This window comes from Gopherus evgoodei, chromosome 3, assembly GCF_007399415.2.
Source record: "Gopherus evgoodei ecotype Sinaloan lineage chromosome 3, rGopEvg1_v1.p, whole genome shotgun sequence".
NCBI lineage: Eukaryota > Metazoa > Chordata > Testudines > Testudinidae > Gopherus > Gopherus evgoodei.
Genome location: NC_044324.1, coordinates 159564718 through 159817053, shown reverse-complemented (window position 1 = coordinate 159817053; position 252336 = coordinate 159564718). Strand labels below are relative to the sequence as shown.

The following is a 252336-nucleotide window of genomic DNA, read 5'->3' as shown; positions in this document are numbered from 1 at the left end:
ATCCTGTGGTTCTGAATGATGAGTCCACAGCTGTAATGTCCATAGCTTGACAGCTCTAAATCACTTAAAGATTTGTTAATTATATATAAAAATTCCTTATCAACTATAACTTCCTGGGTTCCTTGCACATTTCCCCTCCCACTCACACTTGGGGAAAAAGGTGATCCAGGGATTGCTGCCTATAATTTTTATGTTTGGTTGGTCTCCTCCTTCTATATAAATAAACTATTTGCAGTTGTCCCTCTACCAAGCATTATTAAACTTAGTATTAGGTCTGGGATACGTTTTCTGAGAGGCACAGCACAGAATCTGTTCTATTATTTTTAGTTAATTCTGGTGAAAGAGGTCAGATTGCTAACCCTGGAAACAGCCTCTATTTAACCTCAGATCATCACAGACACCGGCAGCTCAAGTTTTCCGTATACATTGTCACCTACCATTGTACCTCATTCTGATTAGGGGCTTGTCTACATCAGAAAGTTGCAGTGCTGGTGAGGGAGTTACAGCTCTGCAACTTTGAAGGTGTACACATCTGCAGGGCATCACCAGCGCTGCAACTCCCTGTTTGCAGCGCTGGCCGTACTCCCGTTTTGTCTCGGGTGTAGAGGATCCAGCGCTGGTGATCCAGCGCTGGTAATCCAATGTAAACACTTACCAGCGCTTTTCTTGACCTCCGTGGAAGGAGGAAGCCTCTGGTAATCAAGCTGATCTCCTTTCCCGGTTTGCTCTCGCGTTCCCGGAGCCACCCAGCAAACCGCAGGGAAGGAGACCTGCTTGCTCGGGGTTCCGGGAACGAGAGAGCAAACCAGGAAAGGAGACCAGCTTCGCCGCGGTTTGCTCTCTCGTTCCCGGAACCCCGAGCAAGCAGGTCTCCTTCCCTGCGGTTTGCAGGGTGGCTCCGGGAACGCGAGAGCAAACCGCGGCGAAGCTGGTCTCCTTTCCCGGTTTGCTCTCTCGTTCCCCGAACCGCCGAGCAAGCGGTTCTCCTTACCTGCTTGCTCGGGGTTCCGGGAATGAGAGAGCAAACCGGGGAAGGAGACCAGCTTCGCCGCGGTTTGCTCTCGCGTTCCCGGAGCCACCCAGCAAACCGCAGGGAAGGAGACCTGCTTGCTCGGGGTTCCGGGAACGAGAGAGCAAACCGGGGAAGGAGACCAGCTTCGCCGCGGTTTGCTCTCTCGTTCCCGGAACCCCGAGCAAGCAGGTCTCCTTCCCTGCGGTTTGCAGGGTGGCTCCGGGAACGCGAGAGCAAACCGCGGCGAAGCTGGTCTCCTTCCCCGGTTTGCTCTCTCGTTCCCGGAACCCCCCTTGAAGCCGCCCAACAGCGCTGCAGTGTGGCCACATCTAACACCACTTGCAGCGCTGGTTGCTGTAAGTGTGGCCACTCTGCAGCGCTGGCCCTATACAGCTGTACTAATACAGCTGTAACAACCAGCGCTGCAAAATTTTAGATGTAGACATGGCCCAGGAGAGATTGCCTACAGGAGTAAGTGTTCAGTCTCCATAGTCCACTTAGTCTTTGGTTTCTCTGCTGAAACTGCCAGCTATGCCCATTGCTATGGTGATTTTTATGATTTGGACACCTGTCCACTAGGAAGTGGCCTGAGACCTCCAACTCAGTTCACCTGGGTCAGCCAGCCTCCCTAACGTGGTAATAACTTTCTATCACTATCATCCACAGCTGGATTCAAACCAGATGCCAAGAATTGAAAGGTTCTTTATCCCATTACTGATCCCCTAAGCCCCTAGTCTCCAGTCTCTGCCTGTCTTGACTGAAGATTATCGAAAAGGAAATCTATAGCTTAAGGAAATTCTTCCAGGTTCAGTAAAGCCTGGTGGGTAACTGTACTCTGCCTTGCTTTGTCCTGACCCCAATTACTAAACACTGATAAGGATCGGGAAGTAAGTGGCTGTATTATTTAACAAATGAAAGGTCAAAAGCGCTGCCATTCAGCAAGGTCAAAGGTTACCATCACTGTTATTAAACAATTTGAAAGCAACCTCTCCCATCAGTGGCTGTTCCAGGATAAAGCAGCATGCAGCTGAGGAGCCAGGCAGGCTGGGGGAAACAAAGCATGGACACCAGATATAGTTCAGTCCAACACTTGGTTGTGGGCTTCATTTCTAATACCTTCTACAAAGAGGGGAAGTCAAGTGTTCCAGGAACACACACGGACCTATTGTCAGTGCAGCTAGCACTCTTGTCCCCATCCCAAAGAGATTTCAGATCCTACTACAGGTTAATAGGATGGCTGTCCTGTTAGAGTTACCATTCATTGGGTGAGATATTAAACAGAGGTCCCTTCCACCCATCTCTGGTGGGACATTAAATATCCTATGGCAGTTTTCAAAAAAAGAGTTCAAGGAAAACTTCAGTGTCAGGGTCAAACATTTCCAATTTGATTAGGCCAGTTCTAATGCTGGAGACTGTGTGCGGACTATTTCTGGATGCAGAATAGCGATTGCAAGTTTTACACTACCAGTACCACTTGACTTCATAAAGTGCCTTGAGATACCTTGAATGTTAAAGGTGTTGTAGAAAAACAGTTTCTCTTCCATGGTGTTTACTTAGGGCATCACAATTCAAGAGGAAAGAACAGATGTTAATCCATTAACTACCTTATGGGAACCAGTAGGAGATATCATATTAATAATGGCTGGTCAATGGCTCCACCTGGAATAGATGTGACAGAGTCTCAGACCTTCTCTGCCCTTTGCTAAGGGGACAGATACACACTCCCCAGCGAAGGAAAATCCACTCAGATCAGGTGACCAACAAGACAGTCCTCCAGAGATCTAGAAGGGCCAGGAGGAAATACTGGCAAATCAGGAAACAGCAGGCCAGTTAAGAAAGGCAGAGCTGAGTGAGACTGGAGCAGACTAGATGTTCCTCAGGGAGAACATAAAACGCAGGCCCTGGCCCTTGTCCTAAGCACTGCAACTAAGTGCTTTATTTTGAAAAGGTTTCTTTCTTTTTGTTTACAATTAGAAGTACATACAGCCGAATCCTGAGCTGCTATTTTGTTAAATGACTGATAAGGGACTGATGTCAAGTATGACGTTGTGCTCTATACGATTTTAGAAAAATATGCTAATGAGAGTGAATATAATGTAACTGGAATATGCTTCATGCAGAAAGTCTCTTGTAAGCAGGGACGGCTCCAGGCCCCAGCACGCCAAGCGCATGCTTGGGGCGGCAAGCCGTGGGGGGGGCTCTGCCAGTGCCGCAATGGCGGCAGGCAGGCTGCCTCCGGCGGCTTGCCTGCGGAGGGTCCACTGGTCCCGCGGCTTCGGTGGACCTCCCGCAGGCATGCCTGCGGAGGGTCCGCTGGTCCCGCGGCTTCAGTGGACCTCCCACAGGCGGGCCTGCAGGAGGTCTGCCGAAGCTGCGGAACCAGCAGATCCTCCACATGCAAACCGCCGGAGGCAGCCTGCCTGCCATGCTTGGGGTGGCAAAATCCGTAGAGCCGCCCCTGCTTGTAAGGTATCATTACAAAGCTGATAATCTACTGAGTGTGGTCATCCTATTTGCATGAATGTATCATTCTTGTATCTGAAAATAGTAATATGAAATATAACTCTGAGGGCCTATTGTAATTATGCAAAGTGTGGACCATTAATGGTGGTTTGGAATCTTGATGGCTCCCATTAACCAGGACAATTGACTGTAGATGGCTCTGTTTTACTTGTAAGTCTTCCTGTATACATGTGTGCTGGCAAGTGGGTAATGAAGTCTTACAGTGACCTGTATGATGTCACCTGAACTGGAATCCATCTTTAACCTGGTGTTTTTCCATTTAGAAGGAAGGGTGGGAACCCAGAGAGGGACAAAGGATTCCTGCCTTATGCAAAAGATATATAAGTGGGTGGAACAGAACAAAGGTGGCTGCAATCATGAGAAATCCCCTAGCTACCACCTGAGCTGTACCAGGGGCAAGGATTGTGCCCAGACTAGGAAGGTGTCCAGTCTGTGACAGAAGCTTATTGAAACATCTTCGAGGGTGAGATTTTATCTGTATTCAGTTTTCTTACTGTATTCGGCATAGGCTTGCGTGTTTTATTTTATTTTGTTTGGTAATTCAGTTTGTTCTGTCTATTACTACTTGGAACCACATAAATCCTACTTTCTGTAATTAATAAAATCACTTTTTACTTATTAATTAACCCAGAGTATATATTAATACCTGGGGTGGGGGAGTAAACAACTGTGCATATCTATCTATCAGTGTTATAGAAGGTGAAAAATTTATGAGCTTACCCTGCATAAGCTTTATATAGGGTAAAATGGATTTATTTGGAGTTGGACCCTATTGGGAGGTGGACATCTGAGTGTTAGAGACAGGAACACTTCTTAAGCCGCTTTCAGTTAAGCCTGCAGTTGTTAGGGGATGTGGTTCAGACCTGGGTCTGGGTTTGCAGCAAGCTAGCAGGTCTGCCTCAAATCAGGCAGGGCACTGAAGTCCCAAGCTGCCAGGGCAAGAAAGCAGGGGCAGAGGTAGTCTCAACACATCAGTTGGCAATTCCCAAGGGTTTTCTGTGATCCAACCCATCACACCAAGCTTTTGGCACAGACTTACGGCACACGCAGGCGGGGCAAACTTTACAGACTCAGGCAGGTAGTGGTTGCAGTGTCATGTATGGCCTGCAAGGGGACACTGCAGAGCAGCTGGGGCTACCACAGTAACCCATGAAAGCCTGCTCTCAAGTGGACGCCATGGGATAAAATAAGCAAAGTTCAGCATGTCCATCAGTCCATCACTACTCTCAGATTATACTATTAACAGAGGTGGGATCAGTATCATTGGCATGCCCTGGGTTACTTCCTGGTGCTGTGAGACAAGACAGAAATTGGGCTTGGTGGAGAGAGATGCAAGCAGAGGTTACTCATCCCTACAGTGTAAGGCCAGACCTTTCTCATGGCTGTCTCAGGAATCCAGCACTGTCATGGGTTTAAAAAACATCCATGACTTTGAAGGATTTGTGTGCATAAGTGAGCATTGGAGAGGGTGGATGGGGCTGCGAATGTTAGTAAGCAGGAGAGGAGGGTGCATAGTTTAACAGGGGTGTTGGATGAATAAGGGGGTTCGTGACTGGATGGGCTAATGTGAGAGGAGTTTGTAGATGATAAAAATTGCACAAACTTCATCAAGAGCTTCAAAGCGAAACCCTGAGCTCCACTGAAGGTAAACAGGGAACTGGAGCTCAGTGGCAGCACTGTAGTGACAGAAAGGACCAGAGATGTCCCTTCTTCTCACAGCATAGGTGCTCTGCTCTGGCCTGGAGTTTGCACTAAACATGGGAAAACACATGTTACTTTGAGCGCATAGTATTGCCAGAGACAATGACTCTTTCCATGACCATTGCCATTTTCACTATTGCTGTTAAAATTTCAGGCACCTTCCATCCATTTAAGTTTCCTCATAGATGAGACCCAAGGCAGTTCAGTAATCTGTTTCTAGAGCTGAAAAGATCTGGTGGAAAGGAAGGGGTGAGAGATTCAAAGTGCTCCAGAGTCTGGGATTCATCCAGGGCCGGCTCCAGGCCACAGCACGCCAAGCGCGTGCTTGGGGTGGCATGCCACAGGGAGCGCTCTGCTGGTTGCTGGGAGGGCGGCAGGCGGCTTCGGTGGACCTCCCGCAGGCGTTTTTGCGGATGGGCCGCTGGTCCCGCAGCTCCGGTGGACCTCCCGCAGACACGCCTGCGGCAGCTCCACCAGAGCAGCGGGACCAGCTGACCGTCCGCGGAAATGCCTGCAGGAGGTCCACCGGAGCCGCGGGACTGGCAAGTGGCAGAGTGCCCCCTGCAGCGTGCCGCTGTGCTTGGGGCGGCGAAATTGCTAGAGCCGGCCCTGGATTCATCTCACATGTTTCACATCTGGAATCTCCCTAGTAGCATTTTCTGTAACAAGATAGGAAGAAACCAGGTCAGTAGGTCATGATGGGAACAGCTGTGCTGAGAGAGAGCAAATCTGTGGGATAACTGTGGGCAGCTTTCCCTGGAGAGACTCTTTGGCATGATCTTGAGTAAGAAATGTGCCCAGACCACGTGGTTATCCTGCCCTAGTCAGGGAGAAGACAGGCACTAGGCCCAAAAATCTGTCTTCATTATATCAGTCAGTTATATACAGTTTTCTGGCTTTTGGCTTCATTCCACATTTTTCAGCACTTCTGTAGTAGTGTTCTTCTTCCTGCCTCCTGCTGGAGCAGAGGAAAGGTGAAGAATTTATCAAAGTGCCAGTATTGTCAAAATCCTGCAGGGGCATCACATAAACAGGGTAGCTGCCATTCTCCTGCCAACAGATTCTGTGCAGACCCCTTCCTTCGTGCTCTCCATGCACCCAGAGCAATAAGATGTAGACTTCTGTGGGACACCGTACCCACCACACTGCCAATCAAGCTGCCCACAGTATGATAGAAAGTGTGTTGTTAAAGTGCTTCAGGAGGGGTAAATATCAAAAAGACTCTTTTATGGAATCACAGTCACAACTCCCGAGTTAGGGTGGTAGGAGGCTTCGATGTCTGTCTGTATTTATTTATCTATCTGACATATTTCTAAGGAGCCCATCGCCCTAGTATCTTGGCACCTTTAATAGCTATAATTTGAGAAAATACATGTTTTCTTAAATTAGGGAATAATGCTCTGCTTTTCCCTCATGTCATCCAATGCTACTGCCTTAAAGGATACTAGTATCAAAAGAGAAGCAGCCAGAGGGAATCCATCATTAAGAAATAGCTCAAACTAGGAAATGCATCTTCTATCATGCCCTAACAGTGGCAAGATGTGAGCTTTGATAGATTTCTGTGGGGAGCTAATTCCTGATTGAACAGCCTGCTGCCAGTAATGTCTGACCCCCACAAATTCAATGCTGGGAACTGAACAACAGCCAGGTCATCTGTGTGGGCTGCAACTGCTGCAATGGGATGCAGAAGTGGTCTTTAAGATTGCCAGAGTCTTGAACCATTTAGGCTTTAAAGATCGTGACCAAGACCATGAATTGCATCCAGAAATGAACTGACAGCCAATAGAAAGCATAGTACTGGTCTGACATGGTCTCGTCAGTGGTCCTAGAGAAAGCAGGCCAACACATTCTGTAGTTTCCAGTTGGCTCCAGGTAGAACACAGTGTAATAGTTTAGCACAGAAGTGACAAAAGTCTGGATGACCATTGCTAGACTCACAGCTAAAAGGAAAGCACACACTTGTTTGGCCAGCTGAAGTTGGCAAGGGCATTTCTGGCCTGCTATTGGAGAATCCAGACCAGAAATGAGTCCACAAAGATGCTGGGATCACAGGGCAAATTCCATTAACTCAAAGTGAAGTTACACTTCCTCAGAATGCTTCTTCTAGATAGGTTTGATTCTTATCTAGAACGAGCCTTATCCATCTAGTCATAGCCACATTACTACCTCAGCCAGATACAAGAAGAGCAGAAAAATGGCATTGTCTGGGTTCATTTTCCACTCTAAACCCTGTTTTGACACTCTTCATCTTTCTCTGGAAAATTCTTTCTAACCTGAAACTTCTGCTCAGTCACCAGATTATAAATGTTTACTAGGCCCTGGAACTAAGAGTCAAAGGGGGATCTGAGACATCAGTCTGCACTGCCCTTCTAGTTAAGTGTTTGTGTCTCTCTCTGTGGGAGCACTGACAGTCTGGCAATGTGTCTCACCTAATGTTGTGGTCATTCCCCCTTAGTAACCATTCCGGGTTTGTGCGGGTCCACTGTTGTCACCAGATGCCTCATAACAACATGTTCAAACAACCCAGCTGTCTCATGCTGTGTGGCTTCTTCTGTCTCTCTTCCTATGGTACAGTCAATTCAGGTTGTTTACAGGAAGAAAGGGATGGATATTCATTGCTTTCTGCACCACATCTGCTGATGAGCCCATTCCCCTCATTTCCCTCATACATATATACACACACACTGCACAGGCCTTCCTCCATGTAGCTTTAAATTTGCATTAAGCAAAGGGGTATCCTTGTTGTTGCAGTGGAAGGGGGGGAAATGCTTTCTCTGATTCTAGAGAAAGTTTTGCCCATCTGAAATCTCCAATGTCTCCTCTGCTCAGAGCTGGGCTGTGACTGAAGAAACCTGAGATGGCCTAGGAGAAAGAACAGCAGTTTGCCTAAACTGTTTGAAGAGTTAATACTCTTTCTGAATGCTGGCACCTGGGAATCCTTTAATGACTTAGATGTGCTTTGGGCAGACTGAATATCAACTTTCAGCAACAAAGGCCCTCAAAATATTATTTATTTATCTGACTTAAATACTTAAAGTATTCCATTGCTGTGCCCCACGTCCTGCCTTTCTACTGGATGTCATGAGACCAAATTCTGCTCTCAGTGACACTGGTTTTATACCTGTGTAATTTATGTCCATTGACTTTAATAAAGATAGATTCACATCTGCTTTTCTGAGAGCAGAATTTATCCCAGGCTGTGTCCTATGTAATGAAAGCCTAAACCATCACGCTCCCTGCTCAGGAGGGTATTGTATATGAAATATTTAAAGCATTTAATGGATTTATACCCCCAGCATAGCTATTGAAAATATAAGTAAGCATTTGCAGCTAGGAGGGGGATGTCATTTAGAGGAATGATGGACCACCCTGCTGTGTTTTATATCATGTGTTGGGAAATTGTGTTAATAAAGTGAGCTTTTATTGGCAGGACTCTGTTAAATTGCATTCTACTTTAGAGACTCCCCCTGATACCAGAGAGGGACATAGGCTGAGGTTTCATGGGTATAAGCGAAGACTCACTCTATCTTTTTAATATCCAGATCTAGACTTATAATCCTCTGAAGATTATTTCTTGCCTCTCTCCTTCCCTCCTCGACTTGTCTGTCCTTGTCTGAATCCCTCCCAAGTCCACGTTAACCCCATAAAGCACTGATCTGTAGGAACTCTCCATGCCCCCCTTTCCCGGTTTGATACATTTTCCTATTACACAGTCTCTAAAAGATTGAAAAAAGTTACAGCAAAAAAATAGGCAAGCAAATGCTGGCCCTTCAGAGATCTCCTCAGCCCTGGGGAACTTGGCTTACATCTGTCTCTCATTGTGTGAGATGTCTCTCACTGTGCGTTTGTACAGCACCTAGCACCATGGGGTCCCAATCTCAGTGGGAGCCTCTGGACACTGCTGGAATAAAGTAATAAATCATATATAATAATTAATGACTGAATACAGCTTTGCTTCTGGAGACTCCTCTGTGGTGCACCACACTTCTTCCCCTCTACCTGCTCCACCCTCAAAGTCACTTACATTTTGCAGCAACTCTACTATTATCCAAGAAGTCACTTCATATTTCAGCTGTGAAAGTTTTCTGGTGACAGTAATAGACTCCCCTCCTGCAAACCCCCAAATTCAGTTTGGCCTTGCAGTGGCACAACATGCTGCCACTAAACAACTAACTTGGCGCTATATGCTGCACTCTTATGGCTTTGCACAGCAACTCCAGGGCTGTTAAATTTGTCATATAATTTTTTGGGACATATGCCCCTCATGATAGACTGCAAGCAAATAGTGCAATAGATTTACCCTATGATGGGCTATGGCATCTGTGACATGTAACTCATGTTGCCAGCATATGAAGACCTGAAGCATGAGGACTAAGCCTGGAACAATGCTCCTGCACCAAGGTACTGCTCTCACCGTCACCACTGTCTTTCAGAGTCATGGGTTTGACATTACTTTGGTGTGGGCCTTTCTTCTGGCTGCAGGGGAGCCTGTCTCAGCACAGAACTCCAGTAAGGTCTAGAGCTGCTGCGCTGATTGATCTGGAGCTTCCATGTCTCCATGTTCGCAAAAACCAGCCAGTTTGATTTCAAAATGTGGAACCACTTAGTGTTTCCTTTTCATCTGACCCTGGCTTTACATCTGCTCCAGTTAACCCTGTATCACATCTTGCAGCATGAGACCATTTATCTTTGGAGTAATAGGATGCATATGAGGGAAACCCAATTCTATTGAAATCAGTGTCAATCTCCCCCTCCCCCCCGCCCATTGACTTCAGTGGAGCCAGAATTTCACCCATAGAGTGGGAACATTGGTCCTCAGGGTGATGGAACAAAATCAGCAAAATGGGCTGTAAGGCAGTTATGATAAGGCAGGTTCCTTGTGTCTCATGGAGAGACAGGAGAACAAGCCCACAGGTAGGTGGAAGAGCTCACGGATAGTGTGAGAAAGTTACAGTGGCCATGTGATATGAAGAAGAGTTAGCAGATGGATTCACATCAGGATGGCAAGGGCATAAAATGAGGCTGTGGTAACTACGAGTACCATCCTTGCAGAGAGACCTTGATACTTTTCATCATTATGGATCCACACAGACACAGGCTAGGGGCTGCCTGCCAGGTTACTTCCTGTGAGAACACAGCACTGTGCAGTGCACTGGTGATTACAATTGTATAACAATGCTATTGTCCATTGAGCTGATTGCTCAAGCCAGTGGCAACCTTTGCTGATGACTAGATACTTCTGTATGCCCTATAATTCCTGATTTGTAAACATTCCTAGATTTCCTACTCCACTGAGCAGCTGCCTCATCTATGTAAGAATGTCAAGCAGGTAATTCCTGCCAGACATTAGGAATCTGGTTTTGGAAGGGTTGGTTTACAAGAGATCTTAGCTTTTGGTATAATGCAGTATTAAAAAGCACTCTCTTGAGTGCTATAAACAAATAATAATGTAGTCATTACCCCTACGCCCCCCATTGCTTTTAGACTGAGTGATTCAATCCAGTAAGACCCTAAAGGAAGGAGGGGCAGTTACTATTTCACATTTGAAGAACAAGTTTGATTTTTTTTTTAATCCATCTTTTCTTGAAAGCTCATTATATGTTTGCAGGGTTTTAACCCTCTAGAATGCATCTGGGCTAGATAGAGAGCTCACTCGCTCTCTGGGGATGGTGAACAGCTGTATACTGTGTATGAGGGACAATTTATGTGGACTGAATGTTTCGTTGTTATGGAGGTTGGATCATAATTAAAGGGACTAGAGGAGGTGGTGGAGGCAGAAGTCCTGTGAACCGAGAGAGCAGGGAATTGATGAGTATGGAAGATTTCTGAGCTAACTCAGATTGGGAAAGCTTGGTAGACACTGCCCTCTTTGTACCACGGACAAGACTGCAGCTTCTGTACCTTCACCATTGCTAATCTTGCCTGACAGACGCTGAGGAGACGCCAGCAGTTCAGCATTGCCTCTTCAAGATAATCTTGGTGCATTTGGAAATTATATGCAAGTCAGGGGTCCTAACAGCCCCAAGACAAAGCACAGCAAACATTTATTCAGGGGTATTTGTGCTCATTCCGGGCAAACGTGAGCACGGAAGGAGCCCTTGTTTCCCCTGCAAACATCAGTGCAGGGTGCTCTGACCTTCCACAAGATCATTAGAATTACACCCACTTTAAGCTCTACTTCCTTTGAGGTAGGTAGCCAAGGGAATTGGGAGCCCCTCTTGTTATAGGAGCCCGTGGAAGGCCCTGAACATATAGATTTAGTGAGCCCCTCATTCAGTCACCCTCTCACTTCAGAAACATTTACGTGCACACATGAACTTCGTCACTGGAATCACTACTACAGGACTTCACATTCCTCCTCAAAGAACCACTCTTATAGCTGCATTGGAGCCCCCTCTGTCTTCCCTCTGAGTCATAAAGAAAGGGACAAGAAGGGCACAGTTGGCTTTCAGCGCATTTCTTGCAGTGTCACCTCAGTAACAGGAATCACCAAGGGAACACAGAGAACAGAGATGTTGGATGCTGACAGAATAGTTTTCATATGTTGGAGAAAAAGCTGAGATGAGTTCTGTGCTTGGAAATGAACATGGGTTGTGCCTGCCCTGGCTGAAGTGAAGCTTGATGAGACACCTGTTTTCATGGAGGAGTCTGGAGACAAGTATGGACTGACTGAGCACATTTAGCAAAGAGGAATCATGCAGCTGTTCTGCCTGGCTTATGCACATAGGTGCCTCAAAGGTCCAGAGACCCTCTTGGTTCCAGGAACTAGTCAAAGAGGCAGCCAGAAGGAGGAATGAAAATACAAACTAAATAATCAGGAAAAGAAACAAGCTGTGCTGAGTGGCAGCTAGTCTTCAACGGGTGAGCTGTGTAAATATCACAGGGGTCTTGTGAATGGGCCATGGGAATCTAGTCCCTGGAGAGGGGCTCAGTTGGGTCAGAACATTGTTCCTCACAGGAGTTATGTTTACTGTTGCGCAGCGCCGGGTGTCTGCTGTGAAAACATTCCACTGCTGATCTCCAATATACACTGACCTCTCAGCCAAGAGATGTTTCCTCCATGTGCCTGTGTGCATCTGTCTGTCTGCACACATCTGTCTGTGCCAGAGAAAAGAAAGTGTTCCAGACAGATCCTGCACTTGAAATACTCTGCTCAGACCCCAGACAGGCATGCGCTCCAGCCCCACTCTGATCATGGAAAGGCCCAGGACAAAATAATGAGATGCTCCATTTTGTCACTATTTCATCTGCTTGGTACTTGTATGGTGCTGTCTTTGTACCCACATGCTGTTACACTGGAAGTTCTTTGGGGGCAAAAGCCTGTTATTTGGCACAATTCTCCTATGGTGCAGCACCAAGTACACTGAAAATGCTGTACAGATAATATCATCATATCCCAGAATCCTCTGAGGAAGCAAGATATAAGGACCTGACAGTGTGAGTGGCCTCCAGAGGAGGCAGGGAGCTTGCCAGCCCCATGATGTCTCAGTTCCTAGTGATATCACTGCTCCTGAATGATGGTGTATGAACCAACCAGGAGGTCAGACTAGATGATCATAATGGTCCCTTCTGACCTTAAAGTCTATGAGTCTATGAATAACCAACCAAAGGTGTCACCAGTCAGCCCTTCTCGTTAATGATCCTCCTTTCTGTCCCTTCTGCCTTCTATCTATACCCTTTGTCTTCCTCTTTTTCTTTTTCCCTTGTCTCTCTCTGATCCCTCTCACCCTTCAGTTCTGTGGCAATGTGCCTGGTTATGCTTATTCTCTATAATCCTTCTCTGCTGGCAGATTTGCCATAACAGGAAGCCCACAGCCACTTTGGCACTGGCTCCTATACAGGATCCAATAACCGTAGCAGAAGAGTTGGTCTCAGCCTGGAACCAAAGACATTGGAGGTTTCTATATAGGGTCCTGGAGAGATGCCACAGTGCAGAGCGAATGGAGGGAGAGTAACAACTGAGACTTTTTAGCATTAATCAAGTTTCCTTGTAGAAACCAGGTTCAGGTCAGAAAGCTGATATTTTAACAAGTGGCTTCCAGTTCTGTTCCCTGTGTCTTGTAGCTGCAGTAGCACTGTGACATTTGAACACACACTGGCCACACCATTGTGCCCCACCACACCTGTAGTGGCTCCATATATGCCCTCCTGTCCCCATGCTATAGATCTACCATCATCCACAGTTTGCAAAGTATGGGCTATGGGGGAGGAAGGGTAGAGGACTTTCAGTCATCATTTTAAAAAATGCCACCCCAGAAATTAAGAATAAGTCACAGCAGTGTGCAAGGGTAGCAGAACTGGGGGATGGGGGAAGCTAGCGCCCATGCAATGGAAGCATCTTGGGAACTGATATACAGGCAAAGAAATATACGTCACAGACCACTGAGGTTGGCTGTGGCTGCTGAGGGCAGAGGTAAGAGTGGGACCCAAAGGGGCTGGAGCAGCCACCACAGCGCCCAGAGCAGGAGGTGATCAGGACAGGAGCAGCTACCCCTGGTGAGAGGCTCCACCAGCGGCGTATTATTGCCTAGGCTAAAAAGGCCTAGGCCTAGGGTGACAAATTTGCAGGGGCGGCAACTGACGCCACGATTCTACCAATCATAGTACATACTGAAGCCACCAATTATGGCGCGACGCCATTTAGTAAACATGCTCGCGAGAATCCTAAACATTAATAATATGACCGGAAGGAAGAAATTAAGCAGTTCTCAGTTTTGGATCCATGCGCGGTCCTGCGCTATAAGCGAAATCGCACTATACAGACATGCGTTCCACTGAGGGTCTGCTGTACTTGTAATTTATTTATAATAAAACTTGTAAACGTTCAATTATTTTAATGATATTTAGATTCATTTTTGTTCGAATTTGTAAAAAAAACTAAAACAAGTTCATATGAGGCCGGGGCGGCAAAATCATTAATCTGCCACTGGGCTCCACACCACACTCCCATTTCAAGCCAGCTTCCACTGTCTCTGGTGGTGTGTGTTTTCTATGAGTAGGGGTAGGACGTTGGGAAGGAGCAATGCCACTACTATTGCTGTTATACTGCCATAAGTGTGTCTGGTGCTTTAGAAGAGGTCACTGCCCCAGGGAACTGATAGTCTGAATTAGAATGATAACCTTCAACAGAGCACAGGGAGGAAAGGGGACCACATGCCCCAAGGGTAGAGAGCTGCTCTCAGGAGAGCTCTCTCTGCAAAGTGCTCACAAAACGCTCACAACAGTGTGTTTGTTTCACAGGTGGGGTGGGGGACAGGTAGTTTTGTCTTTATCTGGGGGGAAGGAGCTTGGCAATGGGCCAAACAGTAGGGTGGAAAGCAGTTTGGAAGAAGGAATTTTGAGGAAAATATTAAAGAAGGAAAGGGAGGCTGTCTTGTCACATAGGGGCCTCTGAGCCACCCCAGAGCAGGTAGCTCTGCTTCTTGCCCATTTATCTGAGATTACTTCAGTATCTGATCCATCCTCTTACCATTCTTCCTTGTTTTGTGGTAGTGCCTGGGGGCCCAACCAAGATCAGATTATTATTTATTATTTGTGTTTCCATAGTGCCTAGGAGTCCCAGTCATGGACCAGGACCCCATTGTGCTGGCCCCAAGGAGCTTATAATATAAGTAGGCAAGATAGACAGAAAGCAGTAGAGAGGAAGTATTATTGTCCCTGTTTTATAAATGGAGAACTGGGTCACCATGAGATCCAGTAACTTACCCACATCTCCTGAGTCCTGATCCAGTGCCTAAATCACAATTCCATCTGTTCCTTAGTGGGGAAGTCAGTGCAGTCTTTGCAGAGAAGTGGGGTTCCTTATCCAACAGGAAATGGTCTATAAAACCCTCCTACTCTTGGTCATAAGCCAAACTCTGTTTGCCAGGGTTATGAAAAATCTGGGAAGAAACATCCCCTACAAGCATGTTATTCCATAATTGTTCACATTAGAAATTCTAATGTGAACTGATATTGGTCACTGACAGAGACAGGATACTGAACAAAATGGACCATGGGGCTTATCCAGTCTGACTATTCATATGGTCCTATACGCTTCCAGTGGTAACCTTGCTGATCATGACTGGGACAAGGAACTTGGAAGACAGGCTTACTGGAGACTGAGAGTGAGATTCAAAGCTGTGCAGGGCATTTGTTAGGGCAATTGTACTACATACACTCTTCAAACAAGGCCTGCCCTTAGCTCTGTCAGTGGTTGGAAGTAGCTGTGTGATGGACTCGGCTGGGAGAGACAGAAACATAGCTTGTTTTTCCAGAGGCTGAAGTGGTTGCAGCCACTTGTTGTGCTGCAGGTGGGCAGTGGGCACCCAACTGGTGACTCATCTGAACCCATCAATTTGCTGTTGTCATCGCAGCTGCTGGAAACCCATTTCTCCATCCACTCTGTAAACAGAGGCTCATCACCACAAAGCAAGAAGCTTTCCTGGTCCCCCATCAGTGCAGGGAGCCAGAGAGCTTCTTGCTGAAAGCTGCCTTCTCTTTGCTTTCAGACTTGTCAATATTTACCGAGTGAGACTCCACCTTTGCCCAGCTGGAGCATGACGGCTTTGTCACTCTTGCATTCAATGCCTGGACAGTGCAGCATTAACATTAGGAGGTGATGAGTGACTGGGCTGACATGACAAATGAGAATAGATCTGCAAACAGAGAACAGCAAACACTTCATAGGGGGCTCAGGACACCTGCTGGGAAAGATGTTCCTTTTGCATGAATCAAGTGGCATATGAGGCTGTATTAAAACTCCAAGAACCTGCAATCCTGGAACTCCCTGATCAGGAAGGTATAGACCCAGGTGGAGGTAGACAGTGAAGGGGTAAGGTGGCACTGAGGGGAAAGGTGTGGTCCTGGCAGTGGCAGCTCCAGGTACCAGTGCAGCAAGCGCATGCCTAGGGCGGCAAGCCGCAGGGGGCACCTTGCCAGTCTCTACGAGGCTGGCAGTCAGGCAGCCTTCAGCAGCATGCCTGCGGGAGGTCCGCTGGTCCTGCAGATTCGGCGGCAATTCGGTGGCGGGTACACTGAAGCCGCAGGACCGGCGGATCTCCCGCAAGCAAGCCACCGAATCTGTAGGACCGGGGACCTCCCTCAGGCAAGCTGCCAAAGGCAGCCTGCCTGCCATGCTTGGGGTGGCAAAAAAGCTAGAGCTGCCCCTGGGTCCTGGGGCTGAGCTAACAGGGAGGCTGCAGTACAATCCTATGGTTGTGCTGTTATGGAAGATACTTTGGCGTGACTCCCAGGGATTTAACTGCTACTTGGATGCTACAGTGATGCTACAGTAAAGCTAGATGGACTGGATTAGACATATTTGGCCCAAGTTCTCTGACCCATGAGAACCCATTTATGTTCACAGATTCCAGTGGCTGGCTGAGTGAGTCAGGGAAGAGATGCTGGGAGAGGATATATGAGAAGAGAGTAAGTTGTTCAGTTTGGGTTGGTTTTTGTTGGTTCGCTTTTCACTTCCCACTGCCTCCAATCATTTCTATTTGTTTCAGTAAGAGGCTCTGGCTGCAGGGTGGGGTTTTCAAAAGTGACTGAGAGGCACAAGTCCCATTGAAAGCCACTTCAGCACTTTTGAAAAGCCCATCTGAAACATGTAAGTGAGAGGCAGCGTTTTCAGGAGGAATTAGAGTGAAGAGAATGTGGAGGACAGGTATATGAGGAGAGGGAGTTTGTCTATTGTACGTGTAAGGAGCAGCATGAAGTAGGCATGAATCTGAGGATGGGAGAAGGGTATAGAGGGAAAATGAAGAGGGGAGGCCTGAGTGAAGCAGAAGAGGGAGAGGGAATAGGCATAAAGCATGCAGAAGATGAGAGGAAGCCAGGACAGGGATTTGAGTAAGGGAATGACATGGCCTGGGCAATGAGTAAGGAGACTGATTTTGGCAACTGAACTCTGCATAGCATGCAATGAGGTGAGAGTTGGGGAGATCAGACAGGAGGAGGTTGCAGCAGGGTCAAGGAGAAACACAGGCAAGGCTTGAACAAGGGTTTATGCAGTCAGCATGCAGAGGGGAAGTCTGGTTTTAGAGAGGTGGTAAAGGAAAACGCTGCAAAAGATGTTGCACTTCAGCTGGCTGTTGGGCTATTTCACTTTGCAAAAACTAGGCCCTGGAACCCCATAAAAAAACTTACTTCAATTCACTGCAAATCCAAATGTCTAATACAGGAGGGTTGAGGCATTAAGAAGAGTAAAGTGTAAAGGCTGCTGGTCCACTTTCTCTAGAGTTCTTGTGTGCCTGGGCTTGTGGCGGGGGAAGGCTCTAACCTGTCCCTCATCTTCCTTTGGAGATAGTGCCAAGATCCCTTCCTTCTCTTGCCACTTCTCTGCGATGAAGAAATGTTCCATCACCTGATTGGGAAGGTTTCTTATGTGGAGGCAAGTGGCTGATTTAAATTCAAAGTGATCAGATTATTATAGACCAAAAATACCTGCCAACTAATAAAACTGCCACCAGTGACCAGCTAACCCAAACATCCAGACTGTCTGCAGGATGATCAGTGCTGGTGATCAGCAGGAACTAAGTCTGCTGATTGAAGGGCTGGAGACAGAGGCCTACACAGGCCACCAAAGAGTTTCCTGATGGCAACAGATTTCAGTCACAGTTGGCCTAGGCTGGATTGGAGCCAGTGACCTGGTGGTGCAAGCTCCTTTCCCATTATGGATCAGAAGGTTTCCAATCAGTGGGGTCTATGTCCTGGTTTGCAGAGTGTCAGCAGGAGACCAGGATTCTACAGTAAATATCTTGTGGTTGGGGATTATTTAAAGTGAATTTTGATAAAAAGTACTCCCCAAAAAACAAGCTACCCAAGGCTGGAAAGTACTTAACCAAGGGCCCTAATCAGCAATGGTCTCTGGAAGAACAGACTGTCTGAGAGGGTCCCACTCCAGCTGACCTGGCTGATAGAGCCCCAGGCGGACAGCAGCTGCAAAGGGCTGCCTCCCAGGAGCAGGATAGGCATGCTCAGCCAACATCTGTTGCCCTTTAATCTCTTGTTCCTCTGTGTTTTGATTTGGAGCTCTACACAATGAGTTACACACCCTGGCTCATCCACAGCCACTACCCTGAAGTGCAGCTCTCTGGGACTGTATTGGGACAGACGAGCTCTTACAGCACTCACAGCCATACCTGGGATGCTTTCAGAGGCTGCCCAGGGTACTTCTGCTGGTGGTACCTCTTCCTAGCCTACCAGAATCCAGCAGTGTTCCCAGGCCACTTCGCAAGAGCTCAGCTGCAAGAGACTGGAGAGTTGGTTCTATTTCACTTCTCTGACCTCACTGTTTCCAGTTGTTCTAATTACCAAAGACTCATGTCAGGACAATCTCCTGGGCTTCCTTTTATTCACACCCCCTTACACTGTCAATGTCTGCTACTCCCACAACTGCAAGGCCTCTGCCTTCAGGACGCTAGAGCTTTTAACCTCTTGTGTACATTGTTTAGTACACGCCATTACAATATTAGACCAGGGGACAGAATACTGAGTATACTGAATCCTAAAGATCTTCAACAAAGGCTGTGTGCTTGGTCAGCTTCTGTTCCTTCCCCTGTGGGAGCTCAGTGAGGCACTGGGAGAGGAGCCGAGGATGATGTCCTACTGAGAGGAGACAGCTGCTGTCATATAATAGCCCTTCCCCATTCAACCCCCCGCCAAGGTGGCTCACAAAGGAGCCTTCAGGGCTAGGGGTTGAAAAATGAAGATCTCCCAGTGATGCTGAGAGTGTCTATAGAACCTACAGGGGGTCTGGGAGAGGGAAGTGGTCTCCTCCCCAGACAATGTGAGAAACCTCAGCTAATGCTATAATTTCCTGCCTGGCACTTCATGCTGTCCATTCTGATCCTCTGGGATCAGGAAGCACAGAAGGATAAAATAGCCCTGGCCTCCACCTCCAATCCTTCCCCAGAGTGATGTGCCATGATCATTGCTAACCCCCAGCATCCTGGCAGTTCCCAGGGAGCTGAAATATGCAGGGTCATTGAACTCTGAGCTGATGCAGCGAAGCGCTGTCCTCATACACAGCGCCATGCTGCAGTCAGAAGCAGTAACACCTGGCAATACCATGGATGGGGAAACCATTGCAGAGGGAAAGGGAATGTCAGCAATACACAGTGGGATGGATTTCAGAGGCCAGTGAACCCAGAGCAGCTCCAAAGAATTGTGAAATTACCTCTCCACATCCAGCTGTAAACAAAGCTAGCAGGAGCCAGAGTCCCAAGTCCCAGAGCAGGGGAAGAGGAACAAAACATGGGGCCCCAGGCAGAGCAGGGGTGCTAATCTCTAGATGCACCATACCAACACCATCTCTTGCGGACCTAGCTCTCCACTTTGGTGAATGTACTCCCCTCCTCCCTAAGTCAAGAAGAGAAGGGATGGGACAATGGCAGCTTGCAGCATGACCGGGAAGGGGAGAGATCTCACAGAAAGCTAAGCTGCTGTCCTGAGAGGCAGAGATTTCCTTCTGGTACAATGGCAGTATTTCCTCAACCAGAACTGGATAGGGATCTTCAGTTAAGAACTAGTAGATACTTTGACAGCTTTCTCTGCCATGGCCTCTGGGGTAACCAGAGGACACTGCTTCATCAGGGCTCTTTGTTACCCAAGAGAAGCTGCTCCTTCAGAGCCTCCAAAACCCAGAGGATACTGGTGCTGCTGTTGAGCGAATGTGTATGAAGCTGTCCCTTTTCTCTCGCACTAGGGTGACCAGATGTACCAATTTTATAGGGATGGTCCTGATATTTGGGACTTTTTTTTATATGGGCTCCTATTACCCCCCACCCCCATCCCAATTTTTCACACTTGCTGTCTGGTCACTTATCTCACACTCTCAACAGCTTCATTTTTAAGTCTGGTAAAAACATGACTTAAAAACATGACTGGTAAAAACGTGAGTTCAAGTGAAAATCTTTAACTGCTTCTCCCAGGAAAACAGCCTGTGGGCAGGGATGTTGCACAGCCAAGGAGGAACCGCCAGGAAAAATAAACAGGCACCCAGCTGCAGCTTCCCCTTCTGCATCTGTCACCTCTCCAGTTTCAGAACAATCAATGCATCCCTCTTTCTGCTCCTGTGATCTCCACACAGGTCGGGTAAATGAGTGCATTATGGGACACCCCCTAGGCATAACTCTGCAGCAGTGGAATATGAGGGAGGAAGGTGTTCTGAACCCTACGCAAAGCTGTAAAGAACCTCTTCCTCAGCCAGGTTCCCTTCAGAGCCCCCCCTGCCCCGTATGCTTGTCTCTATACTGCCTACTGCTGAGGAGCCTGGAACTAATGGAAATGGAGAAGCTAGTAAAGAACAGCCAGAGTCATTCCAGGAGCATTAGAAAGGCAGAGGCTTATGGGAGGGGTTATGTCACACCTGCTTGTGTGTAACAGTTCCCTCTTTCTGGGCTGGTGGAGCTGCTGCTTTAGCTTGGATGGTAGAGGCCCATATTGTGAGCCTAAGGGCCCAGCCTGGGTCCCATCTGTGGTGCTGTAGAGGGCAGAAGGCCTTGAGGCTCAGACCAGTCACACAAACCAACCAGTAGCTGAAAGGAGAGAGGGGTTTGTTCACTTTACTTAGAGCCAGCAGTTCCCACAAATAAAGGGGCATCTGCTTGTTTGGGCAAGAACAAAACATGTCCAGGCTAGAATCAGTGACAGAGTCTAAAACAAAGCTATCTGAATTTTAATTATTAACCTACCACGAACCTGATGGTGCTGGGCTGCGGACCTTGGTGGTAGTGCTCTTGAGGTGTGGATTCTGCTGCATCCAAAGACTGGGATGGGTTAGTACCCTGGGGGTGGAGATCACACTGTCCTCAATGTGAAGAAATGTGGCAGAAAATTGAGTGAGGAGATGTAGCTAAACCCATCTGCAGATAAATGTTGTTTCCCTAGAGAACATGCTATCACTGGTACAGGACAGTCCTTTAACTGGAGCATTGAAAGAAGCAGCTTCTTGTTCCCTCAAATGGAGAATTAAGGGAGAGAAAAATAGATCCTTCTCCTCTGTTGCACTACTGCTGCCCCTCAGTGTAACTGAATCAGCGTAACTTGCCTCGTGGATTCCCAGCATCTGCCACAGGGTCTCAGTCTCTCACTATTCACTCTCACTGTACATATAGCAATTCACACACACACACACACACACACACACACACACACACACACACACACACACACACACACACACATATATAGATATATAGATATATAGATATATATAAAGTAAGAATCTGGAGCTGGTCGGGAATGGTGTTTTATTTCCTGTGAAAAATTTGTGAAGACTAAACTATTTCATTTTTGCTCAAAACAAACTAAACAAAAATATTGTGGAATTTTGTAGGTTTTCCTTGAAAAAACAAAACAATTTTCAGATTTTTCAAATTACCACCCATCCCACTCCCATCACAGCGGCCATCTGGGAGCTGCATCCCCCTCAGCCTATGAGAATGTTAAATATACAGCCCCTTGTCTGGATCCAAGGTTCTGCTCTAACGGGGGCACTTTAGAAATGGGAGGGGGCCATACTCATTCTTTTCCCAGGGCTCTGCAGTGGCCCCAGAATACCCTTTGTATTAGACTGTACAGTGTTTTAATAAAATGAATCCCGAATCCTGTGCTACTGGGAGGCAGCTCTGTGGCTGTAATAATTTTCCTGAGGGATTAGCTGAGCCTCTTTTGCTTCCAGCCGAGCATTTGTTAAGGGTCAGGCCACCATTTCACAGTTGCATGGGGGCTCTGAGAACTCTGCACCAAAAGGAGGATCTTCACATTGACACCTTCCAAGAGCCACTGTGGCTCCTGTTGGGTCAATTACACATCACTGAAGAGGGGTATCTGAACACAAGGGAAGAGAGAGCAATGGGCAGACAAACAGAGAGAGATCATGAGAAATGGCCATTTAAGAAGGAAGAAGAACTAGTGGCTGTGGGGGTAGCTCTCAGTTGACTCCAGTCCCTGCTTCGCACAGTAGGAGGCACTGAAGGGAATAGGGCAGGAGCGCTGGCTGTGGTGGGAGATGCCAGCTACTTCAGTCCATGCAGGAATCATCCCAGTTACAGACTTGGTAAAGAGACAACTAATGAGGGATGTGATAGAGGTCTATAAAATTGTAACTAGTGTAAAGAAAGTGAATAAGGAAGTGTTACTTATTCCTTCACCTAACACAAGAACCAGGGTCACCAAATGAAATGAACAGGCAGCAGATTTAAAACAACAATCTGTGGCACCCATTGCCGGGGGATGTTGTGAAGCCCAATACTATAATGGGGTTCAGAAAAGAACTAAATATGTTCATGGAGGATAGGTCCATCAATGGCTATTAGCCAAGATGGCTAGGAATGCAACCCCATGCTCTGGGAGTCCCTAGCCTCTGGCTGCCTCTGGACAATGGGATGGCTCTGTCAACTGAGTGCTTGTTCTGTTCTTATTAGACAAACAGGAATTAGGTACACCGCTACCTCGATATAACGCCACCCAATATAATACGAATTTGGATATAACGTGGTAAAGCAGTGCTCCGGGGGTGCAGGGCTGCGCACTCTGGTGGATCAAAGCAAGTTCTATATAACACGGTTTCCCCCTTAATGTGGTAAGATTTTTTGGCTCCCAAGGACAGCGTTATATCTAGGTAGAGGTGTACTATAGAAATATAGACTATGCTTACGCAAAAAGAAAGGAGTTGGATTCCCCTTCACAGCATCATATCTAACACTGCCATGGCCTAGGGCGGCTACTTCATCAAGCACCAATCACCCAAACAGGTTGGCAGCTGCCAACTGTGAAATGGGAGACAACTGCACAGAACTGGGCCTACCCACATTTCGCCACCTGCTTCAGGCACTTGGAGATGGTGCAGGCTTTGTTTTACCTCTCATGGAGACATGTTGAGTATATTTCTCCTTCCTTCCTTCCTTCCTTCCCTGCCCTGCTTTCACTGGCCCATGGTAACATTCAGGGTCTTTCCCAGCCTGACTGTCCATGGAAACACACACTGACCCAAAGGCCATGCTGAATCCAGCTGCCCCCCATGGCCATTGCCTATAAACTTGCACAAGGCTGAGTTGAACCAGATTCTCCTATGTGCTCTGAGGGAGGGAGGAAAATCACCTTGCCAGTATTGGGGGGGTTCCACTCTGGGGGAAGGAAAGATGCTAACTGGGTGAAAGTGTCGTGGCTTTAGCCCTGCAGCTTAGTTCAGCCTTCAGCCCTGATGAAGTGTGATCCTGCCAACTATGTGAGTTCCTAGGCTACTGAATCTACTCTTTGTCTTGAGGAATCTACTGTGAGGCTAAGGCTTAGCCAGAGCTAATATTCAGAGCTTCTGAGACACTGCCATGCTAGCCTGCCCCCGCACAGAACATCAGCCTCTGGGCCTCTCCATCCTATCTCATCCCCCCCAGCTCCCATCATGTAGGACTTCTACTTCTCTTCCATAGATAAAAGCTGCACATCCTCACAGCCTCTGGGGCTCAAGGTGAATGCCAGAGAAGGGGGGAAGATCATGAGGACAGGTGCTATTCAGAATTAGCCTAGAAGTTTAAGAGTTAAACATGACAGCAAAACTACACAGTGTAACACAGCAGGAGTTGGGGCCTCTAGATGTAAAAATGGAGTTTTAACGTGATGCTAGACACCAAGCTTAGGGGAAGAATGAAAAGCAACCAAAAACTTATTATGATCAATGGGTGTGTAGGTTCTGCTGCATTCAGAGGCTGGGAGTGTGAATTCTGGTGCTAGTCTCTTGAGCTTTGGATCCCACCATGTTTGGGAGGATGAATCCTGGTGCTAGTGCCCTGGACTGTGGACCCCGCTACACTGGGGCTATTGCTTATGTGCTCAGAGGCTGGAGGATCTAGCACTTGTATCACACAAATTAGGGTGGAAGAATCCTATTATGTCATGTAGGCCAATTCTGAAAGAAATTTTCTGTTGCTTTGTCCAATCTAGTTTGAAATGTCCCAGGTGATGGGACTTCCATCACATTGCTTGGGCAGGTGACTGACTTCTGCTTTTCTCTAAATTGTTCATTTCATCGTTCCCTCATCCTTCCCAACCACTCCCAGCACGTTGGTCTGTTTCATCCATATTGCATCCTGTCGGTCATGTAGATTGTGAGCTCTCTAGGACAGGGTTATATTTCACTGGTCTGTACCATGCTTCCCACACTGGAGCCTTGTTCTTTGACTGGGGTCCCTCCAGAAATAATATTAAAATTATCTCACTATTAGGAAAAACTCAACATGAAGATGAGGAACATTTTCCTGTCTTATTTCCTCTAATTACGCATAGTTATATACCTCCTTTTATTGTACTAAAGTATCTCCCTCCATGAGGGCTATTTACACATTACAGCTCTCTGGAGCCTCTTATTGTGTCACTCCTAGGCAAACTAGACAGATTTTGCTACTTTTAATGTTTTCCTCATCAGTTCCTCCAGCCCTATGATCATTTTTGTTGCTGTTCTTTGAACTTCTTCTTATTTGCCAATACTTTTCTGGTAGCACAGTGCCTGGAACTGAACACAGGCATATGGGCTATGTGTGTAGGACCAGGTAAGTGAAATTTCCGTCAGTTGATTAGCAAAAGGAGAATGTGATTTAGGTGAGAATTATAATACATTTGCAGCATATAGATGTATTACTGCACTCGAGCTGTGGAGAGGATGATGATTATTATTATTTATTATTTGTATTACCATAGTGCCTAGGCACTCCAGTCATGGACCAGGACCCCACTGTGGTATGTGCTGTACAAACATCCCAAAAAAGGCAGCTTCTGCCTCTGTGTATGGAACCCAGAATCACATTGGCCACTTCTTGCTGTCTACTCTGACCCCTAAGTCCTTGCATTGCAGCTTTGCACATGTCTTCTTCCTGTTGAACAGTTTGTGGATCCTGCTGTACTTAGAGGGTAGGAGTGTGAATCTTGTGTCTAGTGCCCTGGTGTGTGCTATCGTGTCTCCTTAAGAGACTGAGTTTGTGAATCCTGGGAGTAGGAACATAGGAATTACCAGAGTGGAACAGACCAATAATGACCCATCTATTCTGGGAGATCGTCTCCAAGAATGTCATAAATCTGCCAAAATACAGTTAACTGTGAAGTATTATATAATGGTAGGGACACATCTTCCTTACCATAGCCAGTGATCTATGTATGTCTTAAGCCATGAGAATAACTCCCGGAATTTTGTCCTAGTCACTTCAAATGCTGAGGAAGGTGTTTGGTTTTGGGGGGCTTTTTGGTTTTGTTTTCATATACATATCTAAATACTTTTTTTTTAATTCCAAACTGTTTGCCCTTGGTCACATTCTGCAGCAGTGAGTTCCACAGGTTAAGTATATGCCCCATAAAATGTATTTCCTTTAATCCCTTTGTGATGAGATGTATACCTCCATGCTGGTTCCGAATGCAATTGGTTGCACCTGAGCACCTGACAGGTAAGGCAGGGACAATTAAAGATGAAGCCCAAGTGGGGTGGAGCAGGGTGGAGCTATAAAGGCAGGAAATTGGAGCTGTTAGGGTTTGGGGTAGGAACTGTGTAGTGACTTGTTTAGCCCTAGGAGGGAGCGCATGGAAGGGAATGTACCATGAAGACACAGGATTTAAGCAAACTTCTGTCACTGATCCTGATACAAGGGTAGAAACCAGATCTCTGGGCAGAAGCCCTGGGAGGTGTGGCTCTTTACAAAGAGCCCAGCAAGTGGATGGGGGGAAAGGCCTGAGGAAAGGCTAATAGTAAGGAGTCCGGGAAGCAGTGGCTATGTGTCTGACTGAGCAGACCTTGGCTGCTCACCCTAGGGTCCCTAAACTGGAACCTAATGTAGAGGGAGGACATGAGTTCCTTTACTGACCAATGGGGAAAGTGGTTTGAAGCCCCCCTGACATGAGGAGATAAGAATGATTTTAAAGGCCTGAGAAAAGGATGTAAGGATCCCTGGCCCCGAAGTCAGAGGCTGGAAATCTGACACAAAGCCTTGAAATGATTTATTTGACTTTCTGTCACCCTGGAAAGGGTGGGACTAAAAAGTGACCTGGCTGAAGGGCTGAGTGATGAGATGAGGCAGACCCCCTAGAGCAACTGTTGGCAGGGTGCGCTAGACAGGAAGGAGCTGCTACAGCACGCCCAGCCACCTGCAGTGAGTCAACTGTTCTACACAGTTTTAAATGTTTCCTTGTTATTAACCAAGTGCCCTCTAGTTCCTGCATTATAGTTATCACAGATGGTGCAGGACCTGGCCCAATGGCAGAGGTGATGAGCAGCAGGGCTGGCTGCCCCACTGCATGCTCAGGTTTTGCCCCGTGTCCCCTCTGTCATGATGGGACCAAAACTGAGAGAGCAGGGTTCCAATCTGGTGCCTGGGGGTTGCAGTGCAGCTGAGGTTTGGCGCTGTGGGGCCTCCTGACCATGACAGGATCTGTGGGGCCAAACGTGAGTGAGGCTTTGACACCCCGCCGTACTCCACTCACTCAGTTTTGGCCCCATCCCACTCTGGTCATGATGGAAGGGCCACAGAGCCAAACCCAAACGGGCAGTGATCTGGCCAGCACTACTGCTCCTCACTGCAGCCATTAGGAGGGCCCAGTGCTGATAACTTGGTACCTCCCTGCCAATGATATGCACAGTGCTAACAGGCGCATAACTATGTGTACAACTGCTTTCAACATGCCTTAATTGGCATTGGTCCACACAGAATTTCATCTGCTACCATGTTCCCTGAACACCTAGCTCTGTGGTCAATCCTGCTCCCTTTGAAGCCAATGCTAAAATACTCATTGACTTCAGAAGGAGCAGGAGCAAAAGCCTTTATTAGGGCCTTTGGAAATTCTTCACAACCCTCCCTCATCTTGAGTAACTTAAATGTTTTGCCATAATCAAATCAGGCCTGCTCACTAATCACTTCCTCTTCTGGATCATTCATAGATCCATATCTTTGTCCCACTGAAGTCCTAGAGAACTGTACCACTGAATTCAAAGGGGCTGTATTTGGCTTACCTTGGCCATCATCAGTCTTGGTGGTGATTCATGGAGGTACCACACAATTAACCTTTTCCTATTGTTGGGAACTGATCATTTATTGCTACTCTTTCCCTCCTCTCTCTTCCCACAAGATGGCAGTTGCACTAGTGCAATATACCATGTTCTTATATCAGGTCCATCACTGTAGTATCTGAAGGCAAGACCAGGAATTTCCCTGAGTGAGGACTAAGTGGAAGGAGCTTGGGATCTGGCCCATGATAACTTGTTTTGTTTGTTGTTGTTTTATTAGCAGTTTAACCTCATAGACTGAGGATGCTGCAGGATCCATACCCTAAGGCACTAGCACTGCCTCTTGAGCTCAACAAGATCTACACCCCGAGGGCAATAGCACCAAGACTCTCACACCCAGACTCTGAGTGCGATATCCCAACCGTTACCACCCCTGGGTAGCAGTGACCTAAATAAGCAGTCTTGGATCTGAATGTTGTTTTTGTTTTTTTAATGTTGCTGAGCCTCTGAAACCAGCACAATGTAACAACAAATCATCTGGTTCCATGACGCTGTTGTATAACTTCTCCTCCCCCCTCCACAATCCCACTGTCTGCCATTCATGTAATGCTCTCAGTTTCATTGGGAACTGCCCTGAGGACCCTCTTAGCTTCCTAATTAGCAACAGAAGGGCCTAATCCTTGCTGGAGGTAGCAGTGGAACATTTGTGAGCTCTCCTGAGAAAGAAAGAGGCAGAGAAGGGGCTGTCTCCAGCTGGGAAAACACAAACTTTTATTCCCATACTTACTACAGTAGACCATAGGAAGGAAGTGTGTATGGGCAGCGATGTGGGGGGATGCTGTGCAGAAGAGTCTGGAGATGCGGAGAGAGGAAGATCCTTTGAGACGCCTCCAGGCTGTTAGCGACTACTTGAACTTAAGTTTTATGTACGATGTTTTGAGGCATCAGCCATTGTGGAGGCCTTGTGGACAGACTTCCCATGGGAGGAGGGAGGTGATGCCTCGAGCCGCTCTCAGATGTAATAATTTATTTGCTGTTAATAAGATTCAGGAATTAATGGCTCGGAAGTGCTTAGGAGTTCAGCATTTCTTACTGAGATATAATAATCAAGACTGAGTACAGAGGCTGCCATTCATGCTTGGGGCAGATTTCGGGGCAAAACAAATCTCCTCTAGTCCAGCTGAATCCTTTGAGGCCACTGTTTCTTTTGGGAAGGGAGCATCTTTTCCTGCCCATTGTTTGTGGGTATTGGGGTGTGGAACGAGCTCTTCCTTGGGCTCCAGGACCCAGCCAGAGGCCACAGACTCTCTGCTCAGCCACATGTTTGGTGCAAGAGGGATGAGAGTTCTTGGTTTGATTTAAGCAATAACAAATGAGCTGTGGGGCATTTTCTTGGGATTTGTGTCCCCTGGGAAGAAATGATTGCCCAAGACAGAGCCACCAAGTCCCCAGGAAATGCACTGTGCAGAGGCCCTTAGTGCTATTAGAAGGTGAACATGTGATATGTGGATTTTTCCTGTGTGAGGCCATTTCTGGGCAGTGGTGTATACAGGGCATATCTAGAAGATGAACTTCCTGTCAGACCCTCATCCATTCCCCTTATAATTATCTCTAGGACGGATTTGGTCCTTCAAAGCAACTGGGAGATGACCAGCAGATTTAGCCCTAGAGAATGAGGAAATGGTTCCCAGCCCTCTCTGGGGATCAGCTCTGGAAAGCCCACAGAGCTTTTGAAGTTAGTGGAGGCATATAGAAGCCCAGACAAGGAAGCTCCCAGGAATCTGCCAGCACATGCAGGACAGCACCCAATGTGGCACAAGTATATTCTAGCCAGAAAGCTATGAGGTGTCCACAGGAAGAGGTGATATCCTGGTCCCCAGAATGTCAATGAGTAAGGAGGGCTCTTGCAACAATGTAATACACTGAGATATTTTTTCCCTTAGTGAGATTCTCTGAGATGCTGTAGCTGACTTAGGTTCTCTGAAAGAGGGACAATTAACCAAGGCCGGTGTGACCAGGGCTGCACTTCCCCTACAATCATAAGAACAGCCATACTGTGTCAGACCAATGGTCCATCTAGTCCAGTATACCGTCTTCCAACAGTGGCCAATGCCAGGTGCCCCTGAGGGAATGAACAGAACAGGTAATCATCAAATGATCCATCCCCTGTCGCTCATTCCCAGCTTCTGGCAAACAGAGGCTAAGGACACCATCCCTGCCCATCCTGGCTAACAGCCATTGATAGACCAATCCTCCGTGAATTTATCTGGTTCTTTTTTGAACCCTGTTATGGTCTTGGCCTAAGGAGAAGAGCCAAGCATTACAGTCACCTCCACAAACTCAAGCCAGAGACTCACAGTGACTCTGAAGATCACAATGGTTATTTAGGTTTTACAAGTTACCGTCTACCCCAAGATACAACAGCACAAGACTGAGAGTCAGGACTCTTGGGCTCTAGTCTCAGCTCTGTAACTGACTCACTGGGTAACCAGGAATAAGTCTCCAGTTTCTCTCTCACTGTCTCAGTTTTCTTTCCTCTGTAAAACAGGGATAAGGCATAAGGATACTAACTTGTGAGGCTTAAGTCATTGACGTGTGTAAAGGCCTTCGAGATCCTTTGATGAAGGTGCTAGAACGAGGGAAAGCACTGTTATCACTGATGCCATGAACGCCTTATGTCCACCAGAGGGAACCCAATACACAGAAGATGTTTGCAGGTTTCAGAGTGGTAGCAGAGTTAGTCTGTATCAGCAAAAAGAACGCGGAGTGCTGCCTTTTGGCCCATAGCGTAGGAGTTAGTTTTATAGAGAGATTCAGTACTTAATTTGTGCCGGGGCTTGCCAGAGCTGAGCCCCAGCACCTCTGAGCTTGTCATTTCATAGCCCTGGCACCTCTGGGTTTGCTGCATCAGTTACTAATGTAAAAAAATTGCTTGAGCCCCGGCACCTCTTTCATTACAAACTGAGCACTGGAGAGATCCTTTCAAACTCAAGGTATGTCCAGGTGCCTTTTCAAGCGGCAGGTGCTCAGACTCTGATCTGTGGAGCCCTTGCTGCTAGTGTGTAGTGAGCTGGCAGGTTACACTGTGATGGCTTCTGCTTGTTTCCAGGTGCTAAGCTAGAGCTAAAACACACTCAAATGCTTACTATTATTTTGCCATGAGAGTGTTTGCTATAGTCATTATACGGGTGATATGTAATGATCAGTAGGAGCGAAGTGCAATGGCAAAAGGGAAAGGAGATGTCCAAGAAACTCCCTTTCTATTAAAATGTGGTTCATACCCTTAAAAGGTTTGTGATCCCCTATAATAGATGCTGGCTGTGCAGCGGCTGCAGGCTGCCAGCATCTCTCAAGCCTTGGAGTTATATCTGCTAGACTGAAGTGCATTAGGACAAATTTCTTTGCCACCTTTTTTTTTTCTGAACGATATAAAAGCAGCTGGGCCAGGGGAAGCTCAGTAAAATCATGGAGCAGTAGTCCTGCTCCTCACTGTGCTACATGCCGGATAGGCACCATTAACAGACATCTTAAAAAAGAAAGCATTGTTAGTGGAAGCCTACTTGCTATGGAGATAATGAATCCCACAGCTAAAGTAGTCAGAGCCGCTTGGGGAATGTCAGCAGGGTGAGTGGGGAATTTGTATTCTTGTTAATGAGCACTGGGTGAGTTAATTCCCTGTCCACCGCCCTACATATTCCATCCGATCAGATATGGCTTTAGTAACACTCGTGTTTTTTGATCTCCTTAGAGACCAGACTGAGAAGGGAGTAAGAGCTCCAGGGCTTCTCTTGAGTTCCTCTAGCATTTCTGGGTGGAATGTTATCCTAAGAATGTATGTATGTATGTACCTGTGTGTACGCCCTAGGTAGAATGGAGACTGAATTCTATTCTCTTTGCTCCAGGACAAGTATTGTGCCTGGGAATCCAACTTAAGGGCAACAAAATGAGACAAATTCCGCACCTCTCATTAAGGAAAAGCAGTGACATTAATGGGAAACTGCAAAGCCATGCTGTTAATAGCCACCCATCCTGTCCTTCCTTATGTCACTAATGACTCCTGAGAGGACTCAAATAATTGTAAAGATAGACATGACTTTTCCCTATTGATACTGCTTGTTTGCATTCTGCCTTTCACTCAGTTTGGACAATGAAACTGGAGAGATGTCAGTTTTGCTTTAAAATCTTGTCAATATCCTGTTCGTTCCTGGTTCTCAGGTGCTAGAACCTGCTGCAACCATGGCCAGGGAAGGTTTCCCATTTGTAAGCAGGGGAGGAAAATAATCCTTTATCTCTTTCCTTGGCATGTTCTCAGGATTAATCTGTTAATGTTTGCAAAGTGTATTTAAGATGACAAGTATGATACTGCTTAATTTAATTCTGTTCTGAATTGAGGCAGATTGTCTTGTTAAATGTTCATCATTCACACTCCAGGGTGCTTTCCCTCTTATGATAGGGGTATTCTCCAGTAATCTAAGCAACCACTACAACTGACAGTGTTTGAACCCACAACTGTACAGAACAGTAGCATTGTCATTTTTAGAAGGGCAGGTCAGCAGTAAAACTCTAGGGTAAAAGTGTGAGAGAGCTGCCAGCAGCTGAATTAATTTGCAGCATGTCTGGAGAAAAATCAACATATTATATGTGGTCAACCTCTGCTCATTTCAAATATATTGAGAAAAGGGGGAATCAAGCAGATAGTAAAGAGTTTTGTAGTTAAGACCAGATATCTCCCTGAGAAAATGCGTGGACTTAGGACTCACAGTAAAATGATATGAAAGTCTTGTTGAATTCAGCTATAGCTACTCCTGCCAGATGTTCTGCATTTTGGCCACTAGAGGTAGGAGTATAACAGAAAATTATTCTTGTTTACTGGATAGATACTGCAGCAGTCCAAGAGCAGACAATTTCCCAGGATTCCCTTGCACTCTCTTTCCCTTCAGGGCTTCCTGAGTTCCTCACAGACAAAACTTCAGTGCTTTAGACCCCCTATTTAAAATGCAGTTTTAGTCTCAACCATACCAGGATCATAATTTATTTATCTCCCCTTGCCTCCTTTTTATTAATGGCCCAAAACTGTCTCCCCTTATATCTTAGCTAAAGTCCATCTGATTCCCCTTAGCCCTTTGCCAGCAATAACTCATTCAATCCTTATCTTTCTCTTTGGAGCCTTATCTATCTATGTTGGTTCCTTTCCAGCATTCCTCATACAGAGGATTTTACCTTGAGATCTTTGAGCCACTTCCTCATCTAACTGCACAGGCCACTTCACTTGTATTTACTGCTAAGAAAGAAATAATAAAAGATTTCCCAGTATAAGATGTCCCTTAGGCTCTCCTTCATCTCAGAGAGATCACAGTCTGTTGCACTTTAATTAGCATTCTTACAGGATTTCCCAGCTGCCTTCCATGTGGTTGGGTTCTAATTCCTCGTTCTGTTGCTCCTCATTCACTTGATTTCTTAATACAATCGCTGCTTATGAATCCAAATGCCAGGCTCTGAAAGGCCCAGGGAACCCATTTTCCTCCCACTGCCAGAGGTGCAGGCTGCCCTGAAAATGCAGAGAGACTCTCAGAAAATGGGACTTTAGCACCAAGGATCTCCATGAATGTTGTTTTTCTAAAAAACGTGCTCTAGTTCAAACAAGAATTATTTCAGGGAAAGTCTTTGGCCTGTGTTACACAGGAGGTCAAACTAGCTGATCACAATGGTTTCTTCTGGCCTTGAAATCTATTAATTGTTCCATTTCACCTGAACACTGCATAGACATGGAAAATTCTTCCCCCATCAATGAAGTGTCAGCATCTCGGAGGTGAAATACAGCAGCCATTCTGCACAAATGGTATAACAAGGCAGTTTAGGACAGGAAGCAAAGGAGAATCCTTTATCCAAATGTGACTGCACAGGAATGTTAGGGAGGCAAAATATGATTCCATAGGCTACAATGCAGCTAGAACACCCTGATGCTTAGGACAGGGCCCCACTTTTTTGTCTCATCCAAAACTACAGATGAATTGGAGAGGTGACCAGGTGACTGGGCCATGTGCAATTCCACACTAAGGCAACAGGTGGCACTAGTACACTATATATAGGTAGTCTGCAACGTCACTGAGAAAGCAGAGAAGGTGGTAGCTGCGGTTGGGGCCCGCGCGTTTCTAAGTCCAGCACTAGAGCTGGGCTGAGCTGAACTGAACTGAACTGAACTGAACTGCAAGTCACAGGCACCTGTACAGACATGTGGTTGCAAATCCTTTGGAGTGTCCGGTGAGTGCAGCAGGTGCAGGAGAGCCCTTTGGGGGCAAGTGCTATGGGGGTTGTGCTGTTAGTCATCTAGAATCATGGCAGAGGGGTAAAGTCCAACAGGGGCGTTGGTCTAAGCTCCAGCACTAATCTAATGCTGGGAACGGAACACTACCTAGTGTAGCCATTCCATTCGGAAGGGTCACCTGAGAGTGGTTGACTATGCACCCCCTTGACTTAGAAAGCTTTGCTAGTGAACTCTGCTTTGGGGCAGTCAAGGGGCTGCTGATCTGAGCCACTTGATGTGGATTAGCAGGGTTAAAGCTGCTCAGCCCTGAATTGGTGCCATAACCTGCCATGATACTCTGTATTTCAGGCCTCCAGGCAGCTAAACCTCTGGGATTTAAGTGCACGGGGATTCGATTACCTGTTGCATAAACTGCTCAGTGCCCGGAAAGCACCATGAAGGGGACGGCTTAGGCTTTTTGTTCTCAGGAACCCTGCTCTCTCTTGGCAGGCAGAACTGACAGGAGCCTCCTGCTCAGCAACTTCACTGGGGCTGTTTCAGAGAATGTTGCCCCATTTCAGTCGCAGAGTCTCCAGTAATTAAGGTTACCCCCGTCTAGGTTTTCCAAGGATCGTCCCTTTTTTGAGATAGCTGTTCGGGGAAATTTGTCAGGGTGCTCAGGACACACTGCCAGCTGGCTGGTTTTATTGGCTCAGGATCAGCAGGATCTCCCATTTTTTTGCACCTCAGAGGTGGCAACCCTAGCCCAGCAAGTGCTGTTTCTGTTCCAAATCGTGTGAGTGGAGTGGGAGCTGTCTCCCCCTTTTTCATTGCCCTGGCTAGGCACAGGGCAGCCCCTCACACTCTGTGTCCCCACAAATGTCCTTTCCTGACCCTCCTAATTTCCTCCACAATCCCCTGTGCCAGGTCTAGACACAGTCACTATTCCCACAGCTGGCAGAAGAGCTGGAGCAAGGCTTGGAGAGACCACATAGCTGAGGGATGACTGAATGGCTTTAAATGATACCTCATATTTGCTAATGCCTGCCCTGATTACATGACACTTTCCTAGATAGTCTGAGTTTACAGCACCATATTGCAACATGATATAGGGCCACTGTCATGGTGAGTATGGGCCCTAGAAAGTGACAACCCTAGGGAAGGAATGGGGGCACCAGACAGAGATGGCCCTTGTCACGCTGTCTGGAGTGACCAACCTCAGGGCAGACTCACAAAACCAGGTAGAGGCCCCAAACTGGTTGTATGTTCTGTAATTAGATTTCACCCAACTGAGTAACCAATGTGAACTCCTAGATCACTATACCAGTCTTACTATGGAGTCCTTCTTGGGTGCTGGCTGGTGAGTCTTGCCCACATGCTCAGGGTTTAGCTGATTGCCATATTTGGGGTCGGGAAGGAATTTTCCTCCAGGGCGGATTGGCAAGGGCCCTGGAAATTTTTCGCCTTCCCCTGCAGCGTGGGGCATGGGTCGCTTGCTGGTGGATTCTCTGCTGCTTGAGGTCTTCAAACCAATTTTGAGGATTTCAATAACTCAGTCCTGGGTTAGGGGTTGTTATAAAAGTGGATGGGTAGGGTTCTGTGGCATGCCTTGTGCAGGAGGTCAGACTAGATGATCATATTGGTCCCTTCTGACCTATGAGTCTGTGAGTCATAGAGACTGCCCTTGGGTCTTCCAGGCTATCTTGCCACCCAGGCAAGCTGGACTTAGTGATTAATGGTCAGTTACATCAAAAATCACAAAATATTCAGGGTGTTCCCAGTGTCCAATGACCAGCCACTTATCACAGATCTATCTGTACCTTAGATCTCTCACCAAAGACAACACCTGTAGCAAATCCTATAATAAACTAACTAAAGTTTTATTTACTGGGGAAAAGAAATTAGAGTTATTTACAGGTTAAAGCAAGCAAGCATATATACATAGATGAGTTTCAGTCTGTGATTCAAAAGGTGACAGATATAATCTATCAGAATTGAATCTCTTTTTAGGGGTTAACCCAGGCTGACCCTGGGGATCTCTGCTTTTTGTTTCTCCAGCCCTGGTGAGAGTCCAAATAGCAAAGAGATGAAAAATCTTCATGTTAGCTAATTTTATTTCCCTCTTCCAGCATCTAAACCAATGGGACAAGGCCTCCTGCACATACTTGCCCATGGGTGGATGGGGTAGTAACAAAGCTTTTGTCCTACAATAGCTCACTTAATTTTCGATAGTCCTCCTGGATGGGCAGGGTGATCCACTCTACCTGTCTGAGTTCACAAGTTCAGAGCAGGCAGGTTTACAATTATAAAACAAACGTATATTTTATCTTGTAGCATGGAGTACATACATTGCAAGTGAGATTAATGCATGCAGCAACTTAAAAGCACGTAATAATCTAAATATTAAATGCCTTCTTAGAAGACTAATACATATTCTGAACAAAACTAACATACAGGTGAACTGATTTTGTTTCCAGCTATGAGTTTGTCAGTTCTTAGTAATGCCTACGACCTTGGCAAGAGCTGCCACTTGGTCTACCAGTGGCACAGTCCTGCAGATCTTTCCTTCTGTGGGGAAACCAAGGCCTCAGGCCCAGTGGTGACCTAGAGGATGCTCAAACCTGTGATGAAACCATGTGGGAGGCCCTGCAGAGTGGAGTTGGGGGAGACTGTCTCAATGCTCCTGAGCTGACTGCTCCTTTCAGAGATTGGCAGCAGTTGTCTGCTCTTGTCCAGAGTCCACTCTTGCTGTGCACTGGGAAAACTCCACTCCCTTCCCCCATCACACTCCCATGAATGGCAGAGACACAAATCCAACTCTTTATTGGATGAGCTGACTTGGCTACCTTGAGATATACATGTGTGCTCCCCTCCCCCACTGCAGTGCGAATGTATATCTGAACATTAGGCCTCCCAATGTTCCCCGTGGCCAATTCCCCAGTCTGTGCTGATATTTTTTCTGCTGTTAAGAATATGGGATTGCTGGTCACCACAAGGAGAGGGCCTGGGTAGCCTTGTGACCAGTGGCCAAGCAGGTGGTGATCCAGTCTCCTCAAACCATGTTTCATTAGTTGCAGGTATGGTACCTTGATGGCCTGTTGCAGAGCTGGTGGGGGAGCTCTGTGGAAGCCTAGAACCTTCTCTCCAGCTGGTGCTGTTCAGTTCAGCTCTTTTTTAAATTGTTGTTCTGTTTCTAACCTTCCAGGCTCTTAGGCCAACATCTTCAGAGCTGGCCACTCATTCTGGGTGTCCCCAACTTGGCAGGGACACCTAGAGCCTGATCTTCTGAGGTGATGGGAACTCATGGCCCCTGTAGACTTCATAGGAGTTGTGGGTGCTCATCCCCTCCCAAACTCACATGTATGTATATGGGTCTTGGTGCAGTCTCAGTGTCTTGAAGCTTTTGCTCCTGAATGTCAGCATCTTGTGTCTTCCTAGGTCCTTTAAATGTCCCTGGAGGAGTGTAATTCTGGCCCCGGCTGCTCTGGGAGCTGGAGGGCTTCTGGTTTGTTGGCTCCTGTCTAGACGGAAGATCAAGACTCTAGAAATGGGAGATGGATGGTGGGGCTCAGGCGAGAGACCCCCAAGAGAGAAAGAAGATGAGAGAATCCGATCCTTCCAAATTGAAACATCTGACAGGGAAATTCAGGTATCACTGACTGAGAAATAGGGAACTGGGAGAGGTATCGAGGGAGGGGCAGCTGGTGGAGAGTAGAAAGCAGAGAGGTAGAGTTATTCAGTCAGATCCATTTAACTGCTTCAAGGTGATGTCCTAGTGACCTTAGCGTTGTACTTGAATACTCCAGCACAGCTGTTTGACACTATGGGACAATATACTGGCTATCCATCCCTTCACACTTGAGTTCTACTCCAAATTAGATCACAAAATAACTGAGTTTTCTGGGCCCCAGTCTAAGGGAAGTTTATCAGACTCTCCACAGAGTCCAGGACAGTTTCTTCTGAGAGGTCTACGCCTGGAACAGCAGAGGCTGCTGGTGGAGACTGAGATGCACTGAATGGTAGAGCTTTCTGTATGGGTTTAGGAATAGCAAGGGGCTGCAGGTCAGGATTGAGGGCATCAGCTGAGCTGTGTGTGAGGAGCCCCGGGCTGGGAATAGCAGGGAGGCTGCAGGTCAGGCTGAGGGGCACTGGCAGAACTATTATGGGAAAGTGCAGACTCTAATTTACTCGTAGTGGGCAGGGCAGGTAACTAGGATTGAGCAATGGAGACTTTCATTTTTAGGTCATCAGTTCCATTCCAGTCCCCGTGAGTAGTGACTGAAAGCTGCTGTCCTTTGATTTGATTGAGGAGCTGCTCATGGTGAGTGGCCAGATCACAAAACCACCCTGCATCTGTTGTCTGGTGTCTCTGCTCAGGCTGCAAGAACTGAATAGGCCTTGGAGACTGACCCTCATATTTTCCCCTTTAGAGCACTGTCCCTCCAGGGGAAGGGTGAGGCACATTTGCTGGGGCAGTACAGAGTTCCATGCCAGATCCCTATTATGGATAAAAAGGCGCCTTCAGCTCCCAGGGCTCATAATCCAGCACCATGGTAAAAAGAGAGGGTGAAACCCAGGTGTTACACCGAGAAGGATGCTTTAGGCTCTCTGGGAGAATGCTAATAGACTAGAATCTGGCACTACCACGCAGCAGCCTCCTCTACCCACCTTTCCTCCCAGGAGGTCAAAGCCCTTTACAGTCATTAACAGCCTCCCAGCCCCTAATCTGCATTAGGTCAGTAGGATTACCTCTCTGTACAGATAGGGAAACTGAGACAGAGAAGGGAAATGATTTGACCAAGGTCACATAGCAAGTCAGAGGCAGAACCCAGGAGTTCCTGGTCCTAACCAATAACATACAAAACATACTTTCACCATGTACCTGATCCAGGAGGCCCTGTGTGGCATTTGGCTGCCTGGACAGTGCCCTTTGGGCCCCACATAATGATATAGAAAGCAGGGCTGCTTCTTTAAGACCCTGGGCAGGCAGAAGACTTTATCCTTGGCTCCCCTGTTAGAACATCTCCTCCAGTGGGTAATGGGCACTGAAAGCAGCCCCTGTGAGCCTGGCCTGGGATGGAGCAGTGTGGGAACTCTCCCTCTGCAGGAATTGCACCAGCGCCTGGACCAGGCCCGCTACACACCACCACTTGAGGGAGTTGCCTTCCAGTATGGTTTCAACTCCACCTACCTACAGAAAGTTATTGCCTATTGGAGGAACCAGTTTGACTGGCAGAAGCAGCTGGAAATTGTGAACCAATATCCACATTTCAAAACAACTATTGAAGGTGAGTCTCAGGTGCCCCGAATGGTCCCTTTGCCTCCTCCAGAGGTCCTGGTGCCTCTTCCTCCACAGAGCACCCACCTATTGCTCCCCTAGTGGCCCTGGTGCTCCTAACAAGTTCCCTCTATTTCCTTTGTCTAGCTGCCCCATTGCCATGTCCCCTCACTCATGAATCACCCCTCCATTTCTTTCCCGTCCCTAGCACTCCATCCTAGGAGCCCCCACAATTCTCTGAGATCCCCCACTTCACTTCCTCTCATCTGCCCTCCTGTGCAGGTTTCTCTGGAACCCAAGACTACGCAGCTAGTTCCATGCAGAGCTCAGCATTGCACTGAGATACAGTAAAGCAGGCTGAGATATCCAAGGCATCCATTGTCTGCTAGGGTCACCACCTCACAGGAATCAGCTTCAGGAGGACAAATTTAGGACTCCTTTCCCAACAGATGTAGTTGCTGGGGTCTGGGCCTCTCTCGCTGTGGCGTTATTCCTCATCTACAAAGGAGCAAACATAAACCCAAAGGAGTACAGGGCATCCCCCTCCCAGCTCCAGCTGAGCAGCTTCCTCTTTCTTCTGTGGGTCTCTGTGCGGCTCTGCCGTGAACACTGGCTAGGAATTTGCCTCCTTTAGGGTCTAAGCCAGGAGCTGAGAAGCAACTGAAGCATTAACTTGTTTCTCCTGGGTTTGTGGCAGGGATTGAAGTCCATTTTGTCCATGTGAAGCCCCCTGGCATCCCAAAGGGTCAGGCAGCCAGGCCTTTGTTGATGGTGCATGGCTGGCCTGGCTCTTTCTATGAGTTCTATAAGATCATCCCACTGCTCACTGACCCAGCTGGGCATGGCCTGAATGAGGATGTGGTGTTTGAGGTCATCTGCCCATCCATCCCAGGCTATGGCTTCTCCGAGGCACCTCACCAACAAGGTGAGTGACGGGCAGAAGGGAGTTAATTAGAATCCCAGTGCTTTCTGGAATAGCATCTGGGAGACATTCCTGAAACCATGGGTTAATTTCTGAATATTGAGAATTGAGTTCTCCACCTGCTCTTTTAATAAAGCAAATCTGGTGGTGGATTGATGGCCCTAGAGACTGGTATCCCCAGAACAGGTACAGCAGGGGCAAGGACAGGGCACACTTCTCTCAACCTGCCTCCCCTGACCTCTAGGGATCACACCTAAATATGAGAGGGCAATTCATACTCCAGAAACTGGTCAGTCCTTGGTGTCTCTGCTGGGCTGGAAGGGAGGGGGCATTTATGATGACGATGATTGTGTTGTTGATGTGTACAGTGGGAACTGGACTCAGACTTACATCTCAAGTCACACAGTCCACTAAATGCCCTGAAGATGAAAAGCTTTGTGCCCTAGTCCTGTGAGCCAGGTAATTATTGCCCTGGTAAAAGGCTCCATATCTCATTTTCTATACACACACCTCAAGACAGCCAGTCACCCCAACCTTAGGCTGAAATGGAACTGATGCCCCATAGACAATAGGCTCCATAATCCATTTGCCACTTCCCTGAGAGCCCCCGCCAGTCCCCCCAGCCTGGAACCAGAAAGGAACCAGAGTCCTAGAGGTGAAAGACTCTGTATCCTATTATGTGACCCCTCTGAGCCAGCAAGTCCTCTTCTGTGCCAGCTCTTTCTCATGTATGTAGCACAATAGGTGAACACCATGCTGTACAATAGGGTGATGTATACCTAACAGATCCCTTCCCCAAAGGAATAGGGGTGCAATAGAACATGGGACAATGTGAGGTCGGTGGTCATTAGAACCAGGACACTTCATGGATTGGGGTTGGGGGTTCCAGTGGTGGTTGGAGGAGATAAGGGAGGGTGCTGGGAACCTTAATTGGGAGACTGTTATAGGCCCATAAGGTGTCCTGAGAGAAGATGCAGGATGAGTGCAGAGACTAGGGAGTGGAAGAAGGGGAAATGAGGTGGGTGGGGCTGAAGACGACATAGCTTTAAACGGGAAAAGCAGGGATGTGAACTTGATGCTGGAGACTAAGTAGGAGCCAGTGAAGGGATTTGAGGATGGAGGGTGCAGGTATGGGTAGAAAGATTAATTTGGATGAACTGCTAGGTGGATAAGGCAGAAGTGAAGAGGAAAGGAGAGTCTGTGCCCTGTGTTGTATCTGGGAAAACACCCTGCACCTTACAGTGCTTCTTAATGATAATCCAAGAGACCTGGCTGTCTAGTGTCTGAGACCCAACCTCTCCATACTAGGGTGAAGGCAGCTTGTATCTGCTTCATTCTGTGCTCCTGGACTGGTGCTTTCAGTGCTTATCTTCCCCATGGGACACTGAAATGGTTGCAATGCACTCATTTCTTGGCCTTTTAACCCCAGTGTGCTAACTGCTTTGTGATAATGGGTCAGCTCCATCTGCCAGAGAAGAGTTCATCTTTTGCAGTGATATTGGGGAAGTCCATGGGGCTGAGATCACAAAGCTGTAGGGGTGGGTGTGGAGATTTGGAATGTAGAGGTAATTAGAAGCCTTCCAATCCCCAAGTCTCTCTTCACTGTGATCCAGAGGACTAGTACTAGGCAATACCCAACAGAACACTGACCTGTGTCCCCCTGGTATCAGTGATTCCTCACTGAGGGAGAACAGGTGTTTAATAATAGGTTTCTCCTTATGCACAGGTTTTGACACGCTGGCTGCTGCTCGGATATTTCACAAGCTGATGCAGAGACTGGGTTTCCAGGAGTTCTATGTACAGGGAGGAGATTGGGGCTCTCGGATCACTGTAAACATGGCCCAGATGCTGCCAAAGTGAGTGGCAAAGGGAGTTAGGAAAGGGACAGTTGTCTGTTCTGGTTCCTATGACACTCCCTGCCCTTCCCCTTGTACTCAGGACACATTGTTGCCAACTCTTGTTGTTTTATCCCCAGCCTTGTGATATTTGGAATCTTCTTCCCCAGCCCCTGAGGTCACGTAGCTACATAAGAATCTCCTCATTCATTAAAAAAAAAAAAAAAAAAAAAAAAAAAAAAAGAACATTTCTAGTCCTTGTACTTGTAGACAACTGAAAAGTATGAACCCTAAATGCTTAAAAATCAAAAGGAAAATGGAAAGAACTCATAATATACTGAATTTTTTTAAAAAAATCTCATGATTTGTAGGGCCTGGCTCTAGATTTTGGAATGTTTGGGTTTGGCAGTATTCAGAACAGTGATGACCAGAATGTGAATGCTGATCACACTCCTCTTTAACACAGAGTTGAGGTGCATGCAGACTACACATCCCAGCAAACAGGCAGGCAACTCAGTTGGAGCATTACATTCTGTGAGCTGTCACCTCTGCAAGGCGCACCCTTGCATTAAGGATTCAGATGCTTGCCATCTTCTCCAATGGATAGAGATGAACATCAGTCCTCGGACTTCTGCCAAGTTATCTGTACAGCTCTTGTGTGAACAGCCCTAGCCCAGAGAATCTTTTTACCAAAATATAGCTGATGAGCAGTCTCCAGGTGAACAGGAGTCAGGAGGATTCTGAAACTATTTCTCTTGACTTTTCTGCATCGTTGGTAGGCAGTAGCCTGGATTCTAGAGCAAGAAGCAAACTACGATTCCATAAGGGGGTCTAAGCTTTCCTTAGATAGAGTTGGAACATGGTTCCTGACCTAGCATAACACATAATTAGTAGAGAGATCCTAGGATGTAAACTGACCCCAAAACAAGCACCATAACTGGAGTCTGTGAAGCTGATGGAGAATTGGTCCCAGTCCCCTTTGCATTTGTAGAGTTGTTTCATCTTGAGTAAAACACTCTTCTTTCCTCTGATTTGTCCATACTTTTTCCTATGTATGTTGCTGTCACTTGGACTCTCTACATAGAGTTAGTGTCCTTTTAAAAAAAAGAAATAGCAGATATTCACATTTTTTTAAATGGCCATTAATGTTGAGGGTCCCAGTTTTTAGATACCTCAAGTTTGACACCCAAAATTACTGGCCATTTTTTGAAAATGTTTGCCACAGTGAGTGCCCAAGCTGAATGTAAGGCTACAGCTCTGGCTTCATAGCTGATCTACACAGCCATCCTGATACTACAAACCAGGCAACAATGCATAGCTGACTCCTGTTGAGTTTATCCTGAACACTATCCCCAAATCCAGACCATTCTTGGAGATGCCTTGCCGCTGCCTAGCTCTGCTTTTCCATTCTGGTTTTGTGCATTGGATTATCCCGTCTTACGTAAACCCCCACCTCTTTATTCATTACCGTTTTGTAGATCTCAGCCCATTTCTCAAACTTGTTCTGTTGTGTTCAACGTTATCTAAAGTATTTGGGATGGAATGGGTTACCTAGGGAGGTGGTGGAATCTCCTTCCTTAGAGGTTTTTAAGGTCAGGCTTGACAAAGCCCTGGCTGGGATGGTTTAGTTGAGGATTGGCCCTGCTTTGAACAGGGGGTTGGAATAGATGACCTCCTGAGGTCTCTTCCAACCCTGATATTCCACAATCACTCCCAGCTTTGAGTCAGCTGTGAATGTGAACTGTGCTCTCTCCATTTCATTCTCCAAGGCAGCCTTAAGGCTTAGAATAGGCCCACCCGGTGATCTCTCTTCCAAATCAGAAAGAAGTAATGAGGAGATTCAAATCTGGTTGAGAAACCTTTGAGAGGCTAAATGGTAGCATGAGATATACATTCCTTCCCTGCCTAAAATGCAGGTTTAGAACATCTGGGTGGAGGAGAAACATGAGATACTCTTAGAAGAGGAAGTTAAATGTTAGGCTATGTCTGCACTACAACTGTGCCACTATAAGGTCTCCCGCGTAGCTGCTCTTTGCTAGCAGGGGAGAGTTCTCTTGCTGGCAAAATAAAACCACACCCCTGACCAACAAAATTTCACTGACAAAAGTGCAATGTAGACATAGCCTTAGGCAGTGAGTTGTTGTAAAGCATGTGCTCCATGTTAGCTCCCTAGGTGAAAGGAGACCAAATCAAGGGGGAAGACCCTAAAGGAGTTAGTCATCATGGCCCAGATCCTTAAAAGTATTGAGGCTCACAACTCCCAGTAATTTCAATGGGAGTCTGGCACCTACATACTTTTGAGGATCTGGCCCCATGTAGGAGGAGGATTGTGAGGTGCAGCTAGCACCCAGGACAGGGAGTCTCTGGGAGCTTTAGAGTCATGTGTGGTTCACCATAGGCTTCTCAGCAAATGCACAATGAAGCCCTCCTTATCTAGGCTTCAAAATGAGGCTGTAAGAACAACCCAAGCCACAGTGATGGCTGTGCTATGTCAAGTCAAATGGAGTCTAAGACTGCTGTAGTTATTCTGTTCTCCCCAACACAAGTGTGCTGGTGCTTGTATCAGCTATGCTATCTCTAGTCTATTTGCTACATGTCTTCACGTAAGGGAATTGTGAATACATGTGCCTGAACAGCTATGTATGGTTAGGAGAAAGACATTCTTCCGGAAGTACCGATGGGCTTAGTGCAGTGTTGCTGTCCTAGCACAGCTCTGTATCTTAGAGGGAACCTGGAGGCAAGATCCCTTTTGTTCTCTGTTATTATTGTTAATCCATATTGCTGATTCTTATTCTATTCCTCAATACCATTGGTTCCAGGTCCGTGAAAGGGCTTCATCTGAATTTTGTCTTCATCATCTCGGGAGGTTTGGGGAGGCTGGTGTCTTTACTGCTGGGGGCTTATGTGCCATGGCTGGTGGGCCTCACCAGGGAAGACTCCCGCCGTTTATACCCATACTTGGAGAAGAACGTGTATGAACTTCTGCGAGAGACGGGTTATTTGCACATCCAGGCCACCAAGCCAGACACAGCAGGTAGAGTACAGTCTCCACATGGCTGTGGAGTTTGTATAATAGACGCATGTGGTCCAGGAGATACCTGTCACATCTGGACAAAGGCCTCGAATGTTTGAGGAGCAATGTGGACTGAGCAAAGAACTAGGAACCAGGAACTCCAGAGTTCTAGTCAAGTTCTAACAATGATTTATTACACATGGCTTTTGGCAAGTCACCGTATCTCCATCTGACTGTTTCCTTAACTGTAAAATACTTCCCTGCCCCACCAGGTGAACAGATAATATGCTATATAAATGCTGCATTTATTATATTTTGATTCACAGAGCATAGGTAAGAAAAGGATAGTGGGTGCACAGCATTCTCACCCTTCCACCTTCATAAACACTGACTAAGGGCTTTTAGAACCGGCTGACCTGTTCCATTCACCCCCATTGTTTGGGAATGCTGTTCCCATTTCCTGTCTCCTTTAAAGTGTAGTTCCTTTGGACACTTTCCCATCGTGACATTACTGCCACCACCATGACTGTCCTAGTTCTTGGTTTCTCTCTGCATTAAAAAACTAGGGTGCGGGGGTCTGAGGATGACAGTCTGGTCTCTGCCAGTACTAAACTGTCCCAAATGGAATAGCACAAAAGTGGGTAGTAACCAGAGTCTCTGCTTGATTGCTATGGGAGACTTTCTGGAAGTCCAGTTCATTCTTAGTGGAAGTAATACAGTGCCATGTGAACCTGAGAGCTGTTGTGTTGCTTTCCTGAATTAGGCAGTGGACTAAACGACTCCCCCATGGGACTTGCTGCATACATTCTGGAGAAGTTCTCTACCTGGACTGATAGATCATTCCGGGACATGGACGATGGAGGTCTGGAGAGGTATGGAACAATAGCATGCCAATGAATGGGTGTGAGGGAGAAATGTAACTAAAGGAAGGCTGCTCACAACAGTAGGGATGTGAGACAATCCACCACTGAGATTAAATTTTAAGTAGAGGGCAAGAGAATATATACAAGGCAATTTGCACAGTTTAGAATTGTAATGGAGTGATTGTAGCACTATTGCACCAACACTCAGTGCTGTACAGCTTAGCTTAGGGCCAAGTGATGAGTAGAGAACAGATAGGCTGCCCACTCTTCAGGGCATGTACCTGATAATATGCAGAGAGTAGCCCCTGTGACAGTGATGCTTCTCTGGTTTATCCCTCAATAGGAAATTCTCTATGGATGACCTTTTGACCAATGTGATGATTTATTGGGTAACTTCATCCATTGTGCCCTCAATGCGCTTCTACAAGGAGAATTTTTCCAAGAACCCCAACACTGCTCCCGATACCAGGTAAAGAAGGGGTGGGATGAGATGCAGGCTAGACACCACTGCAGGCATATAGAATAAACCATCTAGGTACTTACATGGCTCCATCATTGTAGCAGTTGAGCTCCTCCCACATATTTCAAAAACAAATCAATCCAGATTCTTGTATTGGTACTATCACTATAACAAACAGGGTGTGTTCTCTTTTTTTTTTCCCCCCAACCTATAGGAGAAATAGCTTGATTATTTTTGGAATGTAGAGGTGAGTGGTGACGTGTAGAATTTCTTGAAGGAACATGAAGTCACAGTGATGAGTTTTGTATGTGATGTGTTCAAAACAGAGCTCTTCTTAGCTCTGCTGGGAGTGAGTTTAGTCTGAGGCTAGCTCCTGTGAGAGTTCTGTCTCCTACAGTCATGAGCTGCTCCCTTTTGGTCAACAGTTTCACTGAATTAGTAAGGGAATTAGCATGTAATCACTTTACTACAACTAGGAGGCACAGCTATAAGTAAAAAGGGAACATATGGAAGGAGAATTTAGAAAGGATATTACAAAGGGAGTGGTCCTCTAGGAGAGGTGGTAGTGTGTTAATGTATTAAAGCAAAACATGGATGACTATCTGGAATTTGGTATGCTGAACAGGTATTAGCTTTGGGTTAGTAAAGAGCTGACTGCCACTGATAAAGCTAAACAGGAGCATTTTGCTGAGCATGATTCCTCCCTTCCCACCCCAAGACTGGCTACCATTAGTTTCAGGCTCTATAGGGAAACTGAGAAAATTGTCCTTTAGGAAGGAATTGATTCCTTTAGATTTGTATAGGGGGTCTATGTACAACAGCAACAGGGGCTTTAAAATGCAATCAGTTTACTGAGAGGAGATGGATCGATTACATGGGAGGGTGTGGGCTCCTGCCACACAAATTTAAGTGTAGTAAGTGTTAAACTGGTCTAGTCTAGAGCACGCAAAGCTGTTCTAGAAGCTGTCTCTGATTGTTTCTAGTCCAACCCTGCTATTTACCTCTTCAGTGGAAGCATTTCAGAGCCTGAATGGCACATACCATCTCTCCAGCCTAAGTAGTAAGCCAGAAAAAGGGAAAGCAGCAAAGAATCATGCATCTGAGGAAGGGGGTACTCACCCACGAAAGCTCATGCTCCAAAACGTCTGTTAGTCTATAAGGTGCCACAGGATTCTTTGCTGCTTTTACAGATCCAGACTAACACGGCTACCCTCTGATACAGAAAAAGGGAGGCACTCCCAGGAGGCCACAGTACCTATGGCCATGACTCAATTTGCTGTGCCACTGCGGGCCCTACCAGCAACTACAGCTAGCAGATTTGGAAAATATCAAAAGATATGTTAAATATTTCAAGCATCAGCATCCAAACAGTTATTAAACCTATGGTGCCTGGTACTGATGGTCTGACTATTGAAAAAAGGTATACTACATATGATGTGTGAAACTGTCCAAAGATTTTAACAAAATACAAATAAAAATTTTGGAATTACAGAAAATAAAGGAGCATCACATGGGTAAAGAGATTCTGTGGTAGCTATGTGTTAACTAGCTAAACCAATTCATTAAGGAATGCTGAACAAGGTAAATTGCCTGCTCTAATCAGTGACAAACAATTAGCTAAATGGTATTGTCCTCAGTATACAAGAAATGTCTAAGTTAGACTCAGGACTCACAGTTTGTCAGACCACTCTGTTTTATTAGCACAGCACTCTGCTAATAACACCCAGATAATGTGAGTGGCCATGCAAGACCCAAACAGTCTTATTTATACAGATAAAAGAGTGTGAATTAGACAAAGGGACAAAGAAAGCAAAACAGTAAAATTCACCTGGGGCACAGCATGCATATCCTACTTCCTTACTAACTCTTATCGATCTAAGGCTAATACTTCACCAATTGCCCTTAAACGGTGCAACTGTTCTATGTTAATGTCTATATTCCTGACACCTGGATTGCAGCATTCCAACAATTTTGCTTAAAAGTACAGACAGCATTTCTTTAATCCTTTTTATTTTCACAATATAATTCATTCTATTTTCACAGAAATGTAAGGTTCGATTTATACCACTGAATGATAAGACATTGAATAGTCAGCTCAATTTGGTTTATGATGTCAAGTTGCCTTAAAGATCTGACAGCATGCATATAGAAAGGCAAACTCACCCTACCAGGGTCACCAGGCCTGTCTGCTCACACTGGGCCAATCGGATTTATGATCTATAGGGGTTTGTTTGTTTTTTTTTAAACACATGAAGCAAGTTATTTTAATTTGCCACTAGTCCAATTGCAATTGACCACAAGGCAGACATATAATGGTTAGACAGTTACATTTCTACTACCCTTCAAATTTTCAGCTACAGAGACTCAAAACAGCTTTAACCTACTTGAGAGCTTAGCTTGGATTCAAACAAGATTCTCAGCCAATCATTCCATTTGTCTGTGTGGCTGGGTACAACATGGGGGACTGTTGGACAAAATTGTTAGCCAATAGTATGTATTTCTAAAAAGGATTTATAACTATGTTAAAGTGAAGCAAATACTGTGCAGCGATATGGACCAGAAGTAGCCACACTCAACTTGTTGATGTCCAACTGAATACTGCAGTGCGGTATATCACTGGAACCCTCAAGTTGAGCCCAAACACCTTGGCTGCTGGTGCTGTTGCACATTGCTCCCCCATCCATTCGTCATGATGCCACTACCCATTGGGAATTCCAGTGGACCATGGAAAACTAATGTCTCCCCATACACCAGGACTTAACAAACATTCCTCACCACTGCTCGCAGTCATGTAAGCCCTTTTGGACACATGCGTTTAACCTTTGCCAATGCAATTTCAACTCTGATGAAGCTTGGAAGGCTGAATGGAGTTCACAAGAAGTCACAAACACACACCTCATGAAAGATCTGATGCAGAAGATCCCTGGCTTCGATCTCCTGCGAAGTTCATGGGCAACCCTGAACCGGATCCGCACAAAGCAAGGCAGATGAGGATATTTGCTGCACAAATTGGAAAATTAAAGACTCTTCAGCGTGCAACTGTGGTCACCCAGAACAGACCATGGAATATACAATTCAGTGCCCAATTCACAGAGATGAAGCAGCTATCACAGCGACACTCTCTGCTACTCTTGGCTTAACCATCTGAATATAAAATGATAGTTGGTGCTCTAAATCTACATCAGCTGTACAAAGAAGTATTAGTGAGCCATTTTTTCCAGCATACTCTGCACTGAAATATAATAAACTGCAATGTATGAACTCTTCTACCTGGCAGAGGTAGAGATCGTCGAGAACAAGATAACTGTTCTGCTGAGGTTTGTGAGACTAACAGGCAAACTGGTTGAATTGTTGCAACAAACTGCGTACAAAATTCCAATAACCTTGAACAACCAGTGCAAACTGCATTGGAAAAGAAATATTAGGGTATTTCTGATACAAACAAATTTGGAGAGTTTTTTCTTTCACAGTAAAATACTAAGGTATACATGCTAATCAGTAGTGAGTATATACTTTTCCAGAACAGATTGCACAGTGGATTATTTCCTACATCGATGGAGTAGTAATGATTTAACCCATCTTTCTGTATTTGTGCTGATTAATCTTGAACTAATATTCTTTGGTGAATAGATCTGATTGAGCTTGATTATCTGACATTTTATTGATAAGAGAACCAATTGCTTTAAATAACATCTTCCTCCACAAAGAACACACACTGATTTACAAAAGCAGCAAAGAGTCCTGTGGCACCTTATAGACTAACAGACGTATTGGGTGAGTATTCACCCACAAAAACTCATGTTCCAATACGTCTGTTAGTCTATAAGGTGCCACAGGACACTCTGCTGCTTTTACAGATCCAGACTAACACGGCTACCCCTCTGATACTTGATACTGATTTACAAAGCTCCTAACGGGAAACTTTTTTGGTTTTGGTTTTTAGGATTGGAGTGTACGTACCCACTGGCATTGCTGCTTTCCCCCAGGAGTTGGCACATTGCCCACGCTCCTGGGCAAAGAAGTTGTTGAAGAACATAGTTGTCTACTCCTACATGCCACGTGGGGGGCATTTTGCTGCCTTCGAGGAACCAGAACTCCTGGCACAGGATATCAGGCAGTTGGTCAGAAAGGTGGAGCATCTGTGAGCCATGAGCAAGCGGGGGGCAGTATGGGCACACATTGCTAGACCACTAGCCTGAGGTAATTAATAACTGCATTTCCGATAACACTTTATAAAGCCAAATATCCATTTGCTTGGTAGCTGCAGCCATCAATCTCAAAAAAATGCCAGATGGTTAAAAATCAATTTCTAGAGCTTTTAATTTAAAAATAACCATTAAATTCCCACTGAAAGATAGGTGTATTTTGTCCTATTTCATTCTAGGAGCATTTTTGAGGGCAAACTCCTGCTGTATCCTGAGAATGGATGGTTGCTGTTTAATGTGTGACAACATTGCACTGCACTTTGGCTTTTTAAGGATAAAATGGCCCCCTATTTCTGAGCAAGGGCAACAGGTTCCACAGAAAAGCCCACTCAAGTTGCCTTCATCTCTAGAGTGACTTGACCTGGGTTCAGTAGCTGAAGTGGAAGTGACAGGTGTTAAGGTCTCACTCTTCTAGGCACGTGTGTCCAAGGCCCTTCTCCTGGATGGCTACAGAGCATCATATGGCAAACAGTGCCACAAAGATCAGAGAGCATAGCATGTTAGAATGCACCATTCAACTACAAGGTCTGGATAGCCCTGCGCAAGAAGGCAGCTTTCCAACTTCGTTTACAGTAGAGGCAAGTCTCATCTTACGTGGGGGTTCCGTTCCGCGGTTAGTGCATAAAGCAAAAACCAGGTATAGCAAAACGTTCATTGAGTTGAATGGTGGGCAGAATTGTCTGTACTACAGATGCAGTTTTTATATTGTTGTTTTTCTTTTTTTTCCCGTTTTTGCCGACTGTGCAAAGCTGAATTCATGCATGTTAAATGCACCTAAGATGTGACTTGCCTGTAATTGTGCCTCACTGTAGATCAGTGCATTTGTTGTATGCTACAGCACTGACCATTCAGTCTCTCTACAACTGTTAGGGCACTCACCCAGGATAGGGGAGACCTAGCTTCAATTCCTTCCTCTGCCTGATATGAACAACGGATTTGAACAGGGGCCTCTTACCTCTCAGGAGAGTGCTCTAGCCCTTGGACTACACAATCATTCCCACTCATTGGCCCAGTGTGTTTTAAATTATTTACATCCAGTGAACAGCTTCAACAAGAGCGACAGAGAGCCCTACACTAGAACATCCCCCTAGACCACTGGTTAGGGCACTCTTGTGGGAAGGGGGAAACCCAGTTCAAATCCTACTCCACATCAGGCAGAGGGTCCCAAAACTTTTCAGTGTCATACCCCCCTTCCCAGAGTTGGGGCCATGGCTGGGGGCAGGAGCAGAGCTGTGGCCAGGGGCCAAATGTAGAGTCACAGCAGGGCCAGGGGCTGCAGCTGGACTGGAGAGGGTCTTGGTGGCACTCCCTCCCTGCCCCATGGGGGTGGCTTGGGCCCTGCTGCACCCCCCAGTATTCCTCCATGTCCCCCTGGAGAGATGTACCTCACAGTTTGGGGACCTGTGTCAGATAGGATGTGGTAGACCTAACCACGGGGCTAAAGGGAGGCCACTTCTGCCTCCTCTCTAGCCCCCAGCCATTTTTTTTTTTTTTGGTAGAATCAGGCATGCTCCAAGAACACCTACTCAATCAGGGTCTATAGCCTCAGGCATGAGGCAGCAGTACACATACCCACTGCTTTGGAGACTCATGGACATTTAGATGCCTCCAGAGAGGTAACAGCTGAACGGAGATTGAGGATCTCAGTGCAGCAGTGCTGGAACAATGGCTCTCAGAACCCCCACTATACAAACTGTAAACCTTCTATAGGATGGAAATCACTTCAAGCTGTGTGTGTGGGGTTGGGGAGAGAAGCAGGACTCCCAGTTCCAGCACCTATGTCTCAGGGGTGCCTAAAATGGTGGATTTGGGCCTAAATGACCTTACTAGTAAGAATTCATTTAGTTTTCTTTACCTAGATTAAGAGGCATTTGTACAGCCCCAGGCCATACCCCACAATTGGGTAACAAGAGCCTAGCTGGTTGCACTGCAATAGGATCACCCAACCCAACAGGTCTGGATCTGATAGAGCTCCCTTTCATAGTGTACTAGATGAAGTCTGGTAGGTTTCCATTTCTCTCCCCTCCATTATTCCAGTCAGCGAGGAACCAGGAGAGTTTTGCTGCTGAACAAGATCATAAAATTGTAGAACTGGAAAGGGATCTTGAGAGGTCATCTAGTCCAGGCTCCTGCACTCAAGGCAGGACTAAGTATTATGTAGACCATCCCTGACACGTGTTTGTCTAACCTTCTCTTAAAAGTCTCTAATGATGGAGATTCCACAACTTCCCTGGGCAATTTATTCCAGTGTTTAACTACCCTGACAGGAAGTTATTCCTGATGTCGAACGTAAACTGCCCTTGCTGCAATTTAAGTCATTCTTTCTTGTCCGGTCCTCAGGTTAAGGAGAACATTTTTTCTCCCTTCTCCTTGTAACAACCTTTTTGTATTTGCAAAAGGTATGTTCCCTCAGTCTTCTCTTCTCTAGACTACCCAAACTTTTTGAATCTTCCCTTACAGGTCATGTTTTTTAGACTTTTAATCATTTTTGTTGCTCTTTTCTGGACTTTCTCCAATTTGACCATATTTTCCTGAAGAGTGGAGGCCTAAACTGTGTAGAAGAATTATTTCTCATAGCTTACTTGTAACACTCCTGCTAATACATCCCAACATACACTTGCAAAAAAAAATCCACAAAAATCCACAAAACCTATACTGTTAATTCATTTTTGTGATCCACTGACCCCCAGATCCCTTTCTGTAGTACTCCTGCCAAGGCAGTCATTTCCCCTTTTGTACATGTGCAACTGACTGTTCTTTCCTAAGTGGAATACTGTTCTTACTGAATTTCATCCTATTCACTTCAGCCCATTTCTCCAGCTCATTTTGAATTTTAATCCTATCCTCTAGAACACTTGCAACACCTCCTAGATTGGTATTATCTATGAATGTTTAAGTGTACTCTCTATGCCATTATCTAAATCATTGATGAAGACAGTGAACAGAACCAGACCCAGAACTGATCCCTGCAGCATGACTGTGAACCACTGGTAATTACTCTAAGAATGATTTTTCCAACCAGTTATGTACCCGTTAGTGTAACTCCATTGAGGTTGTATTTGCCTAGTTTGGGACACTCATGCAAGACTTATCAAAAGCATTGCTAAAGTCAAGATATACCACAGCTACTGCTTCCCTCCCACCCCCCATTCCCAAGGTTTGTTGCTTTCTTAAAGAGTTACTAGGTTGGTTGACACTATTTGTTCTTGACAAATCCACACTTATCTTGTAGGTGTCTGAAAACTGATTGTTTAATTATTTGCTCTGTTATCTTTTCGGTACTGAAGTTAAGCTGACTGGTCTGTAGTTCCCCATGTTGTCCTTATTCCTCTTTTTATAGATGGGTACTATGTGTCCTTCTCCAGTCCTCTGGAATCTCACCCATCTGCTGTGACTCCTCCTTATGCTCCTAGGTCACATGCAAGACATTACCCTTTCTAAGGTACTTTACTGCCCCTACCTCCATTTCTATCCTAAGGTAACAGCCTAAAATTGAGTGTAGTTACTGAGAAACTGGAAGTATCCCATCTCCTTTCAAAAGAAATTAGTGAGAGGACAGTGATAGGTATGCTAGTTCTGTAACAAAACTTAAAATGGGTAACAACTTATATATTTGACAAACTGATTGTATATAGGTGAAGAACAGCATAAAAAAGTGAAAAACTCTTGTACAAACCCCTAACCTTCTACTGAATTGGGGCACGGAGGAATAGGAAGGGCTATAAAGTGAAATCCACAAGCTTGAAGATCTTTCTAGTTTAAAATGGGCATCAGATGCTGTGCAGTTTGAGATTAGTGAAGAGCCTCAGCCATTCATAGAAATGAAACATGAATCATTTATATGGTTTCACTGATAGCTGAAAAATTTAAAACATTCAGAGCCTTCTCATGCTGGGTGCAAGTGGCATTGCTCAGACATCCATTCTTCCACAAGTATAGAAAAAAGCAGTGCTGGGCAGAAGACCTCTCTCGTGGTTAGAGGTCTCCCTCTTTAGAACATTCCTCACACATAAATTACATCCCTTAAGTGATTCTTCTTATAGCTATGCAACTCCCAAACCTCCCTCCATTTTTATGGAATTACTAGACTGTAAAGGAGATGAGATCCTGAGTGGCTTAATATGACCTGCTAGATAGCCCTTGTCAGCCCCAAATTAAGGCTAAGCACCCATTAATCAAGTTCCAATTCATCCATTAATATTGTACACTACTTTATCAGCAAGCAGAGGAGAACAGCTGTGTTAACACCATGATACTCCCAGAAAAGGCTGCTTCAAGTATTGGCTGAGTAAGTGGGCATGCTGCACAAACAAAATTACTCCCACCAACCCTCTACGGAATTCCTTCTTCCTGACTCAGTTCACCTAAGAGACCTACATCTGTGGGCAAAACTGCTCTAGTGCTTCCCCTTGTATGAGGATATTTAAAGCTCTGTTGTATGGACAGTGGAACACACCCCAGCTTCACGCATGTAGCAGATTCCCTGGATATAGGATTCAGAGAGATGTAGTTACAAATCTTAAAAAACAATGTTTTTGCATCAACTAAAGTAGCACCAACTGATTTTAAATGTCTCATTAAAATGCTATAGATCAATAGTCATTCATGGAAACCCTTAACTGTCACTGGTGCTTGGAACCATATGTAGTTGTCCCACACAGAGGTCACTCCCTGCTGAAAAGATGAATTTGTACTGCTGTTTCCACCACAGGACAAGTTGATAGTCAACTTCCTTCCACGTGTTGGCACTTTGTAGTTGAGCTTGGGTCGGAACCAGTCAATGCCACAGTCACGGTGGCCTTGGACCATGACAATGGTTCCCATGACAGGAACAGCCTGTAACTCACTGAAGACGTCTGCAAGGAAGAGTGAGTGGAAAAGCTTACGAACACAGGATGGTGTTTGCAGGCTCTCCTCAGCATTGCCTACAGAGATGCCCTCCAAGTTGATCTCATAGAGCTCCTTGGGGCTCATGGCATTTCCTCCAACTAGAATAAGGACCCGAGGGACCAATGTCAGGTTGAATATGGCTTCCAAGTGCCAGAACACTCCCTCCAGGTCCATTAGCAACTGCTGGCACTTCCTGCTGCTCCCTAGGTCTGGGGGATGTGGCAACTTCTTAATTGCATCTCCATCCTGCCAAGGAAAAAATTGGTACATTCTGAAATATTAGGCATGCTGTGGTCCATTTAATGATGTTTAAGCACCTTGAACAACCAGATCTGACACAGAAAGAACAGAATTGTTAAAGTTTAAGACTGAAAAGAGGAATCATCCTGGTGTCTTGTTAGCAACCAACTTGGAACAATTTCAATACTAGTGTTTCCTGGATTTAAGGTCAGTAGAAATAAAGAAATCAGGATAGATGTAACAGAACTAGAAACTTGTGACCTTTCAGAGCTTGACTGAAATGTGACAGTTAGCCATGACAACATTCACCCCATTCTGTAGGGGGGTGTCTGGATTTTCTTTGGAGCACAGTAGATCAGCCGTCTCTTAGGTCTCTAGTTAAGACAATTTGACCAATACTCCTGTGGGAATTCTGCACCAAAGTTAAAAGTTCTGCACACAGTGTTTTCAGATTCTACAAAATTCTGCATATTTTATTTGTCAAAACAAACAATCACATCAGTTTCAATTATTTTGTCTTTATTTCAAAATACCTGTCAGGAAGTATGTCTGTAACAATACAAACGAGAGATTCAGAAAATGTTTTGACAAATAGATTCCTTACTAGGCATATTAATACAGAACTGAGTAGTAAATGAATTACAATACAGAACTGTATTTTCTCCACCCCTCAGAAGCAGTGCAAAGGCTGGGGAGAGTAAATGCTGGGAAGGAGCTGGGGCGAGAAACTTGGAAGGTTGTTGGGTATGAAAAGTATGGAACAGGTTTTTTGGGTGGAGTGGGAAGGAGACTTAGCGATCTTCCCCCCCATGCAGACCGTGGCTGACCCCTACCCTCTCATATTCAGTTAGGCACATCTGCCCCTGTTGACATGTCCCTCCACTCCTACTCAGACACCCATTCCTCCCATCCTCCTGTAGCCCTGCACCCCCTGTCCCCACATACCTGGGCCCACACTCAGCTACTCCCATAGCAGTGCACTGCCTCCTCATGTGTCTGTGCCCCCACTAAGCCACCCCCATTCCTTCCTGTAGCTCTGCACCTCCACTCCCATTCAGCCCCTGTCCCAGTCTGTCCTCCCCTACTAGTCCTTATGAACCCTTGTCTGACCCCTCACAGCAGTCCCACACTGCCTGTCTCCTGACCTGGCCCTACAGGCACTGTGAAGGCTCTCTTCCCTAACTGGCTGGGAGCAACTGCTGTGTTCTATCACCACAACAGAACTGCAGCAACTTTTCAGCAGAAGCTTTTCTCTGTGCAAAAAAATAAAAATATGCATCACTTAATTATGCATGCACACAGTAGCATGGAATTCCCCCAGGAGTAGAACCACCAGAGAGGTGAAGTAGTTTTATCCTTACCCAATATATTCTCTTTAGGGTATTGTATCCCCAGGAATCACATTAAATATAATACTGTGTTTAAGACAAAACCTACAATGCATGAAACCTGAAATACAGAAGGATATCTTGACAGAAGCTACAAATCAAGACAGCTAATAGATTAGACACCCAATTCTTGGGAAAGGCTGACTTGCCTTCGGAGCCAGTGCCACCTCATTCAGTAAGAAAGATGAGCCTCCTAGTCTTTAGTCAAAGTTTTCTTGCACACCAAACACTCTCTGCATAGGTCTGAGAGAAAGATTGTCTACATCCTGTATTGCTAGCCTGATGAGTTGTTTTAAAATATATAATCTCTCTACCACATTCAAGTTTATCATTAAAAAATATTTCAAATACATGGGGCATAACATCTCTGCAGACCTCCCTTGGCCCCTGTTGCTGAGGAGTCTGGTCTATCCTAGTTATGCAAAGTTGCACACTCATATCTCAGCTTTTTGGTTCCAAGATACCACTCCAGCCAAGACTTTCTGCAACCGGTCGCTGCTCCTGAACCAACCAGAAAGTTTACTACTATGAGCTGTAGCTGCTCTCTCCTGAACCAGGGCAGAGCATCCTACCTCTGGGGCGGGGAGCAGCTGGAATTCCTACCTGGCCTTGCAGAACAGGCTGCTATTTGCAGGACATGCAGGGAACTGCTTCCAGCTCTCCTTGGCCCCAGGCAGTCACATAGTGCAGGGGATGGAAGCAGAGCTCGGTTTGCTGCGCAGGCAGCGGAATGAAGCAGATTTCCTAGAGGGGGAGGAGACGGCCAGCAGCCAGCTCGGGATAAGAGGGTCTCACGCTGCACAGGGCGGAACGAACCCGGCAGCCGAGGGCAGCGCAGACGGGTCGCCAGCCGCGTGGCTCTAGGGCGGCGCCAGGAGTGGCCCGAGCCGGCTCCCGCTAGCCGACGCTGGCCGGCCCGGGGAGGCCCAGACTCACCTGCGGCTGGCGGGGCAGCGCCCTCCTGCCGAAGTAGGCGAGCTGCTCGTAGGGCAGGGGCAGCTGGTGCCGCTGGTACAGCACGTGCTTGAGGAGCTCGCAGGCGAAGTGGCAGCAGCCCTGTTGGGTCACGGGGCCGGGGAACACCACTGAGACCGAGTGGCAGCCTGGGGCGCGGCCGGCCGGGCCCTGCGGGCAGTGAAACGCCGCCGCCGCCGCCGTGCTGCTGCCGCCGCCGCCCCGTCCCGCGGCGAGCTCCGGGGTCACCGTCGGGGCCTCCGCGGGCTCGGTCTGGAGCAGGTCAGCTGTGGGGAGAGGGGAGAAGTCACTCAGCGCCGGCCGGCTGGGGAGGGGAGCCCGCCACCCGCCTCACCTGCCCGCTCCTGGCGGCCCGGCCCCGCCATTTTCTGCCTCGCACTCGGCCGCCTCCGGCGTCCCGGCCCCGATTTGAACAGCCGCCGCCGCGGGGCATCATGGGAGTCTCACGCCCGCTCTGCTTCCGGTCCCTCGGGCCTGACCCCGCCGGAGCCATGTTTCTTTAGGGCACAGAGGTGCCCCGCCCCGCCCCATGCCCTTCCCAAGGGGGCGGGGCTAGAGGCCCCGGTGTGCGTGCTCAGGTCTCTCGGGGGGGGGGGCAGGGGCGGAAGCGACGGAGACAAGCCGTTCCCCCCTCCCCCCCCCGGCATAGTGGGGCTGGGCCTCAGGCAGCGATTGAGTGGGGAGATCTAGTGCCGGGGATGGGGCCTGGTTATGGCGCACTGGGCATAGCACCCAGACACCACGGGGCCGGGGCTCCTGGCCTGTCTGTCGCCCTGACAGCCCCCATAGTTACGCTCTGTCGCGCCTGTCTTATTGGGCCACGCTCAGCCTCCATCGCCGGTCTGCCTGCCCCTTCCCCAAGCCCTCCTGCCCTGTGCACGCGCAGCCTCCCGCTCTGCCCCCTAAAACCCTTGCGCCCTCTCCTCCGACAATGCGGTGTTGCCAGCCGCTGCAATTTTTCGCCAATTTTGAAAGGCCTCAATGACAAAAATACTGAATCACTTCTTTGGGTTACAGATTAATTTCTTGGGGCGAAATGGGCGCAATTTTATGCAGAGTCCCACAGCTCGACAATCCCTGGCTCTTTGCTGCTACCTGGTGGCCTTTTAGGGTGACCAGATGTACTGATTTGATAGGGACCGTCCCGTTTTTTAAATCTTTTTTCTTATATAGGCTCTTATTGCCCCCCACCCCCTGTCCCAATTTTTCACATTTGCTGTCTGGTCACCCTATGGCCTTTAGATGAGCAGCCCCTGAGGCACACAGGCAGCTGGACCAAATTGACCTCTTTGGTTAGGAGAGGCCACGTGGCACTTATGCCACTGGGAATAAAAAGAATTCTGCTGGATGGCTGCAGCAAAGCAGGGCTTCTTGTTGACATTGGGATGTATCCAACTAGGTAAGGAGGAAGCCAATGAGGAAACAAGGGCGGCAAATGAACTTGGAAACAGCCCACATGAGTGAGAGGTGGCCTCTGCACAATGCTGTCAATCTTTTTTGAAATAAGAAAAATTGGGGCTTTTTGAAGAAAACTCTTGTTTGGTGATATTTAGGCTACTTTTTGCATGTGATCAGTGAAAACTCAAGCTTTGAGGTGGGCATTCAGCTACAGAGTGGCATTCACCAGAGAACACCACTGCCTCTGCACAGTTCAGGTGTGTCATCTGTTGTGAATGACACTGCCACAAAAAATATGTGATATTTAACCAGCATGATGATAACATTCCAGCCATAACTAATATATTAACAGTAACATCATTACCATAATTAATTATAACAATGGGATTTATACAAAAGGCAATGAAAGGGAGATAAAAGGTTCTCAGCACGTTGAGGAGAAGTGACATTGCCACTGACTACTTAGCTTGTGGCTTATCCACATAATCAGCCTTGTATCAGAAGGGTAGCCGTGTTAGTCTGGATCTGTAAAAGCAGCAAAGAATCCTGTGGCACCTTATAGACTAACAGACGTTTTGGAGCATGAGCTTTCGTGGGTGAATACCCACTTCTTCAGATGCATGTCATCTGAAGAAGTGGGTATTCACCCACGAAAGCTCATGCTCCAAAACGTCTGTTAGTCTATAAGGTGCCACAGGATTCTTTGCTGCTTTTACATAATCAGCCTTGCATATCTAGTCTGACCATCTTTTTATGGGAGTCTGTAATCAGCCAAAAACACCCTGGGGAAAAGCAAGGGAAGGAATTAAATGTGTTCCATATAAACTTAGTCTTCCCTTGCACTTCTGAACACTACAGTATCTAGGCAGGTAGACTTATTCTGACACCTTTTAACTTGGCTACGACAACAAACTGAATTTGGCCACCATCATGCCACAAGGTAAAGGCTGAGTTGTAGGGTCCTTCTGATGACCTCTCACCAAGAACAGGAAAGGATGTCAGCTGCAATATATTTTTTTTAAGACCCATATCAGTGGAACAGGGTCTGTCAGTGGCCTCCTGGGTGTAGGCCAAGGACAATACTCTTTCCTCAGACTATTAATGATACCAAGTTGAGAGAAGTGGGGCTATATCTTCCATAACACATGATTTCTCCTTCTTTAATTTCCATGTCCAGCTGGTTTGCTATAGGCAACATTGTCTAGTGATTAGTGCAGGCGAGGGACTGAGACTCAGAGCTCCTGGATTCTACTCCTCACTCTACTACAAATTCACTGCATGACTGTGGCCAAGACACATACTATTTTATTATTTATATTACAGTAGAACCCAAAGAACCTAATCAGGATCAGCAAAAACAACAAGGAGTCCTTGTGGCATCTTAGAGACTAACAAATGTATTTGGGCATAAGCTTTTGTGGGCTAGAACCCACTTCATCAGATGCATGGAGTGGAAAATACAGGAGCAGGTATAAATACATGAAAAGATGGGAGTTGCCTTACAAAGTGTGAGGTTAGTCTAATGTTAGACTGAGGCAACTCTCATCTTTTCATGTAGTCATACCTGCTCCTGTATTTTCCATTCAATGCATCTGATGAAGTGGGATCTAGCCCACAAAAGCTTATGCCCAAAAAAATTTGTTAGTCGCTAAGGTGCCACAAGGACTTCTTGTTGTTTTTGCTGATACAGACTAACACAGCTACCACTCGGAAACCTGTAATCAGGAACAGGCTTCATTTTTTTAAGCACTATACAAACAGACCTGCTTTACATTAGGAAAATTAGGACTAACCACTAGATGGGAGTACTGCTCTGAAACTCTTATATGTTCTCAGCCTGCTGCAGTGGGTGATGCAATTTGTTACCCATAGATGGTCAGTCCTGGAGGAGGCTGTGCCAGGAAGCACTGAGAGGGTGTGGCTACAGCTAGTTGTGTTTGAAAACAAAACATAACTTATTCATCATTGGCTGCAATTTTAAAAATCAAAATGAGGAAGAAAAAGGAGTCCCAATTGTATATTTGAAATGCATGATGGGATCTGTAGTTCTGTGGCTTCTGCATGTTCTTGTGTGTGTAATATGCTTAGTGTGGAGATGTAATGTACTGTATTTAGATTAACCTAATACCATGTCTTTTTATAGCACCTTTCATCAAAGAATTTCAAAGTGCTTTACAAACATTAATTAATGAAACCTCACTAGAGGCAAAGTGATTTGGCAAAACTATACAGTGGGGCAGCTGGGAAGATGACCCAGAGTTTCTCAGTCAAAAATTCTTGCTTTAACTGCTAGACCATATTGTTAAAATGTGTCAGAGTATGCTTGATATATATTGTATAATTTTGTCTTTATAGATGTTTAGGCACCGTGTTTCTAATCTGCCAAGGATGCTTCCCCATTGGCTCAGCCCACCATCCCCTCTCCACCTCTGCCCTCAAGGCCCCACCCCACCTCTTCCCGCTCCACTTGTTCCTTGCCCAGTTCTGCCCATTCCCCTCCCCCCCAGTGCACTGCACCCTGGCTCCTTCTGACACCACAGAACAGCTGATCTGTGGTAGGCACTGCTAGGGAGAGAAAGAGAATCTGGTAGTGGGATTGCCAGAGTGCTCAGTACCCACCATTTTTTTTTCCGACTTGGTACTTAGTAACAGTGTTTTTATTTATCATCTGTCATTAAGCTTCTATTATGTGCATTTGGAAAAAAATAGCTTCTTGATATATAGTTTATTGGTTTGCTAATGTATTATATGGTTGAGGCTCCCATAGCTCTCTCCTATGTTATATAAGGCCACTGTAGCCAGAGGATAATAGGGGTCTTATAGACTCATAGACTCAGAGACTCTAGGACTGGAAGGGACCTCGAGAGGTCATCGAGTCCAGTCCCCTGCACTCATGGCAGGACCAAATACTGTCTAGACCATCCCCGATAGACATTTATCTAACCTACTCTTAAATATCTCCAGCGATGGAGATTCCACAACTTCCCTAGGCAATCTATTCCAGTGTTTGACTACCCTGACAGTTAGGAACTTTTTCCTAATGTCCAGCCTAAATCTCCCTTGCTGCAGTTTAAGCCCATTGCTTCTTGTTCTATCATTGGAGGCTAAGGTGAACAAGTTTTCTCCCTCCTCCTGATGACACCCTTTTAGATACCTGAAAACTACTATCATGTCCCCTCTCAGTCTTCTCTTTTCCAAACTAAACAAACCCAATTCCTTCAGCCTTCCTTCATAGGTCATGTTCTCAAGACCTTTAATCATTCTTGTTGCTCTTCTCTGGACCCTCTCCAATTTCTCCACATCTTTCTTGAAATGCGGTGCCCAGAACTGGACACAATACTCCAGTTGAGGCCTAACCAGCGCAGAGTAAAGCGGAAGAATGACTTCTCGTGTCTTGTTTACAACACACCTGTTAATGCATCCCAGAATCATGTTTGCTTTTTTTGCAACAGTATCACACTGTTCACTCATATTAAGCTTGTGGTCCACTATGACCCCTAGATCTCTTTCTGCCATACTCCTTCCTAGACAGTCTCTTCCCATTCTGTATGTGTGAAACTGATTGTTCCTTCCGAAGTGGAGCACTTTGCATTTATCTTTACTGAACTTCATCCTGTTTACCTCAGACCATTTCTCCAATTTGTCCAGATCGTTTTGAATTTTGACCCTGTCCTCCAGAGCAGTTGCAATCCCTCCCAGTTTGGTATCATCCGCAAATTTAATAAGCGTACTTTCTATGCCAACATCTAAATCGTTGATGAAGATATTGAACAGAACCGGTCCCAAAAACAGACCCCTGCGGAACCCCACTTGTTATACCTTTCCAGCAGGATTGGGAGTCATTAACATGTACATACACAGCACCAATACACACAAGCACTGTACACAAGATGTAAATCTGTAGATTTCAGAAATCGGATCTTATTAAGTTGGTGCCCAAACTTTGCCCAACCATGAAGCTGCATCAGTAGCTTGCTGGGACTTGCTTGACATAGAATGATGTCAATCACTGCTATAATACAGAGGAGCAGCCCATGGAGGCAATAAGCCTCAGCACCAAATGTTCCATCTCATTCCCTTGGAAGTGTGTTAAGTTGTCTGGGAAGCGTGCAGAGCACAGGTGATGCCATTCTGCCTCCCTTGGTGCCCCAAATCCTCTCGTGAGGACGAGGCTCGTTCGTGAAAAAGCAAACACAAGTTATGAGCCTGGTCTCAAACAATCACAAAATGGTAAGACAGCGGGGAACCAACAAGCCTGCAGCCACCCAGTGAACTGGAAAACCACAACTCCCAGGAGCCTCTGCTCAGCAGAGCCATAAAGAAATGACGTTTTGGTCTTAGTGCATGCTGGGAGCTGTAGTCCTTTCAAAGGAGATTTCGCAGAAGGCCCGTTTAGCTCAGTGGACCCTGGGAGCTGTAGTGTGTGCTGGGATTGCTGCGCCCGTGGGCCTTTGCGAGGAGGTCCGGTAGGGAGAGAGGCGTGACTGGCGCGATGCATGCTGGGAAGTGCAGTTATCCGGGCTGCGATCGCTGTGCGGCGCGGTGCGTGCTGGGGGTTGTAGTCATGGGCAGCTGCCCGGACTCGGTTTCCCGTGGCGCCCCGCGGCTGTTTCTGACGTCAGAGGCTGGAGGGAGCTGGAAGGGCTGGAGCCGGGAGCGGGGCCGGGGGGCGGCGGCGGCTGCTGCCGGGGCAGGGAGGCTGGGGCGCGCCGGGCCGGGATGGACTCCCGGGTGTCAGAGCTGTTCGGGGGCTGCTGCCGGCCCGGGGGGGGCGGGGGGGCGCTGCGCGGCCGCGGGGGGCCGGGGGCCGGCGGGGGCTCCAAGGGGAAGAAGAAAAGCGGGAGGAATCGGGGCGGCAAGGCCAACAACCCGCCCTACCTGCCGCCGGAGGTGAGCGCGGGCCGGGGGCGGCACCGGGGCTGTTGGGCGATGGAGGAGGGGGGGCGGGGGCAGCACCGGGGCTGTTGGGCGCTGATGGGCCCGGCGGGGGAGCGCTGGGCTTTGAGTAGCTTTAGTCTCGTTGATTCGCATTTGCTCTCTGGTGATGGGCAGTGCTGAGAGCTTTCATTATTATGACAGGAGATTCCGGTGCTTGGGGCGGTTAGTGGGGCTAGACTAGAGTGCCCTTGAACCTGTGCATTGGTGTGGGTTGTGTTAGCAGGGGCCGTAGGGCTGGAGTGCTGCCATCTCTGTATATGGAGTTGTGGGGTTTTGATCTATGTGTGCAGTTGTCTTGTGTCCTATATCCTGGACTCACAGAAAGACCTTATCTCAATTCCAGTGCCGCTGGACTGATAAAGTTTTGGAGGTGGGGATGGAGTCTCTGCTGTCATATCAGCCTCTGGCTAGTAGGTGTCTGAAATGTTTGAGACTTCAGCCTTCTCAAACCCCGTTGGCAGAGAATTCCAGTGCCTGCCTCTGCTGATGCTATAGCTTGCCAAGCAGCTAGAGAGCGAAACTGATATCGTTCTTGTTTACTTCGGAGTTTTCAGTAGAAGTAGGGAAAACTGAATAAGGCTCTAGTAATTTTTCATTTTCTTGAAGCTCTTGAGTTCTGACCAAGTCACTGGAGCTGGCTGCCTGCCTCAGTTATACTCAGTTCACACTTGGTAGGGCCTTTGCAACTATAAAGGCTAGGAAAACTTTAATTGACAAGTAGATTCTGGGGAAGTTGATGGCTTCGCTCCCTGTCAGGCTATGCTTCCAAAAGTCACAGGCGAGTGAAATTTTCAGGCCTCAGTGATATAAGGCGGTGACAAGATACTATATGTGCTGGATGCAGGAGAGCTGAGGCTTGGGAACGTTATGGAGGAGGGCTTTTCATTAGGTAAGAGAAAATGATGGTCAGCTGGGGATCCTAGCAGAGGCATTCCTGCCCCTCTTTGTGTGTGACCCTAGTCTCTTGCTGTCTCTTCCCTAGCCACCACCCTTGTAGGTGTGGAAAAGCATAATAGGTTTTCATGATTATTAACTAGGTTGGAAGCAGTTCCTGAGGGTGGATCCTGTTAGGTCAACTGAGGAGATTGTGTTGGTGTGTATCTGCTGTTAAGGCACTAGAATATTAGGCTATGTCTACACTATGCAGCTTTTAGCGACAGGGCGGTGTCGCTAGAAGTCGCACAGTGTAGTCGCTGTCTTTCGGCTCTCCTGCCTACAAAAACCTTCCACCCCCAACGAGTGGTGTTAGCTTTGTCCACCGGATAGTGCTCCAGCTGACAAAGTGCTGTTCACACCGGTGCTTGTCATCAGCAAAACTTTTGTCTTTCCAAGGGGAGTTAGCACCTCCTGAAAAACAAAATTTTTTTGTCCTTCTGTTGCCAGCGTAGACATAGCCTTAGTGTAGCTTGGTTGGTTATTGAGGCTACATTAAATCCTTTTCCCAACCCTGGCCACATCCTGAGCGTGTTGTTTAGCACATTTTGCCTTTTCTGCCTTTCACACTGATTGATTAATACAAGCAGTTTGGCCTCTTGGGGCGGGAGACACCTGGACAATCCCTTCTTAGAGCTCTGATGTGGCAGCACTCCTCCCTTGTGCCACCAGTCCCATGGAAGTACTTAAACTCCATTGGTTTAATGAGCTGGCATTGGTGGGATACAGTCTGGTTGCCTGGCATGCCATTTGGGTGCACCTTGCACACAGGCCAAAATGTTCCCTTCCATTGCTGAGATCTGATCTGCCATGTTCTATGGAAACACGTTCTTAGCAGGCCCAGTGACACCCCAACCCCTCTTGGGCTGCTAATTTGAGTTAGCAAATATTTGCTGAGTTTGGGAGGGTCCAGACCAAACCCTGGATAAAGTGAGAGGTGGTTCCTAAGCAGGTGGTGCCACATCTGATGGAGTTTGCCTGCTGCATTGTGAAAACAAGTCTGGTAAGTGGCCATCTTAGTTGCTGGAGCTCAGACAATTCCCACTGGCATGGGGCTGATGGACACCACTGCCTGAGGAGCATGAGGATTGCCATGGGCCACTGATGGTCTGGCACTATGTTTCATCACAGGATATTTACACCATCCTCAAAAACATCAGGGTGCCAAGTTCTAAGTGAGAGGTGGGAGACAGGTATTTTCGTCCAAGGGTAGGATGCCTTGCTTTGGAGGATGAGGAACAGAGATGCTAGAACAGGCTAATTAATCCCTACTGAGTCCAAAATAGTCCATCCTCAGGGACAGGATTGTTCCCTGTAGTGACCTGGCTGTTGTGCCTTTCAGCTGCAGAAGTGACAGTCCTCTAAGGCTTCAGTATCACTTCCTTCCTGTCCCCAGACACCCTGCCTGCACCACTGTCCAGCAAGTCTAGACTCATTACTGTCCTTGTACCTCTTGCACTAGACTAGAGCCTCACTTGCTATGAGACAGGCACAAAACCCTTATTCAGAGGACAATGCAGATACTGATGTGGTATCCAAAGCTGAAAGGCTGATGGGTGGGAGGGGTTGGCAGAAGGGAACCCCTTACCAGTGCCCCTATCTTGCTAAGCAGCTCCAACTTTAAGAGCAGAACTGTTAATTCCAGGGCCTTGCTTCTTTGGCCCTTTGCCACTATAAACCATTTATTGTGATTAGGGCTGAGTTAGAATGCAGGGAGGGGGCTTTACCTTCCCTTGATGGGCAGATCCATGTGCTGGGAGAGGGAGCTGTATATTTCCAGAGAAGCGAATTGGCTGGACAGTTGTAATTCAGGAAGAGCTGAAATCCAAGCAGGTCGGTTTTCACACTGCTGTCACTCTGGTTTATTCCTCTTTCCACTGAAATCCCTGGCTATCTGCAGGACCCAGTCCTGTCTCTGTAACCTTTAGACTGAGATTAGTGGATGATCCAGTTTAGTCTGGAGTTGGCCTCCTGGGGAAACCCTGCTGTGCCCAGGGAAGTTCCTGGTTATATTTCTCGGGAGCTGTCAGAGCAGTGAGTGGTTTGTTTTACCACAAGTTGATCAACAGCACTTGCTTCCTCAAGTCTGTGACGAGCATCTCTCCCTGGGGGGCAGCCATGCATGCTTATGGGGAGAAGTCACGGAAAGGAACACTTAGCAGTGGGTGCAGTCACTGTCAAAAAAGGTGAGACAGTCTTTGACAGGCCAGCGCAGTGCTGGAGCGGTTCTCAGGTTCAGTTCTACTGAATGCAGGTTTTAGAGCAGTATAATAATGCTGGTAGGGTTGGAGGACCCTTGATGGCTTAGGAGTAAAGAGCCTTTTACTCATTGTCGCCAGTTCCAGTATAGATCGGGGAGCATGAGCTGGGTGGTTTGGGACTGGGGAGAGGGTCATGGAACCTTTTGGCCCAGGTCACCAGACCTAAGACAGGCCCAGCTTGCTAGCAAGTAATAAAGCTGTTCCCATCAGACTTTTAATGGTCTCTGCCCAAAATACAGTGGGGTGGGGTGTCCCAGACCAGTGGCTCTCAACGAGGAGTACGCATACTCCTGGGGGTACATCAGCTCATCTAGATATTGGTCTAGTTTTACAACTGGCTACATAAAGCACCAGCTGGCTACATAAAGCACCAGCAAAGTCAGTACAAAGTAAAATTTCATACAGGCAATGACTTGTTTATACTGTTCTATGTGGAGATATACCTACCTCATAGAACTGGAAGGGACATCAAGTCGAGCCCCCTGCCTTCACTAGCAGGAACAAGTACAGATTTTGCCCCAGATCCCTAAGTGGTCCCCTCAAGGATTGAACTCACAACCCTGGGTTTAGCAGGCCAATGCTCAAACCACTGAGCCATTCCTCCCAATGTGTACATTGAAATGTGAGTGCAATAGTTATATTCCAATTGATTTTATTTTATAATGATATGGTAATGAGAAAGTAAGCAACTTTTCAGTATTAGTGTGCTGGGACACTTCTGTATTTTGATGTCTGATTCTGTAAGCAAGTAGTTTTTAAGTGAGGTGGAGTACACAAGACAAATCAGCCTCCTGAAAGGGGTACAGTAGTTTGGAAAGGTTGAGAGCCACTGTCTCAGACCACTTCTTAGGAGGACACACTATCACTAGTAACCTCAGCAGAGGCACCAGGGGTTGACTGGGCCATGGAGAATGAGTTCTCCTCACACCCCTACATGGGGTGACTCCAGGACAGGACTGGGTGAAGAATGAAGAGGCTTATGCGTTCCACTGCCTGAGCTGTGCCTGTTGTAGACAAAAAAAATCTTTAGGACTTTTAACTGGGCACTTCCTTTTGCTGACACTAAAAAGATTGTCCATCCTCAGTACGACCCCTTAATTTTGGCCTCCCAGCATTCATACTAGAATGTCTCAGCTGCTTTGTAGAGCAAATAGCAGCAACATGCATGTAGTAGATTCCAGTATGGCATGGGAATGAGGCCTGCAGCTCTGGCAGGGAGGCTGTGACTTAGCATATATGCTGAAAGCATATATGGTTTCTTTCTCCTTGCGAAGCTGGCAGCAACAGCTGATTATCCATGTGTCATTCCAGACTACCCGGAATGGAATGGTGTGTGGGCTCTGTGGTGTTAGGGAAGCCATGTGGGGTGGGCAGGGGCATCTGGGAAAAGTGCCTGGGATTGTGAGGTGGTTGCTAACCCATGTCTCATTTGGTTCTTTAACCAGGCAGAAGATGGGAACATAGAATACAAGGTGAGTCCTTAGGGGATTGCAGAGGGGAATTCTCTTCCCGACGGGTTACCCTGTAATGAATTGAGCAAAGGGGTTGTATGGGGGACATGCCCAGGGGGATCAAAAGGGAACCATCCCAGCCTTGCCCTTGGGGGGTGGGTTTGGGGCTGAGGCTGAGGTAGGGCACTATCCATCTCACTTTGGGTTCTCTGAACCCTGTGGGAGAAACTGGATGCTAGAGAACATGCAGTGCAGAATCCCTTGTGACTGTACTCTGGAGGGGCCTCCCAGCCCCCTCAGGTGTTGTCCCATGTGCTGACCAGTGTAGAGCTCACTCTCCACCCTGTGGGGCCCATCCCTTCACCCACCTCACTCTTTCCTTAACGACCCAGAGCTACAGGTACCATTTATGTCCTTTCCAGTTGTATTTTGGGGCAGTTCTGCTGTTCTCACTCAGGCCAGAGCACAAATGGTTTGGGCCCCATTGGCCCCATGGCACTGGCTCCCTAATCCAGTACTTCCCTCATACCAGCCAGTTCTCAGGTGCCATCTGCAAGATACAGGAATGTTCTGCTACAGAAGTTCTTGTCTCTCTTGTAACCCTCTCTCTCCTATCCCACTGGCTCCTCTGCAGGTGCTAACTCGGAGCGTGTTTCCCAGAGGTGGGTCTGCTGGGGGGGCCATTGCTCCACGGCAGTGGGTTAGGGAGTCACTGCCCCAGGGAGATGTGATTCTCTCTGCCCCCAGGCAGCAATTGTAACCGCTCCCTCCCTCGAGCAGCTGAAGCTGGTGAACCCCTCACAGTATCGCTTTGAGCACCTGGTGACACAGATGAAGTGGCGGCTGCAGGAAGGACGGGGTGAGGCTGTCTACCAGATTGGCGTGGAGGACAATGGGCTACTGGTGGGCCTGTCAGAAGAAGAGATGCGTGCCTCCCTCAAGACATTGCGCCGGATGGCTGAAAAGTATGTTTCTCAGGATCTCTAATCCCTGCTGGGTCAGAGAAACCCAGCTCTACCCCATTCTCCCTGCAAGCCCTGCAAAGGGTCCTGGTGGCTATTCCTTCTTCCTCCTATGAAAGGCCTGCAGATCAAAGGCTCTTGGCTAGGAGACAAGTTCCCATGACCTCTTCCAGTTCACACTCAGAGAGGCCCCAGGCCAGGGAAACAAGCCTTGCTGAGATTTTGGGGTTTCGTTGCTAGAGAGTCCCTGGTCTGAGGCTTCTGCCCTGCTGCTCTCAGAGCCTCCAGCCTGCCCTGCAGTTTGAGTCCTGTTCCTAGGTCCCCTGTGATGCTCCAACCAGGTGATGCTCTGGATAAGGGGCCAGTCATGTACTAGCTCACCCCAGACTGTTCCCTCTTGCCCCCTTGCAGGGTTGGAGCTGACATCACCATCCTGCGGGAGCGCGAGGTAGATTATGACAGCGATGTTCCCAGGAAGATAACAGAGGTTCTTGTCCGGAAGGTCCCTGATAACCAGCAGGTAGGGAGCCTTTGGCTGGTAGGGAGCAGCAGGTAGGGAGCCCTGTGGTACTGGAGACTCCCAGACTCTGTTCAAGAGGTTTCCCTTTGGAATGAGATGGAAATCCCTCCCCTGGAACCACTTCACGTTAGAACAGTTCACAGGGCACATTTTAAAGAGCTACCAAAAGGGCACTGAGAGACAGCTGTTCATCTTCAGGGTACCAGCTGCAACCCACCCCAGACAAGGGAGATTGGCTGGCTCCGGGAGGGTCAGATAATGGGATATGAAGCCTTTCACCTCTACAGCACCAATTCTAATCCATCCCAATGTGGAGACTGGGGAGTGATATGGCATCTGTATTGCAGTAAGTGTGTAGATGACCTTTTCATGATGTCATAGGCCTGGCATTGGGCATCACATTTGCCATGGTGGAATCACGAACCGATGTCTACGATATCATGGGAGGGGCAGAATCTAAAAAGAAGCGCTGCATAGTGATCCCAGCTCATTCTGGAGGGAACATGTGGGGCATGTCTGCTGACATGGGGTGAGCACATGTCACTCATGCCTGTGGGGTGGTGTCCCTGCACCAGGAACAGGTTGCCCCATGGTTTCTCTGCTCTGACTCTTTTCCTTTAGTTCCTAGACCTGCGAGTGGCTGTGCTTGGGAACGTGGATTCAGGGAAGTCGACGCTGCTGGGTGTCTTGACCCAGGGTGAGCTGGATAATGGGCGAGGCAGAGCCCGCCTCAATCTCTTCCGGCACCTCCATGAGATCCAGTCAGGGAGAACATCCAGCATCAGCTTTGAGATCCTTGGCTTCAATAGCAAAGGAGAGGTATGGAGCGTGAGTGCTATTGCAGCAGTGCGGAGAGATTGACAGACCCACTCCCTATGAGAAGTGGGAGGAACATGACTGCCCTCTTGGCTCTGTGCTGCCTGTCACTGCTTGGGCAGAGCAGGACTGACTCAACAGCAGTAAAGGAGTTCTGTGCCCCATACTGCTGCAGCAGAGAGCCTAGGAGTGATCAAGCTGTAATTAGAGGTGGTAGGAGAAGGTGCTGCTTGTCCAGTTGGAGCGGGTGTCTGTTCTGGTGTCCTGCTTCTTGCCTCCAGATTAGTGGTGTACAGGTTTGACGTTACGCTATAGCCACAACAGCCTGCGTAGTCAGGCCTAGTCCCTTTCTAAGATCAGAGTCTCAAGCTCTCTGGCACTTGTTTCTGTTCAGATGGAGCTGGTATGGTTGGGGTTGTCTCTTCTCTCTGCCTCCTCCTTTGCATACCCCATACCTCAGTCTCTGGTTCCTTTTCCTCCCTAGGTGGTGAACTACAGTGACTCACGGACGGCAGAAGAGATCTGTGAGAGCTCCTCCAAGATGATCACTTTCATTGATCTGGCTGGCCACCACAAGTACTTGAAAACCACCATATTCGGCCTCACCAGCTACTGCCCAGACTTTGCCATGCTGGTGGTGAGCGCCAACACTGGCATCGGTAAGTGCACCGTGACCCAGTCTGGGGGAACGCACAGAGGGTCTGGCAGGATGCTCTAGGGGCACTTGAAGAGTGGTAGATGCTGGCTAATGGGGTGATTGTAGTTGGAAATAAATGATACTGATTCCAGTTCCTCCTGACTCCCTGTAGCCCAGTGATTCCAATGCAGCTGTGGGTACTGCAGATGAGCTGGGAACTTGGCTGCCTCATACACCATTGGTACCTGAGCTCTGACTTTATTGCTGAGGGTGATGTCCAGGACAGGAAAGTTTTGGGTGGCATTTTGAGCATGTCAGGGAAAAATGGCCATGATATATTAGTGATGTGTATTGGAACCCAAAGCCTCTATAAAGGAAATAAACAAGAAGCTTCCCCTGTCCATTTGAAAAGCCACTTTTCCTACTAATCACTTAGCTTCTGGAGAGAAATTCCTGGGTTCTAATGGAGCAGAAGCAGGTTCCTGGGCCCAGAAAAGCCCTCCTCTATCTTTCTGGAATGATGATTAAAAAGCTGTGCCCCCTTGCCGTTGCCTGAGATGCTGAGCAGGTGGGGTGACAGAGTTCCATCCTCATCTGTATGATGGGCCCATGGGGCACTTGTTGGGCTGGGAGATGCTGGCATCCTCTGAGCAGGTGGCTTTGGTGCCCATGCTCCTTTTAGCTGAGCTCTCCCTTGTCTCTTGTAGCAGGTACCACACGGGAGCACCTGGGCCTGGCCATGGCCCTCAAGGTTCCCTTTTTCATTGTCGTCAGCAAAGTGGACTTGTGTTCCAAAGCCACCGTGGAACGGACAGTGAAGCAGTTGGAGCGGATCCTGAAGCAGCCGGGCTGCAACAAGCTGCCCCTGCTTGTGAACTCGGACGATGATGCTGTCACAGCAGCGCAGCAGTTTGCACAGTCTCCCAAGTAAGGAACCTTCATCTCTTCTGCAAGGAGCAGGGGAGTCAGCTGAGTTTAGTCTGTTGGGATTTTACCAGCACTGCTCACACAGGGGAGGAGACCACATCTCTCGGAGGCATTAGCTGGCTCCCCAGATTTCAATCCTTCAGCTCTTCTCATGCATGGCCCCCTCTCCCAGGCCTTTTCTAGGCACCAGGAGCAAGTGCCAGTGGCTGAAAGGGGGGTGAATGTGTTCCTTGCTTACCCTAGAGAGACAGCTCTAGTGAGGAAGCCTGGATTAACTGGGTGCAGATGGCCTAGACCAAGCTCTGGAGAGGCTTTCATAGTGCCATCTCTGCTAGGTTCTATCTAGCTCATGTATTCTCCTTGAAGTACTTTCCCCAAGATGGGCTCTGCAGCTGCATTGTGGCCCCCAGCTCATTCCTTTCTCTGTGTGTTTGGCAGCATCACGCCGATCTTCACTCTATCCAGTGTTTCTGGAGAGAACCTGGATCTCTTAAAAGTTTTCCTCAACATCCTTCCTCCTCTGACCAACAGCAAAGAGCAAGAGGAGCTGATGCAGCAACTTACAGAGTTCCAGGTACATACAGGCATTGGACTGAGGTTCTTATACTGCATCCATTACCATGGCATCTGAGCACCTACCTGAGGGCTAGCTGCACTCGGATCCGTTGTATCTGGGGCAGTGGTTCTCAACCTATTTATCACTGTGGGCCGAATATGCGGCCCACAAAGTGTTACCTGGGCTGCAGTGCGCCCACCTAATCCCCCCCCCAAACCCCTATGCTCAGGGCCCTCTGTCCAGAGACCCCTCCACAGTGTGGGGCGAGGAGCAGAGAGCTGGATATGGGGTGAAGGGAAAGGACCCCGGACCCCCGCCGTATGGGGCTGGGAGGCAACTGGCTGCCTGGAGCCCACGGCCGTTAGCACACAGCTGATCTGGGCTGCAGCTGCGTACGAATTGGCCATATGCGAACTGCTGGTTGAGAACTGTTGATCTGGGGTGAGGGAAGGTAATGTGCTGGGCCACTGGAGTAATGAGGAGGATGGGGAGTTGGAATATAGAGGGGGCCAGCACCACTTCTATGTGCTGTTTCTGAAAGGGCCTGTCAGGTATCTGAGTGCTCAGCTTAGTGCTGGGCACATCTCTGAATAATGAGCTCTCGGGTGTCTGCTTCACTCTGGGACTCTTCAAAATGGGAAAGTGGGAGCAGGGAAAGGCCTGCTATAGGCCCCCGTGCCCTGAGCAGAGAAGGCTCCAATGCAGCCTGTGGTGGGTGGATGGTGGCTCATTCTAGTTCTGAAGTGCTGCTCTCTCAGTTGCACAGTGAGTCTAAAGAGCTTACTCATGTTGCCCTGCTGCAGGTGGATGAAATCTATACTGTGCCTGAAGTGGGGACTGTTGTGGGAGGAACTCTGTCCAGGTGAGCACTGTTATGCCTAGTGACTTGGATAGGCACAGAGGGATTAGGGCTAGGAGGAGAGAACGTGATCTGAGCATTGCCAGATCTCTGAGGATTTAATTCATCCTGTATAGGCAGGGTAGTGAAGTGGAAGCTGCCTATAAGTTGGGAGGGGGGTGAACGTAGAGGCTGAATTTACCCTTCCCCTGGGTAAGTTGGGGAGCAGGGTAGGGGGAATCTCAGCCTAGGATGTCTCCAGAGCAGAGCTTTACTGTGTTGGTGGGAACCCAGGGCAGCTGCTTTGCTCTCTGACAGAGCTGTGGTTGGAGCCCAGCTGGCCTCCTGAGGGTTGAATCTTTCACTGGACTTTCAGAAATCCTTCATCAAGAAGCAGGTGGGTAGTTTGGAAGGAGGGCAAATCATCAGTCCTAGGTCTGCTCAGGGCAATGCTTTAGCAGTTGGTCAGTATTCCAGGGCTAGTCAAGTGCACCCAGTCTCTCGGGGATCCCAGACAGCACCAGCACCGGACCTGCATCAGGTCACCTCTGTGCTGCCTCTACTGGAACAGGCAGAATGGAAGAGCAGGTGGAGACCGGCTGACTTGCCTGTGTCTAAGAAGTCAGACCCCTTGGGATCTCAGAGGGCTTCATTAGCTGATAGTCCTGGGAATCCTGACTCCCTTCTGCTGAGCATCTGAGTTAGTTGGTCAGACACTGGGGAGGGAATGTCCAGGCAGACTCGTTTCCAGTGAGATTCAGAGAGGCTATGCAGGTTAATCTCACTTGGTGTCTTTCCCTGTGTCTCTGGTTAAACTCTGTCTTGCTCTTGTGCCCCTGGCAGTGGGATCTGCAGGGAGGGGGAAAGCCTTGTGGTCGGTCCCACTGACGATGGCAAGTTCCTCCAGCTGAAGGTGTGCAGCATCCAGCGGAACCGCTCCGCGTGCCGTGTGCTCCGGGCAGGACAAGCTGCCACATTGGCCCTTGGGCCCTTCGACCGCTCCCTCCTGCGCAAGGTGGGTCTTGCTCCCATCTCCAGGGAGATGCAGCTGGGCTGCTCATATCGACAGCATTGACTGATGAGCCACTGAGAGCCTGAGCAGGCAAGGAGGAGGCTGTCTGAGATTCCTGAGATTTTGAGGGGAGGGAGTTTAGAAGCAAGGAACAAGACACATCCCCAATAGAAACCCCGCCCCACTCCTGTCCTACTGCCAGATTCTGGTTCAAATGGTGGGATAGTTGGCCTCCAGGCTTGAGATGGATGCATGGAGCTTTAAGTAAGGTTCAGAGGATGGGATGGGTGAGACTGGTGGGGGAAAGGTCATGGGATTCAGAGGCAGCAAGGGGACTGTTCCCAATGATCTGGGTTTTGAGCTTGAAGCTATTGTGCAGGGCATGGTGATGGTGAGCCCAGAGATGAACCCCACCATCTGCTCAGTATTTGAAGCCGAGATCGTGCTGCTCTTCCATGCCACGACTTTCCGAAAGGGATTCCAGGTGACTGTGCACGTGGGGAATGTGCGGCAGACGGCCATCGTAGAGAAGATCCATGGAAAGGTGAGACTTTTTCACCTGCAGGGATGTTCTGGCAGTGTATCAGACCCCATCCTGCTCTGGCTTGTTAGGTTTCCTTAGATTCATTAGGACTCCTCCCCTCCCCCCTGTTAGGAAGTCTCACTTTGCTCCTTCCTGCTAATGCCATGGCGCTTGTATCGGGTCCTGCCTTTCCTCTCCTTCCAGGAAGCTGCCTGTTCCTTTGGCCTGCTAGTGTCAGTGGGGAACTTCAGCAAGGCAGGACAGAGGAGTAACCCCTCTGGTCTCCAGACCTCTTTGCTGGAAGTCAGAGTTCCTTTGCAGTAGTGCCCTGACTGTAGTTGGAGGGCCTCAAGTTGTGGCACCTTAAAGGATGGGTTCTGGAAGAGACTGAGGAGCTCTTGTCAGCATTCTTCCTCCCTTCTCTGCCTTGGACTTCCCAGTGCCCCTGGATATGGAGGCAAAGGGCTGGGTGGACATGCTCTTGATTGTTGCGGACTGCCCTCTCCTCTCCCTCAGGACAAGCTGCGGACAGGGGAGAAGGCTGTTGTTCGTTTCCGGTTCATCAAACATCCCGAATACTTAAAGATTGGCGCCAAGCTGCTGTTCCGTGAAGGAGTCACCAAAGGTATCGGACACGTCACCGACCTCCAAGCTATCACCACTGAAGAGAACAGCCTGGATGAGAGCCTGGGGCCCGGGCATTTGACCTTCTGACTCTCACTAAGTCTGAGAGATCTCCAGACTCCAGCAATGGAGGAAGAGAGAGCTGGGGGGAGTTGTCCTGCCTTCACATGACTGGAACTGCTGCTGTCCGGTTTTAGCATGGGTTTCTCCTCTCCACACTGTGAGGATGGAGCGCAGGAGATCTCCGTTTGTTCAGTACCCCTCACGGGACAAGTTAAGCATGTTGTCTCTGCATCGTCTGCTGCTTTCATTATCCTGCCCTCCACCACAATAGACCAGAGGCAGCCTTAGTCTGGGCAGGCGAGTCCTGGCTTTGTTTACAGTACTTTGGTGGGAAGTTTGTGGCTGATATGGTGCAAAGCTCCTGAGGTGCTGAGCAGCAATGAAGGGATGCTGCCACCTCTGTTTCAGGATCAGTCCCACTGCAGCTCTCTGAGCATTGGGTCTGACCCATACTGTGTGTACCCGTCTCCCAGTCTTAGGCTTTTCCCTCCAGGGCAGAGACCTTTGGGATGGCATAGGAGGCCCAGCTACCCAGAGTGCGGAGACTTAGTTAAACTCGGGTTCACAAACAATAAGAACCTGAGAAAAGTTGAGGACACTTTTAGCCCTTTTAATCTTGATTGATTTTAATCCCTCGTGTGCCCCCTTCTGTGTTCAGTAGCTCCTGCTTGGCTGTCCCAGCTCTTTCGCCAAACCAGCACAAACAGGGATCTCCTCACAGACTAGCCTCTGCCAGATGGTGACTTGAGCCCCATGCCCATCCTAGTACTCATGTCTTGTGGGTGGTTGGGGCTTCCCCCACACATCCCAATGCAATCAGCCTCCTCAAGAACCTGCATGAAGCCAGGGTCTCTGCCTCTAGCCCTCTGCTCACTGAAGCAGCTGAGCATCCTGCTGGCCCAAGCAGGAGGCAGTTTTGGGGAACAGCTGGGCCCACATCTGGGCTTGTATCTGCTTCAGCTAAGCTCCCCTGTGGGAGGTCTCCATTGAGTTAATGGCAGGGCTCCGTGATGGATTTCCCTGTTGCAGTCAGTTTGTGCTGCAGCCCAGCTTGCTCCTCGGGGACCTGCCTTAACTCTTGAGGAGAGGCAGAGGGGGCTGCCGTACTGGCCCAGGAGGACGATTACTGTTGGATGCCATCTGACAAAGCTATCACAAGGATTTTTTTTTGTTGCTCTCATTCTACTTAAGAGAAACTTCCTTTCTTGTCTCTGCCACTGAAGTTTCAGTGCCTAGGAGGGCTGGTGGGAGACAGCACAGCCAGAGGCTGGGTAGGTGTGTGCAGACATGGAACACTTGTTGTCATGTCTCCCCAGCTGTGCCCTTCAGGTACAAGGGCTGAGCACTCGCCTGTGCAGCTGCTGCTGAGGATCAGCCCTGTTCAGCTGGGAACAAGGGGGCCAGGGAGGATTGTGTAGTCGAGGCTGCATAACTGTCATTAGGCTTCTGATTTACTGGTGACTATTGAACAGAGCTGGTCATGCACTGCTGCCTGAGCCACCACGGTGTGGTGTTTGGACAGGGAGGGGGCTCTGCTCCAGGTGTTGCCAATAATGCTCAAGCTGTGCTGCCTCCTGCTCAGGGTCTTATGCTGGGGCTACTGGCATGGGCAGCGCATCCCACACCAGTTTGGTGATATCCTCACAGCAGCTCTCCTTGCCACAGGCCATGCCCTTGCTGTAGTGAGGAGCCTTGTGGGGGTGAGGATTCCTGCCTGCAAGCTGTTAAAGTTCACCAAGCTGATCTGCGGGGAGCAGAGGAGAATTGTTCCTCCCCTGTGAAGGGTTATGAGGAAGCTCTGTTGCTTTCTCCCACCATGTTCTGTGCTGGAATCCTAGCTTAGACTGGGATCTGTAGTGCAAGCCTGTGATACAATTGCTGTTAATAGCAGCTCTGAGCAGGCCACTGCCTCTTCCCTGGGAGAGGTAATGCATTCACTCTGCTGGCAGTACCCTGCGCTGGGGGAGGCTCGGTCTGCCTTTTCTCCCTTTCAGTCACCTTGCACACAACTGCTTTGCTGGCTCAGATGGTCTGAAAAGGGGACCCTTCCCCCTCCAGCCCTGGCACTTAGCACTGGGTTCCATTACAGTGGGTGCCCCTCATATGCTCCTGCAGGAAGAACAGAGTCCCAGTGAGCACTCCCCTCTTGTGTTGTTGTGTAAATACAAATAGTTGTGCCCGGGAGGGGTGAGTGTCTCCTTCTGCTGTTTGCAGTGACCTTGGGGTAACCTTCAGCACTGCCCCATACTCAAGCTGCTGCTGCTCCTTCCCTGGAAGAGCTGATGGGCTGAGCACCTTATCCCGTCTTCCCCCCTCCCCCACCCCTTCTGTGGTGTGACTGTTCAGTGCCATGCTTTTCATGCTCCCTGTTCTCGTCTTGGATTTTCTAATGCAGAGGGATGGTTTCCATTTCCTTGGCATCTATATATAATGTACAGAATAAAGATGTTTTATTGGGAAAAAACCTTGGCTGAGTTGTGAAGGGGTTGAGCAGCTTGATGGTTGAGCAGAGCCCTCCCCAGTTACTACCCTCTGGTAAACAATCTGCTGGGGTCTATAAGGACTGCATGGATCACTGGTTACAAGGGTACACAGCCTGCTTAGCTGAGTTGCACCAAATGTGAAGCTAAGGTTGCTGACAGCCATGTCACCCTGAGCAGAGCTCTTATTGCAGTGGGTGGAGCTAGCTGTGTCTTATATGTCTCAGAAGCCACAAATTCCTGCTACCCTGGAGTCTGATTAAAGGGTGTCACCATGTGACCTTCACTGGTGCTTTGACACAGCTCATGTTAATTTAAAAGCAGTATGTAACTGCAGGGGGGAGGGGAGCTGAGTGTGTTGCACTGCAGCTTGAGACACAGGCTTGGCAGACTGTGATCTTTAATTTGGATGGATCATATAAATGTTTAAGCTTTTATTTTTATTGATCTAAATTTTTACATGGGAGGGCTATTTTATGACAGTAGGTGTTGAGATTAAAAAAGCTAAAGCTTTATAAACAGATTGTCAATGTGTCAAAATATGCAGAGTACCTAGCTGTAGTTTGAATTAGGTTCTCAAGCAGCATTTTTCTTACTTTGCCTGTCAATGGAAATATTTTCTCAGCAGTCCGGATGCATACAGTGAAATGGATGTTTGACATTTACTGCTTCAAAAATTGAATCCTTCCATGCCCATATAGAGGAAACTAACAAAACTGGAAATGCTCCAGTGTTTCTCCTTAAAGGGATTGAAGTGCAGGAGAAATTCTTGCAGTGTGCATCACTGAGGGTGACCAGCTGGACCTGCCTCCTCCCTTCCTTATCCTGACCAACACCTCATGATACCAGCTGGATGCAGCTTCTCTTCCTCAGCCTGTTTTCTATCTTATGGCCTTGGCCACCACCTGAGTCAATTTCATTTTGTGATTGCTCTGCAGGAACCAGCTGTTATGACAGCAGAGTGATGGAATCCTACCAAACAGGTTGTAATGTCTCTTCAGGGGAGGGTGAAAACCTATAATCTCTTTCTAAAGTGGAGGCCTAACATTAGGGGGATGGTCATTTTAATTCTGTCCCTCCCCAATGACTAAGGGCAGCACTCTGAAGCAGAATTCCTTTCCTATGCTGCTGTACATCCCTTCCTCCACCCCCCTCAAAAAAGCTACAGGAGTGAGGAGGACTGGAAGGTATTAGAACTGCACTAGCACCAAGGAGCATCCCAGAGCAGGACAAAGAAGCAGGTTCTGGCAGAGGCAGAGCTAGCAACTGATGCAAGAACTTGCTGCTGCAGTTGAGCTGATGGGGGAGGGGAAGGGAAATGAAATAATCATGCAAATACAGCTCTGGCAAGTTTTGCTATCTACATGCAACAGTAGGATCCTGAGGCTGTCCCTTTGCTGGCTCACTCAGAGGAGAATCCCACAGCTGATGAAACTGCCTGCAAGGCTAAAGTTTCTGAACCACACCCTGAGCTGCTTTTCCCACACAGTACTAAGTTCAAGAAATCATCTACTAGGTTATGTCCCTATTCCCTGTGCTGGCAGTGCAGGCTAATGGCTCCTCAGTCACTGAATGCAGTACAGTTCAGGCTTCTTCCCTATACCATTCTAGAGCTGTCTGCTCTGCTGCAAGGTGTCATGGAGTGTGGGGGAGTCCGGCCCTGCACCCCTCTTCCTAGGACCCACAGTGACTCTTAGCCAGCCAGTAAAACAGAAGGTTTATTGGACAACAGGAACACAGGTTACAGCAGGGCTTGCAGGCACAGTCAGGACCCCTCCACCGAGTCCTTCTGGGCTTTCAGGGTGCTTGGATCCTAGCTAGGATACCCTGAATTCCGCCCACACAGCCCCAAGCCCAAACTCAAACTGCTTCCCTCCTGCCACTCCCTTCCTTTGTCCCCTTCCCGGGCAAAGGTGTTGACCTTTCCCTTCCCTTACCTAGCTCAGGTTACAGGCCCTGGCATTGTCCATCCCCTAAAGTCCTCCCCTGCTCTCCCATTCCCCACACAGACAGTCCCTACTGCATCACATCTCTCCCCCCTTCGAGACTGAACTGAGTGGGGTCACTCTGCCCAGTGACCTGGGGAAGTTCAGGGTCCCCTCTCCGGGACAACGCATCCGCTGTCAGGTTGGCACTTCCCTTCACATGAACCACGTCCATGTCATAGTCCTGCAGGAGCAGGCTCCACCTCAGGAGCTTGGCGTTGGCTCCTTTCATCTGGTGCAGCCAGGTCAGGGGAGAGTGGTCGGTGTACACGGTGAAGTGTCGCCCAAAGAGATATGGCTCTAGCTTCTTAATGGTCCACACCATGGCCAGGCATTCCTTCTCGATGGCCGCGTAGCTTTGTTCCCGGGGTAGCAGCTTCTTACTCAGGTACACGATGGGGTGTCTCTCCCCCTTTTCATCCTCCTGCATTAACACTGCCCCCAGTCCCGTGTCTGAGGCATCGGTGAACACCATAAAGGGTTTGTTAAAATCTGGTTTTGCCAGAACTGGGCCACTAACCAGAGCCTCCTTCAGCGCCCGGAAAGCCTCCTGGCACTGCTCAGTCCAGATCACCTTGTCTGGCTTCTCCTTTTTGCACAGTTCAGTGATGGGGCCGGCTATGGCACTAAAGTGGGGTACGAACCTTCGATAGTACCCCGCCATCCCAATAAAGGCCTGGACCTGCTTTTTGGTTTGGGGGGCAGGCCAGTCTCTGATTACCTCCACCTTGGCTGGTTCCGGCTTCAGGCAGCCGCTCCCCACCCGATGGCCCAGGTAAGATACTTCAGCCATCCCCACCTTGCACTTCTCAGCCTTGACTGTTAACCCAGCCTTTCGGAGTCGGTCCAGGACTTGTTTAACCTGGGACATGTGGTCCTCCCAGGTCTGGCTGAAGACACAGATGTCGTTAATATACGCCACGGCAAAACTCTCCATCCCCCGCAGTAGCTGATCCACCCGGCGCTGGAAGGTGGCCGGCGCTCCCTTGAGGCCGAAGGGCAGGGTCAGAAACTCATAGAGCCCCAGAGGGGTGATAAAGGCCGATTTCAGCCTGGCATCTGCGTCCAGCGGCACTTTGCCAGTAGCCTTTGGTAAGATCCATAGTGGTGAGGTACCGAGCACCTCCCAGCTTGTCCAGGAGCTCGTCAGGCCTGGGCATAGGGTAGGCATCAGATACTGTGATGGCATTGAGCTTTCGATAGTCCACATAGAACCGGATTGACCCATCCTTCTTGGGGACTAGCACCACTGGTGAGGCCCAAGGGCTGGAAGACGGCTGGATCACCCCCAAAGCCAGCATGTCCCTGACCTCTCTTTCAAGATCCTGGGCAGTTTTACCAGTGACCCGAAAAGGGGAGCATCTTATAGGGGGATGTGACCTGGTCTCCACCCAGTGGACAGTCAAATTAGTGCGTCCAGGCTGGTTGGAAAACAGCTGTCGGTATAGATGCAGCACCCCCCTGATCTCAGCGTGCTGGCCCGGGGTCAGTTGATCAGAGAGGGGAATTGGCTCCAGGGGGGAACCAGCCTTTGTCCCAGAGAATAGATCTACTAAGGGGTCATCTCCCTGCTCCTCCCAATGTCCACACACGGCCAACACCACATTCCCCCTGTCATAGTATGGTTTCATCATGTTCACATGGTACACCCGACGGTGAAGTGCCCGGTTTGACAGCTCCACCACATAGTTACCTCATTCAGTTGCTTGATAACCTTGAAGGGCCCTTCCCAGGCGGCCTGGAGTTTGTTTCTCCTCACGGGGATGAGAACCATCACCTGATCCCCGGTGGCGAAGGCACGGGCCCGTGCTGTGCGGTCATACCAGACCTTCTGCCTCCTCTGGGCTCGGGCCAGATTCTCCCTGGCCAGGCCCATGAGCTCAGCCAGTCTTTCCCAGAAGGTCAGGACATACTCCACCACTGACTCTCCCTCAGGAGCAGCATTCCCCTCCCTTCGTCCCTCATCAGGTCTAGGGGCCCCCTCACCCGCCTTCCATACAACAGTTCGAAAGGTGAAAACCCGGTAGATTCCTGGGGTATCTCCCTGTATGCAAACAGCAGGTGAGGTAAGTACTTGTCCCAATCTTGCGGGTGCTGGTTCATAAATGTTTTTAGCATCATCTTCAGCGTCCCATTGAACCTTTCCACCAGCCCGTTGGACTGGGGGTGATATGCTGAGGCCCAGTTGTGCTGGACCCCACATTTCTGCCATAAGGACCGGAGCAGGGCCGACATGAAGTTGGACCCCTGGTCCGTTAAGACCTCCTTGGGGAACCCCACCCGGCTGAAAATTGTCAGCAGCGCATCTGCCACTGTGTCTGCTTCGATAGAGGACAAGGCCACCGCCTCAGGGTAGCGAGTGGCAAAATCCACCACCACCAGGATGTATTTCTTCCCTGACCGGGTCGTCTTGCTGAGGGGTCCCACTATGTCCATGGCCACCTTCTGGAAAGGTTCTTCTATGATGGGTAAAGGCCTCAAAGCCGCTTTCTCCTTGTCCCAGGCTTTCCCCACCCTCTGGCAGGGGTCACAGGATTGGCAGTACTGTCGGACATGGGTAAAGACCCCAGGCCAGTAAAAGTTCTGTAGCAGCCTCTGCCTGGTGCGCCGGATTCCCTGGTGCACTGCGAGAGGGATGTCATGGGCCAGGTACAGCAGCTTGTGACGAAACTTCTGGGGAACCACCAGCTGCCTCCTGATCCCCCATGACTCTACTTCCCCTGGGGGAGCCCATTCTCGGTACAGGAACCCCTTCTCCCACAGGAACCTCTCCTTGCAACCTCTCCTCATGGTCTGTACCGCACTAAGGTCAGCCCGGTCCCTGTGCTTCCGCAAGGAGGGATCTTTCTGCAACTCGGCCTGGAACTCAGCAGCTGGGACAGGGATGTGGACCGGCTCTCTCTTGCTGGCTGGGTCTGAGGCCGCAGCCTCTCTGAACCGTGCCCCTGGGCGTTCCCCGCTTCCTGGGTTAGGGTCCTGCACCTCGGGTCGAGTACCTTCCCCGTTGTCGGGGAGCAGTGCCCTTTGCCGACTCTGACTACGAGTCACGACCAGGGCACTCTGGGTGTTACTAGGCCAGTCCTCGAGGTCCCCTCCCATTAACACCTCAGTGGGCAAATATTGGTGTACTCCCACATCCTTGGGGCCCTCCTTGGCCCCCCATTTCAGGTGTACCCTTGCCACGGGTACCTTGAATGGGGTCCCGCCCACACCCATCAGGGTCAGGTAGGTGTCGGGCACCATCCAATCTGAGGCCACCACCTCGGGCCGGGCCAGCATCACCTCTGCGCCCGTGTCCCAGTACCCAGTGACCTTCCTCCCATCCACTTCCAGGGAAACAATGCACTCTTTCCGGAGGGGCAGCCCCGCGCCCACCCGGTAAACCAAAAACCCGGAACCTGGAGCATCCACAGGTGGTATGTTGCCAGCCCCCCTTTCCTGGGAATGTAGCCCCTCCTCCGATTGGGTTTTTACCCAGTCCACCCTCTGCAGGTTGGGTCTGCTTGGTCTGTCCCTGAGCTTGGGGCACTGGGCCCGTATGTGACCTCGTTGGCCACAGCGATAGCAGCCCATATCTCGTGGGTCCCCTTGAGTGGGTCGGAGGGACCTGCTGCTGGATGTTCCCCTTTTGGGGGGGTTCTCCATAGGCCCCCTTTGGGAGGTCCCATGACGACTCTCTCTCTGCGTTGAGGCAGGCCTGCTCCTTTGAGACTCCTCCCTGCCATCCCCTGCCCGACTGTCCACAAATTGGTCGGCCAGCTGACCTGCATGCTGCGGGTTCTCCGGCTTCTGGTCCATCAACCACAGCCTCAGGTCGGACGGGCACTGCTCGTACAGGTGCTCCAGTATGAATAGGTCAAGCAGGTCCTCTTTAGTTTGGGCCCCAGCCGTCCACTTGCGGGCATACCCCTGCGCCCGGTTGACCAGTTGTAGGTATGTGACCTCACGGGTATTACGCTGGCTCCGGAACTTTTTCCGGTACATCTCAGGAGTCAGCCCAAACTCGCGGAGCAGGGCCTGTTTGAACAGTTCGTAGTCCCCTGCCTCCGCCCCTGTCAGTCGGCTGTACACCTCCACGGCTGTGGAGTCCAGTAAGGGGGTGAGAACTGCGATCCTGTCTGCAGGGTCAACCCTGTGCAGCTCGTAGGCATTCTCAAAGGCCGTCAGGAAGGTATCTATGTCCTCCCCCTCCTTACGCCGGGGCAGCAAGTGCTTATCAAAGCTCTTTGTAGGCTTGGGTCCCCCCATACTCACCGCAGCTGGGGCCTCACTGCTCCTCAGCTGGGCCAGGTCCAGCTCATGTTTACGCTGTTTCTCCTTCTCCTCCCGCTCATGTTTACGCTGGTTCTCCTCATGTTTACGCTGGTTCTCCTTCTCCTCCAGCTCATGTTCACGCTGGTTCTCTTCATGTTTACGCTGGTTCTCCTTCTCCTCCCTCACGCTGGCGCTGGTTCTCCTCATGTTTACGTTGGTTCTCCTCATGTTTACGCTGTTTCGCCTTCTCCTCCAGCTCTTGCCTCTTTAACTCGAGCTCCCCCCATTTCAGCTCCCTTTCATATTCCAGCCGCCTCCGCTCCACGGATGCCGAGCGTTGCCGGGAGGATCCCCTGCTGGGGGGTGAGCTTCGCCGGGAGGCTCCCCTGCTGGCCGGGGGTGTCTCGGTGCCCTCGGTATACACTGGGCTCCTCCCCGCCCTTCCCCTACGCCTAGGAGGAGGGGGTCTCGGGAAGCCCTCGTCCGCCGGCTGACCACTCCCAGCGGGGACAGACACTGGTGCCTGCGCTGCATCTGCCCGGCTGCTTCCCTCAGAGACAGGGCTCCGTTCATTCATGCAGTCTCCCTGCTCCAGCTGGGCAATCAGCTGGTCCTTGGTGCGTCTCCCCGGGTGCAACCCCCTCTGCTTGCATAGCTCCAGCAGGTCGCACTTGCGCCGCTTGGCATACATCTTCCTGCTGGCCACTCACAGGCCGGGGTGCTCGCCGCTCCCCACGGTTTCCAGGGGGACCCCTAGTGCACCAGCCCTTCTTGAGGTCACCACCTCTCTGCCAGGGTCGAGCTGCAGACTCCTTCGCCCCTGGGACCGCTCGCTGCAATCCCCCGGGGGACCCTGTTACTGCAAAGTCCTTCTCACTGGGCACACACTCCCAGGGGTTAATCACCCCTTCGTTTTACTGCTCCCCAGTCACTTACTGCAGGAAGCGCCGTCCACGGGGTGCAGTATATCCCACTGCTACCACCAGTTGTCACGGAGTGTGGGGGAGTCCGGCCCTGCACCCCTCTTCCTGGGACCCACAGTGACTCTTAGCCAGCCAGTAAAACAGAAGGTTTATTGGACAACAGGAACACAGGTTACAGCAGGGCTTGCAGGCACAGTCAGGACCCCTCCACCGAGTCCTTCTGGGCTTTCAGGGTGCTTGGATCCTAGCTAGGATACCCTGAATTCCACCCACACAGCCCCAAGCCCAAACTCAAACTGCTTCCCTCCTGCCACTCCCTTCCTTTGTCCCCTTCCCGGGCAAAGGTGTTGACCTTTCCCCTCCCTTACCTAGCTCAGGTTACAGGCCCTGGCATCGTCCATCCCCTAAAGTCCTCCCCTGCTCTCCCATTCCCCACACAGACAGTCCCTACTGCATCACACAAGGGTACTAAGTGCCAAGCCAGCCCTCAAGGTGAGCTATTACACCCCAGCCGGCCAGCAGAAGTCCCACAGATTGTTGTAGCCTCCTTGGTGCAGCAAGAGAGAACTGGGCCAGTAGAGCACCTTGTTTTCATGCTTGGGGTAGAGGACATGCCTTTAGAAGCAATATAAATGGTGATGTGGCATCTTGGAGGGACTCCATTAGCCCATTCTCCTCTTCCCCTGCAAGTAGTGGGTTTGATTTTGGAAGAACTTGATTTTCAAGTCTCTTTGCCCTCCCCACAAAGGACTCTGGTTCTGGACTTCAGCTACACTCACAGCATTTCCGGGGTAAGGGGACACTGGCATAGGGCCTCCCAGAGCTGTGTGGCCTTGCTGCTTAGGTCACCTCACAGGAAACACACATCGCTTCTGAGTAAGGGTTACAGCAGTCTGCCTTGTGTGCACCGGAGCCCAGCTCTGAGCTGATGTTACTGTAATGGCTTGCAGGCTGCAGGTGCTAGTTGACACTCCTGAGCTGTAGTGCTCCGCTATACTCTACAACAGCAATGCACTCTACTATGCCTTGGCCTCCCTGCCTTGAGAGAAAGGCCTGCACAGTATGTTGGCATGCCCTGGTTTTGAAAACCCTCCCTAAAAGGGGACTAGAGTCAACAAATTTGTCCCAGAGGAACGGCTCACATCCCTCCATGCATGAGGCGAGGCTGACAGAACAAAGCTCATAGAGCATCACTGTGCCCCTGGAGACACATTATTACTGCTGGCAGCTTCTCTGACAGGACTGATCAGAGGAACTTCCCACCTGCTGTAGGATGCTGGTGAAGGAGTGTGGAATGCTGGGGCTCAGCTACCACACTGTCCCCCTCCCTGGCAGTAGCAAGGAGGGGAGGTACTATACCAGATTAACTAACATAGACAGGAAGGAAGATCCTGTGGTTAAGGCACTGCAGGGATTACAGCTCATTCCCAGGCTCTGCCCCAGACTCCTGTGACCTGAGGCAGTAACTGTCCCTCTCTACATAGCCCCCCAGCAGGAAAATGGGGATAATGACACTTCCTAACTCACAGGAGCATTGCACATGTAACATCCATTACAGTTTGCAGAGCAAAAATGCCCAGTAATGGGACCATAGTAATGCCTAATCACTATGCAGGCTGTGCCATCCTGACACTGTTTCTGTCAGCATCTGCACCTAGAGGCAAGAGGAATGGTACCACAATCTGCCAAGTGAAAAGGTCGGTGCATTTCCCCAAGAGCCTCACTAGGTTCCAGACCTTTATTATGCAATCTTTGGCTAAAAGTTATTTACAGGAAGGATAAAAATTCACAAATCACTCAACATCAGGCTAAAATGGTCCTGGAGCTCCTAGGGGGGCAGCCGTTTAAAGAAGAATTCCAGAGTCCTGGTCACTCCTTGCCTGGGTCGCTTTGCACTGGAGCCACCAGGGGTCTTAGCGTTGCTTTTGCTCTTGGCAGGAGAACTGGGAGCAGCAGCAGGGGCCCTGAGAGGGCTGGCTTCTAAGAAGGAGCTCTGCAGCTCCACAGCAAAGTGATAGTCCATGTGCTCCAGGAGCTCCCACACTGGCACCTGCTGGCCACACTTCTCACAGTGCAGCTGGTCTGCTGGGGAGCTGGCAGGACCTTGTACAAACCCAGCTGAGGGTGGCAAACTCTGCTCCTTCCACGCAGGTAGCTCTGAAGCAGCTGCTCCAGCTGATTCTGTTTTTACAGTGCTCCTGGAGGCTGGGCCAGCAGAGGGGGTTTCTGCAGGATAAGGGAGCAACTCCTCAGGGGGAAGCCATCTGTACGGGGAGGGGGAGCTGCCACCCTTGGGACTGTGCCTCACAAGAGCTTCTGGAGTCTGACTCTTGCTAAGGACGAGACCTTCTCTCTCATTGTGGCCACAGGGATCAGGCACTGACAACTCTGCCTCTGCACTGGGGACAGCAGGCAGGCAGGGCTCTCTGGCCCCATGGGCTCGCTGCCTTTCTGCTGCCTTCCGGAAAAAGGACTCAATAGCATTCATGGGCTTCTTGCTGGGCTCTTTTCTTGGGCTCCCAATGCACTTGGCATTTGGGCTGGTTGCATTGGTGCCAGCTGGCAGGGTACACTGGGCATCACTGGTCAGGAAGGCAGCAATGCCTGCAGGTGAGAGTGTGGGAGCCTCAGAAAACTTGCTTGCGTAGATATGCAGAAATGTAAGTGGAGGGGACCTGTGGAGAAAGGCAGAAACAGCTCAGACCCAGCCCAAGAAGTGCAAAGCCTTTCAAGACAGGATTGAAATAAGTGTGTCAGGTTTCACTGGGCATGGTGACAGTGCAGCAGCTGAGAGCCGGGACAGGACATTGGTGGGCTGGTAGGGGAGGGTCTTTTAGTCATGCCTGTTGGCCAAACACTAGTACTCCTTCCTCCTCATGACTTTGCAGTAAGAGGCCTGGGCGCTGCAGACTGCCTGTGTTACTGCCGGGAGCAAAGCAGCACTTCCTTGAGGAATGTGACTTGAGCAGAGGGACCTGGGCCAGGCCCCCTGGATTCTGGCAAGAAGCTTGACTCCTCAGTGCCATCTGCCAGGGGTGGGAGCTCCTGCAACTCTCAGGCTCCCAGTCAGGAACTAGCTGTCCTGAAGGAGTCACTGCTCTGAGCCCAGCACACTGCATCCTCCTGCCCAAGCTAGGACACGAGGGTGGAAAGCAAACAGGTTGTGGTTAAAGTGCTTTTATGCCCCCCGTGCCCTCTCTGCCCAACAAGCATTTTGTCCCCCGACCACCAGAGCACAGCCACTCTCTTCTGGCTAGCCCAGGGATAGCACCCTGAGCACAAGCCAGCCAGGTACTCACGCTGCAGCAGTTCATTCCAACTCCACAGCAGCACAGCCCTGGGTGTAGCCTTGCCCCCCTTTCTACTGGCACTGCCGGATGCTGAATATGGAAATTAGCACTGCATGGTGGCGGCCTGGGGGAGGATGATGCTCAATAGCTGCCCTTCTGGGTGGGTAGTGCTCACCGGCAGCTGAGCCCAGGACATGTGCCTTCCATCTGAGGGCACCAGCTCTCTCTGCCAGAGCCAGCTCCTTCCAAATTCAGTCCCCACTCCTGTCAGTATTCAACACAGCCCCTTTGTCCTGCATGTGTCATCTCCCAGGGCACAGCCCAGCCCCCTCCTCCAGCACACCAACCGAGGCCAGGAAGGGGACTTGCTCACCATGCAGCCTGCTGGGCTCCAGCCACATTGCAGTTTCTGATGATCATGAAGGCATCACTGCTGATTTTGTGGGCGTCATAGCGAGGCAGGGCACAGCAGCGTGACAGGGCACTGGCTCGTTGATCGCCTTGCATGCGGATGCTCACAGTCAGCTGTTTGGCCACCCGGCAGTTCTGCGGAGAGAGGACACAGCTACAGTACAGGGCAAAGCAGTGAATGCCAGGGACGGGCTCAAAGAGGTGCTCAGCCTAGAACACTGTACTGCCAGCCTGTAACTTTACAATCCAATCTCACCATCTGTCCTGGCAGGTCCAGCTGCTGTCTGTCACCATCACACTGTGTGTGAGGGGCTCATACACCTTGTGCATGTGTGGGGGGAAGGTGTGTAATCCCTGCTTCCATCCCTACACAGGTACATTCCCCCTTTATCCACATCACAATACAGCATATCTGCAAGGCTAGTCTCTGCCCTGGCCAGCAATGTAGGCTCTTCAGGTTATAAAGCAGCTCGTTCACTTTTAGGGGTGCAGGGCAGGACTCCCAGGAGGGAGCCAGCAGGAAGCACATGCTAGGACTGAGGTGCACAGAGAGGAAGCTGCCTGACCTGAGCTCACTCATCCCCTCATGTGTACCTGATGCTCACATCCTGTAAGGGAGGGGACTGGAGGACAGTGGGTAGCTCAGGGTATTTTGGGGTCAGGCCCTCCTACAGCACCTTTCTGGGTCCTCCCTCACCTCTTAACTCACAGTCAGCTAGCAGCAGTGCATTGCATTTCTTTTTAAACGCTATTTGGTTGTGTTTATTAAGAATTACTTAAAATTAATACATATTTGGGAGATCTTAATAGACTTTAAATATTTAAAGCAATCAATAAATGCTACCAATAGAGTAAACATATGAGTGCATTTGTAGCTGATTACTAGAAATTACTATCCATTATTTAACATTATTACCCTAAAACAAAAGTAACAGTTAATCTTCATTGGGTTTCTGAGAACTGGCTGGGCAGAAGCCCACCCACTGCTAACGGATCCCCCCCCAGCCTAAGGGGAGGATCTACAGGATCTCAAAAACCCAACTGATTCCGGGGGACAACTAATAAAAGAACAGGGACAGGAGTGCAGTCTGAGGGTCATAAGAAGGGAGCCTGACGGGGACACCGAACAGAGAACCCCGGACAGCACCCACTGCTCCTCGAAGGCGTCAAGGGAGCCAGTGGACGCCGCCCAGAGGAATTCTGCCCGGATATGTGAATGGACAGAGGATCGGAAACAAGCCCCACAGTCACAGGAGTCTCCACTGGCCAACCTCCTTTCCCTGGTGGTGTAGATGGCCATTTTAGCCTGGGCGAGGAGGTTGACCAGGAGGTCCCGTGACTTTGTGGGGCCACGGATAGGGAGTGCATAGAGAAGGAGGTGAGGGGAAAAGTGCAGCCAGAAACACAACAGTATATTGGTGAGGAGCTGGTATAGGGGCTGCAACCTGGCGCACTCTAAGTGAACGCATGCAGGGCAACCTCCTCTGCCACTCACCACATCCCCCAAGCTGGTGTTAGACAACTCAGGTAGTGGAGACCCTGCTGCCTCTGGCCCAGCCCCACAGCAAGGAGAGGCAGAAAACCCTCAAGCCCCGCCTTACTTGGTCTCTGTCCTTGCTCAGTCTCTCCTCCAGCTCCAAGGCCATCTGCAAGAGCCAGTGCTGCACCTGCAAGCAGCACACAGCAGCGTTTGATACAGCCCCAGGAAACTCCCACACACATCCAAGTGGCTGCTATTACAGGACCTGGCAGTCAGCCCTAAACACCACACTAGGCAAGCTGCTGACAGCCAGAGCCCCAGGCAGTGAGGAACATTCAAGGGGCACTTGGCTCAAACTAGGACGAACAGATCACCACAAATGCTTCCAGGGAATCAATAAACCCAGGGGAGACAGGGTTTAGATTTAATCTGAGCTGCATCCACCATGCCCCAGAATCTAGAGCAGCCCAGACATTGCAGCACATGTCACTGCTGGGAATCTGAAAGGGACAGGAAATCTTCCAGTGACATTGTCCCAGGCCAAGGGAAACACAGCAAGTGCAAAAATCTTGCAGATTTTTAGAGCTCTCATCACTCCCGCCTTCTTAGCTGTTAGTAACACAAGGAAGGACCTAACAAGACAATGTCCATTTAAACCTGGATCTGAACTCAGGCTGGGAGATTCAGAGCTCAGCTTTGTGCTACTCTATCATATGGATGCTTAGAGAACCCTCTCCCACCCTGCCCAAAGATAAGGTGCTCTCCAGTATGGGCCCAGCTGACGTGGGTGGCATGTGTGTTAGCAGCAGGTTTACCATCACTTGCACTGCTGCTATCACACAAGGACTTTCATTCCATCCAGGCATTTAAAGGCAGGAATCTGGATTCCCCTTGGAGAAGAGACTTAGGAACTGAAATAAAGGCCAGCAATCCTGACAGATACAGCTAGATGACAGGGAATTTCAGCAGCACAATCAGTTAGCTGTCTTCTTCCAAGCTCCCGCTAGCTGCCGTTAACCAAGGCAGACCGAAAGGCAGGAGCAGCACATCTTGTAGCAAAGGCAAAGGCAGAATACAGTGAACAGGACATTCTCATCTGGACACATCCAGCACCCTAGCATCCAGATGGTCCCTCAGGCACAGCAGGACCATGGGGACAGAAATCCATCGGTGCCAAGAAGGGACTGTGCACACAGCTGTGGAGAGGGCACGACAAAGGAACACTCCCTCCCCTCTTTCCAGTGTGCTGTAGCATATGAAGGGCTGAGAGTCTCCTCTTCCCTGCTGACGAAGGGAGATGTAGGATGTTTCCCCAAGGAATTACACAGCTGCTGTTGCACAGACTCTACAAAATCTAAGAGCCTGATTTCAGGGCACTGCATTCAGCATGATGAAATGGAGCAGCTCTTGCAACAGTCTGAGCCCAGAGGGAAGGGGCTGCAGCCTGTGGCATGACTCAATGACCATCCCCATCTCTCCTATCCCAGGTCCAAACCAGTTCTGCTCAGGAGATCTTACACTCTCTTACCTGCTTCTGAGTGGTCAAGGCTACTTTCCCAGGGAAGTTCTTGCTGCAACCAATGGACTTAGGCAATTGTCTGGGTTTCACAGGTTCCTGTTCAATTCCTCTGCACATATCATAGAGCCAGGACCTGAAAGTCCCACATGAGGTTTGAGATTAAGGCTGATAATGTTCCATCTCTCCTCTCGACTCCACCTGGGCTCACTGAGTATTCAAGCTTAGGAGGACCTCATGGTTCCTGCACTTGCATGTGAAACTGGGCCCTAGGGACTCATGGGGCAGTGCACACAGGCAGGGTTCAGGGACAACTTAGACAAACCACACAAGGGGCCACATGGGACTCACCCCTCAGCACAGAATCTTTTACTCTACAGAGTACTGCACAGGTGGTATCCAACAGCTATGATCCCAGCTGCATCTCACACTGGCCGCATCTGGGGCTACAGAGCTAGGTGACTTCAGCTAGCTGAAGCAATAGGCTCCTTCACTGCTTGGCCATTTTAAACTATAGTCAGGTGATGGTTCCAGCTCCCCAGGCAGCTGTGATGGCAGCCAGCAGCAGGTTTCATTCAGCTACTAATGGGGAAATACCTTACAGCAGTTATTGCTCAAGTGCCCCAGCTCCCTCCCTGCGACAGCAGCATTCCCCAGACTAGAGGCTGCCAGCCCCTGCTTTGTGCATTGGGCATTTCAGGCTTCAGACTGGTATTCTAAGCTCTCAGTGCCCAAGCCTGGGACTGGTATTCTAAGCTCCTAACACTTAAATCAGGAGCCTCAGTGCTGGGCCTGAGCACTGCCTGCCTCCCATTCCATTCTGTGTTCTCTAACTGGCTCTAAAGCCTGGATTGTGTCCCTGGAGCAGCACATACTCCGCAGCAGCATACAGGGACAACTGAATGGGAAACAAGGGCTTAACCCTTGGGAGGATGGACAGGGGCTAGGAAAGATCAAAAGCCAGTACACATGCCTAGCAGACCATTACAGGACACTGCTCATGTTCCCTGTCTCAACGCAACCCTGAAAAGGCCCAGGCAGAAACTCTCCTGAGCAACAACCTCAGCAGAATGGCCTAAGGATCTACTGGTGAAGGGGAGGGAGAACACAAGTCTATCATCCTATGGAGACCTGCAGCCTAGAAGCCAGCATGTCACCTACCCAGTCTTGTCTCCAAAGTGAGTTTGGAGCTGTGACTCGCTGAATAGGGTCAGCTGCCCCATGTACTCCACTCCCAGTACGTCTGTGATGGAGGCACCCAGCTTCCCTCCCAGGTTCCGGCTGCAGGAGAAGGAGGAAGCATAGAAGAGAGCTGTCACTGGAGACTGAAACATGTTCAGCGCACCCCAGCTCCCATTCACTGGCAGGAAGCAGAGTAGGTGGGGGAGCAGCACTGCCTGACCAGACTCTTGACCAAGGAGCAACACGTGATGATTCCAGTGAGGATGGGACAGCTCATCAATTCCTAGCCTGAGATGTGGTTGCAAAGGAACAGGGAGAGAAAAGGCAGAAATGCACAAAGACAGCATCCCAGCACCCACCCTTGCTTAAAATCTATTTGTTCACTCACTCTTCCCTGCCCTCTCCCCTGGGTCTAGCCATTCCTATGTGGGCAGGAAAGCCCACAGTAGTAGCTGCCTGAAGGCAGATGCTAACTTTGCAGCTCTTGAGCACAGCTTCAAACTGGAAACGTTGGTAGTACTTTTCCAGCTCCACCATTGTTCCTGAGACATTGTTCATAGTGGATTGTGCAGATGTTCAGAATATGACCGTGAATGTTCTCCAGGCTCCTGGTGTTCAGCTCCCTATCAGTAAGGTCTGAATACACCAAGCACGAGGAGTCTGCATGTTTCCACTTGGTGAGCCTTGCATGTTGTCTCACTGCACTTCTTGAGCTTAGCTACACCTTAGGGAACAGGTTCAAATGATGCCAATTGAACTGTGGTAGGCCATTTGGGCTTGCCTCCTTCATTGAGGCAGAAGGGAATGGCAACATCTCCCAAACGCAGTCACTCATGGTGTCAGAATGAGCTTTCACACTCAATAAATTGGGCAGATCTTCCCAATAGGATCCCCCTTCTCTTTTCTTGCATGCTTTAACAAGCAGTGAATTAGTTAATATTTTAAGGGCTTGTCTACTAACAATTAATTCTCAGCAAGCTACGGTGCGAATTGACCCTGCGATTAGCTTGCCATGCAAAAATCATCCATTAATGCGCTTTGATCTAGTCCCGTTTCAAAGTGCACTAAGGAATGTTAGTGAGAGTAAACAGGGTCCAAAGAGACAGTATGCAGTGGGATAGATTCACACCCCAGCCTGCCACAAGCTAAATGTTCATGTCGACAAGCCCAAAATGTCTACGCCCTCATTGAGCTGAATGGGGCAGTTCACACTTCTCCGAGTTATTCCACTGAGTTCCGCAAGCAGAGTGAGCGGGAACTAAAATGTACATCTTGGCAAGCAGACCAGCTCGAGATGATTTTTTTAAATGAAAGCTTAGATTCTGGTGAACAAAGCAGCAGCATGAAAGAGGGGCTGATACACTCTATTGCCAGGTCCCAGCTCAGTCCAAGTCCCGAGTTCAACAAAAGCACGACTCCCCAATACTTACATGCTGCTGATGGGCATGTGGCTGAAGAGCTGTGGGACAGATCCCTGGGATACCAGCGTCTGGCGGTTGGGCTTGTTCAGCCCACAGGCCAGTTTTGCCAGTGCCTGGAATATGGAAGAGTGTGGAAACCCCATTACTGCAAACCCCACATGCTCAGAGGACTACAGGCTTCTAAAAGCCTGCCTACTAGGTTCTGCAGAACAGCCCCCAGCTAACAACTGAAGGGCTCTCTCTAGGCTTTGGGATTCCACAGCGTCTTCCACGGGCACAGCTCTGTTGAGGACAAGATTCAGGTTCCACCACTCTTCACTCCCTGTTATTAACTAACACAGGATCTGAACTGTGCTGGCTAAATTGTCTTTAAACACAGCGTCACCTGCAACAGTCTAGCTCTGAGAAGGGAGTCAGAACCCTGCTTTAGACAGTTTAGAGGACTCTGTGTGTTTAGCGTGGTTGTGTTGGCTCAGTTCTGGTCAGGAAACTGTGCTAAGATTCCAAGAGCAGCCCTCACACTCCTACCCTACTACCCACCCCATGCCTGTTTTCTCTGTCTGGGCCTCTCCTCTTCCATCCTCTCTGCTCCTGTCTTGCTCTTTCTTGCTGTGTCTCCTTTAGTCTTCTCTCTGCAAGGTCAGCAGCAACAGAGTACTACAGAAAGAAACCTACAAGAGGCTAGTCAGTAAAAGGTCACGTAGTTAATGCAGCAGGAAACCCAGAGCTGCAGTATCGGAGTGAGTCAGTTCCCCTTTGCAGCTGGCTGTGTGCGTTCCTGTGGCTGCCGCTGGTGGCTGGTTGTACATTACCCAAAGCACATCCACCAGACTGGAAGAAAGTAAGACTGAGAAAGCCAACCTGACCCACATCACATCAGCATTCATGGGGTGGGACGGGGGGGCGGAGGGGGAGGAGGAAAGAGGACTGAACTAAGGCTCTTTCTGTCCCATTAAACAGGAGTTTACACCGGTAAAGCCCTCCTATAGGCACAGACTATGCCTCCTCATTCTAGGAAGGAAACACTCACTTTAAGATCAATCATTTCTAGAGAGGACTCTCTCCTGAGCACTTTAAAGATCTTTTCCACAGTGAGTTGACTGCTCGGGATATGCCAGAAAAACCAGAGCCCTGGCCAGTAAGTGAATCTAGTTCTAGGTAGTTTACGTCTCCACAGTACTGGGCAAACATTACAGCCCATCCTCGTGCGTAATGTTATTTTCAACTACATGTGTTTAAATGTGGCCATGATGTTCCATTCTGCTCAGATTTCATCAGACGGTGGACTCTGATGATTTCATTTATTTTACTGCATAATCAAAGTACGCCACTTGAAACAAAACCACCCCATTGTGTTACACACACCTTGTTGTGTGAAATCCCAGCTGAACACCTCAGTCCAGTAACTGCTTCCACAGCTGCCCTCATTTCCTCCACAATTACTGCTCCTACTGTCAGCTGCAGCTCTGGACAGCTGATGTCACCAAAAGGCAGCGACTCAAGCCATTGGTGCAAGCCACGCTGCCGCAGATCCTCTGAAAAAGAGCACAAAGGGGATTAAAGCCCAACACAACAAGGAGCGTGGTGGTTCCAACAAGCCAGAATGAACAGTGGCCACACACTTGTCACCGCACCTTTATTCCATGGTCAAGAAGTAAGCTCCCTGCACCAGTGCATTTAGAAAAGGAGAAATCCTATTTACGGGGCATGTCCTTTGGAAAAAGGAGAGCAAGTCACTTTCCTGCCAAACTACTGAAACAGAGACAAGTACTCTCCAACTGCACCAATAGGAGCTTGAGAAGGAGGAGATGAGGTAAGACTTTCACACACAGATCTGTGCTGTGGAATAACTTGAAACAGACTAAATGAATTTGCCTTAGATAAGATGCAAGTTGGTACGTATGTTTGTCCAGATTTGCAAGTGCTCAAGTATATATGTGCACAACAGTGCTCCCAAGTGGTTGTTTGGGGACATTTTGGACTAGAGCCTAGTGCTTTTTAAAGATAATGCCAGCCTACAGATGTTTTCTTTTGAAAATGAAACTTTAGTTGACTTTGAGCTTCAGCACCAGACCATGGATAACAGAGCCCTGGGACCAGGCACTCTGCATGGCAAGTAGGGATGAAAGAGGTTGGGAAGGGGCAAGCAGGGAAAGGGGACTCTAGAAATCCTTCCCAAGACTCTATTTGCAATGCTGGCCTTTCACCTGTTACTTAGCTCAGGCTTGTTTCCCATGCATTAGAGTATTTCTACACGGTGCGGCCTCCATTTTACTTTCTCTTTGACACAAACTGCAGTGTAGGGCAATTCATTTTACCCTCACTTTTTTAGAGCTGAAGGGAAATAAACCAAGATGAAAAGCAAAAAGGAACTATTAACTTCAGGAAAAGCAGCAGCATCTGCCTGGTGACTTGGCATTACCTTTGCAATCCACACTCTTTTTCTTTGCTGCTGTTGCAGAGACATTTGGCAGTCCCTGGATGTAGGTAGTTGGCAGCAGCTCGGCTGGGATAGGCTGCCCTTGCATCTTCTTGAGCCTCTCTTGCACAGCGCCAGTCAGGTCCATGTAGGCTTCATCAATGCTGGCACGCTCAATCACAGCAAAGCGCGACATCACTTTCATCACCTCTACACTAGCCTCTCGGTATCTGCAGCGGAAAACCATAAGGAGCTCAATCTTTGTCATGCACTTGGGACTCAGCGGCCTTCCAGCCCAAAGTCTCTTTCCTTCTGTCTCTCCATCCAACTCCTCTACTGGCTGAGACCTAGCCATCCGCTCGGGCTACTGAGCTGCTGGTTTAACGGATGTGCTCCTCTCTCAAAGCTGAGCTTATGCTTGGCATTAATATCTTTGCCCCACTATTCAAGGACACTAGTCTGACCCTCATGTGGATGAGCTCAGAGGCTGAAAGCCAAGGCACATCTCAGTCTGGTTTTCTAAGCTTGAGGTTAGTGCTGGGGAAGGGTCTGCCCTGACAGATCCGGACACTGAAGGCTAATCTACCATGGGAAGTTACACTAGCATAGCGCCATCTCTCAGGGCTGCAAAAAACCCACAGCCTTAAGAGACGTTGCTATGCCAACCAAACTCCTGGTGCAGACACAGCCAGTCAGTGGAAGGATTCTCCCGGCAACCCAGCTATTGCCTCTCGGAGAAAAGAATTAATGACACTGATGCAAAAACCCCTTCAGTCGATGCGGGAAGCATCTACACTAAGGCTACGAGGACCTTTCCTGAGATGCTATGACTACACTACAGTGCCTACAGTGGCGCAGCTGCACCATTGTAGCACCACTAGTGTAGATGCTCTAAACCAACGGGACAGAGCTCTCCTGTCGGCTTCATTACTCCAGCCCCCGTGAGCAGCGGCAGCTATGTCAGCGCGCTGTCCACACCAGGGCTTAGGTCGGTGTAATTTGTCACTTCGGAGGGTGGGTTATTCACACCTGAGGGCCATAACTTATCCCAAGCTGTAGGGCATACACAGTCTCTGCCCTCCCTGCCTGTGCCCTAGCAGGGGTAGCACAGACCCGGCCAGCGGGTTGTGGCTGGGAAAGCTTTACTGCAGGTTCCCCACGCTTCCCTCGCATCCTGACACCGGGGGCCTGTCCGATCAGTGTGTCCCAGCGCCCAGGAGGGAGGGACCCCGACCCTGCAACAGGGCGCCAGGCGCTGCACAAACACCGCGGGCCCCGGGCTCGCCTCACCTGCTGAGATCCGCCTTCCCGTAGGCCTCCGGGACCCGCGCCAGCACCAGCTGCGGGCAGCGCTTCTGGGCCTCGTCCGCCCGCATGCCCCGGCTGATCCCGAAGGCGCGCGCCTCGTAGCTGACGGCGATGATCCTGCGGGGAGACAGCACAGAGAGTGGAGTGGGGCGGGCCGGGCCGGGCCGGGCCGGGCCGGGCGGGGGCCGCCGGAGGGGAGGTGGGGGAGAGGCAGCACGTACCCGCCGCCCCGCCATGCGTCATATTGCACCACGGCGCAGGGCTGGCCCCGCAGCCGCGGCTCCCGGCGCTGCTCCACCTGCGCGAAGAAGCAGTCCATGTCCGCCAGCGCCACCACGCGCTCCCGCCCGCGAGACATGGCCCCTGGGAACAGTCAACGGCTACGGCTCTAACGAACCGCGCGCGGCGGCCGTTTGTTTTGCTCCCCGCCCCACGTCGAGACGCCGCGCGCGGCCTGCTGGGAGCTGTAGTCCTCGCGCGCAGAGGGAGAAGAAGGACAGGGGACCCGCGATGCACGCTGGGAGCTGTAGTTCCCGCGGAGGGGGGCTGGCGGTGGCTCAGTCTCGCGCCCCGGTAATATAAGCCCCCTCTTCCGGTTTGGAGAACTGGCGCGGTATCTGCGGCTGCTTGTGATTGGATCGACGGAGTCGGGACGGTGGTTGGCGCAAGCGCATTACCATGCCCCCGATCGCCGCAGGTCGTTATCCTCCCTTCGCGCATGCGGTTTCCCCCTTCAAGCGTCGCGGGGTTGTTGGCGCATGCGTAGAAGCGTCCCGTTCCCCATGGCACATGCGTACTATGTAGAGCCATCTTGTCCCGGGCGCGCCTGCTCCCTCCTTCTCCCGTTGCAGTAGCCCTGGTCCTCCCCTGCTCCGGTTGCCCCGCGCGGACCCCTCCCCTCCCCTCCCGGTGCCGCCATGTCCGCGGAGCAGGTGAGCAGCCTGTGCGAGCAACTGGTGAAGGCGGTGACGGTGATCATGGACCCGGCCTCCACCCAGCGCTACCGCCTGGAGGCGCTCAAGGTACCGGGGCAGCGGGGTCCGCGTGGGGCGGCCGGGCTTAGCGCTGCCCGCTCCGCACCGGGGTTATGGCCCGGGGCAGAGCTGGACCCTTGGGCCCCAGCTCCCGGGGAGCTCGGTGACCGTCCCCTATCCCCCCCGAAACCTGTCACCCCCCGCCCGCCTCTCGCCTGGCTCTACCCCCGTGAGGGGTCCAGCCCATGTGTCTGCTCCGGGACAGCACGTCTCCGATACCCCTGAATTCTGCCCCCACCTGAGCTGGGTTCCCCGGTCTCCGACTGTGGGCTCGCCCTGCCCCATGGCATGGAGAGCTGGCAGCCTGCTTTGCCTTTAATCCCCCTGTAGGTGTTTAGGGACTCCAGTGATACCTCTAGTAAAGGTCTATAGAGATAGGCAGTTTCTCGGGCTGGGCTTTGCTGCAGCACCTTTCCTAGCCTGAATATGACCCTGAAGTTTGTCTCTTTCCAGGCTGGTCAGGGAGATCTGAAGGGCATAAGAGATTCTCATTTTGCTGCTCGGGAGGCTCTGAGCAGTGTCAGAGTCACTGAAGTAGTCTGCAGCCTCAGGAAGGTAGCTCACAGTATTGGGCCACATTGGGAAAGTATTCCCAGATGATGAGGATTTGAGACACTAGGCGTGATGCTTAAATTGTACAGAAATTGCTTGCTTAGCCTCCTGTGCTTTCCAGGGAAAGTTCTCCTCTTGCAATGGGCAGTTTTGAAGCGCAGTTTTTCCTCTTATCTCCAAACTGTCCTAATGCTTCACTTCTCCCACCCTCATTTCCATGTTGCCTCTTGATAGTTTTTGATTCATTGTTATCCTTATTCCTTTTCAGTTCTGTGAGGAGTTTAAAGAGAAATGTCCCATCTGTGTCCCCTGCGGTCTGAAGCTGGCAGAGAAAACCCAGACAGCCATTGTCAGGCACTTTGGTCTTCAGATCTTGGAGCATGTGGTCAAGTAAGGGAGCTCGCTTGGGCTGCATGGATGTGGTGTTCTCCTTAATTCTGGAGAGCTTTTCATGGAGAGAGACCAGGCCTGCCCATGTCACAGTTGTCAGTGCTAATTATTGTTCCCAAATGTCTGTTGATTACAGCAGTGGACAGTGTGTCAGGAGATGTGGGTTCTATACTAAGCCCTGTTGTTAAGTTACCGGGTGACCTAAGGGGGCAAGTCACTTCCCATCTCTGTCCTTGTCTCTTTGTCTTTAGTACGAGGGTAATAGCAAACATTGCAAGAGGGGCATGCAGGTTAATTCATTTCCTAGATCTTAGACAAAAGATGCTGGAGACAGGTGGGGAAACTATTATCAGTAGATCACTGTAAAGTTCTCTGCCACTAGTTTCAGATTAATAAAAGTACCTCTTGGAGATCCTTCTTTGTTGGCTCCGCAAACCCAATACTTTGTGCTCTTGGTCCTTTTCCTGTAGATGTTAATGAATCCTGCCCATTCCCTGAACTGTGCTGATGTCAGTGGTGCAGGGCGCTCTAACTGGGCAGTAATTTTAACTTCAGCCAATGATGTTGCTCAGTAAGGGATTGGGTACTGGCAGAGCAAATGAACAATGCAGCCTCAGCCTCCATAACTTTGGCAAAGGGCTGATGGATTTCTAAGACAAGTCAGCGATCAGTGCCAGCATATTGACTTGGTGCCCTCTGTGTGTTTTGTTGGGCAGGTTTCGCTGGAACAGCATGCCTCGCCTCGAGAAGGTCTATCTGAAGAACAATGTCATGGGGCTCATATCCAATGTAAGTGCTGGCTGCCTCCAGGGCCAAACCACTATATGGAGCAGACTCATAGACTTTAAGTCCAGAAGGGACCATCATGATCATCTAGTCTGACCTCCTGCACCTATAATAGACCCATAACCTCTGTCTAAGGGACCATAACTAAGGCTACATTTTAGTCACAGATATTTTTAGTAAAAGTCATGGGCAGGTCACGGGCAGTAAACAAAAATTCACATCCCGTGACCTGTCCATGACTTGTACTATATACTCCTAACTAAAACTTGGGCAGAGGGACTGCAAGTGGTCTGGTGGCGATCTGGTGCTGGGAGGATGGCCCAGGACCTCTGCTGGTTCTGGGGGGCGGGGGAGGGTCGGCAGGGCTGACAGGCTCCTTTCTGGCTTCGCATGTCCCTGCAGCTCCTAGGAGTAGGGAAGGCAAGGTGCACTATATGCGCTGCTCTCGTCACGAGCTCCAGCTCTGCAGCTCCCATTGGCTGGGGACCACAGCAAATGGGAGCTGTGGGGGCGATGCCTGCAAACAGGGACAGTGCGCAGAGCCCCCTGACCTTTCCACCTAGGTCAGGTAAGTGCTGCCCCACACCACAATCTCCTGAGCCCCCTCCCACACCCAAAGTGCTGCTGCTGCTGGTGACCTCCCGGAGTGTTGAGGCAGCCTCTGAGCCAGCCGCACCAAAAATCACGGAGGTCACGGAAAGTCATGGAGTCAGTGACTTCTGTGACAGACACACGCAGCATTACCCAGAACCTCCTGCTGAGAGACCCATTACCTCTTGCAGAGTTCTTTCACTTTGTTGAGGTGGCATGTGGAAGTGAGGAGGAAGGATGACGTTAAAGTACAGGAGGCCTGAGTTAAATTCCAGACTGTGCCCTTTACTTGCTATGTGACCCTGGGGGAGACACCATTTCCCTCTCTGCCTCAGTATCCTCATCTGTAAAATGGGGATAACTTATCCACCTCAGGAGAGTAGGGGTTGTGAGGCTTGCTTTATATCTACAAAGTGTTTTTGCAGTCCCTGGATGGAAGGTTCAGTAAATGTGGAGATTGTCACTCATTCAGCTCCAAAATGCATCTCTGATTTCTGCTGCTCTTTGCATGAAGGCTAAATGTTGCATCAAAGCCATATCCTTGACTCCTGTGGAGCATGCAATTTGGTCTGGTGCTGTAGGTCAGAAGTGTCTGGGAAAGGAGAATTGTGGATTGAAACCCAAGGTACTTTAGAATTCTAGACCTCCTCCCATTTGGCCACCACAGGAGGTTTCCTGGAACTTCCCACCCACAGCTGTCAATCCATCCCATGGAGGCAATGGTCTTCAAAGACCTACTTCTCCTCAGATGACAATCGTCTGGTGCACAGACCCTGCCAGCTGTGAATTCCTGAGAAGCTGGGAGTTCCAATCAGGACAGGAGCAGCTGGGTTGAAGGTGTATTTGTGTTTTTCTTATTGTCCCGTGGGTCTGCAGCCAGACTCCCCCATGGTGTGAATGATTGTTCTGGGGGCAGCTGGCTCCATCTTGTATGATCATCATCTTTCTCTCATAGGGAACACAGAATATTTTGGAGGAGGAAAGTCACATTAAGGATGTCCTGTCTCGCATTGTGGTGGAGATGATCAAGCGTGAATGGCCTCAGCACTGGCCTGATATGCTGAAGGAGCTGGACACACTTTCCAAACAAGGGGTATGAAGCACACCTGTCTGTCATGCTTGTCTGTACTCTTCCAGTGGCTCGTACTTCTAGGTCTCCTTTCCTTATTTCATGGTCAAACAAGTGGGAGTTACAGTAGATTCACAGGCTGTTGTCAGGTCCCATTATTCTAGGAGATCATGTTATCAGAGATTAAACCATCCTAGTTATCCCTCTCTGGCTGTTCCCCAGACCGTGATCTGGTCTTGATCTGTGTCTCTGAGATGCTCTCTGAAGGGCTTCGTGTTATGGCTAGACTCATGGATATGTTTGTGTGGGACATTAGGAGACACAGACAGAACTGGTGATGTTCATCCTCCTGCGTCTGGCAGAGGACGTGGTGACCTTCCAGACGCTGCCCACCCAGCGGCGACGGGACATCCAACAAACCCTTACCCAGAACATGGAGAAGATTTTCAGCTTCCTGCTCACTACCCTGCAGCAGAACGTCAACAAGTATAGGCGCATGGTAAGAAGCTTCTTCCTGGGAGCCCAGTCAGCACTGGAATCTTGGATATGGGCAAGTGAGAGGAGAATTAATCTGAAATCAATTGCTGTAGTAACACCATAGAGCTCTGTTGTGAGCCAGCTGCCGATGGCTGATGAGAAAGTCTCAGGGTTCAAGAGGCAGCATTGGTGTCAGCAGTCTGGATTTCTAGGGTTCATCACCTGAGATGGATGAGAACCTTGCACTTGGTGCTCAGAGGCTTAGTTTGCTGGCAGTAAGGCGTTGGTTTGCTTGATGCACCATGAGCTATACTAGGGTCCATTTGGTCCCATTCTCTTAGAACTCAGGTCAGAAACTCCTACTGCAACTTGATGGTATGGGATGCTGCTACCTTCCAGTTACAGATGCCCTTGTCCTCCCATAAGCAGGACAGTTTGAGCTCTACTTTACTACCGCTATAATCCTACGATACTGGAGATGTGCAGGTTGCTCAGGACATGTAATAATGGCAGATCTTTGCCTCAGGGAGCTTGTAGTCTGATCCGGTGAGAGTGAGATGGGGTTGGGAAGGTGAGGGACACAGCAGTGGCCAATCCAGAGACAAGCTTCTTATGTGCACCTCTTGTTCCCTTTTATAATGTGTTAAAATGTGGAGTAATGCTTAGCATGACAACAGCATGGTGGAGATGGAGCAGTGACAAGCTGTATCCTATTCACCGAGAGGGACACTTCAACCCATTTCCTTGGCACATTCGCTGGCCACATAGACTAGCGGTTCTCAACCAGGGGCACATGTACCTCTGGGGGTACTCGGAGATCTTCCAAGGGGATACACCAACTCATCTAGATATTTGCCTAGTTTTACAACTGGCTACATAAAAAGAACCAGCGACGTCAGCTCAAACTAAAATTTCTTACGGAGAATGACTTGTTTATACTCTATACACTGAATGTAAGTGTAATGTTTATATTCCAGTTGTTTTATTTTATAATTTTATGGTAAAAATGGGGAGGCAAGTGATTTTTGAGTACTAGTGTGCTAGGACACTTGTATTTTTATGTCTGATTTTGTAAGCAAGTAGTTTTTAAGTTAGGTGAAACTTGGGGGTACGCAAGACAAATTAGACTCCTGCAAGGGGTACAATAGTCTGGAAAGATTCAGAGCCACTGGCATAGACAATTCCATAGAACTGTGTATTTCTATGTGCTCTTCATGGCTGACCCATGGTGGGTGGGAAACCTTGTTGCGTTTTGTAGTTCAGTTGACTACATTTCCAGCTGAGGTCTGAATTACGATGCTGAGACTCTGAAGTGTGGTTTCTTCTGCTAATGGTGGAATCCTTCTGCTTGGCCAGGTGGGAGCGCCCCAGGAGCGAGATGCCCTCACCACTCCACAGGTTAGCAGATCTTTGAGCTCTTTGTGGACAGGCTGAATACTGAGGGTTGGGTGTGCAGCTACCAGTCTGCACACGGGATTGAGAGGGAGGGAATTTCCAGGCCTGGGTGCTGTACTCTGCAGTGCTGTTAGATATTCAGCTGTGATGTGGTGGGTCTGTACTTAGGTATTTGGGGTACATCTGGTGACTTGAGTCATTGCACTGTAAAGGTTGACAGAATGGAGTTTCCAAAGCAGAACCTTGCAGCAGAAAGGGATGTTTCCTTGCATGCAGAAAAACAGACCAACTGCTCAGATCAGACTCTGCTGTTGCATAATTTAGGCAATAAGATGGCACACACAGTGCATTGTTGCTGTTAAGCAGTTAGAGCTGGGGACTGTAAGTCAGGATTCCTGGGTTCCATTCCTAGCTCTGCCACTGCCTTGCTTTATGGTCTTGGTCAAGTCACTTCTTTCTAAGCATTAGTTTCATTAAAATGAGGCCACCAACGTTTCCCAGAGGTTGTGATCCTTGAACGTAAGATTCTTTAAAAGGGCAGCAAAGGCATCTTCTTTCCTGGACATTTCAAGGAAGTATTGGAACCCATGAACACACATTCAGAGGAACCTGCCACCTGGAACATCTTATTTCAGAGGAGAGAATCTGTGGCTTAACTTCCAGTGGAAAGTCCTGGGGAAGTGGTAGCTATGGCTGGGGCATTGTCTCGAGCTGGAAAATGTGTTGCTGCCTCTTTCACCGCACATCTATTCACTGAGGCTTCTCCGGGCTGCTCCCTCTTGAATGAGCCCAGGACTGCCCAGCAGTGAATGGGAGGAGATGTGCACCACAGCAGCTTACTTACTGTCTCTTGTTCTCTTTTCAGAAGACTGACCTGGCTCAGGAACCAAAGGTGAGTACGGCCTGGGAAGACAGTGCAGACCAGGGCTGTTTGGAGCCAGACTCGGGTTTCCATGCTGTAACCTGTCACCAGCCACCAAGTTGCAGTTTATACTTTGGTTAATTACCTTACTCTCTGGAAAGGAGGAAACTGCTCATTTCAAGCAGCCCTGATGTTGTTAGCCTGAGGACTTTGCCCCACTTCCTCTAACCACTGCCACCTCAGTTACTTTCCTGGAGAAGGGCACTTCAGAAAGTAGTTGCTATCGTATAATGCATGTGCAGCTCCAACCTGGAGAAGTCAGCTATGGTTGAGATATGGGTTTCCTGGCATCTGGGCCAGAGGCAAAGCTCTGCACTGAGATTGTTTCCTTTCTGGCTCTGAACTGTTGGCTATGGTCTGTTCACAGGCCCAGGCAAACTGCCGCGTTGGGATAGCAGCACTGAATACCCTGGCAGGCTACATTGACTGGGTGGCCATGAGCCACATCACAGCAGATAACTGTAAGCTCCTGGAGATGCTGTGCTTGCTCCTGAATGAACCCGAGCTCCAAGTGGGAGCAGCAGAGTGTCTTCTGATCGCTGTCAGCAGGAAAGTGAGTTTCTCCTTCCAAGCTTCTGTTACCCCTCCTGCCCTCCACATTTCCGTCCGCTCCCTGGGTTTATTCTTAGTTTATCAGGTTGAGCGATGGTAATGTCACTCCTTTATCCAAGGAATTAAGTCACCTGCCTCTTTGGCTGCCCAGACGCCTGAGAGACTTTAGGGTGGATGCTTCCCAGGACAATGGACAGAGCAGTTTCTGGAACCACCCAGGCCCCGTTTTCTCTATCTGCCATTCCATACAGCTTTGAAGCTTGAAATCCCTGTTTGAACAAATAACATTAACTCATTCCTAACCCCTGCTGTCCGCAGTGCTCTCTGCCGCAGAGGAGTGTTGGGGTATTGCCATCTAGCTGTAAGAACCTAGCGGGATTTCTAATGCACAGTAAATTTTCTCTGAAACAGCACCATGAGAGGTTGCCCTGTATGTTCTTCTGCCATGCCCATCCAGGGTGTGTTTATCTCAGATCAGTAACACAAGCGCAGTGCTCACAAGCAACCCTACAATAACAAATAAGTCCAGCTGCCCTGCAGCGAGAAGCCAATGTGCAATGGAAGAAGAAATAGGCCTATAAGGACCAGATTTTGGTTTAAGGCTCCCAGTGGGGTTACTGGTGAAAACAACTTGATTCTCCAAGAGTCCTTTAGTTTCTTGTTGCATTTTCTTCTGCTCAGTGGTGGAATGCAAGTCCCCAGATGGTAGCACAACTAGTGATCTGCCAGCTCTCTCTGGCTGATGGGATGAGGTGCAATAATGTGTTTTGGTGAGTGTTTACTTTGCTTTTTGTCTAGGGGAAGCTGGAGGATCGGAAGCCTCTTATGGTCTTGTTTGGAGATGTTGCCATGCACTACATACTTTCTGCTGCACAGTGAGTACCATCCAGCTGCTGTGGGAGCACATCATGGTCTTAAGTGGAAACTGGCTACGGCTAGCATGTATTAATAAGTACCTCCTCGCCCCAAGCTGTAAAACTAAAACTGGTCTCTTGGAAATTACCTCAGCACCTGTTCCCATCATGGCCTTTACTCAGGTGTGAATAGAGTTCTTAGCCTTGTACCATCGAGTGCTGTATATCAAACCACTGCTGTGCACGGATCCTGAATGTGGGCAGCATGCAGATCCAAGCTGGCATTGGATTAGGAGAGAGTAGAAAGTGTTACTTTTCCCAAATTTGAAAAGCCAACCATTTTCCTAAGTCCCATAACTTCAAAAGAAGCAGCTCAGGGTAACTCCTAGCTTCCTGAAATCTTCTCTTTTTGCTTGAGATTGATCAAGAGATATTGTGAGAAGATCCAAAGGGTTTAGACTAGAAATATTTCTGATCTTAAAATTGGATCTCCTCATACCAATAACTTCAGTAATGGGGGAGGGAACCCAATCATGCTGATGTCAAATTGTCTTCCCAACTTACTACTGTGTGTGTAATCCTGACCTGCCCTTTCCCTTCTCCTCCCTCCCAGGACAGCAGATGGTGAAGGCCTGGTCGAGAAGCATTATGTTTTCTTGAAGAGACTTTGCCAGGTCTTGTGTGCTTTGGGCAGTCAGCTGTGTGCATTAGTGGTGAGTCCTCTGCAAACACTGGAAGCAGTCCTGACAAGACTGTCTTTCAGGGGGATGAGTGGGGATATGAATACCATGATTCTCGTTTGTACCATTGTTATGGACAGCTCCAGTTCTTTCCTCTAACAGTGGAGGGAATAGAAAGGGCCTTGCATGTAGTGAAACCTGGCACATGTTTGCTGCCAACTCCTCTAGGGGTGTGCTGGGAACTTTGGATCTTCTACCGACTGCACCAAAGAGGGGATGTAACAAGAGCTGTCATTTAATAAGGGAGCTGGCTTGCTGAAAGATGTTTGTGGAAAGACCAGGTCAGCTGGCTACAGAGAACTGGTGTGACGGTAAACTCATGGGGAGCTGGGGGAAGAAGGAAAATTCTAAATCACTTGAGAAGATAGACCTAACAAAAAGGAGCTCTAGGAGGTTTGACTCCTTCGAGCTGAGGTGACTTCACTCACTGTTATGGTGGAGGGGAGCCTTGGCTATTAATCCTTAGCGAAGCCTGCTGTGAGTGACAAGGGCCTGTGGCCCTTTATGATACAGGCTCAGCTCAGTCCAGGCATGGCAGAGTGACGGGCAACCCCACAGAAAGATGTGCTGCTAATGAAATCCTGGGAAGAACAGCCCAGAGAAGGGAGCACTCAAGATAGCACTAGGTCAAAGAGTACTGTCAGAGTGAGGAGAAACAGCACCTTGAAAAGAAGCTTCTGAATTTGGGGCACAAAGCCTGGGGGCTGTCTCCCTAGAGAAATCTTGGACTTCCCAGGAAGAGGGGAGAGACACTGAACGTGAGACACTTCTGGGGCAATGAGACTGAAAGCTATTGAATGTACATGTAGGTGAAGTAAATACTGATGCTCTTTTTGAAGAACTGCTACATCAGTGGACCTCTTTTTCCCTCCATTTCTGGGGTAGTCAGGTCATCCCTCCCCGTATTATCTGAAAGGTTGTGTTGCCTTTCAGATAATAGGTCACAAAAATGCTAGCTTGCAGCAACAAAATACAATAGTGCTGAAACTCCAGCTGTCGGGGGGGTCATAGTTGCATTGAGGAATGGTGATCTTTTTGGTAGGTAGGGCCAGTTCCACTAGGGGTAATACCTCATGGTAGATTGGGTGTTGTGGAGTTGTTATAACATTTTCCAAGCTACTTATAGTCCATTCTTTTCTCCTGAACGTGGCCATTGTCTCCTTTGGCAACTCCAGGGCAGGTAATGGGAACTTGATGCTCTGGAGCAGCAGCAGTTTCAGGACACAGCTCTTTTTCAGCCATTATGCGCTGGCTTTTCTGTCCCCAACACATTGTGCTCCTGGTTTCCAAGTGCCGCTGCCACTTGGCTCCTCCACTCTACTTCTGAAGCATTGTCAGAAATTACTCATAGTTTTGTCTGAAATTACTCATCCTTCCGTTAACAGGGCTCGGATTCTGACGTGGACACACCAGCCAACCTTGGGAAATATCTGGACTCGTTTCTAGCTTTCACAACCCATCCCAGCCAGGTATGGGAAAGGGAGAGGGGGTTCTGAGTGCAGCGTGTATAGTTAAACCACAATGTAGGAGGCGGTGTCACTCCTGCTGCAGAGGGAATCAGCTCATGCCTGTTGTGTTTTTGAGAGCCATCTGCCATTTTTCAACCATTTTCTCCTCTGAGGGTATGGAAGGTGATGTGGTCGGTGCAGCACTGTCATCCAGTGTCCAAGCACACAACATGGAGAGCACAGGCTCCAGAGACTGGAGCAAACCCTGGTATTTGCTTGGTGGGAGACTCTTTTTCCCATTTGCCAGAGTAGCCTGGCAGTTTTGGCTGGGCCTGGAAAGTGCGTGGCCTGGATCGGGGAGTCATTGTAGCTTGCCATTCCCCTTTTAGCACAAAGGTTCAACTCCTCACCAGAGAGTACAACCCTGTTGAATCTTTTGTTCTTTCTTCTTTTCCCACCAGTTCCTGCGCTCTTCCACTCAGATCACCTGGGGAGCCCTCTTTCGACATGAAATCCTGTCCCGTGACCCTCTGCTGTTGGCTATGATCCCAAAGTACCTTCGTGCATCTATGACTAACCTAGTGAAGGTATGGAGGAGCTCTGTTCTGCTAGGTGTGAGCTGGTGGTGCCTCGCTGAATGTTTCATAGTGGTAACAGTGGAGAAGCTGGGTTTTTGACACAGCAGTGTAGAGCGTCATCTCCAGGCTGCAGGGTAGCAGTCCTGACCTGAAGATTACAGTTCTTCAGCTCTTCCCCTAGTGCGAGTCCCGTTGGAGCTGATGCTCAGGCAGAGGTGGGTGATTGCTCCACTCGCTCCCTCACCACATCCCTTCTATTTCCAGGTGGGCTTCCCCTCTAAAACAGACAGCCCCAGTTGTGAATACTCTCGCTTTGACTTCGACAGCGATGAGGACTTCAATGCCTTCTTCAACTGTAAGTCCTCCAGGGGCCTCCCGGCAAGGCCTGCTACCTCTGTCTGAGGTTTGCAGTCTTCCCCTCGCTCTCACAGGGCTGGCAGTTCCTGGCCTAGCTTAGTGCCCACCCTCTCAGCTCGGCAAGGAGCTTCAGTTGCTCACATTGCTGCTCCAGCTCTTCCGGTTTGCCTTGTGCTTGGTGAACTTCTTGGCATTCTCCCATGGCAGCCCAGACATTCAGTTCGGTTTCCTCTTGGCAACTAAGGTTTGCTGAGCCTGCATTACTCGGTGTCTGAGGTATATGCTTCCTCAGTCAGTCATCCGGGGTAGCAAGGGGAATGAAACTCACTGTACTCCAGGACTTGGACAGGAACCAGGTCTGGAGGCAAGGATCCTAAAAAGAGGGTTTAGCTAAAGAATTTAATCTGATTTCCCAAAGCAAAGCTGGAATGCTCCCGCGCTGTACTACAAGCTAGTCTACTACCAGGGTATTTGAGCTCACTCTGCAGAACTCCACTGCCAAAGTAGCAGCCGCAGATGTTCACAGCTGTGGAAAGGTGAAGAGTGACACTGAAGGGAAGCCATTTCCGATATCTGAACCTGACTTCTCATATCCAATTCCCTTGGCAGCTTTCCGTGCCCAGCAGGGAGAAGTCATGAGGATGGCGTGTCGCCTGGACCCAAGGACTGGCTTCCAGATGGCTGGGGAGTGGCTGAAGTACCAGCTGGCATCTCCTGTTGATATTGGACCCATGAACTGTAAGTTGCCTGAAAAGCAGGAGAGACGAGAGGTTCAGCCTCCTGCTGGAGCCCAAAACAAGCTTCTGTGTGTCTTTTGAAGACACACCTCTTTAAATCAACCAGGTTCCAAGTCAGGCTTTCCAAGGTCTCTGCAGAAAAAATCACTCACTGCCTACTTAAACAGCCACTGGTCCAGAGCCTTTGACTGACAGGAAAGCACCTTCCTTCTCCCAGTTCCTCTCACTTGTATCTTTCCCATGAAAACAATTTCAAACCGAACGGCCAGACTTAACTGGATTTGTCCTTTCTGTAAAATGCAGCCAATCTGTCCTGAGAAATCCAAACGTATCTGCCTCACAAAGGCCTTTGTTACTCACATTGCTCCTCCTCCACACAGGCCACTTGCTGCCTTTAAAATCCCATATAAGTGAGACCCTTCCTTTGTTTTCCCTTCTGCTGTGGTTTGCTGGAATCACTTCCTCTTATATCTCAGGGATGTTGTTTGTGATCCAGGAGCCTCCACCTCGATGACGAAGCAAACAGCCCTTTGAACATCATTTAGTACCTACCTCCCTTGCTTGCCTGCCAGAAACCTTCTCCCTAGTGGCAAAGGGAATAGAGGGAAAGGATAGGAGCACTCATGAGTGGGTGGTTCAAATGTCCAGTGAGGTTTCCCTGAGGGATTTTGCAGAGGACTTTCCAAACTGGCATTGTGCTTGGGAGGAAAGGGGAAGCTAGACTTCTCCAGTGTCACAAATGCTCCAGTCTTCTCTTCTTTTCTCTCCATTTGCAGCTAAGACTGGGGAAGGTCTCTGCTCCATCTTCTCTCCTTCCTTTGTACAGTGGGATGCTATGACCTTCTTCTCGGAGAGTGTCATCAGCCAGATGTTCCGGACTCTGGATAAGGAAGTACATACCCTCTGACTGCTGTTTGCCTGGTTTCTATGTCTCAGATTGACATGGGAGTTTGCGTGCTGTGTTGCCTTTCAGATAATGGGTCGCAAAAATGCTAACTTCCAGCAACAAAATACAATAGTGCTGTAACTCCAGCTGTCAGGGGAGGTCATAGTTGCATTGGGGAATGGTGACCTTTTTGGTAGGTAGGGCCAGTTCTGCTGGGGGCTTTGAACATCCTAAAAGTGCAGTGCAGTGCAGTGATCTCTTTAAAGCAACCACTATTGTTGGGAGAAAGAATCTGTTTTAAGTGGTAGCTCTCAGGTTTTGTTCAAGTCATCTTGTGCTTTTTGAGGCAAACTTGCACATACCGTGGAAGAGAGAATTGAACAGCAAAAGATGAGAAGAATGCAACTTCTCTCTGCCACTTACAGTACATTAGCTGGAAAATCACAAGCACAGTGCACTATCTGTATTTGCCATTTAGGGTCTGGCCAGTTTTTAATCAGGATTGGGCTGCTTGGGCATGTCATTCTGGTCACAGCAAAGAATTGCAAGGGTTGTTTTGTTCTGGCTGGGTAAGCCTGAAACTTGTTAGCCAGGAGGCAAAAGCAGAGCTAGGGAAGAGGTGGGAGGAAGTGGACACAGTAGATGGCAGTAAGAGTTGGAACCTTCGGTTGTTTCCAGACATCGGTAGAGACGGTGATGTCGTCCATTCCCTCTTTCTTGCAGCAGCAATTGCACATAACGTGCGTATAGGTTAAAATGAGCTTTGCCGCTTTTAACCCACTTTGGGATGACTTCACCCAAGGGTGCTGTTCAACACAGCAGCTCCCTGGCCAGGCCCTAGGAGGAGACACTGGAGTGTGGCTACATGTTGCATCTCTGACTGTTGGTTTCTTTCCTTTACCCCCCTCCCCTTTTGTTCTTGCAGGAGATCCCAGTGAATGATGGCATAGAGCTGCTGCAGCTTGTCCTGAACTTTGAAACAAAGGATCCTCTCATCTTGTCTTGTGTGCTCACCAATGTCTCTGCACTCTTCCCATTTGTCACCTATAGGCCAGAGTATCTACCCCAAGTCCTCTCCAAGGTAGGTGTCCTGTAGACCAGTGGCTGTCATCCAAGGGTATACATACCCCTGGGAGTACAGAGAGGTCTTCCAGGAGGTACATCAACTCACTTACATATTTGCCTAGTTTTACAACAGGCTACATAAAAAGCACTAGCAAAGTCAGTAGGAACTACAATTTCGTACAGACAAAATGAGAAAGTAAGCAATTTTTCAATGATAGCGTGCTGTGACACTTTTGTAATTTTATGTTTTGTAAGCAGGTAGTTTTTAAATGAGGTGAAATTTGGGCTACGCAAGACCAATCAGACTCCTGAAGGGTGTACAGTAGTCTGGAAAGGTTGAGAGCCACTGTTGTAGACTACCCTTTGACCAGATAGCCTCTGAGTGGAGTATTGGCATCACATGGCCCACATGGATTTTAACTAATCCTCATGACACCCCTAGGAGAGGAATGATCCGTCCTGGTTGAAATGGGATTAAAACTGAGGCACTGAAGTGAAGTAACTTGCCCAAAGACAGGGAATCAGTGGAGGAGTCAGCTAACTTGGATTTCTCTATTCCCAGTACTGGACTTCAACCACTAAATGACACACTCTGTCTCAATAAAAATCTTATCTTATATCATGGCTTCAGTGCATTGCGAACTCATACCCTTCCTGAATAAAGGTGTTTCCACTGGCTTGGTGAAGTCACGCCAATATCCTGTGCCTAGTGTTCCAGAATGAATGCCAGATATTGACGATTGACTGACTTTTCCCTTGTCCCTCAGCTATTCACTGCCGTCACTTTTGAAGTTATAGAAGAGAGTAAGGTAAGTGCATACTCCTTGGCCACAATATGCTATAGTACTTGCATCAGATGTGCCCTCTTTGAAGAGCATATTGATGCCTGAGACAAGTTGCACAGCAACTAACTTCTCAATCAGATCTGTCCTTGAGAAGGGGATACTTAGACACTTAAATCCCTTCTTCGCAGTTTGAGCCAATAAGCCTTGGCTGATGGAAGCTTGGGGGGCATTTAGGGTGAAATTCACCCCCATGAAACAGTCCAGGATTTAGCCATTTGGGTATCTGTGCAGCAGACCTCTACTTGGGAGTGAATTTCATGCACTAGCCACCATGCATATCCTTCAGTGGTTGGCATGTGTGTGGCTGTGGTTGGTGTTGGTATGGCTGCTACCCCGGGTGCATGCTGGGAACCGTAACGCAGCAGATAAAAATCACTTGCATTCTCATCCCAGGAGTTGAATTGGAGCCCAGAGGCTTAGGCTTGCAGTGACTCCTCTGGGAATTGGCCATTAACTGGACTCTTGGAATACACGAGTTGAAGTGGCAGTTTCCCCTGGTCTCCACAGCTCAGAAAATTACATTAATGGATTTGGCTAATTGGGAGGCCTTGGGTCTATCGGGGTTTTGTAGCTTGACCCTGAATTTTATCATTGGTCCAGGCCCCAAGAACTCGGGCAGTGAAGAATGTGAGAAGACATGCATGCTCCTCGATCATAAAGATGTGTCGGGACTACCCTCAGCTTGTCCTGGTATGTACATGCAACTCTGTTCCAGGGTGCACTGCCCCATCTTCAGCTGCATTTCTGGGGATTGGGGACCTTCAGTTCCTCTGTGTCAACCCCTTTTGTTTCCAGGGAGACTCTCCCTGTTTTTAGTCGGATGTGACTGTAGACCAGAGATATTTCTACTGCTCAGAAAGCCAAGCAGCTTATTCTCTTTCACAACACTTGAGTGATACTGAGCTTTTTTTGTTGTTCAATATATTACAGTAGCACCTGGAGTAGAGGCTCTCAAACTTTTTTTTACTGGTGACCCCTTTTACGTAGCAAGCCTCTGAGTGCAGACCCCCCCTTATAAATTAAGAACACTTTTTGATATATTTAACACCCTTATAAATACTGGAGGCAAAGTAGGGCTTGGAGTGGAGGCTGACAGCTCACAACCCCCCATGTAATAACCTTGTGACCCCTTGAGGGGTGCCGACCCCCAGTTCGAGAACTCCTGACCTAGAGGCCCTGATCAGGACCTGGAGCCTGTTGTGCTGGGCCCAGTACAGATATATAGCAAGGCACAGACCCTGCCCCTCAATTTACAATCCAAGATGCTGATCGACATATCTGAAGTGGGGGAAGGGAGTATTCAAGTCCTATAACCATTTTATAGGCACGTTTGTTATATTTTATTTATTGTAATACACCTCTACCCCAATATAACGCTGTCCTCAGGAGCCAAAAAATCTAACCGCGTTATAGGTGAAACCGCATTATATTGAACTTGCTTTGATCCACTAGAGTGCGCAGCCCCCCTGGTTCCCCCTCTCCTCCCCACCCCCTCGGAGCCCTGCTTTACCGTGTCCCATCCAAATTCGTGTTATATCAGGTTGCATTATATCGGCGGAGAGGTGTATCATTTGTCCCCTTAGTTGAAGCCATTAGCCCTGGCTGATCTCTTAGATTTTGCATCAGAAGTGGGTCAGGAGAAGGGATGTCAAGGAGCTGGGAGGATATTGGCTTTCTGGATTAGTCCAGGGGGAGTAGAAGAGACTATAAATACTGGTTGCTCTTTCTGCTTGATCCTACCAGGTCAGTCTCTTCTATTAGCTTTGCTAAACTAGCAAGCCCACAAACTCTGTTTGGGCTCTTCACTCCAGCAGCACTGGTATTTGGTTGCTAAGGGAGCAGGGGAGTTGTAGTTAGAGGGGCATTGTGTTGTCAACCTGTTTAAGGAAAGGAACTGTTGAGGCCCGAAGGATAATGGATGGCATTCTGCTCCTCTTGAGGATCCCTTGGGTTGCTGGAAGCGTAGCAGCTGTCACTCACTTTGTGGCTACAGATTAGTCTCCATGTTGTGGCAAAACACAAGCTGCTGCTTTGAAGGTGCTAATTGGGGTCCTTTAGGATTCCAGATTGTTTTTCAGTACAGCCGCCAAGAAGGAGTGGGTTTGTCATCATCCATCTCAAAGGTAGAGAATGCTCCTTGATGCTTGTACAAGCTTCGATGCTTGTTCCTTGACGCTTGACATATGAGTAGAGTAGGCAAGCGAAAACTGAACCACTGCAGTGAGGATAGACCATTAGCTTGGACAATCAAGTTTTCTTGGTTAGACTCTCAAGGGTGGGAGCAGAGAGATGTAAAGTCCTGAACTCTGATACTTGAGTGCCTAGAGACCAGCTCACTTCCTTGCCATCCATGAAGGACTAGAGCAATTTGCGGTTTAGACCACGCTGTGATGGTGCAGCTGGCCGAGGCAGCAATGTCTACCCTGATCTCAAACATGATTTGCCCTGAACAATGGAGATCATTGGAGTACCTAGGGGAAGGAAGGGAGATAGAGGAACAGGGTAGAAACAAGTCTCTGCCAGGCTTAAGGAAGAGGCTGGGAAGATCAGGGCAAGGGAGATGAGTCCTTGAGAGGGACAGGGAAGATCAGAACAGGCCCCACTCATCCAGCTGGTTCCTGCATCTTGTGTGGGGGAATACAATACATACTAGTCTGTCTCTACCCCACAAAAGTGAGTGCAGCAGTCCCAGTCAGGTGGGTGAGTGACAGTGTTCTGCTTGGGTTTTTGTTCTAGCCTAACTTTGAGATGCTGTATAACCACGTGAAGCAGCTGCTGTCCAATGAGCTGCTCCTGACACAGATGGAGAAGTGTGCTCTCATGGAGGCCCTGGTCCTCATCAGCAACCAGTTCAAGGACTACCAGCGGCAGAAGGTTTTCCTGGAGGAGCTCATGTCTCCTGTTGCCAACCTGTGGCTCTCTGAAGAGATGCAGAGGTACAGGGTCCACATTAACCATTCCTGAGCTAGAGCTGAAGATGGTGCAGAGATTCCGGGGGCTAGCATGTGCCTCCCTCTACAGAATGTGTGCACCAGAGGAGCATCGCTTTGTGCCTCCTGTGTTGGCTGTCCACAAGCCCTCTGCACTCTTAAGAAATTTGTCCGTGTTTTGAGTCCCTGCTAATAACCCAGAAAATGGAAAAGCTGCTTGGCGTGGTGTATATCTAAACAGCACATGCTGGGAAGGGGTATGGGGCCACAGCACTCTCCAGACCTCTGGCAAAAAGGGGAGTCGAAATACCCCCTTCACTAACCTCCAGGAGAAGCCATGTGTGCAGAGCTGCTAGCCTCTGCCAACACCTGGGAAAGCTGCCAGGCAGCAGCTAGAAGCAGAATTACTGAGCTTTGAAAGGTGCAAAAGGGCTTCTCTGGAATATTTCTGAACTGAATTGAAAAAGGTGCTGGGCTGCAGGTGGACTGTGCAAGGGGATGTTCGGAGAGGGGTTTGTTGGCTTGCTTCTGCAATTCTGGGCCAAGTCAGCAGAGCTTGATGCGGAGAAGTAAACTATAGCTTAGCCTGTCCCACCAGCCTGGCCTGATCTCAGGTCACTTGGCATTGATGAGTCCTTGTGTACAGTGAGGGGAAAGGGGGAAGCTAAACACAGTTGTTCAGGGCAGTCACCTTGAGTTCACCTTTAAGATGAATTGACTGACTGACTGGTGAATAGGACTTTTCACTATCTGTGCTGGGACATCATTTATCGCAGATGCCAGACTCTGCTTAAAGGTCCTCAGTGCTTTTGATAATCCCAGGCTTGCTTGTTTCTGCCCCTCAGAGTCCTGTCAGATCCTGAAGCATTCATCTCCTACGTGGGTGCTGACAACAAAATTGCTGATCCTGTCTTGGAAGATCCCAGTGGCCTGAACCGCTCCAGAGTGAGTATCCATTACCTGGGGAGGCTCGGTCTTTGGAGAGTGGCAAGTAATTCCTCTGGCTTCTACACGTGCTCACCTATTCTGCCTCTTGAATAGGGCCTTGTGCAAGACCTGTCCTAAACATACGCCTTTTGTTGGACCCAAATCACTACATCGTTCACACTGCAGAATGGCGGATGGCTTCTGACTCTAGCTCAGTGGACGTGGGTCACGTAAGAGAAGCAGGATCATGTCTCCCATTCCCCCATCCCTGTGTGGTATATAGAATCCTGTAACCCTGGAAGGCAGGAGTCTTGCTGTATTCCTCACGCGGTAGTTCATAAGCCTTTGTACCTGGCATAGCTCAGGCTCTTTTTGGAGCAGTCTGTTTTGTGGATGCAGTTGGGTTAAGGCTGGATGTTTTGGGTAATGTGGCATAGTGACCTGCAATTCCCAAGTGAAGCATTCTGGAAAGCATGAGCCTGAGGCTGTGTAGCATGGAGTGTACTCAAATTCTCGCCGGGAACCGGTGGTGTGTGAGCTGCTAGCTGCAGGATGTCCTTACTGCAAACTGGTAGTTGCTGTCTTCAGGGTTGTGGCAGATGTGGAAATGCCGATGGTAGGACTCTGCTTGTGACAGACGCTAATGCAGCTTTAGGCAGTTTCAGGAACGTGGAGTTTCTGGTCGGTCTGTGATATGTGCAGGGAGATGAGACAGTGATGACTTAAATGTTTCCTTTTAGAGGGTGTCCCACGTAGTCATTTGGACTCAGCGAGACCTTCTGCATTGACACTGTGTCCAGTAATAAGCTCCTGTGCTATTCCTGCATGTCAAGGGGTTATTGCAAACCCTGGAAGGTAACAGGATAGTGTGGGGGATCTTTTCATGGGCACGTTCCCCCGAGGCAGGGCAAGTGGAGTGCCGCCCCAGGAGAAGGGCCAGGGGGAGAGGGTTCTCTCTGGCCTTCTGTTGCTTTTCCTTGCGCCCTGGCTAAGAAGAGTTCTCTCCATGTCTTTTGTTTTGCTGTAGATAAGCTTTTGCGTGTACACCATTCTGGGAGTTGTGAAACGGGCTCGTTGGCCCACTACCCTGGAAGAGGCTAAGGCCGGAGGATTTGTGATCGGGTGCATGCCAAGCGGCAATCCGATCTACCGTAACCCCTGCACTGAGCAGGTCCTGAAACTTCTCGACAACTTGCTCGCTCTCATAAGGTGGGTCGAGTTGACGTGACACCAATTATGCTGACTAAACAGTCTGTTGAAGTGAACCTGCAATGTATGTTGTGTGCTCTGAGTGTGTTCTCCCATTGAAGCCAATGGGAGCACAGGCTTGGGCACCTGCACCAGTGCTGTTCCCGACTGTTCTCAGTGGGGAATGGGACTGGGGAAAGTGATCCTTCTCCACACTCACAGCCCTGGCCCGTGAGATTCCATTGAAGCCAATGGGAGCTCAGGCTGGGGTTGCCTCCCCCACCTCCACTTCCACCTGGAAATGTGTCCAACCTAAAGCTGCCTCCCTGACTAACCAAGTATTTCTCAACTAACATCTCTGCTCTGCCTTCAGCCCCCACCAGGCCACCTCTCCAGTCACCACCAGAGCAGGGCCTGCTCTCCTGGCATCCAGTGGGAGTTTGCTTTGGTCTCTCTTCAGTACTAAGTTGAGCTTCTTTGATCGCTGAGTGTGAATTCTGGCTGCCTGAAGCATGATCTGCCATTGAAACAAATGGGGGCTCACGCTAAGGCTCTTTCTGTGCCCTGCAGTGCCGCCTCTCGGTGTACCCGCTGGGAGTCTGCATCGTGTGTCTGCAGCTTGGCCAGGGTGGAGGTGAGACGAAGGTGGTTCAGGTTGGGGTGGGAGGAGGAGTTCTGAATTGTGCCATTCCCTCACCCGGTAATGCAGTGTTAGGAGAGTAACTGCTCTCTGAGCTACCCCTTGGTGGATTCTCGGTGACTGCTGACAGGGAGGCATTGCTGGGCCTGGGGCTGGCTCTCAGCCTCGCGCTGGCCAGTGGTTTGTGTAGTGTATGAGGCAGTTCCCCTCTTCTGGAATTGGGTGGCGGTTGGCAGGTGGGAACTGTGTTTAATCACCACCTAGCTCTTCAGCACTCAGCTCTAGTGGAGGGAGGCCCATGTAGGGCATTGACTAGCCAGGTTCTTAAAAAATGAGTCACTGCCCAAATCAGGACAGTGCTGTTGCTATTGTGAAGAGCAGGGTGGGGTAGGTGCATACAGTCTTGGCCCATTCAAGCAAATTCCTCTTTACAAGGTGTGGGCTGGGCACTTTAGCCCATTGTCAGTGTTTGAGTTATCCAGTTTCTATTGATGCAGCAGGGACGAGATTTGCCCCTAACTCGTGAAGGTGAAAGATCCCATGGATCAGTTCTTTGTGCAGGTCGTGAGCTCTCTGGGCAGAGACAGTCTCATGCAGAGTTTCCTGGGTGCTGAGCACTTTGTCAGTGTATGTTTATATGGCATCACGTCTCTGAAATCCAGCATGCCGGTGTCCAAGTGAGCATTCCCTCTCCTTGAGCAGGGTGGTGGCGAGGCTGAGTGAGCTGTTTGCCTTTACAGTCATTGCACTGCCAGTACCAGGCTAATGCTTAGCAAAGGCTTTAAGATACCTGTGTGACAAGCCTAGGAAACTAAATTCCACCCTTGTATGTCAGCAAACTCCCATTGTACTGGTTCTAAAGAAGCAGAAGCTCCAGTACTTGCACCGACTATGCTCTGTTGCTAACGCTCCTTCTCCAGCACTGTGGAAGTGGCTCCTATGCTGTTTCCTGGGGTGATGCACCAGTGTTACCATTAAGACTTTTCTGCCACATACTGATGGGACCACCGGTTTTAGGCATGTCCGAGAAGTAGATGGTAATGTGTTGCAGTGGCTTGCATTTGATCCCCAAAGACCTCCTCCCTTTTCCCAATGGAGTTCTCGGGGCTGGTGCTGCACCTGGAAGAATTGAATGGTTGAGATATTGAAAGTGACCAGCCTCCTGCCTTGCACCTTACTTTGCTGACCACGGGAGGCGAGGTCCAACTTGGTATGGCTGCCTCAGCCTGCAGGGTTTTCTCTGTGGTTGCTCTAGATTTGCAAAATTATATGTAAGCAGCATTGGAGCTGCCAGGAAAGGGTAGAGCTTGTGTTGTGCTTCTTTCTGGAGTTGTTTCTGCTCTCCCAGTGTGTATTTCCCCTGCACTCATCTCCTAGGGGACCTGTTAATGTGGACGGCATGAGGGACTGTGAGGTCTGGAGAAGACTTGTGTGGGGAAGTACAGTGCAGGGGCAAAGCATGGCTGCCTGGAGCGGTGATTGCAGGATCAGGACAATAGCTGCCTTATTGTTGGGATTGTTCATTGCTCATAGTTGGCCTATTGGCACAGTGCTATCTGGGAGAATCAGCCAGCTCCTGCATGGTTAATGTACCACTGAGGAGAAGGGGTTTATGATGGGGGCTGGGAACTCTTGCAGGATGCATTGGCTGACTTGAGAGCAACTGGATCAGTAGGAGGCAGCCACACAAATTCTCCTGAGCAGCTGAGTTGAACTGTAAGTAAAGAAGCCCCTTCCAAACGGAACTGTTCTCCAGTGTAAATGGTTGTGTTAACTCCTCTCTGGGTGTCTTGCCTCGTCCTTTGTGCCGCGTATGGTGGTAGAGGCTGTGAAAATGCACAATAATCACAAGGTCTGCGCCAAGGTAAGTAGTATGTGGAATAGCACCTCAGTCTTGGCCATGCCTTTACGGAGATGGCCAGTGAACTGATACGGTAAATAGGTAACTCCTCTGAGGCAGTCCGAGTGCATGTCAAGGGGCATAGATAGTGCAATGTAACCTCAGCTGGCCAAGTTCTTTTGTGCCTGACCTAACTTGCCTTTCGCTGTTTTGGTGGTTGTGTGAATATTTGTTGAATGGGCTTGAAATTGCTCCATTAATTCCTTGTTGCTTGCAGCTTGTCTGCCAGTCATTTCCCTTGTCCTCTGGTATTTCAGTTTATCCAGTTGCTTTTGGCTTCTGGTTATCTTTATTTCCTGCCTGGGTTTGAGCCTGAATAATGGTGCCCCCTGGCCTCTGGAGAAAGGGGAGTTTCCTGGAGTCAGCAGCTGTACAGACTGACTCACCCAGCATCTTCTATACCTTGGATCTGTTCCTGTTGCATTGGAAACAGGCTTATCTTGTGCCCTGCACAGCTACAGGTCTCTTTCTGAATCCATCCTGACAAGATACTGCTTTTACACAGCATCAGTGTCCATGGTGGATCAGGTTTACAGATATATATAATATGCTCTGGAGAACTCCCCTTTTTCCAGTATGGACTTCTGGGAGGCTCTGAAAGGCCCATCCTCTAGCCCAGAAGATTTAGTCTCAGCAGAGACACTGCCTGCCCGTTGAGCAGAGCTATAATTGTTTCTCTGAAAACTCAGCTCCCACGCCCTGCCATATCCTTTCCCTGGGTCTTTCCTGTATTATAAATATATCTGTTGGGAATGTCATTTTCTGTTCGGTGCTGAATTCCCCAAAGGTCTCTTTGCCCTCTCGATTCTGCTCATTGGTCACAAGTAGGGCTGAGAATGTTGATCGTGCTATACGCAGTGGCTGAATTCCACCATGCATGGTGGCTGTGCTTTCATGAGGAGCAGCAGATCAGCCCTTCATGTAACCTCAGTTACTGCTGTAGCTTTGCTGAGCGATGAGCCAGGGGACATTGACCTTTGTTTGACTGAGCATCTGCTCGTGCCTCTGCCTGTGATATAGCGGAGGTCAGACTAGATGATTTTGTGATCCCTTCTGACACTAAACTCTATGGCTCATGCAACTCTACTACCAATTTAAGAAAATGTTCTAAGATAGGACCCAAGACAGAGAACTGCAAGATGTGATATTCTGATCCTCACAGGACTGTCCAGACAACCTCTTTGTTCAGAGCATAATGTTCCAAACCCACCCTGCTGCAGGACTAACCGCCAGCTCCATAATCCTGAGTTTGGAATGCTGCAACATGGCTTAGTCAGCATCCAATCACGTCCCTTGCTCCAGCTGTTATTAGCATGAAACAGGCTGGAGACACACACAAGGTGACTGTTTAAAGATAATGAAGCTCCTTTGGCTGGTTGTGGCACTGCGTAAGTGGTTCTGTGTAAGTTTCCGACAGGGGCACATAGGGCTCTCTGAGCCTGTAAGGCAGCATTTCCCAATTTTTTTTGAAAGCTGAACCCTAGTCTATAATTTGCCGCAAGCACTGGTGTAACTCTCCCACGCAGAAGTCTGCCACACACTAAATGTCCATGTGGCCTCTGCTGCTTAGCAGTAAAAGTTCAGTGGGGCAGTTTGGTCTGTTCCCATTTCAAAGCATACCAGGGAACTTCTAGTTCATGCCAGGAGGGTCCACACAGGTAATTAGTGTGCAGTGGGTTACTGTGGGGTAGACTTACACCTCAGCTTGTCATGGACTAGCTGTTCATGTAGATAAGCCCAACGTCCCTTTTCAGGGAAATAAAACCAGTCACGGCCTCCTTTCTGCCCCACTGCGTGGTGTAAAAAGCCTACTCAAAATGAGTGGTCAGTCAGTGTAGATTGTGAAGACCTTCATGTATTCCCTCTCTTCTCTTGTATGCCTTGAACAGTGAAATGGTTAATAACGGTTACAGCTAAAATATGCTCACTGGCATCTGTGTTAGCACTCATTGAACTGAATGGGATAGTTCACACCTCAGAGCTGTTTTTGTTTCAGGCTCTCTGCAAACTCAGGCTGAGATTGCTGCATCTTTTGTACTTGGGTCATCTCTTTGAAGGTTTTCTTCATCACTATAGCAGCTAGAGACTTATTTAAAAAAAAAAGAAAGCTGAGACTCTGGAGAACAATTGAGGCTTGTCTGTGCTCCCTGCCCCCAGCTATTCCTTCACGCCCTCCAGGGGAGCGCGCACCCCACTTTGGGAAACGCTGCTCTAGGGGGAGATACTGAGTTGCCCTTGATCACCTCTAGCAGCAGGTACAATGGCATTGCAGTTTTGGAGGAAGCTGTTGGGCCGTTTGGCTGCAGGATTTATGCTGTGTGCAGCTGTCGACACCCAGAGTGGAGGTCTGAGGTCTCGAAGGAGAGAGGTAGGTGAGAGAGACACCCGCTGCTGAGACAAGCTCTGAGAATCACTACTTTGGCTAGTGAGGGACCCTTTTTGGCCTGGATGGCAAAGAACCACCCACCCTTGGCTGAATTGGAATCCATCACAGAGAGCTGACAGGGAGTGGCTATCTCCTGGTTATGCAAAACCTGCCGGATGCATTGTCCAGGGGGCATGTGTCTCTGCCACACTGCCACTTGTAACATGTATATCAGGCTGTTGTGCTCCCTAGAGTTCCTCCAGTGCCGCCTGCCACTCTGGGGACTGTGACCCATCCCTGAGGTGCAGCGTGTGTATTTCGGAGCTGGGACAGCCTCTCCCTCTGCCGGGCCTTTGAGTGCAGAAGATCTTGCTGGAAACAGAATTCATGTCTGTGGGGTTTTTAAATATATTCTCTAGCCGCGCTGGCCAAGCTAATGAGCTGTTGCCAGTGTCGACTGGAGAATTGTTGGGAGTCTTTGCTGCCAGCGCTGGAAAAGGGTGGGGTGAACGGGAATGTGAGGGGGCAGCTGGGAACTCCAGGACAGGAGATGGAGTCTCTCCATGTCACTGGGGGATGAGCTTCCCTGATGTTTTCCCAGGTGGAGAAGGGGGATCCCATGCACAAGTGCTTGGTCTCACCTTCCTCATCCACAGAGGAGCAGTTGACAGGCTGAAGGTGGAGGATCCCACTGCAAAGCAGCAAAGAGGCTTGACTTGCATGATTATAAAGTACTCTCCCTTCTCTTTCAGGACCCACAACAATCTCTACATGCCAGAGATGGTGGCTAAGCTGGGGGAAACATTTGCAAAGGCTTTAGATATGCTGGAAGTGGAGAAGAATGCCATCCTAGGTAAAGACAGCCAACTCCTCTTTGTCTGACTCAACCCTCCTACCCAGTTCACTGGCAGGAAGTGGTAGCACAAATCCCCATCTCCCTCTCTCGGCTGGGGGGACAGCACAGCTTCCTGGCGGTTCGTTCCCAAAAGAGGGACTGAGCTGCTCGTGTGTCTGTCCGTAAGCTGCATTAGTTTTTCTGTGTATACACATCTGAATGTGTGCTCCCATAACGGGATCATTGTTCCACAGTAACGCTGCCTGCCTTAGGAGCAGAAACCTGCTATCTGGGCATCCTCAGGAGAAGTCTGGCCCTGGCATTTGTCTCTAGTCATTATAAGTAGGGCCCTACCAAATTCACAGCCCTGAAAAATGCATCACGGACCATGAAATCTGGCCTTTTCTGTGCTTTTGCTCTATACTATACAGATTTCCTGGGGGAGACCAGCAATTCTCAAATTGGGCATCCTGACCCTGAAGGGAGTTGCAAGGGGATCACAAAGTTATTTTAGGGTATTGCCACTCTTACTTCTGCGCTGCCTTCAGCGCTGGGCGGCTGGAGAGCGGCAGCTGTAGGCTGGGTGCCCAGCTCTGAAGGCAGTGCCTCGCCAGAAGTAAATAGGGTGGCAGTACCATACCATGCCCCCTTACTTCTGCACTGCTGCCTTCAGAGCTGGGTGGCCCGAGAGCGGTGGCTGCTGACTGAGGGCCCAGCTCTGCAGGCAGCAGTGCAGAAATAAGGGTGGCAATGCCACACCATCCTTACTTCTGCACTGCTGCTGGCGATGGCTCTGCCTTCAGAGCCAGGCTCCCAGCCAGCAGCCACTGCTCTCCAGCTGCCCAGCTCCGAAGGAGCACTGCCACCAGCAGCAGTGCAGAGGTTAGGGTAACAGTAATGCAACCCCCCTACAGTAACCTTGCAACCCCCTTGCACCTTCCACCCTAACAACTCCTTTTTGGGTCAGGACCCCTACAATTACAGTACCGCAAAATTTCAGATTTAAATAGCTGAAATCATGACATTTGCTGTTTTTAAAATCCTGTGACCGTGAAATTGACCAAAATGGAGCATGAATTTGGTAGGGCCCTAATTATAAGTAGGTTTTCAGAACCTCATCCAATAGATTTGGGATGCATCAGGCATGTGAATAAATGAAGTGTTCCGTGTAACCAGGGAAAGATGATCTTTGGGGTTAAGGCACTGACTGGAACTTAGGAGATCAGGGTTCAATTTCTGATTTTCTTACAAACTCACTGTGACCTCATCAGGTCACTTCATCTTCCTGTGCCTCTGCTCCCCATCTGTAAAACAGGGATAAGCCTTCCTCTTTTCAGGCAGGGACTCTCTCTTCTGATGTGTTACAGGACTTAGGTTACTGGGGTCCTGCTGGGACTCTAGAGGCTACCATGATGCTAAGAACTTGCACCTAATGAGTCTGGCCAGCCCCAGGACAGCAGGTGACTCTTCAGGAGCCCACGGGGGCTGTTGGAAGAGGGCTTGCAGAACTGACAGGTTCTCTTCTGGCCTACTTTGAAAGGCTGGCCCTGTCAGCCTATCCGGAGCAGTGAAGAGGGGCTAACAGAGCTGTTGGAAGTTGCACACGCTTTTGCTGCACGTCCCTAAGCTTAGAGAGCTGCCACATGCATATAGTGGGTACGTCCAGGTCAGCAGTTGTCCAGATGTGGGGGTTCTGTTGGGGGTGTGGTATTGGTGCTGAAAATGGGCTGGCTGGCTCCTAGCCTCACTGCTTGGTTCCACATGATCCTGCTGAGCAACTCGCACGATGCTCTTCCAGCAGCCAGGCCTGGCTGAATTGGGGCTGCTGTGAAGGTGCTGTAGGATGGTTTGAGGTCTGTGGTTGATGGATTTGATTTTCTTTTCCCCTCAGGCCTCCCTCAGCCTCTCCTGGAGCTTTATGACTCTCCTGTTTACAAAACCATCTTAGAAAGGATGCAGGGCTTCTTCTGTACCCTCTATGACAATTGGTAAGATTTCCCTCAGACAGTCACTGATCAGCTGTAACCTGGAGTGGACCATCCTGGGGAGGGGGAATGGCATTCTGACACAGCTTTTCATGTGTGTGCACTATGGTTTTTCTAATACCCAAGTGACATGAGCAGTGATGAATTACACAGAGCTCCTGTAACCCACCTAACATACCTGGAGTGCAGCTGCCAGATTAGCAACACAGGCTGGTAGGTGTCCTGATAACTCTTCCATTGTCACTTGTAATACCCTGACCTAGTTTGCTGCTTGTGTCCTATTTCAGGGTTAGTAATATCAGCACTTAGAAATTCTTGGTGCTTAGATACTTCAGGGATGGTCCCTCTGCACATTCCTGAGAGAGGGATCCCATAGTGAAACTTCCTATGGGCTTTACGTAGCCACAAGGTGAACACCTCTCCAGAGTGGAGCCCTTCCAGCCTGTGCTACCATGGGAGGCATTGCATCTGTTGTGGTTTAGCTCACTTATACCTCGCTTTTCATTGTAGTTTCCACATCCTGGGTAATGCCGGCCCATCAATGCAGCAAGACTTCTACACTGTTGACGGCCTCGCCAGCCAGTTCCTCAACTCAGCCTTCGTTAACCTCAACAATATTCCCGACTACAGGCTGCGCCCCATGCTTCGTATCCTTTGGCTGTGACCTGAATTCAGCCCAGGAACCACTATAGACTGTGGCAGAAGGCTCCCTTTCCAACACTGCTCTGGCTTCACAGTCACTCCTCCTCCTCTTCAAGGCTGAGCCAGTGGAGGGAGTAGGGAAAGTAGATCAAATTACGTAACTCCCGCCTCTGCCCCCCTTACATTGTAGCTAGGACTGTCGCACTCTGTTTAGTGGCGTGTGAGCAGGTGCACATGGAAAGGCACTGCAGAGAGTGAGGTCAGCACAGATTACACGTGCAAAGAAGTTGCACTGCCCTGGGCAGCTGCAAGAGGGAGGGCCTCTCTGCCAACAAGTCCGACCTACAACAGCCTTTGGGGGCTAGATTTCTCAGGAGGTTGGAAACCGGGTAATCTGGTGACTGGTTCCGACTGACGACTGCAATGAGCTGTAGTACTCGATTCAGTTCCCAGGGCACAGCTGTCTGCATCGCAAAACTACCACACCACATGGCACTAATTATCCCCCTTCTGGGCAGTCTCACTTGAACGGCCTTCACACACTAAAAGTGAGGCCTCCAAGACCCAGGTCAGGACTGCTAGGAAGGTGGGCTACAGAAGCCTGCTGCACCACTCTCTTTGTGGTTCCTGCTCTGACTTCAAATGCTGGTACTGTCCCAAGCACTAACATTGCTCTGATGCTATGTCTCTGGTATGAATGATTCATTGATTGTTGTCAGTCTGTTTCAGCTAAGAAGCAGACTGCATGGGGCTCTTCCATGTAGGTGATGGAGCACTGCTTGCTGGGATCTGCAGTCTCCATGCTGTATGGTTGTCAGCTGTATTGGTGCACTGCAGCCCACCCTGGCATGAGACTTGTGTGCTGCATAACTTCCTTAACCAGCCCGTGCAGGTGTGTTTGTGAAGCCTTTGGTTCTCTCCTGCCCCTCGGAGCACTACGAAACCCTTCTCTGCCCCATGCTCGGCCCGCTCTTCACCTATCTACACGTGGTAAGAAACGGCTTTTTTCAGTGTCGCTTGGTGCAGCTGGCGACTGTGAAGGCTCAGAGCTCCCATATCAGAGTGAGGACATCCCTCCAGCCTCACCTTTAGCAGGGCTCCAAAGCCCAGTTACACAGGGAGCAGAGCCTAGAAATTTGACTTTGGCCACTTCAGTGTGTGGAGTCTGGAATCCAGACATCATCTTGCCCAGGTGCACCCGCTGTGCTGGTGTGTTAGAGTTTCTGGCTGTGAATTTCCAGGCTTGGGGATGTGACCCCCCCCCCCCCAAGGTCTTCAGTCATTTGAATCTCTGTAGGCTTAGGTCCTCGGCAATGCTGGGTCTGCGCTCCCTTCTTCTCCCTGTCCTGGTGAATAGCTCTGTAGTTCCTAGAGCCAGCACAGCTACACCAGTGTTCCTGCCATCACTAGGCCTGTGGTTCCCAAACAATGGGTTTTGCCCCAAGTGGGGTTGCTCCATCAGCAGATGGGGTTGGGTAATCCCGAGTGTGCTACAAAATGGTGTCCTCTGAGCAAAAATGGCATCCTCCGCACAGCATGCCCTCACATGTGCGCTCCATGCAAGATCTTGCTGTGCGGAGGATGCCATTTGAAAATGGCGTCCTCCATGCTGCCTGGGGTTGCAGGAAGCAATACATCTGCAAATGGGTTCATACAAGGAAAAAGACTGGGAACTGCTGCAGTAGGAGTTTTTGCTGGGCTCCTGCTCTGTTCTTTGGTGGTGGGGGCTTTGAGAGAGAGATATTTAAAGTTCCTTTGAGTCAGACCAGGTTCCTCACAGAGCTATGTCTGGTGGCCAGGGTCCTGCCCTGTTGGCTCTGTGGTCTGATGAGTGGTGTTCAGAACTCTGTACAGTGTTCCTGGGATGGCTCCTTGAGGTTATTAAATCCTGTCCGGTGTTTTTGCAGAGACTGTCCCAGAAATGGCAGGTCATCAGCCAGCGGAGCATGCTTTGGTAAGGGACCTGGACGGAAGGGAAGGCAAGGGGTGGGAACCACAGCATGGGACCCTAATCTGGCCTTTTGTTTCCAGCTGGTAGCACTGGGAAAGGGAGTAACCCTCCAATAGCAATATCTATGAGCTCCAGAGAGTCATGTCCAGCCTTCCTGATTGGGATGGGAGCACAGGAGACCACCCCCTCGACCCTACAGAAAGGGAATCAAAATGGAGGTGGTGCTGCTGGGCCTTGGGCTGTAGTCTGCAGCTCCTTGGACTTGTAGTCTGTGGGGAGGATGAGCTGTTGAGCAGCTGCCTGTGGAGTGACTGTTCCCTCCAAGCCTGTGGAGCTGTGAGGGAAGATACCCTGAAAAGGGAGTTATCACGCCTCTTGATGCTTCTCTGTGATGCTGAGTCTCCAGTGGAGCTGAGCTCCTGCTCAGTTCCACAGTCTCTCTCTTGGACTCACTGGGGGAGTGAAGGTCTCGGTTAGTCTTTGGTCGTAGGAGAAGTTTCTGCCCTCCACTCTTCTGTTAATCTGAGCTGTGATTCAGGCCAGAAGCCTGGCCAGCTGAGTCATTCGCTCCATGTATGCAGGTAAAGCAGGTATACTAAGATGCTGCCTCCTTGGTCTCTCAGTGCTCCCCTAAACTTCCCCCTCCTTATTTTTCTCATCAGCGAGGAGGACGCAGCAGATGACAACCCTGAGTCCCAGGAGATGCTTGAGGAGCAGCTGGTCAGGTTGCTGACCCGGGAAGTCATGGATCTTATCAGTAAGTGAAACAAGCTGGTTGCAGGATGTCACAGGGAGAGTCGTGCCCTTGGGCAGGAACATGGGAATTGCCAGACTGCATCATACCTATGGTGTAGTGGCCAGCAACAGAAGGCAGATGTGTGATAAACTGCCCCCATGAAGGTCTCATGTAATCCCTAATTGAGATCAGTTTATACCCTGAAGCAGGAGGTTTATCTTCCTTTCAGTAAATTTTTCCATTCGCATTAACTATTAGAATTCTGAATATTCTTTGTATCCATGTAGGAATCCAGCCCCTCTTTGAATCTTGCTGAATTGCTGATTGGTGTCTGATGGGGTACATGTGATATGTTTCCTTGTGTGTCAGATCGGGGCAGGGGCATTTGCCTGAGTGCATTGGCATCTCCAGGAGCAGAGTCGGGCCTGGCCCGATCATCCTCTTACTGCTGGTGATCACATCACTTCTCCCTCTGTGATGAGAACATCTCTCTCTTTCCTTGACAGTCCCCTTTGGTTAGCTCCCAGGCTTTCACACACCAAATCTGAGCCCCGAGTTTGAGGAAATTTATTTCCACAAAGAATTACATGATGTGAGAGAGCCTGACCTTGTGATTCATTTCCTAATTAGCCTCACCCCCTTTGGTTGCTGCACCCCAGCCAGGATCGTAGCAGTGAATAAACTTGCTCCAGTGCCCTCTTCACTGCTCAGGATTTCTGAGACAGTCATGTACCCTGTGACCAGTTCCCCCCAGGGTCCCACCTGGAACTGGGGTGCGACTGAGCCTCACGATCCACCAGCCTGGGCTCCCTCTTACACTGTACTGCTGTGACCAGCTGCAGCGCCCTTCAGGCTTGAGCCTGCACTTTGCCCAGCATACATACAGCTAGGGACACACCCAGCTGCAGTTACATGCAGGCTCTTTGACCAGCCTCTGCATGGGAAGGCTACAGCTAGGGCGCCTCCCAGCTCTACAGGCACGCACCCCCTCTGGAGTATAAACCCCAAATTATACTGTCTTGCGCTGCACAGGGAACTGTACAGCATAAGCTCATAAAATTCACCCCCCTCCCTCAGTGTTGAGAGGAATGTGCAACAGCCACTTGCCCTTGAGTTATGATTCCCACATATTTGTTTAGATAAAGCAAAAATAAGTTAGATTATAAGTGAGAGCAAACAGCTCAGAGCAGATTACTTAGCACATAAACAAAAAACGCAAACTAAGCTTAATATGCAAAACCAATTGGATATGAATAGCTATTTCTCACCCTAAGCGATGATACAAGCGGGCTGCAGATTCTTAAGGGGCAAGCTGCACTTTCTTTACAGCTTGGAATCCCCAGGTTTTTCATTCACAGGCTAAAAATCCCGTTAGTCTGGGTCCAGCACTTCCCCCAGTTCAGTCTTTGTTCCTCAGGTATTTCCAGGAATCATCTTGTGTGGGGAGTGAAGAACCCCAGATGATGTCACTCCCTGCCTTATATAGCTTTTGCATATGGCGGGAAACCTTTGTTTCAGAGCTTGGTCCCCAGACAAGTCTGTGGAAAAATACTAACATCCCAAGATGGAGTCCAGCATTGTGGTCTGATCACATGTCCTTGTAAAGTCAGAGCAGCCATTACTCGAAGGCTGTAGCATTTTCAGAAAGGCTCCCCAGATGGGAGATAAGCTTCTCTTAAAGCCTATTGTTTTCCTAATGGCCCATTCCCCACCCATTATTTAGAATGAAAGCATATTGTCTAGTCGTTGTTCCCCAGGTATAACTACATCTGAAATGCAGAGACATAGTCAATATTTATAACTTAAGATACAAAAATGATACATGCATACAAATAGTCTACCCATATTCAGTACATCATAACCTTTCCAATGACATCTCACATGACCTCTCTTGCACAAAATACATCATAACTATGTCATAATCCTATCACAGTAATATCACTATGAAGAATGTGGGGTGCAGTGTCACAGTCCCCCTCTCCAGTCTCGTACTGCAGCGGGTTTGAGAAAGGAGATACTGTGACCAAGACACTTGAACTTTCTGCCCCTTAGCCCAGTCTTTGGCCTCTCTTCCTAGCATTAATGTTGCATTTGGCGTTCCTCAGCCATTGTGCAGTGGACAAAGTTTGAGGAGTGCTGGGGGAGAACAAAGCAGCAGGGCCCCAGGAGAGTGAGCAGGACGATCCGTGTAGGCTCTGTGCTGATGTCTCCCCCGCTCTCCTGTTCTTGTCTTTGCAGCTGTTTGCTGTGTTTCAAAGAAAGGCGCCGCTGAGCATAACAGCTCTGCTGCTGCAGATGGAGACGGTGAGTAAGTTGCCCTGCTGTATCTGCTCACCACTGCTGTGCATACAGACAGACCCTTCCCATCTTTAGGCTGGCTCTTATTTGAGGCTCTGTGCAGTGTCTGATCAGGGTATCCAGTTCTGCCCTGGTGGAGCTCCTCTCTAGGGCTCAGGAGCCCAGTCAGAGCTTCCCATGCTGACTTTGCAGGTAACTCTGCAGGAACCCAAGCGCTGGGGAACTGTCTGTGATTCTCTGTCCTGTGATGCTGAGGCTTCCTCCTCCCAGTCCCCTCTCAGCTGGATCTTCCCTCTAGGATACAAGATGCCTTTTCCACCCCAGCATATGAAGCAAGTCACCTGCTCCAACTGGTGTTCTCCAGGCCTTGTTGGCATGAATGGAACAGTGGAAGTTGACCCTAATGAAGTGAGCTGGGGTGTCTGGTCAGAGAGGCTATCTGCATGGCCTCCATCCTAGCTGGGTGAGCTGTAGCTAGGGAAATACTCTCACCCACACAGGCCAGCTTGGAGGTGTTTCTCTGGTGGGCTGAGGTGTTGACTCCAGAGTGTCGTCAAACTCTAGAACTAGAGTGAGCGTTGCTGGTGTAGCCCTTCCCAAGGGAAGATGGTGTTCACATGGCTGCTTTTTCTCTGCTTGTAGATGATGAGATGATGTCCACAGACGTGACCCCACCTTCCAGTGCAGAGCTAACTGAGCTGGGCAAATGTTTGATGAAGCAGGAGGTAAGAGAGTGGAGATGCTGACGGCCTCTCCCGCTTTCTATACCCCTTGTACTTTACTGTAGTCTGTCCATGCTCCCAATGCAGCTTGTCTAGTCTGTGTATCCCCTGAAACAAGATCCCCCTGTAGCAAAGGGAAAGTCTGTTTTAAGGGCCTCACCAATCATCCTGGGAAGTGGGAATAAGGATTCCGTATAACAGGCTTCTAGTGCATTTCAATCTGAGTTGATGTATGGTCCATGCTAGGAGTAAGTTCTGTCCTGTAGTGTTGCCTGCCTGGCCCGGCCCTGCCCCCTTCCCTGGGCCCTGCCTTTCAAGAAGAACTACGTGCAGCAGCTGATTTTTCTGTAACATCTGCCCAAATGGTCAGTTTTTGTTCAGGTTGGAGCAGAGGTGGGGGTGCTGGGAATTCTCCTCCCTGAGGCACTGGCACGATTCACTTTACTCGCCTCCCCACGCTCAAACTCCTTCCTCAGATATGCCCCCGAGTTCTTTGCATCGACTCCAAAGCAGCAGCTGGTGTTGAGTTCTTGGAGTGTTCTGGTGTGTGTTCATGCCCACTTGCAACTGCCTGAAACCTTGCTTCAGCAGAGACTGGCAAATAGGAGCAGACCCACACTCTGTGACACCTGCAGGCTGACCCTCACTCATGCACAGAGTGGAATGCAGTGCTGCCTTTAGGGATAGTAAGGGACCTCAGCATGCTTCTTGCCTTTTGTTGGAGCATTAAGTAGGGTGCCTCTGTTAGGAAGCTATCCCACCTGGATTCCTGTGAATGCCGCCCCCCCCCCCCCCCCAATCAGGAACAAACCCTTCAGCCAAGCTGGGAAGTGCTTCCACTGACTCATTCTTTCCTCTGCCTTCCCCTTTCCAGGATGTCTGCACTGCACTGCTGATCACGGCCTACAGATCCCTCTCCTGGAAGGACACCCTGTCCTGCCAAAGAACCACCACGCAGCTTTGCTGGCCACTGCTCAAACAGGTACTTTCCCTGCAGGGGACCATTGGTGGAGGAGACAGAAATGGAGGCTTTGGGTACTGGTGGCTCCTTCCCTTATGACCCCCTAACCTTCATGGACAGACTCCGACTTTGGTCTGGATGGGAGCTAGATGTTTCCTCCGACTAGACTGTCTAGAGCATGCCTGGCTTGTGTTAGTATCTCAGTTCCATGCTGCTGTTGTCTTGCCTCTAGGTGCTCACTGGGAATCTGCTCCCTGACGCAGTGACCTGGTTCTTCACCGGCGTGCTGAAAGGGTTGCAGACACACGGACAGCATGATGGCTGCATGGCAGCTCTCGTCCACCTGGCTTTCCAGATCTATGAGGCTTTGGTAAGGAGCTTTGTGAGGGGAAAGGAGGCAATGTATATGATGACGAGTTTGATAGATAGTAACGAATGAACTAGTCCCAAGCCTAAGTGGGGAAGAGGGGGAAGGAGGTAGCAGCCCCCTTCCTCCGTGCCATCAGGTGAAGGTAGAGGCTTCTGTGGTAGAACTTCTATTAATTGGCTTCTTCCCTTCTCCCTGTAGCGCCCCCGCTATGCTGAGCTGAAGGCAGTGATGGAACAGATCCCAGAAATCCAGAAGGAATCGTTGGAGCAGTTTGACTCCAAGCTTCTCAACCCAACTCTGCTGAAAGTGGCAGATAAGCGCCGGAAGGACAATTTCAAACGCCTCATTGCAGGCTGCATTGGGGTAGGCAACCACAGAGCCCAGAGGAAATCTGTTTCCTCTCTGTGGACCGGGCTCCTGAATCCTGCAGAAACAGCCCTAGCTAGTCTGTGTCTCCGCTCAGCCCCTTTCCCCTGTCCAGCTCTCTTGTGCTGCTGGAATGTGGCTGCAGCACGTCCTTCATACTGCTCTGGCTCTCTTCAGCCTTGGCCTGGTGAGATGGAACTGAGCACTCAGGGCACCTTGTGAGAGCTCTCCTAGCTGAAGGGCTGCTGGCACTCTGTGTACAGGGTTCCTGCAGAGAAGGTGTAAGCACCACTGGGCAGGGCCCACAGGTGGGTACAGAGCATTATTAACCAGGACAGTACCATTGGGTTGAGAAGCATTGGGCTCCTATTGATTATGTGATCACAGTCAGGACCCCATTGTGGCAGTGTCACCTGCATTGGCCTGTACTGCAGATGCCAGGCTGCTCTCCTGGACACAGAAAAGATCGGGGACATGAACTGGGAGGCTGGAGCAAAGCATGACACCTGAGCTGGGTAATGGCTGCCCTTAGAACCGGAGAATGCTTGAGACACACTTAGGTGACTCGGGGGTCCTTTGGCAGAGTGAGTCTGCAGGTGCAGTGACTAACCTAGGCCTGTCCCTCTGTCCCTTGCAGAAGCCTCTGGGAGAACAGTTCCGCAAAGAGGTTCACATCCGGAACCTCCCATCTCTCTTCAAAAAAGTGAAGCCGTCGCTGGAGACGGACGTGCTGGAGAACAACGAGGATGGAGAAGGCCTCGCTGCACTCTTTGAGCCCTGAGCTGGGTCACGTCAGCCTCCCCCACCCCCGCTTCATATTTTCTGTCTCCTCTTGTAGTAACCACATTAGATTCCTCTTCTCACTCCTCCATGAGCATTTGCCTAAACAGAGCACCCCCAATCTCATCCCCATACCTTTTCTGTGCGGGGATGCACCCTGAGTTTGGACTTGATCCAGCCTGTCAAGCTTTCCCTGATTTTTCCCATCGGATTTGCAGCTTTAGGCTTCAGCTTGTGTGAAGATGAGAGCTATGCACATAGACTCCACTAGGTAGAGCCTTGTCATTTTGCAGCCTTGGGTCACTTGAACCCCACCTGCTTCTGGGCTAGTCCCTCAGGAGTTAGGTTTAATGGGAGAGGCAGAACGATATCCCAGCGAAGATGGCACTCCCAAGCCTCACTCTGAAGGGAGGGAGCCAGGCTTCACCTGGGATGCATCACACTCCTGTTGTGCCCACCACTGGCTCTCCCCATCTGGCATCATCTCCAGTGTGACGACAGCAGAGGGCTTGTTTTCTGGTGAACCTCTTTCCCTCTCAGACTACTTGAAAGCAGCCGTAGTTTTCTCAGCTGTGATTGCTTTCCAGGCTGGAGGCTGCATGCTTGGGAGCGTTACAGTGCCCTAGTCTCCCAGAGTCAGTATTCTCAGTCTGATTTTTAAAACACTCTTCCTCTCTGGAACGAGACAGACGTTGTCGTATGTGTGCTCAGTAGAACTTACTCCACAAGGATCCAAATGGAAAGCTGGCTTAGCCTTATGCCAGTTTCTATCAAAAGCCCCTCTGGACTGAGGCAGGAGTGTCATGCAGCATTCCCTGTAGACTGGAAAATGACAGGTGCAGAGTATGGAAAATCTGGACCAGTCTGCCACGAGCATGTAAACCCTGAAGGGGGTCAGCCCTCAGTCTTTTTCATGGGGATGACAGTCGGCCTGCATTCTGCTTTAAGGATATGCATTGTCCCGCATCACCGTTCTTCCTGAAATCTTGACCTCTTGTAGCCAGGGTTGAGGAAGATGGGGGTTAAATTCCTGATCTACCATTTTAGCAGAATAAGGAAGTATGGACTGAGATTTGAACCTTTCTGTGCCCTGTTCTGGTGGCAGTGAGAGTGGTTTAGTCTCTGTTGAGGATCAAGTGTTGTGGCAGGAGTTGGGCTCTGTAATGCAAATTGTATGGTGGGAAAAGGTCTTTATCCAAAATGAGCTTTTTTGGTTTGTCATCCAGGGTGCTGCAAAAGAATAGAGAACTGAAACCAATGGGAAGTGTATTGACTAGGCTGGGGCCTGGACGGGGAGCAGAACAGAAATCTTAGGAGAATGGGGCTGGAAAGAAGAGCAGGCCTTGGGAACGCAGTGTGACCATCCCTGTGGCCTGAGCCTACTCGTCCTATTGCCCTTGGTACACGGTCCCTTCTACTCTTTGCCTCATAATCTTTTTACTTACTCCTGAGCTAAAGTGGCTCCTCGCCTCAGCAGAGGCTGGTTGTATTTATTGTGTTGTGGTATTTTTAACATTGTGACTTCATGCTAGAAACAAAGATTTTTTTTAATGGTTTTTAGAGCCTTCTTTTGTAGGAATATTAAATGCGAATCTGTCTCTGGATTGGTTGTTAAATCTCTGAATGTCAGTAAAGGTATTTTGGTTTCATACCCAAGGTATCATGTCTGTCTTTATTCTGTGGTGGTCTCTTGTCCAGTTGATGATGAGGCTTCCATACTATGTGTTTCTCCTCCCAACACCCATTTTTACTCCACTGGCAAAATTGTCTGACTCTCAGCATTGAGGATAATGACTCTCTGAGCTGACTTGAATCATTAGCCATACAACATTTGTGTAAAGGTCAGCTCAGAAGCTTAAGAACTGTAGTCTGCGTTTAAGGTATCTAGTTCAGGGGAAGGCATACATGACCTTTCAAGACCAATTGCTGCATTTAAAAAAGCCAGGAAAAGAGAAACTAAAGTTGCACCTAAACAAAATACTGCCTCTCTTTCATGTAACCACTCCAGCCTAACTCTGCCTCCAGTGACATACAAGAATGTATCACCGTCATGAAACAAAAGTATTGCCTAGGATGGTTCATTTGTCTTTTGGAAGTGACTCCTGATACTGAGCTATGGAAGCTAATTTCCATTGGTGAGGTGGTCTAGCCCACCGTTTTTCAAAGTTGGGGTCACAGCATGTACGGCACTGGGTCACTCTGGTCAACACCACCAACTGGGATGTTAAAAGTCCCATTGCTGGTGCTGCCCAGCTAAGGCAGGCTAGTGCCTACTGCTCTGTCACTGCACTGCTCCCCAGAAGCGGTCAGCAGCAGGGCCAGGGGGCTCTGCATGCTGCCTCTGCCCTGAGCACCAGCTCTGCACTCCCAGCCAATGGGAGCTGGGGTGAGCGGTGGTGCCTGGGGGCAAGAGCTGCATGGAGCTACTTGCCGCTGGCCCCTTTATGTGCAGTGTGGTCTGTGGTGCCAGGACAGGCACGAAGTCTGCCACTGACTGGGAGCCACCAGAGATGTCTGTACCCCAATCCTCAGCCCTGTGCCCTCACCCCAACCTGGAACCCCTTCCTGCACCCAAGCCCCCTCTCACACCTGAACCCCTCATTCCCAACCCCACCCCACAGCTCTCACCCCAAACTCCTAATCCTGTAGTTATTGGGTCACAAGCATCAACCATTTTCTTCAAGTGAGTCCTTGGAAAAAAAGTTTGAAAACCACTGGTCTAGCCTGTAACCTGCATGAAGTCAGATTAATAGATTTTTAAGGCTAGAAGGAACCACTGTGATCATATAAAGCTGAAGTGAAAATAAAACTATATCTGCTGTTACTTAATTACACGGTAGGAATTCCTTTTTAACTCCATAATTAAAAAAAACAACCTATAGCCTGTATCAAATGTTAATCATTACACTGGCAAATATCAAGTGGCCTGTTCCCATAATATCTTTAAGTTTAGATATGTAACATGCCTGCTTAGTTATGCACAAACTTAGATATGAAAATAGATGCAGGAATGATGCAAACATTTTGCTTTTGTACTAGTTTTATTAACAAGCGCAGCTATGGGATTATACAGTTTCAATGTCAGTTCATTTACTCTGAGGGGCAGAATGAAGGGTGGGGTGATAATTTGAGTCAGTGTCTTGTTTTGTGAGATGCTCTCTAACTTTCAAGGTTTGGTAAAATGCTTAAATTACGTATATGGACCCAGTCTTCCAGCTTTTATACTTTGCCTAGGATTTCCCTCACTTTAACTCTCTGGGACTGGAGAACAGAGGAGCCATCTCTCCCACCTTTGTTCCCTTCGAAGAGCTAAAGGGTCACTTTTGGTATGCAAACTGCTGGCTGATTGACTTCACTACTGATAGAAAACTTCTTTCCACAGCTATTTAGCTAAACAACTGGGTTACGGTTTGGAGTCTGTCTCCACAAGGAAGAAGGCTAGAGCCTTTTTTAAAAATGGAAGTACAGGGCTCCAGCAGGCATCAGATGTCCTGTATTAAGCTCCTACTGTGATAGCAAATTACTGTTTCTAAAGTTAACTTCCAAAATCTCATTTTAATCACCTAAAGTTTTTTCCCTAGGTGGGAAAAATTGGGCAGCCTTATTTTTAGCATAGTGGGAGACTGATATTCCTTTATTTTTGGTCACCTACTGAAGCCCCTAAATAAAGATTAATACTTAGTTGCAAGCTGCTTGTGTATAGTGAACAGGCTCAGACCCAAGGCAGCAATCCCAGTCAGCATGATCCTTATTATGATGCTTTCCCTCCTATAAGTTTCATTAGCTGTGAAATCTGCAGTTGTACAGATCACATGCCTACTCCATAAGAACAGGCTAGTATCCTCTTCTCAAACTTTCTGCAGCTAGGCTTATATTAGGCCTGGAGCTAAGAATATTGAAAATCCAATTTAGTTTTTATTCTTCATGCTTTGTGCAGCTTGACCTAGCACTCATGCTCCTGTGTAAGCAGTACTGCTTCAGCTTCCACAGAGCAGACCGCATCTTAATAGAGATGGTCTTAGCATCTCTCTTCCCTTTGGTGAGTAAACTACCACTGTAGCAAATACAGCAATTGCTTACCCGGGAGGAAAAAAAGGCAGATGGCATTTTAGCCCACATTTCAAAGCACCAGCTCAAGGGTTGCAGCACTATCATTTTTATTGTTAATGAATTAAGTGGTGCCTCTTTCCACTTTCCTACCTAGCCTGGTGGGGCGCTTGATTTGTTAAGTGTATGTAACGAAGTCTGACAATTAAAACAGCCACTACTTTATTAACACTTCCACATAATCTGCCTTCGCCTGAAGCTGGCTCTTCTCCTGAGCAAGGCTTCATTTAAAACAGTGGTCCCCAACTGCTCAGTATGGCAGGTGCCGGACAACCAGCCGCCAAAATGCCGAGAAGCAGTGGCATTTCAGCAGCGATGCTTCTTGGTGTTGCCGCACTCCTTGGTGACAGGGCTCCTGTCAGTAGGCAGGTGCAAATAAATGCCCCGGCAGGCATCGCATTAGGGACCAGTGATTTAGAAGAGCTAGGGCCTTCAGTAAGGTTTGGTGGCCAGTACAAGCCCCTACTAGCCATCCTCTGCAGGTGCTGAAATCCCTTAGAAAATGAGAACCATGAGATTTCCTAGACTCCTGCTAGTGCATGTACACCACTGGAAGTGGAGGCACACCTTCATTTCTAGTGTGTCCACCTGCTTGCTTACATACAGTATGGGGAATAGGTGATGGATGGTGCCATTGCTTGGTAACAGAAGGTACCCTTCCTGTTTACATAGGCTTGTGGACTGGAAACAATCCATGCCCAGATCCCAGGTCAATAGAATCAGTCTCTGCTTCTCAAACATGGTGTCCTGAACTGCTCAGTCCATGTGGTTGGAATCCAACTCATCCAGGAACCGTCGACATTTCCCTATCAGCACTTTTATGGCTTCGCTCACCAGCACATCTGGAGGCAGGACACCTGTAGACTCCACTGAGACTGAGGAAACAGAGACACGGGTCAGCCCAGCTACTACCTAACATCAAATCCTCTATGTTCATTAACGACTTGGATAATGGAGTGAAGAGTATGTTTACAAAATTTGCAGATGACACCAGGGGAGGGGCTTGAAGCACTTTGCTCTTATCTTGATTGAATTTCAATCCTGTCCTCCAAAAGTATTACTCTTAGGAAGAAAAAAAATAAATCAAATGCACAACTACAAAATGGGGAATAACTGGCTAGGTGGTAGTACTGCTGAAAAGGATGAGGTGTTAAAGTGGATCACAAATTCACAACTTGTGAACAGTGCCAATATTCTGGGGTGTATTAACAGGAATCGCCTAAGAGAGGAGGTAACTGTCCCGCTCTACTCAGCTTTTGGGATGTCTCGATTGGAGTATGGTGTCTGATTTCAGGTACCACACTTCAGGAAAGATGTGGACAAAATAGAGGGTCTAGAGGAAAGCTACAAAAATAAGGGGTTCAGAAAACATTGACCCATGAGGAAAGCTTAAAACTGATCTTGTTTAGTCTTGAGAATAGAAGTCCGGGGTGGGGGGAACAGCTGGCAACAGTCCCCAGAGATAAGTGCTGTTATATAAACCAAGGATCAGTTCTCCACATCCACTGAAGGTAGGACAAGAAGTAATGGGCTTAATTTGCAGCAAGAGATTTAGGTTAGATATAGCTAGAAAGTTTTTCCTAATAAGTGTAGTTTAGTTCTGGAATAAGCTTCCAAAGGAGGCTCTGGAGTCCCCATCATTGGAAATTAAGAACAGGATGAACACACACTGTCAGGGATGGTCTAGCTTTCCTTAGTCCTGCCTCAGTGCAAAGGGCTGGACTTGATCACTTCTTAAAAGTTCTATGCTCCCCGCCACTCTGCCTATCCGTGACTACAAGCAGACAGTGACAGGGTTTGCTTAGTACAGGGAGAAGGAAATGTGGATGCCTCCTGCCTCAAAGCATAGCACTCACTGTAACATGAATGTATGAAAGGGTTGATCTTCTGCAGATGATGAAGAGGCTTAAAATAGCACGATGACAAGTTTCTGCAGGGTGAGAAGCTAAGGAATGGACTGAAGCATCAGCAGAAGAGGAGGATTACTTACAGATGTAGTGATCTCGCACTCGTGCCAGGCGCACAAGGTTTTTCAGATCGTCATGACGAAAGATCTCCCGGCTAAACGTGTCCATCCGAGCATTGGCCACTCTTGCCACCTTCTTCCCTGCAGGAAATAGGGACAAATACATACCCCCTCTCCATACTAGTGGACCAGCGATCTCCTTCCTGCCAGCACTGCACCCAAAACATGCAAGTCTCCCCACCAGGAAAAGGCACCGAAGTCCTACACAAAAAACTTCCTTACTTCCAACACAAACTTCAGTAAGGCATAAGCCCGAAAAGGCAGCTCCAGCTCAAAAAGAATGTGCATCCTGTCCAACATGAGGTGCAGGTCCACCTGAGGCCTCATGACTGCTAGGAATGGCAAACTCACAGCCCACAGTTACAACAAAGCCTCATGGACAACTGAGCAATACCTGGGGCTATAAAGACCAATAAAAGAGCTAAGTGGACAGGCATCTCTGGGAGAGAACTGGGAGGCCTCAACCTCATCACATGACAAACCCATTCATTTGTAGAACCAAAACCCAGAATAGAGATTCAGGATTGAGGGCCATTGGGGGAACAGGCTCTGTTTGTACAATGCCTGGCTCTAGCCTGTACTCAGTCTCATCTCTAGGGTGGAGGTGGAAGGTACCTCTGATGTTCTGAATCTCAATAACTCCCGGGGAGAAGCACTTCTTCAGCGTCTCTGCTGCCTCCCCCTCAATGGGCTGCAGCAGAGTGATGTCAGGCAGCAACCGGTAACTAGCTGTGGCCACTGGAGAAAACTTAGCATGGTCTTTACCTGAAGGAAGAGACATAAGAAGGCAGGAACTTATTGCAGCAACTCAGAAAGGGTAGGATCCCCCAGGGCTGCCATTACCATGGCTCTTCCCAGCCCAATTTACCCCAAGCAGGCCCTGACTGTACCATTGTGAAGAGGTAGCAAGACATCACAATCCAGTCTGACACTGCACTGCTGCTTTGTGCAGCCAGGATGCAAGCCCAGTTTAGTTGCTGGGTGATGTGGGGCTCATCCTAGGACTGCCTTGGGCTTCAAGTAAAGATAAGCAGCACTCCATGCAGAGTGCTCACTAATCCCCATTAGACAAGGTTAAGCTCTGAAGTGCTCCTTAATGCCTGCTATTTAAGACAAAAAAATCTGAGAGCCAAACCACACTCAAGGCCCCGCAGATCAGGGAAAAATCCCTGTGACCCCATGCCCACTACACACACCCTACCCCACCTGAAAGACCCATGCTTTCCATCTCGCTGTCCCACTGAGCACCCTTGACTCACCTATGCCTTTGACACAGTGCATGAGCACATCAATTTCCTGGCCAGGCCGCAACTGGGCAATAAGGATGTCGTCATGAACAGGCCGCAAATCTGCATCTGGAAACAGATCTGCTTGATTTCCCAGGGGCACCCACGTGATGTGTTTGCTGTACACTGTGTAGAGACATACCACAAGTATAAGGCCAAGCTGCCTCAGCACCCAGAGAGATGAGGCAAAACTTATACAAGAAGCTGCTGATCCTAGCAAGGCAAGGAAATACAACTATGAGGATTGGACCTCACAAAAAAGAAGTTTCATAGAAGGAAGGGATCAGTTTTCTTCATGCCAGGAGGAGGGGAAGGGGAGGGGAAGAGAGGAGTTCTCTTTCTGGTAGAGGTAGAGCTCATTGGGGTCAACAAAATCCCTGTCCGCTTGGGGAAGAGGAGAGTTTACTTCCAGAGCAGAATAGTTTTACCTTTGTGATTAATGTAGAGCTCATTGGGGTCAGATGACTCCTTGGCTGAGTGAGGGTTCCGGCTGCACTTGATTTTCAGCTGGAACTGCAGCGTGTCAATTTCTGTGCCTTCCTCATCACCTACAAGGGACGGAGAAAGCAGAATGAATCCTGCCTGGACTATCTCCCCACTGACTAGATTCCCACTCCCTCCTGGAATTGCAAATTTACTCAATCCATCTGGCACTAGTTTCACTTCGGAGCAGCCGCCAATATTTCTGTTTATCATAGGATCCCCTGCACAGACTCTCACCTTGGTTCTTATATTCAAAGAGGCGTGGGTCAGCTCGGATGGGGATGAGGCCCAAGCGATGGGCCAGGATCTCATCTTGCACGATGGACGTGTTGTTGTACACAAAGACCTTCTCTACAGCCATTGTTGGCACCTGACAGAGAAGGAGACAGAGCAAATCAGGCAGGCAGTACCCCAGCCACGCACTATTTGCTAACCACCATTCCCTAATCCCCAGCCAGAAGTTTTCTTGCTCCATACCCACCCTCTTTAGAGTTCGAATAACTTTTGCTCTTCACAGACACCATTACCAAACAAGGAATCTAGATGAGGATCCTGTATCTTCTCTCTTCTACTCACTTGAGTGTTACCATTGATTTTAATAGGATTTGCATTAGCTCATAAGAGCAGTTGCAGAACTTGGCCCTATGCTTGGGGGACAGATCTGTACACAGGATCCGCGGGGGGGGGGGGGGGGGGGCTTTTTAACACCTACTAGCACCTAGACTACACTTATCATCCCAGAAATGCAACAGGTACTGCTGATGGTCTCTTATTCACCCCTCTAAGCTCTGCTAGCTTACAGAAGGACTATTTGCGTCTCTCAGGGGCAGAAACTACACATTGTGAGCTTGGCAGTCCATAGACTATCCTCACTGCACTTCGAGCCTATTCTCCACCCCACTGAGTCTGGGGCTTCTGTCTTCTCTATACCCCTGAGTCACTATCTCGCCTTTCCCAAGAGCTGGATCTCACTTTCTGACAGCCTTAGGAGCTAGCACTCTGGCCAGCCTCCCTTGAGACTTCTTTACCAGTCAACACAATGCAGCTTCTGGGCAAACAACAAGAAGGTTAGGATAAATTTTTGTCCATCCCAAAGCATCTCAACATTAGCCAGGACTAGCAACGAGAAACAGATACGACAGGATTTGATGGGGTCGGCAGCTGGCTCAGATAGCCCTGGCATGAAGGTCCAGAAGCCCCTGCTGGGTACCTCAGCGAGCAGGATACGCCGGAAGGCATTGGCGATGGCTGCGTCGATCCCCACCATGTCGAACTCCAGTGTGTTCTCATCCATATGGATCACGTCCACTCGGAAATTCTGCAGGGCAGAGGCAAGGGGGGAGAGTCACTGGGGGTTCCCGGCTCCTGGGGGAGGATGGGGCTCAGCCTTGCCAGCTGCTGTCAGGTGACCAGGCAGCCTAGGGATAGCCCCGATTCTGGGGTCTTTTTCTTATACAGGCTCCTATTACCCCCCCACCCCGTCTTGATTTTTCACACTTGTTGTCTGGTCACTCTTAGCCAGGCACTGCATCTCCCGGCCCGGGGTCACCTGCCAATGCCATGGGGCTGCAGAGACCAGCCACGGGAGACTCCACTTCACCCCGCTCAGCTCCCCACCCCCCTGCTCAGGGTCCCCAGCGGCTTCTCACCTTCTCGAACTTGGCCTGGTCCCACGCGTCGTCGTACCCGGGGTAGTTGCCGGGAAAGTCCGTGGTGTGAACCTGGAGCGAAGCGAAGCGGAAAGCTCGGTGCTGGGCGGGGCCGGGTCCCAGGGGCCGACACCGCTACCAGAGCCGGGACCCCCCAGCCGCCCTCACCCAGAGCGTGGCCCGCCCGCCCCCTGCCCAGGAGCGAGGCTCTCCCCGACCCAGCTCACTCACGTTGCGGACCCCGAACTCCCCAAGTATCACGCGGCTCCGCATCTCCTCCACGCTGCCGCGCGCCGTCATGTTTCGGTCGCACCTCTGGCACGTCACACACACACACACACACAGGAATGCTCTTCACTGCGCATGCGCATTATCACGTCAGCGCCTCTCAGTCACGTGATACGGGCTTAGCCTTCTCTTCCCCCTATGACGGCAACGGCGGAGTGCGCCGACTTGGTCGCCACCATATTGGGTGTGGCTCTGTCATAGGAAACAGGCGCTGCTACTACCGCGCGCTGGTAGGCGTTAGCGGCGGGGCTGGGTGCGCGCTCGCTGTCTGGATGGCAGGGCACAGCCCGTACCCTTCTCCCGGAGGCCCCTTCGCGCTCAGGTTTCCTGCCTCAACCAAGATGGCGTCGCGGCCAGGCCGCTATTACGAAATGTCGCGAGAGCAAAGGCGCTTCCACGTCCTGGGCTAGAGTTGCCGGAGCTGCTGATGTCCGTGTCCGTCACGTCCGGGTCCAGACTAGGCTTCCCCGAGCCCCATAGCGAGGCGCGGAGCTGAGCGGAGGGGAGCGGCCGGGGCCCGTGCCCCCCCAGCCGAGGGGGATGATGTCGGGGCCCGGGGGCGCGGCGGGGGCAGGCGGCGGCGCTAGGAGCGGGGCCGGCGCGGAGTGGGGCGGTTTCGAGGACAATCTGCAGGTACGGGCCGCGGGGCCGGCGGGGGGAGGCGGCCTGTGCAGCCCTGCAGCCCTCACCCCTCGGGGCCGGGCCCGCTGCGGGGACCCCTGGCCCAGCGCCTGCGCTGCTCCTCCGTGGCGCTGGGACGGGGTCGCCTCGGCTCTGAGCCGGACTCACTGTCCGTCTGCCCCGGGCGCAGGGAGGAGGCTCCGCCGTGATCGACATGGAGAACATGGACGACACGTCTGGCTCCAGCTTCGAGGACATGGGCGAGATGCACCAACGCATGAAGGAGGAGGAGGAGGACGTGGATGCGGAAGCTGCTGCGGTAGACGAGGAGGATGGAGAGTTTCTGGGCATGAAGGGTTTTAAGGGCCAGCTGGGCCGACAAGTAGCTGACCAGGTGAGCAGAATGCTCCAAGGGATGGGGCGCTGGCTGTCATGGGCTCCAGATCCCATCTCGGGTCCAGGTAATCGTTTTCCAATTGACCCTGTGCTCTCCTGGCTTCTGTTCCGCATCTCCTTGAGGGTTTCCCAGTGCTCCAACCTGAGTCCCATTCTGGCCTTGATGTCCTTTGTCCTACTTCCTCCCAGGCTTTGGGTGGGATACTGATCTCTCTGAAGATGTTTCTGTTTCCTTCTGGTTATTTAGCCACTTGGTGCTTTGGTTCCAGGGGAATCTGCTCAGAGCAGCATTGCAGAAGGAGTGTTCAGTCTGCTACAGTTGCCCATTTCTCTCCTCAGATGTGGCAGGCAGGTAAGAGACAAGCCTCGAAGGCCTTCAGTCTCTATGCCAACATTGATATTCTCAGACCCTACTTTGATGTGGAGCCCATCCAAGTTCGGAACAGGTGAGCAAACTGGGCAGAGGGGCAAATGACTCAGGTCATGCAGGCCTGTCACCTGCTTTTGAGCAGCTGCATGTCCTGCTGTGGCCCGTACACCAGGTGTTTTAGAAGGGCTGCCCCGTGATAATGAACCAGGAGCACATAGTAGAGGTGCCACCTGAACAGGGCAGAAGAGCCATGCCATAAAGTGAGGAGTATCTTCCACCCTATCTCTTGTATAATGAAGGCCTGGATAGCTCCTAATTAGTCCATTTCTTCTTTTGGATTTTCTATGGAGATAGCTTTTGGGGGTAAGAGCTCCAGGATACTTGAATTACATACTCCTCTTTATCCCTAAAGAGTTACATCAATACATCCCCTAACTGAGTTGGATATTGTTTCATTTATAGCCTATTGGTGCCATTCTGAGTGTAAGACACAGGGTTTGTGGAGTTGAGCCCAACAGCTCCTTTAGCCTTTCATTGTTGCTAATCTCACATCCTGTGTCGGGAAAGCACAGAGCCCTACTAAACCTCCATCTGTCCCACACAACATTTATCTCCACAGGTGCAAAGTTTTGCTGTCTCCTCTATGATAGTCTCTCTCTGGCCCCCACTTTCCCATGGTGCCACCCTGCCCTCAGGACACCAGGCAGGTGTTTTTTTCAGAAATCTGCTTGTGCACAAGGGGCTAGGACTGCAATATGTATCTTCTTCCCTCAAGGGCAGTTTCCATTCTGGTCCCCAGTTGCTAGTGGGATTGGCTGGCTCTGTTGGGGGTTAGAGGGAAAGGGAGATGGAGCCTTACATCACTAGAGCACCGGTTCCAATCTGGCCCCAGGTCACAGGGTTATGCTGGCTCAGGAGATCAGGGAATGGAATACAGCATTTCTCACTTCTCAGGTTTCTTGTTAACTTTTTCATTGCCTTCCTCGCCCTTGACATCTTCCTGTGCTTTTGTGCGGTGCAGATTGCTGGAGTCCATGATCCCGATGAAGATGATTAATTTTCCCCAGGTGAGTTCCCCTGTGATGAGCCAGGCCTTGTATCCTGAGTGAATAGGCTTCAGAGGCATTGGAGTGCTTAATCAGATGTTCAGGAGATGGGTGTATTAGAAATGCCTTCCAGAAGTCTGCACACCTTTGCCTGAGGGGGTTTCAGCAGTTGTGACCGGCAGCAAGGAGACCATAAGGCCAGTCCTCTTAAGGCAGTGCTGCCCTTGATGCCTCTCTCAGAACTGGCATAATCGCACAACTACTTACCTCCACCCCCAGCTCCGATGCTCTCCCAAGCTGTAAGTTCGCTAAGTAATAAGCCTGTCAGCAAAGTGCTGCTGACACAGTGCTACAGACAGCTCTTGCTAACTCTGTCACTAATTGTATTGAAGCTGACTATGGCCTGAGAGCAGGGAATGCTGGGATCTGACACAGACTCCTTTTGTGGCCTTGTGTTTTGCCTCCCTTCCACCCCCCCAAAATAGGGCTATATGGATGAATTAGTTAAAGCACTTTGCCATGCATGTGCAAGAGTGATTGTTTCTGTGTGAGTTGTGTGGGATAGAAGTTCTTGCATGGTGTCTTAACCAGATTTACTGGTTAATTTCCATTAAACCACATCCCCTGACCCCCATGCAGGGGGACAAGTGTGGCCCTAGCTCCTGATCTGACTCCTCAGTCAGTATCTCACTTAAGCTTCCTTCTTAACCCTTACTTATGTGATTGGTTCTCTTTGGTTCCTGTCACCAGCCTTTGCTGTAATTGCTCAGGTCAGTAAGTGCCCAGAGTATGAGCTAGGTCTAGGGCACTTCCCATATAGCTTGGAGGTGGTCTGGCTTCATGCAGCACTAACCAAACTCCTCCCTTCTCTGTCTCCCCTTGTAGAAGATTGCAGGTGAGCTCTACGGCCCCCTCATGCTGGTCTTCACATTGGTGGCCATCCTGTTGCATGGGATGAAGACCTCAGACACCATCATTGTAAGGGAACATTTCAGTTTCAAGACTGGGTTTGCACCAGGCTTTGAGCTGATGTTGGTTACATGGGGTGCTTCTGTTTTAAGAGTGACCTAGAAATGTGTTTGTGAAAGGGACATTGATGTGTGATAGGGCCCATTGTTCTGAGACTGGCAGGGTCAGAAGAACCCAGTTCTCTGCTGTCTGGGAAGCTGGGCGGTGGGAAAGAGCCTAGTGCAGTGGATGGACCAGTGCAGGGGTATAGTGTTGCTGGAGCAGTCGAGAGGTGCTCCGGCACCTGAAATCCAGGACAGGATTGTCAGGAGCCAGAGGAGGCGCCCTAGCCTGGGACAGAAGTGGAGTGTTGTGACGGTGGTTCCCAGTGAGTGGCCAGAAAGGTCCCGGGGTGAGTTGTGAGTGGGGATGTTGTTGGGATTGGGAGTGGTGGCGTTGGGGGGCCAGGATATGGAGGTGAGTGAGGGCTGAGGTATTGGGTACTGCTGGGAGTGGCATGTATGGTCAGGGCTGCTGGGATGTGTGTGGGGGCTGTCAGGCTAAGTTGGTGCTGGGGGGAACCATTGCCATTAACTGATCAGCCACTTCAGCTGGGTTTATGGAGCAGCCTAATAAACGTAGCTGGAGAATACCAGTGAGCGTTGCCCTGATTTGACATTTGTAGAGATTATTAATGTTGTAAAAACTGTATCATATGTGTGCCACCAATGGGCTTTTTGACTATGCACATATGTGCTTTGGATGTGCCTTGCTACTTAACTTTTATACACCAAACTGTAAACTGAGTTATGTATGTTTTATGTTGATCCATGTATTTATTACTAAGGGCTGAAGTCTCAATTGCTGTTGTGCAACTTTTTAGTTAAATAAAATGTACCAGTAAAACATTAGGTGTTGGACATGGGGACTTTTTTATGGTGATTCATACAAGATTGTCACAAGATAGATTTTGGAGGCTGAGTTACCAACTTGAGATCACTTCTGCTGGCCTGCTGTACTGTACAATTTAGCACTGCATCACTGGTCCATCCCCCGCTGGATGCTGCTAGTCAAGCATTAGGTAAACATGCACCAAAGGCAAGGGGAAATCTGCTGAGGGTGGGCAGTGGTTGGTTGGTAACTGTACTGTGTGGAGTGTCTTTTCTGCCATCCTCTTCACCTTGCTCTCTCTGCAGAGGGAAGGCACACTGATGGGCACAGCAATTGGCACTTGCTTCGGTTACTGGCTGGGCGTCTCCTCCTTCATCTATTTCCTGGCATATCTGTGCAATGCCCAGATCACCATGGTACAGATGCTGTCACTGCTGGTATGTTCAGAGCGGGGTTCTCAGGGTGCAGGGTAGCTGCACGGAGCTCCAACGGGATGGAGGAGGGGAATGTAGCTCTTGCATCATGGTAAACTGATGGTCTCTATTTGTGGTTGTTCTGTGTACATATGAACAATCCCTTGGGGAAGGCAGGAATTTACTTTGAGTCTCAAGCTGCTATCCCTGCTGGGGACCCCTCTCCTGGGACAAGGGGAAGGAGCAGTTGCTCCAGACTGACAGCTTGTTTCTTTCCCTGATTTCAGTGCCCAGCTGTGAAACTAGAAGATTCCCATTTGCCTCTAGACATAAGTTAGTTTCCTTCATCTGCCACAGCCAGGCCCTGTGGTATCTAAGTCCTCAGCAGGCGCTGGCATTCTCAGGCAGGAAGCTATACCTCCAGCCAGCACAGTAGCCACAGCTGGTTGTGTGCTAGCTGGCTGCCGCACCCCTCTGGTGTATGTGCACTTAGTGAAGCTTTGGTAAGCTCAGAGTAAGCTGCTGCTGTTATATCCGGTGCACCTCATGTGCTCCATGCGGGGCTGTCACTCTTACCACACATTTACTGTTCCTTTCAGGGCTATGGTCTCTTTGGACACTGCATCACCCTCTTTGTTACCTATAACATCCACTTCCACTCCCTCTTCTATATCTTCTGGCTGGTGATCGGCGGCCTCTCCACACTACGAATGGTAAGGGATGGGTAACCTAGCAGAGATTCTCTGCTAAACAGGCTTGAGAGCTTAATTTTGCAGAGATACACACTTGATGTCACTCCTCCCTCCCCTGAGGTTAGCGGCTAAAGTCTGCATCTTCCTAGGCTACTGGGAGCCCCACTGCTGGTGAACTAGAGGAGACAGCAGTGTGATGTGCTTTCTGCTCTGCAGGACTGGCAGTAATTCCCATCACAACTGAGTGGAATGTCATGGGAAGCAGCCTGACTCTCCCTTGTAGCAGGCAGCATGATGGGGAGTCCTGGAGGTCCATGCCCATTCCCCCAAAGAGTTTCTGGTGTCCATTAGCACTGACTGCTCACTGAACTTGGTACCTTCTAACTCTTACCAATTTCCTCTGACTAGACCCAAGAGCTCTGTCTAGGGATATTGGAGGCCTCATTGCAACAGGGATCTGCCTGAAGAGGGGGTGAGGGATCAGCAAGCTCTTGCAGCTTGGCCCATCTCCCATGTGCATCTCCTGCTCAAGATTCTGAAGTCAGAGGCGGGGGCCTTGTCTGTCTAACCTGTGTCTCTTTCGTAGATTGCAGTGTTAGTGTCACGCACAGTAGGACATACCCAGCGGCTCATCCTGTGTGGAACCCTGGCTGCTCTGCACATGCTTTTCCTCCTCTATCTGCACTTTGCCTATCACAAGGTGGTGGAAGGTAAGAGAGGGGCAGGAAAGCAACACCTCTTTAGGCTTGGGGTTATTGACTGGGCATCCTGGGCCCCTGCTCTCTGTTCTTCCCAAGCTGTAGCCCAGTTCTGGGTCAGGTAACACAGGAATTGCCATATATGAACAGACGAACTCCATCTACTCTAGTATCCTGTCTCTGCCAGTGGCCAGTACCAGATGCTTCAGAGAAGGTTCTAATATGGGATAATCTGCTGCCTACGTTAGGTCTCATTCTAATAGCTAGAGACTGGCATAAGCCTTGAAGCACAAGAATTAATACCCCTTCCAAAGTGTTAGCATAAGAGTTAACTCTGGCTATTCTTGTCATCCATAAAAATGTCCGGTCCCTTTTTGAACCTTGCTAAATTCTTAGTCTCACTTGCTGCCTGTGACAGGCAGTTCAACAGTCTAATTATGCATTGTATGAAAAAGTATTTTTATCCACTTTGAATTTGATTAACATCCCTTGTTCTTATGTTATGAGACAGGGAGAACAGATGCTTGTGATTTGCCTTGTTTAGGCCATTCAATATGCATAATCTCCTCTCCAACTGTAAACAATACCAGTCTCTTCAAATGAGAGTTTTTCCAGGGCCCTAATCATTCCTTTCTCCCTTAGCTAAACCCCCTTTAATATCCTCTTTGAGATGGGGTGACCAGAACTACATGCAGTATTCCAGATGCGGCCCCACCCTTGATATTTATAGAATGGCTTAATATTTTTTGGAAGTCAGCACTGCCCTGTCATGGATTCATTCCCTCTGCCAGAGCAAGGGCTCCAAACCCACAGTGTGAGACTCATCTGCTGGGAAGAACATCTTCCAAAGGATTCCCCTAGCAATCACTTGCTTTAAAGCGGTTACAGAAAAGGCCCGGGGCACAAGGCCTCTGTCTGTACTTGTGTTCCCTGCCACACCAGGTCCATATTTGTACTGCAGAGAAATACAAATGCTACACACCCCTTGCCAGCTGTAAAAGTAGCAAAGAATCCTGTGGCACCTTGTAGACTAACCGACGTTCTGGAACATGAGCTTTCATGGGTGAATACCCACTTCGTCAGATGCATGAAAGCTCATGCTCCAAAACGTCTGTTAGTCTATAAGGTGCCACAAGATTCTTTGCTGCTTTTACAGATCCAGACTAACACGGCTACCTCTCTGACCCTTGCCAGCTGCAGCTCCTGCTGTAAATTCTGTATGCATAACTAAGGATGAAAAGCAATTCAGGATCTGTGGGACTGTCCTGAGGGACAGCTTGATGGATGCTAAAGACAAATGGAGAGGGGGCTCCCTCTAGCTGCATGCCTGGAAGTATCTCAGGGGAGCATGTGACACTGCAGTGGTCCCCCAGAGAGAACTAGGGCTGACAGCCCGAGGGTGAGGGACTCTGTATTCCACTCTTCAGAGAGAGACAGCCCCCCACCCTACTGCAGAGGTGGCAGGCTCTGCTCGGTGCAGCTGTTTGGCCATGTGCACCCAGGGTTGTTCTGAAAGTGTTACTGTTTGTATGAACCTAAAGGCTGCCTGTCCTGCGACACTGGCTTCCAGCATATATATGCAACGCCTCTGTGCATGTGCCCCGTCCAGAGTGGAATAGAAACACTCTCCCTTAGTGTCTAACTCTCACTTCTTACCCTCCCCCACAGGTATCCTGGACACATTAGAAGGACCCAACGTCCCCCCCTTCCAGAGAGTCGCCAGAGACATCCCCGTTGTTGCCTCTGCTGTACTGAACACAACAGCCAAAGCCATCGCGCTGACCCTGTAGCCTCATGGACTCTGACTCACTGCCCTCACCTCTTCTGGGCCCTTTAGGTCATAACCACCTGCTGTTACCTGGGAAAAGACAAAAGAGCAGGACATGGTTTCTCTGCACCTTTTTTGGGGAGCTGAGTGCAGGGCTCCCCCTCATGTCTCAAAGGAACGCAGCTCTTCCCAGCCTGCATCTGTGCTGGTCAGAGCTGTCCTCAGCTTCCTGCACACTTAGCTGGGATTTTATAGCCCTGCCGTTCCTGCCCCAACCCTTCTGCTTGCTCTTGTAACTCCCAGCCTATGTGCTCTGCTCCCCTCCTAAAGAGGGAGGAATTAAATGGATGTTGGTGCTGAATGATGTCTTATGTTAGAACCTGCTCATGCAGGGGTGAGAAGGAAAAGTTTTGCTGGGTCCCATCTAATCTTTCCCTCTCCCCTCCCAGTGCCGAACAGGATTATGCATTGCAGTCTGTTCCCCGGGCCTTTATCCAGTGCATTTTTAAATGTCCTGTGAGAGGGCTTCCCTTGAGCAACTATTCAATAACTCAAAAGACCCTTCATCATTAGCAAAGGTGCCCTGAAATCAGCTGGAACGTTGCACTGCTTAACTAAACCCCTTTCCTCCTTAGCATGTCCCACACACAATTCCTCTCCATTTCCAGTAGGTGCAGGCTTATTCTCACCTTGCTTCCCCTCTTGGTGCTATTTGTCAGAGCCAGACTGACCAAGCTGTTTCAGTCTTGGCCATGGAACTCCATCCCTTCACCTCTACGATCCCTCTGTTGCTCTTCTGTCACCTCCCCCTGCTTTATTGTTCCATGTGACAGGGCTTCCTCCACCCATCGCACTAGCAACTGCACTACTTGAGCCTGCTCACAGCTGTGGCAGAGGTGCTTATTTACTGCCTTCTAGATGAACCTACTATGGGATGGTGCACAACTGGCTGGAAAACCACACCGTTATCCGTGGCTCACAATCAAGCTGGTGGGGCATCTCAAGTGGGGTCCTGCAGGGATCTGGCCTGCATCTGGTTCTATTCAATACCTTCATAAATGACTTGGATAATGGCAGAGAGAGTGCACTTATAAAGCTTTCTGATACCACCAAGCTGGGAGGGGTTGCAAGCATTTTAGAGGACAGGATCAGCATTTAAAGTGATCTTGACAAAACAGGAGAAATAATCTGACTTAGGGACAAATGCAGAATACTGCAGTTAGGAAGGACTAATCAGTTGCACAAATATAAAATGGGAAAGGACAGCCTAGGAAGGAGTACTGCAGAAAAGGATATAGGCATTATAGGAAATCAAATTAAATGAATCAAAGTAATACTGTTAATATATCCTAGTGTATGTGTGTATATTTTTTTTAAACAGGAATGTTTAAGCAAGACATGAAAAGTAGTTCTTCCACTCAACACTGATAATACTCCAGTTGAGGCCTTGCATCCAGTTCTGGGCATTACACTTTGGGAAAGATGTGGACAAACTGGAGAAAGTCCAGAGGGGAGCAACAAAAGTGACTGAAGGTCTAGACAATGATTTATGAGGAAAGATTGAAAAAAATTAGGTTTGTTTAGTCTGTAGTAGACTGAGGGGGGACATAAGCCTTCAAGTATGGAAAAAGTTGTTATAAAGGAAAGTGATCTCCTTAACCACTGAGGAGAAGATAAGAAGCAATGGGCTTAAATTGCAGCAAGGGAGATTTAGGTTAGACGTTAGGAAAAACTTCCTACTGCATGGGTAGTTAAGTAGTGGAACAAATTACCTAGGGATTCCACAACCTCCATGTCACTAGAAATTTTAAAGAACAGGTTAGACAAAACACCTGTCAGGGATGGTTTAGATAATACTAAGGGTACATCTGTACTACCCACCGGATTGGCGGGTAGTGTTTGATGTATCGGGGAATCGATATGTCTCGTCTGGACATGATAAATCGATCCACTAATCAACACCCATACTCCACCTCGGCAGGAGGAGTAAGTGGAGTCAACGGGGGAGCTGCGGCAGTTGACTCGTCACCGTGAGGATGGCCAGGTAAGTCTTTAACTAAAATTAGCTGAAGTTGCGTATCTTAGTTCCAACCCCCCTGCTAGTGTAGCCCAGGCCTAAGTCCTGCCTCTGTGCAGGGGACTGGATTAAATGACATATCAAGGTCCCTTCCAGACCTGCATTTCTAGGATTCTTGGCAAATCACTTCCTCTTCCTGTCTCCTAGCTGTGGACATTGGTTTTCATGTCTGGTGTAGTGGAGGGGCTTCCTGCTCCCCAGGACACTCCATGAATTGTTTGCCTGCAGCTGTCCAACCTCTTAGTCTGAGGCTCAAATACTATTTCCCAGAAGTGCTTTTAAGCAGATTCTCTGTTCTTCCCCACTCCATTTTGGGACACTCAGGTAATACCAGGGGAGCAGAAAACATCCGAGTCCCCTGCAGGAGATTCCCACATGTTGCAGGAGAGAGGAAAGAAGAGTCTCCACAGTGCATTATAGCAGATGTATTCATCTCATAGGCCTTGTGCTGCAGGGGCTATGGCAGGGTGCAGATGAGCAGCTCAAACTAGCTCTAGCTACTGGCTAGTCTTCTGGCAGCCATAACCAGCTAGTGCAAAAGAGAGCAGCCTCCAAGCTATTCCAACCTGTATCAAGGCAAACAGAAGATATCTGGTTCTTGGCTCTCAGCTCCCCGCTCCCTCCCTGAAGGCTATGCTAGGTTGCTTTCTGTAGCAGAGGACCCATATTTCATAGGATCTCCTCTAGCCTCAAGTAGAGCATTCAAGCACCTAATTATACATTGCCACCATGAATGACAACAGACCAGGGAAAGTATAGGAATTACTCTACAGTGTGGTGGTTACAGCACTCACCTAGGACTGGGAAGACCCTGTCCCAGTGTTTCTGAAAAAACTGAAATAGCTGTAGCAAGAGTGTCAGAGGCAGTCATGTTGTAGCACCCCCTTGCAGCTGGGTGTGCCTGTGCACAACTCTGCCTCATTTCCACTCCTTCTCCCTGAGCAGGAACTGAACAAGTCTCTGACTGTTGTTACTCCCTTGCTTGGCTTGTTTATTGGCACACATGTAACCTTCCTATTCCCATACTGGACTTTGGAAATCTTTCCATTAAACTCCCAATGGTGCAGCCAAAGTAACATTCCCTTTGGGACGTCTACCAGGTGTGGGCTAATCTTCCAGGGATTGTTTTAAGTACACTCCTAACCCAAATTAATAAACCACAGATCCTCTTTAAATGTGCCCTTCTTCAAATTCCTCTCCCTGAGCCACCCTTGTGTATAGTCCTAGAAAAATCAATAAACCACACATCCAGTCTCCCTTTATCATGTGATACTTCCCAGGGCTCTCTCTGGCCACAGGTTCCTTTCCTGAGCTCAGGATTACTTGTCTTCCCGAGCTCAGGATTACTTGTCTTCCCCAGCCCAGGGTGCTATCCTGCCATCTTCCTCAAGGCCCATCTTGCTGGTACTTCCTGTTTTCTTCCCTTCTTCCTAAGGGCTACCTGACTTTATATAGGGTAGAGGTGCCCACTATTAACCTTATTGGGAGGTACTTAACAGGTGGACTGAGGCCACTCCCTGCTAAGGGACTAGTCCTAACTATGACAAGGAGAGACTGTCTGATAAGGTGTTTTCTCCATCCCATAGTCTGATGGCTAGGGATCACTCCTGTAATGTGGGAGAACTCAGTTCAAACTCCTTCTCTACAGCAGGCAGAGAGCAAAATTGAACCAGGATCTCCCCCAACCCAGGTGAGGGCCCTAATGACCAGGCTACTGGTTATAAGGGAGACATTCCTTCCTCCCACCAGGCCATTTTGTGACTCTAGCCTCCCTTGGCTTTGTTGAAAAGCAGAACTTTGAGTTGGGTCAAAATTAAAAAATTTGCTATTTCTGAAACTTTTTTTTTTTTTTGGTTGAAACTATTTACTGAACTCACATTTCACGATGACCAAACTTGCACTTTTTGGCAAATAAACTATTTGACAAACAATTTTCGCTCAGCTTTGCTGTTTAGTCACCTGTCTCTTTGTGCTGCTTGGTAACTTTCCACTCTCCAAACCCTCTCCCTGCAGACCAATGTGCTCAAACTAATTTCCCAACCTTCAGCCACCCTCCTTAGCAAAACTATTGTGTGATCCAAGTACAGTCATTAAGGTTGACAACTCTTTTTTCTGGCCAGTCTGAGGAAGATGTGAGACAGCCATACCAACAAAGATGGAATCCATGCATGCACAAACAGGAGCATTCATAATCCAGCAGTTTGCTTAGTTACAACTTCATAATATCAACTAGAATTCCTAAATTATACATAGATTCCCCAATTCATCACAGGCCTACCCAGGGATACAGGTACATTCCCACAACGCACACACCCTGCAATGTAAGTTCCTCTCCAGAATTGCCTGTCTGGCGTTCCTTCTCAGGGCAGCTTATTTGGGCTTATGTTCATCCAGAATGACCCAATCAGGATCACTTTGGCAGCAGTGTCTAGAGTTGGGTACTCTGAGTGGCTTACTTTGGTCCATTGTCCTTTTTTCTAATGGCTTGGGCCTAAGTTCCAACTAGTCCCTTCTGCTCTCATAATCTAGAATGAGTCTGTTCCTATTCTTCCCTGAATGCTGGTTCTTCCAACACCAAATGGAGCAAATGCAGCAGGACTGATTTGGAGATGGGGAAGGAGAGAGACTCAGCTCTAGGCCACTGGGATGATTCCAGCCCAGCTCAGCAGGGCCCAAAATTAATTCCCTTCTGCCATCTGGTCCACAGACACTAGATTCTCACTACATTTCTTGCTAGGCCAGGTTCCAGCAGAACTGGGTCTGCGGGGCTCCAATCACAGAGATAAAGAACTGTGTCTCCGTTCCACGCCTAGAGATGGTCCCTCCATCTTAGTCCCACCACCTGGGTCCCAGCCCATGTCAGTGTGCAGGGCTTTCTGGGGAGTACCACACCTGAGTCTGGGACTAGAGACTGGCATAAGGTCTGCCCCTGCCCCCCCACAATCCACTGCTGTCCGTGCTGCTAAGAGTGGCAGTGCAGCTTGTTTCATTCCTTTTCCCAGTCCCAGTTTGTATTCTACGAGCACTAGCGTGAGTGTACAGTGATATTTTCTGCCCAGTAGGGTTTTCTATTCTGCTGAACCATATGGAGGTCAGCCAGCGATTTTGCATAAGAACAAAACATACAGTCTGCAGCATAAGTTTTGCTACATAAGCCCCTTCCTTATGGCTCACTAAATCTGGTCTGGGGCCAGGATTAGGAACAGATTAGCCACCAGGCCATCTTGCCTGATGCACCAGCTGTTTTCAGAGCCCATGCTCCAAACACACACAGTGGTGCGGAGAGGAATCCTGCTTGGAACTAACAGCCTCTGTCCTCTCAAGGTGTTCCTCACTATAGAGAGAAGCAGATCCCAGTGCCAGGACCTTAGAAGTGGCTTAGCACTCACTCTAAGTGGTGGTGCAGGGCTGTCACAGTTATTGGAAGTTGGACATGCCCCAGGGGCTCTCGTCCCAGAGCCACTCTCTAATAATAGCCCTTTTAGTGGGACATGGGTAATTGGTGCCTGGAGGTAATCATGAGGGAGAATGCAACATCTTCTCCCTTTCAACCTGCACTGACCAGAAGCACTGTGCTACCTGACCATTCTTCCCGCTGGAACTACTGTGTGTCAGTCTGGGCTGCTCTGACACACAACCATTTTACTCACAAACCCCACAGCAAAGGGCCATATTCCCACTCAAACACCTAATCTGGGCACATAAGAGATTCTGCAACTCCCTGTTTGCAAAACATCACCTGTATCAACACCGGACACCTGGATGCAGGGAGCCATTGTTGGCACCACAATGGCCTCACCTGCTCCAGGGCCAGTGCAGTTACTTCTCCACACCCACTTTACTTCACAGAGCCTTGCTTGGGTTTTTGAGCCTTTTGAAAACCTAGCCCCCTATCAACCCCCTCCATCTCCATCTCCTCTTCTGTGAAATGGGGACACAGCTATTCACCCGCCTCTATAAAGTGGTGGCTGGAAAGTGCTAGAAGACAGCTAAGGATTATTCAGACAGGATCTTGACACTGCCAGAGAAAATTAAGTGCTGCAACCAAGGCCTTGGATTTGTCACCTGAGCCCTGATCCTTATCTGCCTTTTTCTGCTGCTCCCCTCTGGTTTCAATATGCTGCCTTGTGCGACCTCATGAAATGCAAACCCTGGCTCAAGTGACCCCTTCTCGCTTCCAAAGAGAAAAGTTGAATGGGTACTTAACATGCTCATCAGGATCCTGTTTCTCCCTCACTTTCCACCTCCTCTCTCCTTCCCCACTCCTGCCTGATGCTCAGGAGCCTGGTTTTATTTCCTTATTTACTCATGAGATGGGATTTTGCTTGGGGGTTTCTATATACAGCACCCAATCCTTTTCCTTAGCGGATTAGCTCTTTGCAGCAAGCTGCCTACGTATGCAGTTTAACCTAATCTTCACATCACTCCACTAGCTTCTTTTGCAATTTATACTGAGCTGAAATCTAGCCATAGTCTCTCTGCTTCCTATTTCCCACCAGCTACAGAAATCTTTTAGGGACCTCAGCATGGTGCTTTCCCAGCTCCCTCTCATCTGCACCCGGGGGTACATTGTGAATGGAAGGGGGTCAGGCCCCCTTCACCTGCATTGCTCACATTTAGTATGTTCATTTAATGGGAGTGGGCCAGAAAAGCCCTGTGCAGTGAGTGTTCCTGAGGTAAGCAAAGCTGGGATGTCTCCCAACCCCCTTCTCTGCCTCCCTGCACTGAGCAGAGCCTGGCCTGTCTAACTCAGATGATGAGCCCTGGGGGCAGGAACCATGTTGCTGAGCACACACCTCCAGTGTTTATCAAAGAAATCCCCAGGTCTCAGGCCTCTCTGCTCTGACAGATCATTCCCTGATCAGCTTTCATTCACTCTCCACTGGATGAAGAAAGGCACAGGGTTAGTGGGGTGGGCAAACTGCCTCACTCCCTTAATTGCTACCATGTGTCCAGCTGTTACCCAGAATCCTTCCCTAGCCCCTACCTCTCCTCTTCTTTCAGGGTAACTCTCCTGGGATCTACAATCCCCCATCATTTCCCTGCCTCAGCCAAGGCTCTGTTAGTCCCGTGATACCCTAGATTATCCCTGTTAGCCTTTGAGATCATCAGGCTCAATGGGTAGTGATCAACGACTCCATGTCTAGTTGGCAGCTGGTATCAAGTGGACTGCACCAGGGGTTGGTCCTGTTTTGTTCAACATCTTTATTAATTATCTGAATGATAGGATGGATTGCACCCTGAGCAAATTTGCAGCTGACATTAGCCTGGCAGGACAGGTAGATATGCTGGAGGGTAGGGATACGGTCCAGAGTGACCTAGACAAATTGGAGGATTGGGCCAAAAGACATCTGATGAGGTACAACAAGGATGGAAGAATCCCATGCACCACTACAGGCTGGGGACTGACTAGCTAAACAGCAGTTCTGCAGAAAAGGATTTGGGGATTACAGTGGACAAGAAGCTGGATATGAGCCAGAAGTATGCCCTTGTTGTCAAGATGGCTAATGGCATATTGGGCTGCATTAGTAGGAGCATTGCCAGCAGATCGAGGGAAGTGATTATTCCCCTCTATTTGACACTGGTGAGGCCACATCTAAAGTACTGCAGCCAGTTTTGGGCCCCCAACTATGTAAAGGATGTGGACAAATTGGAGAGAGTCCAGTGGAGGGCAATGAAAATGATTAGGGGGCTGGGGCGCATGACTTACGAGGAGAAACAGGGAACTGGGCTTATTTAGTCTGCAGAAGAGAAAAGTGAGGGGGGACTTGATAGCAGCCATGAACTACCTGAAGGGGGGTTCCAAAGAGGATGGAGCTTGGCTGTTCTCAGTGATGGCAGATGACAGAACAAGGAGCAATAGTCTCAAATTGCAGTTGGAGAGGTCTAGGTTGGATATTCGGAAAAACTATTTAACTAGCAGGGTGGTTAAGCACTGGAATGGGTTACCTAGGGAGGTAGTGGAATCTCTATCCTTAGAGGTTTTTAAGGCCCAGCCTGACAAAGCCCTGGCTGGGATGATTTAGTTGGGGTTGGTCCTGCGTTGAGCAGATGACTAGATGACCTCCTGAGGTCTCTTGCAACCCTAATCATCTATGATTCTATGAAACCACGTGACTCCCTTATATGTGTTGCTGTGCAGAAGAGAATGTGCCTTCCACTCTTCCCTTTCAAGCCATGCTTTAGTTCCACCACTGCAGCCCCAGGCCTTGGCCTCTGGGCAAGCCCCTCTGCATGGCTCTCCTCCATTTCTAGTTCAAATAGCAGATCAATTCATGTGCATAGAGCTTGATCACCTTACACACAGGTGGCCAAAACCTTCACAGGGACAATTCCATTTGCAGACACCCTGGCGAATACAACCCTCAAAATATTTATACAAGAAGCAACTAGCTTTCTGTCTCTGTGACGTTTGGCCTCCGTCTGTCCCTGTGTCCTGGCCCATCCTTCCATTTGGAAAATTCTTTTGCCCAAAGTCACTAGCCCTAGATCACAGAGGCTAGTTCAGGCAGGCCTGGATGTTAGCTGTCTTACAGCACAAAAGAACCTGAGAGAGATTTGACTAAAGCCAATGGCCTCTGCAACCAGCTCCTCTGCAATTCCCCAAGCAAAGAAGAGAAAGTGCCTAGTCGACAGGACCCCCAAACCACCATTTGGAAGCTGTTGCTGCAGCCAGCCCTCACCGCATCCCTTGTGGAGGCCCTCCTTTTTTAACCCTTGCAGTGTAGTTTTATATCAAGCACTCCCACTAGTGTCATACCAGGGATTTTACTTATACCCATGCCACAACAATATTACTAATGGTGAATAATCCAGCATCTTTGTTCCCAACATCACCTTCCTGGCCCCCAGCCCACCACCAACTCCACTCACCTACCAGCCCCTACTTAAGAAGATGTCTCTGATAGCAGCAGCCCTGAGGGCACCATTTAAAATCCTTTTCTCCTCATTTTTAGCACAACAACTTGACCCTCCCGGAGTTGGCATGTGAGTTGTCTCACTTGATGGGTAGCTCTTTGACTACAGCACAATATCTTCCCCACTCATCTCTGGCCTGGAAGTAGGGTCCTTTTTACACACACATGGCCCTCTCAGATGTCCATGGAACTTATTAATTTCCTGGCCCTTTGACTGGGTGCTTCAGACAAGGCTCTGTTAGTCCCATGATACCCTAAAATATCTCCTCAGCCTTTGAAACCATGCTACTCCCTCTTCAGTGGCTCTAATATCTGGACCACTGTCCTTCTCTTTGCTTTCCCAAGCTCTGCTTTAATGCCACTAGGGCTGCTCCAGGCCTTGGCCTGTAGGCAAATCCCCTTTTGAGTGTCTCTCCTTCTCCATTTGTAGTTCAATCACATGACATACCCCAGCAGGGTTCGGTTGTAACCCAGGTATCCAGCCTGGAGAGGCCAGTGGCCTGAACAGGGGAGTGGGAATCCGAAGCTCCTGACCACAGGGTACAAATTCCTCCCCCTCTCATTGTAAGGGGTGGATCCCGCCCCCAGGGGGAATGAGCGCTCCATGGGCCGAAGGGCGTGACGTGCAAGGCCTCTTGCCCTGACTCCATGTGTGGGGGAGGGGATATATCCCCAAATAGAGGTGCAGCAAGGTGGCCTAAGGAAAGGAGGTAGGCAATGGGCGGTCCCAGGCTTTTTGCATGGGGCCAGGTACCTGCTGCCCCGCACGCAGCTAGGCAGGGGAGGAGGCGGAGGCTGCTGGTATGTGGCAATAGGCACCAGCCAGCCCTCGCCGGGCCAGCCCCACACAAAGCCGGATCCCAGGGGGAGGCAGCACGAATCACCGCAGCGACGCTGGCCCAGGGAGCTTCGATGGCACCAGGCACAGGCGACTACAGCCCGAGCCGAGCCGAGCCGAGCTGAGCCAGTAGGAGGAGCCGGGGCTGCGAGGGAGGAGCCGCTCCGGCTCAGCAACACGGTGATCCGGAGCAAGGTGCAGAGGGAGTCGGGCCCAGCCCGGGGCCCGGCCAGCTCCGCCCCGGGAATCCCGGTGCCACGGCAGCAGAGTCCTCGCCTCCAGCAGAGCAGGTGCAGCGGGCGGAAAGAGCCGTAGCGCAGAGATCCCGGGCTGGCTGCCGCCTGCCGGGGGAAGGGAGCTGGGCACCGGGGTAGGGATGATCCGCGCCCGGGGAGGTCCCGGCCCCTGATGCGGCTCTGGAGCCGGATGACAGCGCAGCCCACTTCCCTCCCCTTCCCCGGTCTCAGGGGCCCCGCGGCTGCTTCGGCTCTGGATCCTCAGATCCCTCCGAATTCGGTGTGACCCACGCGGTGATCCGGCTCCAATCTGGATATAGACCCTCCTTCTTGGTGACCCGGATTGCACGGTACCCGGCTCCGCTGGCGATTGCACACCTCTTTCCCATCCCGGGAATCGTCCTCCTTGACTCTGCCCGTAACGGCGTCGATTTTGCAGCCGCCACAAGGATTGGAGACTATCTACCTGCTTCTGTTTGGATTGCACATAGTTTCCTTGCACCGCTCGAGGTTGCACAGCAGCGCTGCACTGACCCGATTGCACAACATCAGCACCGACACATCTCCAGATTGCACGTTAGTTACTTGCAGAAATTGGGATTGCACAGCAGCCTTTGTACAGGTCCATACTGCACATTACTTACCTGCACCAATCCGGATTGCTCAATAGCCTTGGGCTAATCCAGACTGCACAAAATCCTTTGCGCTGATTAGATTGCACAGCAGATCCCAGCATAGATTGCACCTGCACTGATCTGGATTGCACACTATTCACTTACACTGATTCAGATTGCACATTATTTACCTGCACAGATTCAGATTGCATAGCTGCTTCTGCAGGTGTCCGTGTGTGTTTGCTCACTGCCAAAACTGGTGAAAGATGTTGCCAGGGTCTATCCAGATCTCTGGGGAGACTTTATCAAGTGCTGAGATCCGGGACATTTGCGAGAGCCTGCGGGAGAACGCAGTGCGCCTGCTGTCACTCCGGGGCTGCCAGCTTTCTGACCGGGATTTCGGGCGCATTTGCCGAGGGGTAGCGGAATCTCACTCCTTGGCTCAGCTCAACCTCAACCTGGGGATTGTGTCCAACATCAACCGGGTGAAGCAACTGGCAGAAGCCCTGAAGACAAACCGCTCCATCCAGTCTCTGTTGTAAGTAGGGGATACCTTGCTGGTTCCATGGAGATGGACCACCCCCAAGAGTGGCCATCCAGAAGTGCAGTATCCCTGCCCCCAGAGAGTACCCATGTCAGGAGATGTGCTTGCCCCAGGCGACCTGTTCTGACAGGGTTGTCTCACCCCTCTGGCACTCTGTTGCTCTTCAGTCCTGTAAATTAATTCCTGAGAAAAAAAGTATTTGATTTTAAGCATCAAGTCCCCCTGCCCCATGCTGGGAGGAAGCCACCACTGCACCTCTCCCATCTGTATTCTTCTGGCATATCTGATATATCTCCTATGTTGGAAGGGGAATGTCTCTGCATCCTTAATTCCTCAGACCCATTTGTCCCATGCTGGGAGAGAGCTGTCTGCACCCTTGAAGTCCCCAGCCCTGCTTCCTGTTCTATGCTGAGAGAGGACTGTCTCTGTACCTCTACCACCTGTCACCAATCTGTTCTAAGCTCCCTCATTCAGGGACACAGCATCACTACGCATTTTGGAGCGTTGCCCCCACCAGGCAGTGGTATCTTCCTCCTGTTCCCTCTGTATCTTAGTTCCTATCAGCTGAGGAAGTCCCCAATGCCGTCAGGAAGGTACATAAATAATCCTTAGCCTTTATCCACACAGCCTCCATGGGAGCCCCCTGACAGACGCCGGCCTAGCTCTCCTCAATCCAGCGCTCTCCATCCATCCCTCTCTGGTGGCTTTGGACTTGGGAGACTGCATGCTGGGTGATGAGGGCATCAACTTGGTCTGTGGGCTCCTGCCTCCTGATGGAGCCAAGTCAGGTAAGCAAAAGGGTCTGTGGGGTATGCAGTGGCCATTGGAACTCCTTTATGGCTCAGGCCCCTCTGCTTAGAGCTAAACATCCTCTGCCTGTGACTTGTTAGGGGAGCAGGACATAAAGTTTCTCCCTCTGCTGAGACATGGCACAAGACTTCTCCTCCCAGCGTAAGTGCAGTGGAACCATCCCTTAGTTCAGGAGCTGTTGCACTGGGTGAGGACTCTGCTTTCTCCTTGCCTAGTTCTAAGGGGAGGGACCCTGTCCAATGGAGCATGGCTCCTGGTACAGTGGACTGTTCCATTGGCAAGATGCTAGTGGGGAATGGTGGCCAGTTTGCCACCTCGTGATGGGAGAGTTTGAATTTAGGGGGAGGGAGGCACAAGGCTTGGACTTCTGATTTGGTGTTAATATTTTGCACTCGTGAAGCCTGAGCTGTGATTGATGCATTTACAATGAATGCAGATCAATGCACATTACATTCCTCCTCCCTCCCACCCGCATTCTGCCCCGGAACTGGGTTTTACAGTAAATTCACTTCATTGGCTCCCCAGGGAATTAACACTGAATGATCCCTCCTGTCTGTTTTATGGGGAAGGGACTAACTGCTGGCTGAATAAGTTCCTCTTTACAGGGGATGAAGTCTGAGGCCTGGGCTCTGTCTCTACCCTCTCCCCCCAGCACCCTAACCAGCTATTGACCTCAGGCCTCTCGGGGTATATGCTCACAAGAGATACAGCAGCCACCCTTCTGAAACTCAAGCTTCAGTACCTGCCTGTCCTGCCCGTCTCCCATGCTGAGACTACTTCTTGTGAGCAGATGAAGGGGCAGCACTGCAGGTAGTAGCACTAATCAGATAATTAACCTTAGTCATTCTGTAAATCATACCCTCTCAACCAATCAGGGTGCAGGAAATTGTGAAATTCTGAGCCATGCCACTTCCTATCTCTGTGATTGGCTGAGCAGGTTCTCCTCTGGAAGGTTTGGTGACATGTCTGGACCCTTAGGGTGTTCATTGGCTTCTTTCTCTTCTCCAGGCCTTAAGGAGTTAACACTAAGCGCAAACCCGGGTGTCACGGCCAAAGGTTGGGGGCGCCTGGCCATTGCAGTAGCTCACAGCTCCCAGGTGCGAGTGTTGAACCTGGACTACAACCCCCTCGGTGAGCGGCACAGGCGTGAGAGGCTCTGAACTACTAGCTTGACAGGCTTTGTGTGAGTTTGCTGCTGCTGAAGGTGCTGGTCTGATGGCCCTGGAGAGTGAATCTAGACCAGGGACATCCTGGGCACTGGCAAGGCAATGCAGGTTCCTCCACACTGTCCCTTCTGCTGGGCCTCTTCCCTGCCCTGGAGGTGAGGGCTGGGATGACCTGATACAAGCAGACTTGTCTTATATAGGCAACTATACCTCTTCCCCCTCTCCCCCTCAAAAAAAGAAGTGTCCCAATTTTTCACACTTGTTATGTGGTCACCCTAGTGAGGGAGGAGTTCATTCTTCATAGCCTATTCAGTCCCCTGCTTGAGACTGGGGGCCAGTTAGTTCCACTTGTGCTGATAATTTGTGTGATGAGGACACATGTTCTGCCTGGAAATGCATCAGACATGTTTCACAGAGGAGATGGCAGCTGCAAGCAAACTAGGGAGGAAAGACTGTGTCCCCCACCTCCACCCCCTGGGGTCTCTGGGCTCCCCTTGTCCCACAGCCTGCATCAGGCCTCAGCTCAGGTGGTGACCTTCCTCTGCTCCCTCCCATTCCCAATCCCTTTGGCCTGAGCAGTTGGCCTGCCAGATGGAACATGCCCCCCTACCCCCTTTCCTCCAGCTCCTTCCCTGGATAATAGCATGGAGGAGAAGAGCCTGGCAACGGTTGCCATGGAAACCAACTCTCCTTCTCCAGCTTGTGTTGCTGAAGCAGGACTGGCAGCTGGTGAGGCAGAGACCAGGCCATGTGGCTCTCCTACCTCACCCTGCCCAGGAAACTAGGCCAAGCAGCTCTCTCTCCCCTCCCTGCCCCATCTCCCCACCTCCACCCCACCCCAGCAGAGACCCTGGCTGGCTGGGTGCTTTCTACTCTGTGTTACGAGTTCCTAACATGGTAGCTGATGAAACCCCACCTGTGACCGTCTGGGGAGTGCTTCACAGGCACTGGCTGCCACTGAGGCCAGCCCCAAAAGAGCTGCTCCCCTGCAAGGGGTGACAGCATGTCTGCTGGCTAGGACAGTAGACTCTTGGTTCTATTCCTGACTCTGTGAGGGAGTGGGGGCCAGTGGTCAGAGCAGAAGGCTGGGAGCCAGGACTCCTGGGGTCTGTTTCTGGCTCTACTGACTTCCTCTCTGACCCTGTGGCCAATCACTTCCCCTCTCTGTGCCTGAGTTTCCCAACTGGTGATGACGGGATGCTCCGAGATCCTTGGGTAGGTGGATGGAAGGTGCTGTGTATGAACAAAGTCTTCTTGTAAGAGAAACAGTTTCACTATGTTCCTTCAAGTTCTCTACGTTCACTCCCAGAACAGCCAGTCACAGCCCACAACTAACATTCCATCCCCCCCAACTTGTCTCTTTTCACAACCACCAACCCTTCTCCTCCTCCTCCTCCAAAGTGTTCCTGGCACATAGGGATTAACTGGTAGCATTGGGACAGGGTAGTCCCATGATCTGCCTGGCCCAGTGGATACATGGTCTGTGTGAAGCCAGATTCTGCTGACATCCCCTGGCTTTCTTCTCCTCCAGGTGACCAGGTAGCAGGGATGCTGGCTGTTGCTGTGGCCTCCAGTCGCACCCTGGAGGTTCTGGACTTGGAAGGAACAGGACTTACCAACCATTCAGCCCAGGTAAGGAGTGTCGGGTGCTGATATAGCATCATCTGCACCTCAGGGACACAGGTGTCAACAAAGAGTGGAGTTCCCAACCCTGAGATGTACCTCCTACCCCTCCCCACCGTCAATGGATCCTCTTCTCAGAACAGTCTCTGCACCTAGAAGTACTGCTACTATCTGTTCCTTTTCCTGACCCATGGCTCTCAGCCCTTAGAGGTCCCGCTCAGCCCTAGCCAGTGGAGGGCGAGAGAGCAGATTTTTTGGTTCTCTGGAAAAGTGAAGAAGGTTTGGTTTCAGGAAGAAGTCTTGGAGTTTAGGCTTAGAGCGGGTAGGACTTGAGCTTAGGGGGTTATAGATAATTATCTGCTTAGTGTTTTTTTGCAGTTTCTTCTCTGAGAAGCTCAGCTCATGGTACTGAGATTTCCCATTTTCACTGTCTCATCTGACTCAGGCTTACAGGGGACCCAGCTGGAGGTGGCAGGGGACGTTTTCAGGTAGGATAGAGCAGGAGTAGTTTCCTCCTTGGGTACAACCAGGAAGTCCTGGCAATGGTCTCAGGTGGAGAGTTCTTAGTGTCCCTAAAAGCTGGTGTGGGGGGCTCAGAGGTGGATGAAGAGAGTACAAAGCAGCTCTGAACCCCCTTCCTGTCAATCTGACTTCTGTCTGTGCTGCCTTTCTACCCGCTTCTGGCTCTTGTTCTGCTCAGACCTTGCTGGACATGGTGGAGAATTACCCAACCGCCCTGCGGACGCTGATCCTGGCCGAGAACAACATCAGTCCTGAGCTGCAGCAGCAGATCTCAGACCTGCTCTCCGAGGGTGAGGAAGAGGAGGAGAATGAGGCTCATGAAGTCACAGCCAGGGAGAAGAACCCCTGGATCTGCCAGAGCAGTAAGACCTCTGGGACCCCAGAGAGGTGGAGATGAGGCTGGACTGGGGAGGCTGGCAGGAATGAGGGTTCTGTGATGTTTTCTGCTGGGATGAGTATGTCACTTTGGGGTTGGTAAATGGACAAGGTCCCACCTCATTGTGGGCTGGAATACAAACTGAGTTCAAGTCTCATCAGCCAATTAAGTAGAGTTGGGCTGGGTCAGTACTTCTATAGGAAGCCTCCCAGGACAATCCGGTGTCTGCAAGAAGTGGAGGTGGGACTCAGATGGCTCTTTACAGTACCAGTGCCCTGGCATGATGCTGCAGGAATTAACATCTTTCAGCAGAGACGTAGAATCAGAGTCATGAATAGTAAAGCTCCCATGGGTCTTTTCATAAAACTTGGGGAGTTGGCCCTGGTGTCTCAGCTAAATTCCAGATCATGTCATTCCAGGCTGCTTCCCTAAATTCCCCTCCAGTTTGAATGGGGTAAACCTTGTGAGGGTTACCAGCACTATATTCTATCTGCAGTGGCTGTATTTGAAGGAAAGGGATATTGTAGTGATTCCAGTGAGCTATTGTATACCACTGTTTGATAGGAATCCAGCAGAACTAACAGGGATAAAGGCAAAAAGGAGATCTACCCAGATCCTGCTCATTTTTTAACCCAAGCTCCTTAGTTGTCCCATCAAAATATGAACTAGTATAGCTGCTCCTAAAGCACCGAACAAATCCAGACTCCAATGCCATAGCACCACAAAAACTGGGAACTAGTACCTGGATCCAGCCAATTTTGGCCAGTGCCCACCCCTGCCCACTCCCAATTCCAGTGTCTAAATAGAAAACAAGCATAGCTGCTCATAATGCACCAAAAACATCTGGCCCCTGATACATCTCGGTGCAGCAGTGCCCCAAAGCCTGCCTCCAACTCCCAGATTCTGTGAGATCCAATCAATATTTGGACCTAGTCCCCCAAATTTCATTGTCCAAATAGAGACCAGCACAGCTCCTCTGAGTTAAAAAACATCTGGCCCCAATGCTTCCTGGTGCAAGAACCTGACTTCAGCATTTTGGAAGAAGGATGGGGTGGTCTGCTATTAAATAGCCTTCTCAACAGAAACACATATATGTTCAGCTCCATACACACCATCAAGGCGCTCAGCTGAGTTTGGGGAAGAATTCCTTTGGCAACAGTGGCTGGTTCTTTGTGCAGTCATGTACTGGCCAGTGCCATCAGGAGCAGTGGGGAGGGTGAGGTAATGGTATGTTTTATCTGCTTTCCAACTTCACCTTCCTCTTTAAAACTGACCATGTCAACCTTCCATTCAGACAGTGTGAAGAGCGGGAATTTCCAGGTGTCAGCTGGGAAACAAAGTGCCAAGTGCCAGTGGTCATGTGGCCCCTTGGTTCTCCACAGCATTGCTTCCCATGTGCAGCAAGAGCAGATCTGCTGCTTACTCCTGTGAACCCTGCAGCGCCAGCACAGCTGAAGGGAGGGGGGCAGGTTGGGGGCAGCTGGATTCTGTTCTTGTGGATTGGCAACAGAAAGGGTTGCAAAGTTAAAGCCAGTTATACCTGTACAGCCTTTCTGAGAGCATAGGAGTTGTCATTAAGGGCAGACTTTGCAGGCAGTGGGATTGCACAGGTGTCATTGAAGGGCTAATTTGGCCAGCAGAACCCATAGTGCTCGTGATGATGGACAGACTCTCAGATCCCAGGGGGAGTTTTCAGGGCTGGCTTTTCCTTTGTAACCTGAGCACGCGGCGTCCCTGGGAAACAATACATCTGGATCCCCGCAGTGGCATGGGGGCAGTCACTTTAAGGTCCCCCAGACAGCATTAAGTCTGCCATGTTGCACAGAGAGTGTGCATCTAGTCACCTCTCCACCTCAAAATCCTCTCTGGCTTCTGGCTCCTTCCATGTTAGCCAAGCTCCTCATTAGCCCTCATTTGCTCTGCTTCTCTCGTGTCTTTTGTCCCCTTCTCTCACTCTCAACTCTGCGCCTGGTGTCCAGACCTGTGTTCTTCTCCAGCTCAAATGTCTAACATTCTCTCTCCCACCTGCTCCACAGATCCCAGCTCCCAGATGGTCTTGGTGACATCAGGTCTGGGCGAGAGCCTCTTAGCAGAAACAGAGATGTGACTAGGATACTCCTGCAGCGTCTACTGAGAAAAACACTGTTTGCCTGTATGGGTGGACCATGTGCAATGCGTGCATATGTGTGTGTGTGTGTGTTTGTTCACGCCACACATGCTGGGTGAATGTGCTGTATGTGTGCATACCCTGCTGTGCCCATGCCCACGTGCCTCCAGGAGGCCTGCCCCAATTGTGCGTTCACATCCTTTAAGTCCCATCCATGCCACCTTTGGGTTCCGAGTTTTGGATCCTGGCTGAGTGAATCTACATGAGTGTCTGTGTCACATGCTCTGTCAGCTGCTTGTGCTTATCCTCTTACTGCATGTTTAGATCACACAGCCTCCCACTCCTGGCTGTACATTCCTGACCCACATGCTGGAGGTTGTATTTATTCAGAGGTATATATTTGTGTATAACAGATGTTCTTTCTATTGCTTGTACTGGTGTCTTGAAGAGTTTTATAAAGGTCACAAATGTGGCACAGCTCATGGGGTGCAAGAGGCTCTGTCATTCCTGCTCCCACTGACAGGGAAGGGCATTGAGTGGGCTGGGAGAGTTTGATTGAGCAGATGAGCCGTATGTCCTGGAGCCGGTGCTGGGCACGGTGTGTGAGCAAAGACCACATGGCCAGACTCTACTGCTCTGTCTCCACTTCCCCATGACCCAGAGCTGGCTATCAGGCTGAGTAGTTCTTGGGTTCTGTCTTGTGGGAGAGAGCCAGATCCAGTGTATGTATGCAGGAGATGCATGGTTCTCTGCTGTTCCATGAGAGTAGAGCCCTGAAATCTTGCTCATTGCTCGTACCTCTGAAGCATTTGCTCCCACGGGGAATCAAAGCTGAGCCAGATTCTGTATAGCCCCATCTCCCTGAAGGGAATTACAGTGAGAAAGGGCCAAAGCCCTTGCAGTAAGAGGGGCTTGTCCCTCTAATCCTGGAGCTCTTCTAACTCTAGCTCTTTTGTTAGCAGCTGCAGAGCTGGGCAGAATTTGCAGGGGAGCTGGCCAGTGAAAACCCAGGTGCTGCAGGCAGAGGTGAGGGGGACTCAGGCAGGGGTGCACTGCCCTTTTCACTCAGTGCTGACTCGAATGCCTCTGGAAAGTGCAGAGGGACGCAGTTACAGGGTGTGACAAGGGGATTCAGGCAGAGGTGCTCCTTGGGTCACATCCGCACCAATATTCCAGGGCAGTGCCAAGGGACGATGTGCTGTAGAAGCTGCTGTATCTCAGGTGAGCCTTAAAGCCAAAGGTCTGCTCCTTGGAGCAGTTTATGTAAGAGTGGGGAGGGAGGTCAAATTCCAGCTTGTGCCAGTCCAGTCTGCCTTCCTGTATCTGCCTTGGGAGACAGCTTATCCTGCCCGCCTATGGTGCATTCCCAAGTGCTGTTAGCCCAGGCTAGCAGCTTTGCGTCCGTGAGTTTGTTAAGTGCTTTCGGATGGCTGGGACACGGGAGCAGTTTAAGAGGTTTTATTCCATAATAATAAAACCCAGCAGGGCAGAGCCCCATCGCATCTGAGCTCAACCTGGCACCTGCCGCACACCCACTAGAGAACCAGGCAGAGTGGTTAGCTGGAAAGGCTCAGATTGGAGCTGGCTTCAAACCCAGGTAGAACAATGAACCTGTAACTGGCTGTGGCCTGGAGAGCTCACCCTTTCCCCACTCCAGCACTGCAGAGAGCCCTCAGCGCATGGGAGTGAGCACCCCACAAAAGCCAGGAGAGCCACGAGGACCCAGCAGTGCTCCAAAGTGCCTGACTGGACTCGGCTGGCTGCTAGCTCATCTCAGCTCCCACCGTGCTGGGCTTGTGGTGGTGAGGTCGCCCACTGGAGGGCACTCAGCTCTGGCCCTGCAGCACTGGAGGAAGGCTTTGGGAGAAGGGAGCAGCTCGATGAGTTGTGGGACACAGGGACCCATTCTTATGTGGTGGGATCCTGTCAGAGGCCAGACTGGGCAAGCTGGTGCTGGGAAGAGCCCCTCTGCATACCTGGTAGGAAAGGCTACACTATGGCATCATCAGCTAATTAGCATTCTCCCAGCTCTGCTCTCTCATCACTGCCACGCAGCTGTGTTTTTATACACACCCAGACTGATCCAGGCCCTAGGTCTGAGCTGCCTTCCTAGGCTCCCACAGCACACTAGCAGCACCACAGCAGTCTGTCTTCTACATGGCCACATGTGTCGAACTCGTCACACCCCAGCCTTTTCACTGCACTGGACAGTGATGCTCTCTCGCTTCCTTAGAGGTTGAGGTTCTCATGTATGCAGCACAGCGAAGCAACTGGGGCCCCCCATTCTGCATCCCCCTCCGCTCCCCCCCCATGTTCAGCTGGAGATAAGGAAGAGGTCACCCCAGTGACTTGTCCAAGACAGACTGGGCCTGGTGGTTGGGTGTTAACCCAGGTGCTGGGGGAAGCCAAGCACCTTGTAAAGATATTCGGGAGTCCTTAAGCTGCAGAGCAATGTCTAGTTGGGGTCAGTGGGAGTTAGCTGCTTTGGAAAATACCACTCGCAACATCTTTAGCACCTTTGAAACTCTTTCTGTGCCTCAGTTCCCCATGTGTGACACAGGGCTATGATCAGTGCCCTACCTCACAGCAGTGTGGGAGGATCAATACAGCAAGGACTGTGAGGTGCTCACAGTACTATGGTAATGGTGGGGGAGGATATAGAAATACCTCAGATAAGTAGGATAATGGGGCCCTAGCAAAAACCCACACACAGCTGACAAAGGGAAGCTCAGGACAGCAGGGACCAGCCCTAGAGAAGCAGGAAGGGTGTGAGCATCAGCAACTATCGTTCTCAGGAGGGAGCTGGGGGAAAACAGGGCTTTCTACAAGAAAGGGATAGGGACTATAACCAGAGGCAGGCTCCATGGAGCCAGTGGTGCCAGGGAAGCAGAGAGCTGGCAGTGGATCACAGTTGCTGATAGTTTGTGGAGATAAAGGCAAATTAGGCAGGTTGTAATACCCCCCCTTGCCTCCCCCACAAGGTATCACCTCCAGCAGAGGCTCACAAAAACTAGTTCAAACTGGAGTATTCACACACCAGACAAAGAAAGGACTTTTGGATAAATAACCTGACTTCACACTGACTCAGGATCTTCTTCCTGATCCAGCAAAGGGACAGGCCCTTTGGTCCAAGAGGGGCCCCCAATCCTTGTGGAAGGGCTGACACCTACCAGAGAGTCAGGGTGAGTGCTCATAAGCTTTTTAGCATGTGTATAGGGTGTTTGGTTTTTTTTTAATGTTTTCTCTGTAATGCTTTCACCTTAAGAACGTGCTCCCTTACCAAGAGCTGTTTGGCAACCTACAACTGCTGGCCAGTACACTATTCGTAGCCTCTGGAGAGAAAGCAAACTGCAGCCATTGGCCTTCAAGGCAGGGCCTTTCAAGATTTAAAGGCCCTGGAGCTCCTAGCCACAGCCAGAGCCCTAGGGCCTTTAAATCTTGAAAGGCTCCACCTCTTCTGGTTGAGGCCATGCTCCCACTCAGGTACCCTGCTCAAGACTCCAGGGTATGGTAAGTCCTTTAAGTTACTTTCACCCCTGCCCTCAGTACTAAACCCATTAATATAAGAGTCTCCCCCAATTTCCCGCACAGGGCCAGGACTGGCAGTCATAAGTCATCCACCTCTAGGCTAGGCCCAGGGGCAGTGCCTTGACAAGGCAGCTCCATCACCCAAAGACTAAACACCAGCTCTGCATCACACATGCTCCAGGCTGTGAGGGAGGTGGCTGGGTCCCTGGTTAGAACCCTGCTGGGGAAGCAGGGCTGTGGGGGATTTGGCACAAAGCATGCACCCTGTGGAGAAGGCTCCAGCCAGTGCCTGCCCAGCAGGATATACACAGTAGGCCAAGTGCCCCTTGCATCTTGTTGGAGCCAGGCAGGGGAGAGATTGTGTTTCAGGGCTAGAATTAGGTTGGAGGATTAAAGAGCAGCTGTTCCCAGGAGCACACAATAAAATAAATAATTGTAGGGACAAAGGGAGCAGGAACCACAGCTAAAAAGGGGGAAAAGGAAGAGTCTCCAGCAGGGAGGCAGCACTGGATCAGCTCAAGCTACCACATGGAGAGGCAGGCCAACCAGTCTTCCTTGTCCTGGCCATCGGGTCTTGGCCAGGGAGCTCCTAAGGTACTATAGGGGACCTCACTGTGTGAGCTCAGTGGCCTCTTTATCCCTCAAACTTGAAGAGTCTTTTCCTGTGGGGTTCACAGCATCACCAGCACCAAATATTCAAAACTCCCAAGTCAGGCCCCCCAAAGTTATGGGACTGGCATAAAAATCAAGAATACAACATAAACAGTGGGTTCTCTCTCTTTGCCGTTTGCTTTCGGAGCCTTTAGGTGCCCATGGGTCATATTTACCAGATTTTCTCCATAAACACAAGGGTTAGAAATACACCTCTTTTAAATGAAAGCTGCTAGTCTTATCTAATCACATGGCCCCAGGAGCTGGGGTTTTAAAAATAATCAGCAAGCAGCACAGAGTTGGCAACAGAGTTTGGCACATGTGGGCTAGTTAGAAAAGGTGCCAGACTGAGCCCTGGAATTACAGCACAGGGACAACCAGCCCCAACGAGGTCCAGAAGTGTTCAGTGCCCCTTTCTCCCATGAGCCCTATGTCTCTCTCCTGAGTCTCGGGGGTTTTGGTTGAATGATACTGGCCTTTTGAGGCAGGAGCATCTACATTTTCAAAATATGAAACCACGACACTTTAGGCAGCTAGTTTAGGTTCACAAGAGTCATGCAAAAGGCAAAAATACCCTTTTAAAAAAGTGTGCTCCTGTTGGTACTGCCAGCTTCTAAGTCAATGACATGCAAACACTGCTAGGAGTGAGAATTCTTCCAGAAACTTAATGGGCCGAATGAGCCTGAACACCTGACAACATTCACAGTCCAACACTGTTCACCACTCTAAACTCTCCTTCCATGGTCCTGTTGCTTCGTTCCTGGTGAGGACCGAGCAGATGCTCTGTGCAACAAGACATCTTGAACAAACATTGTGTAGTTAAAGCGCAGACGTGCTGAATGGAAGAACCCGGGACATCATCTGAAAAGACAGGCCATATTTATCCCTGATGAGCCACCAGGTGGCACACAGGACCCTGCAAATCTCTGGGACAGGAGCTTGCCATAACAGGGCCCCCGGCCACCAGGATTTACCTGTTCTTGGCTCCCACAGCCAGCAGTGAGAGCACCCTGCACCCCACAGCCACAGCTTACTTTTAAAATAGTTTATTTCTGGTTTTAAAATATACATCAGTTTGAAAATCTCAGAAAAAACATGTTAGTTGCAGATGAACAGGCTGGAGTTGGGACACTGAAAAGTGGGGCCCCAAGAGCCAGTACTGCCAGACACAAGAAGGAGGGCAAAGGCCTGATGCCCCATGGACGCAGCCTCAGAGCAGGTTGCTCCTTCTCTCCTGGCTGCCCAACATTCCCCTCACCATTTCTCTTGTGGGCTCTGCTGCTGTCTGGTCACACTCCAAAGGAAATGGCACGTCAGGACCAGGGCCTGGACTGGGCCTATGGGCATTCCCTTGCCCTTGCTTCTAGCCTGATGTGATGAAAGGCAAAAGGGAGATTAGCTTTTGCCTTACAGGAATCAGCACAGCAACTGATTCTACAATCAGGTGGTTTTAATTTTTGTCCGGAACAGCTAAGGACAGCCAGTTGCAGGGCAACCAGGGACCTTTGGATTGAGCCAGGAGGGGAAGCACCTCTCGTGGAGAGATGGAGGTGATCAGACCCACCTACACTAACCAGCTCAAGGACCAGACACAACCAAGGTCAGCCTCATGCTCCCAGCAGCTTGCAGCTCACAGGTAGGTCATGACACACAAGTGAGGCCATGCAGCCCAGGAGGCTTGGAGTCAAGCTGTGCTGACAAGGTACAGGAGCCTGATCAACAGGAGAGGCCCTGTGGCTGGGGCATGAAGATGGGGTGGGAGGAAGCAGCAGCTTGGACCTCAGCACTGCAAGGAGGCTACAGGAGATAGAGGAGCTGGGCTGGGCAGAGCCCCCCCACTTACACACACACAGGTTTAGAACCTTGCAGGTTGAGGAGGCTCCCACCACTAGCACCAATTTGTTAGGGCAGCTGTGCTGAAATACTGAGTCCCGCCCCAGTGCCACACTCAGCTGAGTGGCCAGGAACAAGGAAAGTGCATAGGCAGCCGCTGTGACCAGAGTGCCCAAATCTATTCACACAGGAAGCAGCCATGGGCTGGGCCAAGACACAGGAGAGGGAATAGCTCCCTTTCACACAGGGCCATCCCTAGCCATTTGGGTGCCCTATGCAGCCCCTCCTCCCGGACGGGGGGCTGTGTGGGGCCCCAGGCCTCCCCCCCAGGGCCTGGGAGGCAGGAGCAGGGGGGACACTTTGGGGGGCCCCACAGGAATAACTGGGGGCCAGGAGCAGCCTGCTCCGCTTCCCTCGTGCCGGCCCTGTCGCTTGGGGAATCGGATCCCCTACTCACTGGCAGCAACAAGAAGCAGAGCAGCCTGGCTCCAGCCTGCTTTACGGTGACCCTGGAGCGGGGAACCTTTCCCTAACTCCTCCCCTCCCTCCAGTGACACAGCTGGGGCCGGGGTGAGGGAAGCGGAGTGGGCTAGGGCTGCATCGCTCCACTTCCTGCCGCCAGTGACTGGGGGGCGATTCTTTCCCCAACCTCCCTGCACTCACCAGCAGTGGGAAGTGGAGCAATGCAGCTGGGAGCTGGCGGAGTAGCGCAGGCTGGGGCCAGGTTGCTCTGCTTCCCGCAGCTGCCGGTGAGTGCAGGGGTCACTGGGGGAAAGAGGTGGAAAGGGTAGGAGGTGGGGCGGAGGGAGTTGTCCAGAGCCCCATACCCCTTAGGGATGGCCCTGCCCCTTGTAGTGGGGGCAGCCCATGGGAAGGCCAGCCAGGGAATAGGGCTGGTCGCCAGGGCTGGTGCTGCCACGTATGCAGCACGCAGCTGCCTAGGGCACCATGATATCTGGGGCAATTTGGTGCCTAAGGATGGCCCTGCTTTCATATGCCCTGCAGCCTCCAGGCTGGAGCTGAGAGCAAAGCTTTGGCCCTGGCTGCCACCAGCCACAAATGGAGGGGCTTAGGGAGGGACACTGCCCCAGGGCAGCATCTCTTGCTGCGTCTGAATGGGAGCTTCCTTCCTGCAGAGAGAGGCTGCACCCTCCATACATAGCGAAGCACAGGGCAGCAGCTCACTCTCACTGGAGGAGGACACCACAGCTCCAGCTTCAAACCCATCACAGCCAAGGGAAGGGGTCCCCCGGCCCAAGGCAGCAGCATAGAGACCATGCCAATGTGCTGGGTTACACCTTCGGGGTGGAGAGAGAAAAATCCAGAGAGGCAAGGAAACTCATAATGAGACACTGGGGCTCTATCCTCCAAATAAAATATCTACACTCCCGACTTCTCCCCTTCCCTGCCCCAGGGACACTGAGCACATGAACACTGAAAAGGAAAATCGTACCAACACTGAACATGAGGAAAATCAAACACACAACTCCAGCCCCGCCAGTGGCGAGGCCTTGGAAGGGCACCGGAGCCAGCCCGGGACCCAGCCAGAGGGAGGGGTGCACATGCAAAGGGGCCTCCCCAAAAGGCCTGCTGAGCCATGAGGTACCATGTCTGCACACAGCAGCAATAAGCCCTGCTCCTCAGGGGGTCTCCCTCTCTCCTCAGAGCCCTTGCTAGGGCCCTGCCCAGAGGCAGCTTACTACTGTCTTTTATTTGTTGCTCTCCTGGGGTAAAATCCTGCCCTGGAGTCCATATGGCTCTGCTGGAGTAGAAAGGCCCGGATGGGAAAGGGGAGCCGGTGGCTCCTAAGGCAGGACCTCACCCCAGACCTCTGGGCAGACAATGGATTGGCTGTCAGCTGCTTTGTTCGTGTATGCAGGAAGAGAAAAACAAAACATCTTAAAAGCAAAGGCCTGGAAAGAAGAAAAATGAGAGGAAGACCCAGGAGCAGAGAAATCAGCACCAGCCAAACAAGAGCCAGGCCAGTGCAACAGCCCCCAGAGACGGGGAGAGACAAACACAATCCAACCCACAGCACAGAAACCACTGCCATGGGAACTCTGCAGGCCAGCCTCACTGAGCAACTGCCGGGGGCAGCTCTGGCCCACTCCCACGGCAGAGGGAACTGGGGCTCTCCCACGGCATTGGCTCTGCATGAGCCACATGTTGGGCCAGGCCCAGGAGCTAAGCAGCAGGGATCTGCAGGAAGCTTTAAGGGAGAGCCAGCCACGAGTGCCAGTTTCCACAGAGATCAACATAGCAGCTGGGGGGAACAAAAATAGCAAAACCACCGTCCCCAACTCAGTGCTCTTGACTCACAGCAGGGGGCCAGGCAGCAAGGAACACCCACCCCCCAGGGCAGTCCTCATGCCCCACTCAGCCTGCAGTGGCTCACGGGGATCAGACAAGACCAGGGCAAAGAGTTTCTACTTGTTGGCACAAGTTGAAAGGTAGGAACAGAGCAGCCATGGGCATGGGCACCAGCACAAGTAGGGCCACGGCCATGGGCATCAGCCTGAAAATGAGAGCATGGGCATGGGCACCAGGGCAAGGTTGTGAGCATGAGTGTGAGGGCAGGCCCAGGCCCCAGGGTGAGTAAGGGCATGGGCCTCAGGGTAGGGCTGGAAGATTGAGTGTGACGGCAGGCACCAGAGGAGTGGTGAGCACAGGCATGGGCATGCATGCCAGGCCGAGCGAGGTCCCAAGTGTGTGTTCTGGTGTGGTGGGTGCAGAACGCCGGCAAGATCCTGGCGCCTCAGGATCAAAACCAGAATAAATATAAGGTAGGAGTGGAGCCTGCAGCCCCCTGGGGCATGCGTGGTGCCGGGGACACCAACCCCGTGAGTGGTAAGGCAGCTACAGCACTGCCCTGGGGCACTGCTCCCTGCCCAGCCTCAGTTGAGCAGGTTGCCTTGCTCCTGGGCCTGCGTCAGGCTGTCCTTGCGATGGAGATGGTGGACACCCATCCTCTTGGGGCTGCGGTGTGGCCGCCCTGAGGGAGGCTTGCTCCTGCATTCCCCGCTCTCCTCCAGGGCTGCCCCTGGACTGCTCTCCTTGGTTGCTTGCAGCAGTATTTCCCTTTCCTCAGCCGGGCTCCCAGGTGAGCCCAGGTCCACATAGTCCTTGTGCTTCTCTGGCAAGGGGCTGCTGAGCTCAGCGGTGCCCCCGCCACTGCCCTGGAGCAGCTTCCGGGCTTCATCCTGGGAGAAGTCCGTGCCATAGTCGGAGGAGAAATGGCTCCTGCGGGCTCGGGACTCAGTGCTGTCTGTGTCCACACTCGAGTCCCGGCTCACGGTCCAGCTGCAGCTCTGCGCAGACTCCTCGCCATCCGAGTAGGCTGAGGCTGCCCTGCCCAACTCCTGCATGGAGCGGCTGAATCGCTTCTGGAGCTCCGGGGCCATGTCATGGCTGAAGGAGGTGCGGCTCACCAGCACCTGCTCTGAAGTAGGGGGCGCCTTGTCCACAAACATCCGCTGCCAGTTGGCCAGGAGGTCCTCCTCTGAGCTGGCCGAGCTGGCGAAGGCGCTGGGGATCTGGGGTGGACTGCTGAAAGGGCTGCTCTGCGAGGAGCCGTGTGCCCGGGCCCCCTTGGGAGATGGCTGGTAGGAGCAGCTGGAGGCTGAGTGGCGGCCCTCTGAGACAGGGCTGTTAGGGAGCGTCCGGTGCCTCTCACTGCTCTCGTCCTCGCCCTGCACCAGGCTCAGGGAGATGGCCTGTCGCGTAGCATAGGTGCAGTTGGGCAGGGGGCTGTTCTTTGGGATCCTCACCTTGTCCTCAGAGAACTCAATCACCTTACGCCCTGGGTACATGGGGTGGGGAGGGGAGGGTGTAGGGTAGGGGCTCAGCTTCTCGAAGGCAGGCACCTCCTCTGGCAGGCTCTCCACACTGCTCTGTGGCTTGCAGCCCCCGTTCTGCTGCTTCCCCACTTCCCCTCTCTCCTTCCCAAGCAGCCCTGGGCTGGGGCAGGCGTCCAGCAGAGCTCCACTCATGTCCACGTGCACAAAGACATCCTCAGCCATGGGACAGCTGCCGCTGCTGGACTTGGCAGAGTTCAGGACCAGTGACTCAGGCTTCTCCAGGACTCTGGCAATAACTGAGGTGGGCACAACGTCAGATGGGGCCAGGGTATGTGCAGCCTCCTGCCCAGGGCCTGGGGACTCCTGGGTGCTGTGCAAGTGCTTATTGACCATGTCCTGCAGCTCGTAGGGAAGCTAGGGAGAGAGCGAGAGGGCATTAAGCAGGGGCTGAAACAGCCCCTCAAGGCCTCAGCAGAGCCCGGAAAGGCTGCGACAGAGCCACAAGCAGCACTTGGGAGACTGCAATACGCTGCCTGCTCCACCCAGCCCTAGCAAACACCCCACACTTGCCTACCCCCTAACATACTCACCTGCTCACATGGGCATGGCCCAGCCACCTGACATACATGCTGCCCTCTCCACCCTCAGAACAGGCCTGCCCCACAGGAGGAGTTAGCAGAGCTTTCCCAGCTCTAACTTCTGGCTGCAGGATGCTGCTGCTCTCAGAGCACATGGGAGCCTGCCCAATGGGCCCAATTCAGGAGAGGAAGCAAGGGAAGACTGCTCATGGGCCTCAGGCCCTTAGCTTATGAAAGTGGAGATGAGGCCTAGCTGGTGTGTGCTAAGCAAAGAGGCTATTGATCAGTGGAAAATCAGCTGGTGGTTGCGTAGAAGTGACTGAACAGCCCCCACTGGCAGGATGTGCAGCTCCCAGGGAGCGCACAGTAATAACAGCCCCACTGCCTTGGCAACCTGCCCAGGATCAGTATCGATGACTGTCCTAGCACTTGCCGACTCCCCCGCCTGGTCCAGCTGCCTCACTGAGGCATCAGCAGCTGGGACAGAGCCTTGGTGACCCCCACCCCTCACTGTGGGTTTAGCTGCTGGTTCAGAGTTCTCAGCACCAGAATAGTAACACTCGGGGCATGCCAAACATTTCACTGCACCCTGGGGGCAGCCCCTTTGAGTCCAGGGTAAACTGGCTGCAGAACCAGGGTGAGCACAGACCTGCCACTGCCAGCCAGGCAACCAGGTCAATTCCACCCTGCCTATTAAATATCATGCTGCCCTTTGACTGGCCACACAAGCACCACAGTGGAAGATTAGGGTTGGGCTTTGTGGACCCCCTCTTGAAACTCCCAGAACCCCGAGCCATGGCACAGGCTGCTGCAAGAGGGATCCCACAGTCAGACAGGCGGGGCCAGGGCACACAGAGTGGGAACAGTGGGTGCGAGGCAGAAGGTCCCTGCACCACTGCATTTTGCCTCCAGTGGCACCCGAGTGTGGCTGAGCCCTCTGGGGGTAGAATTCAAAGCTCCTGTGAGGGGAGACAGCTGGGAGAGGTGATGGTTACCCCACCAGTAACTGATACGGTGACCTCAGGAGCGCTAATCTGAGACATGCTTGGGGGACAACACACCAGTCACGTGCTCACTCACAAAAGACAAGCACCAGGGCTGGATGTGCAGAGTGCTGGGAGGGCTCTCTAAGGGGCTGGGGTGCAAGGAGCCCACATGACGAGGCTTTATGGAGAGGTGGTGAGACTCCCGGGGCTGGGGCCAGATTCCGTTCCAGGAGAACAAAAAATGCCAATCCAAACATGGGCTCCTCCGTCACCCACGGGGACAGGCCATTCCCAGCCTAGTGCTGCACCCAAAGCCTTGCCCTCCCTCGTGCCCCGCCTGCCGACAGATCTGAGAGCCCCCAGGGGTGATGAGCATACCCAAACCTGGCACAGGCAGCCACGTCAGTGAGCCAGACCAGTGCATCCCGGTTCACCTGGCCCCTCAGTAGGCAGGACGGGCCTTGCATATGGCTAGGTGCGAAGGGGGAGAAGACAAAAAGGTCAGCGAGAGGCCTGCTCCTCTACCAGCTGCCTTCAGGCACCCGACAGGCTATCGGATTCAAGGCTATTGTGCTGTAGACAACTCCCTCCCTTGGAAAGGCAGCTCAAGGCTCTTTTTATATCAGTTCCCAACTGAGACGTGAAATGGAGCCAGCTTGAAAGAGGAGCCAGCAGAGGCCTTGCACAGGGGGACGGGAGCTCCTTACACCTTTGCCTGATGCTCGAGGAGGGAGGGGTCACTGGGACACAAGGCAGCTTCCCCACCCCCACCTGCAGAGGAGAGCAACCAGGTATGGAGTAAGAGCTGGGCACAGAGCAGCTGTGAGCCCCTCCACCACCCTGCAGCAGAGCTGCTACTCACGTCAGCAAATTTGTGGTTCCTGAAGTGGGACTTGTTACACTTGAGCAGCTGCACTGCGAGGTTACAGTCCTGCCGATAGCGCTCCTGCCAAGAGAGAGCACAGGGACGGGGGTCACACTGGCCTCACCTTGTTCCCCCACACACAGCCAGCAACGCATGCAGGGCCCAGCTCCAGTCCAAGCAGATACCTCACTCACATGGGGAAGGGGAGGTCAGCCATCCTACATCATGGGGCTCCCACCACTCCCCTGGGGAGGCTCCTTTGCAGGCTGGTACCTCTCTTGGCCATTCAGCTGACATGCTCCTCTCCATTTCAGCTCCTCAACTAGCTTCAAACTGGAGAGTTCAGTGCCTAAACAGGCCCTCACAGCCCTTCTCTGAACTCCTGCCAGCATTAACAACGTGCCCAGAATCAAGCGCAGGATCCCAGGTGCTGTGGCACCAAAGCTGCATGGAGGGACCATCCCTCTCCCGGCTCTGGACTGCTCAGTCTTTAGTTTTGCAGCCCAAACTCAGGTGGGCCTTTTTTGCTGCCGCTTCACACGGCAAGCCCAGACCTCATTTGCTCTCCGTTCAACTTCTAGGACCCAAGTCAAAGGTCATGCTGCTATTTCCTGCTTCCTCTCTCTATTTATCTGTCCTCACTGGCGCCCTCAGCTCCCCACAACTTCAGCCATGATTAAGACTACAGTTATGTCACGGAGGTCATGGAATCCGTGACTGCCACTGACCTCTATGACATTTTCCGCCCTGGAGTTGGAGCTCCCAGCCCTGGTGGGTGGGCAGCAGTAGCCCACACAGCTGCCCAGTGGGCAGACTCCCAGCAGCTGCCCGGCCGCAGCAGGCAGTGGGGACTCCCCACAGCTGCAGCCAGTAGCTGGGGGACCCTACAGCTACCAGCTCCAGGGGCAGGGGGACCATGCACTGCAGCAGTGGGTGACTTGGGAGCCCAGCAGCAGTGGGTACTGAACCCACCTGCCCCTTTTGTCAGGGATATTTTTAGTGAAAGTCAGGATAGGTCACAGGCTGCTGTGAATTTTTATTTCCCATGACCTGTCCATGACTTTTACTAAAAATATCTGTGAGAAAAAAAAATAGCCTTAGCCATGATGAATGTCAGCCATGTGCTGCTTGCCCCTCCCCATTCATTAGTAAGGAAGTTATAGACCAGACCTTACATGATCAGCCATGAAAACTCTACCATCCATTTCCCCATGCTGAGCAGACAGGCTGTGGGCTGGACACTTACATTGAGCTCCTCAAGTTTATTGATGGTAGTTTTGGCATCTAGCAGCTTGTTAGTGAGCGCCACAATCTCCCAGTCCAGGGTCTTCCGGTCCATCTCAGCCTTTTTTATCTGGGGCACAGGAATACAAGGCATAAATCCCACCAGAACAGGCTGGCCTGGTCTCTCGTCCCACCTAGCCCCCTGCATAGCACACAAACACGTTCAGCTTGCAAATAAAACCTTCCAGACAGATGGGTAACAGTTCCAGCTCTTCACAGAGGGAGGGTCTCTGACAGCACATGAAGCCAGCCATCCTATGCTGGCTGCTCAGAATTCTTGCCATGTTTGTTAGTTACTGAAGTGAGGCGAGTTTGATCCTTCACAGCCCAGTTGCTCTTCCTATCCTTCCTGCAGTGGCAGCATACAGAGACTGAACTCCCTCTCAGGTTTAGAGTCACAAGTGGACCACACTGGCACTGGGGAAGAAGCTTGCATTGGTGCTTCTCTGGAGATACACAAAAGATTCAGTCCCTGCCAAACCAACACCTTTCACCTGCAGCATAGACCACTGGGTTTGTGACATCCAATCCTCTCCACCATGGCAACAGGAAGCTGTTGCTCAGAGAGGCATGGGAGTCAATGATAGATACAGCAGAAGTTGACTCAGCATCAGGAAGGCTCTGCTTTTGCATAAAAGCTCAGGGAAGACTCTGGGGCTTGCCCTGGTGTGACAGGACCTGTCTGTGCAGTTTCATCTTAGTTAATTCTGTTCCCAAAGGGGAATATTTCCTCACTGGACTCCCAATGGGTTCCCTGCTCAGGGGAAATAACGTGAGGACTAATTGCAGTGAGGGGGCAACAGCTCAGAGCTCCCGATCCAGCTCCTCTACTTGTCCCAAGTCCTCAGGGCCACAGAAGCCCCAGAATCTGCTCTCAGTCTGTGACCAACAGGGCCCATTTGTGGACCAGTGGTGGAGCAGGGCCTGGTGCGACAGGCGGTGACGCATGCAGGAACGAAGCATTTCTGAAACATGGACTGACTTTTTGGCAATTGCATAAATAATATTAACCCTGAAAGCTTCTAGTGCCAAGGGCAAGAACTGACCCTGTATTCTCTGTTAAGGGCAGGTGAATGATGATGACTAGAACAAGCGTCTCTTTACTTACAGTATGGGTAGGCCAAATGGGTTCACAACCGCCCACCCCCATAACACAAGTGTTGGAACCTGTGAACACTACACTTCCTAGAAGGCACTGCTCCATGTGGATCAGAAGCAAATGCTCACATTTGGCTGGAGCACTGCGTGCTAGGACCAGTCGTCTCTGCGGACAGCTGTTTTGTTCAGTAGAGGTGGAGCCCTTGGCTAGATGAGTTTGGGGCCCCTCAGTCAAGAATGGTGCAAGTGGGCCAAGTAATGTGTGACTGACAATGAAAATGACAGGCTGAGACATGTGAAGAGGAGAAAGAAAAAAAACCACACAAACGAAAAGACGCAACTGCAAAAATCCAGCTTTGGCTGAGAGAGGCCTGAGAGGTGAGTGCGCCCAGAGTGTGCCAGCGGCAGCATGGGGAGGAGAGAGAGAGAGGGGGAGGGAGGGAGAGAAAAGAAACAGCCATGAGTGTTATGAATGCACACAATACACACACACATATGCTGGCTCCGCTCCAACAGTCCCAGTCCCCTGGGAGCGATCCCCTGGAGCCTCCAGGGAGCAACACATCCCTGGCACCTTTCAAAGAGGTTGATGCAACATGACAATTACATTGTGGGGAAACCAAGCTCTGGTTCATGATAAAGTGGGAACTCAGCAAAGTACCCAGTTCAGGACAATAGGCTAGGCCTGGGAAGGATCATGGCCAGAACCTCCCCCATGAGTGCTGCAATGCCTGCCCTGTAAGCCAGGGTCCCTTCCCTCCATCCCAATACACAGGATTCCCCCACTTCCTCTCCCCAGAGGCTCAGCAGGTCAGTTACCAGGGTATGCAGCTTCTCCTCCAGGTCCTGATTGGTTCTCTGTGAAGCAGTGTAGCTGTTCTGTAACCTAGAGAGGCACGAATGTCCAAGTGAAAAGGAATCCAGGCCATCAACTCAAGTCCTCTTGATAGCCTGGAAGACGAGAGCTGCCCCTCACACACCAGGAAAGACTGCTTGCTACAAAGCATACGACATGTTAACTCTCTGCCCTGATTCTCTCTCTTGGAGGCTGTGATCCCTTCAGCTCTGAAGCTAGACTGGGTCAGTATTTGGATGGGACACCTCCAAGGAAAAACAGGCTGTTGCAGGAAGTGGTGTGGGCACTCTATAGCACTGGGCTCAAATGTGGCAGTAGAGAGTGCTGTTCTAACTAAGGTGCTGCCTTTCAGGTGAGACATAAAACAGAGAACCCAGCCAACTACAGCCACTGATTGCCCTTTGCATTTGTCAGGGTATTAACCCCCAAATCCTGGCTAAATTCCAACTCAGGCCATGTCTACATCTAAAATTTTGCAGCGCTGGTTGTTACAGCTGTATTAGTACAGCTGTATAGGGCCAGCGCTGCAGAGTGGCCACACTTACAGCAACCAGCGCTGCAAGTGGTGTTAGATGTGGCCACACTGCAGCGCTGTTGGGCGGCTTCAAGGGGGGTTCGGGGAACGCGAGAGCAAACCGGGGAAGGAGACCAGCTTCGCCGCGGTTTGCTCTCGCGTTCCCCGAACCACCCTGCAAACCGCAGGGAAGGAGACCTGCTTGCTCGGGGATTCGGGGAACGCGAAAGCAAACCGCAGGGAAGGAGACCTGCTTGCACGGGGGTTCGGGGAACGCGAGAGCAAACCGGGGAAGGAGACCAGCTTCGCCGCGGTTTGCTCTCGCATTCCCCAAACCCCCCTGCAAACCGCAGGGAAGGAGACCTGCTTGCACGGGGGTTCGGGGAACGCGAGAGCAAACCGCAGGGAAGGAGACCTGCTTGCTCGGGGGTTCGGGGAACGCGAGAGCAAACCGGGGAAGGAGACCTGCTTGATTACCAGAGGCTTCCTCAGGTATGCTGGGATACCTGCTTATTCCACGGAGGTCAAGAAAAGCGCTGGTAAGTGTCTACACTTGATTACCAGCGCTGGATCCTCTACACCCGAGACAAAACGGGAGTACGGCCAGCGCTGCAAACAGGGAGTTGCAGCGCTGGTGATGCCCTGCAGATGTGTACACCTCCTAAGTTGCAGCGCTGTAACCCCCTCACCAGCGCTGCAACTTTGTGATGTAGACAAGCCCTTAGCCTTCACCAGCCTGCCAAGTGAGTCCCTAGACAGAGGTACCCTGTCTCCCCATAGCCACATCCTCCCCTCTGGTGTTTGCCATACCTGCGGAATTTGTCCTTGAATTTCTCCAGCTCTTCGCGGTTCTGGCCCAGCTCCAGCTCCAGGTAGTCCTGGCCGGACTCCAGCTCCCTCTCCATCGCCTCCATCTTGTTGGTGACATAGGCCAGCCGCCGGCGCAGCTCCTCGTTCTCATGCTGCAGCAACCTGAGGCATACAGAACAACGCTCCACTCAGTAAGCGATGGGGGCTGCCGGCCTCAGTGCAGACACCAGCATCTTAGCTCACTTTAGGGCACTGAGAAGCAGAGACCCCATATAGACACTGATGATGCTTCCAGGTGGTCCTGGTGGCACCATCCAAATAGGTGCTAATGGCCCCCATCCCCTTTCTAGCTTAGCTATTGGGGAGCATACGGGCATTTCACCCACAAGACCTCTCCTGTGAACGGAAGGGATTCTTTAGGCTCAGATCTCATCCCTCCTCTCATACCCACAACGAGACATCACGGTGTCTGAAAGGTGGCTGTGTGCATACACTGTCCATGGAGGACTCAGTTGCTCCTCTGGGCTCCCAACTATTGTTCCAAGCCCCAGGACAAGGACTTTGGGAGAAGGCTCTGCAGGTTAAGAATATGGGGCATTGGCAGAGCTGGGGGGAGCAGAAGTGGACTAGTAGGGGGGATGCTGAAGAGGACAGGAGTGAGCTGCACGGATAGAGTTTGGGGGCAGTTGCCCTAGGCTGCTGTTGCTCATGCCGTGGGTTTTATTTTTATGAGAAGTCAGTGCCTGTAGCAATAAACTAAACTAGCAGGAGAGATGTGTCTGCGCAGCTGAAGAGATGAGAAAATTCAAGCCCTTGCTTCCTGGCAGCACAGGTTGCTCTCTACTCTTGCAACAGGGGCAGAGAAGCGTATAGCAGCACCGCTATCCATGTCACCAGCTCCCTCTCAGGTTACAGCATTTGAATAAAGTCCACTAGCCAAATGGGCTGCACAGCTTAGATGTCCCTCCCTGGAAAATGAAACCCACTCAATAATTTATCCCAGCCCATACTGCAGAAGTTGGACATGAAAGAAGCATCGCAAATCCCCAGCCCCAACCCCAACCCTAACCATGCAGTAGAGCAGGAGTCCCTGCAATTGCTGGGCCAGTGAGTGCAGCTGGCATGGGGAGCTCAGGCTGTGGAGGGAGGCATGGGCAGCATACTCATTATGGGGAGATGCCATGGCAGCCTCCAGCAGGCCCCATTATAACACTACGTGCTGTGCTCCCCTCAAACAAAGAGGCACTCACTCAGAGGGATGTATGAGAGACTCACTCCTACATGTGTGCTTTCACTGTGCTCAACTGTTCAGAGAAACCTAGAAAATACAGCCTCTCTCTAGCTGCATCTGTTCTTCACTTGAGATCTTGAGGGGAGAGAGATCCACAGAGCTGCCTCCTGCTAGTTTCTGTCTGTGCAGCAAGTTTTCGTTCACTGTCAGCAGTGGGAGCTCACACACTACAGTGGGTCATTCCAGAATGGTAGTGCTTTGAGTTTTCCTCCCTTTGATGGTGAAGAATAGATGTTTAGAATCAGGTGTGTTTGCCCCGCCACCTCAAACTGTAACAGCATTAAAGGAACCCTGAGATGGGTCTCCTAAAGGCATCCCGTCTGCACAGCGGCTCTGCAACTGTCCTTTCAGGGAATGCAGAGAACCACAGTGAAACTTGGCAAGTGGGAGCAGAACAGAGACACACCTGCCCCAGTCTCTCCATGTGGGCCTAGCTTCTCAAAAGAAGGGAAACCCATCATGCAGATTCAAAGGGCTAAGCCATATGGCGGAAGCTGGATAATGGGAGTTGGGAATCAACACACACACAGCTGCAGTGAGATTGGAGCATGAAAAGGAAACAGGACACTTACTTCATCCTTTCTGCATCCGTCAAGGGCTCCTGTGGTGAGAAGAAAACAGCTGTAAGAACCTCTCAAAATAGGTGTCAGACTCAAGCAAGCACCAAAGGGCAAGTTATTGAGAGGTGAACTCCTCCCACTACCCCGACAGCTCTGGGCAGGCCATGTCACGCATAGCTAGCAAAACTGGACTCTACGTGCACTGCTCAGACACTGCTTCTCAAACTAGTCAACATCAAGGCAGACCACATGGTTTACTTCAGGGTCAGCAATAGTCTAGGTTAAACCAGAGACTTTCACAGACAGCCTGCAACTTCTTTCTCGCTGTGCTACAAGTTCAGGGACCCTGCAGTCATCACCTCACAGCTGCTGCCTCAACCTTCAGCAGCCCCACAACGTCTGGGTGATGAGGATGGGAGTCTCGTGGACCTGCATACACAAACTTATGAACCCTTCACTGTGGTGGTAGTGGTAGCACCCCTGTAGATAATGAAAGAACTGCTCTAAGTGGCTGAGGAGCTGGGAAGCAGCTTTTCCATTTACTTCACCCAGGAAAGCCCAGATGAGGGTTCCTCTGTGCTCAACTCGAGCAGGTTACTGGAACCAGGCTCCTGGGTAAACCTGGACACAAAAACAACACGCAACATGCTGAAGGCCGAACAGCCCAACAGAGGGGCCTACAGTGTTGGGAGCAAGTCACCTGCACCTCTCCAGCAGGCACGCTACGCCAGAGCTCCTGCACATAGGCAGGGACAGGGGAGTGGGTAGGAGCAACTTAGCCTCCCTGCTCTGTGGATTTGATGTGCTAGCCCAGGTGACAGCAGCTGCCTCTCAACATGCCTCACTTGTGGCTGGGACAAAAATTCCATCTTCAGAGCCAGTTCGTGCTAGCAGGAATGGCCCTTTCTGGGAAGAGGAGACTAACCCAGGAAGCTGGAGGTTTCTCTTTGGAAATCCCAGGTTGTTCTCAATGACATGAAGGAGCAGCTTTGGGACATACTGGATGGAGCCCTGGAGCCGTAGCCAAGCAAAGCACACAGGTCCCCAAAGATGACACTGTGCTTCAAAAGGTGCATATTAAGAGACATACAAGGGTCCAGGCATGGGACCCTGCCACAGAGATTCCCTTGGAAGAGATTCAGTGCTAGCAATAACATGGTATAGAAGCCGGCCCAATCATGGCCCTAATGCACAGTGGGGCCATGTCCCGCTCCCAACAACCTACAGTGCACTGCACTGGCCCACCCTGTACAGGGTGGCCCCATAGCTCCAGCTGCACTACACATGCCATGTCCCCAGCACTAACTGCACTGTATACAGCCTGATACTGCCCCAGTCCCAAGTGCACTGTATTAACTCATACCATATGCAGCATCACCGCCCTGCAACTGCCTTGCTTCTGAAGACTCCAATTGATACTAAGCAGTCAGGTGCACAGGAGATGGGTGATTCTTGTTTAAATGAGCCGATGTCCCAGGAGCCCACTGGGTGGATGGAAGGGGGAGGGGTTGGCAGCTCTCCCAGACAAGGACTCTACCTCAATAGACAAGGGACTTCTCACATAAATACGGGTCTGATTTACCAGGATATCCAGCCATGTGGGGCACATATCTTAAAGCACTGGGAGGATTCAAAGGCCCCCATAGGGCACTAGACCATCCCACTGTGTCCAGCTCTGCGCACTGTAGGGTGACCAGATGTCCCGATTTCATAGGGACAGTCCCAGTATTTGGGGCTTTTTCTTACACAGGCTCCTATAACTCCACAACCCCATCTCGATTTTTCACACTCGCTATCTGGTTACCTTGCACACTGGTACCCTGCAGTCTGCCAGGCATATTCTAAACCCAGAAAAGTAGACAAGCCTGCAGTGGGGAAAGAGGCACCAGCTGCGGCTTTTATGGCTAACAACTTCAAGGGGCAGCTGTTCCCTTCGCCCCTTTGAACAGAGGCACTGCAACTGGGTCACAGCTGGGAGCAACACAACCAAGGAGCAGGATCTGCCACCAAACAGGCTAGCGGGGAGGCTGGAGGTTCAAGAGGCACTAGCAGTGTGTGTGTGTGGGGGGGGGTGGCAGGCACAGATGGGCCAGGTCTGGGGAGTCACGAGGGTGATGTTCTGTCCCCACTGAGGTCTCAGCATTTTGCTCTTGGGCATCCCTAACAGCCAGTTCAGGAGGAGCCTCCCACTGGGCAACAGTGGGGGTTGGGATGAAGACTGTACCCTACGTGAGCCTCAGAGCCCCTCACGCCACTTGGGAGGTCAAAGTTGCTTGGCCAGGCCTCCCTGGGGGCAATGGAGACTCCACATTCTATAGATCAACATCCGAATGGACGAGATGAGAGTTCAGACACAAAAGTCCTGCCCCTCACTCCCCACATCAGCATTAAGGGTGCCTCCGGGAGCCGAGGGGGGTGGGCGTGGCTTTTTGGAGACCTCTATCCCCATCCTGGGTGAGGGGCCTGGGCTCCAGGACTCTGGCACCTACCTTGTTTAGTGCTAGGCTGAAGGAAGGGGAGGTTCTAGGTGAGGCAGTGCCCTTCTCCTGGCTCCAGTGTGTCAGAGGGGAGAAGGATGCGCTCTCTAGGTAGCCTGGCTCTGTCACTGGCTTCTGGCCAGATTTGGTGCCAAGATGCTGAGGCCGCACTTGCTGCAACTGGTGCTTGCTTCGGTCCCTCTCTCTGTCCCTTCCTCCCTCCTGACTGGTTTTCCACGAAGACAGCAGTTGCCGCTGCTGCTCAGAGGACACCCCTGCCAAACCCAGCTCTGCCAGCTGCTGCAGCTCATACTGGCACAGATCCACTACCCGTCTTTCCATAGAGAGGAACTTCTCCTTGCTGTCCTTCCTCACCAGGACAGGCTTTCTCCTCAGCCTGGGGGCCCTCTCAGCCTCCTCAGGGGGCTTCCTCCGGCAGGAAGCCATTTCCAGACCCTCACGCTTCTTATCCGCCTTTCTCCTGCTCAGGCGGTGGCTCTTCTCAGCTGCTCGCTTGGCCCCCTCAGGCTGGCTTTCCTTCAGACCATCTGGAGTGGAGCCTCTTGGTGAGGAAGGAGAGTCCTGGCCTCCCCCTCCTCCTCTGGCCTCCCCCAGGGATTGCAGGTGGACAGGGCTCAGCACACGGTGGGTGATCTCATCCAGGAACTTGGAGAACTGCAGCTTCTCCTCAGTGACCTTCTCCTGGCGCTTGATGGCATCGGCAGTGCTGCTGCTGCGCTCCAGCGAGCGTCTCTCCCTCCGGCTGAGGCACAGCTGAGGGTCGCTGTACTTGCGCGAGCTGTGGCCTTGGGCCAGCATCTCCACCGAGCGGGACTTGCGCAGGCTCTCAGGGCACACTTCCAGCATACCTGTCTGCTTCAGGATCCCTTTGAGAGGCAGACGGGTGGCAGACACTTGGAACTTCCTGGGAGCTAGGACCTCAGCAGGCTCTTTGAACATGAGGGAGCGTTCCAGGCTCCTGCTCTTGAAGGAGCAGGTGGGCCTCCGGCCTTCGTCTCCAGACACCACAACCGTCTCCACACTGCGGCTCATGAACTTGCTGAGACGCCCCCGGCTAGGGTGCCGGCAGTGCTTCCCGCTCCGTCTCCCTGCCTTCCCACTGTGCAGCAGTGCAGGTGACAGAGTCCGGCTCTTCAGGTTCAGCTCCGCTCGGCACCCTGCTACCTCCTTGTCACTGCTCGACTCCAGAGACCAGGAGGAGGAAAAGTTAAGGTTGCGCACCTCAAACCCATCCACCTGTTTGAGCTGTCCTGCCTCGGTGTAACTAAACCCCGCCTGCTGGCGTAACGGCGCCAGGCCCTTAGCCGCCCGGTTATCTGTTACCTGACTCTGCTCGGCCAAAATCACGCCGTCTTGGTCATCTCGAAGGATGGGCAGATCATGGCGGATCTCGCGGTGCTGTGGCGGTGCCTTGCGGTAAGGTTTCTTGGATGGAGCTGTGCTCGTCATTCTCCCTCCTGCTTGGGTGCGACAATGGGTCACCTGCCAAAAGCAGAACGGGCAGAGAGAAGAGGGTCACCAGTGTCCCAGCAAGCCCAGAGGGCTTCCCAGCAGAAGGAGATCAAATACCCTATCTCCCCAGCAGCTCCCCATCCAAAGTGCTGAGAGAGTAGGAGGAGCTGGCTGCCCTGGATCCTGAGGCAGCAGCCGCAACAGGAAAGGGGAACAGAGAAGAATTTAGCTGTGTCCTTCTCCCAGCCAGTGTGAACAGAGAGTTGGTACAACCCCCCGCCCCCACCGCACGCGCACGCTCACGTACAGAGTGTGTCCAGATTATATATAGTAAACGAGAACAGGCCTCAGAGCAGCATATTGATTGGGCTCTTTAGGAAAGGCCTTTTCTAATATGGAAACTGCAAGCCTTACAGGCAGCTGCGATGGTCAGGGCAGGAGCTATTGATCTCGCACAGTCACTGCCAACAGGGGCTACATGGAAGGGGGCAGCAGTCATTAAATGGAGTCCTTGGTTTGCACTAGTTAAAGCCAGATTGTTCCTGGGTGTCTAGGGCAGGGGATTTGGGGAGCTGCGACTCTCAGCAGAGAGAAAAATAAATATAAGCACCATCAAAGCATGAGATGGCAGCTGGGGTGCGTGATGTCACCCAGCCTTCAGGCAAGAGGCTGGATTATGCTATGCTCATCAGTAGCGCTATAAGGAAGGCTAGATCAGTCACCGGCCCATCCCCTCTACCTGTGGCAGGCTCAGACTCCCACGCTTCAGGAGAAGTGGTGCAGGATCTGAAATGGGGCAGAAACACAGGCAGAACTACAATAGTTCTCTGTGGACATGGAGGGGGCTTCTGCTTCCAGCCATTTAGAGGCGATTGCAGCGGAGGGCAGAGCTCAGGAAAGCTCTTGCTGCCATCCAGGGTTTGCACCACTTCAGTAAGCACAAGACACAGAGTGAGGCAGGCCACACAGCAATGAAGGTGTCTGCTGATGTTTCCAATGCCAAGGGCATGTCCATCCTCTCTTCATGTACTGGGGTAAGCAACACAGCTACCCCTACGCTCAGAACAGCCTCCCTCTTCCCACCCTCATCGGCTGTCCTTCTCCTTGCCTTATTCTCCCAGCGCTGATAATCTAACACTGCTCTGTGCCCATGCACCTCCCCTTCCTTCAGCACTTGTGTGGCATCTCTCCAGCTCCCCTGAATTCAGACTAAACCCTCTCCCTCAGACAGGAGCTGCTTTACCGGGGCAAGAGCCCTCCCAGCCTGACTCCTTTCAGAGCATCATTCCCTCTCCCATAGGGAAAGCAGGAACCATTAGTTCAATGGCTTGAAGACTTCCTGTTCCTAATCATCTCTGCAATGCTCGCTGTGCCCCTCCCTGCCTGAAAACGTGGTTCCTAGCCTGCAGCCCACAGAACACACAGTGCACAACTGTTCTCTTCATTTGTACGCCCACACTAGTGCTCTGTTGTGTCCTGTCTGACACCTAGACTCCCAGCTCTCTTGGGTAAGGACTGTGTGTGTTCCTTGCCTGTACAGTGCCTAGCACAATGGAGCCCTGGTCCCTGTTGAGCTTCCTAGCCATTATATAAACAATAATCATCTCCTGTTGCATCACTCCCCGCTTCGCCAAACACAGATGTTCCCACAAGCCCTCTCATATGCCCAGAATGCCCTCTTTGAACTGATCTGTAAAGCCACTACCCCTTCTTCTGTCAAATCCCTGGAGCTCACCTTTGCTGTGATGCCCTGGGAAAGGACAAATGAGGCAATTTCTAATAGTTCTGAAGAGCAAGTCTAAGGTATAGAACGTGTAGAAACACACACTCTGTATCCCTCTCCCTCACCACCTGGGCATCACTTGTCTTTCTAGAGCAGGGGTGGGCAATAATTTTTGCAGGGGGACCACTCCACAAATTTTGGTAAGTCATCACAAGCCACATATTTCTACCATATTAATGAAATTTTAAAATTCAACCTGTCCACTGCAGTGCTATGTAATAAAACAATTTGTGCAAAAACTGAGGTTGCAGGATGGGGTGCGGGGGTCTGGTAGGGAGTTTGGGTGCAGGAGGGAGGTCTGGGCTGGTGCAGCATCTTGCGGGGCAGAAAGGGATGAGGTGCAGGCTCTGGCCAGGCGGTGCTTACCACAGGCAGCTCCCAGCCAGCAGTGCAGCAGGGCCCAGGCAGGCTGCCTGCATGCTGTGGCCCCACACTGCTCCCAGAACCGGCTGGCTGCTGGCATGTCTCTGCATGCCCCTTGGGAGGAGGCAGCAGCAGGTCTCCATGCGCTGCCTGTGCCCACAAGCACCGTCTCCACAGCTCCCATTGGCCAGTGCTGGGGGCAGGGGCAGCATGCGGAGCCACCTCCTCCCAACCAGGGGCGTGCAGAGACATGCCGCCAGCAGCCAGCCGCTTCCCAGAGCGGCAGCCTGCCCGAGCGCCCTGCTGCGCTGCAGGACTTTCAGCAGCCCGGAGGTTGTGAGGACAGAAATGTTAGGCAGGCCATATTTTGCCCTCCTCTCTTTGGGACAGGAACACCTTTGAATATGCACAGCACCCAGCACAACGGGCCCCAGTCCTGACTAGAGCCCCTGGGTGCTACTCTGCAAGACAAACACCAGCACTACCAGCAGGTAACCACTGGGGCCTGCTCCTTCTGCTGCTCATTGCAGGAGCTGAGGCACATCAGCTGAGTGATAGACCTGCCTTGCTGGAAGGGCCTCCATTCTCCTCAGAGGGAGGTGCTAAGTCCTGACTGATGGCAGCTCATGTTAGCCACACAGCGGCTAGGTAACCAAGAGGGATCTCCTTATTACCTCCTCCCACAGCTAGGAAGCATGGACACGTGCCTGTGCAGGTGTTACCCTATAGCAATCTTTGAAGCCCATGATGGGTGGAGCACTTACCAGCCTGCACTCAGAGTTGAAGTCTCATGCAGGGGGACATTCACTCAGATGCCCTACAGGTGAGAACACAAAGAATTTAATAACCCCCCTCCCCAAAGACCACTTGAGTGCCCCAGCCCAACCAAACGTGGGTATCTGTGCCTGGCTGCAGCACTCCCAATGCTCTGCTCTCATGTGACTGGGGGGGACCATATGATAGGGGAAAGAACTGGTCCCCGTCTGTGAGCCCAGTGGGAACTCCTGCTTCAAGGCTCATGCGCAGCAGTCAGAGCAGGGACAGCCAGAGGAAGCTGGGCACCCCTTGTTCCCCAGGGAGAGCCCTCATTACTGCCCCGTCACAAACCTGTTTTAAAATAAAACACATATAAGTTTCTGAAGTCGCAGGCCCTTCTCCCCCACAGCCCAGAATCTCCTTGACAGGCAGGAAGCCTTATATCTCCTGTGATGCCGCAAAAGCAGTGCAGAAGAATCTACGCTTTGATGTTAAGGTAGGTTTCTAGTCCTTTGGAGTGGGTAGAAAACCTCCCAGTGTTACCTTGGCGCAGCACTGCCTTTCCCAGAGCCAAAACAAGAGCTCTAAGGGCCCACTCCTGCTTACGGTGAGGGCAAAAGCAAGCCGCTAGCAGGAATGGGACCCTTAAGAGAGTGACACTTTCCCATTTGCTTCAGTGGGAAGTTAACACTGAACTCTGAACAGTGATGGATTTGGCCATGTTAACTATTTCCCTGCTGAGCATTTTAGCAGAAACATTGAGCTAATCCACGTATCCAACATTAGTGGTTGCAGTGGTGGCACCTAACAGATTTTTATTCAGATCAAGAGGGGGTATTGCACTCTGGAACCTATCAGCTCCATGGCCTCTGTATTAGAAAGAAGAACAAGCTACTCCAGTTTACACACACAAGATGCTGTTCTCTGGCTCCCGGCAACAGTCACCACAGCTCGAAAGCCCTCCCTACTCTACAGGGATCTCTGAGGTGAGGTGCTCCCAGACAAACACACACAGTACAAACATAAGGAGACTGACATCTGCCTGCTTTGAAGGCCAGAGCACAGGTTAGGCAACCATCACACCAAAACATATTGAGATACTCTGGAGATGGGAGCCAGATAAGAACCTAGCTAGACAGTCATTTCCTTGCCTGCCCCAGGCACTACAGAAATTCCATAGGGCCCTCCCTTCCCCACACACCTCTGCGGCAGACCTTTCCCTCTCCATGGCACCCAGCCCAAGGAGGTGAGGATTGGAGTGTTTGTACACATGCAGAGGGAGAGTCATACACAAGGAGAACAGAACAGGCAGGCAGCAGCGACCAAGCAGAGCTCTGCTGAAACAAGTTTAAGAGATTCCCCTGGCATTGGCCCAGCCCCAAAAAGCTGGCTGGCCCTGTTCCCTACTACAGTGCTGTCCTTGGGCCTCAACTAGTACAGGAAAAAACAGCTTCACAATGGCATAACTATCCCTCCCCAGGGTCTCAGCATAGCTATAAGACAGCGAGAGAGACCAGCTCAGTACAGCTCGTACCTACTCAGCCACAGATAGGGGACTCCAAGCAGGGATGTGCTCAGCACAGCTCCTGTTGGGATGGCTGTGGCAGTGACTGCTGGCAGACGACAGCTCCAAGAGACTACCACCAGTATGGCATAGGAAGGCTCCCTCCCGTCTCACCTGCTACAGCTGCTATGAATGGCCTACGAGAGTCCTTGCTGAGGTCTCCACTGCAGGGATGTTCAGAAGACAAGCTATAGCAATTCCTCGGTATCACTGTGACTATTCTCCTCCCTTCCCTGGTATCCAGCACCTCTGCCATTCCTCACTCTCACCCCATCAAGGGGTGAGAGGAGGACAACCCCACTTTGAATTCCTAACCCACTCCACAGTCTGAAACAACTTCCAAAGACATTCTGACATTCACATTATCCCTCAAGTAACTGTCCCTCAAAACAAGGACTCACAGATCCAAAGTGACATCCCGACCAAACATCTCCCTGTCCGCCTGCTTCCAAGTCAGCTCTCTTCTAGTGGCATCTGGCAGCATCTGAACGGCTCCTGAAACACGAGAAAGGAAACTTGGCGTCAATCACCTATCAGCGTCACATGCATGTGTGCCCCAATCCACAGCCATGCACCAGGGCTGGAGTCGGCAGCTTCAGGCAGCTTCCTCGTGGCAGGATTTCACAGTGCAAGAGGCTCATTGCCTCCACTGTGTCCTGGAACGGGAAGGGCTTTCCAATTATCCCCTCATGGAGCAGGGAATTCCAGGCAGACCGGGAAATCCACTCCCCCCAAACCAGGAGCAGGATTGCTAAATGGCCTGATGCAGCTTTTGGCAGGATGACTCCAGGAATGATTGCAGAGCTGCATCTCCTCCCTTGATTTTATTCCTATACAGTCCTGTGCGTGTAACCTCTGACACTTTAAGAAGTTAGTAATTGCCATAGCAGCCAAGTGGGAGTGAGCGGACTTTCCTAATCCTTCACCAGCAATATGGCTGGGGCCCCGCAGGCATAATATCTAGGGCCATGGCTACACTGGCACTTTACAGCGCTGCAACTTTCGTGCTCAAGGGTGTGAAAAAACACCCCCCTGAGCGCTGCAAGATACAGCGCTGTAAAGCCTCAGTGTAATCAGTGCTGCAGCGCTGGGAGCGCGGCTCCCAGCGCTGCAAGCTACACCCGTAAGGGATGTGGTTTACGTGCAGCGCAGGGAGAGCTCTCTCCCATGGCTGGCGCTCCGACCACACTCACACTTCAAAGCGCTGCCGCAGCAGTGCTTTGAAATTTCAAGTGTAGCCATACCCTAGGTTGTGCCTTTGCTCTCCAAAATCAGAGGGGAGGATTCAGAGGAGTGGCTCTGAAACAGGCCTCAGTTCAGAGTGGAATGGAAACACAGGCTGACACATGGGTCTATTTGTTCTGAGGGAGGGGAAGATGGGCTGCTGAAAGGCATGCAGATAACAGCCAGAATTGGGCACACAGCATACATTGATTCTGCCCCATACTCACCAAGCTGTCAGCAACCCTATCTCAGATGCAGCCCTGATACTGCAGCCAAGTGTGTCAGACCCAGAGCATCAGAGCTTTGGCCTGAAGCCACAGAAGGAGTTGGCTATGAGCCAGGTCTCTGGCCACTCTAATTAGATCTGTATTGCAATAGGAAACTTAAATCTCCCAGTCCCTTTTATCTGTCCTCGCTATCGCTCATCAGCAAGCAATGCTCCTCAAGATTTAAACCCCTCCCCTCTTCTGGGCTGCTGTCTGCAATGATGCTGATCCCACGTCAGAATCCACTGAGAGATGCAAACACACTGGGAAGGATCATATGGGGCTACCATTCTTCCAAGACAGTCTCCCAGTGATCAGATTCAGCAGTGGGCCTGGTCACCTGACACTCAGAGGGGCAGAGGATTTCAGGGTAACAGAGCAATTCATTCTATTTATATAAACTGCTGGGGAATAGTTCTCTTCTCTCCCCCTTTCCCTCCCATGCTCACAAGGGGGAGGGGGTGCACCTCCTCCCCTTCAGGCTGAGGGAGCCCAGGGCTCTGAAAGGCACATGCTTTGCTTCCTACCCAAATCATCCTAGCTGCCTCTATTTTCCAAGTTCTAATTCACAAGTGACAAGGTCCTCAAGCCTGGCTTCCAACATTAGCTGCATTTCCACTCCAGGTGCTCCCTTCCTTCTCCTGAACCCATTCCTATCTGCCCAAGTGACATACCATGATGATGCTGTGCAGTATCCTGCAGCTAATGCTTACCCCGGGCATAGGGGAGTACCGATTAGCTTCACTGCAGTGTCCTTCTCTCATCAATCAGAAGGACTGTCATGTATGATTTGGGGCCTGGGAAGGGGTAGGAGGAAGATCCTCACCCTCATCAGGAATGGATTGAGAACAGAGAACTGGAAGAGTAACTGCTCCCTGCATCTACTGTGCAGGCTCCACAGAACTGTATTAACTTTGTGTTTACAGAGCATCTGAGCCACAAGAAGGTCTATCAGCATCACTCCTGACAATGCAGCTGACAGCTCCAGTAATAAAAGAACAGTCTTTGCAGTACACTCTACAGCCCAGCAAATTCAGAAGGGGCAGGTAGAGGGAGGACTGGGAAAGCATTCCAGAGTCAAGGGGTACACTCCCAGGAAACGTTCCCTGCTAGTAGTTCCCCCTCTCTCACACCAAGGAGGCTGCAGCATCTACACTGATCACAATCCAGTTTTCTCTTGAGACAACGCTCCACTAGAGAAGCATTCCTGGGGCAGCCAGACACCAATGGGCCAGGGTACCCCACAAAGCTCAGAACTCAAAATACACCAATGAAAGCTACCACTGCTGCTCTGTCCCAAGCATTTAGTTACTACTGTTAATCCAGCAGTTTCACTCTGTTTTGGGCTGAATCTTTTATTCGAGTCCAATGAGATGTGACTGACCTGGTTACATACCACTCTGGTGTGCAACAGTTTCACTCTACTAAGATTATAGAAAATGAACTCCTTCTCATCTGCAAGAGAGCCAGAAAGTCCTCTCCCCCTGCCTTGCAGGTATATTATCATCATTTGTAGTCTCTAGCTGCCTCAAGTGGTGGGACTAAGTCTGTGGAGATGCTGATACTCAAGACAATGGAGCAACCAGACAGGCCAGGTAAAAGCTGCTAGAATTTTATCAAGAGATCCTGATCAGGAGACTATATTAGCCGGACTGAGGCTAAAACAATCACCATAGACTGTTCCCCAACAGCCCAGCCATAGCAGGAAAGGGCTGCAGGGTATTAATTACAGGAAATTTTAACATCCAAAGAGGAAGGCTTTCTTTGGAAGCTGGCTAATCTCTTCAGTCAACCAGAGAATCCCAGCGAGAATTACGTTCAAGATTCATTCTGCTACTAAGTAGCTTGTAGCTTTGCTCTATAGTAAAGGTTAGCTGCTCTCAGCACAGAAAGATGCATCCCCACGATGCTGTCTTTGTGTATTCTAATGCTCACAACACAGGTTGGACTACCAATGTTACACACTGTCTCTCCAGAATCAGGATGGAATTCCATGGATTTTCACGCATTCCTTGCTCTTTCATATCAGTAAATCTTGATAGCTAGGTGGACAACATCGCTCCAAGCATGTCACAGGTCACAAGAGGGATCAAAACAAAGGGATCAGACTGGCCATTAAGCAACTAGCCCTACTTAATAGTTAACATTTTTCAAAGTTAATGAGATCAACAGAGCCCTCAGACTGAAAGCTTTTGTGGTTGCTGAGTATAAGAATGATCAGGAACATGAATAGGCTGCCCAGCCAATGTGTCCCAGAAGAGCCCCTTGTAAAGTTACCAGAATCATACCTCCTCACAATTCCCCTCATCGCCTCCCACTCAAAAAGAAAACCTGTGATCTGTTTTATTTATTTATTAAGTTTTAACAAGTTTACAAACCCAGGCCATGTAAATATAAGAAACAAAACCATCATTACAACAGTTACATTTGTTTAAAGAAACATGATAGGAATAGAGTCATCAGCTCTTTCTATTTACCAGGGTGTTACCATATTACAAAGTGAGCATCATTAGTATTCCCCTCCTATAACATGCTGTTTCTAGATCACAAGTTTTCTAATTCAGCTGTATTCCATTCATCAGGAACATATCCTAGTACTTACTGCATTGATTGATCATCGATTTGTACAGCGCCTTATATCCCAGACCCTTTTATAAACTTGAACTGATCAACAGTACACACCCCCTACAACCATCCAACACTGACCACCTCTGGAGTGAAATGTAACAGCTGATTAACAGCTGAACAGCAACATTACACAAAAGGTTAAGACAGGAAGCAAAGAACCTGATACCTAACCAAAATGTAGAGAGAATGTCAGAGGGGCAAGTTAAAATTTGGCCAGGATGCCAAAACTAGCATTCCAACTCTCCCCTCACAGCCTTTTTTTTTTTTTTTTTTTTTAAGAAAAGTACTGAAGAATCTTTAATGGTTAGACTCAGCATTAGCTCAGAGTGTCGTCTACTGAATTATTTGAACTACTCCCCGATGTGCAAGGTTTTCACTGAAGATATCCCACTCATATACTGAACCAGCACAATCCTGCTTAGACTGGGCTGTGCTCTCTTCAGATCTCACAAGATGGTCTGGCTGCTAGCCAAGTAGTTCTCTGCTCCAGTTCCCAGTTTACATTTGTTTTCCCTCCCCCTCACACATATGCCCCTGTTTTTTATCCCCTCCCCCAAACAAATCTCCTCTTACCTGTGCTATCTTTAAAATGTCTCCTCCGCAGGCAGAGCTAAAGAATCATTGTTAGGCCTCATGCTGAAGCAGCAACAGCAGCAAGGCAGGGACACTTAGCTGTTTGGGCCTAAGCCTCTTAAAGGAGACATTTCCCTTGGCAAACAGTTCACACGGAGCAGGTGAGCTGTCAGAGGTTCCAGAGGATAACTGCGATGGCCCTGACAGCATAAAGTGATTGTTGATCTGAGGCCTAGTACTCTGGGCAAGTGCTGGCAAAACACAGGAGGGAAGATAGGGAGTCATTGTTCTAAATTCTCTCTCAATGAGCAGTGAGGGAACAGCTGCAGCAAGCAAACTGTTTGGAGAGCGGTGAGGGAGTGTGGGTGAACATTTCTGAAAATTCAACAAGCAGGAATCCCCTTTCCCCGTGCTCTGCCAGCTCTTGTGCTGCGTGAGTGGGCATAGGAGGGGAAGAAGAGAGAGAAAGAAGAAATCAGTAAACTGCTTTCCTGGAGCATGGAATCCAAAATAAACCACTAAATCAGACAAACCAGGAACAGGTTAAGCTTTGCCTGGTCTTTCCTCAGGCAGCATAACATTCACTAAATCTTGTACAATTCACAGCAATCTAGATCAGCAGCTCCTCTATCTAGTCTCTCAGTCTTGCGCACTCTGAGAAACCTATAGCCACTCACCCCATAACAATACAGAAGACCAAAAGGACCATTAAGATAACCCTCTAGCATGTAAGTTATCGCAACACTAAAGGATGCTGATACTCCAGGTCTTTACATATTTGCTGTAATACACTGCCTCAAACATCCCCATCTGCAGCTACAGAGAAGGCACCACAGAACTAGTGTTCTGTGTAGTACTAAAACACATTGCCGGTCAACGGCAATACCAGAAGGGATAAGCTGGAGTACCGATGAGAAGTGCAGTCAGGAAAGTAACTGAAATACTTCCCTGATGGACTGTATTTTCTAAATAGACAACCTACCCTACATTCCCAACTACCGAGGGATAATCTTCATTCATTGCTATATTTGCTTTCCACAACCAACTCTCTACATAACTTTTAATAAGTGATGTCCCCAAATACTTGGATGCTAATATCTAAACTGTATTGTTAGATCTATTCACATTAATTTGTGTTATTGCTGATTATGCACTATATGTATCTTATGACTTTTAAAAACAAATTTTGTATTTGTGGATAATCTAAGCACTATATCCAGATGTATAGACACTCATTTCTTAATCTGTGCATCATTAGCTTTAATAAAAATATTAAATGTTTTTATCACCTGGGGCTGCTAAAGGAGACTCTTCCCTCCCACATAAAAAAATAGCAGCTTGTAGTAATGCCCACCCAAAGTGAACACTACCGATACCATGGAAGCCTTAAGTCCAATGCTAATACTGCCAGGTGCTAAACACTGCATGGCCAAAGCAAAAGCAAATACCAAGAAACAGAATCGCTCTTAACAGCAGCTAGCTTCATTCCAGAGCTGCAGCACTCCAACGAGCCTGACTTTGGTCATTCACTGGCTAGATACAGTCCTTCGCTTCATATAGAAACCTGGACAGGTCGGACTAATTGGGCATGGCCCAGTCTATTGCTGGTGGCTCTGGAGGGAATTCTGAAGCCTTGATCACACAGTGTAACACAACCTAGGTACACAAGTGTAAGAGTTACAGTTGCTGGGGGACCCATATTTGGCTAGTTTCTGATCTGTTTTTTTTAAATCTCAACCCTAATAATGCTGCATTCACTTTTGATGATTGATGTTAAGTGTTCTGTCTTTAACCACCGATTGACAAGTATTTTGCACTTCAGCAGCACATCCTACCTGAGCACTCGAACATTAAAAGATTCAAGTTCACCATTTCCACCCCCCAGGAACTATCCCCATTGCACAGCTGGAGAAACTGAGGCACCAAGAATGGAAAAGGCTGCCACAAAGTCACAAGGTGAGTCAATACCAAAGCTGGGAATGGACTGCAAATATGGTTTCATCTAGTGCTTTTACCTCAAGAAAACCCCTCGTTTCCATGAGGTTTGGCTTGGGAAAGGGAAGAGCCACAATTGTTTTGGAATTTACTTCAGGAAATTCATCTAAAACTCAGATGTAATGTTGCATCAGTGTAGGGTTTTTTGCAAGTAATACATGTGTACATGCACACCTGTAACCAGAAAATATATAATCTAAGGTAAAGGAGAGAGGGCAAGTGTGCATGGTATAGGCACATAACTGAGCTACAGAGCAATGAGTCAGAAATGGCCTGGGATCACAAATAAAGCATCAGCTCTGATCCCCCTAAAATGAGAGAGATATTTATACCAATTTTAGTTCTCTCTGCTTCTAGGCTTTCATCCCAGAAAGACTTCTTTTGTTTTAATTACCCTTTCACTAGCAGATGGTCAGAGACATGAGAGGCAGAGGATGGTACAGACCTAGCTGTTCTGTGTAGATTTACAGCTATATCTGTATCTGAACAGTTAAGTGCATGTCCATGATAACAGCTGTAAAGTTAAATGGAAAGGTCCATTTCTGGCACGATGGGAATGTCTCCCCTTTTCTCCAGATTCCATGCTGGAGGAAAAAGCTCTCTCCAAAAGCAAGTGGGATAACTGACATGCAGCTCATCTTCCCTGAAAGAAAAACCCCGAACAACAGTCAGCTAGAAGCCTTTCATATTGCCCAGGTGATATCCAATCATACTTAAAAGCATTTCTATGGAAATTTTAGCCATCCTAGAAAGCTTCTCAGACTGAGGCAATTCCATGGTCTGTACAGCACTGAGCACACAGATGGTATACAACGTATCATAGCTAAAAATCTACAGATTTCCAGGCTGTGTAAGGACAGTGAGATGGGCCTGTCCCCCTCCCAACCAGACTGGACATCTCTTATGAAAGCTCCATTCATGTACAGCCAGCAATAGTTCTTGATGGGCTGAGTGGAGTTGCTGCCCAGTCTTCCAATGGAGTGGAGCTGGTGGCCACTATCACACGACTTGCACCCACAACACCTCTCTTCAGTCAGGAATTTTTCTCCCTTAACACCAGGGAAGTCTCTGAGGTCTCCACATCAGGGGGTGACCAAGTGTTCCTCACAGACTTCTACAATGCAGTCCATGGCCACTCCTTTCTCTGCTACTAATGCAGTTCATTGCATGCTGGGACCTACAACCTCAATGCGCCACCTAGATCACAGCAGTCTGACCTACTGGGAGCAGTAGTTTCTACATGCCACACACCGAGAATGAAGAGAAAATAGACTGCTTTCTAAAATACACTCTGGGCATAGCAGACTCAGAGCACAGGCCAAGCGCTGGAGCGAGCACGGAATTTCCCCCCTGCCTTGTAAACGGTAGAGCAGTAAGTTTACTGTAGCAGGGTGAAGTCCTGGAGCACGTGCCCTGGCGGAGTAGCACGTCAGTCAACCTGCCTGTTTCCCTCTTGGGTTTTTCAGTGACTCTGCTTTCAGGCCACTTCACTTGCTGAAGTGACTTAGCCAGAGGGCAAAGTCACAGAAGTTCACACCTTCCAGGATAATCAAAGTCCAAAAAGAACACACCAATCTTCCGTCTCAGACCCGAGTCAAGCACACAACTGTCTTCAACTCTTCTCACTCTGGAGTCAACTTCCAGCACTCCTGGCTCTGGTTTGTCCCTTCTTCCTCCCCTTAACAGCAGGGGTTGCTGCACCCCATCCAGGGTGGAGCATAGGGGGAACCCACACCCACCCTTTACCCAGGACTCCTCGGCTCTGGAAACCCTAATTAATGGGGCAGTCTGCTCCCTGTAGCTACAAGCTGCCCTGGCTTCTCCTTCCCAGGGCCTTTTCCTCCCTGGGCTCAAACGTGTCTACCTTTGGGACAGGATGGCCAGAGCCTTCCTTCCTGGCACTGTGACCAGGTTCCCCCAGCCCTTCAGCTTTTTGTTGGCATGAGGCTGCACAGCCCTCCTTCCTAGGTCTATGCTGTAGTCATTACTGACTCCTCAGCTCACCTTCGCCAGAGATCAGGTTCTGCTCCAGGTTCTCCCAGCAATTCTCTCTGGAGTCTAGGCTCCCTCAAGTGAGCTCAGTACAGTGGTTTACCTGCTGAGCTTTACTGTCATGTCTAGGCACTTGGCCCCCATTCCCAAGCTGTCTGCTGACTGTCCCCAGAGCACCTATTCTTAATGTGGCCATGTCTTGGAACAGGGACCCCGCAGGGGCCAGGCCTCTCTGTTACAGTTACCCTTTTTGTTAAGGGCCATAGTGTAATGCATTCATAGAACTAACACTCCACTAGTCACATGAGGGCTGAGGACAGGTGGATGCTGCTGTCTTGCTGAGATGCTGCAGAGGGTTGTGTTGGCCAAACTTGCAGAGTATCTTGTTTGCTTTCATTCCTTCTACTTAGTACAGGCACCCTGGGCAGGGCCCCAGGGATGCCACGATTCTGGGTTGCAGAATTTGCCATGTGGGGAAGCAACCACAGCAATCCTACTGGCTACAGGAACACCAGCGCTTAAGACAATTAACAGATTTTATTGTAATCTACTGCCATGCTGGGCTCCCTGCTTTCTTCTTCCTACCCCACAAGGGGGAGTCCTAGCTATTTATGAGAACAGTTTGCCACCTGAGTCACAAGGAGCTTCCCCTGGTAGTGAGGCTTTGGACCAGAACACTGAACCCCAAACCCTGCAGATCAGCACCCCCTAACCCAGTGTGAAAGTTAACTCTGGAAACTGAATTTAAGAACTGGCTGTGTGATTTCTACATCATGTCTGAACTATGGCTGATGGGAAGGGAAAGGCATAGGGCCCTCTTACCTCTTCCCCCCCTCGTTTAGTGTCACGGCCTTTTCACTCCCAGCCCCCTCATAACACCACCCAGCAAGCAGGAGGAACTGGAGGTGGGAACAACATAGTGACCCCAAATCCTACAAGACCCCCTGGTTTTATAGTAAATCTGTATCCCAAAGCCTGGAAAATAAATGCACAGTGATTATTCCCTGTTAAAGGATGATAAATGGGGGAGTAAATACCCAGACATCTGATCGAAAAGTTGGGTCCAACTTGTTTCAGAAGATGGAAGTAGTAAGGAAGAGGCCTGCCATTTTAGACTTGATTCGGACCAACAGAGAGGAATTGGTTGCCCCTTTGAAGGCTGAAGACAATTTGGGCGAAAGTGATCACAATTATAGATTTCCTCATTCTAAGGAGAGGAATGAGTGAGAGCAACAGAATAAGAACAATGGACTTCCAAAAAGCAGACTTTAGCTAACTCTAAGGACAGGTAAGTAAAGTCCCTCGGGTAGAAAATCGAAGGGAAAGTGGAGTTCAGCAAAGCTGGCAGTTTCTCAAAAAGACAATATTAAGGCATAACAGCAAACTATCCCAATATGAAGGAAGACAGAATAGTCAGAGGCCAAAATGGTTATATCAGGAGTTCTTTAACCATCTGAAAATAAAAAAGGAATCCTACAAAAAGTGGAAGCATGGACGAATTGCTAAGGACAAGTACAAAGGATTAGCACAAGCATGCAGGGACAAAATGAGAAAAGTGTAACTCATTTGGTGCCTTAGCCTAACAAAGGACATAAAAGACAGTAAGAAAAGGTTCTTTAAACACATTAGGAGAAAGAGAAAGATGAAGGAAAATGTAAATGCTCTACTCAGCAGGGCAGGAGAGCTAATCATTGATTATATCAAGAAGGCTGATATGTTTAATGCCTGTTTTCCTTCACTTTTCACCAAAATGGTTAAGTGTGACCAGACACCTAAAAACAGGGCTTGATGAAATTCAGCCTAGAATACTTAAGGAATTAGCCGAAACAATCTCAGAGCCGAAGCAATCTCAGAGCCGTTAGCAATTATCTTTGCAAACTCATGAAATCCCAGAGGATTGGAGAAAGGCGCAAACAGTACTTACAGTTAAAAAGGGGAACAAAAAGAAGCAGGGAATTATAGACCAGTCATCTTACCTTCCATATCTAGAAAGATACTGGAATAAATTAGTAAACAATCAATTTGTAAGCACCTAGAGAACAACAGGATAATAGCCATCACAAAAGATTTTTCAAGAACAAATCATGCCAAACCAATCTATTTTCCTTCTCTAACTGGCCTAGTGGATGTGGGGAAGCTTTAACTATATTGTGATTTTAGGGAGGCTTTTGACACAGTTCCACATGACATTCTCATATGCAACTAGGGAAATGTCACCGTCATACCAGAAGGCTGTATCTCCATTGGAGAAATGATCTGAGGCAAACAGGATGAAGTTTAATAAAGACAAATGCAAAGTGCTCTACTTCAGAAGGAACAATCAATTTCACACATACAGAATGGGAAGAGACTGTCTAGGAAGAAGTATGGCAGAAAGGGATCTAGGGGTTATAGTGAACCACAAGCTAAATATGAGTCAACAGTGTGATGCTGTTGCAAAAAAGCAAACGTGATTCTGGGATGCATTAACAGGTGTGTTGTGAGCAAGATATGAGAAGTCATTCTTCTGCTCTACTCTGCGCTGGTTAGGCCTCAGCTGGAGTATTCTGTCCAGTTCTGGGCACATTTCAAGAAAGATGTGGAGAAACTGGAGAAGAGCAACAAGAATAATTAAAGGTCTAGAGAACATGACCTATGAAGGAAGACTGAAAGAATTGGGTTTGTTTAGTTTGGAAAAGAGAAGACAGAGGGGACATGATAGCAGTTTTCAGGTATCTAAAAGGGTGTCATAAGGAGGAGGGAGAAAACTTGTTCACCTTAGCCTCTAAGGATAGAACAAGAAGCAATAGGCTTAAATTGCAGTAAGGGAGGTTAGGTTGGACATTAGGAAAAAAGTTTCTAACTGTCAAGGTGGTCAAACACTGGAATAAACTGCCTAGGGAGGTTGTGGAATCTCCATCTCTGGAGATATTTAAGAGTAGGTTAGATAAATGTCTATCAGGGATGGTCTAGACAGTATCTGGTCCTGCCATGAGGGCACGGGACTGGAATCGATGACCTCTCGAGGTCCCTTCCAGCCCTACAATCTATGAATCTAGTGGGGTCCCACAGAGGTCTGTCCCAGGTCTGATACTATTCAATATCTTAATTAATGACTTGGATAATGGAGTGGAGAGTATGCTGATAAAATCCGTGAATGACACCAAGCTGGGAGGGGTTTGGAAGCACTTTGGAAGACAGAATTAGAATTCAAAATAATCTTTACAACTTGGAGAATTGGACTGAAATCAATAAGATGAAATTCAATCAAGACAAGTACTACATTTAGGAAGAAAAAAAAATCGAATACACAAATACAAAGAGGAAAAAAAACTGGCCAGGCAGTAGCAGTGCTGAAAAGAATCTGTTGATTATAGTGGATCACAAATTGAGTATGAGACAACAATGGCAAATATTCTGGGGTGTATTAACAGGAGAGTTGTATGCAAGACACAGGAGGTAACTGTCCGGCTCCACTCAGCACTGGTGAGGCCTCAGCTGGAGTAATGTATCCACTTTAAGAAAGATGTGGTTTTAAATTGGAGAGAATCCAGAGGAGAGCTACTCAAATGATAAGAAGTTTAGAAAACCTGACCTAGAGTTAACAAAATGGGCATGTTTAATCTTGGAAAAAGATGACTGAGGGGAGGACTGAGAACAGCCTTCAAATATGTTACTACAGGCTGTTTTAAAGAGGATGGTTATTCGCTGTTCTCCAGGTCACTGAAGGTAGGACAAGTAGCAATGGGCTCAGTCTGCAGTGAGGAAGATGTAGGTTGGATAGCTGGAAAAACTTTCTAACTACAAGGATAGTTAAGCACAGGAATAGGCTTCCAAAGGAGGCTGTGGAATCCTCATCATTGAAGATTTTAACATCAGGTTAGAGAAACACCTGTAAGGGATGGTCTAGGTTTCCTTGGTCCTGTCTCAACACAAGAGGCTAGACTGGATGTCCTCTCAAGGTCCCTTCCAGACCTACATGTCTATGATTCTACATAATTCAGCTGTGAAGTCACTTATTAATATTTTTTTCTAGTCTCATTCTGCCACAAATCCAGGAGTCTCTAAGGGTATGTCTACACAAAAGCGAGCCTCCGAGCCTGGGATGACAGACTTGGGTTAACTGAGCACATGCTAGTGCTCTAAAAAGAGCGGTGTAGACCACCCTTTGAAGTTCCAGCTCTGTCTGTAGCCCAACCCATTACCTAGATTTCTTCTAGGATATAAAAACAAACAAACAAACAAACAAAAAAAACCTGAAACCCCCCACTGGCGGGATGCCACATATAGGGTAGTGTAAAGTAATGAGCACTTCTTCACCTCCAGTTTGAGATTGCTCCTTTCATGTCAACAAATGCATCCCTGAACAGTGCTGGTGCTGCATTCTTGTCTGGACACAGCATGATGGCAAACACGAGCTGAAGAGAAACAGGCTCCAGCTGCACCTGATCTGAACACTATGCAAAAGGAAAAGAGAAGCAAGAATCACACTATGAAAACGAAGGCACTCCTAAAATTCTCTTATTCCCCTCCCCACCATTGATCAAGGGTAGAGGCAGGGAGGGTCTTTTGCAGATGGCAGGTGGTGATCCTCAAAAGCAGAAGCTTTGACTTGTGAGATGGAATTTGGAAGTGACTGGCCTGGGTTATGATCACAGACTTTGGGCCTGCTGGGAATTCCCACAGGAAGTTTCATTATGTGCAGCATGCATTCCACAGAGGCCAGAAGGACAACTCGCTGTAGAGACTGAAGGCTCACTCAGGACATGTCAGAGGACGCAATGAAGAAAGGAAGCAAGTTCTGTGTTCTTTCCACAAGACTTGACCCAAGACTTTGCACCTCCACATTGGCCAGTCCAAATGGAATCAGATTGCTCCCTTGGGCCATGGCAGATGGATCTCCCTGGCCAATAAAGACTTATGTCTGGGCAGAGGAGGGTTGTACGTGACAAGGCTACCGAAAACAAGTGCCTTCTCCTGACAGCGTGTTGAGCAGTGGGACACCTAATTATATATGTGTCCCCTGTCTATAGTCATCACTCAACTTCCAGCCCTGGAGCTGCCAGTGACAGGGGCTGGTCTCTTCAGATGTGTATGGAAAAGAGTGGCAAGAGCAATTCAACCCAATGCTCACTTTAAATATTTAACTGTATGGAGACTGGATGTGTCCTCAGTGGGAGACTCAGGAGTGAAAGAACACCACCGAAACGGCTCCACTGATCACAGACTCTGGAGCCTCTACGCCTCCATGCATGCGTCTCACATACAGTTTGTACAGACTACAGCATGATGGCAGTAGCCACCCAATCATCCACCACTTGGGAAGAAACGTGCAGGCCACAGGGAATGAACCAACCTTAATTGGCCTTCTTGGTTTAAGTTAAAACCTACCACACAGCCAATCCTTTTGGAGGGAGCAAGCATGAGTTATTTTGCTGCAGCTATTAAGACAATGTTGCTGCTAGGACATGCCCCTGGAGTGACTCCATTCTGCTCTGCTCTCCCGCTGCATTCCTCAAGTTGTTTAACATGGATTTGGCTTCTTCGTTTCCACAAGTAAGGAGAAACCTGAACGCTGACTGCCATCTGCAAACACAGCCCAGGCTCCACCCCCGCATGCCTGCGGGCCACCAGGTGTGGCCAGAAATGGCACAAGCTACACACCACACACACCTTTGATGTGGAGCTGAAAGCATGTAGCCCCAGGGCACAAACAGCATGCCACCTGCCGTCGTGCTGACTCGCTGCCCAGGAATGTGGGCTACAACCACAGGCCAAGAAAAAAGACAAACAACGGCGCATTCCACACCAAACGGAATGAAAACAAGCAGCTGAGCCCACATGCCCTCTGCATGCCCACATGCCCTCCACACACAGGCTGTGCCACCTCGAGAACCTCCACCATGGCCTCAACCCCAAACCCAATCAACCGACAGGGAGTAGGAGCCCCATGTAGCTGCGAAGCAAGGGAAAAAGCATAGGACAAGAGAGTTAATAAAGCAACCCACAGAGAAAGGGGAAGAGAATCTGTCTGGGCTGGGAAGTGACTGAATATCAGAGTTTGTAGAGTAGCAGGGAAGGGAATTTCCCTGTTTTCCCTATAAATAAGTCAACGGGCAAACCTGTGAGTGAGTCTTGTTAACAGGAGCAGACAGAGCTGAACTCAAGTGCAAAAGCCTGAAGCTGAATTCAGATATGCAACAAGTCAGAAGGGCTGGGCCTTGGGCCTCCCATAAAAGACACCAATTTCCTTTTTCTAGGGCCCACTTTCACATACATCCTTCCCTGGAGATACAAAACCACACCCATTCACTCTCACACACACTGCCAGCAGAAATTGATCCGATCTCAGTTCTACTCAACTCCTGCGTCTCTAGGTAGACACATGGCCACTTGTACTAACCTGAGCAGAACTCAGTCAATACACACAAAGATCTCAGATGCCTGGTAACCCCTGCCTAACTGCAGTTCTGCAAACTTGACTACTGTCTTTATAAGTTTTTCATTGCGATGTTACTTTGTTACTGCTAAATATATTTTTGTACATAATTTATTTTGAAAAATTCACTTTCAGAACTCTTCTTTTACAAAAACTTTTCATTCCCAGATACAGAAGGAAATTCTTTTGTAGCTATATTTGGGACTCCAGTTGTCAAATTAAAACAATTTTGTTCTTGGGAACAGAAAAAAAGAAAAAAAGAAGAAACACCTCTGCCTAAGGTGATCCCTTCTCACAGAACCCCACCTTGCTGGATAGAGTTACAAACAAGCCCTGGCTCTCTAGCCAGACAACTGCTGCTCCTGCCCCTCAACTGAAGCCCTGCTCCCATGTTAGGAAACCATTTCAAAGGGGAAAGCAATAAGAATGAACCCCAAAACGACACAAGTGGCCAGCATCCCCAAGCGGCCAGCATCCCCAAGCAGCCCAGATTTAGCTGACTCTCACATACCCTACCTTTCTGTTTCTTTTCTTTAAACTCAAAGAAGAAGAATCACCAGCCCACTTTGTCTATCAAAGCACTCAAGCCCAGCGCTATGGGCAGCTATAGAGCTTAGTGGTCAGTGCTCTCACTACCAGACTGGAGACCTGGGTTGGAATCTCAGCTTCGTCTCATGCCAAGGGCTCAGCATTTAACAGACAGGAAACACATCCTTCAATACCAGCATTGTGGTGAGCATATGGTTCATGTGACACTCTTCAGCAACACCCACCCACGGGCTCCAAATGGAATCTTAGCCAGTGGTCATTAGCATGTAGGCTGGTGGCAGCAGCTATGCAAGGGGATTTTAGGAAGGGCTGGGATTTTGTAACATGCATAGGGCAAAACCAGTGAAACTAGACCACAGAGAGATACAGCAGAAGAGATATTCCCTTCTGCTCCTCAGCTACCGAAGGGCAGGATGAAGGGGGGCCGAGGAGAAGAGCAGTATCACTTCCCAACTAGAACTGAGACCGAACAGCATTGCAGCAATAGTACTGTATCCTGGCACTGGGTAGAACAGTACCCCTCCCTAGTCCCAGGGAATTCACGGAAGAGCAGCAGAGATGATTATGTGGCTGAAGAGCTGTATTCACAAAGGGACATACCTGTAGAGTTTAGAAAGTGGGAGTGAGGACCACTATCTACAACCACTGGAAGGGTGCAAAGGAGTCTAGTGTGCCACCAGGGTTTAGCCAGGAGAAAGCAACTCTAGGGAGCCATGAAGGTCCACCAGGCTGTGAAACTAAGATTTCAAGGCCCTGGGGTGGCAACTCCCCAAACTGACCCCCCCTCAATGGAGGGACTAAGGGCCTGATTTACTAAAGGTATTTAGGCACAAAAAGGTACAGATAGGCAACTCATGGGATTTACAGTAGTACCTAAACTGGTTAGACACCTAACTCCCATGGGATTTAGGCACCTCACCAGGTTAGGCACTTTCGTAAACCCCACTAGGCACCTAATACCTTGTAAACCTGGCCCTGAGAAGGCACAGGGAACAGAAGGAAGTGCTTCTCCAACTCCAACCACACGTGCGCCCCACATATCCAGCTCAGGCTCAATGGAGAGGAAGGAAGCCCCTTTCTACTCAGACAATTTGCCGAGTGCTATCCCCACACAACTCACCCAAGTTCCCCCAAGTCTCAACAATGCAGCGTGCAATGGCTGCAGCTCTCCCAGCATACAGATCTTCCTGCTTCCAGGAATAGGTGGTGTCTTTGCAGCTTCCCCTCCCCCTCCCCCAACCCACACATATACTTTGTATGTTTAACGCTGTCTCCTGGTACAACCCTCATCCTGCCATGGGTGGGCGGGTAAGTGGGGGAAAGAGGCCTTTTATAATTGTAGTGTTGCAATTTGCCAGACCAGCCAGGCGGCCTGTTCCCGCCTGCACTATATTAAATACCTTATAACTGATTACACCCCCATGGGGCATGATTAGCAGTCTCCAGAGAACAAAGTCTACTTTCAGAAGAATAAGAACAGACACGTACAGCTAACTTACTACACAGCTGGTGAGGGGAGCAAACAGTGAGTGCTTAACTCCACTGAATCCCCTATTACTCCTCTCCCTCTCTCAAAGAGCTACAAACACTAGCCAGTGTGAGGTTTCCACTGCACTGGATTATTCTCTTCAGTTATACTGGAAGATTCAGGAGATATAGTCTCACACAAGCAATCTGCTGCCTGTGGAACAGAGTCCAAACCCTAGGGACAAATAGCCTCAAGACAAGTTTTTTGAGTGTGCTAAGGTTAAACTTGTAGCTCTGAGTGGAGAGAAGATAAATCCTTTGCACTGATTTCCAGGGTGGGAGAGGGGTCAATTCCACCAACAGCAACAAGCGAACCAAGAGAGCTAGAAATATGATCGTACAGCCACACCCCTCTCTAGCCACGTTATATACCTGGAGGGTTCTGTATAAACAATCTGATTTAGTCCTTTGAATTAACAGCCATCCAGACCTAACAATTCTGTGGCTTCGGGCCACTCTCCCACAGAGATGGATTTTAGGGATCCCGAAAGACGGTAACACCTACCTCCCTCTTATATAGTACTTTTCATCTACAGAGCTCAAAGCACTTTACAAAGGAGATCAGTATCACGACCCTCATTTTTACAAATGGGAAAACGAAGGTGCAAGAAGGTGAAATGACTTGTCCAAGGTCAGCCAGCAGCTCAGTGGCAGAGCCAGGAACAGAGCGCAGGTGACCTGAATCCCAGTCCAGTTCTCTATCCACTAGACCACACTCTTTCCCTTGTTCTTGGGTGGCCATAACATAAACAGCCCTCAATATATTTGACACTAATTGACCTCAGTCTCAGCAGAGGTGCCAAGGATCAAGTGGACACTGGAGAATGAACACCTTCACCGAAAGAAGCTAGAGAAATAGAGGGGAACCCTCAGTACTCTGACAAGGACATGAAGAGCCCTGCATCCCCAAAACCAATGTATCAGCGCAAACCTAAGGACACAAAGATAGCATGAAGCTGTTCAGCCCTTTTTCTAGACCCGGATGCATCTAGGTGTTGCAGTACCTCACACTGCTTATCTGCAGGCCCCAAGCATGGCCAGATCAGATAGGAAATGTCAATGAATGACAGCTGAGTTTAAAAAAAAAAAAAAAAAAACTAATTGAGGGGGGAACATTCCTACTTCAGAGAGAGGCATCTGTACAGCGGCTCAATAAAACAGACTGAGAGGCTGTCTGCAAAGCGATGGAATTAGAAAAACTATTTGCTTACTAGCTTCCAGAACCCATCTGTCTTGCCCTTGTCCATGACCCCTGCTTTGCCTGATGTGTGCAATGACACAGAGTGGTGTAGTCTGGAGGCACTGGTACATGGTTGTTATGTTTGAAGGATGCAAGAAACTTGCTGAAAAACATTCTACATGGATTCTCAAGCCAAACAACCTACAGAAAGATTTGCTCATGGAGACACTAATCTAGCTACAACTAACATACTAATATCTGACATGTGCACAGTATGTCTGAACATAATGGCTGGTCTCATTTAGACTGTAAGGTCGGAGTATTCGGTAACACCTAGAGACACCAACTAAGACCACAGCTTCATTGTGCAAGATGTGTACAAACTGCGTGGAAACACATTCACAGTTTTGAAACATCTCACTTTTAGGGTCTGAAGGGGGAATTCACCATAAATAATCCCCTCTCCCACAAGTTAGTCATTAGAAACATACTGAGGTGATTCACTACCACTCTTTCAATACCCAAGACAGCATGAAAGAAATAGAACTCAATTCTATTTAGGTTCTTATGGTGCATCTATCACCGAGGCACCTTTAGCATTACAGTTCAACGCTTTCTGAAACCTGCAAGATAGTTGTGAAGCTCTGGGTGGCATCACACAATATCCAGTTCTGCTGAAGTTCAGCAATCCCAGAGAAACTGTACCGTGGCCAGGCTGTAAAAAAAAGCCCTGAGAGTAGCCTTTACATTCTCTCAGCTCCTCTGTGGCAGGAATGGCTGATCTGCATTATGCCTAATAACACAATTGATTGGCTACATTTAGCAGCTAATCTCCCCACTATGCAGGGCAGCCATCAATCAGGTATTCCACCTTAGCTGGTGAGTAGCAAGCACGGTAGCACATAGCTACCCTGACAGCCTGAAACACCACCACTTCCCTTTCCCTGCCCCTCGGCCTATCCCGAGCCAACAGCAGGGTGGATTGATTTAAACCACCACATGGAAAGGCTTGAATTAAATCTATTTTAACCAACTTTTCCATTTGTGCCTCAGTTATTTCCTAAACAAAGGTGCATTCTCATTGACATAACCACTAAAACACATTGATTTACAACTAAATAGAGCCTTCACACAAGATTTGTACATCTTTTTGCTATCTTGGAGGGTACACTATAACTACATATATATTTAAGCAATTATATAGCTTCATATTTTCAGGTTCCTATTAACTGTACATTTTCAGTATACTAGAAAATGGTGAATATGTGGCTTATTTACCAGATAATTAACTTTTAGCTCATAACTGGAATTTAATTAATTACACAAAACAGCATATCAAATTTATTTTTATTAAACAAAACAGACTTAAAGTTTTGGATACATAAACTTCCAATCAAAACATGATTTACATTTACAACTAAATTCTTTATTAAACAGAAAGATTAATTGTAGTAACTAAATTCAACTAATTATTTCAGGTCAGCGTAGGAAAACTTTCAAATATGCCTAAGTGAACGTGACTGGAGCTTACTTTCCTAAGTCTCTTGAAAATGAGAGTCTCCTAAGTTATTTAGATTGTCTTTCAACTTTTAAAACTAGTAGAGCTCATCTCCTTCCTTCTCCTTTCTATTCATAGACTGGAAGAGAAAGACAAGTTTCCTGTTTTTTCAACTCCCAGTTGATTTCTCGACCTTGAATGAACTAGTGCAAGTGAAAAAAATATTCCCTCTGGGCCTGCAGAAAAGGCTACTGCTGTCAATAGCTGGTTTAGCACTTCAACAAACTCTGGTTGGTTGGTTGGTTCCAGGTGCTTAGCTAGTGACTTCCACCAGTTCTGTGGCATGACTTTCTTTAAATTGAAAACTGAGCCACTCAAAGCTTAGGTAGGGAGCAGCTGTAAACATAGGAGTATACATAGGTGTCGACTCTGTGGGTGCTATGAGGCTGGAGCACCCACAGGGAAAAAAAATGGTGGGTGCTGAGCACCCACCAGCAGCCCCCCCCCCCCCATCAGCTTCCTCTCACCCGTGTTTGCCACCCCCCGGGCAGGCCCCGCTGATCAGCACCTCCCCCTCCTTCCCCTATGCCTCCCACCTGTCACGATCAGCTGTTTCACAGCATGGAGGAGACTCTGGGAGAGAGGAGGAGGAGCGAGGGCATAGTGCATTGGGGAACAGGGCAGAATGTGGCAGGAAGGGGATGGAATGGGGCCTTGAAGGAAGGGGTGGAGTAGGGGTGGGGCCTGTGGCAGAGCCAGGGGCGAGCACCCCCTGGCACATTAGAAAGTCAGCACCTGTGAGAGTAGAAGACCACTCATCTGGGCTCAGTGGATGATCCTGATGAGATATATGATGGTGTCTCTTGAAGTCAGAGGTCAGGTTCCAAAGGCTGTGATGGCTTTGCCAGTCTCTTGCACCCAGTAGCACAACTCCTGGGGCCCACACAGGATCAAGTTCTTAATACAGTACATGACCTATTGTGCCATATTTATAAAGCTTTATAACCTCAAAAGTTAGACTTTTCCCCCGTTTCTTTGTACAGAAAAAACAGCTTTTAACTCAATGTTTTTGACAGAGGGTCAGTAGATTTTTTTTTTAATATTTTAAGAGATTAGAAGTTTAGACCTATATTTTGTATTAAATTCAGATTTCATTTTAAACAGTTTATTTTAATTATTTAAATAATAAAATGAAAAAAAATCTGATTTAAATAAAATATCTGATTTGATTTTTTTGAATGCTGATGTTTATCCACCCTGGCTAACCGCCTTCCCGTTGAAGAGAAGCACTCTTGCACTTCACTCTCTTCACTACCAGCATTCAACACCAGGGCAGCAGACCCTATTTTAGCCCAGCACGAGCCCTCTGCAAACTGTTAATCCCCGTGCACAGCTGTTTCTCAAATGTACTGGCATAAGCAAACCATAAACGATTTATGGCGCGTGGCAGGAAGATTCCTGGCTCCCTGCGTGGGCGGGGTTTTGGTAAAAGATCATGCTTGGGCTAATGTTTATATTGCGAGTTGTCAGTCTAGCAATAAATCATGGTAACAGAGCTCTCCCCACCCAGCTGGCACTCTGACTACAGTGAATCCTATTAGAGCCATTTCAGACATACCTGGGAGGCTTTTTTTTTTTTTTTTAAAACACAGAAGCACCAATAAGTCAGGGAAAAATTGGTACATTTATAAACACAATCTATAAGAATTCCATAGTCCTGCAGGCTGGGTTTATTTTCAGGAATCAACCCTGCCTGGTGCAAAAGGCTTCCTCAAATTACATTCCCAACTGGCTGCAAGTGATCAGACCTAGTACATACATAAAACACCTCCTGCAAGCACAGTGCTTTACTAGTAATGAAAAATTACAGTCAATGAGACCCTTCTGAGCAAAGCTAGTTTTCAGGAACTTACATAGCTGAACAGAGGACCCCTGGAAAGTTGAGTTATGAATATGGGGGCATAAAATACATTTTTCATATATTAGTCACGCAGACACTTTCTGCTTAGGATGCTCGAACAGTTTAAAGGGACATTGTCAATTTGAAAATCACACTGATCTAATACTGTTGCTCAAAACAGCTCAGATTTAAAATATTTTTTAAAAAAAGGACAAAGATTTAAAACCACAAACCAGCAGGGAGAATCTGGGACAGCTGAAGCAGCTGCAACTACTTTTAGCCCATTTCATATTGACAGATTTCCAGTTGACAGCATCCCTTTCATTTCTAAAGCTTCCCACTTGGCAGAAACACACAGTCCTTAAGAAGGAACGGTAAGGAGGATTTGAAAATAACACTGAGCATGTGCAGCAACACATGCCCAAGCCGCAGGTATGACCAGGAACCATGGAGCACTTACCAAGAGCTGCTCATACTAAAACAACAACAAAAAAGTTGGTTGTCTTAACTACTGGCCTAGTGGATGGGGGAGGGAGGAAGCAATAGACGTGATATATCTTTCTTTTAGTAAGGTTTTTGACACAGTCCCAACATGACAGTCTCATAAGCAAACTAGAAAAACGGGTCTAGATAAAATTACTATAAGGTGGGGTGCATAACTGAAAGACCACACTCATAGTAATTATCAAAGGTTCACTGGCAAAGTGGGGGGGATGCATCACCTGGGGTCTTGCAGGGTTTGTCCTGGATCTGGTACTATTCAATATTTTCATGAATGACTTGGATAATGCAATACAGAATATGCTTTAAAAGTCTGCAGAAGACACCAAGCCAAAGGGGCTGCAAACTCTTGGAATTCAAACGACCTTCACAAATTGGAGAATTGGTCTGAAATCAACAAGCTGAAATTCAATAGAAATAAATGAAAAGAACTATAGGAGGAGGGATAGCTCAGTGGTTTGAGCATTGGCCTGCTAAACCCAGGGTTGTGAGTTCAATCCTTGAGGGGGCCAGTTGGGGATTGGTCCTGCTTTGAGCAGGGGGTTGGACTAGATGATCTCCTGAGGTCCCTTCCAACCCTAATAATCTATCTATACTTAGGAAGGAAAAAATCAAGCACACAAATATAAAATTGGGAATAACAGGCTAGGCAGTACTGCTGAGTTATACTGGATCACAAATTAAGTATGAGCCAGCCATGTGATGCAGTTGCAAAAAAGGCTAATATTCTGGGGTGTGTTAATAGGTGTGGTGTATATAAGACATGAGACGTAACTGTCCTATTCTGCTTGGCACTAGTGTCAACCCTGTACTGTCCCGTTTTGGGCATGTCACTTTAAGAAGATGTGGACAAATTGGAGAGAGTCCAGAAGAGAGCTATAGAAACAACAGAAGGTTTAGAAAATCTGACTTATGAGGAAAGATTAACAAAACTGGGCATGTTTAGTCTTCAGAAAAGATGAGGGGGAGAGGTGTAGGGGGGACCACTTGAGAACAGTCGTCAAATATGTTAAGGGCTGTTATAAAGAGGACAGTGATCAATTGTTCTTCATGTCCACTGAAGGTAGGTCAAGAAGTAACGGGCTTAGTCTGAAGCAAGGGAGATTTCGGTTAGATATTAGGAAATACATTCAAACTATATGGATAAACAAACACTGGAATGAGGCTTTCAAGGGAAGTTGTAGAATCCCTATCATAGTCTAACCTGTTCTTAAAAGCTTCCATACACCTGTCAGGGATAGTCTAACTATATGCTGTCCTGCCTCAGCACAAGGGGTTGGACTCGATGACCTCTAGAGGTCATTTCCAGCCCTACATTTCTATGATTCTAGTCTAATTAACTTGGAAAAACATTTGATCTTCATCAGAAACAAATGCCACAGAGTCAAGTTTGTCTAAGGTTTTATACACGTCCAGATACAATGCCCCAAAAGACATAAGCAATTCTCCTTCTCTTCTTTTGACTTTAAAGAAAATTCAATAAGTTACATTAATGCTACATTAGGGCTGAGATTTTACATGTACAACAATTGGAAATTTCTTAATTGTGGTTTCTGCAGCACTGTCAGTCAACTTCATTTCATAGATAAATTATAACAAGACAGAACCTGGCCCACGACGCTGTTGCTGTGCAAACCACAGCTCTAACTATAAGCATAGTTAAACATTGGAATGCTGACCCTTGGGCATTTGAAGTTGTTATATCAATGCATAGCACCGAGCTGCCTCCTCCACCAGCACAAACAAAGTTCCATACTATGAATGAAGTGAAGAAGCCACAGATCGGACCCCAGTGCAGGAACCCATGGCAAGACAGTCTGAGCCCTGCAGGAAGTCCTACTATCTGATTCTGCATCATTTCACTTCTCAACATTATTCACTCAGGATCACACAGACAATTGCTCAGAACTAGCTGGGCAAATCACTAGCTGTTTGTTCACTGCACACGGTTACACACAAATGGCTAAATTTTGCCCTAGAATGCTTGCATAGTACGCAGTGAAATCCATGGGAGTTGAGTGCACAGATCTCAGACCTAGAATCCATCCTCAGCTCTGGAAATCCTCCCATTTTTCCACAGCCTTTGTAACTGTTTCTGCCATACTCAGACATACACTGCTACCAAATGCTCTCACACACACGCTTCCCCACCACAGCCACTTACCAGGACGTCTTGCCTTATCAGCCCATCCCTCCTGTCCAATTCAGTCAGCAAGACCACGTGAACAAGCAGCACACAACCACCTTTAGGTCCTCCACACAGATGGAGGTGGATAATGGGACAATGGAAACGCCTTGCAGAGCAAGAAGGCTTTAGCTGGCATAAAAGCATATCAGATTTCACTAGAATGTCCTTAGAGGAATTCCAGCCCCCAGCTAGCAAGGCTTCCGGAACCTCTCAGACTAAAGTCCACTGTAAGCTTGCAACGTGGAGGGGCCAAACTCCACACATTCGTTTTCCTTCTAGCAGCAGCTGAAAGAAACAGAGTGATGGTGTCCCCTAACCATCAAGAGTAAGGAGGCCATACCCATAGTCTAGGGAGGACCCATTCATGGATAAGAGAAAATTAGCTGCTAGAGGCTGCACTAAATCCCCAAGATTCCCCCCACGACTTTCTAAAACCCTCAAATGTTAGGACCACAAAGAGTGATCTTTAAGGGTGATGATCATAAAGAGGAAGATTTAACAGGCAATGTGACAGGGCAAAGATGTACTTACTTCTGAGGAACTGCCAGGCTGGATCAGACATGGGGTCCATTTGGTTCAGGACGTTGCTTCTGACACTGCCCAGTACTAGATGCTTCAGAAGATGATGCAAGAAAATCATAGTGGGCAGTTATGGAATAACCTTCTTCCTCCTCCTAAGCCTCAGTCATTACAGTTGGTTTATGTGCTGCAGCACAAGGGTGATAATCTCATTTAAAATACATATTTTATTATAACAAAAGTAAATCTCTGGACCTTCTCATTCATTTAAATGTCAGATCCATTCTGAATCCTGGTAATCTCTTAGCCCTAATGCTATTATGTGGTAGTGAGTTTCACAGATCAATTATGCATTGTGTGAAAGTATTTTTTAAACCAGTATGAAATTTGTTGCCTATCAGTTTCATTGAATTTCACTCCATTTAACTGAAAAATACAGTCAGGCACTTTAAATTCTCAATATGGAGCCTTCCAGGACTCAACATCTAGCACTGGGCAGGGCCAGGAATACAGAGCTGATGCAAGTGATGTGAATAAAGCATTCCAAGTAACTCTTCATTCCCACCCTGGCATTATGGGACTCACACCCCTCTGGGGCTATGCCTTCAGAGCAGTTTGGAAAACCTTAGTGATCCACTAAGCATAACTTCCAGTAGGACACTCCAGAGTGTATCGTGTTATCACATTAGCAATAAGACAGTACACTGCCATGCTGGCAAACAAGAGAATAGTTTCCAAGTCTAAACAAAAGGAAGAGGTAGAAAGAAGAAGAGGAAATTTGAGTCATGTGTAAAGACACAGCCATACAAGAGAGCATGTGAACAGTGGAAACAAACATACAGATCACAGAGGCTAGGGGGTTTCTTAGAATGCCCTCTTCCTTTAAATAGAACATGGGTGTAACTTGAAATTGCTGTAAAATAGGGCCCATAACTCCGCAGAGAATGCAGGATAGTGGACCACACAAGTTCCTCCTTCATTCTGAGCATCAGGCAAGTCACATCTTAATGTATTTATTTATTTGTAGGTATTTCTATGATGTTCATCTCCAAAGTATCTGAGCACCTCACGGGCACTAATGGAGGTGCTCAACTCCCCAGTGAGGTGGAGTAGTATTAGCCCTATATGTAGCTGAGGAAAGGAGGCAGTGACTCTCACAAGTTCACACAATAAATCTGTGCAGAACCAAAACCAGAACACAGTTCTCCTGTGTCCCAGGCCAGTGCCCTGACCACAAGATCATCCTTCCTCTCAAAACAGTCTGTAAAGATACTTCATCTAAGAAAAGTAACATTCCTCCAATGAAGTTACAGATCTGTCTTCGATAAAATAGCAGACTTTATGCAGGGGGACTGGCTCAGAGAAAGACAGGTTGAACAGACAGCAAGTGTGAAAAATCGGGATGGGGTGAGGGGTAATAGGAGCCTATATAAGAAAAAGATACAAAAAGCGGGACTGTCCCTATAAAATTGGGATATCTGGTCACCCTAGAGAAAGAGGACGATGATTTCACCTCTGGGGGACTGGCCAAGTTGGCAGAAAACTACATTCACGGCTTTACTGGTCCCTGGATGATATCAGTCTGGGAGAAGGTTCAGTTCACTCCTATCCTTAGTGAAGAGGTATCAACAACATATTTGGCACTAACTGAAGCCTAGCAAATAGTCTGAGTAGAGGCCAAGGATCAAAAGTGTGACCATGACAGCCTGAACTGTCCTATTCAGGCATCTTAATTTTTATTTGAAGTGCAGAACCCACAAAACTTTCAAATGATGAGATGGGGGCTGGGAGCCACTAACATTAACATATCTGCCCCCTTGTGACAATTCCAGCCTCAGTCCTGCCAACAGGAATACAAGGTATGTCCCCCTTCTTGTGGTTGGCATTCTCCCTTTGCTTCACCCCCAACTCCATCTAAGAACTGACTGTGCCTGTGGGTCTCTTGCATACAGTACAGCAGAAGCAGCAATGGCAGAGGGAACTTGATCAGATTAGGCAATTCTCATCACACACACTACTGACAGTGCTAGGCCTCTGCTGCTGAGGAAGCAATTTGTGGATTGGCTGTGACCATGCCCTACAGAATTGTCCCATGCAGCAACGTTTGAAGTGTGGAAATAAATGGAGTCCCCACAACAACTTGAAATGCCCTTTCTCTAAAAATGAGTGAGGCATATTAGCAGGATGAGAAGCCCACCTGCTGCTACCCAGGCTGCACCTCATGATACATAATGTCAGTCTCCAGGACTCTCAAGCACCAAGTTTACTTTGAATAGAGGAGTCTCTGGCCGAGCTTGTGAAGGCCTTATACAAGGCCTTACACTCAAATCAGCAACATTTGTCTGTCTGTCTGCAATGCAGTAACTTTTGAACACTGCATCTGAGCAACTCCAACACTTCAAGGAATGTTCTAGGTATCAATGGCCAGAATCCTACTGATTCTGGAGAAAATCGGAAAACCAAATGGGGGACCCATGAAGCCTCAGCCATCTGACTAGCAGAGCCACAGCTTCAAACACCTCTGCAACTGTCTACAGATCAAACTACTGGTTGATAGCAAGCATTAAGACATAATGATAATATGCCCATTTCATATTTGCCTATCCTCCCTGTAGAGTTTAACCTGTTAACACCCAAAATTACATCTCACAGACAGAAAGAAGAATGGTGTAGGGGAAGGGGAAATGGGAGTGCTCACAGAGCTCCTGGTTTGGGGAGGAAATTGGGGTCCCTGATATGGGGAAGGGAGGAATGGGGCACAAAGAACACAAGGTAGAGAGAGACTGGTGAACCCCAGTATGGGGAGAGGGGAACAGGGGCACAGAGCCCCTGGCGCAGGAGGCACCTGAGAACGGGGGGCATACAGAAACATTGGCTTGAGGGGATACTGGGAGATCACGGCACATGAGGAAATGGAGGGGAACACAAAGCCCCGGCTGTGGGGGTAAGGAGAAAACGTGGGACACTAATGGGCCCAAGCATGAAGAAGGGGTTGGGAGCTTTGCAGGGAGTCCCCAAAATAGAGGGGACGGAAGGGGCACACAAGGAGTTTGTGGGGGCAAAAGGAGGGATGCAAGAAGCCTCCAGTGTGTGTAATAATCTCATCATGCACAAATTATGAAGCATGGGACCTGCTAGTTAGGACTACTGAGTAAAGCACAATCATGGATTTAGTCGATCCCATTTATTCTGCCATTACTGAGCTGATTGTTTTTACTCAACCGTTTAAAGCACCCATAAGGCAAGGAAGGCCAACTGCCACAATCCTATATTACATGCAGCTCCTGATACCACACACTCTCCAGTGGATACCCACCATCATGCCAAAGTGCAGTGCATCAGTTACCCACCCTCAGGGCTGGTGCAACCAATTAGGCAAACTAGGCGGCCGCCTAAGGTGCCTAGTGGTTGAGGGTGCCTAAAAGCCCGCTCAGGCGAGGAGGTGGAGTGGAGGTGAGCTAGGGCGCAGGGAAGGTCACCCGCAGTAACGGGGAGTGGGGACACAGGGGACCCGCTCCGCGCCCCAGATCACTTCCATTCTGCCTCCTCCACTGAGCACACAGCCCCCGCTCTAAGTCTCCTCCAATCGGTGCCACGAGCCTGGGAGGGGAGGAAAATTAGAGCAGCGCCGGCGTGCTCAGTGGAGGAGAGCTGGGGTGGGCTCCCCAGGCAGTATTAGCTGCCGAGGAAGGAGGCGGAGTTAGCTTAAGTGGGGGGGGCAGAGGGGCTCAGCGGGCAGGGTTAGCTGCCACAGAGGGGGGAGGGGCTAGCTGCTGCAGATCGAGGGGCTCCCCAGGCCAGGTTAGCTCCATGGAGGGGAAGCTTGCAAGGGGGGGTAGCTGCTACGAGGGGGGGCTCCCCGGGTGTAGGGGGGGTTAGCTGCCACAGGAGGCAGGGTTAGCTGGGGGAGGGGTGGTGCAAGGTGGAAGTTTTGCCTAGGGTGCGAAACTTCCCTGCACTGGCCCTGCCCACTCTGAACACAAGGGGTGGATCCTCAATGAGAGCACACCCTTCCCAAACTCCTGGGCCCTTTTACACTCTGTGCCACCCAGGTGCCATTTAGGAAGACAGGAAAAAGATAATAATTCAGGGTTTGAATCTGGAAAAAAGAAAAAGCAACTAGCAGAGAGTCACAACTACTCAGCACAGTATGTAGAAGACTGCAATGCATTTTTGATACAGAGGCAACAGGTCCCAGCAGAAACATCCCTTCTTGATCACCTAAGTGGCTCGATGATATTAAAGATGAAGGTAGCCACAGGCTGCATTGTGGAACTCTATAGGCCACATTTGGCAACCCCGAGTGTGTTCCCAATATATTATATGAGTGACATGGCTGCCTATAAAGAGAGCTAAAAGCAGAGAAGAGACTCCTGATACTGCAGGTTACACCAGTAAGATTAAATGCTGACCGTACACTCTTAATCTGGCATGCACAGAACACTGTTTAGGTACAGGTACCTAAAACTTTCTGTACAGACTGAGTGACAGAAACAGAAAGGAAGTTTACATTGAAAGTGACTCAAGGGGAAAGGGAGTGTGGAAGGGCAGCACAAGTCAAAAAACTACATAAATACTGAACAGCCCCATCCTCTCAACTTGATCTCCACACATTCCTTACCCCACTGCACGCAAGCTCAGATGTGCACTTGCCTTGGCATTACGGGATCACCTAAAACATAGATGCAAAGATTTACAAGAAGGAATTACCCAGCAGATTAGGGAATTACTGAAGTTACCTAATTTGAGATATCACAATTCTCACAAGAGGCCATATCTGCATTACAGCTGCTACAGCACCACAGCTGCAGCTATGCCACTGCAGCGCCATAGTGTAGACACTTCCTGCACTGACAGGAGGAGTTTTTCCATTAATCTAGCTGCATCTACACTGGGGATTAGGGTGGCTCAACTACGGTGCTCAGGGGTGTGAATCAGGGCTTTGGAGTTGTGATCCAGCTCTGCTCCAACTCTAGGCAAATACCTGCTGCTCCAGGCTCCAGGCTCTGCTCCAAAGCCCTGGTATGACTTGCTAGGCTGATCCACATTTTAAGCTCAGATCAGGCATTAAAGAGATCCTGAGGATCTGTCTGTGCAGCTCCAATAGGGTAGAACTTTTTTTTTTTAGTTAGGTAAGGATAGCTCCAGCGCTCCCTGGACCCAGTCCACATCAACTCATTTCAGGAGCTGTATCCACAGCTTCTTCAGTACTGAAAAAGGGGGCTTTAAAGTGCACATTTCATGGGGCACAAAGACCACTAGTACTGCCCTGGTTCAAGTTAAGCTTGTCTGCCTAGTGGCTGCTCTTGAATTCTACAAGAAACTCCCAATCTCTCTTATTAGCACCCTGCAGTTACCATCTCTCCATCTACCATCTCACCTTGGGCCCACTTTACATAACATGGACCTAATATGACAAGAAGGATGCCCTAGCATGCAGGACCTACAGATGGACCATTTACTAGGTATGCGCCTCACACATTTGCACTCTAGGATTTCAGGAATTCAAATATTGAAACTCAGAGTGTGGTCTGATGTAGCATCACCTCATTGCTGGCTTCCTTACCTGCTCTCTGCTGTTTATATCCAAGGGATTCACTTCGTCCTCCTGTGCAGACTCTTTACATCAGCTCTGTCTCTGGACTGATTCTGATTCTGTAAAATACAGATCTGCAGCTTTGAGAAGCTCTGTCAGGCAAGGATCAGTCTCATTTTGCCGGGCTGTCTTTTCAGTGGGCTCACTCCAGCTTGCCTCTCTCAGACCTAGTCCATTCCCAGCTCAGAGAAACTCACAGCTCACTCACTCACTCTTTTGCCGATTAATGCAATTTCAGTTGTAAATAATTTTTTCCCTCTTCCATTTACAAATCCCAGTGCCAGTGCTCAACCTTTCACTTCTTTCATACTCAATTGTCTCCCACTCATGCTCTAGACCAGAGCCAGATGTGGTTCAGTATCATTTGTTCAGCTCTGCTGTTCTCTAAACTTTCCTTGTTCTTGGGATCTGTTCAGATTCACTAACTTCCTTGCAGAAAGTCTCTTGCATGATGCCTGGTGCCAGGAAGGGTCTCTAGGTTGGTAAAGGATCCTCTCTCCTCCCCAGCCAGCTTTGGCACAGATACAGTGTTGTTCCCACTCCCCTACTCTGACTTTTTCAACATAGTTTGGGTCTTGATCACACAAACTGTCTCAGATTTGCTTTACTTCGTTTCCAATTCAAAAGCCCTCTTGTTGTGGCTATCGCTGTCTCACCCCTAAACACACATAGCTCCCCTGCTTTCACTCCATAAGGATCTGGTTCTGTTCAAACTTTGTTTAGAGCTCTCTGGCCCACAAGCAGACCCAGTTCAGTTCTGGGATCAGTCTTCCTCGATTTCCAGACTCAACTGGGTTTAAACTGACTCAGTTCCACTGTCTTCCCTTTCAGGGCTCAGTTCCTGATCCATGCACCTCTTCTGCCCCCAATTTAGTTCTGGTCTGGCCTGACCCCTGCAGCCCAAGGGTGACTGTCTGGCTCTGATACAGTTTTCCTCCCTGGGCTCACGTCTCCCCGTTCTGTTCTGACTCGGTTGGGCCCAGTCCCCCAACATCAATGTGACTTTACAGCTAGTTCTGCCTCTTTCCCTCCCCTTTAGCCCGAGGGCGACAAGCTGGGGACAGAGCCGAACTCCTCCCTTTCTCGCGGGTCCCGGTTCGGTTCTGATCCAGCCGGGGCGCTCCTTGCGCTGGCGGAGCTCTGACCTGACCAGGCTGGGCTCTATCCCAGAGCGGTTCTGACCCAACTCGGATCTGAGCGCTCGGGCCCCGAGCTCGGTTCTGACCTGGCTGGGTTTCCCTCAACCCCCCGGGGTCCCGGTCTGGCTCGGAACCAGTCGGGCTCCGCTCCTCCCGGACTCCCCGGGACTTTACAGCCGGTTCTGACCCGCTTCGGGTCTGTCTCGGGCCCGGCCCAAACTTTGCCCCCGCACGGCCCAGCCTCGCGCGCTCGGCTCAGGCAACCATCTTGCCGCGGGGCACGCTGGGTAATCCGGCGGAATCCCCACGCAGCGCCGTAGGTGCGTCATCGGGCGGGGGCGGGGTCACGCACGGCGGAGGGAGAGAGACGCGTGGTAGATCACCATGGCCACGGCGGGGATGGGGGCAGGGCACGGAGCTTGCGCGGCTCCTCGTAGCGCGAGTCTCGCTGCCGGTGGGCGGGTTGGGCTGCTGTGTAGACGCCCCCTGAAGCGCTGCGCTGGCGTGGTTAGAGCAGAGCAGGAGCGCCCGCTGCCCACGGGGCGGCTACCCCGGAGTCACCGCGTAGCGGGGTGCAGGGGCCGGGAAATGCCCCGTGTAGACAGGCCCTGGCAGGGAGCAGCTCATGTTCACAAGCATCTTCCAGGTGTCAGGCTGAGGCGCCTCGCTTGGTCCCGCACACGTCAGGGACCCGGCCACAGGGAGGGGAGGGGCGGTAGTCACGGGTGAGGCGATAGCTCATTGGGCCAGCTTCTGCTGGTGGGAGAGACATGCTCTGTAACCCACTTTTTATCCTCTGACCGCAGGGGGTTAACGGGCTACTCTGCCCTGAATGGTCCCTTACAATATGTGCTAACTATTTGGGCTAAACTATCCATCCGCCTGCCAGTTTGCTGTGACGCTAGGAGGGACCTGTGATGCTCCAGGGCTCCTCTCCTTCCCCACCAGAAGTTGGTCCACTAAGAGCTCTTAAAACCTTGTCTCTCTAACAGCCTGGGGTAACACAGCTACAACTACACTGCAGCCAGGACGGGGTGGGGGCAGGCAGCTCCACCTACTGTAATGGGCAGTGCCATAGCAACAAAGAACGTGGCCCCCTCCGAACATATGTCTGGGGCCCCTTACAATGCAGAAACTGGAATGCAGTATTTATTTTATACAATATACAGGGTTCATATTATGTATACATAGGCCTACAGTGTACATGTATTCCGTATCTACGCAAAGCGCTTCTTTCGAGCCTTGTTCTCCGCAAATTTGCTTAATCAATGCGTCATATCCAGAGATCTGGCAATCTTGTTTTCAATTGAGATAACTGCAAGCGCAGAAAGCCTGTCATCTGTCATGGTTGAGCGCAGGATATTCTTGATCAGTTTCATTCTGCTGAAGCTCCTTTCAGCACCAGCAACAGTAACTGGGGTGGTCAGAAGAATTCTGATGCAAATGCAAAGATTTGGATATATCTCCTGAAGGCTGTTCTTGTATATGTACGTTAAAAAATTGTTTGCCGTGACAAGTCCTCTCTCTTTCTCGATGACATAAATAAATAAAACGATTCAATTCCATTATGAGTTCGTTGGCATCAATGTCTCCCATTTTTCTTTCAAAATTTTTGCTGTGATTCTCCAGTTCATTTTCTCTGTGACACTGCTTCAGGCTGTTAGCATTGTACAGAAATCCAAACAACTTATACCACTCCACGAGTTGGTCAAATCACAACGAAACAGAGAGCTTTAAACTAGGAAGTTGGGGGAGATGGTTGGGAGATGTTCAGGAGATCTCCACGCCGGAATATAACCTGGAGAGGGAAGTAAACAACGTGAGAGGGGATACCCTTGCGGACCAAAGAATTGATCCAAGGAGGAATAGTGGAGTAGAAACCAGATTAACGGGTGATGCTGGTGGTAGAAGGTCTGTGCACGACGGGGGAAAGAATGTCATTGACGCTAAACGCCAAAAATTAAAATGTCTGTACACTAATGCGAGGAGCCTAGGTAACAAGATGGAGGAACTGGAGCTACTGGTGCAGGAAGTGAAACCGGATATTATAGGGATAACAGAAACCTGGTGGAATAGTACTCATGACTGGAGTACAGGTATTGAAGGCTATGTGCTGTTTAGAAAAGACAGGAAGAAAGGCAAAGATGGTGGAGTAGCCTTGTACATCAATGATGAGATTAACTGTAATGAAATAAGAAGCGATGGAATGGATAAGACAGAGTCTGTCTGGGCAAAAATCACACGGGGTAAAAAAGCAACTAAAGCTTCCCCTGAGATAGTGCTTGGGGTGTGCTATAGACCACCCGGATCTGATTTGGATATGGATAGAGACCTCTTTAATGTCTTTAATGAAGTAAACACAAAGGGGAAATGTGTGATTATGGGAGACTTCAACTTCCCGGATATAGACTGGAGGACAAGTGCTTGCAAGAATAATAGGGGTCAGATTTTCCTGGATGTGATAGCGGATGGATTTCTTCATAAAGTAGTTGAAGTACCTACGAGAGGGGATGCCATTTTAGATTTGGTTTTCGTGAGCAGTGAGGACCTCGTAGAAGAAATGGTGGTAGGGGATAACCTTGGTTCGAGTGATCATGAGCTGATTCAGTTCAAACTAGATGGAAGGATAAACAAATGTAGATCTCGGATTAGGGTTTTCGATTTCTCGAGGGCTAATTTTAAAGAGTTAAGGAAATTAGTTATGGAAGTGGATTGGACGGAGGAACTTGCGGATTTAAATGCGGAGGAGGCCTGGAATTACTTTAAGTCGCAGCTGCGGAAATTGTCGGAAGCCTGCATCCCAAGAAAGGGGAAAAAAACCATAGGCAGGAGTTGTAGGCCAAGCTGGATGAGCAAGCAACTCAGAGAGGGGATTAGGAGAAAGCAGAAAGCTTACAGGGAGTGGAAGAAAGGCGGGATTAGCAAGGGAAGCTACCTTGGTGAGGTCAGAACATGTAGGGATAAAGTGAGGAAGGCTAAAAGCCGCATTGAACTGGACCTTGCAAAGGGAATCAAAACCAATAGTAAAAGGTTCTACAGCCACATAAACAAGAAGAAAACAAAGAAAGAAGAAGTGGGGCCGCTATACACTGAGGATGGAATGGAGGTAAAGGACAACCTAGGCATGGCCCAATATCTAAATAAGTACTTTGCCTCAGTTTTTAATAAGACTAGTGAGGAGTTTAGCGATGATGGAGGGATGATAAGTGGGAATGTGGATATGGAGGTGGCTATTACCGCAACTGAGGTAGAGGCCAAACTTGAACAGCTTGATGGGACAAAATCGGAGGGCCCGGACAATCTCCATCCGAGGATATTAAAGGAACTGGTGAGTGAAATTGCGAACCCGTTAGCGATAATTTTTAAGCAGTCGATAAACTCGGGGGTTGTGCCGTACGACTGGAGGATTGCTAACGTAGTCCCTATTTTTAAGAAAGGGAATAAAAGTGATCCGGGTAATTATAGGCCTGTTAGCTTGACGTCTGTAGTATGTAAGGTCTTGGAAAAAATGTTAAGGGAGAAATTAGTCAAGGACATAGAGGTCAATGGTAATTGGGACGAATTGCAACATGGATTTACTAAAGGTAGATCATGCCAAACCAATCTGATCTCCTTCTTTGAGAAGGTGACGGATTACTTAGATAAAGGAAATACGGTAGATCTAATTTACCTCGATTTCAGTAAGGCGTTGACACGGTTCCGCATGGGGAACTGTTAGTTAAATTGGAAAAGATGGGGATGAATATGAAAGTTGTAAGGTGGATAAGGAACTGGTTAAAGGGGAGACTCTAGCGGGTCGTATTGAAGGGTGAGCTGTCAGGCTGGAAGGAGGTTACTAGTGGAGTCCCTCAAGGATCGGTTTTGGGACCGATCTTATTTAACCTTTTTATTACTGACCTTGGCACAAAGAGCGGGAATGTGCTAATAAAGTTTGCGGATGACACAAAGTTGGGGGGTATTGCTAACACGGAGAAGGATAGGGATACTATTCAGGAAGATCTGGACCACCTTGTAAACTGGAGTAAGAGTAATAGGATGAAATACAATAATGAAAAGTGAAAAGTCATGCACTTAGGGATTATAATAAGAATTTTAGATATACGTTGGGGATGCATCAGTTGGAAGCGACGGAGGAGGAGAAGGACCTTGGGGTATTGGTCGATAGCAGGATGACTATGAGCCGCCAATGTGATACGGCTGTTAAAAAAGCAAATGCGATTTTAGGATGCATTAGGCGAGGTATTTCCAGCAGGGATAAGGAGGTGTTAGTACCGTTATATAAGGCGCTGGTGAGACCCCATCTGGAATATTGTGTGCAGTTCTGGTGTCCCATGTTCAAGAAGGATGAATTCAAACTGGAACAGGTCCAGAGACGGGCTACTAGGATTATCCGAGGAATGGAAAACCTGCCTTATGAAAGGAGACTCAAAGAGCTTGGCTTGTTTAGCCTGGCCAAAAGAAGGCTGCGGGGGGATATGCTTGTTCTATATAAATATATCAGGGGCGTTAACGTTAGGGAGGGAGAGGAATTATTTAAGTTTAGTTCTAATGTAGGCATGAGGACGAATGGGTACAAACTGGATATTAGGAAGTTTAGACTTGAAATTAGACGAAGGTTTCTAACCATTAGGGGAGTGAAGTTTTGGAACAGCCTTCCGAGGGAAGTAGTGGGGCCAAAAGACTTATCTGGCTTCAAGACTAAGCTTGATAAATATATGGAGGGGATGTTATGATAGGATAGTTTAATTTGGGCAATTGATCTTGGATTATCACCAGATAAGTCTGCTCAATTGTCTGCGGGGAGATGTTGGATGGGATGGGAACTGAGTTACTGCAGAGAATTCCTTCTTGGGTGCTGGCTGGTGAGTCTTGCCCACATGCTCAGGGTTTAGCTGATGGCCATATTTGGGGTCGGGAAGGAATTTTCCTCCAGGGTGGATTGGCAGGGGCCCTGGAGGTTTTTCGCCTTCCTCTGCAGTGTGGGGCATGGGTCGCTTGCTGGTGGATTCTCTGCAGTTTGAGGTCTTCAAACCAGTTTTGAGGATTTCAATAACTCAGTCCTGGATTAGGGGTTGTATAAAAGTGGATGGGTAGGGTTCTGTGGCCTGCCTTGTGCAGGAGGTCAGACTAGATGATCATATTGGACCCTTCTGACCTATGAGTCTATGAGTCTATGAGAAGATATGGCCTGATCAGTGAGAACAAGAAAGAACTGCGATTTGAATTTTTCTTCGGCAGAAAGACGACTCGAATCATCAGCACATTCGTAATCAAACATTCTCTTCTTACGTCGCACCCTGGTTTCTGGAAACACCTGCTCAATACCCATATGCTCTGCTATTTCAAGTGCTTTTGTGACCACAGAGTTATAGCCTGTATTTCGATAGTCTTCCAGAAACATTGTAGCACCGATTTCTGCCTGCAGTATGTCAATTGACACATCTGGTGACTGAATTAATTTGCTGGTTTTATTGACGTGAAATAGTATATCGTACCACGTGTACACAGTCAGAACAAAAGGCCACATAGTAACATGGTCTAAAAGCGCCCCGGCTTCTGTTGCTGTATTGCCATCTTTCTTTTTGAGCGCATATTCTCGCAAAGATGATAAAGCATTGCACAATTCTTCAAGGTGATAATGCAATGGCTTCACAGCATCAATTCTCGACTCCCAACGCGTGTCCGATAACCCTTTAACAGATATTGGCGTATGTTCTTGAAGTATATCCCAACATGAAGGTGAAGAAGAAAAGATAGCGTATATTCTGTTAATCAGACCGAAAAAGTCAACAGCATATTTCGATGACATTGCCGCGTCTGAGATCACAAGATTCCAAGTGTGAGCTCCACATGGTACATACAAGGCACGTTCATTTATTTCTAGCATGCGGGCTTGAACTCCTTTATTCTTTCCTCTCATCTTTGCGCCATTATCATAAGCTTGGCCTCTCATGTCAGCAATGTCTATTCCTAAGTTGTTTGCCTTTTCAAGAAACGCTTCCAATAAGCCCTTGCCAGTTGTATCATGAACATTAAGAAAACCAACAAACGCTTCACGAATATTAACACCATCTTCACCGTTGCATTCAACAAAGCGTAACACCACAGACATCTGTTCTTCATGTGACACAGCGGGAGTACAGTCCAAAATAACTGAATAATATTTTGCTTTTTTAAGCTGCGCTATGTTGGCCTCTTGAATGTTACTGGCAACAAGTTGAATCAGCTCGTTTTGGATCCGTGGACTGAGGTACTGAACATGTGTCTCTTCCTTCTTAATCCTCTGTAAAAGTTTGCTGAGGACAGTATCATACTTTGCAAGCAATTCAAACAGTCCCAAAAAGTTGCCATTCGAAGGATCGCCAAGCTTTTCATTACTTCCTCGAAATGCCAAGTCTATTTCGGACAAGAAAATAACGACATCAACCATGCGTTTGACAACATTTCTCCAGAAATCTCTTTCTTTCAGAAAAGCCTGCAATTCGAGTTGGTCAATAGATGTATGGTTTACTATGCCTGACCGAAGGTCAAACCATTTCACCATACAGTCTTGATGACCTTTGCCTGTTTCATGCTGCTGAAGTCTTTTTGACAGTGCTTTCCAAGCAGATGTTCCACGACGTAGTGGTATGTCGCCAGTGCCAAATAATTTACAACAAAAACAAAAAATGGCATCTTTCTGAACTGAGTACATTAACCATGAACGTCTTATTTTCTCGCCATTTGCCATGGTTCAATAGAAATGAGTACTTGTGAACCTCCATCTTTCCTTGTTAAATGGAAATTCGTAACTTTCATTCTGCTGCGGTGGGCCACGTGCAACAATGTCACACACTTGCCTGTCCAATATTATAGACGACCAATCTCCTAGATCAGTCAGTGGTTCAGATTCAGATACTTCTTTCCCAGCAGCAGCTGGAATATCTGTCACAGTTTGTTTGGTAGAACAACTGGCTTTACCTTCGACCTCACTTGAAGCACTTCTGGATACTTCTGGATACGATTCGTCGCTGCTAGCGCTGTCCGTTTCATGTGCCTGTACCTGTACGTTGGATTGCAGCGCAAAATACATTGACAACTTTGGAATTTTCTCAAGTTCCTTCTCGGCATCTTTTGCTGCCTTTCGTTTACTAGCTCTGCTCTTAGACATTCTCTTAGACATCACAAAGCACGCTTCTGCGTTGGAAACGATAAAAAACTAAACAACTAAATTAATAACATTTATCCGCCGACCGCCATTATGAACGCAAATACACATTATTTGAATGGGTCCAACTAAAATTCGAAACTGACCGACAAACAACTGATGTAGCCAATAGCATTATGATGTATCATAATGACTTCATGGTTTTGTCAGTAAAACCGACATGGATTGTGCAATAGCGTCAATAAATGTCACTCACCTAGTTATACCTTACATTTTTTTTGCCACTTTTAGGGGCCCCCTTCCTTGCGGGGCCCCCTCCAGTCGGAGGGTACAGAGGGCGCTCGCTATGCCTCTGCTAATGGGCTTCCCACCCTGGATAGGGAGAAATTCAGCACATGTGTTTGCTCAGAGTCCCTCCCCAGACTTCTACCCCCACACCTCCACTGCCCTGTGACTACCTTAACTCTGCCCTGGAGGCTCTGCTTCCTCGTGTGGGAGGGGAATTTGGTGTCACTAAAACAGTGATTGTTAACCTTTGGCATGTGGCCTGCCAGAGTAAGCACCCTGGCAGGCCGGGCCGGTTTGTTTACCTGCCGTGTCCACAGGTTCGGCCGATTGTGTCTCCCACTAGCCGCGGTTTGCCACTCTAGGCCAATGGGGGCTGTGGGAAGCAGCGCCGGGATGTGCTGGCCGCCGCTTCTGGCCATCCCCATTGCCTGGAGAGGCAAACCGCAGCCAGTGGGAGCCGTGATCGGCCAAACCTGCAGATGCAGCAGGTAAACAAACCTGCCTGGCCTGCCAAGGTGCTTACCTGGCGGGCTGCATGCCAAAGGTTGCCGATCCCTGCACTAAAACAACCTGAAGGAGGCTGTTCCTTTCTGCTTTTGCCCCTGGGCCTTTTCCCAGCCCAGAGACGGGGCTCATGTTAGGGATGCTCCAAGGTTCCACAAGTCAAATTAATGGGAGGTATTGTAGTTCTGAGAATGCTTGGTGGAGATTTTGTAGGTGTTGGTCTCTGTCTGAGGGGTTAGAGCAGATGCAAACACCTACAAAACCTCCACCAAGCATTCTCAAAACTACAATACCCGCATGAGGAAATAAGGAAACAGATCAACAGAGCCAGACGTGTACCCAGAAGCCTCCTACTGCAAGACAAACCCAAGAAAGAAACCAACAGGACTCCTCTGGCCATCACATACAGTCCCCAACTAAAACCTCTTCAACGCATCATCAGGGACCTACAATCCATCCTGGACAATGATCCCACACTTTCACAGGCCTTGGGTGGCAGGCCAGTCCTCGCCTACAGGCAACCTGCCAACCTGAAACATATTCTCACCAGTAACTGCACACTGCACCATAGTACTCTAGCTCAGGAACCAATCCATGCCAACAAACCTCGATGCCAACTCTGCCCACATATCTACACCAGCGACACCATCACAGGACCTAACCAGATGAGCCACACCATCACTGGTTCATTCGCCTGCACGTCCACCAATGTAATATACGCCATCATATGCCAGCAATGCCCCTCTGCTATGTACATCGGCCAAACTGGACAGTCACTACGGAAAAGGATAAACGGACACAAATCAGATATTAGGAATGGCAATACACAAAAACCTGTAGGAGAACACTTCAACCTCCCTGGCCACACTATAGCAGACCTTAAGGTGGCCATCCTGCAGCAAAAAAACTTCAGGACCAGACTTCAAAGAGAAACTGCTGAGCTTCAGTTCATCTGCAAATTTGACACCATCAGCTCAGGATTAAACAAAGACTGTGAATGGCTTACCAATTACAGAACCAGTTTCTCCTCCCTTGGTTTCACACCTCAACTGCTAGAACAGGGCCTCATCCTCCCTGATTGAACTACCTCATTATATATTGCAGGCAAGCTAGAGATACCTGCCCTGGAAATGTCCACTACATGCATCTGACGAAGTGGGTATTCACCCACGAAAGCTCATGCTCCAAAAGGTCTGTAGTCTATAAGGTGCCACAGGGACTCTTTGCTGCTTTTACAGATCCAGACTAACACGGCTACCCCTCTGATACTTAACAAAAACTCTGTCTCCCCTCCCCAGAAGGCTGCACGTCAGACTTAGTCCTGGGGCACATAATAGTCTATTGCTATGTTATGATGCTATAAACAGAGGATTCTAACCTGTATGTGGCATCAAGCAGGGAGGGAAAGAAAGAGGTGGAGAGTGAAAAAAATCCATTTAACAAGAGATGTAGGAGAACTGTGTTCTCCTAAATGTGCAGGGACTGAGAAGAATGGATAGAGGCAGGCAGAATGTGCGCAAGGCCTGTTCAAACCGTGGGACTACCACATAGTTCTGCCAGTACTCCTCACCTGCAACCCCCTGCTATTCTAGTCCTGCCTCGCCCCACCCACAAGCTCTCTGAATCCTGACCTGAAGCTATTTCAGTTTTAGACCAGATATAATTCTGCCCATTGTCACTCACTCCTGTACTGCAGCCCTTCCCACCTCTGTTATTTTTCAGTCCTGAGCATCTCCTGAGCAGATACTGACGTGGCAAATGAACTGAGCCAAACTGAGATGAGATTTTATAAATTGGAAAAAGCCCTCTGGGTATTTGGATGAGACCCCTAAACTTACTTCCTCTATGACCCTGCCAGGTCCACATCCAAGTGGTGAAAGACTGGCGTATTGGCTCACAGTGCTGCTGAACCCTCAGACAGATCCCTTCTCTCACAGCTGAAGACAGGGATTCGGCAGAGTTCTGCTTCCATGACCTTGAGATTGTTGTGCTTGGGAAGAAGCTAGAACGTCTGAACCACACCCAGCGGGTGCCTGCTGCCCTGGGCCATGCGTCATTCAGGGATATTTCAAGAAAGCCTTCAATACTTGTGCCTCCATAAATTCTCCACATCCTCTCTCTGCACAGGAGTCAGATAACAGGCAGAAGAACAATAGCTCCAAGAATCCAGGCTGTCCATCTGCTCTGTGTTTCCAGATTCTTGCCTCCACAGCGCCAGCTGATGAAATTTTCATAGTCGATGAGGTTTCTCATTTCCACTGGACCTTCCTGCCTCTGAGCTTTCACACTTAATTAAGCCTGTCTGAGTTTCTGTGGGTATATGCTGTAGGTGACAATGATTAGAGAGCCCCTTGCTCTTTTATAGATCTTTCAACTTAGGATCTCAAAGCACTTTACAAACATACATTAATTAAGCCTAACAAGAAGTTAAGGGCCTGATTTTCAGATATTCTGAGCACTCATTGCTCCTATTGACTCCTCTTGGAATTAATGGTGCTCAGCACTTCTCAGAATTGGACCCTAAGTGACTTCCACAGTGTCAGACAATGAATTAGAGACAGAGTCAGCAATATAACTCAGGAGTCCTGAATCCCATGTTATAACCACTATAAAACACTCCCCTCCCAAACCTCAAAACAGAACCCAGCAGTTCTGACTCCTATTACTCTACCCATTATTTACTCCGTCTTGGCTCTCCTATCCCTGTGTTCTACAAAGTGGGCAGCAGGTTCACTCCTGCACTGGGAGCTGAGGTGTGAGATGCTGTGGGTGCATTATGTTATGTTACATTATATTCATTTATATAACACTGTTAGTATCAAAGCACTGCTCCCTGCTGAAGCCAGCTGCTCACTAAAGCTTCTGAAGTTCAATTAACAAGCACCAGGTAATCTAACACTGGACTCCCAATAATCCCTTTATTTTAAGGGACCTCTGGCTGATGCAAGAGTCCCCGGCAAATGACCCTGGAAATACATTTGGGATTCTCTTAAATACCAGCTGAATTTATGACCCTCAGTGAAGAGCAGGAAAGAATCTCTTCAAAATACTTTCCAAGAGGCAGCACTTTATATAGACCACTGTAACAGTATAAAAGAGACCCCTGGAGGGGCAGGTGCCACCCTGTGGAGAGATGAATCCCCCTATTTAGTAAAGCATTTACAACTTTGCCTGGTAATGGAGTGGATGTCAGGAGGCTGAGAAGTATTGTCTCCCCACCAGAGGGAGGCAGTGCAGGCTTAGGCCGCTCAGGTTCACAGTCACCCCATGTCAAGCTGGTGAGACAGCCTGGCATCTGACTGGCTGTGCCCCACCAGGGAAGCCTGAAATAAGAGATTGACTCACTGGCCTCCAGCTTTCCTCTGTAGGAAGCAAGTGATGGAGCCTCCCTGTACAGATGTTCTCTCCTCTCCTTCCCTGGAATGTCACAGGCATGCAGAGGGCACTCAGGAAACACTCTATCCCCTCTCCTGCACGCCCGCTCATTCTGAGGCAGCCTTGGCAGGCTCTGAAGGGGATTTCTGGCTAGTCCTCAGGTGAAAGACTGGGGCCTCAGTGGGAGAGGAATTCTCATGGGACGGGTCCAAAACAAGAATAGTGAACAAAACCTTAGCAACATAGGAAATGCATTCTGGGGTAGGCAGGCGCAAAGGGATCCTGGGGCATCCAGGCACAACAGAATCCTTCCTTAAAGCGGGACACCCAGATACAATGGAGTCCCAGGAACAACAAGAACAGCCAAGCACTTGGACCCTGAAACCGCCTGCGCCAAGTACATCCTGCCAAGGCACAATGGGACAGCCAAGCACACCCCGCCAGTGTGTGCACCTACTGGATCAATACAACTCACCAATAAAACTGCTGCTACCAACACTGAGCAGTATAATTCAACTAATTTCCTATATGGAGCAAGTCTGCAGCCCGCTTTAACAGCCAACCACATTCATGAAGATAAAACCCTCAAAGGACCCCTACATGTTGAGTTTTGCAAATACTCTTTGCACCTAGCAACTCCAGCAATAATGGATTGATTCCCATTCCTAATTAGTACTTGTATTCTGGTAGAGCCCAAAGGCACCAGTCAGGATTAGATCCCAATTGTGCTGGGCATTCAAGTAGGCCCAGTTCCTTATCTCAAAGAGCGTACAATTCAATTCAAGACAAGACTCCACAAGGGGGTGTAACACATGATCAGTGGGAATGGGGAAGGACGGATGAGGATAACAATGACAAAAACGTGTAGTTACGATAAATTGTCTTTAGGACAGCTAGATAGAGTCAAGTCATTTAAACATACATACATATATATATAAGATAAAATATAAATACACAGAAATCATTGCATCCAACGAAGTGGGTATTCACCCACGAAAGCTCATGCTCCAATACGTCTGTTAGTCTATAAGGTGCTACAGGACTCTTTGCTGCTTTTACAGAAATCAGATAGATCTCAATGGCCCCTTATCATCATTCACATGACAAATCCCCAAAAGATATGGCCTCCTTGCAAATCAAGCACCACCCAGGTCAGCCATGACAAGACATTTCCGGTGGTCTAAATGTATATTCAGCTTATAGACTCATAGACTCATAGACTCTAGGACTGGAAGGGACCTCGAGAGGTCATCGAGTCCAGTCCCCTGCCCTCATGGCAGGACCAAATACTGTCTAGACCATCCCTAATAGACATTTATCTAACCTACTCTTAAATATCTCCAGCGATGGAGATTCCACAACTTCCCTAGGCAATCTATTCCAGTGTTTAACTACCCTGACAGTTAGGAACTTTTTCCTAATGTCCAACCTAAATCTCCCTTGCTGCAGTTTAAGCCCATTGCTTCTTGTTCTATCATTGGAGGCTAAGGTGAACAAGTTTTCTCCCTCCTCCTGATGACACCCTTTTAGATACCTGAAAACTGATATCAGGTCCCCTCTCAGTCTTCTCTTTTCCAAACTAAATAAACCCAATTCCTTCAGCCTTCCTTCATAGGTCATGTTCTCAAGACCTTTAATCATTCTTGTTGCTCTTCTCTGGACCCTCTCCAATTTCTCCACATCTTTCTTGAAATGTGGTGCCCAGAACTGGACACAATACTCCAGTTGAGGCCTAACCAGCGCAGAGTAAAGCGGAAGAATGACTTCTCGTGTCTTGTTTACAACACACCTGTTAATGCATCCCAGAATCATGTTTGCTTTTTTTGCAACAGTATCACACTGTTGACTCATATTAAGCTTGTGGTCCACTATGACCCCTAGATCTCTTTCTGCCATACTCCTTCCTAGACAGTCTCTTCCCATTCTGTATGTGTGAAACTGATTGTTCCTTCCTAAGTGGAGCACTTTGCATTTATCTTTATTGAACTTCATCCTGTTTACCTCAGACCATTTCTCCAATTTGTCCAGATCATTTTGAATTTTGACCCTGTCCTCCAGAGCAGTTGCAATCCCTCCCAGTTTGGTATCGTCCGCAAACTTAATAAGCGTACTTTCTATGCCAACATCTAAATCGTTGATGAAGATATTGAACAGAACCGGTCCCAAAACAGACCCCTGCGGAACCCCACTTGTTATACCTTTCCAGCAGGATTGGGAGCCATTAACAACTACTCTCTGAGTACGGTTATCCAGCCAGTTATGCACCCACCTTATAGTAGCCCCATCTAAATTGTACTTTCCTAGCTTATCTATAAGAATATCATGCGAAACTGTATCAAATGCCTTACTAAAGTCTAGGTATATCACATCCACCGCTTCTCCCTTATCCACAAGGCTCGTTATCCTATCAAAGAACGCTATCAGATTAGTTTGACACGATTTGTTCTTTACAAATCCATGCTGGCTATTCCCTATCACCTTACCACCTTCCAAGTGTTTGCAGATGATTTCTTTGATTACCTTCTCCATTATCTTCCCTGGCACAGAAGTTAAACTAACTGGTCTGTAGTTTCCTGGGTTGTTTGTATTTCCCTTTTTATAGATGGGCACTATATTTGCCCCCTTCCAGTCTTCTGGAATCTCCCCCGTCTCCCATGATTTCCCAAAGATAATAGCTAGAGGCTCAGATACCTCCTCTATTAACTCCTTGAGTATTCTAGGATGCATTTCATCAGGCCCTGGTGACTTGCAGGCATCTAACTTTTCTAAGTGATTTTTTACTTGCTCTTTCCTTATTTTCTCTTCTAAACCTACCCTCTTCCCGTAAGCATTCACTATACTAGACATTCCTTCAGACTTCTCAGTGAAGACCGAAACAAAGAAGTCATTAAGCATCTCTGCCATTTCCAAGTCTCCCGTTACTGTTACCCCCTCCTCATTGAGCAGTGGGCCTACCCTGTCCTTAGTCTTCCTCTTGCTTCTAATGTATTGATAAAAAGTCTTCTTGTTTCCCTTTATTCCCTTTATGTCCATTACTGTCAATCTTATCATGCCACTGATGTTTTTGGTCCTCATGTGATCGCCGACCATATGTAGCCCTTGGTACACATGCTTTGGAATTCATTGGTTTTCCATTCTAATAATATGTCCACACCCAGAAATGGAACTAGTGCTTATGAAGGTGGCTGCAGGATTCAGCTTTGAACATCCTCATTTCTGATCTTGCCCTGCCAATTGATATGGAGCAGCTGATGAAGATGACAAGAACTGAAAATGTCAATCCAGTGTTCTTCAACCTTCCTTAGCAGTACATTTCAATTCTGTACAATATCACAATTCTCAGTGATCCTGACTGGCCATCTAACTAGCCAGAAAGAAAAGAACATAGCGGACCTGATTGTCTCTTGCCCTTCACCTTGTGCAGTTATCTACCCTGGTGCAGACTCTAGGAATATAGGCTCACATTAGATTTGGGCGAATTATAGTTTTAAATTGAGTTGAAGTACTAGCACAAGCAATAGGCCCAAATCATGGAACCAAAAAGAATGAGATTATTTGAAAGAAGAGTTCTGTTAAACTTGTAGTGCCCCTTCAAAATACCAGACCTTGTCTATACTACAGGTTACTTCGGTATAATTGATGTTGCTCAGGGATGTAAATAATCCACACCCTTGAGTGATGTAAATTATATTGATCTAAACCAGAGTTTCTCAAAGAGGGGTCGCCGCTTGTGTAGGTAAAGCCCCAGGCAGGCCAGGCTGGAAGCGGCAGCCAATAAGTCCCTCGGCTCGCGCCGCTTCCAGCAGCTCCCATTGGCCCAGAGCAGCGATCCGTGGCCAGTGGGAGCCACAATCATCCGGACCCACAGACGGGGCGGGTAAACACACTGGACCAGCCCACCAGGGGCTTTCCCTACAAAACAGCGACCCCTTTTTGAGAAATCCTGATCTAAGCACTGGTGAAGACAGCACTAAGTCAGCAGGAGAGCTCCCACCAACATAGCTACTGCCTCTTGCAGAGGCAGGAATTATTAAGATGATGGGAGAACTTTCTTATGTCAGCTTAGAGCAGGGGTGGCCAACCTCTAGCTCCAGAGCCACATGTGGCTCTTCAGAAGTTAATATGCGGTTCCTTGTATAGGCACCGACTCTGGGGCTGGAGCTACAGGTGCCAACTTTCCAATGTGCTGGGAGGGCGGGGAGCTCACTGCTCAACCCCTGGTTCTGCCACAGGCCCTGCCCCCACTCCACCTCTTCCTGCTCTTCCCCAGAGCCTCTTCCCTCACCTCTTCCCCAGAGCCTCCTGCATGCCACAAAACAGCTGAGTGGGAGGTGCAGGGAGGAAGGGGGAAGGTGCTGATCGGCGTGGCTGCTGGTGGGTGGGAGACGCTGGGAACGGGGTGGGGGCGCTGATGGGGGGCTGCTGACGTGTTAGTGTGGCTCTTTGGCAATGTACATTGGTAAATTCTGGCTCCTTTTCAGGCTCAGGTTGGCCACCACTGGCTTAGAGCATCTCCACCACAAGCACTACAGTGGCACAGCTGCATCGGTACAGCTGTAAGAGCCGTAGTGCAGATGTAGCCCCAGTGTTATTTTATTTAAGGTTTGGGCTAAAGTAATAGAACTAAAACACAGATAACTGGGTACATGGTGCAGTAAATAATTGGCTATATAAGAAACTCCATCAGCTGGCCTTAGCGAAGGTCCAATGATAAGCAATGACATCATTTGTTTGTTAAAGGGTATAAAAAACTAAACTCTTAAAGGGTTCATTGCTAATACCTGCCTGACAAGTTGGAGCTGACCAATGTGTGTCTGAGCACCCCGGGCATTAGCACATTTGTAAGTATCTTGATCAAATACTTAGAAGTGGTTTTGTTACTGTCTGGATACAATAAACTACTTATTATTTAGGCTTTTTACACATGTTTAGAGCACTTGTACAAATACCATTTGAGCTTTGGATTTAATAAAGGAATTTATGGTTTACTTAGTGTGGTGGTGATACCCTGCATCACTAATAATGATTCCAATATTATGGTGACCCAGGAGGGACAGACAGCACTAATTTCAGTTGTTCTAAGCCCCTAGGGTGAAGGGGTAGTGACCTATCTTCTGGGGCCAGTATAGAATTCTCTCCTAAAAAGAAATTCAGTACCATAAGGGGAATAGTGGGGGGTACTTTGGATACTTATGTAAAAGACAGGTTGGCAGACCATGGCAGTGGTCCACTGAGTGCTATAAATAAATTCCTGGCAAATCAGGGCAGAGGTCCATTGAATGCCACTGAAATTTTAAAGAGTAAGACTCGTGGGTGGTTGTAGCAATTGTAGTTAAACAGTAAATGAAAGAAAGCACAAAGATAAGCTCAGTGCCAAGTCACTTCAGAAGATAAGTACATGATTTTTTAATTATTATTATTTAAGGAAAAGAGTGAGGAATTAAAGGGAGTGTTTATATAGACATCAAAACCTCTGCAATGTGCTGGAGGGATTAAGCAAGCTGGTGTACTAAAAGGACTGGAACCAACATTAGTAAAATGGGGAGAGTGCTTGGTTTGATAAGGAAACCCAGTTATTTTATGGCAGTATAACTCCCTGCAGTCATGCCTGGTGAAATGCTTAGTAAAATCAAACAAATTATGCAATGTTAATGACGACCACCACCACTGTGCTTCTCGCCCCACCTCCCCGCCAAGCCTTTATAGCCATTCTGAAGGAAATGGTCCCTTCCCACTGAATGCCTCTGTAAATAATCGATTGTAAATGACTGCTACAGGCAGAGACACAAGCTGACTTGAATCATTTTACTAAAAGAGGGGTTTCCATTTGAGCTGGACTCCTTCTGAGTGTACAAGTAGGGAAGGATATCTGAGTACAGTTGTGTAAAAAAGTAATAATTAGAGCAACGTAAGGGATATTGAGCAAAAATGTTTACAAGAAATACAGACACACTTGTGTAATTATGCAAAGTTTAAAAAACCTAAACGAACACTCCTTGCTTGTCAAACCCAGTTTTGTACATGCTAAATGAATGGGCTTTTAAAAGATTTCACTACAAATCCCTTTGAATCCTTCATTCAAAGTTGCAAAACTGACACTTATCGCCAAACACAGGTAGCTGGTGTTATTTGGCTTTGTTATTTAGCATTTAACCCTTTGGGTACCTCAGTGCTTTTATCAAGTTCAAGCTCTTTCTAAATAAGGACTAGAGGACATGGTCGTGTCTGTGGCATAGGTGGCCAGAACCAGAATAGTGGGGAGTGAAAAACCTGTGGTGGTATTTTGTGAATGGAAAAACAACAATTGTATTAAAACAAAAAAATAATATTTTGTTCAGTTGTATTAGAAAATGTAAAAAGAGAAATGTCCTAGATTGGAAACAGGTCCAAATAACGTCTTAGGGTTAAATCTATTAAAGAAATATCATATAAAAATGTTCAGTTTATTCATGTACCAGTGTTATTGAAGTTCACTAATTTGCATTCACTGGAGTTTAGTCAAAAATGGTTTAAAAGCTACTTTTAACATGCATAAACCTGCCAAGGTGGGCAGCAACGAAACCAGAGGGGACTTAATAGAAATGGCATGGAAGCTGAACTGTTTGGGACTGGTCTGTCGCTCTCAACCCAAGCTGACATATAGGGGCACTGTGAGAACATGACCAAGCATTTTAACTGAAACTAACAGTAGAAGTACTGGATTTATTACATAAGCAAGTGTTTTAGCAAGAATTAGCATCTAGAGAATTGCACTGCATTTTTAAAAATCAACAAAGCAAAGCACTGATTGAGAAAGAGCTTTTAAGTGTTTTATATGCATGATGTTGTAAATGATATTTTTTAAATGTGTAAGATAAAATTAATTTGCTATCATGAAAGGTCAAAAGCAAAAGTACTGTAATGACACATCTAGTATATGGTATATGTATGCTGTGAAATCGGCCTTAAGTGTCAGAGAAAAGTTAAAAATTTGATACAGGGGAATACTAATTGCTACAGGGTAAGAAATTAACAAGGGTCCAATACCATGAAATTTATCAAATAAGCCTTGGCCAGTGTGTTACCAGTGAAATACTGGAAAGTGCTGCAACCCATATGGTGTAGAAGGAATTTGTTTTCCTTTCTCGCATACTGTTGCAGACAATGACAAGGTCTGGACAGCCCCAGACTTGTACTGCTGTTTGCACCTGGGGGACACTTATACATGCAGGTGTAATGTCTTACAAACAGAGTTGCCAGCATGTAGGTTCACTTTCGGGGAACACTCTCCAAATTCCACATTATGGTTGAGACACTGGGAAGCTGATGAAGTAAAAACTGCCTATGCTGGGAATTAAAGAGACAAGAGGGTGAGGTAATATCTGGGACTATGCTTGGAGAATGGCAAATATTGTGTGGTGACTGGAAACAACCACTGCCCGTATGGAACCAGAGAACGTTATTTTAGTTGGCCTAAGTTCTGTTTCACACCTGAACTTCCCATGGCAATAAATGGAAATAAAATATGTTGTACTAGTTTTTCATAATGTAATTGAAATAAAGGCAAAGTTAAAATTGCTGAAAGGTGCTTTAAAGGTAGAGCTATCTTATAATGTGGGATTATATCCATTCTGAAGGTTGTCGTTAGAAGTTTTGGTAATGATCAATATTATTGTGGTGATTGATTCTATATTGCAGAATTTAGCAGTTGTATTAACATTTCACAAAATTGCAGAAGTCTTTTTGAAATTATTAATGTCATAAAACCCATATTAGTGCATAGGGTTTAAGATGGGGAATGTAGGAATACAGGCCCTCGTTTGATTTGGGTGAACTATAGTTTTAAATTGACTGGGATATTAGCTTGCAAAATAGGTCCAAATCATGGAGCCAGAAAGAATGAAATCATGAGAAAGAAGAGTTGTTGTGTTAAATTTTTAGTAACCCTTCAGCATACCAGTATTTTCTTATTTAAGGTTTGGGCTAAAGTAATAAAAATCAAACACAGTTAATTGAGTATAAGGTGCAGTAAATAATTGGCTATATAAGAAATTACTTCATCTGGCCTTAGCTAAAATCCAATAATTGGCAATGGCATCACTTGTTTGTTAAAGGGTATAAAAAGGTAAACTCTGAACACATGCATTACTAATACTGGCCTGACCAAGCTGGAGCTGACTAATCTAGGTCTGAATATCCCTAGCTTTAGACCATTTGTAAGTATCTTGATCAAATGTTTTGTTATGGTTTGGATGTAATAAATTGCTTATTATTTAGACTTTTTAGGCATATTTAGAGCACTTATCTAAATAGCATTTGGCCTTTGGATTGAATAAAGGAACTTATGGATAACTGTGTGTGGTGGTGATACCCTGCATAAATAATCTTTGCAAGAGAGTGAGTGCAAAACCTTATCAGATCCAAAGAGTTGCCTTTTACACCTATTCTGCACTGATGTGCATCACTTCATGAAGTGCGGGGCAACAGAAAACAAGGCCTTTTGTAACCATGTGATCTGGTTACCATCCCCCTCATCCTGCCTCCTCCCCCCAACCCCGGCTTGCTGGTTACATTCACTTGTTCCATCTTGCCGTTAATGAGGCTGTGATCTTGCAATGAGTTCTGCATAGTTGGACCCCTCCACCTCCACAGATCCCTGTTGGAGACAATAGGACACAGTGGTCTACCCCCAGAAGTCCAGTTGCAGTACTTGTTAGTTCTTCAGTTAAGGGATTGTTTCTTACTATGTGTTTGTACAGTCCCAGCACAACAGGGCTCTGATTTCAGATGGGGTTCTGAGTGCTACTACAATACAAACAGTGAACATTAAAATAAGAACTATATGTGGCAACCTGCCACTGAATAAAGAACACAGGACACTGACAAAAGATTCCAGGGGATTAAACTTCAACTACCGGGTGAAGCCCTGTCCTGGGCAGAGGTTGGAGGGATAGTGTCTGCCTCAGACAGAGCCTCCAGGGGTTCTGAATTTGTTACTTTTTATGAAAACTCGTTTAGCTTGTCCTGCTAATAAGGTGTTTAAATTTAAATGAGTTCAAAGTACACAGGGGTTCTCCTGGGGTTGCCAACCCTCCAGGATTGTCCTTCTGTCTCCAGGAATTAAATATTAGTCTTTAATTAAATGATAATGTCATGTGATGAAACCTCCAGAAATACATCCAATCAAAATTGGCAACCCTAATTCTCACCTGTGTGTGCAGGGAAGTGGCTGAGGTCTAGGTATGATGATGGGACTCACCTGTCTGCATACCCAAAGGGGGCTTCACCTATAGGTGGGGCAGAGGAGTCACTGTGGGTGTGCAAAGGTAGGGGAGGCTGGCTCCTGTGTATGTTTGTGTAGAAGGGGGATGTCTCACCTAGTTGTGTGAATGTGGAACAGGGGCAGCTTCACTTGTGTGTGCAGGAACATTGGGTGCTTTCCCTGCATCTACAGGGAGAGGGAGATCTGGTGGGGTGGGGCAGGGAGTGCTGCTGTTTACCTTTTATTTTTATTCTGTAATGTGGGTCATCCATACCCTCAGCCCTGTGCAGACTCAGGGGTTGCCTTGATCCTAGTCTGTCAGACAAGGGTATTTGGCTACCTAGGCTTTTCAGCTGGGGTTCTCAAACTGGGGGTTGGGACCCCTCAAGGGGTTGTGAGGTTATTACACAGGGGGTTGTGAGCTGTCACCCTCCACTTCAAACCCTGCTTTGCCTCCAGCATTTATAACAGTGTTAAATATATAAAAAAATAGTTTTAATTTATAAGGGGGGGGGTTGCACTCAGAGGCTTGCTGTGTGAAAAGGGTCACCAGTACAAAAGTTTGAGAGCCACTGCTCTTGAGGAACCAGTGCTTGTGTGAATTTTTCTCTATGCCTAGCTCACTCGCTCCTCCAGCTTGAAAGAGATGTTTCTTGTGAAATCTGTAATGCTGCTTTCCCTGTGGAGCCCTGGTTGTTTATAGGGACAGGTCCAGGCAGGCCAAGAAGGAATTACCTTTCCTTAGGACACACTTGGCGTGTGGTTGAGTGTGCTGCTTCCCTGTTCCTCAAGAGTTCTTGAGGCTAAGGAGCCAGTCAGTCTGGAATCAGCTTCCTGCCTTACCCTCCTGCCCCCAGAGGCCTAGGCACCCCTAGAGCTTTGGCTGGAAATGATGGGCTCCTCCTTATTGCTCACAGTGTCTGTTCTGAGCCCTTCTAAGGAGAGACTGCAGTTGGAGGAAGAGAGCTTGTCAACTAATAAATATAAATGGAGATATACCTATCTCATAGAGCTGCAAGGGACCCTGAAAGGTCATTTTGTCCAGCCCCTGCCTTCATTAGCAGGACAAGTACAGATTTTTGCCCCAGATCCTAAGTGGTTCCCTCAAGACTTGAACTCATAACCCTGGGTTTAGCAGGCTACTGCTCAAACCATGAGCTATCCCTTCCATCTGATGTACTACAGACCTCATTGTGGGGGTGAGGTACACTTAGGGGGGGCCAAGTGCCTGGCTTTTGACTGGAAAATCTACTGCCCAGACAGCAAAATTCTGGTTCCTGTGGGCAGGGGAGACACCAGGTTATCACCCATGCCAGCCCTTACTTAGTCAGGGCCACCTCCTACCTGCATCAGCTGCAGCTCCCAGACCCTGCTCCACAGATGAGTCCCACCTGAGCCAGGCAGTGGGGTGGGGAAGAGCAGACAGCAACAGGGAGAGGAGCAAATGGGGGCAGGGCCTTGGGGGAAGGGGCTGGCCATCAGAGGAAAAAGGCAAGGTGAGGTGTGGGAGGTTCTGGCACTCCTACTGGAGTGTGTGTGTTTTAAATATTACAAAGTTGGCAATCCTAGGTACACCAGCACTTGTAGAAGATAGCTGGAAGCATACTCTGTGTACCACACGCTCAGACACCATAAACACTAGACTTGGAGGAGGATTAATTGCTAGGGCCTCTGCCAGGAAGAAGAGTGTGCAAAGACCCTGGGTAGCAGCCCAGACGTTACAATAAAAGCTAAACGCAGGAGCCCCTAACCCAGCCACTGCCTGTGAGATGACTCCTTCCTGGCATGACCTGAGTAGTCCATCCCTTGAGGGCAACTAACCCCCTCTCTAGTGGTATCAGTAGGGCTTCTTACACACTGTTGCCCACCCCCAGTGGTTGCCTTCTTTCTCCTGCTGGTGAGCTGCTCCCCACTGCCACCAACTCTCCTGAATTCAACCTGAGTAACACAATATAGGGCCCTTGCTGGAGCCAATCTTACCAGGTGAAAGC

General features: G+C 49.2%; 9 protein-coding genes across 32 annotated transcripts; 5 read left to right on the top strand and 4 right to left on the bottom strand.

The window, feature by feature from the left end:
• The first annotated feature begins 33311 nt into the window (after positions 1-33311).
• On the top strand, positions 33312-50172 carry LOC115648893 (epoxide hydrolase 1-like). 2 transcript variants are annotated; one of them, XM_030557186.1, is made up of 9 exons: positions 33312-33464; positions 36886-37096; positions 38555-38735; positions 39423-39650; positions 41374-41503; positions 44302-44516; positions 45259-45367; positions 45702-45827; positions 49762-50172. In XM_030557186.1, exons 1-9 carry the CDS (start codon positions 33436-33438, stop codon positions 49961-49963), a joined length of 1431 nt encoding a protein of 476 aa, XP_030413046.1. In that variant the 5' UTR covers positions 33312-33435; the 3' UTR covers positions 49964-50172. The 2 variants fall into 2 exon arrangements, with proteins under 2 accessions (XP_030413046.1, XP_030413047.1); XM_030557187.1 differs by lacking the exon at positions 39423-39650.
• Positions 50173-53356: 3184 nt separating this feature from the next.
• On the bottom strand, positions 53357-58009 carry MAD2L1BP (MAD2L1 binding protein). The gene is made up of 3 exons (XM_030558356.1): positions 57964-58009; positions 57478-57845; positions 53357-55159 (listed from the first exon to the last, which is right to left on the bottom strand). The coding sequence occupies exons 1-3, from the start codon at positions 58007-58009 to the stop codon at positions 54623-54625; spliced, it is 951 nt and encodes a 316-aa protein (XP_030414216.1). The 3' UTR covers positions 53357-54622.
• A 5610-nt stretch (positions 58010-63619) lies between these two features.
• On the top strand, positions 63620-79793 carry GTPBP2 (GTP binding protein 2). Of its 6 annotated transcripts, none has more exons than XM_030557183.1 (13): positions 63755-63804; positions 68492-68518; positions 69132-69159; positions 69278-69462; positions 69871-69979; positions 70601-70798; positions 71280-71454; positions 72140-72359; positions 72798-72933; positions 73719-73777; positions 74597-74768; positions 75145-75309; positions 75805-78439. In XM_030557183.1, the coding sequence occupies exons 4-13, from the start codon at positions 69329-69331 to the stop codon at positions 76000-76002; spliced, it is 1566 nt and encodes a 521-aa protein (XP_030413043.1). In that variant the 5' UTR covers positions 63755-63804; positions 68492-68518; positions 69132-69159; positions 69278-69328; the 3' UTR covers positions 76003-78439. The 6 variants fall into 6 exon arrangements, with proteins under 6 accessions (XP_030413040.1, XP_030413043.1, XP_030413044.1 ...); XM_030557184.1 differs by lacking the exon at positions 63755-63804 and adding an exon at positions 64460-64741; XM_030557180.1 differs by lacking the exon at positions 69132-69159 and having other exon boundaries at positions 63620-63804.
• Positions 79794-87341: 7548 nt separating this feature from the next.
• Positions 87342-99486, bottom strand: POLH (DNA polymerase eta). Of its 2 annotated transcripts, none has more exons than XM_030557176.1 (10): positions 98943-99486; positions 98627-98761; positions 97340-97566; positions 96283-96452; positions 94927-95030; positions 93476-93595; positions 92327-92450; positions 90920-90985; positions 89281-89453; positions 87342-88292 (listed from the first exon to the last, which is right to left on the bottom strand). In XM_030557176.1, the coding sequence occupies exons 1-10, from the start codon at positions 99452-99454 to the stop codon at positions 87446-87448; spliced, it is 2478 nt and encodes an 825-aa protein (XP_030413036.1). In that variant the 5' UTR covers positions 99455-99486; the 3' UTR covers positions 87342-87445. The 2 variants fall into 2 exon arrangements, with proteins under 2 accessions (XP_030413036.1, XP_030413037.1); XM_030557177.1 differs by having other exon boundaries at positions 98866-99091.
• Positions 99487-99538: 52 nt separating this feature from the next.
• On the top strand, positions 99539-137169 carry XPO5 (exportin 5). Of its 4 annotated transcripts, none has more exons than XM_030557174.1 (34): positions 99539-99666; positions 100499-100620; positions 101337-101409; positions 102953-103090; positions 103383-103565; positions 104900-104941; positions 105807-105830; positions 106228-106413; positions 107211-107287; positions 107880-107979; positions 109392-109475; positions 109916-110041; positions 110297-110387; positions 110999-111127; positions 111903-112018; positions 112938-113093; positions 113845-113886; positions 114523-114612; positions 116659-116858; positions 117698-117797; positions 118807-118988; positions 123757-123879; positions 124625-124725; positions 126599-126695; positions 127203-127339; positions 128227-128324; positions 129242-129288; positions 129948-130042; positions 132260-132325; positions 132962-133044; positions 133916-134023; positions 134235-134372; positions 134571-134735; positions 135376-137169. In XM_030557174.1, the coding sequence occupies exons 1-34, from the start codon at positions 99562-99564 to the stop codon at positions 135517-135519; spliced, it is 3768 nt and encodes a 1255-aa protein (XP_030413034.1). In that variant the 5' UTR covers positions 99539-99561; the 3' UTR covers positions 135520-137169. The 4 variants fall into 4 exon arrangements, with proteins under 4 accessions (XP_030413034.1, XP_030413033.1, XP_030413032.1 ...); XM_030557173.1 differs by having other exon boundaries at positions 105804-105830; positions 123760-123879; XM_030557172.1 differs by having other exon boundaries at positions 105804-105830.
• Positions 137170-138544: 1375 nt separating this feature from the next.
• Positions 138545-145435, bottom strand: POLR1C (RNA polymerase I and III subunit C). Of its 2 annotated transcripts, XM_030557169.1 has the most exons (9): positions 145301-145434; positions 145070-145141; positions 144631-144738; positions 143658-143790; positions 143366-143485; positions 142911-143063; positions 142267-142416; positions 141616-141732; positions 138545-140500 (listed from the first exon to the last, which is right to left on the bottom strand). In XM_030557169.1, exons 1-9 carry the CDS (start codon positions 145367-145369, stop codon positions 140382-140384), a joined length of 1041 nt encoding a protein of 346 aa, XP_030413029.1. In that variant the 5' UTR covers positions 145370-145434; the 3' UTR covers positions 138545-140381. The 2 variants fall into 2 exon arrangements, with proteins under 2 accessions (XP_030413029.1, XP_030413030.1); XM_030557170.1 differs by lacking the exon at positions 145070-145141 and having other exon boundaries at positions 145301-145435.
• A 218-nt stretch (positions 145436-145653) lies between these two features.
• On the top strand, positions 145654-153561 carry YIPF3 (Yip1 domain family member 3). The gene is made up of 9 exons (XM_030557171.1): positions 145654-145990; positions 146169-146372; positions 146714-146820; positions 147766-147811; positions 148676-148768; positions 149935-150066; positions 150642-150755; positions 151321-151444; positions 153101-153561. Exons 1-9 carry the CDS (start codon positions 145898-145900, stop codon positions 153220-153222), a joined length of 1035 nt encoding a protein of 344 aa, XP_030413031.1. The 5' UTR covers positions 145654-145897; the 3' UTR covers positions 153223-153561.
• A 9676-nt stretch (positions 153562-163237) lies between these two features.
• Positions 163238-172689, top strand: LRRC73 (leucine rich repeat containing 73). 3 transcript variants are annotated; one of them, XM_030557167.1, is made up of 6 exons: positions 163240-164420; positions 165054-165214; positions 166245-166367; positions 167934-168034; positions 168726-168837; positions 170960-172689. In XM_030557167.1, exons 1-6 carry the CDS (start codon positions 164149-164151, stop codon positions 171028-171030), a joined length of 840 nt encoding a protein of 279 aa, XP_030413027.1. In that variant the 5' UTR covers positions 163240-164148; the 3' UTR covers positions 171031-172689. The 3 variants fall into 3 exon arrangements, with proteins under 3 accessions (XP_030413028.1, XP_030413027.1, XP_030413026.1); XM_030557166.1 differs by having other exon boundaries at positions 168726-168909; XM_030557168.1 differs by lacking the exon at positions 166245-166367 and having other exon boundaries at positions 163238-164420; positions 168726-168909.
• Positions 172690-177726: 5037 nt separating this feature from the next.
• On the bottom strand, positions 177727-230062 carry TJAP1 (tight junction associated protein 1). 11 transcript variants are annotated; one of them, XM_030557157.1, is made up of 15 exons: positions 228622-230062; positions 227677-227727; positions 224855-224895; positions 223068-223149; positions 211075-211211; positions 198499-198592; positions 196542-196594; positions 193503-193661; positions 189694-189722; positions 187831-187992; positions 186470-186536; positions 185992-186021; positions 184515-184622; positions 183266-183349; positions 177727-181253 (listed from the first exon to the last, which is right to left on the bottom strand). In XM_030557157.1, the coding sequence occupies exons 8-15, from the start codon at positions 193626-193628 to the stop codon at positions 179937-179939; spliced, it is 1923 nt and encodes a 640-aa protein (XP_030413017.1). In that variant the 5' UTR covers positions 193629-193661; positions 196542-196594; positions 198499-198592; positions 211075-211211; positions 223068-223149; positions 224855-224895; positions 227677-227727; positions 228622-230062; the 3' UTR covers positions 177727-179936. The 11 variants fall into 11 exon arrangements, with proteins under 11 accessions (XP_030413017.1, XP_030413015.1, XP_030413016.1 ...); XM_030557155.1 differs by lacking the exon at positions 224855-224895; XM_030557156.1 differs by lacking the exons at positions 211075-211211; positions 224855-224895.
• Between the last annotated feature and the right edge of the window lie 22274 nt (positions 230063-252336).

What these genes read in the sequence shown, in the direction of transcription:
- TJAP1 (XM_030557157.1), bottom strand. Translation starts at nt 193,628, where the DNA reads ATGACGAGCACAGCTCCATCCAAGAAACCTTACCGCAAGGCACCGCCA. An exon ending in ACGGATGCAGAAAGGATGAA is followed by an intron (nt 187,993 to 189,693) that starts GTAAGTGTCCTG and finishes TGTATGCCTCAG; the next exon opens with GTTGCTGCAGCATGAGAACG. An exon ending in ATAAACTTGAGGAGCTCAAT is followed by an intron (nt 183,350 to 184,514) that starts GTAAGTGTCCAG and finishes CTCTCTTGGCAG; the next exon opens with GAGCGCTATCGGCAGGACTG.
- GTPBP2 (XM_030557180.1), top strand. Translation starts at nt 63,634, where the DNA reads ATGGACTCCCGGGTGTCAGAGCTGTTCGGGGGCTGCTGCCGGCCCGGG. An exon ending in AGGTCCCTGATAACCAGCAG is followed by an intron (nt 69,980 to 70,600) that starts GTAGGGAGCCTT and finishes CTTTTCCTTTAG; the next exon opens with TTCCTAGACCTGCGAGTGGC. An exon ending in TAGAGAAGATCCATGGAAAG is followed by an intron (nt 75,310 to 75,804) that starts GTGAGACTTTTT and finishes CCTCTCCCTCAG; the next exon opens with GACAAGCTGCGGACAGGGGA.
- POLH (XM_030557176.1), bottom strand. Translation starts at nt 99,454, where the DNA reads ATGGCTCTACATAGTACGCATGTGCCATGGGGAACGGGACGCTTCTAC. An exon ending in AAAGAGTGTGGATTGCAAAG is followed by an intron (nt 96,453 to 97,339) that starts GTAATGCCAAGT and finishes GCTCTTTTTCAG; the next exon opens with AGGATCTGCGGCAGCGTGGC. An exon ending in CCTTGACCACTCAGAAGCAG is followed by an intron (nt 90,986 to 92,326) that starts GTAAGAGAGTGT and finishes TGCTGCTTGCAG; the next exon opens with GTGCAGCACTGGCTCTTGCA.
- POLR1C (XM_030557169.1), bottom strand. Translation starts at nt 145,369, where the DNA reads ATGACGGCGCGCGGCAGCGTGGAGGAGATGCGGAGCCGCGTGATACTT. An exon ending in ACCAGGCCAAGTTCGAGAAG is followed by an intron (nt 144,739 to 145,069) that starts GTGAGAAGCCGC and finishes TCTGCCCTGCAG; the next exon opens with AATTTCCGAGTGGACGTGAT. An exon ending in TGAGATTCAGAACATCAGAG is followed by an intron (nt 141,733 to 142,266) that starts GTACCTTCCACC and finishes TATTTCCTGCAG; the next exon opens with GGAAGAAGGTGGCAAGAGTG.
- MAD2L1BP (XM_030558356.1), bottom strand. Translation starts at nt 58,009, where the DNA reads ATGGCTCCGGCGGGGTCAGGCCCGAGGGACCGGAAGCAGAGCGGGC. An exon ending in GGACCGGAAGCAGAGCGGGC is followed by an intron (nt 57,846 to 57,963) that starts GTGAGACTCCCA and finishes CGGGCAGGTGAG; the next exon opens with GCGGGTGGCGGGCTCCCCTC. An exon ending in CGCTGCCCCGCCAGCCGCAG is followed by an intron (nt 55,160 to 57,477) that starts GTGAGTCTGGGC and finishes TTTCCTTGGCAG; the next exon opens with GATGGAGATGCAATTAAGAA.
- YIPF3 (XM_030557171.1), top strand. Translation starts at nt 145,898, where the DNA reads ATGATGTCGGGGCCCGGGGGCGCGGCGGGGGCAGGCGGCGGCGCTAGG. An exon ending in CCCATCCAAGTTCGGAACAG is followed by an intron (nt 146,821 to 147,765) that starts GTGAGCAAACTG and finishes TGTGCGGTGCAG; the next exon opens with ATTGCTGGAGTCCATGATCC. An exon ending in GCCTCTCCACACTACGAATG is followed by an intron (nt 150,756 to 151,320) that starts GTAAGGGATGGG and finishes TCTCTTTCGTAG; the next exon opens with ATTGCAGTGTTAGTGTCACG.
- LRRC73 (XM_030557166.1), top strand. Translation starts at nt 164,149, where the DNA reads ATGTTGCCAGGGTCTATCCAGATCTCTGGGGAGACTTTATCAAGTGCT. An exon ending in TCCTGATGGAGCCAAGTCAG is followed by an intron (nt 165,215 to 166,244) that starts GTAAGCAAAAGG and finishes TCTCTTCTCCAG; the next exon opens with GCCTTAAGGAGTTAACACTA. An exon ending in TTACCAACCATTCAGCCCAG is followed by an intron (nt 168,035 to 168,725) that starts GTAAGGAGTGTC and finishes TGTTCTGCTCAG; the next exon opens with ACCTTGCTGGACATGGTGGA.
- XPO5 (XM_030557172.1), top strand. Translation starts at nt 99,562, where the DNA reads ATGTCCGCGGAGCAGGTGAGCAGCCTGTGCGAGCAACTGGTGAAGGCG. An exon ending in ACCTGGCTCAGGAACCAAAG is followed by an intron (nt 105,831 to 106,227) that starts GTGAGTACGGCC and finishes GTCTGTTCACAG; the next exon opens with GCCCAGGCAAACTGCCGCGT. An exon ending in CTTCAATGCCTTCTTCAACT is followed by an intron (nt 110,388 to 110,998) that starts GTAAGTCCTCCA and finishes TTCCCTTGGCAG; the next exon opens with CTTTCCGTGCCCAGCAGGGA.
- LOC115648893 (XM_030557186.1), top strand. Translation starts at nt 33,436, where the DNA reads ATGTGGTTGCAAATCCTTTGGAGTGTCCG. An exon ending in CGAGGCACCTCACCAACAAG is followed by an intron (nt 39,651 to 41,373) that starts GTGAGTGACGGG and finishes CCTTATGCACAG; the next exon opens with GTTTTGACACGCTGGCTGCT. An exon ending in GACGATGGAGGTCTGGAGAG is followed by an intron (nt 45,368 to 45,701) that starts GTATGGAACAAT and finishes ATCCCTCAATAG; the next exon opens with GAAATTCTCTATGGATGACC.